Source organism: Nyctereutes procyonoides, unplaced genomic scaffold (genome assembly GCF_905146905.1).
Source record: "Nyctereutes procyonoides isolate TBG_1078 unplaced genomic scaffold, NYPRO_anot_genome, whole genome shotgun sequence".
Classification (NCBI taxonomy): domain Eukaryota; kingdom Metazoa; phylum Chordata; class Mammalia; order Carnivora; family Canidae; genus Nyctereutes; species Nyctereutes procyonoides.
This window is the reverse complement of record NW_026575047.1, coordinates 48,548,487-48,836,844: the sequence shown is the minus strand read 5'-3', so window position 1 is coordinate 48,836,844 and position 288,358 is coordinate 48,548,487. Positions and strand designations below refer to the sequence as shown.

General features: G+C 37.8%; 1 protein-coding gene across 1 annotated transcript; it reads right to left on the bottom strand.

Annotated features, from left to right (window-relative positions):
• Positions 1–95,384: 95,384 nt before the first annotated feature.
• LOC129510209 (uncharacterized) lies at positions 95,385–252,382 on the bottom strand. Its single transcript, XM_055326186.1, has 4 exons — positions 252,281–252,382; positions 230,332–230,416; positions 230,193–230,251; positions 95,385–96,205 (listed from the first exon to the last, which is right to left on the bottom strand). Exons 1-4 carry the CDS (start codon positions 252,380–252,382, stop codon positions 95,771–95,773), a joined length of 681 nt encoding a protein of 226 aa, XP_055182161.1. The 3' UTR covers positions 95,385–95,770.
• Between the last annotated feature and the right edge of the window lie 35,976 nt (positions 252,383–288,358).

Genomic DNA, 288,358 nt, shown 5'->3' with positions numbered 1-288,358 from the left:
AACCCATATCCCAGGAGTTCCATGCCTCTTGTGCAGACCAATGATGTTTCCTGTCACTGAGTATTTGCTCAACACCAGTTCTCTTGCCAAGAATACCCTGCCCTCCTATTTTCAGTGCTGGTTCTCCCTGTCTACTTGGTATTTCTTCTGAGAGTTTTTTCCAGAAGTCTCTGTTGCACTGGCCATTTATTCTACTTGTTTAGCTATACTTGCTACTATGATGCAATCTTTAATCGCATTTATTTTCAATGAATTGTTCTTCCCATAGAAATGCCTTGATATCAGGGGCCATCTCCTATTCACTGGTGGATCCCCGGTGACATAGAACCTTGTGCTCAACAAGTGCTCACTAAATATTTGTCAAATGAATGAATAAAAAAAGCACAGATGTGGTAGCAGAGAAATTGTAAATGGTGGATGTCTATAGCATTTTCCTGTGTGTTCTGTGCAGCCCCCAACTGATAACAATGACAGCAAAAGACGACAAAGACAGCACAGGCTGCCAAATACCCACATGCAAACAATCCCTCAGGCCAACCATGCTCATGGCTGGGGTGCATGAACTTGCCTGAACTGTTTCTGCCCATCTCTAATGGAAATCTAATGGAAATCATAAATTACTGAAACAGGTCCACAGGTGCTGAAATTTACTACTGTGTTGACTGCTGGCAAGGTCTGAAACTGAAGAACAATGCACGATGTGCTACAAAAATGAAATATTTATTACATTCATATTCTCCCTCAAGCTTTTTTTTTTAAAGCTTTTTTCTTGGTGGCAAAATAACAAAGCACCAGAAATTCAAGACAAACCAATTTGCACTGGCATTTTTAGAAATTTTGTTAAATAATTCTCTTTAATGGTTCAAAGCTTTTTAGTACAGACACAACTTCATGAATTCTAAATAAACCTTAAAGCCAAAGGGAAAAAGGTGGAAGTGCTCTATCTCACAAATTAATCTGCACTTTACTCATCACCAGATACTGTACACAATTGCTTCAGCCTCACCAGTTCCTAACCTCTCAGAGCTAAATTAGTCACCAAGGAATTGAATATACCAGGTTATATAAGGTCTTAAACATATGAGGAGCCAGGGTCCAGAACTAGTTCATAAAAGAAGGAATATCATTTGGCTTAGAACAAGGTCATGGAGAGGGCTCTAAATAAAAACAGTGAAGCAAAAGAAGATGTTGAGAATCTGTGATTGGAGAGTGTACGGTGACAAAGGAGTTCCTAGAAGCACAGAAGCTTCATTTCATGATACCTCCCTTACCTGCAGGACTCCAGGCATCACCAGCTGAATTAAGCCAGTGCTGCCTTGTTGAGTTGTAATTGGATTAACATGGTATTTCCCCAAATGTAGGAAGAAGACACTGCTGCTATAGAAAGTGATTAGGAATGGTAGTCCAATAAGATCTTAAACAAATGACAAAGCATAGGGTAAAAAGCAATTCTCCTTTCAAAGATGTATGCATCTTTCTGGCTGTATCAAGAAGGAAGGAAGGCTCTGTTTGATGCTCATCTTTTAAACACTTGATCATTTGTTTTCCTTTTCACATATGGAGACCTCAGGCTCAGAGCTTTGGCCTGCCAAAATATATATAGCTCAAATTAAGAGACTTTGCTTTGACTTTACCACAGTATTTTTTTCACGGTGATCTACTTTCTAGTTAAGAGAATAGTAATTGTTTTCCATTGTATTAGTCACACATTTTATCTAAAACATTTAAATATTTTAGAAAGTGGCTCAGTGTCACATGCTCAAACTATTAAGCAAAAAACAAAAAACAGAAGAAAGCAAAAACGTGGGTGGTACTTGATATGACAAAATCATGATTAAACATTGGGGAAAACTGGTTTACTGGGTACGTCTGTGTCTACTCCCAAGTAAAAGACAGCAAGCTGAATGAGAAAGAGCCAAGTAACAGCCTCCAACCTACGAACTTGGAAACACAGCTGGTCAGGTTCTAATTTCCTGAACTGGGCCAGGATTGGAGACATAATCAGATCCAAGACTTACACCTTAAACCTAAATGCTCAGTTGAAGGTCAGGCTCAGTTAGCCCTACTGTGAACTGGACCTCAGTAAAATTTTTCACAAGCAACAGATGGAAACCACATGGGAAGAGAAAGAATAATAAAATTGGGTGTTGGGATGCTGACGGCCCTTTTTCCCCCATTAATTCATATACACCCGTTAGAATTTTCATAATATTTTCCAATATAATACTGTTCTACTACTACAACTACCAATTATTATTATTAATTTCATTCACTTTGTCTTCAACACTGATGCATATATATTGGGGAGACAAAGCCATAAAATTAAGGAAAATTTACTTAGGTGAGAGTATTTTTTGATAGAACATAAAGGGAAGATAAACATGATTGTATCTAATTAAGAAGCACTAGTGAGAACTTTTTTTAAAAGTTGCATTCTGGAAATAAGGCCACTTAAAGTATTTTAATTATACACTTTAAAGCAATTCAATCTCTTAAAAAAAAAAAACACCTAAAAGAGAGGGGATAGGAAATAAAGGTAATATTACCCATCTTCTGGAAATCTCTTCTAACCTAGAAAGTCAACATATCTCTCACACCTTTATGGACCTGCAATTCGCAGAGGAAGCCCTTGTAGAAGAGTGGATATTTGCTCATTTGAAACTAATATTTGAGCAAAAACTGAAAAATACAGAATGGAATATTATATTTTGACCACATGGTATCCCATGACTGAACATACTGTGGAAAGTCTTTTCCAAAGTGATAGTCAGTATGAAAAATGACATTGATCTCTGAAAAAAAAAATCTGGATTAAAACGACAATGCCAACACTTTTAAAATAACACATTATTTACACATAAGCTATTTAATGCTAGGAGGAGAAAGTGTGTATTTTTTCTTTAGGAGAAAAAATAGTCTGACAATTCAAAATAAAATACATCTTAAATACACATTTCAACTCTTGTAAAGATAATCTTCAAGGGAATATGAACACTTCTATGTTCAGAGGACCATCTAAATAACCTGAAGTAGCAAGAATGAGCAGAATAAACGTCTAATCATATTTTCATGCCATCTCAGTTTGTCTCTGGCACTGCCTCGTGGGCATCAGTGAAAAAAACTCACGAAGACTAGGATAATTTTCCCAATTGCAAGGATGAGGTTGTGGCCACCAAGCCAATTTCAGGGCCTTCTGCTATGTTATCATAATGACAGCTGTCTGATGCCACATCTTCTTTAGCAGCACCGTAAGAGGGACTCCACAAGCCTTTATATGAAGTCCATTCTCCTCAACAATGCCTTTACCACATTCTCTCTAGTGCCTTCCCACACTGATCCTGGGCTTGGCTATGTGTCTTGTGCTGATGGGACCAGTAGAAAACTTGAGAGGTTTCAGAAATATTTCTCCATATCTACTCCTTCTCTTGGTCTTCTCCAGATGCTAGGAAGCCATTCTGAGACTACCCTGGTGACAGGATGTGGGAGACAAGTGGACAAGATAAGAGTCATTGCAGCTGAGGTCCATGTAGCCCAGCCTGTCTCAGCTGACTCCAGCTGCCCAGGGACACACAAGTGAGCCAGACTGAGGTCAGGTGAGCCCAACACAGATTAGTAGAAATACAGCTGATCTGCAGGTTTTTGAGAGGTTAGATGATTAGTTTTTCTTTAAATATTGATTGATTGATTGACTGATTGATTTGGAGGAATAGAGAGAGAGGGAAAGGGAGGGAGAGAATCTCCAACAATCCACCTTGGGCTCCATCCCAGGACTCAGATATCATGACCAGAGTCAAAACCAAGAGTTGGCCACTAGATAGCCCTAGATAGTTGGTTTAAGCCACTATGTTTTTGGACAGTTTGTTACACCATATGGTTATATGGTAATAGCAAACACAAATGCTCATAGCAATTTTTCCTCATGGGGATCTTGAATATAACTTTGTAAATTATAGAGAGACTAGAACAATAAAAATTTGCAACAGAGAGGTCTTTAACATGTATGATCTCAATTAAAGCAATGTATGATCTCTACTATGTCCAATGCCAGAAACCATGATTCCATTTCTATGGATAGTGTTACCATTCTCCTAACCATCCAAATTTGAAAAGAACTTCAAAGTGATCAAGTCCTATTGATTTTTATTTCAGTGTCTTTAGTTGTTCAGGGTTTTTTTCATAAACCATGTTTAAATGATAAACATTTCTTTCCCAAGCCTCTTAAATAACCTGCAACTGGCAACTGTAATCAAATTTTGTTCCACTGTAACTCATCCTACATTTACGGGATAGTTTGTCTCAAGCAACAGTAGGATCATGGTTATTCTCTCCCCCCAAGTCATTGATCATTCCTTATTTTCTACTGGAGAGAGATCATCACACATTTTGTAACAACTTGCATACCCAAAATTATCTTATCAAAACTGACACAATCCAGAGTTTTGATGTCATCAAAGCCCCACCAATAAAGCAAAATTATATAAAAGTCCATGATCACTTAGCTCCTTCTGTCTCCCTGAACTCCCTATCCCAACTATCTTTGACCTAGTGTGTCACCACCTAACTGCCATACCTTCTGCAGCCTTGTATTCTCATTGACACTCATCTCAGCCACTTGGGACACCTACCTGATGCAACACTTATAATTCCCTTCAAATCCCCTCTGCTATGTATGTTTATAGCTTCAGAGCCAGGATGTGTACAAATGCAAAAGGCTTTCATCTACACACTGTAACCTTTCTGATTTCGTGGTGATGACATCATTTTCCCAAGATTGTATTTATTTATTTGAGACAGAGAGAGAGACAGAGCACAAGCAGGGGTTAAGGGGAAGATGGAGAAGCTCAAGCAGACTCCCGTTGAGCAGCGAGCCCAAATAGGGACTGGATCCCAGGACTCTGAGCTGAAGGCACAAGCTCAACTGACTGAGCCACCCAGGCACCCCGTGGTGACATCATTTTTTATGTATCCTCTCTGATAGTCATTTTCTTAGTATTCCTCTGGCACCTGGTTGTTTCTTTCCACTTGCTGCTTTTCTACCAGCATCGCCCAAGGCACTTTCAAATTAATGCTTGTAAGTAATGCTTGAACTTAGTACTGAAAATGCAGTCATATAGTATGTAGTACCTGTTTTCTGGAAGGGAAAAATGAGGCTGCAAAGGTAGGAGAACCGAATTACTTTTTATTCATTTCTATTTGCTCAATGTGTTTATTTATGGAGATGTTATTTTAACAACTTATTCTTACAGTATTTTTATTTAATTTTTTTTTTAGATTTTTAAAATTTATTTGAGACAGAGAGAGAGAGAGTGAATGAGAGGAAGTAGGGGGAGCAGAAGTGGAGAGGGAGAATTTCAAGCAGACTCCCCACTGAGCAGGGAGCCCCATGCAGGGCTCTATCTTAGGACCCTGAGATCATGACCTGAGCTGAGATCAAGCGTCAGATGTTTAACCAACTGAGCCACCCAGGTGCCCCTAACTACAGTATTTTTATTTTTAAAATTTTATTTAAATTCAATTTGCCAACATATAACATAAAACCCAGGGCTCACTAAATATGTCCTAAGAGAATATTTAGTGTAACCTGAAGCACTCCTCAAGAAGAATTTTGGTGTCTTCATTAAATTTGATGCATTAAAGTAAGTGTATTCTTTGTATTTATAGGGCTAACTTACTTTATACTTAAACTACATTCCCCAAAGCAGAATGTAAAATGAATTTCTGTCCATAAAGAAATGTAGAGAAGTTTTTGAAGAGTCTATTCAGGGAACATATTTAAAGTCAATTAATAAAATAAATATTTTTTTTCTAAAAAAAAAGTTTAAAAACATTTGTACATAACCAGTAACTTGAAGTAAATAGTTATCTTCTAATTTAGCTTAAGGAAAAAAAGAAAAGAAAAAAAACACACATACATAAATATATCTCTGTGTGTCTGTGTGTGTGTGTGTCTAGAGACTTTGTAAAATAAATAATAAGTAAAATAAGCAATATACAGTATATTTTCAAATAAGTGGAAAAAGAAAGGAGAGAAGGAAGAAGGTAGATATGGGAGGGAGGGAGGGAGGGAGGGAGGAAGGGAGGGAGGGAGGGAGGGAGAGAAGGAAAGAGAGAGGCAGGGACACAGAAAGGAAAGGAGGAAGGAAAGAGGAAAATAGGGCACCCAGGTGGCTCACTGGCTGAGCATCTACCTTTGGCTCAGGTTGTGATTCTGAGGTCTTGGGATCAAGTCCCACATTGGGCTCCCTGTGGGGAGCCTGCTTCTCCCTCTGCCTATGTCTTTGCCTCTCTCTGTGTGTCTCTCAGGAATAAATAAAACCAGGAAGAAAGAAAGAAAGAGAAAGAAAGAAAGAAAGAAAGAAAGAAAGAAAGAAAGAAAGAAAGAAAGAAAGAAAGAAAATAAATTAAGACCACATTGTAAATGTTAGTTCCACAATTCTTGTCCTGCATTAGTCTTTGGAATCTCAAGAAAATTCTCACACACCAAGAATGAGCTCCTTTAGAGCTGATATAGAGTAAAACAAAGAGGTTTGATTTAAAAAAAAATAAACTATATTTAAAGATTTGAGCAGGTACTTTAGATTAGAACAAAGTATAAAAATGTCTTCCTTAGGAGCATTAATCCCTTTCTTTTTTTAAAAAAGATTGATTTTATTTATTTATTTATTTATTTATTTATTTATTTATTTATTTATTTATGAGAGGGAATGAGAGAGAGAGAGAGAGAGAGAGAGAGAGAGAGAACTAGCAGGGAGGAGGGGTAGAGGGAGAGGGAGAAACAGATTCCCGCTAAGCAGGGAGCTGCTTGTGGGACTGGATGCTGGGCCCCTGGGATCATGTCCTGAGCTGAAGGCAGACACTTAATCACCTGAGGTGCCTGCATCATTCCCCTTAAATTGTCCCTTCCCATGTTTCATTTTTCATGTTACTTCTTTGTTATCTTCTTTGTCCACTCATCTATTGAAGGACTTTTGAGTTGTTTTGAACCTTAGCTGTTGTCAATAATGCTGCAATGAACATAGGAGTGAGTACGTCTACCGATATATAGAAATATGTGTGAATAATAAAAATTAATGTTTATAGAGCGGGTATATGTGCCCAACTCTGTTTTAAGCACTTGAACATATTCATACCTTCAATTCTATAACAGCCTCAGAATAAATATTAATTGTCCTTGTTTTACAAGGACTTAATATTTATGTATATTCTTTTTAATGCAATCATAAATGAAGTGTTTTCTTAATTTCTCTTTCTGACAGTTTATTATTAGTGTATAGAAACACAACCACACTCTGTATGCTAATTTTGTATCGCACTTCTTTACTGAATTCATTTATTAGTTCTAACAGGTTTTTGGTGGAGCCTTTAGAGTTTTCTATATATTAGTATATAATAGTATCATATGATTTGCCAATAATAAATGTTTTACTTTTTCCTTTCCAATTTGGATGACTTTTAAGTGGTGGTGAGAGTGAGCATTCTTATCTTGTTTCTTATCTTAGAGGAAAAGCTTTCAGGTTTTCATCATTGAGTATGAGGTTAGCTGTGAGTTTGTCATCATTATGTTGAAGAATGTTCATTTATTGAGAGTTTTTATCATAAATGGGTATTGAATTTTGTCAAACGCTTTTTCTGCATCTGTTAAGATTATCATATGATTTTATCCTTTGTTTTATTAATGTGGTTTATCACCTTGATTGATTTGCAAATGTTGAACCATCTTTGTATCCCTGGAAGAATAAATATCACTTGATCATGGTGTATGATCCTTTCAACATATTGTTTCATTCAGTTTGCTGATATTTTGCTGAAAAGATTTACATTGATGTTTATCAGGGATATTGGCTTGTAAATTTTCTTTATCTCTTGGCTTTGCCTGATTTTGGTATCTGGAAAAGGCTAGCCTCCTAAAATGAGTTTGGAAGCTTTCCTTCCTTTTTAATTCTTTGGAAAAATTTGAGAAGGATAGGCATTAACTCTTTAAATGTTTGGTAGAATTTGCCTGTGAAGCCATCTGGTCCTAGGCTTTTATTTGGGGGGGGGGGGAGGTTAAATTACTGTCAATTTTTTCTTGTAATTTGTCTATTCAGATTTTCTATTTCTTCATGATTTAGTCTTGGAAGATTATGTGTTTCTAGGAATTTATCCATTGCTTCCAGACTTTCTAATTTGTTGGCATATAATTGTTTACGGGGGCCTCTTATGACCTTTTGTATGCTTGTGGCATCAGTTGTTAACTTCTCTTTCATTTTTTGATTTTATTTATTTGAGCTCTCTCACTTCTTTTTTCTTGACGAGTCTGGCTATACGTTCTTTATTTTTTCAAAGAAACAGCTTTTAGTTTTATCAGTCTTTTCGGTTGCTTTTTAATCTGTATTTCATGTATTGCCCCTTGAATCTTTATTACTTCCTTCCTTCTACTAACTTTGGGCTTTATTTGGCCCTCTTTCTCTAGTTTCTTTAGATATACAGTTAGATTGTTTATTTGGGATTTTTCTTGTTTCTTGAGGTAAGACTGTATCACTATAAAATTTTTTAATTAATTAATTTTGGAGAGGGAGAGTGGGGAGAGGGGCAGAGGGCGAGGGAAGGGATCTCAAACAGACTCCCCAGTGAGCACAGAGCCTGACGTGGGGCTCAATTCCAGAACCCTGAGATCATGACCTGAGCAGAAATTAAGAGTTGGATGCTTAACCAACTAAGTCACTCTGGTGCCCCTCATTATAAATTGTTCTTTAGAACTGCTTTTGCTGTGTTCCGTAGTTTTGGAAATGTTGTATTTTCATTTTAATTTGTCTTAAGGTATTTTTAAAAATTCCCTCTTTGATTTATTCATTGGCACATTGATTGTTTAGTAAAATGCTATTTAGTCTCCACATATTTGTGGGTTTTTTTCCAGTATTCTTCTTGTAATTTATTTCTGATTTTATACGACCCTGGTTAAAAAAAAATGCTTGATGTAATTTCAATATTCTTAAATGTATTGAGATGTGTTTTGTAGACTAACATGACCTAACCTGGAAAATGTTCCATGTGTACTTGAAAAGAATGTGTATTCTAAAATCAGGGATGAAATGTTCTCTAAATAATCTATTGAGTTCATCTGGTCTAATGTGTTGTTTCGGACTAATATTTCTGCTTGACTTTCTGTCTAAATGATCTATTCTTTGATGCAAGTAGAGTATTAAAGTCTCCTACTAATATTGTATTACTGCTGATTTCTCTGTTAGTCTGTTCATATTTATTTATATGTTTAGGTGATCCTATGTTAGGTGCATATGTATTTATGGTTATATCCTATGTGGATTTTTTTTTAGATTTATTTATTTATTTTAGAGAGAGAGAGAGAGAGAGAGAGCATGCATGTGCACAAATAGGGGGAGGGACAGAGGGAGAGAATCCTCAAGCAGACTCCCTGCTGAGCTCAGAGCCTAGTTTGGGGTTCTGTCTCACAATCCATGAGATCACAACCTGAGCCGAAACCAACAGTCAGTCACTTTACTGGCTGAACCACCCAGGTGCCCTGGTTATGTCTTCAATTTTGATTGACCTCTTTATTATTATGTAATGCCCTTCTTTGTCTTTTTTTTTTGTCTTTGTTTTATTTATTTTATTTTTTTCTAAGATTTTTATTCATGTATTCATGAGAGAGAGAAAGAGAGAGAGAGAGAGAGAGAGAGGCAGAGACACAGGCAGAGAGAGAAGCAGGCTCCCTGCAAGGAGCCCGACCTGGGGCTCGATTCCGGAACTCCAGGATCACACCCTGGGCCAAAGGCAGGCACCAAACCCCTGAGCCACCTGGGGTCCCCTAGTCTTTGTTTTAAAATCTATTTCTTCTGATGTGAGTGTTGCTTCTCCAGTTTTTTTTTTTTTTCCATTTCCATTTGCTTAGAATCTTTTACTATTCCTTCACTTTAAGTCTGTATGTGTCTAGATCTGAAGTGAGTCCCTTTGAGTCCCTTTGAGGGAGCCTATAGATGGGTCTTGCTTTGTTATCGCTGTTGATGTTTATCCATTCGACTACCCTATGCCTTTTGATTATTCAGGCTGTTTACATTTAAAGCAATTATTGATAGGTTATATTTATTGCCATTTTGTACTTTTTATCTGTTTCTATTTTTGTCCTGGTCTTTTCCCTTGTGGTTTGGTGATTTTCTTTAGCATTATGTTTGAGTTCCTTTTCCTTTATTTTTAGTGCATCTATTGTAGTTTTTTGCTTTATAGTTACCATGAGGTTCATATGTATTTACCAGCCTGTGAATCTCCACTTGTGCATTTTCTTAAATTCAAATGCATTCTAATGCATGAGACACACACACACACACACACACAGAGAGAGAGAGAGAGAGAGAGAGAGAGAGAGAGAGAGGCAGAGACACAGGCAGAGAGAGAAGCAGGCTCCATGCAGGGAGCCCGATATGGGACTCGATCCCTGGTCTCCAGGATCACACCCTGGGCTGAATTTGCGCTAAACCGCTGAGTCACCGGGCTGCCCCATACTAGCTTTCTAAGTGGCTGATCAACTGACTTTACTATATATTTGCCTTTACCAGTGAGATTTTTTTCTTTCATAATTTTCTTGTTTCTAGTTATGGCCTTTTCTACTTAAAAAAGACCCTTTAACATTTCTTGTAAGACAAGTTTAGTGGAAATAAACTTTTTTACTTTTTGCTTATCTGAGAAACTCTACCTCTCATTCAATTTTGAGTGATAATCTTGCCAGGAAAAGTACTGTTCATTGTAGGTTTTTCCCTTTTAGGGATGCCTCAGTGGCTCAGTGGTTGAGCATCTAACTTCAGCTCACTGTGCGATCCCAGGGTCCTGGGATCGAGTCCCACATCAGGCTCCCCACAGGGAGCCTTCTCTCCCCTGTTTATGTCTCTGCCTCTGTGTGTGTGTGTCTTTCATGAATAAATAAATAAAATCTTTACAAAAGTAAAAAAGGATTTTCCTTTTTAGCACTTCAGATACATCCTGCCACTCTCTTTAGGCCTGCAACATTTCTCCGGAAAAATCAGTTGATAGTCTTATGGGGTTTCTCTCAAATGGGACTATTTGCTTTTCTATCTTTGCCTTTAAGAAGCTTTATTTTTAGCTTTTGTCACTTTAATTATAATGTCCTGGTGTAGCTTGCTTTGGATTAATCTTGTTTAGAACTATCCACTTACTTGACCTGGATGTGGTTTCCTTCTCCAGGTTAGGAAAGTTTTCAGCCATTATTTGTTCAAATAACTTTTGAACAAAGTTCCCTCTTTTCTTTCCTTTCTCCTCCTGGGACTCCAATAATGTGAATGCTATTACACTTGATGTTGTATCGGTGCTCCTTTTAACTACATTCACTTTTAAATCTTTTTTTTTCTTTTTACTGTTCTGATTGGGTGATTTCCACTATTCTGCCTCTTAGTTTACTGATCCATTCTTTGTGCCATCTAATCTGCTATTGATTCACTCTGGTTTATTTCTTATTTCAGTTACTATATTCTTCAGCTCTGATTTATTTATTTATTTATTTATTTATTTATTTATTTATTTATTTATTTATTTATGAGAGAGAGAGAGGGAGAGGGAGAAGCAGGCTCCCCACTGAGCAGGAAGCCCAATGTGGGGCTCAATCCCAGGACTCCAAGATCATGACCTAAGCTGAAGACAGACATTTGACTGACTGAGCCACCCAGATGCCCCTGATTGGTTCTTTCTTATATGTTCTAACTCTATGTTGAAGTTCTCACTGTGTTTCTCCAATAGTCTCCAAAGTTTGATGAGCAGCTTTATGACATTACTATGAACTCTTATCATATAAATCGCTTACCTTTTTCATTAGTTGTTTCCCCCGACCCATGGGGTTTTATCTTGCTTTTTGTTGTTGTTGTTGTTTAGAATGTATTTCTCTGTCTCCTCATTTGGTTTGACTGTTTATTTTTATGAATAAAGAGAACAATTATCCCTCCCAGTCTTGTAGGAGTAGTTTTGAGTAAGACTATTTCCCTGTACACTGCATGTGCCTGGCAGCTTAGAAGCTAGAGTGGGCATAGGCTTAAAGAGTCCTGGGACACACTGTGACAGGGCTGTGACTTGGTGGAACAGCTGGGGCTAAGTTGGGTGCCACTGGGGGATCCTTGGACATTCTCTGCCATGGCCAGCTTTGGGGGCTGGCCAGAGCTGATGGAGGTCAGGAGCTCAGGGTACTCTGGGGTGGGCCTAGCAGGCTGGCTGATCCCACCTGTACTATCAAGGCGGAGGAGTCTATAAAAACTGATGCTTGCTAATGCCTCCAATCCCAGAAAGAGTTCTATCAGTTCCCCATGTCTTTGGTGGATGCTTACAGTTAGGAAATGGATTTCCTTTACATATAGTCTAGTTATTTTTTTAAACTGCTGTTTTGTTGCTGTGCCCTTGAGTAGGTGAGTCTGTGTGTGGGCCCCTCAATGATAGTCTCCCTACTGCTGGCTGCCACATTCTAAGTGTGGGGTTCCCATCATTACTGTGTCTCCATCTCTCCTATCCTTTTCTATGTGGTCTCTCTATTGTTGGTAGTGCAGAAGTTTTTCTATTAGCCTTCCTTTCTTGTTCAGGAAGAATCTACATGTAGATGTAGATTCATGATGGAAGGAGGTGAGTTCAGGATCCTATACTGTCATCCTGGGCCTCCCAATTTAATGGAACTATTTTATTAGGGGCACCTGGGGAGCTCAGTTGGTTAGGCATCCAATTCTTGATTTTGGCTCACGATCAGGGTTGTGAGATCAAGTCCTGCCTCAGGCTCCTCGCTGAGCATGGAACCTACTTAGGAATCACTCACTCTCTCTCCTTCTGCTCCACCCTCCCCATGGCTTGCACATACGCTTGCTCTCTCTAAAAAGAAAAAAAAATCATACTGTTTTATTGGGAAATAAATGCTACACCCTTTTCATAGGCAAAAAACATAAGAATCTGAGAACCATATATCAACATTCCCAGTGATTTGGATAAAACGTTGTGAAGGACAAAAAGAACATGAGAGAGCTCATTATAAATTGTTTAAATATTTAATTCAAAAAAGAAATTACATAATATTTATTTATAAGCCATTCCTTTTATAGTAGAGAGTTCATAAGAAATATTCAATTGATTTCTTAAAGAAAGATGACAACACAAGAAATAATTTGGGTGTAAGGATCTTTCATTTTGATCGTGGTGTTTTCAACTCTCAATTTTTAAAATAGTCAACTAGTGTATTATTATATATAACCCGCCATTCTTGCACATCCATTTTCTTCCAATTGCCTTGATCAATACAGGAAAAAATGCTATAAATAGGGCAGTTGAGCTTCATTAGTGTTTGACTTTCAGGAAAAACACTCATGTATGATTTGTTTTTTAGAACTTCATTTTTTTTTAAGGAATGAAAAAAAGCAATTTTAAAAGATCATAATGAGTTTTGTGGATGCATAATAGACACATCAGTCTATGTAAGATAAATACAGGTTGTAAAAGCATGCGATCAGAGTACTAAATATTTTTCCACACTTCTTTTAATTGGAAGAAGAAAATTAAAAGGCCCAAACACAAGATCTGATTTATAATTTTATTTTTTTTAAATGTTATTTATTAATTTGGGAGGGAGTGAGCAACCAAGTCAGCAAGAACAGGAGCAGTGGGAGAAGTAGAGGGTGAGGGAGAAGCAGACTTCCCACTGAGCAGGGGGTGCGATGCGGGGCTCGCTCCCAGAACTCCAGGATCATGACCTGAGCCAAAGGCAGATGCTTAACTGACTGAGCCACTCAGGTGTCCCTGATTTGTAATTTTCATCTGTAATTGACCTAACAAACTCCCTGATGATATGTTTAAACAGAATCTGCAGTTAGGACAACTGCCTCTGGAGTCAGACCAGGTTTTGTCTTGCAAACTTATCTGTTACTATCTGTGTGACCTTGAACATGGAAGTCATCCCTTCTGGGCCTCAGTGTTCTCACATATGCTAATGGAGTTAATAAGTCTGCCTGTCTTACAAAATAAGTGCAAGAATTAAATGAGATAAGCAATGTACGTGGTTCAAAATGTATAGTGCCCGGTGCATTGTTAAATCAGTTAGCTATTATTATTGTTATATTATGGAGCCAGAAGTTTGGTCCTTGTAAACCACACCCTTAAGTAGAAAATAGCTGAAAAGCAGAGTAGTTAATAGCAAGGGATATGGTTAGACTTCCTGAGCTCAACAGTCAGTCACCAAACAGATCCAACTCCAACTGAGCCTAGTCCTGACTCTCATTCATTAACTAATCTGGTTGCAAGATCTTGGCAAGCCCATCTGCTGTCATTTCCTAAATAAGTAAAACAAGGAGAGTGTTAGCATTTCTGAGGTTGTTAGAGAATTAAAGGTATAAATATGTTTAAGTGCTTAAGACAGCATGGGACACATGTAACTGCTCTATAAACATTAGCTTTTATTATTCACTTACATAGAGAAGTTTTACTAGGCTCCACAGCTGATACCATCATTAGGATAAAAGCCCATGTTGTTGTACTTCGATGCTCATGGAAACTTTTAGAAGTCTGCATGAAAATGGGCAATGTTTAGAAAAGTATCTTCTGGGGGAGAAGTCTGGAACCTTCAGAATTCAGATCTGCCAGTATTAAACAAGAGCAACAAATGTCTGAGCATCCCCCAAGGCAGCCCTAGTTTTCATTTGGGCTCACATTTCCTGCTTTCTTCTTCTTGTGAGATGCCATATGTGCTCAAAAACCTTTGAGAGGCTCTGCCTACTGATCTACACCAGCTTCTTTTCTTAACTATCCTTAATACTCAGCAAGATTAAAATATCAACCCAGTACTCTATAAAACCTGTAAAGCGTGGGTTATTTCCAACCACAGTGTTTGGACTAATTCCAGTATATCAACACCGCAGAGCACATGCTCGCTTACGATATAAACCAAGAAGGAAGCGTATAGTATTTGTTTTGACAAGTCTGACCCCACAGTGTTTGGGAATATGCTACTCTTGCTGTCTCAACCTTGGAGATTGGAACTATCATTAATGTAACAGTAGAAATCAGACCCCCGTGCAAAGACCTTTGGTGGCTCTTTACTGCCTATGAGATGAAGTCTGTCTTAAGCATTTCAGGATTCCTGTCCATTAGTTCAGTCTACCCACCCTCTTGTAGCAATATTTTCTACAATGTGTCTATAAGCTTTTCCTGACAGAGGCACTACAAAAAAACTAACATTTGAGGACAAATCAGTTTTGGAAATATGTATTCTAAATTTCTCTCATTCATCATGGACTATATAATATGTTAAAATTTCTGAGAAGTCCTGTATTAAAGAAACCTGCCTGATTTTATTTCAGTCAAACTTTCCAACCCTTTTGAACCAAACCACTTGGACAGACACAGTCTTAAAAGAATTTTTTTTTTTTTTTTTGGTGAGACTGGGTTACATTGTCCTTTTAAATAACACACACGCGCCCCTATTTCCTATCCATGTGTACGTCTGCATAAGCTTATGCCTGTGTGTGTTTTCTACAACTGACCACGTCCCCTGCAGGGATGCTCTTCACTGGTATCATGTAACATAATTGTGTCTTTCCATCTTACAGAGACTCCCCTGTCACATCTAAGCTGACAGTGATGCTCTCTCTATTCAAGATACCTTCAGCCTCTGCTTCTAAATACTTACCTGCCATTTATGTCTGGCATCACATTTTTTTTATCATCTTTACAAATCCAAGTTGAGAGTTTAAGTTTCTTGAAATCGGCACCCACTATTTAGTGAAACAAAAAAGTATCAACTGTGTAGTCAGGCAAATGAATGATACCTCATAGCCCAGTCCTGTTCTTCCTGGTAGTGGGCTTTAGATCAGTAATTCCCCTCAAAGCCCTGGTCCCTAGGGCTGACCTGGGATCATCGCCTGTGGCTTCACTACCAGTGTAAAATGAGGTCCTTCCCATGCAGCATCTGGCATACAGAGCACAGTCAACGAATATAATTCGCATTGTTGTTGTCTCACTCCCATGATGCCCGGCATTGGGTCTTTATCGTCAGGGAACAATTTTAGTCATTGGTTTAATTAATGTAATGATACTGTTTGCTCTCTGCAAAGTTCTTCAGCTTCTGTCATCCCATCTGTAATGCAGGGAGCAGTAGGCATAGGCAACTGAGTGGAGATCAGAATGTGCAAAGCACGTTGCACAGATGAGACAGCAGCGGTGTGGGGAGAGGGCTGAGTCAAGGTGGGGGTCAGCCTGCAGAAGGTTTAGCACCTGGTCCGCACCACAGGGCACTCGGCCGCTTCTCTGCCCAAGCACCCTGTAAGTGGCATCCAAATGCCTTCTTGTCTTTCACAGTGTTTACTCTTCTTGATCTAAAATGCCTGAAGAACATGCCGATGTGCTCTTACACCCGTCAGGCAGAGGGAATGATGAACCATCCTAAAAGGAATAGCATGCCTTGTCATTGTAATAACTCAAATGCCCCCTGTTCCCAGTGCAGAATCTTCCTGAGAATAGTGGCCATCATTAATGCTTTGCATACAGACTCTTCATTGTTTTTACTTATGCTATTTCTTTGCACTTGGATGTAGAAGCAATAAATTTCCAGGGTAATGAAACTCACTTATCAGATTTCCCAGCATCAAGTTTCATATTAGGAATGAAAAAAAAAATCAGTCTAACTGGACTCAATATAGCTGTAAACCAATATATGTAAGCTGAATCAGAGATTAAGCCTTCATCATTGAGTTTATAAGCTTCCCATTTCAGTCTGGAAAGAATAACAATTTTCCTAGCTGTTATTTAATGTGTAAAATATTCTTTAAAATAATATATTGAATCAATTCAGGCAACATTCAAAAGACCAAATATTTTCTTGGAAGGAGAAGCATACATCCAGTAAACACATTTCCCCTTGAAAAATATATGTTAATCTCTTAAGTTTTAAAGATGATTATTTTTTATTCTTTTGGTGATGCTTTTAGGAGTGCTAAAAATCAGTTTATGAGGCAATGTAAAGTTTCTCATTTAGCAAAAAAAGTTCTTGCTCTAATTTTTTTCTTTTAAATTGAGATCAAGTTCTAACTGATACTATTTTAACATTACTTCATTTTACTATTCAACACTTTCACTTTTTTCAACAAAATACTCAGAGGTTCATATTATTTTGAGGGTTGCTGGAGGGGCTGTGGGTGCACAGATGGAGTGACTGAGTGACGGGCATTACGGAGGGCACTTGATGTAATGAGCCCTGTGTGTTACATGCAACTGATGAATCACTAAAGTCTACCCCAAAATTAATAATACACTATATGTTAGCTAACTTGAATTTAAATAAAACAAAGAAAAAGAAAAAAAATGTGAATACAGAGCTAGTCTTAATAGAAGCAGCAATAACCACACATGAATTTATGTGTAGCACTGCTGCACTGGTTGGAAGAGTAGAGAATGAGGGAATACACTTTAATTATCATCTCTATTTTATGTCTGAATTTTTATAAACACAAGCATATAAGCACAAATGCACACAATAAATGTATGTACAAGTTATTGCATACACTATGTATGCTTAAAATTCTAATTAAAGCAGTTAGCAACAACTCTCATTTAGCAGCATGTAAAATGAGTAATTATGCTTGTTGAAAGATGCCAGCAAACAACTGTGAAAGAGCAATCCATAGAACCACAACCTTCCAACCACAGGAAAGTTGGTGGGAAGAAAAATCAGAAAGTAGAAACTGAATCTGGCTCCTTACGGGTGAGCCCTCTCCAAGTGCGCTATGATGCATTGTTTACAAGCCATGTTTTTAATTTATAGTGCCAGAGGTCCAATGTCCTTGCTGTAAAATATACACGCCTGCGGATTAATTTTAACCAAAAATTTTTAAAAATGCAAGATGTGCTAGCCATTAATGTGGACATCTTCAATCCACAGCATCTGTACTGTGTCTAACTTGAACATTTGGACAAACAACTTCAATTTTAAACTCCTGGGTAAGGGAGAACTTTGTTTAAAACACACTTAGGGACTGCAAAATTGCGCAGAAAGATATTGTTTACATGTAGTTATGCACTAGCAGCTCAAAAGAATTTTTTGAACGCATATTCAAATAAAAAGAGTTTGCAACATGGAAAAGAAAAAAGAAAGGAAAAGATCAAATAAGAAAGAGAAGGAGATAGAAAAAAAAAAAAAAACAGCCTTTTCTTTGGCCCAAGAGAAAATTGCGCAGGGGAGGTAAAGGAGCTGAAGCTGCAATCCATTGAAGAGTCGCCACTCACCTTTGTTGAACAGTTTGCTTCAAGAACTTTGGTCAGTTACGTTTTACGTGAAAAGTTGCTTGTTTCTGAGCATCCATTGCAGAGGGCCAGACAAGGCTTTAAACAGGGTGTCGATTTATTGTTATATTTCGGTGAAAGAAAAAAAGAACACTTTATTGAAATCATCATTTTTCTTTCACCGGTCAATGATTTCTAATTTTTTTTTTCTTTAAAAATAGTCAATACGGCTCTCAGTCCAGCCAGATTTCCAAATTACCCTGAACAGTGCACGGAAAGTCTGCAATTGCAATTACGGCCCCTCCCGGTCTCTGCCACTAGGAGGCACTGCAGCCTGCTTTATGAGAGGGACGGAAATCTGGCAAAGTGAATATTCCACACAACTATGGCTCTGGTGTCATTCCCTATTTAATGGCTGTCAGTGAGGGGGAAAGACAACGTGGCGGGTAATTAAAACCAAATTGCAGGCAGGAGATGACTGCACAAGAATGATATTGTCATTAATACTGATTTAACATGCACCTGGGTAAGGTGAGGGAGCACAGCGAGGGAATTCACACAGACGCCAGGGTTGCCTGATTTAAAGATGTAGTGTTTCCAGCTGAAGCATGTTTAAAAACTGAATAAAACCATCATATTATGACAGCAGAAATAAAACGGAAACAAATGTTCTGCATATGTCTATTTAAAAAAGAAAGAAAGAAAGAAGGAAAGAAAGAAAGAGAAAGAAAGAAAGAAAGAAAGAAAGAAAGAAAGAAAGAAAGAAAGAGAAAATCTTCTATTTCTTCCAGCTCCGAGGACCAAGCAGTGTGTCTCATCATCTCTGAAGTTAAAAAAGTATTTTTGCAGAAGTTTTTCCCCGCCTGTTGTTATCTTCTCCTGTACAGGTTTGTAATCTGTTCAGGTAGTTTACTGTTTTTATAATACTGTGGACATGGGACATTTGAGTGAAGCAAACATCATTGATTTACAGAAACCATATACCATGGGGGAGAGATTCCAGTCCCAGAAATATTTCAGGAGAGGTATTTACCTCATGAGATTTAGAGATTTTCTTTCCATCCATGAAAGCTAGAGCTCAGAGACAAGATCAGTAACATCTACTGTTTCAAAGACACTTGGAGGTGCTTGGCTCGCTGCAGTGAACCCCCAAATAAAGAAGAGGATCACGGTCCTCTTTAGTGCCCCTAAAATTATTTAGCACTTTTAGTGAGAAGTGCAAAACCCTGAAAATGGACACTAATCAGAGCTCCAATGAAGCAGTCTATTTTGTTTAAGATATGTGAAATAATCTAGTGGATATTTCAACATTAAATATTTCCCTAAAATGACTGAGATTAAAATTTATATCTGTTCCCCAGTAAAAGTAAGGCACAGTGGTTTAGATCATGTACAAATTAAAAAACAATCTCTTATTTCAAGGATTATGGGTCATTTAAGGCAGAAAGCGTACTAAAATTAAATGTGTTTGTAGAGAGGGTAAAATGGTTAGAGTGACAGAGTTCAGCCAATGCCTGAAAACCCTGTACTGATTGATAAATCTTCTTTTTGTTTCACCTTAAATGAAATGTGTGCATTATAGAAATGGTTATCCTTCTGCCCACTGCCAAAAGAGATGAATCATTAGGGATGTCATGAAGATTTATAATCACACCATAAAGAAAGTAAATTCAAAGAGCATTCTTGGGGCAATAAAGACCATATTATAGAGAAAGAACTTACTAAACAAGATCAAGTAGGAAAAAAATGATCAAATGTCATGGTTGGTGGATCGAGACAATGAAGGTGGTTTTAATACTCAAATCGTGAATTGCACAACAGTGATCGTATCTTCTGAACTTTCTCCTGGCAATGCCTTGCTGTTGACATTTTTAATGAGTTTTACATTTACAGATGTTTTATTTATGTTGGTCTGTGCCTTCACTGTTAGGGATGGTAACTGGATTCCAGAGCCAGTAGATGCACCAGAAGTGCAAGTGAGCCTGATAACACTGAGAAACAGGGATCCAAAATTGGAACTTTTGCCTTTGTGAAGGAACACACGAATTTTATGGTAGGCTTTGGATCTACTATTGGCCACCGAGACTTTTACAGGGTAGCAGGAGAAATGCACCAGAAAGGAGCTTTATTTCATTTGAACTTTATAAAATGCCAAAGAAATTCTTCTCCAACGAGGACACCTTTTGAGACCATGACATTCACTTATCGGATGACCAACCCTGCCCAGCTCGGGGGGGAGGGGGGGCTGGGGGTGGGAGAGGAGGGGGCTTGGCGACCAGATCGATCGATGAATGGACCCAGATTTCAGGGAGGAGAAGCTGTCCTTTGGATGCCAGACAGAATCTCGTTTTCAAATTCTGTTCTCACATTTGAACTGAAAAAGTCAGTGAAGCTCATCCACACTCAAGTCTGAGGATTATCTGGGATCAGTGGCTTTTATGAGTGGAGAGAGGAAAAAAAAAAAAAAGATCTCCGTGGTCTCAAAGGAGAAATAACTTTAGAAACGATGAGTTGCCTCACATTTCAGGCTGCATGGAAAAAAAAAAAGAAAGAAAGAAAGAAAAAGAAAAAGAAAAAAAAGCCCAGCATCTGAAAGCCCAATTGTTCAGGAAAACTTGCTGACATGAGAGAAAGGGACAATGATTTGGAGAAAGGGAGATGCTTGGTTATAATTAATATTGACTTAGGAACAGCTATGTGTGGCAGGTCTCCTTGTTCTGAGGGGTCTGCATCAGGGCAAAGGCATTGGGGACAGGCGCAGCCACTCGAAGGATCAGCATTGAAGCTCTCCTTCTGGTTTTCACCCCATTTACTCTTGAATGGAACCTGGCACTCCCAATCTCTTGAACTGCTCTCCCAGGTTGCCTGTGTAACAAATATAATTTTTCAGCAAGATGGCTGCTGCCAGAAGCAGGCTCAGAAATGTCCATTTTAATTAAACATTTTACTTTCAATTACATTTCACAGTTTGCACATGGTGACACATGCTTTCATCACATGGACTTTCAGATTGCTATATTAGTCCTGTTTTCCTATGCAAGGAAATTTGTGTTGGTAAAAATGACTCACATAGGAAAAACTCAGTGTTTTTTTTCTTTGACTCAATCGATGGAAAGTTATTTCCAAAAGGAGAATAGTGGCAGTGTTTCTAGACTTCAGGCTAGATTTCCAACTGTCCAGTCGCAGGGAGCCATCAAATTGATAAAAGGACAACGATAGGATGACTTATAGCAGAAGTAGCTTGTGTGTTGTGCTACGTATGCCCTTTCCTGAGATGAGACAAAAATATGGCTATGCAAATTTACTGGTGTTTATGTGCCAAGGGAAGCTTTAGAAAATAATGCCTTTCACCAGAAGCTACCCAAAATGTACCCTAAAAAGCAAAGCCGACTTGATTCCTATCTTCCAGAAGCTTATCATACAAGACATACACTCACACAGATACTCATTTTGTTTCAAAAATAATACATAAACACATATTTTCAAGAACCTTTTTAGATGTCCCCAGATTAGGGAAATATCTTTACTGCAACAAGATAGGAAACTCATCCGTGGCCCTCTCTGGAGCACACCACTTGAATTATTTATCATTCTAAGAAGCAGGGAGGAACTTTTTGCCTAAGTACAGGTGCACAGCGTTTCATTTTAAGTAGATAAAATTGGAGAATAATGTTGCCCAGGCATCATCTTTTTAAATATGCATCTAAGAGGGGATTCCTGGAGGGGAAATGGTTTGTAGGAGGCCATTTCCTATAGTTTAAAGTGAGACATCTGTGAGTTTTCATCCCCCAACCCCCCCCCCAACTCGGACATCTGACTAGGAATTAAGCGAGAGCTGAAATTCCTGTGGCCCAGGCTGCTTTCTCTATTGCTTCCCTTACAAATAGCCTCTGTGGCAACTGCTTGAGCTCAAACAGTCTGGAAGGGAACCATGTAAACATGGGGATAGATTTTATCCGTGTCTTTCGGTTTCACTTTTTAACAGTTATTTTTGTCTTTTTTTTTTTTTTAAATCATTATATGATTACATCAAAGATGCCCTCCATCCCTCCCTCCTTCCCTCCTTCTTCCTTCCACCTACATTCCTCCCTTCCTTTCTTCTTTCTTCCCTTCCTAAAAGAATAGGCTCCTAAATATGTTTAGATATTTTTCAGTTAGTTGTTTGTTACTATTTAGTTCCATTTTAGGAGAATCAGCTCTGAAAGAATTGAGGCCAGATTTTCGATGGCAGATTTTTTTAGAAGTTACGTCTTTGTCACGGTGTCCATCTCACTCAGGCTTGTATTTCAGGTACCCTAAGGAACATATTAAGAAAATATCTTCACAGAATTGAGGTTCAAAAGCCTAAAGTCAGAGAAGTATTTAAAGTATATATATATATATATATATATATATATATATATATATATAGACATATATATACACCAGGATAACCATGCTCGGTGTCGAGGCTCAGATTCAAGATTAGAACTCTGGGTGGAACAGACTGCTTTGCAAACTTTACATTCACTTTTTTTTTTTTTTTTTTTTTTTAGAAATTGCTGGTGTGAGCTAAAACTCATGATAGCCACATGAGACAAGAGATTATTGTTTCTCAAATGAAGAAACCAAAGTACTTGGGCAAAGTCACACGTTTGGATTGCGGGTGGAGAGATAATGTTTTACCTGACAGGCTGTTCCAGTGAGCCCCATGCCTCCCACAGAGCGGTGTGTGGAATGAAGAGTCAAGCAGTACATCCCATTTAAGGAAATGAAGTGTGCTCCTACACTAATCTCCAGAAAGACAAAGCCTTAAAAGATCAGTTGAACAAAATCACCCCCCGCCAAAAAAAATAGCTGTTGGTCACCCACAGGAAAGCAGGCATGTAGCACAGATTGAGAAAACTGATTTCCCACAGAACCCATGAAAAATACATGGCTGCACCCACCAGGCATTCGTGCTTGGATATATACATGTGTCCATGTCCACATGATGGAAAAATAGTCTTTGAAAACAATCCAACGAGGTAACCCTGGCAATATCTACCAAATAGCTCTCCTCCTTATTATTTTTAATGTTGTCATTGTTGTTTGTATTTTACCATTCTACTGGTTCTATGGCAAGATGAGACCTCATGCTGCATGTGTGAAAGTCCATGGCCATTGATGGGCAGGGTGACTGTATGTCCCAGTTAACATGAGACAGTCCTGTTGGGAAAAAACTGTTGTTCAATATAATTGTAATAGCATCCCCTTCTCTCTCAAAAGCGTCCAAATTTGAACAATTAATTATATGGACACTATGGATGAAAGACACTTGAAATCACGCACATTTAAATTGTGACCTATGGTTACTTGTACCTCATTAGAGGAAAACCATGAAGGATGTTTCATAGTTCTTGAAGCAGCTCTGCCATCTTACTCAGGGCTGAGGCTAGAATGGGTGTGTGATGGGCCTGTAGGAAAAACTAGTGCTTGACAGAGTCAGAATGGAAGCCTCAGTACTCCTCCCTTGGTACTTCCATGATTTTTGGCCTTGTACCACAATGGTATTCATGGCAATGAATCCATTGATCAAAGTAAACAGAGAAACTAATTTTTTTTTGTGCCTCCATTTTCATATCAGCAAAATCATAACAATACCATGTGGTTCTAAGAAACAATTTATCACTAAGCATCTATGCAGCTTGGTAAAAAAGGAGTACAGATCTTTATCTGCCACTTAAAAAAGATCTTATGTGTTATCCATTCTTTGATAATTAAAAGGAAGATGTTTATGATATTTGAGTTAATGAGCTATTTCAGGGATATTGTTAACAAATTATTAAAAAATGCATTGGCTTTGGGATTCTGGGTGCTCAGTTGTTTTCAGCTCAGGTCATGATCTCAGGGTCATGAGATCAAGCCCTTTAATGGACATGGAGCCTGCCTAAGATAGTTTCTTCCTCTCCCTTGCCCCTCCTCTGTTCTCTCTCTCTGTGTGTGTGTGTCTCAAAAAATTAAAAAAAAAAAAACGCATTGGCTTTAAAGAATTAGTTTGAAAGTTAAAACCTTTAAAATGTTTTAACATCTTGTTTCAGAATAATATTAACCAATTGTGATTAGTTTTAAAGAGGAAGGAAAGACAGAAAAAGTGAGAGAAGGGGAAGGAAGGAAAGAGGGAAGGACATGAGGAAAAGAAGGCAATGAATGGGGAAGGAAAGAAATAGGGAAGGGATTGTTCCTCTCATGCCCATAAATCTGGATAATTTTGCTTATTAAGGGCCACACTTTCTTTTATTTTAAGGAAATTACAAATAATTACAAATAATTACAAATAATTGGGTTACATATCTAACTACTGAATTTGTACACAGTAAATGATTATCCCAAACTCTTAAACCTGCCTAATCATTTTCTTAAACATTTCTTAACCTATTTGTAAATTTTTGAGATGTTTTAATATGCAGTGTATAGTCATTCCTCTAATGTAAATTGTTAAAATTATTAGTTTTGCTTTCAAAGAGCAATACTGATCACTGGACTTCATTTAGCTCTGCAAATAGGTCCAAGTTCACACAGTCATGGAATGCATGATGGGATTTTTTTGGGTATTTGCCATTTTATACTGAAAATACCACGGCCCACTAATATAGACTTTTGAAGTGCTGTGCAATGGAAATATGAGATGAGCCTATGAGTGTAAGCTATGCATATCTTTTTAAATTTTCTAGTAGAAAAAAGTAGAAACAGGTAAAGTCAAATTTTTTAAAAGTTTATGTATCTATTTTAGAGAGAAAAAGTACATGGGCAGAGGGAGAGAGAGGAAAAAACAGACTCCTAGCTGGGTAGGAATCCAGATTCGGTGCTTGATCCCAGGACCCTGAGATTATGACCTGAGCCGAAACCGAGTCAGATGCTTACCCAACTGAACCACTGAGTTCAGTTTTATTTATTTCTACTTTCTACCCATTATGATAAGAGAGAAGCACAAATCTTGCTGTGTAGAAAATGTGCCGTTTTCCTCCAGCAACAGCCTGACTCCCAACCACCGAGGAGTGGTAGAAGTCGGACCTAGGAACCAGAAGGCTTGTTTGGGTGCTGCCACTGCCTCACTGTGCAGAGCTGAACCCCTTGTCTTGCCTCCTGGGGCCTCAGTCTGCCATTTGTAAATAAGGTGAGACTTAGGAAAGCCCTTTTGTTCACCACCCATGATCTCCCCTCCCACTGAGGCCCCTAACACCAGCTCCTGGCTCATGGAACTGCCCACTTTCCTGAATTCGCCATGTGGTTCCATTACTTAGGGCTCAATAGCAGCTCAAACGATCTAATTTGTTTTCTTGGTTATTATCTGTTTCCCTCCTGGATGTCAGCTCTTTGGGGATGGGAGGTTGCCTGCTTTGTTCACTGATGCATTGAGGTGTCCCCAGCCTTAGATCAGTAGCTGGCACATAGTAGCTGCTCGGTAAATATCTGTCGAATGCTCAGAATGGGGATCATTGACCTAAATGTAAGAACTAAAACTATAAACTTTTTAGGAAAAAAAAAAAGTTCAATTTTATTTATTTATATATTTGTATAATTATATATATATATAAAACTCATATAACTATATATAATATATGAATATATATATTTAATAAGATTTATCCCATATATTAAAATTTCAAACAGTGATCTATACAAAATGTTATTATTGAGATATTTTAAACTTCACATTTCATTCTAAGCCTTCAAAATTTTTACATATTTTACATTTATGGCATATTACAATTGGGACTAACTACCTTTCAATGACTCCATAGTCACACATGGCTAGGGGCTATTATATTGGACACTCAGAGTTTAAGCACGTAAGTCAGTAAAACATCTCATTATGTAGAATATTTTCTCAGGGTTTTTTTTTGTAGAATATTTTTGTAGAATATTTTATCAGTTTATTGGGTATTATGATTATGTGGCTATGAATATTTGAATGTAGGTCACTGGGTGGATATATTCTTTCCTGTACCTTGGGTAGATATTAAGAAGTTGAATTTCTGGGTTCTGTGGCTAGTTTATGTTTAAGAAACCACCACACTGTTTTCAGAAGTGACTGTGTCATTTTACATTCCACTGTGTCTCCACATTCACACCAGTACATATTATTGTCTGGCTTTTTGATTATAATGATTCTATTGAGTGTGTAGTACGATCTCATTGTGGTCTAAGATTGGTGTTTCCCTAAGGCTGAATGATATTGAGTACCTTTTCTGAGGGTTTATTAAGACTTTGGTGAAATTTTATTAAAATATTTGACCATTTTTTAAAATTAGAGTTTATCTTCTTATTACTAAAAGATTGTTAAGTGTTCTTTATATATTTTGGATCTACTTTTTTTTTTTTTGCTTTGTTAGTTTTATCAGATATATGATCTAAAGATATTTTCTTCCAGACTATGACTTCTCTTGTTCATCCTCTTAGTGTCCTTTGAAGCAGAATTTTTGGCTTTTAATGCAGTTGAATTTATCAAAGTATTCTATGTATTAGGATGTTGGTATCTATCTAAGAATTTTTTGTGCATTTCAGGATCAGAAGGATATTCCCGAACAAGTTGAATTCTAGAAGTTTTATTTATTGTTTAGCTCTTGCATTTAGGCCTATGATCCAATGGAGTTAGTTTTTGTGTAGTGTGTGAGGTAAAAGTCAAGCTCATTTGGGGGCACCTGGGTGGTTCAGTCAGTTAAGCATCCAACTCTCTATCTCAGCTCAGGTCTTGATTTCAGAGTTATAAGTTCAAGCCCCACTTGGGCATGGAGCCTACTTAAAAAAAAAAAAAAAGTAAAGCTGATTTTTTCATGCAGTATCTACTTGTCCTAGCACTATTTGTTGAAAAAAAAAAAAATCTTTCCTGATTGAAATACCTTGGCACTTTTGTTCAAAAAAAATTAACCATAGATGTAAAGATTTATTTATAGAACTTCAAATTTGTTCCTTTAAGCTAAATGCTTACGATTGCAAAATCACAGAATAGTCTTGGTTATTCTGCCTTTATAGTAATCTTTTTTATAAGGCAGCGTAGTAGAGAGATTGCTAAAATGGCCAAGATCTCCCACTCTAATTCCTGGGTCTATGAAAATGATAAAATATCATACCTTGATTATGTTATATTACATGATAAAGTTGCTCTGCATATGTGATTAAGGTTACTAATCAGTTGACTCTAAATTAACCAAAAGGGAACTCATCTGGCTGTATCTAGTCACAGAGTGGTTTAGGAGCACAGTTTTCTGACAGATAGTAGAAGAAAACCTCTAGAAGAGACTTCACATGCAGGAAATATGTAGTGCACTGTTGCTTCCTAAGGATGGAGGGGGCCATGAGACAAAAAATGCAGCTGGATTCTAAGAGGACTGCGAAGCCCCTGAGTGATAGACAACGTGGTGATGGGCATCTTGGTTCCAAAGCAGGAAGAAGGTAAATCTCTCCAAGAGCTGGAATGAGTTTTAAAGAGAACTCTGAGGTCTAATTGAGAACAAAACTGGCCAACACTTCAAATTCAGCCTCATGCAACATTGAGCAGAGAACCGAGCCATGTCCTGCTGGACTTCTGCTGTACACAACTGTCAGCTTACTAAATAGCCTTTTTTAAAAAAAGCATCTAATTTTATGATAATTTCTTATAGGCAGAAGAAAACAATGGTAGTATAGCTCTTTCAACTTTTATGCTCATCTTTAAAAAAATTCTCTGGATGATCTAAATACTTTACATATCCACATACATTTTAGGGTTGACTTGTTAAATTCCACAAAGAAGCCTAAAGGACTACATTGAATTGGTGGGTCATTTTGAGTTGATTACCATCTTAATAAAGTCTTTCAACGGATGAATATTAAATATACATTCATTTATTTAAGTCTTTTAAAAATTCCTCTTAGTAATCTTTTTTTAGTATAAACATCTTGCAATGATTTTATTAAATTTATTCTTAAATCTTTGATTTCTTGCAATGGCATTATAATTAGGATTATTTTCTTAATTTCAGTTTTGTGTGATTCCTTGCAAACACAGAAATGCCATTGATTTCTGAATATTCTGAATGCATTCTCTACATTTGCTAAGTATGTTCATTAGTAATTTTCTATGTATACATAGAGTTTTCTATGTATAAGACTAAGTAAGTCATGTGCAAATAATGATAGTTTTACTTCTCTTTTCCAAATTCAATGCCTTTACATTTTTTTCTTTTCCATATTGTACTTGCTTAAATCTCAAGGAAAAACTCAAATAGAAGTGATGAGAGTTGATATTGCTGCCATGTTCCCAGACTTAGAGGTAAATAATTCTGTCCTTATTAAGCTTGACATCAGTCTGTGGTTTTGTTTTGCTCTTCTGTAAGTGTGTCTTCATAAAATTGGAGCAATCCATTTTATTCTCCAATTTCTGAGATATTTCATCAAGAATGGTGTGTTAAAAAAAAGAATGTGTGTTAAATTTTGTAAAATGTTTCTTCTGCACCTATTGAGATGATATTATGTGTTTTGTTCTTTATTCTAATAATATGATACAATGAATTAATTGGCTTGTTACTCTATGCTTGATTTCCTGGAATAAACCCTACTTGTCATGATAATGCTTTTTATGTGGATACTAATATCACTGTTTATGAGGGATATTGGTCTGTCGTCTTCTCTTTTTGTGATTCTTTAGAACTCCTTACTCTCAGAGTAATAATGACTTTGTAGAATGAGTTAGGATATGTTTCCTCTCACTCTGTTTCCTGAAACAGCTTTTGAAAAATTGGTGTTCTTTAAAAATTTTATAATATTCACCCAAGAAATCTTCTGAGCCTGGATTCTTTTCTTTGGAAATGTTTTTATTTTTTTGTAAAGTTTTTATTCAAATTCCAGTTAGTTAACATATAGTATAACATTAGTTTCAGGTGTACAATATAGTGATTCAACATTTCTATACAACACCCAGTGCTCATCACAAGTGCCCTCCTTAATTGCATACTCAATTTCTTTAATTATTGATTTATTCAAATGTTCTATTTCTTTATGATTCAACTTGGTAATTTGTATCTTTTTAAGGTTGTGTATTTTTTAGCTGCATTGTCTAATTTTTTGTCATATACTTGTTCATCAAACTTTTTTGTAATCATATTAATTTTGTAAGGTTGGTGTTAATGTCTATTCATTCATTTTTGGTTTTGAAAATTTGTATCTTGTCCCTTTTTGCCTGTTGGTTTAGGTAAAGGATATTCAATTTTTTTGACCTTGTTAAAAAAACAACTTGTGCATTCCCTGGTTATTTTTGTCCCTTTTCTGTTTTACTGACTTTTGTTCTAATTTCTATTACTCTTTTTATTTTGCTGGTCATAGATTTAGTTTGCTCTTCTTTTTCCAGTTATTTAAAATAGAAATTTATATTATTAATCTGAGACTTTCCTTTTCATCTAAAACTAAAAATTTTCTGCAAAATGCTGGCTTAGCTGCATTTATGCAAATTTTTCAAAATGTTGTACATGCATTTTCACCCATTTAAAAATATTTTCTATTTTTTTGTGCCTTTTTCTTTAATCCATGGCTTACTTAGAAGTGTGTACATTTCCAAATATTTGGAGATAATCCAGATTTCTTTCTGGTTTTTTTTTTTAATTTCTAATTCTTTTGTGATCAGATAACAAATTTCATGTGAACTTATTAAGACTTATTTGATGGTGCCTGGTTGGCTCACTTGGTAGAGCATGGGACTCTTGATCTCAGGGTCAAGTGTTTGAGCCTGATGTTGAGTGCTGAGATTACTAAAAAAATTAAAAAAAAATAGAAACTTAAAAAAAGACTTATTTTGTGGCCTAGCATATAGTATACCCTAGAAACTATCTCATTGTACATGAAAAAATTACATAGCCTATAGTCCCTTTTGAGAGATTTTTATATATGTCAGTTAGGTCAGATTGGTTGAAACTTGTGGCCAAATCTTTGATATTTTTTTTATTCCTTGGTAGCCTATCAATTATTTTGAGTGGGATATTCAAATGTTCAACTATTCATGAAGAAGTAACACTATTGTCATTCAATTTTGTCAGATTTGTTTCATGTATTTTAGCTAGCATGTTTCCTGATGCATTTGAACTTTTATCACAATAAAATGTCTTCTTTGTTTCTAGTAATATCTATTTCAGTCTCTTTTTAAAAATATAAACTTTCCATTTCTTCTCTATATATGTGTGCACAACTACTATGTGTAAGACTTGCATGGAAGACAAAATTAAAAAGAAAAATGAAAAAATGAACAAAGATTTTAAAGAAAAATTTGAACCCCAAAATAAAGAAAATTATAGTATTATCACAAATATGATTTCATCATGAGTCATTAAGCAAGAAAGAAGCTGTTGTGGTTTTTTTTTTTTTTAAGATTTTATTTATTCATGAGACACACACACACACACACAGAGGCAGAGATACAGGCAGAGAGAGAAGCAGGCCCCATGCAGGAAGCCCAATGTGGGACTCAATCTGGGGACTCCAGGACCATATCCTGAGCTGAAGGCAGATGCTCAACCCCTGAGCCATCCAGGCACCCCCATCATTGTGTATTTGTATTTAAGATACCATCTACAGTGGCAATAAAAGCAATAAAGAATCATACACCAACTAAAAGAAAAAAATACGAATCTGTTATCAGAAATATAAGAAAAATGATCACAAACACACTTATTGTAGGAGATGTTGAAACACATTTTTAAGTATTTCAAAAATAGGCCATCCCCCCAAAAAAAGAAAACTCCACAGTTATATAAAAAATGCAAGAAATACAACAAGGTTGATTTAACATATTTATTGTTTCTTACTACCCTATATAAATAATGGCTAAGATTGCCTGAAGGTCTATTCAGTGAGGGTTATTCAAGGTGGTGCTCATAACAATTTTAAAGCATTATTTCTACTATGTTTGTTTGACGGATGAAAAAAAAAAAAACAAAACAACCCAAAACTGAGGCTAGAGAGACCAATTATTTTCCCTTGGTCCAGTAACTAACAAATGCTATGTAATATACAAACTCAGGCCTGTCTATGCCAGAAACTTCAAAGCACACATTATATAAGAGAATTCAGATGTACACATTACTAGAGAAAAGAAAGCTAGAAACATAACTTTTTTTCTAGCCCCAATCTATAACCTTTCAAACGTTAAACTGAAAAACATTTTCTAAATATCTCATAAATCAGGAGTATATTAAACCTACATCTGCAAACTTAAAACAAGAAAAATCAGAGCTAAAATGATCCAAAAGTACCTTAGAACCAAAACTATACATGACATGTAAATTGTAATATTAAGTATATTAATTATTTTAAAAAATGTTTTAAAGGAATAAAGTAATGCAAGAACTTAGAAAATATTTTCAAAAGGAACATAAAGATCACAGGAAGATTTTAATTAAAAAGGAGGAGGGGGCAGCCCTGGTGGCTCAGTGGTTTAGCGTGGGGTGTGATCCTGGAGACCCAGGATCAAGTCCCACGTCGGGCTCCCTGCATGGAGCCTTCTTCTCCCTCTGCCTGTGTCTCTGCCTCTCTCTCTCTCTCTGTGTGTGTCTCTCATGAATAAATAAAATAAAAATCTTCAAAAAAAATAAAAAAAAAAATGAAAAGGAGAAGGACGTGGGTGACTCAGTCTGTTAAGTGTCTGCTTTGGCTCAGGACATGATCCTGGGGTTTCCTGGGATCCAGCCCTTCATCAGGCTCCCTGCTCAGTGGGGGATCTGCTTCTCCCTATCTCTTTACCCACCCCCTCACTCATGCTTGTTCTCTCACTCTCTCTCTCAAATAAATAAATAGAATTTAAAAAAAAAGAAGAAAGGAAAATTATTAACTTCACATTACTCATAAGAGTAATATGAAGTAATACTCATAAAAAAAGACAGCCCTCTACAAACCTGATCCTTTCAATACAGTTGCAATTAAAATCTTAATTGAAACTTCTAGATACCATGACAAAATAAACCGAACGTTCTCCCAAATGAAAAAATAATGGAAATATGCAGCAATAGATTGATGATCAACCTGCACTAAAGTATTTTCAAACATACTGAAATGTCATCAAACCATCACACCTTAGTGGGAATTCTGGAGTAGGTATTTTGCTCAGTGTAAAGAGCCCATAAGGAAAACAATCTTATATGGCAATCAAATGCATTATAAAAATGGTATATAAAATCTCTGAGGAAATGCAGATTAATCAACAAATGTGATTTTTTTCTCCTTTTGATGCTTTTGTTTACTTAATGTTTTCAAGTAATTAGTATTAAATTTAAGAAAAACAAAATTGGAAAATAAATTTACATACATGATAGCATTAGAACTATTCATTGTAATATGTAAACAAAAATTATAAATATATATGTAATGTATATTTATATTAATATATGAAATAAAAATTTTATTCGCTAACTTGTCAATAAATAATAAACTCTCCCAGGGGAAAAGCTCATGATCAAAGGATATACACACGAGATATGAAATAAAAGAAACAAATGGTTCATTGATTTCAGATAGAATTTTAATGTTACTAGAAATTTTTAATGCCAGTCTTTCACTAAATCTCCCAGAAAGTAGAAACGATGACACATCCCCTAACTTATACAGTGAGACTACCATAACCTTAATTCCAAACCTAATAACAGGCAAAATGGGAAATTTCATAGTGAGTCATCATAAAAATAGATTGACGAATGAAAAACAAAATATTGGTAAATTCAGCCCAACAATACAGAATACAGCTATACAAAACCAAGTTGACTTTATTTCTGGAATGCAAGGATGGTTTAACATTTTTAAACTGGTCAGTGTAGTTGACATAAACAAAAAGATAAAAGAAATCTTATCTTGTCACCCTTAAAAATTCAGTAAAAATATTTGATAAAAGTTAAGGTCCATTCATTATAAAGATCACATACAACTTAGGCATAGAAGGACACTTTCTAAATCTGACTAATGCTATCTGTAAAACCTAGAGCAAATGTAGTTAATGATAAAATGTTAATAATATCCCTCTGGAGTCAGGGTAAAGAACAAGGATGCCTATGTTCTACACATCCCTCAAACATCATACTGAAAGTCCTACCCAGTGCTAGGTTAAATTACAGGGGAGAAAAAAGTGATTATTTGCAGTTGATATAATTATGACTATAAATAATCGATTATCTATATTATTATAGTAATATACATATTTACATGCTAATTAACATATGGATGTTATATTAGCATTTTATGTGTAGTTTTCTGGAAATAAGTTCAATGTATAAACATAATATGTGACTTAATTTACCACTATGTTAGAAAAGGAAATTTTTCAAAGATATGATTTATAATAGAATCAAAATATTAAATTACTAGAAGTGACCTTAATAAAAAATTATAAGTCATGTATAAAGAAAACTGTAAAACATACGTAAAAAGTACACCATGAATGTGTAATAGAATGTACTCATGTATTGGAAGACTCATTATTGTAAATATTAACTGCTACCGAACTGTTCTATAGATTCAATTAAATTCTAATAAAATATTAACAGGCTGTGTATGTAGAACCTTATCCATAAATCGATTCAAACATTTACATGGAAAAGACCAAAAGTAGACATGACAGTAGTAAAAAAAAATAAATTATTCTATTACAAGGTAGAACATTATAAAATTATAGTAATTAAGACAGTATTGTATCAGAAATAAGGATAATAACATAATTTGTTAAACCTGACAGATCAGAAGTAGAAAAAATAGTTATCGCTTTTCCTCCCACAATTACCCTCTTAATAAACATCTTCTCAGGGTGCAAAGGCTGGAGGAAGGTATAATCACATGAATTCCACTATTTTTAAATGGGTAATTGTATGCGCCACTAACTGTGTTAGGAGCTTGAAGTCCATACTTGATTTGCTAGTCACCATAAAAAATGTGATAGTTACTTTTCTATCCCCAGTTAGGGAACAAGCCAGGGGATGGCGTTCCACAGTGTCTCCCACCTTTCCCACTGAAAGCCATTGTATTGATTGGTGTAGGTGAGTGAGAGTTCCTCATCCAGACAGAGTCTGACTCACCTTCCTTTGAGCAGCAGAACAATTTACTAGATAGGAGTGAACATTTTTCCATTATTCCTATTCTGATTATAGGTTTTAACTATGAGTTAGATTACTCACCTAAAATTAATTTTAAGTTTTTTCCCATGCATGGAAAAATATTTGAAATAAAAATAACTCAAATTAGTGTAAAGTCTCTCTACTTAGAGTTTCTTAAAAGTTCTCCTTGGGCACTAAGAAATGAGGGGTTCAGTCCCAAAGGAGAAAGAGAGTGCATATTTTATTTTTGGAGCTCTTTGGTGATCAAGAGATATTGAATTTATCTCTATCTTTTCCATGGTGTGGGCTACACCATGGGTCATGCTGACTTATTTGTAGGCATTACTGTGGCAGAGAATATCATCAGTTTAATTATAATGAGGAGGTTGCTGATATCAAAAGAAATAATCCATTAGAAGGCTTCATGAAGATAAAAAAAAATAGTTTGACTTCATAAGACTTTCTCAGTCTTCTTTCCAGAGTTTTTATCTTGCTGCATGTAAACTCAAATTTAGCCATAATCTATTATTTACATTTTTATCTTACTCTCTAATTTTTGCCATCAGCTGCTCAAGCATTATAAAATTGAACAGCTTGAGATTAGCATTCAAGGTTTTAGCCAGAAAGGCTTTACTCTCAAATACCATATTATAGTTTAGCTATTTATCCATAATCAAATTTATAGTAATTAGATAAAATGCATAAGGATTTTAAATCCATCCTTCATGTAATCTAATTTATATTTATAACTTCATAATTATATTATATGCCAATGATTATTAGAATCTTACATATTGAGAATGAACAATGGATGAAAGATAGACTTTTATCTTTACCTGGGTTATTCAATCTCACTAATTATACATTTAATAATGATCAATTATAAGTTAATGTACATAATTGTTTTATTAAATCTAAATCAGAGTTAAACACTTATTAAATAATCTAAGTTAGTGTTGCCCTTTCATATCTTTCAGCAAATTAGAGTTGCATTCGCCCACCTAAATTTTTCTTTAAAATTTTTTCTTGTACTGCTTACTGCCTTTGTCTTGAATTTCGAATATAACAACCTATTTATGGTGACAAAACACAGAGAATGAAACTTTATATTTCAAATGATTGTGGCTATTTTGTTTACTGGTCTGTTGCCTAAGTGCTGGTGTGTCTGTGAGAGAAAATTAATACTATTTAATATGAAGTGGTATAATCATAATTTGAAGAAAAACAGCTAGTCTTGATGTAGTCATATCCTACTTTAAGCTTTCCACATCACCATCTCATTTTACTCTTAAACAACCTTGATGGGCAGGAAATATTCTTATTCCCTTTAAAGCAAGAAGAGGGCAGCCTGGATGGCTCAGCAGCTTAGTGCTGCCTTCAGCCCAGAGCGTGGTCCTGGAGAACGGGCATCGAGTCCCACATTAGGCTCCCTGCATGGAGCTTGCTTCTCCCTCTGCCTGTGTCTCTGCCATCTCTCTCTCTCTCTCTCTCTCTCATTCTCTCTCTCATAAATAAAATCTTTTAAAAAATAAATAAAAAGGAAAAAGAAACGGAAGCATGGGGAAATTAAACTTTCTCAAGTTCAAAAAGGCAATGAATGGGAAAACCAAGCATCTGGACTCTAGATCTCACATCCTAAAGCACTGGGTTGTTTTTTGTTTTTTGTTTTTTCTCCATCTCTGTCATTGTTCTCAGCTTGAGCTTATAGGAGTCTAAAGTCTGAGAGATATAAATGTAAGTTACTTGTTACCTCCATGCAGTATTTTCCTATTAAAAAACTGTAACTGTTGGGGCGCCTGTGTGGCACAGTCGATTGAGTGTCTCACCCTTGGTTTCAGGTTAGGTCGTGATCTCAGTATCCTGAGATGGAGCCAGGAATCAGGCTTCACGCTCAGCGGGGACTGCCAGCGATTCTCTCTCTCCCTCTCCTTCTGTCCCTCCCACTCATGCTCTTTTTCTCTCTCTAAAATAAATAAATCTAAAAAATAAAAACAAACAAAAATCCTGTAGCTGTGTTTCTTGCTATATAAAAAATATTTCTAGTTATGATATGTGAGAGGAAGATTTACCATTTATGAAGCCATATATATGATTCTTGAATTTTATTTATGTTGTTCACTATAATTCATCACAGTTGTGTTATTCTTTTATTTCAGATAAAATTAGAAGGCCAAAGCAAAGGTGGGGATTTTTGGTTTTGTGTATTTTTTAAAAATTAGGTTTTAGTGTAGTTTTAGTTTTATAGAAAAATTGAGCAGATAGTAGAGTTCCCCTATACCCTACCTCCAGTCCCCTATCTCAGCGCACCGTTTCCCTTATTATGAATATCTTGCATTCCTGTGGTTGAATACATCTTATTGCCAAATACCATGTAAAGCACTCGATGTGTATTCTTATATCATCTTCCTAATGACCCAGTGAAGGGAGTACAATGCTATTTTAAAGATGAGGGATTTGAGATTCAGAAAGGTTCAAACAAGACAGAGAGAAAGTAGACAGCTCTTTTTGAAAACCAGATTCTGGGGTGGCTGGGGGGCTCACCTGATTGGACCTCCAATTCGTGACTTTGGCTCAGGTCATAATCCTGGGGTCCTGGGATCCAGCCCCATATCAGGTTCTGGGCTCAACAGGGAGTCTAATTATCTGCCCCCCTTTCTCTCTCCCTCTGCCTCTCCTCTCACTCAATTGATCTCTCTGTGTGTCTTATTAATAATAAATAAATAAATAAATAAATAAATAAATAAATAAATCTAAAAAGAAAGAAGAAAACCAGATTTATTCTGAAGCCAAAATGTATCTTTTCTTACTTTCTCTTTTAAGAAACTTGAAGCCTCAAAGTAATTTAAATATTAGAATGTTCACAGAGGGCACATTCCTCTGTTTGATTGCTGTTATACTAAATCTGGGATATTTATATACTGAATAACACAAAGTGAGTGAGTATACATTTAGTGTATAGCATCTTTCCATTCAAAGAGAATAGTCACTAATCTGCTAATACAAAAGAAGACACAAAATATCTTCATATTTAAATGCTGGTGATTACTGAAACCAATCATTACTGCATTAGCTACAATACTGATCCCTTAAACTGGTCACATTTTAAATAATTTTGCAATGATGTCCTAATTTTTAATTAGATGACCAACATTTTATAATATGGAGCACCTAAAATCTGAATGTTCCCAACATTAAGCTTTTACATTTATAAATCGGCCTCAGAGTCAATTTGGTTGACTACAAGTAATCCCATGAAATAAGCTTTCACCCTTAAATATCACACATTTTAAAACTTTTAAAACTGTGATCAATTATACTTCTGTAAAGCATCAAAAAGGGTGTGCCAGGGTGTCTCAGGGGGCTAAGCATCTGCCTTCAGCTCAAGTCATGATCTCAGGGTCCTGGGATTGAGCCCCACAGTGGCCCTGGCTCAACAAGGAGTCTGCTTCTCCCTCCTCCCACCCCTGCTCATGCTCTCTCACTCTCTCTCTCATACTTGGAATATAAGAAATAGTGAAAGGTTTATAAGGGAAAGGAGGGGAACTGAGTGGGAAAAATTAGAGAGGGAGACAAACCATGAGAGACTCCTAACCCTGGGAAACAAACAAGGGGTAGTGGAAGTGGAGGTGGGCAGGGGATTGGGGTGACTGGGTGACAGGGCACTGAGGGGGGCACTTGACGGGATGAGCACTGGGTGTGTTCTACTAGATGTTGGCAAACTGAATTTAAATCAAAAAAATGTAAAAAAAAAATTAAATAGATAAAATCTTTTTCTAAAAAAGAAAAATACACCAAAAAAGTAAAAGCATAATTCGAGTCATTTCATAGAAGTGGTTACTTCGACAAAACTGTTCACATTCCCTACGGGGAAAGGCATTTTTAATTTTTTTTTAATTTTTTTATTTTTTTTTTAATTTTTATTTATTTACGATAGTCATACAGAGAGAGAGAGAGAGAGGCAGAGACACAGGCAGAAGGAGAAGCAGGCTCCACGCACCGGGAGCCCGACATGGGATTTGATCCCGGGTCTCCAGGATCGCGCCCTGGGCCAAAGGCAGGCGCTAAACCGCTGCGCCACCCAGGGATCCCCGAAAGGCATTTTTAGACTCAACAAGCCTGGATGTCTGCTATCAGCTGCCTTCACAGCAGTGCCTTCCGAAGGGTGTCCAGACTGGACCGAAGATGACTTCAGTTCACTGCATCAGGCCCGGTGACCCGGCCCCCAACGAGATACACTGACTCCGTTTGCTTCCTTGCTTACAATCTTCTCTAGGTGCCAGACTGGAGAGACGGTATCTTGAAGGTGATTCGGTGAAAACGGTGGCAATTGAGCAGCAATCTCTGTGGCTACTGTAGCCCAGTGGGAGTCGTTCCGTTCCCTAGTAAGCACGAGTTTCGATCAAGCACCCAAGCAGGGAAGCTCATGCGCTCAACTTGGAGTTACGTTGACGAGATGCGGGGAGACACGCCGAGCTTATTCCAGTCCAAGCGGCGCGCTCCGCCCAAGACGGGATGCGGGTATCCAGTGAAACGAGGCATTGCGGCCGGGGTTTAGGTTTAATCACGTCTGCCGTTCCCTCAGTGTTCCTTCTCTGGCTGTTTCCCTATTTGGGCGAGAGCTTATGAACTGACAGGGCTACAGCATGATGAGTGAGACAAGTGATAAACAAAGACGGAGAAAATGAAACGCAGCTCTCTTTCTTGCCTTTTCTCATTGTTCTTAGTCAAAAAGCAGAGGCACGTTGACGTCCAGAGCCTTATGATGGGATATTCACATTTTCATCTGTGAGTCTAATGACTTTTTACGAATTATTCTGAGGAGTAAGGAGGAGAAACATTGCTTTATCTTCAGAACACAGTGAGCAAGACATATCAGACCTACTGAATGTGAAATCACGGGAAAGGGAACTCGACTCCGTGAAAATGACACAATGTACCTAAGCTTCATTAGTTCATTAATTTATTGAATAATTAATTAATTATTAAGCAGGCTTCAGAGAGCACACACTGAGTGCTGTCTTCTTGCCATAATGAGGCTGAAAACTTGGCGGCACGAAAAGATAAAACAAGTGTAGGTGGATTTACCATGCAGCTGGAACAAACAAAACACCAAAATAAACACAGATTTCAGAGCAAATTGTCTATGTGGTCATTTCTTTTTGTAAAATTTGCAAATGAAATTCAATTGCAATTGGCTATTACTTTCCACTACATTCCTTATTATATTCCCTACAGCTGTTAAATCACTGAGGTGACCTTGGGCTTTTGGGGATTTGACTGAAGGAAAATTGAGTATCCTGGGTTCATTTAGATTGAGTCTAATGGAAAAAAAAATATGTATATATAATATATATATATATATATATGTATGTATATATATATGCATTTCACTTGTTTGTTTAAAACATTTATATTTAATACACAAAGTACATAAAATATATACATATGTGTGTATGTATATTTAATATATATAAAATATATGCCTATGCATGTGTGTGTGTGTGTGTGTGTGTGTGTACATATCTATAGTTGTGCAGTTACCTCTTTGTTTAGGTATAAGTGTACTATTATTGGAATGGCTTTCAAGGATACTTCTGTATCCTGTTTTGTTAATTCACCCAGCTTTGCAACACAGAGGTCAGTCCAGAGGACCTATCATACCTATCTTGGTATGAACATGTCTTATAGCACCTAAAAGATGTGGCTAGAGCAAGGCCCCAAGGTTTGAAGTATACAAAATCAGAAATCAGTAAATGAGAAATTCTTTAAATCGATAAACATATAAACCCATAAGCAATGAATTTTTTTCTTATCAAAATGCATAGTTAGAACAAAATTTTTATCTGTTATATAATTGAGAATACAGTGCACTTAACTGTAAATGCAAGAAAGATGTTTTTCTTTTTTCTGAATGAGATTTTCACAAAGTGAAATGTACCAGAATCCCTGTGTTTGCTGGACACAGATCTGAAGCAGTACCATAATGGGAAAATCTGTGATCACACATTCAGGACATGAGCTTGGGAGAGTTTTTCCCATTTTGACAACAATCCTAAAAATTATGGGACACAGACAAGAACAATCTGTAAGTCTGAAAGGAATTCTCTAAGCCATGAAACAACAAAAAATTGTTCATCAAACATATTACTAACAAAAAGTCTGAATTATCTATTCTCTTTGCAAAAATAACATTATAAAATTGTTATCATATCAAGAAATCACTAAAGAAAATGCAACCAAACAGGGAGGAAAAGAAGGTCGGTTAATACAAATGTTTTATTATTGGTTTGGTTTTGTGGTGCTTATGGCATTTTTCAGCTTTTTAAAATTCAAGATTTGTTATGGTTTCCTTATTTCATGTGGAACAAATATGCAATTTTGCACCTCTTTCTTCATTCATAATTTTAGATTCTTTTTTCCTCAAAGGAGTCTTCTAAATTTTATAAGCTTAAAAATAAATAAATAAATAAATAAATAAATAAATAAATAAATAAATAAATAAATAAATTTTATAAGCTTATGGCTCCATAAAATCTGGAGAAACCTGTGGAAGCAAGAATTATATGATTCTCGATCTTCTATCAGTAAAATACAAAGGAATATTCTTTAACTCACTGCTTCTAGAAGGCATATGCTCTTAAAGGGGTCATTCTTTTATGTTGCAAATTCCATTATCAGGGTCTCTGATAAACAATAGCGCTCATATCCTACTGATCTCCAAATATCTCTAAAGTCTTTTTTTGGTCAGATTCCTTTTACCCAACAATATTAAGTCATGGTTCAACATCTGGCCAAGATGACAGCATGACTAGAAAAATTACTGACATGGTCCAAATAATATGAGTTTCTAAGAAAAAAAAGGAATTAAATGTTGATGATTGTATGATTTTTACTCATAACTATCTGATTGAAATTTAATAATTATGTAAATACAGGTTTCAATAATCCTACCACTGGATTCTAGGCCAGGAGGATTAAATGCAAACAAACATATAAACAAATAATAACAGCAAAACTCTTCACAGGGGGGATAGAAAGTCATGGAAAAGATATCTCACTGCAATAGGATGAAGCTTTAATAGATCAAAAACAGATACAGGTATAAAATGGAGATATATAAGATTGTGTATATGATTGGATCATCCAAAGAAGCAAACTAGAGTAAAAGTCTGAAGAGTATTGTATTGCATACCAATATAATTCATTAAGACTGTGTTCTTTTTTTTCAAAGTTATTTCTTAGAAGATTATCAAACTGTTTTAAGATTTTACTTATTTATTCATGAGACACACACACACAGAGAGAGAGAGAGAGGCAAAGACACAGGCAGAGGGAGAAGCAGGCTCCCTGCAGGGGATCCCGACGTGGGACTCGATCCCGGGTCCCCAGGATCATGCCCTGGGCTGAAGGTGGCACTAAACCACTGAGCCACTCGGGCTGCCCAAGACTGTGTTCTTTACATAGCAGAAAACCATCGTAGATAGTTACAAAAGGGCAAGGTGTTATATGGTCTGTGTTTTAGTGGCAGTGAGGACGATTGAAATGGTACAAGAAGTGAAGAATACATTCTAAGCAGTGAAGTAACCATCCCGGATTAGTGGCCCCAACTCAATGTGCGAAACGTCAAACAGCAAAGCAGCTCCAAATTTTTTTCTAAAACTACAATCAGGGATCCCTGGGTGGCGCAGCGGTTTGGCGCCTGCCTTTGGCCCAGGGCGCGATCCTGGAGACCCGGGATCGAATCCCACGTCGGGCTCCCGGTGCGTGGAGCCTGCTTCTCCCTCTGCCTGTGTCTCTGCCTCTCTCTCTCTCTCTGTGACTATCATAAATAAATGAAAATTTAAAAAAATTTAAAAAAATAAAATAAAATAAAACTACAATCATTTCGGAAATTATTTTTACAACTACAGGATGATAACTTGCATAGTTTTTATTCATTTTTTTCAAAGACATTTATTTATTTGAGAGAGAGAGCACAAGGGAGAGAGCTTGAGCAGGGGAGGGGGCGCAGAAGGAGAGGGATAAGCAGAATCCCTGCTGAGCAGGGAGCCTGATGTGGGACTCAATCCCAGGCAGGGATCACAACCTGAGCTGAAGGCAGACACTCAACCACGGAACCCCCGAGGCACCCATATCATTCTTAAAGCTCTGACTAGTTCTACTATTTTGTGTAATAGAATTCCAACTCTCCCATAACTTGAAATTGTTCAGCTTATGACATGAGGATTTAATAAAGTTAGAAAATGTCATGGGTGTGAGAAATTTGCCATATTCCCAACTTGTCACGTTTATTTATTTCCCCTCCAGTTCCCACATCAGATGGATGATTTTCTCTTCTCTGTCGATTAGATAAATGGAGGTATGCAGTCAGAGTTGAGACAAAAAGGGCATTAAAAATATGAAATATAACAATGTATGATATTGGAGATAATTTTAGGTGCCAATGGGCACAGATTAAACTTTCTCATTGATTAATTTCGTTAACCATTCATTTAATTGTCAATTCTCTCATTTATTCATCAGTTCATCAAATATCTATTACCTCTTTCAGTACCGCATTTTGAATCCAAACTACAAACTTTAAAAGTATACGAATATTTTTGCTTCCAGTATGGTTAAGTAGTTCCAACAGACAACATTAGATTCTAGAGAAAATATTTTAAAACCAACTACACGTAGGCAGAAATGTGAAGAGAGTTGATACTCAGAGAAAGGAAACAAAATAGGGTGGTTTTCTTAGTTTCATGACTTTTCACCCAGGAGAGGGCTTCTGTCTGTCTCACATGAGTTAGCTAAAACTCCAATGGGATAATTACAGTAGAAGTGGTTTAATAAGCCAGGTGACAGAGACTAGGGCACTGGCAATAAAGGGGGGTTAGTGGCAATAAAGAATCTTGGAGGATCTTGGGTAAGCACCATATTTTCTGCATAAACTCTGTGGAAATCTTTGGCTGACCCCTGATACTTACACATGTAGAGTAGTATCTAAGCACTCCAGCAGAGCCTAAAAGAACTAAGCTGTGATTTGACCTTTATTCTCATCAGGGAAAACAGAGATTGTAGTTCCACTTCAGCAAAATTAACTAGTTGCTCACATTAAAAAAAAGATTCCTCTTCAAAAGAATATAACAAAATATAGAACTTATATAAAATATCCTTGACAATGTCCAGTATACAACACAGAACTACAGGGAATACAACAATAGAAACACAATTAAACCTGTCCTTAAAAGAAAAGACAATCAGTAGACATAAACTAAACCAGATCAATACCTGAGGTGGATCAGATATTTGAGTTAGGAAAGGATTTTTGAGCATCTGTTATGATAACACTTGATGAGGTAAACAAAATATGCTCACAGTAAAGGAAAATGTATGCTATTTCAACAGACAAAATCCACACAAGAGAACCAAATGGAAATTCTAAAACTATAAATTAAAATGTCTCTATATTTATATAGCTACATATCTGTATTAATTTTTTATCTATACCCTGGATGGTCGTAACAGCAGAATGTAAAAGGCAAACAAAACAAAATTAAATAAAAAACACTGAACTTGCCATTAGATCAATAGAAATTATTCACATGAAAGAAGATTGAAAAAATAAAGATAGAAAAATATTTAATGAAGTGATAGAGGTTTATGGGACAATACTGAAAATTAAATGTAGGGAAACACCAGAGCAGAAAAAAGAGAAAGTGGAAGCTTTTCCAAATCAAGGAACTATTCACCAAAATTTTCCAAGTTTTGATTAAAGACAAAATTGCAAATTAAATGAGCTCAATGATACCCTACCCTGTTAAATGCCAACAAAGCCCATACTAACCATCATTACAGTCAAACTGTTTTAACAAAGAAAATCCAGAAGCACCCAGAAAATGGCACATTGCACACAATAATAAGTCTATTCATCAGTGACATCCATCAAAAGCAATGGAGACAGGTCAAGTGAACACGTGAAAAAATCCAATTCAGAATCTATATCCGCAACAAAGGTACTTTCAAAATGAAAAGAAAATAGCATTAAAAAAAACATTTTAATTTATTTTTTGTGAAACACACAGAGAGAGCAGAGACAAGGCAGGAGGAGAAGCAGCTCCTTGTGGGAGGCTGATTTAGAACTCGAGCCCAGACCTCAGGATTTGACCGATCCAAAGAAGATGTTCAAGCACTAGCCACCTAGGAGGAGGAAGGGGAGGTGCCCAAAATAGGCATTTTTTTAGTCAAAATAATAACTAAGAGAAATCATTGGTAGGAAACCTGTATCTATGAAATGACAAATCGCTACTTCAGCTAATGGAAAATAAGACCAGACAGAATCAATCTTCCTTACATAATGAAAGAATTTCTATGCGTTTATATAAATGCATAGAATAAAAAACTTCTTTCCTCTGAATTTCTTTAAATATATATGGCTGTTTAGAGAAAATATTCTTATATACATTCTACGGTATATAATGTTAAGCACATAAACTATAACATACAGGATAGAACGGGTGGTAAAGGAACTGTATTATTTACAAGATGTCATGCTTTTCCATGTTGAGATACTAAATAATATCAAATCTTATAATTAAGTACTATAATTTAAACCTAGAAAATATGCTAAAAAATAATGTTAAGAATTACTTTTTACATACCTGAAGTCCATATATATACATATAAATAAAATGGAATTTATTATTAAAATGGAATATATAATAAAATTGAAATTTTTAAAATTCTGCAATTAATCCAAATAAAGCATTAAAGGAAGAACAAAGCAATAATTAAAAAAAAGCATTATTGGGAGTTGCCTGGTTGGCTCAGTCAGTTAACTCGGACTTTCACTCAGGTCATGATCTCTGAGTCCTAGGATAAGTCTTCATGGGCTCATACTCAGTGAGCCTCGCTCTGTTCTTGCCCCAATTCATTATCTCTCTCTCTCAATAATTAACTACAAATTAAAAAAAAATAAAAATGATGAAAATCAGTATTGGATTCAACAGAAAACAAATGATATAGCAACACCAAATATTTTATTAGATATAGAATGAAACAATCTAATTAAAGGATTGAAAATTAAGACCTTTTAAATTTTTCTACAGAAAAAATGTGCTAAATCTAAAGACACAATAGATTGAAAGTAAATAATGGAATAACAATTTAAAACAATAGCATAAGATTTGGGGTGACAATAATATCAATTAGAGTAGATTTCAACAAGGGTCCTTAGAATTAAAGGTAGTATTTTTGATAGTGAGAAAAAGGTCATTCAACTAATAAGAAGACATCTTCGTCACAAATGTGTTATGCAAATCAGCAACAAATCTCCAAAATTCTGAACTAAAAATCAACAGACTTAATGAAGAAACATAAAAAGTCCATAATCATGTTAGATTTTAACAATGATATTTTCAAATGGAACAGAAAGAGTAAGTACAGTAAACAAAAGATCTGTACAAGCTATCACTTACCATGACATAAGAAAACGACACACCAAAATTGAAAAATACATATATATTTAAATGTTATGTTGTGTGAAGAGCACTGGCTGTTATATGCAACTGATGAATTATTGAAAACTACATCCTATACTAATGATGTACTTATACGTTGACAAATTGAATTTGAATAATAAATAAATAAATAAATAAATAAATAAATAAGTATTGAATTACATATGTAAACTAGAAATACATAAACATATAAAATTAAAAATACGTATTATGTATATTATATATTTTAAAACACAAGGTATATTCACCAAGATCAACTACATTCTGGACAACAAAACAAGTCTAAGAATATTTAAGCAAATTTAAATCATACAAAATATGCTGTATAATTATAATGGTATTAAATTAGACATCAGTTAGCTACCTAGTAAATGTCTAATATTGAAAACTATAAAAGAAATTATAGAACAACAAAACAAATATCTAAATAATCCATAAATTTAAAAAATCATGAAGGGAATTATAAAACTGTTTAAACTGAATTTAATAAAAATATACAAGTCAAAATATGTGGCATGAAACAAAAGCACTACTTAGAATAAAATGTATAGCTCTAATGTATAGCTGGTTATATTAGAAAATGAGACAGATCTAAAATCAATGACCTCAGGTTCTGTCTTAAAAGGATTGAAAAAATAATGTAAAACCAAAGTAAGTAATGAGAAGAAATAATGAAGAATAGAATAGAAATCAGTGAGAGAGAAAATAGACCTCACATAAAAGGAAGCAAATAAAAACAATTGAGTGTACTCAAGATATTTAGAAAATGTTTAAAAATGAAAAGTTTTTGTTTAAAAATATGAATAAAATTGAAAACAATCCCTAGCTAGATGGACCAGTGACAAATCTGAAAGAATATAAATTATTAATAGATGAGGGGTTATCACTACAGATATCACAGACATCAAAATGATAATAGTGCATCATATTATAATGATACAGTGGTAAATGATATCACTTTATACACTAAAATTCAAAATATATAACAAATGACTTGAACGACAGAAATTATTATAGTGACAAAAGATAAAATGAAAAAATGTGAACAGCTTTAAATCTATTTCAAAATTAATTCATTCTTAAAATCCTTTCCCAAACTGCAACAGGAAGAAATACTCAGAGTCAGGTGGTTTCACTGATGGATTCTATGAAATGTTTAAGGAAGAAAAAACACCAATGTTATGCACACTCTTGCGGAAAATAGATGAGGCAAGAAACTTCCACTATTGTTTTATGAAGCCTACGTTAACTGTAATTCCAAACTACGCAAAGGTTTTGCCAAAAGATACACTCAATATTCCTCCTATATATTGATGTAAAAATTAACAATATTGGCAAATCAATTCCATCAGTATAGAAAGATAATACATTATGACCATATGATTGAGTGGGTTTATACAAAGAGTACAAGTTTGGTTTAGCATTCAGCAATCAACCAACATAATTTCACATGTTATCAAAATAAATGTGAAATACTAAATTGTCATTTTCAATGAAATGTCCTTTTCGATAGCTGGAGACACATATTTAATGAAATTCAACACCCATTCAAGAGAAAACTTCTCATCAAATTAGGAAGAAAGAAAATACTCTCAGTCTAACATAGAACTCCATCTACAAAAATCCTACAGCAGTTATCACATATAATCATGGAATCCTGAATGTGCTTCCTGCCTAAGTCCTGGAAAAAGGCAAGAATACCCACTTACATTTCTAATTATTTTTAAAAATTCATATATATTCATATATCATATATCATAAAATTATATTCATATATCATAAAATTAATTCTTAAAGTATATAATTGAGAAGACTTTATTAACAGAGTGGTGCAACGAATGTCTTTATCTTATTTTAGAACATTCTCATGATTACAAAAAGAAATACTGTATTAATTTGTTAGCTCCTCCCTAACAAAATATGATGGAATTGGTGGCTTAAACAACAGAAATTTATGTTCTCCTATTTCTGGAAGCTGTAAGTCCCAGATCAAGGTGTTGGTGGCAGGTTTGATTTATTCTGGTGTGTTTCTCCTTTGCTTGCAGGTGGCTGCCTTTTCATTGGGTCCTCACATGCTCTTTTCTCTGTGTGCAAGCACGCCTAGTGTCTTTATGTGTAATAAATGTCCTCTTCTTATAAAAACACCATTTAGATTGGATTAGGGGCACCCTATCAGGCTCATTTTAACTTTATCGACTCTTACTGGGTTTATCTCCAAATGCAGTCACATTCTGAGGTCCTGTGAGTTACACATCAACACACTAATATGGGAGGAAGCACAATTCAGCCCATAACAAACCCTGTGCTCATTAAAAATCATTCCCAATTCTTGCCTTTCACCATCCCCTTGCAACATAAATTTATATTCTGTCTCTATAGATTTGTCAAGTCTGGCCATTTCATAGAAATGAAATCATGGATCCCTGGGTGGCGCAGCGGTTTAGCGCCTGCCTTTGGCCCAGGGCGCGATCCTGGAGACCCGGGATCGAATCCCACGTCGGGCTCCCGGTGCATGGAGCCTGCTTCTCCCTCTGCCTATGTCTCTGCCTCTCTCTCTCTCTCTCTCTCTCTGTGACTATCATACATAAATAAAAAAAATTAAAAAAAAGAAATGAAATCATGGACTATGTGGCTTTTTTTGTGGGACTTCTTTCAATTAGTATAGTATTTTCAAGATTCATCCCTATAGTAATGTGTATTAGTATTTTATTCCTTTTTATGGCAAATAATCCATTCTATCGATATTCTACAATTTACTTATCCATTCATCAGTTGATGAATATTTGAGTTGTTTCTATCTTGTGGCTACTATGAAGATTCATATTTTTGTGTAGGCATATGTTTTGTATTCTCTTCATATGTCATCAATTCTTAGGGTAAAATTGTCAGGTCATATGTTAATTCTATGTTTAACATTTTGGGGAAATGGCAAAAATGTATTTCAAAGCAATTGTACCATTTACATTCTCACCAGCAATGTATGAGGGTTCCCATTACTCACATCTTTACCAAAACTTATTATTGTTTTTTTTTTTTTGTTACAGCCATCCTATTGGGTATCAAGTGGTATCTTGTTGTGCTTTTCATTTTCACTTCCCCTATGACTAATGATGTGCCCGTCTTTTCAAAAGTCATTGGCCACTTATTTATCTTCTTCAGAAAATTGTCTGTTCAGGTATTTTGTCCATTCTTAAATTGTGTTATCTTGTTATTTTTGAGTTTTAAGAGTTCTTAAGCCTGGGTGCAAGCCCCTTATGAGATAAATGATTTCCCTTTGCCATTTCATGGGCTATCTTTTCCCTTTCTTTGTGATACTCTTGAAAGTAGAAGAGTTTTAATTTTGAAGAAGTCCGATTTATCTATTTTTTCTTTTGTCATTGGTGCTTTCAGTGTGAAAACTAAGAAACCATTGTTAAACTCAAGGCCAAAAGGATTTACTTGTCTTTTTTTCTATGATTTTCCTAAGTCTTGCTCTTACACTCAGGTCTATAGTCTGGATGTTTAATATGATATGAGTAGGTACTTGACTTCAATTATCCACATGTGGATCTCCTGTTGATCTACCACCATTTATTGAAAAGACTAATTCTTCCCCTCAGTCTTGACATCCATTGAAAAATCAATTTAAAAGTTTACTTATTTAAATAAAAGCTTAAAAAATAAATCAAGGTCTAATTATGACACTCATTCAATGAAATAGAATTTCATTCTATTGATTTCAATGTCTGTTTTCATGCCAGTATGGTACTCCCTTGATTACCACAGCTATGTGGTAAGTTTTGAAAACAAGAAGCATGAGTATTTCAGAAGCTTTGTTCTTTTTCAAAATTATTTTGGTTATTCTGTTGTTTTTATTTCCATATGAATTTGGAAAGCTAGGATTTTTAGAAAGAACTGCATTGAATTTGTAGAACATTTTAGAGATAATTGCCACCTTTTTCTCCCCCAAACAACCAGACACATTAACGTTCCTAGTTTATTAATCCTCAAAAATTTGCACAGTCGCCACAAATAGAGACACTGCAGAATCTTTACTCCTTCTATTGTCCAATCTCCAGCTCACCTTTTGCCAGCACCAACCTTGGCTTTTGCAGTCCCCTTGAATTTCTTCATTCTGCTCTTGCATTTCTTTTTTTTTTTTAATTTTTTTTTTTTTACGATAGTCATACAGAGAGAGAGAGAGAGAGAGAGGCAGAGACACAGGCAGAGGGAGAAGCAGGCTCCATGCATCGGGAGCCCGACGTGGGACTCGATCCTGGGTCTCCAGGATCGCGCCCTGGGCCAAAGGCAGGCGCCAAACCGTTGCACCACCCAGGGATCCCTGCTCTTGCATTTATTTTGGTGTTTTCTTGACGTCCTTTTCTTCCCATACTGGCCATGTCTTGTAGGTCTATGTTTGGGTTCATTTTTCTTTGCATAATCCAAGGAATCATAAATCAAGTCAAGTATCTTGCCACCACCAAAAAGGGTTATGAATCCAAATACAAATATGACGTCTTGTATGGTATTATACATTTTGGCTGGGTTTTCCTGAATTTCTGTCTTAGGTACTCTTGCCTTTCCAGGGTGAAGGACATCAATGATCATGTTTCTGCTGAAGTAGTCGGTTAGTCATGAACTTCTTGGTCCAGAGAGTTACTGTGTCATTTGTCATGGTGGCTGAGCTTCAAGCAACCAGGGCAAAAATGAGGGAAAACTGCCATCTTAATACTGAATTTTCCAGTCTATGCTATGGAATGCCTTTCTATGAATTTAGGTCTTTAATTTCTTTGAATAATGTTTTTAGTTTTCACTATACAGATATTGCACTTCTTTTGTTCAATTTATATCTGTATATTTTATTCTTTTTTATGCTATTATAAATGAAATTGTTTTAATAATTTTTCTTTTGGATTATTCCTGGCTAGTATATAGACATACCTTGGATTTTTCTTTTATTTTTTTTAAGATTTTGTTTATTTATTTATGAGAGACACACAGAGAGAGAGAGGCAGAGACACAGGCAGAGGGAGAAGCAGACTCCAGGTAGGGAGCCTGATGTGGAACTTGATCCCGGGACTCCAGGATCATGCCCTGGGCCAAAGGCAGCTGCTAAACCACTGAGCCACCCAGGGATCTCCAACCTTGGATTTTTCTATGTTGATATTTTTCTGTGACCTTGCAGAACTAATTTATTAGTTCCATTTTTGTTTTTGGTGTGGGTTTCTAATAATTCATCCATCTTAAATCTAGCAACCCCATTTCTAGTTATGTATCCAAGAGAAAGAATGTATAATGACAGAAAACATTTTTCAAGAAGTTCATATCAGCTTTATTTGGCAATAGCTAAAACAAGGTGAGTGTCCATCCAAAAGCAATTGCATAAGCAAACTGTGGTATATACATACAGTGTTATGCTACTCAAACTTCCTCTCCAAAAAGGAAAATAAAAACAAAACAAAACATCACCTTTTCAGCATGCAACAACATGATTATATCTCAAAAATATGGAATGAAAAGAGAGAGAAAGAGAGGCTAAAGAGTTCCTACTGTGTGAAGTCCTGTAACTCAAAACAGTAAACTTATGATAATAATTTATAACAATAACCTATATCGCAAGAGTGTTATAAGGGAACATTGTGGACAATTGTGCACTGACAAATTAGATAGTGAGATGAAATAGCTAAGTTTCTAGAAAGACATAAATAACAAAATTGTCTGAGGAAGAAATAAAAACTATAAATAGACCTTTAAGAGGTAAATACATTGAAATAATAACAATAATAACAACAACAACAATAATAATAATAATAAACTTCCTATGAAGAAAAGCCCAGAAATAGATAGCTTCACTAGTGAATTCTACCAAATGGTAAAGGAAAAATACAAATCCTTCACAAACTCTCGAGAGAAATAGAAGATGATGAAGCACTTCCAAACTCATTCTATGAGTCAGCATTACTCTACTACCAAAACCAGACAAAGATATCACAAGATAAGAAAACTATATAAAAAAGAAAACTATAGACCAATATCCTTCATAAATATAAACAAAAAATCCTCAACAAAATACTGGCAAGCCAAATCAGGTAACACATAAAATTGATTATACACTGTGACTGTTAAATTTATTCCAGGAGTGTAAAGTTGGTTTAACATACAGAATTAATCAATGCCATATATTATTTAATAGGAGGAAGAATGAAACACACAATCTTCTCAATAGACATAAAGAATCTGATTAAATTAACCACTCCCCCTTCTTCATTGCAAAACAGTCAACAACTGAGGAATAGAAGGGAACACTACATCATCCTGATCAAGGGTTTCTACAAGACAAGAAGAAAGAAGAAAAAAGAAAGAAGAAAGAAAGAAAGAAAGAAAGAAAGAGAGAGAAAGAAAGAGAGAGAGAAAGAAAGAAAGAAAGAAAGAGAAAGAGAAAGAAAGAAAGAAAAAAGAAAGAAAGAAAGAAAGAAAGAAAGAAAGAAAGAAAGAAAGAAAGAAAGAAAAGCTAACATAATATTAATGGTGAAAAGCTGAATGTTTTCCCCCCAAATAAGAAATAAGACAGGATGTCTACTCTGTCTACTTCTATTCAATATTGTTCTGGTGGTTCAAGCTGCAAAGATTATGCACAGAAAAAAATAAAAGTCATTAAAATTATAAAGAAAGAAGTAAACTACCTCTAGTCACAGAATACTTTGTATTGTATTCAGAAAATTATAAGAAAAAAGGTATTTTGGGGGGAAAGAAATTTGCACAGGTAAATTCATTAGTCAGAACTCATCAGATGCTATCCTTAAGATTTGTGGGTCTTAATATATATAATTTTTACCTTCAATAATCTTATAAAAATGTTTAACTCTAGTTATTTTTGTGCATGGTGAATTGGATATGGTGAAGTTTACTGATCTGAAATTTACATTGAAGTGCATAAAAAACAATCAGATGGATTTATAGTTGGAAGGAGGAATGACAGATGCATAGATTTATGATGAAGGCAATACGACAGAATGTTTATTTTTTTTTTTTTTGAATTTTTATTTATTTACGATAGGCACACAGTGAGAGAGAGAGAGGCAGAGACACAGGCAGAGGGAGAAGCAGGCTCCACGCACCGGGAGCCCGACGTGGGATTCGATCCCGGGTCTCCAGGATCGCGGCCTGGGCCAAAGGCAGGCGCCAAACCGCTGCGCCACCCAGGGATCCCCAATACGACAGAATGTTAAATGTAGAATCACATTAGGGAATGTAGATGTTCACCCTAAAATTCATTCAACTTTCCCATATGTTTAACATTTTAATAATCATAATTTGGAGGACAAAATAAAATGCAGACCAAGATTCAAGAAGCTCACAGTCTATGGGAACCCTGGGTGGCGCAGTGGTTTAGCGCCTGCCTTTGGCCCAGGGCGCAGTCCTGGACACTCGGGATCGAATCCCACGTCGGGCTCCCGGTGCATGGAGCCTGCTTCTCCCTCTGCCTGTGTCTCTGCCTCTCTCTCTCTCTCTCTGTGACTATCATAAATAAATAAAAATTTTAAAAATTAAAAAAAAGATTAAAAAAAAGAAGCTCACAGTCTAGAAAGATGGACTTCCAAAGAAGTAATACAGTGATGACTGCAAAAGAGGTGTTCATAGTACAGTGGTGGCACAGTCTTCTGCAGTTACTGCAAAGATTCCAGGTCTGGTTAGAGACAGTTGAGGTCAGAGAGTATGCTTAAAAGATTGGACTCTCTCCTCTAGTAATGTAGAGAGATTGAAGGGCAGCAAAGCATTCTGGGAAATCTCTCTCCTACCTGCACAAGCTTATCTGGAGGATTTGGGATGTGACTATGATGACAGTTTCACCTCTGCAGGCATTGATAAATGTGTCTTAAAATGAGCTATGCTCACTGGATTATGTGGGATTTCTGGAAGGGACCAGCTAACTGCCCCAAGACACATTTAGGCCATGCTTGCCTTGAGAGGGACTTACCCAGCACTGCAAGGGCGTCCTGCTGCCTTCCAGCTGGATCGTAAGCTAGTCATGCCCCTCATTTGGAGAGAAAGGCATTAGACATTGCTTCAGTATCATGTTTTCCTTTGACTTGCTAAAAACTTCCACTTTTTCCTAAAACACTTTCCAGGATCAGTTTATCTATTTTATTTAATTTTTTTGAAAAGCCTAATTACTTTCTGAACAATCAAATGCAATGATATTGAAGGAGAGCTAACGTTTTCAAGTAGGGTGCTCCAATTTCTTACATTAAAGCCAAGCTCCATGATGAATTATCTAAGATCATTTTATATTCACCTGGATGTAGGAGTGAATTAGAAACACATATCATAGATGGTGTGGTTTTAAACTGTGAGTCTATTTTAAAAAGAAACATAAATTTTGTCCATGTTACTTAAAGTCCAATAAGTACAAATAAATTTCAGAATGACAATGTTTGGCTATGAGACACCATTAGATAAAATGTAGGTTATTCGGATTCTAATGATATATAAACACCCAAACATGAATTAGTGCTAGATTAAGTACTTCTTTCAATTTTTCAAAAGTTAAGGAAAAGTCAGAGGCAACAGTGTTTGGCATATCTCCTTTTTAAGGAAGAATAATGGAGGCGTAAAAAATACATATAATATGACAGTAACACAGAGGATTGATTTTGAGGTAACACAATTAAGTGACCCAATAGATATCCCAGGAAGTGCCTTGCTAGAAGTTTTTATTTTTAGGTAATTGTAGAGAACATAGCCATATTACAAAACACAACTAACACCATGACCCCAAGCCTTCAGCTATTAGCAGTCAATTTTGAAGACTCATTCATATACAGAATGTACTTACCAGGGTGCTGTGAGTCCTACCTGGATTTTCAGGGTCCTTTCTCATTTCCAAATAAATTCATGGCAATAACAAATATAAAACAAATATAAAGTGTCAATTACTGTTCTGTTACTTAGTTAATCATTTCAAGATCTGAAACAAATGTGTTTCTTTAAAAATTATTTTTTAAAAAATATTCCCATAAAAATATGGAACTCTACTATTTCATCAGTAGTGTAGAGGCACTGAAGTTCCCATAACCCCTACATATCTGAGTATGCACTTGACCGATGGGAAGACAGTAAACCATATGAGCCATCTCCTTAGAAATGCATCTTCCCTTGGGAAAGGATTCCTACATCCATACTAAAGAGTTAAATCATTTGCCATTGGCAAGAAACAAATGCAGCCATTTTCACGCTGACATATAGTGTCTACGGTTCTATAGATTTTTCAAAGGAAATAGATTCAAGCTCTATCAAGCCTTCCTGAAGGCTTAGGAAATAATAATCACAGATTCTTCTCTTTGGAGCCATTTGTCCTCTTGCTGCTGATTTTCATCAATTCTCTGTAATTTTTACCCACTCTGCCTCAAGATCATGAGTTATCATTGGTTGCCACCGGAACACTCCAGGGCAATCTGTCTTATTGAAACATGGGTTGGCCTCATGGCTGTGAATAATCATTCACTTTCTAATATATCATATATTCTCTAAAATTCTCTCCCCTCCTAAGGACAATATCATGCTGTCCTGGAGCTGATGAGGCTAGAAATTAATTGTTTCTCTGTGGTTTGATAAGTACTATGGTTATTTTTACATGTTCATTTTTAAAGTTTCACCAGATTAAAGACAGTTCCTGAAAACTAAATAGATACTATGCCGTGTGTATGAATATGAATTACTTTAGTGCAGATTGGAACCAAATACAGATCTGGAAGTAGTATGGCAGTAGACAAAGGTCCTGAATTGGGCATGTCTGCCTTTCCCCCCTCTTTTGGCTACCTCTAGATGTGGCAGGAATGAATTGATCTGAAGGGCTCTAGTTTTGCTGATTCAATAAAGGTACAATGTATTTTATATTATGCTGGCAATTTTATATTTAGACAATGATATAGCAGAGGCTTGAGTATGCTTTATGCTTTTTATGGCATTCTTTTATTTCAATATATGGCAACAATTCCAATTTCAATATTACAGTACTGGTTGATAATGGGAAGAGACGTTGGCTAAGTTTGAGGTTCATTGTCGAGTTCTGATAATGCAAAAATACACTTAAAACATCCAGCGTTTCTTCTAATTCTTTGACTCTTCTTGGAAGATAGCATATTAAAAGAGAAAACACGTGAAATTATGTTTACTAGCCTTTTGGACATCAGTATCATTTCTTTAAGGCAACAGCATGGTGAGTTAAATGTAAACACATCAGCAACATATGGATTGAATATTCTTTAAAGTGTGTATGAGCTTGGAGTCCCCTAGGTGGCTCAGTCAGTGAAGTGGCTGCCTTTGGTTCAGGTCATGATCTGAGGGTTCTGAGATCAAGGCCAGCATGGGGCTCCCTGCTCAGTGGGGAGCTAGCTTCTGACCTTCCCCCCTGTTCATGCCCTCTCTCTTACTCTCTTTCTCTCTCTTAAATAAATAAATAAAATCTAAAAAAAAAAAAGTAAGCATGAGCTCAGGAATTAACATTTGAAATGTAGTTGGATATATTTTCAGCAACACTACTTACCAGGCAATAATGGCAATGTCCATTTTGATCATGAAACACATAATCAAATTATGCTGGCAATTCCTATTTCAACATATAGTCCTGATGGGAATTATATCTATCAGAATCAACTGCTGACGTCATATAGATAGATGTCCTGGCCACTACTAAGAACCACCGGTAAGACTGTAGAGCCACACTCATCATTGTCATCCGCAGTAGGTGCAGATAGCTTACAGTCCCTGTGACTTTTGACCCTCATAGGAGACCTCACCTCCACGCTGGGGACTGTAGAGGACCTAGAATCAGTACACCATTGCAGTGGCTACACCTTGACTCAGTAACCAAGCAGGAAGATGGACATGACTGCTTCCACACAAAATTTTGCATTTCATGTTGCATAGGATTAAGTTTTATTTAAACATTGTTCTATAATTTTTATTGTCATTGTGAAGTACATAAAACTGGATTTACTACATGATATCATAACATGGACCTGGATCCTCTGCTTTCTTGCTGTGTGCACTTGTGCAAGTTTCTTAACTTCATTGAGCCTCAGTTGCTTTTCTACCAAATCATGATACATAAAGAACGCAGTTTTGCAAGGTTGAGCAAAGACATGTGAGTTGTGCCTAGCACAGCGCCAGGGCACATAGGAGAGTGCTCAGTCAATTGTTGCTCATGTCGCTGCATGAATTAAGTTTATAAATGTTTAAAATGACAAAACTGACTTTAAATTGTTCAAATTTGTTAAATTACTTAAATTATCAATAATTAATAATTATCCATTGATTTAATAATTCACAATTATCAACAAAACACTAGTAATGATTATTGACATTACATATATTAAACACAAAGTTATTCAGGTTATTTAAACCATTAAAGTTGCATAATGAAATTATTGCCATGATTATTTAACAAGAGCTTTTTGGGGACTGTCACTTTAATAGGGTTCTATTTTGCAGCCCCCCAATGAAAATGGGTAAGTATACTCCATGAGGTGTTTACCAATGGGGCTAAAAAGGAGAAGCAAGTTTATAATCTTTGCAAATACTAGTCTCGATACCATTCTGGATTTTCCTTGTGTCATGTTGTTTTTGCTTTTAAAGTTATGTGTTATACGTCTTCAACTTGTCAGGCAGTCATCAATTTAAATAACCTAGTCTCTACAGTATAATACAGAGACAATTTCTCTCTCTCTCTCTCTCTCTCTCTCTCTCTCTTCTCTCTCTCTCTCTCTCTCTCACACACACACACACACACACTCACACACAACTTCATTTCCTCTGTTGAGTCTTCATCGACATACCAATTAAACAGTTTTTACAGTGATTTAAAATATACGTGAAGTGAGCTAAAGAACATACTTATTCTTCCAACCATCATTCGCATGACTCTCATATTCCTGCAATCTTTGTTCCTGAGAAATAGCTAAGAAATTATCTGCATAGAATTTTTAACACTCAGAGGGTTTTACACGTGAATTATCCTGGGGTTGTAACTGACTTGTTGTAGTACTCTTTTCCCATCTGGAATCTCTGATCTATAACAAAGTTTTGATCCATGGTGGCTAATTTATAGTTTTTAAAAGAGAAGAACATAAGACAATGAAAGTGACATCTTAGAATTTTTTGCATTCACTCAATCGGGAACCAGTGGATTCAGATGCAATTGAACTGAATACACAAATGAATTGGGTCTAACATGGCTTATAGGAGTGCATTTAAAAAATGTGTCTCAGTGTATTGAAAACCTTTTAGTGCAAGGTAGGGGGTTCTCAGCCTTTTTCAAACCATGACCCCACATTCAGGCACACACAAGCAGCAGACTTCAGATGTGCCGAAGACATCTTTTGTTCTCTCTGCTCTTCGAAAGACCTGTTCACAGAATCCTACAGGGAGACACAGAGGATGTCATGGGAATTAGCACAAAGGTTATGGGGTGCTCCTGGCACATGAAGAGGTCCTTACTGCAAGTGACAGAACAAATCCACTTCAACAGAAGGGAGGTCAGAGCCTGGGAATGGGTTTCAGCCCCATGACACCCCTCACCCTGATAAGCTGCAGCCCAAGGACCCTGAGATTGAGAATCCCCATGGTAGTGGCACCACTTCTCTGGCTCTGGCCCTTGGGATGGTCCCATAGCATGTGCTTAATTGCTCACTTTCTGAGAAACACTTTGCAGCGGGCAATGCCAAATGTGTGGGACCTATTTCCCAATCTCCTGCGTGAACTGTCTTCATATTCTGAAGAGAAGTAGCCTGAGGCTGCTTGGGAATAGGGTCCCTATATGTAGATTCACATCACACACAGAGACTGCCTAGTCTATGTTCAGGCTTCTTGCCTTCTTTCACATTTGTATTTATGTCTTCCTTTTAGGAACAATAAGAAATAAGATTTCGCTTGGGAATTTATGTTTGGCACCTAAGCCGTCTCAGGATTTCACCACAATGTGTGGGAGTGATGAAGGCTCCGGCAGTGGGAGTGGGAGGTCTGCTCCGGATGCTTTTCTAGGAGATGCAGTGGCATACAAGATCACCCCAGGCTGCATCTCCCCGGCACTCAGTCCTAACCCATTTTCTTTCCCAGATATTAGCACTATTTATGGAGGTGTTAAAAGTATGTCTTCATGTAAACCAGGGCTGGCAAAGCAGAAACCAGTCTCCAATTCATTCTGTTTATCTATTCAAAGCAAGCGATTACTTGTTGGCTAAAAAAATTGTATTTTTCTAGAGTTTATTATCATAGTTGGGGTTTCTCTCTGATCTTTTTCATTTTTGTTTTTGTTTTTCCATAACAAATTGTGCATCTTTTAGCTCTGCTAAGAGTTTGGGGCTAAAAATCCTTTATTGCTGGGATGTAGCTGGAAAGAAAATTTTCTTCCTTATTTTTTTATTTTTAAATTTAAAATTAATTAATTTTTAAAAATTATTTTATTTATTTATTCATGAGAGACACACAGAGAGAGGCAGAGACATAGGCAGAGGGAGAAGTAGCCTCCCTGCCGGGAACCCGATGAGGGACTCAATTCCAGGACCCCGGGATCACGACGTGAGCCGAAGGCAGATGCTCAACCACTGAGCCACCCGGGTGCCCCTAATATCAATTAATTAACATATAGTTAGTGTATTATTAGTGTCAGAGGTAGAGTTTAGTGATTCATCAGTTGCATATAACACCCAGTGCTCATCACATCAAGTGCCCTCCTTAATGTCCATCACACTGTGTTACCCCAGCCCCTCACCCACCACCCCTCCAGCAACCCTGTTTGTTTCCTATTCTTAAGAAAATTTTAGAAAAAACTTCTGGAAAGAAACTCTTCTTAGAACCTAAAAATTTTGCATTGAGATTATGATTCCATAGTGCAGTTTGAGAAAGGAGGCCAATGGCTCTGGATGAATCTTCTTGCTCCTCATTTAGGAAGGCAGGAAAACAGCTTTAAAAATCCATGTTGTGGGCATTTACAAACTAATACCCCAGATTGCTTTCTTCCTGTGATTCTTGGCTATTTCCTGACAATGTTGGAGATCTCTGTCTCTCTGTACTCAGGGATCTCCTTTCTAGATCTTTCTCTAACTTTAATGAGTAATTCAGACTTCAAATTTCATGCATTATTTTGCATCCATGTCATGCAAAAAAGGCTTCACCAAAACTGGTGGGAAAATTATATACCAGTTTATTTAAAGAGTCATTACTAGACCTAGAATTTCAAGCTAAAGTGACCATGTGGAATCCCCAATTCATATGATAGTTACTATTCTCTACTGTATAGTTCCACAAATATTTTTATTGGTACTCAGGATTTTCCTACAACTTTATTTCAAAAAGTAGTCTTGAAATATAAAACCACAGAAACATGCCCATTACTAATTAAGCAATTAGCCTAAAGCTGATGTTGAAGAGCCACGCTTTATATCATATTGCTTTCCTGGATACCATAATAGATGATGTGAGTCTTACTTAGAAGCCCCATGTTTTTCTAATTTTTACTACATTTTGAAACCTTAGATACATATTATTTTTCCCTTATTGTTAATAAATATATTGAGAATGGAAATATTAAATCTGTTCATCATAACCCAGATACTCTGAGCAAAGTTCTTTCCTCAAAGCATGACACTTAGGGAAAGGAGAATCTCCAGGACTTGCTTTGTATGTGAATATCTGTGTTGTGATCAGGAAAAGTAAAATAGTCAGTAGACCACATGGAGACATACTTACCTAGACATGGTGAAAGAGTGCACCAATGAAGGGATGGTGTTATTAATGGCTCACACTTGTGCAGGCGATATTCTGAGTCCAGAAGCAAATACAGGATTGCTTAAGACATTTTTAGATCTTTCCAGTTTGCCATTTATGTTTACATTGTGACTGCATTCACTTTTTAGGAAACCAAAAATTGCTCCAGTAGTCCTCTTTTCTTATCTTAACAAATAGCAAACTTTAAAAATAAATATGGCTTATATGACAAGTTATTCAGTCACTGGGTTTATTTTTTAAAGATTTTTATTTATTTTATTCACAGAGAGAGAGGAAGAGACATAGGCAGAGGGAGAAGCTCCCCATGGGGAGCCTGATATGGGACTCAATCCCAGGACCCCAGGATCGTGCCCTGAACTGAAGGCAGATGTTCAGCCACTGAGCCACCCAGGCGTCCCTCAGTCACTGGATTTAAGAAAGACTTTGCTAAAAGTCTGCATACACCTACCCTCCAGCAGTGGGGATGGGAAAGGAATCTCTTTAAGGCTTCTGTTTACTAATCAGTATGCAGAAAATAATCTCTTAATATTGAAGTGTCAGTATTTAGGGCGCATGTTAAAATCATTCTACATTCTTTCCATAGAATCTGGTATACAATTCCAAGTCCTTGGAATTTTAACAGACAAGGCCTCCTTTGTAAAAAGGTAAAATGGGTCATATCAAATTGCGAAGAGACATACAAATATAATCATTATCATCACAACCACATCGCTATTATTTATTGCTCTTAAATTAAAAGCCCTTTTCTATTAACATTTTTTTCTTAGTAATAATTTACTTAATAAAATGATTTTGGAATTCATATACAGTCAAGAGGGAGGAACTCAGACCAGATTGATCTCCTCACAATGAACTACCAAGAAACAAATAGGTAGATAGATAGATAGATAGATAGATAGATAGACACTAATTGCTTGAAATAATAGTTTTTAAGACACCAGACATCAGGCAACAAAAAAACATCCATCCCTGAGAAATAGTAAACAAAGAAAATTTGCTTATGATTGCCCAAGATAACTGACTTGAGAGAATTTCTAGGCCATGGTATAGGGATGTGGATTCTCTCAGTTAAGAAGAAGAACCTGAGGGTTCAAAGGAGCAACACAATTACACTTTACAGGACAAAGTACTGGAAAGAAGTCCCCTTGAGTACTCAGCAGAATACTGATCTGCCCATGAAGCCAGAACAATCTTCCCAAGAGATTAGAAGGAATGGTTCCTGGTGCCCATGCAAGGCAGGCAATAGTACTCCAAAAAGGTTTTATTCAGCAATGGGAAATAATTAGGCACATACTGACAAAACTCTGATTCCACCTAACAAATGTTAAAGTAAAGCCCCAAAAGATCAATTTGTATCCAAATAACTATATATCGGAGCAAAGTTCAGATATTATATAGGAAGACCAAAAATATCAGGCACCAATGACGGTAAAATTCATAATGCCTGGCATCCAAACAGGATTTACCAGTTGTGAAGAAGGAAGGAAAATGTGATCATAAGAAATAGAAAAAGCAATCAACCGAAACTGACCAAGAACTGATACAGACGTTAGTATGAGCATATAAGAACACAAGACAGCAGTTATTGCTGCATTTCACATGCTCAGAAGATTATGTAGAAACATGAGAATATAAAAAGACCCAAATCAAACTTCTAGAGGTGAGAACTACTTAGTGAGATTAAAAATGTGCTGAATGGTATTAACAATAGATCAGACATTGCTGAAGAAAAGAATAATGAACTTGAAGACATAGTCACAGGAAAAATCCAGAAAGAAATATACTGAAACATTTAAAAACGGTATCCCTAACTGTGGGTGAATTTCCAAAAGCTTAATACTCATAAAATTGGAGACCCTTAAGGAGAGAATTAGAGGGGATGGAGAGCCAAAGAAACAATGGCAGAGCATTTTTTAAAAATATGATGAAAATTATAAACCCATAGATTCAAGAAGCTTGATGAACACCAAGCACTTCATGAGCATGAAGAAAGATACATCAAATAATGTCATATTCAAATGGCTGAGAATCTGAAAAAGAAAAAATTCTGGAAGCATCCATAGAAAAAGCCACGTTAACACTACATTTCTCTTCAGGAACAATGCAGAAACCAAAACAAGGATATGGATATTAGAAAATTAAAGTACTCTCAAATAATATGGGGGTTAGAGGCACTAACTACCCTCCCACCCTACACAGTTGAAAATTATGCATATAACTTTTGACTCCCTCCAAATCTATTGACAGGCTACTGTCGACCAGAAGCCTTACCAATAACATAAACAGTTGATTAACACATATTTTGTGTGTGTTGTATGTATTATATACTGTATTCTTACAATAAAGTAAACTAGATAAAGGAAAGTGTTTTTTTATTTTTATTTTTTTAAGTAAAATGTTAAGAAAGTCATAAGGAAGAGAAAAATACATTTATAGTATTATACTGTATTTACTGAAAAACATGTGTATAAGGAGACCGATGCTGTTCGACTCTCATTGTACTGAAAGATAAATGAAAAACAGAGACCATTTCAGACCCTTTTAGAGTTATAGACAGTAAACCAATACAAAACAATACATAACTCATACACAAGAAAGCAATGAAAAAAAGGTAAGGAACAGATGAGACAACAGAAAAGAAATAGACAACAGACAACCTAAAGATGTCAGTAATCAGATTAATGTAAGTGGTCTACATACCTCCTGAAAGGAAGAATGTGTGAGCGGATCAAAAAAGCAAGAAAACTATAAGGTGACTAATAAAAACACATTTTAAATATAAAGACATCATTTAAAATTAAAAGGCTAAAAAAGAAACATACTATGCTAACACTGATAAAAAGAATTGTAGAGTGATTACATTATTATCTGATTATATAGATTCAGAGCAAATAGATTTCAGAGCAAAGAATATTACCAGGGAGAAAAAGAAAGTCTTTCCTAATGATGAAGAGGTCAGTTTGTCAGTAAAACATTACAATCTTAAGTATCTGTACGCTTAATAATATTTAAAATAACTAGAGCCGAGGATTAGGAGTACACTTATCTTGATGAGTACCGAGTAATATCCATTATGGAAGTGTTGAATCACTATATTGTACATCTGAAACTAATATAACACTGTATGTTAGCTACCCTGGAATTGAAATTTTAAAAAATGGAATAAAATAACCAAAGAAAAAACTTATAAAATTGAAAGCAGAAATAGACAAATATAAAATAATAGCTGGAGATTTCAATACTCCTCCCTCAATCATTACTAGAACGAGTAAAGGAAACCAGTGAGGTTAGAAACTGAACAAAACTATTAACTCATTTGACCTAATTAATATTTTAACAACAGTTGAATACACATTATTTTTAAACACACACAAAACATTTATCAAGGTTGACTATATTTTGAGTTAAAAAGGTATAAATCAGTATAAAACAATTCAAGGCTAACAAAGTATGTTCTCTGACCGCTGTGGAATTAAGCCAGAAATAAATAACAGAAAGATCTCTGGGAAGTCCCCCAAATATTTGGAAACTAAATAACACTTTAAATAACTCATGGTTAAAAGTAAAGTGAAGGGGAAATTAGAAAATATTTTCAATTAACTGAAAATGAATACCCAACGGAATTTTTGTGGATGTTGCCAAATCAGGACTTCTGGGAAAATCTGTTTCATTAAACACTCAACATAGAAAGGAAGAAAGACTTCACAGCATTGACAATGGTTTTCATCCTAAGAAGCCAGAAAAAGAGAAGGTAAAACAAAAGGAAGCAAAAGAAAAAAAAAAAAAAAAAAAGGAAAGCAGAGACAATGAAGTTAAAAAAATAGAAAAAAAAATTACAGCAATGAAACCAAAGCTGATTATTTTAAAACAATCCATAAAATTGTTCAAATTCTCACCATACAAATGAAGAGAGGACTGGGAAAACTTATATCACTACATGCTGGATAGATATTTCAAGGACATTAAGAGTGTATTATAATTGTGCCAATAGATTTGACAACAAATGGAATAGAAAAATTCCTAGAAGGATACAAATTGCCAAAAGTCACTCCTGAAGAAATTGATAACTTGGATGGCCTCACATCTATAAATAAGATATAGCAAATCAAATCTAACCATAAATATAAAAGATAATATATCATGACCAAAGGAGGCTTATTCTAGGATTGCAAAGTTGGTTTACCATTTGAAAAACAATCAATAGAATTTACTATATTAACAAATTAAAAAATAAAATTCATATGATCTTTTCAATAGACAAAGAAAAAAGCAGTTGACAACATACAACCCTTGTTTCAGATAAAACTATCAGCAAATGAGAATTGTAAGACATTTCCTATACATAATGAAGGGCCTCTATGAAAATCCTAAAATTAATATTTTACTTAATCACAGGACGTGAAATGCTTCCCTTAAGATCAGGAACAACCAACAAGTTTCATTCTTAACACTTCTCAACAGTGTACTGGAAGTTCCTGCCAGTGTGGTAATGTAAGAAAAATAAGTAAAAGGCATCCAGATTAAAAAGGAAGAAATAAAACTGACTTTAAGGGGTTAGTTGATCAACTCTTGAATATTTGGTAGAACCTACAAAATAAGCTACTATAACTGTGTTTAGCGAAGTCGCAAGATAAAAATTAGATATATAAAAATCAGTATATTTCTATATGCAATTGCTATTTGAAGTTGAAACAACAACAACAAAACATTTATAATAGCATTACTCAACGTGAAATACTTAGGGATGAAACCTGACAAAAGATGTGCATGATCTACACACTGAAAACTTTGTTGTGAGAAATTAAAGAACAAAGGGAGAATTGAAAACATATACAATAAAAAATAAATGGATATAACTTGTTCATGGGACTGGACACTCAATTAAGATACCAGTTCTCCCCACATTCATCCTTAAATTCAGCACAGTCTCAATAAAAAATCCAGCAGGCTTTTTTTTGGGGGGGGTAGAAATTAATATAATGATTCCAAAATTTATATGGAAATTTAAAAGACCTAGAACTTCCAAAATAACTTTGAAACAGAAGAACAAATTTGATTGATTCACCCTACTTGGTTTAAAGCTTATTACAATACAACTGTCATTAAGATAATGTAATATGGTATAAACATATACAAATACACTCACAGAACATAATAGAATCCAGAAATAGATACACATAAATGGACAACTGATTTTTACAAAGATGCAAAGACAATTCAATAAAGACAAGACAGCCTTTTCAACAAATGATTCTGGAGCAACTGGATATTCATGTGCAAAAATAAATAATTGTTCTATTTATTGTACCATATACAAAAATAACTCAATATGGATCATAGATCTAAAAATAAAACCTAAAATGACAATACTGTCTGGACAAGAATATAGGATGAGGGATGTGGTGAGGAGTTGTATGAGCTAGGAGTTATAAGAGACGTGAAGAAATCATGAAGCAGTGGAAAAGTTCACGACCTTAACTACGATAGTTTCATGTGTGTGTGTCAAAACAACGAATTGTAATGTTTGCCACAGGCAATTGATTGTATGTCAGTTAAACATACCTCAACAAAGCTGTTAAAACATTGCTTTGTTTCCAGTCTAACATGCAAGAAGTCAGAGAGCAGAAAGAAACTAAAACTTATTAAGCACCTATTGGATGCAGTCAAGGGGTCCAGCTCTTTTCTCGCCATCTTATGTAACTCCACATAAAACTGTGCAACTAATAATGTTATTATTCTTTCATGAATAACTAAAATGATGTTCTTAGATATAGAACTGATGTCTCAAAAATACTCACCTGTGAGTCAGACAGTCAAAATTAAAATCCACAGCTCTTTGATGCATTCAACTTTTACCCTAGTGAGGTGGGGTAAAAAGAGCATCATGGTCATCAGTTAGAAAGACTTCAGCACAAATTTTAGTTCTCCACTTGTCTGCTTCATAAACTTGATCAATTACTTAGAAACTGAGCTTCCATTGCTCACCTAAAAATGAAAACAATAGTATCTATCTCATACAATTTATCTGAGAATTATGTTAAACAGGCATGCAAAAGTACAATAATATGCATGATTGCTTTAACGAAACACTGGACACTAGATGGTATAAAAAATAGGAATTTATTTCTCACAGTTCTGAAGGCTGGACGTCCAAGATCAAAGTGGCAGCAGTTTGGTTTCCCCTGTCTTCTCAGCTTGCAGATGGCTGCCTTCTCCCTCAGATGATCTTTTATCTGCGTGTGCATACCCTTAGTGTCTCTTCCTCTTCTTATAAGGACATCAGTCATATTGGATTAAGGTTCTACTCTATGAACTCCTTTAAGCCTAACTGCTTCCTAAATTTAGGGTATATCTTCAAACACAGTCACTTTGGGGGTTAGGCTTCAACATATGAATTTGGAGGAGAGGAGACGCAACTTAATCCATAACAAGATGCAAGTATGGAAACTGGTACAGAATACATCTTGCCTTCCGATTTTCCTTTTCTCAGACTATTATTTGATTCTGATTGTATGCTCACTCACATCTCCTACAAGCCATTCATAATTGTTATTAAACCTATTCCCACCTGCAGCCAACTTACATACAGAGAGGATTCTGAACTCTTACAGATGAATCTCAACTCTAGGTTACCAAGTCGGGGCAGAACATGTGACACGGTGAACGTCTGCAATGACTCCATGTATTGGCACTAGCTCCAGAAAACAGAAGGAAACAAATTGATGTAAAGTTCAAGTTTCAGCCAAATTGAACCTATGTTCCACTATTCAAATGACTTTGTCCATTGTCAGGTATGTATTTCATCTTTCCTTTTTCTTTTTTTTTCCCCCTTTGTTTTATCATTTGATCAGCCAGGGTCTGCGATGCGTGAGGAAAATTTGGGCAGCTCAGAATGTCTTGGTCAAACTCAACTTGTTTTTCTTCCCCTGGTTTCATATCTACAAGAATGAAAAACGTTTTTGAATTACACATTCTACGATTCTGCTATTTCCATTTTCCCAAGGTCTTGTCAACCTAGGTGCCAGTACCAATTTTTTTTTTAAACTCAACACATTTTACTTCTAGGTAATGTTGATGTCCATCTCTTCTCCACTATAATAGATTCTCCTTTCTCATCAATGTCATTCCTTTAAATTCCCTTAGTGAATCACAGGAATAAGCTGCCATCTGTAAGGATGGTAATCTGATTTCCTTCCCCATTCCTGGATATTTAAACTGGTTAGCTCAGAATAACAGAAAGGTGTTCAAAGTACTTGTGAGAAGTACATTTTAGAAATGAGCTTCCAAGTTGTATAGAATATGTGTGAATACACACTAGCATTTCTCAATACGGTGTCTCAATATGGAGATTATTATATCACGTTGACCCTTTGAATATATTGACATACTTTTCATAGACATTTGATTTAAGATAATGTTTCCTAATAAAAATTCCAAGAAAAGCAGTGTGTTAGAATCTTTCAAGACCCTCTTTGGATAGCAGTAGAGTTTCCTATTTATATCTTCTGTTTTCTCTTTTCTTTCTTTTGCTATTCAGATTTTTTTCAGTCTTTTTAAAGCCTTTTTCAGCCTTCAACTGGTAAAACAAGTCAAGGTTTCAATAAACAACACTACATTTTATTATTTATAATTTTAAACTTTTAGACCCAAATCAAAGGGTGGCTTTAATGGACATAAACATATTTTTATTTGGTTTGGCTCTTACTGAGTTTGGGTAGATTGAGAAGGTCACACTTTCTCTTACATTTACAATGTCAAGATTTGAAAATCAATGCTAATATGGCATTTGGATCTTATAAGTCATTTAGGTTTTAAAAAGTGTTTCATTATGATTATTTTCTAATTAAGTTTAGTTTTAGTCAATACTGATCTATGCAGTTACAAGTAAGAGATTATATCATGTTGACCCTTTGAATATATTGACATACTTTTCATAGACATTTGATTTAAGATAATGTTTGCTAATAAAAATTCCAAGAAAAGCAGTGTGTTAGAATCTTTCAAGACCCTCTTTGGATAGCAGTAGAATTGACCATTTATACCTTTTATTTTCCTTTTTTTTTCTTTTGCTACTCAGAATTGAATATGTGTCTGCAAAAATGTTTCTCCATGTTAGAGGTAGGAAGTTTCCATGATATATTAGAAAACCAAGGAGTTTGTTTTTTCCTACAAGACAAACATGGAATTAAAAGAACAAGAACAAATCTTCATGAACCATTCTTCCTTTTATCTATGTGTGTATCAAACCATAAGTCCCAGTATGGGATTTGAGGAGGTCTGGACCAACCCTAAAGATCCTCCAGGCTGCTTATTCCAGGGAGACCTGAAATGGCAAAATCTTATGTCATCTCAATTGTCACAGTGCATCTTGCTACAAACCACGTAATGATGAGGACCGCTGCCATGAAAACCCTGAAATGTTCCTTTTCTATGAATAGCACCTCTCTGGTTAAAGACATCTTACCCAGCCTGATCATTTTCAGACAGAAATATTGATTAATTCAACTATTGTCAGTGCATAGAAATGTCTCCTAATGAGAATTATAATGACTTCTGATCTGTTCTTTAACCTTATAATACACTCTCTCAATTTTTGGGCAAGTGGCCCAATGTCATGTCACCAGAGATAGAAAGACACTCTAGTTCCCAATTGTTGACATGGGAATGCACAGAAAACATGTTCAAAGCCTGATTTTAATGAGGACGGAGGTGGGAGTGGTGAGTAAATGCTACTTCCATAGGATGCTTTCTGCATGTTTGACAGGATCCCGCTAATCAACCAAGCATTATTGGGGGACACTAGTCCATCCAATAGTATAGTCACTGAGGAGAAATACTATTAGGAAACCCCAGAATGAACTTTCAGGCTAACAATTATTTAAGTTGTACAATGCTGTAGGACGATGACTATATTATTGACAGTATTCCCTCAAATAACTTGCAGTTGGCAGAAATAACTCTAGATTACTGTTTAGGAACTGGATGCCGTGCCATTAAATTAATGCTGAATTCATGCACTGGACAATTAAGTTAGCACATCACTCCACTGTAGCTTACTCTCATTTCACCTATTTCAGATTTGATCACCCATTTGATATATAAGGCATTGCTGACACAGGTTAGTATGATGCCAGTTTACCAAAGAGATTAAAAATTTTGTTTAGAGAGTGTACACACTTCTTCAAAGATAAATGCACACCAGAGAAAATCCTAACAGCTTTTAATTTCCATGCTTTTCAGTTTTATTGTTGTAAATGCAACTGTTTATAGGACTAATGGCACAGGCTGGCTCTGTTGAGTCAATTACACCAGTAGGCAGTTGGATCAGATTCTTTACTCATGTTCCATTTACACTATGTGGATGTCTGATATTTGACTAAATTGAATTGCACCACAGTGCCATGGTGCTTTCCATACTCTGCATCTCTGAGCACTTTATAGAACAATGAAATAAATGATAATATGCTAGATGCGGGGTGGTGACTATGCACAAGCTTGTGTGGTCAGAGCCACAGAGTAAGTAATCATCAACCAACAGCTCTGTTCTGTTGGATGCTCCAACAAGGGCAGTATTCCATGGGAGGAACCTTAGTGTGTGTGTGTGTGTGTGTGTGTGTGTGTGTGTGTGTGTTTGGATATGCTGAGTGTATAATTCTTTTAAAATTTTTTATAAGGTAAAAGGGATATAGGGTCAATGAACAGTGGAAAAGGGGATATCGTTATGTCAAGTGCTCCTGTTATTGACATTAAAATAGGAGCATCTGGACTCCAGTAATGTGCAGGCAGATGCTGAGCAGGCTCCCCACACACTCTTAAATGCCAGAGTGCTTCTCTGCTGACCCACAACTAAGCATGCAATTCTGATAATGAGCTGCCCGGTGTGTAGAGATCTTGATGGTCCCAGTTTATGTCACCCTGTGGAAAGATGTATAATGTTGAGAAGGACTGACTGGGAGCCTGTCTGGGGCTTGCTCACTCATTGCCTTAATGACATATGCCATAATAATACTGTTACCATCTACTGAATTTTGCACTATAAAAAGAGACCTATTATGTGCATTATCTCATTTAATCCCAATGCCAGCCCCAAGCAAACAATAATATTCACCATAATACATAAGGAACTGGAGAATTGGGGATGTTCATGTATTTGCTCTAGAGCACCCAGCATTAGAATTAAGCCAGACTTAAATTCTAAGCCCAGATTTAAGCCTGTTTAAATCCAGCTGTGTTATTTTACCACTCTGTCATACTGCCTTTTCAACAAGCATATCAATCTTGAAAATTTAGTTGTTTTCTTAAGGCCTTATGAAACTTGAAACATCATTTTTGAACAAATATTCATTACATTCATAATTCTGGTTTTTAAAAAATAATATAGTACCTCTCTCTGAAGTATGGTGTTAAAGATTAACCACTTCAAATACGGTAAAATGTATCCTACCTCCCCACATGTCTTGGAAAGAATGAAAAATATAGCACCAATCTGTTGGAAATTAATATTTCTGATTAGGAGAAATCACTCATTATGTTTTAAGGATTTTACAAGCCTAAGTTGGTCACTAGGTCTCAAGGTAAACTGACAAATGATAGGGATGCCAATTCTGTGTCCAGCAGTTAATCTCGGGGCATAATTTATCTATTAGTTTGAGCTAAACCAAAAACAATGCAATTATTTTGACATTAATAAATACAAGAAAACCAAAGCTATTTTTTTTCACTCTGTCTCATAAGGGAACAGATGGTACGCCCTGCTCTTTCCCATTTATGCCTATTTGAATCCTTGCTAACTTTCTTTCTCTGGTGCATTTTTACCATCTTCCATATGCCCATAATTTGGGACAATGGTACTGAAGAACCAATAGAAAGAGGAAGCAATTTTGATGGGACCCTCAAGGTGCAGGATGATCACTTGTAAGCCAACACTTTTAGTAGAGCCCTTTCTCCTCACACTTTAATAATAAGTTGAGGCTGGGGGCCTAATGTCTTACTTCAGACTCAATATTTTCCTCTTTACTAACTGCCAGTCAGAAGTTTCACATGAAGAAATCTAGAAGGATGCTCCAACAGTTTCTGTGAGGCCACACAGGGATAATGTGTTGGTGTCATTACAGTACAACTCATGAGGAAGTTTGGTTAAAGAACTGCAACTACCAGTCAAGGGCATGGTGAAAACGAGCATGGCAGGTCACACAAGAGTGGTCATCATAAATTTGCAAAGGCTTGTAATATCATTACTTAACATGAATTTGGTGTATTTGAATAACTACCTCCTCTCACCTCTGGCGAAACTGAGTGATGGACAAAATGTATAAAACAGATCTGAATTTTAATCTTCTACAGTAACTTACCACATGAATTTGTATTTGCAGGTTTATCTCTGTGCTTTAATATCTCTGTTTTTTAACTTTTTAAAAAAGATTTATTTATTTTAGAGAAAAAGAGCACACAAGCAGAGGGAAGGGACAGAGAGAGAGAGAGAATCCTCAAGCAGACTCCCTGCTGAGTGTGGAGCTCAATGAGGGACTCAATCCCAGGACCCTGAGATCATGACCTGAGATGAAATCAAGAATCAGATGGTCAACCAACTGAGCCACCCAGGTGCCCTTCTGGTTTTTAACTTTTAACACAGTTTCTGGAAGCTTCACAGCAGTTTTAAAAAAAACTCTCGTAAAATTTTTAAATAGTAAAGCAATGTCTCAAAATGTTGTATTTGATCTCAAGATTTGTTGCTCCTTTACAATGCCTTAGAATCAAAACATATTGGAAAAATTATTTTTAAAGGCACTATTTCATTGTGATCACTAATCTTAACTATTTTATTTTGGGGTTTACAAAACAAAGCCAAATAGAGTATTGTGATATCTGAATGCAGCTGAGAAAATTGTCCTGAGTTCATGGAAGCCAGAGTACTCAAGAGCAACCAACAAGTGTAACAAGAAGACCACTATTTATATATTCAGATTTGGCTTGGAGCTGAGCAGCATGTCACAGAAACTGAGTTTAGAGAGGCAAGGTACTTTCACTAGGGTCATCTGACTACTAAATTAAAAAAAAAAAGGATATATCTTGCTCATTCCAAACCCATGTTATCCTTTCATTAATCTTATCCTCAAAAAATGCATCCTTTCTATATAAAAACCAATCAGATAATTTGTTTCATTGAAAAATCAGATAAATAAAACTTATGATCCAGGCATCACCTTTGGTTAATTTTACTGATGTCTTCCCAGTTCCCAAGGGTAAAGCATATCATGGCTCTTTTTAATCTAATGAGGAGATTATATTGACTAATGCTGAGGTATGTACGCATTTTTTTTGATATCTTATGCGTTTATTTATAGCCAAACACATTTTCCAGAAAAGGATTTGAGGCAGCCTACAAATAAACAACCTGTATTATAACAACAAAAAATAGAAAAATGAACATTCAAAGTCAATATGAAAGACATCCCCCTGATTTAGGGAAACTGCTCTTACCCCTGACTCCAACTATGTAGTTCTAGTGAGGGTTGCCATTCATAGTACCCTCCCCACTCCAGCCACAGGGATGTCTAGAATCAAGTGTTGAGTCTACCATCTACTATCTGTGTCATGTTGGGCAATTTGCTTAACCTCTTGTGCTTTAGCTACCATATCTGTAAAATGGACGTTATCATAGTTTTTACCCTACAGTATTATTTTGTACATTGGTTGAATTGAACACAAACATACATAGTATGTACTCAACAAATGGTTATTAAAACTGTTAAAGATATCAAGAGTTGGGCAAAAAGGGATAGAAGTGTCAGCAAGGAAGATTCCCATCCCAGTGTTCTCATCTTCTTTTCTACTTTCTAAGAACTCATGCTTTCTTCTACAAATCTACTCTAGTTTTTTTTTTTTTTTCTTGATACATCATCCCAGTGATTTTTCCAAATAGGTGAAAACAGTTTTTTGGAATAGTATGGACTATTAACAATTGGTTATGTGAGACAAGGAGTGCCAATTGCACCATCATATTATCTGACATATCGTCCTAAGCAGGGCACTTGACAGCACCCCTGTGCCCTGGTGCGATCATTTCTATCACTAGGTGAGCCGATTATTTGAGGGAATTTTTCTCACCTGCTCTTCCATTAGTGCTGCTTCACAAACCAGAGCATGTGTTATTTTTAGTGAAATGATGACCCTGCTCCAGAATGCCAGCACATGAAGGATACCTAATTATGTATGATGGTCCTGTTTAGTTGTTAAGGGAGTGAGACATGATTGGAATTTGTGAAGTTAAATTACTAAGTAACAGGAGACTTTTTTGTTGTTCAGGTAACTCGGGCTTTAAGTATAAGCGGTGATGAAAATTTAAAAACACATCATTTTAAGAAATTGTTTTATACAAGCAGGAGGATTTCACATACATTTAACACATTCTCAGCTAAATTGACCTAATATATTTCCAGGAATATGTCAATTAAAAATGTGCCCTTTGGAGGAGAATGAGGGAGTACAGCTTCCAGGATAATAAATACTGGGGGGAAATCAGAATATTGCCTTCCAGCTGGCATGGCAGAGGTGGTTATAATTGAGAAAAATAAAAACTGGGATTAGACAGCCATTCAGCATCATCAAGCTACTACTGCCCTGCTGCAAGACCAGCCCACCTCCAAACTTAGCTTTGATTGGTTTGTAACAACAGTGGGCCCTATACCGCTAGAAAAGAACCCTCTCTACCAACTCTGTCTCTTCTTTATGGATGTCAGCTGCCTTTCTAGATTTTGGTAAACATCTCTTTTTTTTTTTCCTTTTTCTTTTTCGCCTTCTTCTCCTTTTTGTGGTTCAGAATTTTGAAGGCTATTTTATGTACCTCTTAACTGAAAGTCTAAGTTTTTCAGGACCACCGGGCAGAGGAGTTAAAAAGCAAAACCGATCCAATTGCACGTGTGCTCGGCACTTACTGAGATGTACACACCCCTTGATGTTGCAATAATCCAAGCGAAAGGAGCCAGGATCTGAAGTAGGTAATCACAAAGGAAAATCTTTCAAACACATATATCATTTTGATTTTGAGACTGCTCCTCACCTGCTTGGGGACAAGGGCCTCTGTCTGTGGGCTTCCCTCTTTGACCTTAGCATCTGTCAGCAGAGTTTTAAGGAGCTGTCTGCTTGGGATCTTTATTTATCTCCTTACCAGCTTAATGCATTTACATTTATTTTAGAGACAAGAATAAAAGTTAAATTTTATCTTAGCCTGTGCTATTTTGAAATCAAGCATCTGGCTGGCTGAAAAAAGGCTACGGTACCATTTTGTTTTATAACTAAGAAGGTGCTGAACCCCATTATGAAGGAATTAAATTCTCCGAGGGTATTTCGCTGGTGCTGGCTTTCAGGGAAATCATCATCCTTAGCACTCTGCCTCGTTTTCTACCAGAATCGCTCTTCACCAAATGAAGTCAGGGGAACTCAGAAAGCAGTGGGATGGAAACAAAGACTCCAATCTGCAGAGGGGACCATAATCTCATTGTGTCAGTCAGAAACTCTGAATTGGATCTGCTCACTAAATTCCCTCTATAATTTTGTCAGCCACATCTGCAGCTCTCTGTCTGTAGCCTTGCACTTGGGCCATTCAAACCCGGGTCGTGGTATTCTTTCTTTCTTTCCTCCTTTTCTCCTCCTCCTGTCTTTCTTTCCTTGTTTTATTTATTTTTCTTTTCTTCTGTCTCTTTTCGTCTACTGGCAGCTGTTCCCCTGACCTCTTTCATCTAAAATGGCCCGGGTGTGTAGTTTCACTGCACCTCAGGAGCTCCTGGAGAAATTGTCTTGTTTACCATCTCAAAGAAACACCGGTTTGTCAATCGATGACACATAATGATAGTGATGACGCTAGATGCTTCCATATACTGACCATCTTGGTTCCAAGGATGGAAGGCACCTGAGGAGGCAATTTTTTTCCCACTGTAAGGTGGAATAATGTAATTTCTATTCACATCTCAACTACCTGCACTTTCCTTCCAGAAACACCTTACTCCATTTTGCAACTTGGTTCTTTAATGGGTTGGGGATAGAGCTAGCTTTTGTAAAGGAAACTGTTTGCATTTGCAGGGCCCTGCGAAAAGGGATGATGGTCTCCTTGTTGCTGTCTCTTTTTAAAATTGGAGGCTTTTGAAATCAATAGAATTCTCGAGAATGCTGTGTCGTAGGGAAGAGGTTTCTCCTTATCCAGAGCTGAGCGGAGAAACCCTCGTGCTGCCTGACAGGGCTGAGCTGTGGCCGCTTCTCCAGAGGGGACAGGACACTGTTTTCTCTGTAACAAGATAAGGCCGCCAAGCTGTATCTCCTAAAACACGCTTTATTTTTGTTGCTGCCGCCCCCTTCCCTCCAATCAACTCTCCCAGGTCTGCCCTGGATGCCCTCCCAAGAGGCACATTGCGCTTCATGGCCACACTCCTTTCTGCGAATTAGAGCTGCTCTAATGCCTCAGCCACAGGAGCGTGAGCCAGGGGCCCCAGAAGCAGTGAGGCCATTTCCTGCCCTGGGTAGACCAGGCGGCAACCTGATGGGAGAGGCATTTTATTACAGTCCAACCAATGCCATCATCCAGAAAGAGAGATGCTCTGTTACTTTCACAAGAGGCAAATATTGATTTTCTGAATATAGCCCTGCATTTTTTTTTTGATACCGTGATTTTTGTTTTACTATGCCAGCCCTCACTGGAAGCATTCACCAAAGTCAGAATATTCATCATAATGCAGCAGATGTGCATTTGTACACTCGGATTTGTGCTAAACCAAAGCCTTAATTCCTAAGTGCAGACCTTTACCAGTTTGTATCCTCAGCGAGCATAATTGTAGTCTTTAAAAATTGAGAAAGTTCCCTTAATTAGTATTTTTTTTTTATAATTAAGCAACGTGGGTATGATGAGAATCTTTAAAGTCAACATAGGGTTTTTTAAATGTAAAATTTGGGTTACAAGATAATCAGGATTGGAGGTGAGAAACCATTACTGGATACTGAATTTTCCATATTTTTCTCTATGTTTAACTGAAAATGTAAGAGGCAAGGAATTTGTAATTTTTTTTTCTTTTTCCGGAATTCACATTTCTCTTGCTTGTATATATTTTTTCAAGGTAGGGCTCATTCATCACAAGAATGAATCTGAAGAGTCACAAGAATGGAGTCACAAGAATGGATCAGATATCCAAAATTGTGTAGCAAGAGAAGATGTTTGTGTTCAAGTTCACCAGAAGATGCAATTCTTTTAGATGGTTGTGGAGAACAAGCCATACTCAAGCAAACACCTAAACCTAAGTCTTGGCGCTCTCCCCAGCTCTGCTGTAAAACTCGATTACCACTTCCTCAAAGGGTTAATGGCGCCACTATCCAGGGGACAATTCATTCTCCTGCTAAACGCGATGACAAATAACCATTATTCTTTCCAACTGCACTGATAATCGGGACAGCTTAAACATTTTCGCCAGTATAAGTGAAACCATTAATCCTCTTGGATTTCATGATAAGTGGTGTCTGTGAAATAATGACTGTGTCATTGAAGGCAGGAAAAAATGTTAACAATTAAAACAAGTTAGCCATTATCTTACCGGGTACTGAATCGCTTTCACATTTCATTAGCAATATTGTAAATGATATGTACCTTATTAAAAAGCTCTTATTATCCAAGAAACCTAATTAGTCAAAAATTCTCCGTCACCACTATAATTTTCTAATGATATGCTACAGCAAGTATTGCGGCATGGGGAATGTTTCTGCTTATCCCTAAAAGATCCACAATATATAATTGTTTCCTCCAAAATATCATATAGTGCAGGGATAATTCAGGTTTTTTTCAGATATAATGATATTTTATTTTAAGTGATCCACCTGGCTATCATTGAACAAAATACAAAATCTCTTCTTAGCTAACCATGTATTTAGGCCAAATATTAGGCCTTTTTTACCAAAAGATTATTAAAAATTCCAAGAAAATATTATAATTCTCTAGGTTGCTCTGAAGGGGTTTTTTTTTCCCCCTCTCCTCTTGCTCAACTCTTAAGCTTCTCATAAATGAAACGGACAGACTGATCCCTGAGAATTGGTGCACCCACTTGCTTGATACGAAGGGTCCCAACATTTCTCAAAAGGACTATCCAAGGTCAAGGTCAAATCCAATAGCTTATTCTCCGGACCTATAAATTGATTAAAATGATACCAACACCTCTGTAGGAAAGAGTATGAATACAGATAGAAGCATCTGTATATTTTCTTTATGTTTATTAGAGCGAATTATGCATTCTCAATCAGTATAATTGTGCATTTAAACATGAATATACATTTTCTCTCTGAAAGTCAAATTAGAAAGAGAGGAATGTATGTAATATATGGATTCACAATGGTATATTGCACAACATACTAACACATCTAATGCTAATTGAAATGATTCATGTCAAGCACTTAGTAGAATCCCTCACATTTTTAAGTGTCTAATAAATGATAGCAATTTAATAATCATCAATATATCAGATGACTCCAAGAATATCTAATGGAACATGTATGCATATATTGAATACCTAACAGACATCAATGGACTCTCCTACATAATATGTGTCATAATAGAAATGACAGAAGCCAGAAGCCTTCTTTAAGAGAGTCAAATTCTGCAATTGTGAGTAGTTATTCCTTTAAAGAATTTTTAAAATCTTGCTTTACTTTCCCTTTCAGCTTAAATTTCTTATTTATGTAGTGCCTACTTTGTGCTAAGCTCTGTACTTGGCACAAGAGGAAGGGGAGAATGAAACAAAGCCTTGTACATGGCCTTTACCACCAACAATCTTTCCATCCTCCAATGAAGTTGCTACTGTGCATTTTGCTTTTTAATAACTCATAAAAAGCCATGCAGATTAGTTTTGAAGACCTCTACAAAATCTGTAAAAGACATCTAGAACCATTTAGAGAAATGGCAGGAAGACTGAAGAAAGTGAATGGAGCAGGTAGGTGGAAAGAGGAGGAAAAGACAGATAAGGGAGGAGGAAGAAAGAAAGAGGAAGGAAAAAAGGGAGGGAGGGAGAGAAAGAAGGAAAGTGTTTGAACACCAGGTTCTGTTCTCAGTGTTTGTGTGAATGCCATCTAGTTTGGTCCTTAAAGTCTATGAAGGCAGCATGATTACCCCAGTTTTACAGATAAAAGTACATGTCTCTGCTGTTTGATTTATATTTGAGATGGGTTTTCATATTGGTCAGTGAGTTGATTACATCAGTTCCAGCTGAGGAGAAGCTAAGGCAATGTCAAGCATTAGGTTCCAACAGAGGGCCTTCAAAGCCTGTTGAATATGAGATGCTTCTGAAGCTCGGTTGTTGAGCATGGATCTGCTCCCCTGCTACAGCAATGCGTTTAGAGGAACATTCCTCATGTTCTTTCTTGAGTAAAGGGTTCTAGAGCTTCTGCCTCAAACCACATTGAGACAAGGGCCTATGTCACCTTGATTCCCTGGTTGCCCATGCTCTTCCTACCAGGACAAGGATTCACTCACCTGCTTCCCTGTTAAGTGTCACCAACACCCTCAATGCCTAAAGCCAGCTTAGAAAGATAAAATATTTTAAACATATATATTGAGACAAAAAATGTATGTTCTGGAATATTGAATGACAAAATGGAAGGGAAAATAATCATATCAAGAACACTTGGGTAAAGAAAACTAAAAAAAATTAAAGATGTACCTTTGAGCTGCCTAGCACTGAAAGCAAACATGGAACCAGTACAATGTAGGTATTCTGATCTGACTTACTTTAGTCAGTTGCTGCTGGGCAGTAGAATGCCCAAGGTGTCTCCTTTCTCCTATTTCCTAAGAAGCCTGTGACCACTTAGAGTAAGTTCCAAAATATTCTATCCTTTGATAATAGTGAATATATAAAGACAAGTGTCCATTATCGTACCTTCCCTTCATTTCTTTCCTTCTTGATTTTAGATCATGACAGTGATGAATCTTTAAGGAATTAAAAGGCCATCACCACTAAAGCAAACATAATGTATGTTTTAGAAAACAAACTGGCCTCACCACACTGCACATCTGCCATTGGAACAGGGCAGCAAAAGAGGCCTGTACTGATTGAATAGTGTCAAAATTCATATGCTAACACACAATATGATTGTGTTTGGAGATAGGGTCTTCAAAGAAAAAATTAAGGTTAAATGAGGTAATAAAAGTTAGCCTCTTGTCCAGCATGATTGATATTATTACAAGAGAAAGAAATACAAGAGACCCATAAGAACAGAGAGAAGACCATGCGAGGACACAGGGAGAGGATGGCCATCTACAAGGCAATGAGAGAGGCCTGAGGAGAAACCTTTCTCTCTGCCACCTTAATCTTCCAATTTCTTGACCTGTGGAGAAATTATTGTCAGTTGCTTAAGCCCCTCTGGCTATGGAATTTTGTTATGGCAGCCCTAGCAAACACAGGACCTCTTGGATAAAAAGCAAGCAGAAGCTGTAGTGTTGGTCAGGATGCTAGGAAGAAGTAGGTGGGGCATGAGGCTGTGTTTCCCTAAGTGTGTTCTTCAGACTCGTTTGCCCCAGGATGTTAACAAGTATAAACAAAAGAGTTTGCCTGGGTCCCTTCAATGTGTTGGTGTAAAAGAAAGTCTTGAGAAAGTAGCAGTAATTGCTGAGCTTCATTTTCCCCACCATGCACACCTTCACCATCACTGAGACCTGATCTGGGAATGTCTCTAGGAAAAGAGAGACAAGAGAATTGAAAGGGGTGTGAGTAAGATCCCAGGCCATTATGCAGAGAGGGAACTGAAGGAATAGGTTTGGAGCCTGGCTTTGGGATCAGCCATAGCTTTGCACGTTTTTATGGTATGATTATAGGATTGCTCAATTCTATGTAGTTGAGCAAGTGACTAAACTGGACTTCTTACCTATAAAATAGTTATATTACATGTTCAACAAATTGGGGAGATCATTAAGAAAAAGGGGATGGGCGCTGGAAGCAAAACAGGCATGTCCGAGATCACAGGGTAACCATCTGGGCCTGCTATTCCTGCTGACCATTTCCCCACTGGCACCTTAGCCATTTTAAAGTCAGGGGTTACTAGACTTTGTGCATTCTTAAATCTAGAATTCGAGTCAGTTCTTGTAACAAAATGCATGTGTTCCTGTTGGCGTAGGCATTTCTGATGACCTGGCCTGGTGGAAGGTTCGGGAGGCAAGAAAGCAGGTAACTTTTGACCTGCTGTTTTCTCCTCCTGGAACTGCCTTCCCCATGCACTCTCTCCATCTTACTACTTCCTACTGGTCCTCCACATCTTCACTCCAGCATCACCTTGTCTCCAAAGCGGTCAGAGCAATTCCAGGTAAGCAACTGGCACTGGTTCTTCTCCTCTCTTCTTCATCAGGTGCCCTTCAGGAGTGGCATCGGCTGATTGTAGTTAATTGCCCTCATGCCTCCCAACCCCGCGCACAAACACAATGCAGAAACACAGAGAATGCCTCCTCCTGCATGTCCTCAGGGTTCTCTGGACACTCAATAGACATCTGTTGAATGGACAGAATAAAGTCACCATTATTTTCAAACATCATACTGGACTGTGTAATTTTTTTATAGCACCATGTATCTGTATACAATATCTCCCAAAGCCAAGCACATTAAGCCAGAGCTAGTTAGCTATTACACGAAAGTCCTTCATTGAAAAGAATGAATTGGGGGATCCCTGGGTGGCTCAGCGGTTTAGCGCCTGCCTTTGGCCCAGGGCGCCATCCTGGAGTCCCGGGATCGAGTCCCGTGTGGGGCTCCCGGCATGGAGCTTGCTTCTTCCTCTGCCTGCTTCTCCCTCTGCCTGTGTCTCTGCCTCTCTCTCTCTATCATGAATCAATCAATCAATCAATCTTTAAAAAAAGAAGAAAAGAATGAATTGTACAAAAATCAGACCGGTCTTGGCTTCAGGTGCCTGTTTGCCAAGTATGTGTCTACATCACCCTGTTGTAGGTAACACAACCTAGGTCTGACCTTGCCACACTCTCCTGTTGTCTGGAAGCCCATGATGGAGTGCCGTGACATATAAAAATGCATTGCATCGACAGCTCTGAAGGAGACAGGCTTGTCAGTGTTAACAGCAATTGACTATTTCCCTGAGCTCCACATCCACCATGAAACCATTTTCCTTAGATACATCTTATAATTTAAAAGATCTGAGATCATGCAGAAGCCCAGACATAAATCCTACTAATGGCTTCATCCCTGGAGAATCTCTTTGGTGTTCCACTGAGTATACTTCCTCTACTCTCAGAAGAGGTCTACAAGTGACCCCTTTCTGAAGCCATCACTCGCAAGCTCACCTGGCTACTGCGGTCCTGCAGGCTGCTTTCTCTAACCCCACTAACCCCACAGCCTCGGTTGCCCTAGGGACAAAAGTTGGGGTGGTGAGACCCCACAATGGCTGCAGTTCCCACTACCATTAATTATCTGTGTACATTGCCTTATGCTTGCGACAGTGGGATTTCCACTCACTGGTGGCTGGCCTGCCTGGCTGTGGTTCTGAGCTGAAGCACTCCTAGGAAGCACCCCACATTTCAATCACTGTTTTCTCTTGATGCTTTTACACTTACTTGCAGAAGAAATGTTTTGTTGTTTTACTCTGTTTTAACTTTGATCACATAATGCTTTCAGAGAAATTATAATTTCTTATCTCGGTGTATCGGGTTAGAAATAACAAAGTGTTTTCAAACACTCAGGACCGTGCTGAGGAGGGATTCCACTGACGAGGAACTCAAGGTTCAGAGAGATGAAGATATCTGTCCAAAGTCACATGGTTACTGAGGGGGTGAAACTTTAATGCAAAGTTGTTTGTTTGTTTGTTTGTTTGTTTGTTCTCCTTTTCAGGCAGAGGTCAAGGGCAAAACTACAAGAGAATACAGAAGGAGAGCCTTGGAGGATGTCTCCACTGATGTTTCCATTTGCTCTGGAAGTATCTGCCATGAGTTTTTAATACGTCTGTGAAATGAAGACTCTAATTGCTCTTTTTGCTTATCTGATAACTCGCTTACTGGAACTATCAATTAGTCTGGGCAGCCGAAATCTTCAGACTTTGGCACATAAGTAGGTATCAACTACGAGATTTTTTTTTGCCAAGCCTGTGTCAGATTCTGAGCCCAAATGAAAAGTTATGGTACGATCACAAATGTATACGGCACTGCTGTTGAACTAGTCATATGTATGAGAAGCCAACAAAATCGATGTGAACTATTGGAAACTATATGGAAAGGGCTTTGCTCTAAAGAACCTTAACTTATGACCATCTGGGGAGTGCAGCAGGAGACAAAGTGCAGTGTTTGTGCAGAAACACCCAAAGGAAAGATGTTCTGGGCTTTTCCTACCTCACCCCCTGCCAGGTCTGAATTGTCTTGAATTTGGTTTACTTTGGCCTTTCTTATTTCTTAAGAGTGAATGCACTTGTCCCTTGCTTCTTGAAAGGTCGCTTTGTGCCACTTCATTTTTTATGAAATATGTAATTAATACTTGTTTTTGCAAACCAAAAGAAATCTGGAGAGGATTTCTGCTTTTACATTAAAAAGGCAAAATGAACCTGCGTCTGTAGGCATCTGTGCTTTATCTCAATTTATTTTGAGCATTCCTTAGCAGGACACGTCCTAAGGTATCAGAAAAGCCTCAGAGAGGTGAATTTGGGGGATCTGGAAATGCCTAACATTTTTTTTTCATATAAATTAACGGCAATTGCTTCCTTGCTTTAACACCATTCCAGCTTACAAAAGGAAGGCTCCCCTTTCGCGATAGCAGGAGAAACCTGTAGTACCGACATGTTCATTTATTCCTTGAGGGTAGTCTGCTCAAAGAACAAGCAGCAATTCATGCAAAAGCAACCCCTATCAACAGCAAATACTTCAGGAAAGGACATGGAACAGTAGCCCCGGCGCTGCGGATAAGCCAATGTGATGCTCCAGGATGGGTCGAATGGAGTTAGAGTCTGATCCTGGCTTTGCCTTTGAGTTACAAGTTTATCAGAGCCTGCCTGAGGTCATTACTCCCGAGGTGACCAGCTTGTAACTAAGAAGATGCTACAGGCGAGCGGGGCCTGTCGTCTTCCATCTCCTCCGGGGCCTCAGCCTGAGTCTGCAGGTGTTTCTCTGTATTGAATCTCCCTGGGGAATCCTTGGCTTCACAGCAAAAGCTGGCTGAAGTGAAAGTGATTTGATTTGGATCCTATTACAGGCACTTTACCTCTTCTATTTCCGTGATAATAGCAGATTGGAGTCGATTATTGTACTGGGAGGGAAGTTAATGCGATGTCGAGAAACACTGGCAAAACTGGCACAGGAGAAAGAGATGATGAAAACTTGAGCGCAGATTGCAAACTGCGGACCAGGCCAGTGCAGCCACGCGTTAAGCAGCCACCCGAGAGTCAGTGCGGTGTTTTGCAAAGGGTCAGGATCAGTTCCCTGGTTGGTGCTGGTTAAGAGCCAGAGAGCCAGAGAGCGCTCTGGCTATTCAGCTTTAAAGAACCAACCTCAGTGCCCCTCCTGATCCTTTGCCCATCCTCTGCAGCTCTCAACTAGCTGCCCTCACTGCCTGACTGTGGGTCCTAGGACTACAGGAACTCCAGCTCCTGTGGCCTCCAGTTCTTTCCCCAAGTCAGCTAACAGGTGCATATCCCAAATGATTCACCTCTGACAGTCATGCAAACCACAAAGAAATATGGACTTACTTTTTCTTTTTAGATTTTTTATTTATTCATTTGAGAGAGAGTGTGTGTGGGCTACAGCAAAAGCAGGAGCAGGGGGCAAGGGCAGAGGGAGAGGGAGAAGCAGACTCCCCACTGAGCAGGGAGCCCATGGAGGGGCTCCCTCCCAGGACGCCAAGGATCATGACCTGAACAAAAGGCAGATGGTTAACTGACTGAGCCACCCAGGCGTCTGGACTTATTTTTATTTTTTTTAAGATTTTATTAATTTATTCATGAGAGACACACACACAGAGAGAGAGAAAGAGGCAGAGACATAGGCAGAGGGAGAAGCAGGCTCCATGCAGGGAGCCCGATGTGGGACTCAATCCAGGGTCTCCAGGATCATGCCCTGGGCTGAAGTCGGCGCTAAACTGCTGAGCCAACCAGGCTGCCCCTGGACTTATTTTTAAAGAACTGCTTTAGGTTTATTCACAAAAGAGAGAATAAACGTTGAAGGAAAAACAAGCAAATATCCATGCACTCCTGCTAAGTAACCAGAAGGCATCCACACGGATGCCTGTGGACCCTCCTTCCCTGGGGGTCCCCAAACCCTGTGTCCAGCATCAGAAGGAAGCAAATCTGAATTTGTCCAAAAGTAAGTAAATACCACTGTGTGATGTCCCCCCTTGCATTATAGTGATAGATCTCTATCATCATAATGGTCTTGGATGGAACACTATCAAGTGTCTTGTCTTTGACTCGAATTTCCACCTCTGAAAAGTGCCCACCTTGTAATCCTGCTTTCTGAATGTGCCATCCTAATAAGATGTATTATGCATTTGAGGCTAGATTTTCATCTCTCTGCAGTTATGTAAAATGGATATGAAGAATGTGATTTCAGAGGCTGAGAGAGCCAGGTGGCAAACAGAATCTTTTATACTTTTGCTTTTGTCTTGTCATACTTTGAAATATGATGTACATACATAAGAGCATACATTTCAGAAGTATTTAAAATAAACATACCCAGATCAAGAAAAAGAAGTTTGCATGTGCTCAGGAAGCCACTTTCCTGCTCCCTGCCTTCATCACTGAAGTCAGGCTCTGTTTGACGTCAGACAACATGGATTTAGCTGGTCTGTTTTTGAATATCAGTTGAATTCATGCATTCCATGTTCTTGTGTGTCTAGCTTCCGGCACGTACCATTATGTCTATGAGATTTGTACATATTGTTGCATATAACTGCAGGCTGTTCATTGTCATTGTTTACAGTTTCCATATTAATGTGCACATACTTTTTAAAAAATCCATTCTAATGTTTTGGGCATTTGGATAGTATCCAATCTCTGGCCATTACAAATAGCGCTGTCTTTGGGCAGACATGGGTAAGCATTTCTATAGAGTATATTCTTAGAAGTGGAATTGCTCTGTCACATAGGGTAGGCACATGTCCAACTTTTATAGCTACTACTGAGCAGTTTACCAAAGTAGATGTTCAAGTTTTAACTCCCACCAGCAATGTATGATAAATAGCCTTGGTAGCTTCACATCATCACCAACATTTGGTATTTTCTCTTTATAATTGTTGCTACTTACACGTGCTGTATAAGGGCATTATCTCACCTTTGGAATGGAATTAGTTTCCATTTCCCCAAGAGCTAAAATTCTGTGTAACTTTTTAACATACATGTTAACTATTTGGTTCACCTCTTTTATTTCATATATATATATAATTTGCCAATCTTTCATACAGGTTTGACTCTCTCATTGATTTGTAAGATCATACATTCTAGGTATGAGTTTTTGTGGAATACTTATATTGTAAATATATTCTTCCATTCTTTGGGATTCATTTTATTCACTTTCTGGTGGCCCTTGACCAATAGATATTGTTGATGTTAATATAATCCAATTTATCATGTTTTTCCTTTATCGTTACACTTTATGTTCTGTTTGAGAAGATTTGCCTTTTCTAAAAGAAAAGATCATCTTTCTTTTTTAAGATTTATTTATTTGAGAGAGAGCAAAAGAAAGAGAGAGCAAAGCAGCACGGGAGGGGGGAGGGGGGAGCAGAGGGAAAGAGAGAAATTCAGCAGACTCCGTGCTTAGCATATGGAGTCTGACACAGGGCTTTATCCCAGAACCCTGAATGAAAAACAAGAGTTGAATGCTCAACCGACTAAGCCACTCAGGCACCCCAAGATCATATTTCTAAACAAACTGTCTTATAGTAATAACTAAAGTGAATTTTTGTTGACTCTGTCCTATTTTTGGTTGATGACTCTAGCATGGATCTGCTTTATTAGTCCTGATTAAAACTTCACAGATTTCCTGCACAACAATATATACCCATTTTACTCATCTCAAAAAGAAATATACCAAAGAATGACAACAATTTTAGCAAGCTGAAAAAAAGACAGAAGGGAAAAAGTAGGCTTGTTTTTTACTTCTGCACCAGCTTCACTCCAAACCACATAGTTGAATGTACAAACATGTATGGCACCTATTAATCTTCAACTTTCTCACTTCCAAAAGGGGAATAATAATAGCAATGAGCCCAATGAGCCATTATAGGAATTAAATGAGAAAATACATAGCACTTTGCACAGCATCCAGTTTAAGTAAACTCAATAACTTTGGGGTATTATAATTAGCATTAATAATAAGAATATATGTAACTAGTGCTTTTTAATTTGCAAAGTAAACTAATTTAATTGGAAACTCAGAACAATCCTGTGAAGTGAGCAGTTATTTTGTTTTGTTTAGCCTCTCTGGCATTTTATGGAATATATTAAACCAGTATTTACTGGGCCCCTACAATGTGTCAGGCACTATTCTAAGCACTGAGAATACAGTACACAAAAGGTAGATAAAAATCCCCGTTTACATGGAGTTTTTATACCTGTGGGATGAAACAGAAATAATAAAATAAGTAATAACAGTGTTACACTTTAGAAGGAGGCAAGTGCTCTTTAGAAAAATAAAGCATGGAAGATATGGAATTATGAAGAAGGGATTTAAGTGTTAACCCAATAGATGATGAACCTCCATGCAATTTGAACAGAAACAAAGCAAGAGTGAAGGAATAGCAAGATGTGGGCAAGATGAAGAGAAGGAAGGGACAATGGACAAGACGTCATAAGGGAGTAGAGGAAGCATGCATGGGATGCCATAGTGTGGATTTTGGGCTTTTACTTTGAGAGAAGTCTGGGAGGTGAGGAACATCTTGAAGGATTATTGGCTGTTGTGTTGAGAAATTGTGTTGTGTTGGCCGTAGACCAGAGATCTACTCCAATAGATCCATTAGCAAGTGATTGTAATTGGGCTGAGTGAGAGTAGATGCAGAGGCATCAGAGGTGGTAAAATAGCCAGCCATTCTGCAGGTACTAACAACAAGATTAACTGAATTCTTGGTGGTGGGATGTGAGAGAGGAAGAGTGACTCAGGAATAACTAAAAGAATCTGGGCCTGAGTAACTGGAAAGATAGAATCCCCATTAACTCAGATGGGGAATACTATGGAAGAAGGGGTTTGGGGGAGAAAAGATCAAGATTCGAGACTTCTTGTATGGCTATGGCTCTGTGATGCCTGCAATTGTTTTGAGATTTTTTCTTTCCAAACCACCATTCTTCAAAGGTTTTCTTCTACCCTCTGATGTTCTTGGTTTCCAAATCTAAACCTAGCATTGTCTCTATTTGCAAAAGCTACATCCTGAATAAGAAATGACTGTTTCTCTGGAACCTGCCAGAATTGGAGAGTTCCTTTGTTTATTCACTTGTAAATGTGGGAAAGAAGGAAATGCTAATTGATATATATAAAGAATGGCAGCCTACAGATGGGAGAATGTGTGAAAAAAAATCACTAATATCCATGAAATGGACTATTGGATAACATGCCCCCCAAATGATAAAATCTAAGTTAATTATAATGCTTCTTAATTGTAAAAGCTTTCCTCTATCTACCTATAGAAGAAAAATGGTAATTGGCAGGATGTTGCATTTATTTTAGATACCATGAATCAGTAGTTGTAAAGCTAGATGACTTAGTCTCCTTCTGCAGATGCACTAATTGCTGTCATGTTTCCTAATTCAATAATTTCTATGAAAATGTGTCAAGGTAAAATAAAGATGCTGCCCTGATGTGACCACCCTTCAAATCTTTTCCACAAATAAGGTTGAATAAAGAGTGATGTATTATCATTCAATGCTTGCATATGTAAGTGTCCCCTAGCGGGATATAGCTCTATGTGACTTTCTTTGATGGGTGGGTATACTTGAAGATGAAGAATGTGACACACACTCTCCACATGCTCATGAATCCTCATCCCTCCTTCGCCCTCCTATGGGAAATGGGAAGACTACATTTTCTGAGCACCTTGCAGTTGGGTTGGGTCATAAGGCTGAATTCTGGCCAGTGGAATTGGAAAGAAGCTGTGCAACTCTCCTTACTTCCACGCAAGACACTATTATAACATAAATTGAACCATTATTTTTGAACCAGACCATATGAGTAGTTGGAGATACCAGTCCTCATCCTTAAGGAATTCTAACTTCCAGGTAGACATTCTTCATAACTATAGGCAGAACACATTTCCCAGGACAATAGTGGTCCTGTGTATGAAGAGCTACCAGACCCTGGGAGAGAAATAATGTCTTTCCATTCTCATCTAAGAACTGGAGAAGAACAGTTTCAGAAAAAAAATCACATTTGTGGTAGAATTCAGCAGGTGAAAATAGAGAGGGAGAGCACTTCAGGCAGAAAAATGGATGTGTGAACATTTAAAATAATGGTGGGTAGCTGAAGAAGAAGCTGCATTCCTCTGTTTTGGGGAGTTGGGAGTGCTGATTATTAAGCTATTTTCTCTCTGCTTCAAATCCACCTCCCTATATTCTGCTCTGGAGTTGGAGTAGAGATAGTCAAGTGGGAAGGAGTATAGTCAAGCTAAGGCCATGATTAGGAAGGGAAAGGGCAGGACCTGAGGCTCTCCATTTGGAATTTATGACTTGAGAGAAAAATTAGCTGGATTCGGTTTCATAAGAACAACCACAAACACAGAAAATGAAGAAAAGCAAAGCAAAGTGAGGTGTCGACTACCTTGATCAAATTGGTATTGTATGGAGAGGTGATGCCTGATTTTAGGAGGGAGGGATAATCACTAAATGTGTTTTTGTTTCTACTGTAATGCTGTGGCTTCCAATAAGGTCCCCAGAGGAGGGAACAGTGGCCAACAAGAGAAGAGGGAGTCAGTGAAGGGAAGGGATAGAGCACAGAATCACTCAAGGCCAATTTATCATTAGAAGACCATTAAAAGGACAAGTTGGCAAATGCCTGTGTAGGGCTCTGCTACAAGCCTGGGATAATGAATGGCTGAAGATGACTCCATGGGACTTCTTAAAATTAATTCAGCTGTCAGGGAAGAGGCAGGATGATGTAAGCCATAGGAATGAGGTAATTTATGAGATTTTGGAGGATTTTTAGCCTGATTTTTCAGTAATATCTGTAAGAAGGTCAAGGACAAAATGTATAGACACATAATTTTTTTAATTAAATTGTTTCTTAAAAAGGCAGTTGGCTATGGTTGTTATAAATCAGCTGAATAGCATATTGGCATGATGCAGGGCATCATTGTTCAGGGCATATAAATACATTTACTGAAATCCATGCTCAAATTCTGACTAGATTCTACAGTGTATGATTGTATTATTGTTAAAGCACTGCTCAGCAAGAAGTCTTTTTAAAATTCTATCATTGACTTTTCCCCCCATTCTGCAGAATATCTGCACATCATTGTTGAATATGGTGATCACTTCATGGACATTGCATTTTTAACAGGGATAGAAGGAAATGATTGGCCAACTTGATACATTTTTAAACATTCAGTAAAATAAATGTTATAAACAGCAAAGTTAAAATGCATATGACAAACTAGAAAAATATATTTAGTATGAGAAATTATTAACAATGGTTACTTCTTGGAATCAGAGAGTGATAAAGGAAGAGAAAAAGACTTCTATTTCAAGTTGCATTCCTCTGTTTTTTTTCAGTTTTAACATAAACCTATCTTACTTTTCTAATGTAAAGGTATCAATAAGTAGTTTGAAAGAAATGGTAACAAATATATGTAAGAAAATGTATCATGAAATTTCCAAGAAGGCATACAGTTTTTTGCTTTGAGAACAAGGAATACTTTTATGGAATAGACAGCATTCAATCTGTGTTTTGCAGAATGGATGAAGCTAGATAGCAAGTATATAGCAAATAAATGTCTCTTTTAAGTATATGGCGAATAAAAGTGCAGAAAGTGGTAACATCATGATGAGCAAGGTTCATGAGACAGATATATAGCATTTGGAAGTAATGGGTTGTGAGTGGTAGAAATAGTTCCAGTGGGGCCAGAAGAGCCTATTACAGAATCCAGACTATGCAGGTCCTGACTCCCAGAACATATCAGTTAGGAGAGAATTTTCATTTTCTAGGTGAGGGCTGACGCTGGTGTAACTAGGGTGTTATGGTGGATATGTTTCAAAGGATTCAGGATGTATACTTGCTGACAGTGGACATGGAATGTAAAGAAAGAGAAGAGTCAAGAATAACTCCAAATTACTTGGTTCAAAACAACTGGATAAAGGTTGATGCTATTTATTAAAAAGAAGATCATTGCGAGTGAAGCATATTACCTGGTGGATAGCAAAGGGTTTATATTGAAAATGTTAAGCCTAAAGCAACTGTTGGATCGGCGAGTGAAGATGCTTCATAGGCATTGGCTTCCAGCTGGCATTAAAGAAGTTCAAAACTGGGAGAAGAATTTGGAAATTCTCATTTTACACATGGCATGGAAGACTCAGAAATGGCCACGATAATTTAAGGGGAGAGAATTTGAAGTTGGTGAGGCTCTACAGGCATATGAAGAACTGGAACTGAGAGACCCATACTATGGTATAGGTAACCTCAGAGAAGAACCAGATTGGAGAAGATTATGTTTAAAAGGAGAAAAATGTCATAAGCTGGTAATAATTAAAATAGCCTTCTAGTATATGGGACAATGATGTAAAAATTGAGTGCCTTAGGGACTCAATAACAGGACCAAAGTCTGACAATCTAGCTGCAAACCCAGATCGTTCTGATTCCCAATCTTAAGTCCTTTTCACTACAGGCAGTAGATTGATTGAAACTTTCCTACAGATACAAGAAAGTGACCAGACAGGGGAAGACAAGAATGGGATTGAAGAAGAGACAAATATAAAAGAAAGACTAGGATAGAAATTTTACTCAAACTCATGACTCCACTGGCCTAAAGCAAAAGAATCATTAATGAGTCCCTAGTGAAAAGGCCCTGGGAATGATGGGAATGATGCTTGAAATGCTGTAGATGTGTCTAAGGTAACTTTTAGAAAGATTCTTTCCAGATTGCTCCAAATTGTAATGCATAGTCTTCATGAGGTCTATTTTTTCAGAGTCCCAAGTATTCCTTTGGTACACCATCCTAAAAGTGAAATTACTCATTGCCAAGGAGTAGGACAATTTCAAACTCTTTATCTTTCCTTATGACATCTAAAAATAAACATGAAAGTACAAGGGTATAAATATAAATAAGAAATCTAAAATTAGTCATATAGACAAGAATCGGCCCCAGATGGATTAAACATTCAAATGCCAAAACCAGAGAATTCTAATTTCAGCTCGGACAAGTACAGAGCTAAAACACAGAAGCTCTTATCCTTGCAACAGGAAAAATCAGTAGGGAGTAAATTAATAACTTTTTGAGTCTCTATCTAATAATTGAGGTCATAGGATACATGGCCATTCCAAAACCTGGAAAGAGACACTCCTGCAGGGACATGCAAGTGCCAGGCAGAACAATAACAACTCCTTAAAGTGAAGCAGAGGAAGACACACACACACACACACACACACACACACACACACACACATACTTCTAAGGGGCAGGGAGATTTTGATGAAGAGGAATTATTGAACATTTTTTAGAGGTCTCCCCCGAATAATAGCAAGGGAAAATCATCACTATACAATGTGGGAGTCCAATACCTTCCTGACTGAGGAATGGATATTATTTATATACAATGTGATGTGTTGAGAATACATCTCTTATGTAATATTCTAAATTTAAATGCATCGCCTGAACCTGACCATGAGAAAACATCATACAAATCCTAAGTACCAAATATTCTACTCAACAAAATGCCACTGTCATATTAGTGTAAGAAGAATTAAACTATAAGTTTTCAGTAACTTTAAGTATACTTTTGTCCTTTAGCATAGACAGAAGAAAGTTAAATTTAATTCAGTCGCTGCTCACATGAGGGAAAATAATGTAGATTTATAGAATCTGAATTCTTAAAGTTATATGAAAAATTTCATGGTACTGTGTAATGTAACAAATCAAACCAATTTACATACAGTAAAAGGAAACAATTAAGTCGAGACCATCTGATTTAAGTAGAATCTCTTTAGTTCCATCTTGTGTTTGTTGGTCAGTTAACAATAGTGTCTATTTTTTTATCCATTATCTTGTTTATTTTTTTTTCCAAATGCAGAATGGGTGCACTTGGGAAAGCTGGGGTTAAAAAAATCACATGGCAAATCCTCATCTCAGCTAGCAGAAGAAAAGAAGATGGGCACAGCACAAATCACTATGTACAATTTATGGAAGAGGTAAAGGTAATTTAATATTATTATGAAAAATACCTGTATAATGGAATCCTTTGGTCTATTACATCAGGTCTAGAAATATAAAATTATGTGAAGAGAAAGTGATCTATTGTTGCAACCTTACATTACAGAGATATTACTGTGCCCCAGCCAATCATTTGGTCTAGCTAAATGTTAATAATGAATGAGAGATAATAGAGTCATTAATCGCAATGTAGAAATAACCATAACAAAAATTACTAAAAGACTAAGAAGCAACTCAGAAGTAGATTTATTGAAAAACAGGACATTTCTAGGTATTTCCCTACGTTACTTTTTAATTCAGTGGCTTCACATCTGAATTTCGGACTTTATTCTAAATATGTTTGCTTTAGGGTCTATACCAGCAGAGTTATGTACCTAAGATACAATTACAAATAAGCTAACTTCCCTAATTCTGTTGACCTCATTTTTCCCCTAAATCAATATTCTTCAGAAAATGTGACTAATCTTTTCTAAGGACCTTACATATATTAAAGTGTATATGCAAATATTTTCATGCATATATATCCATACAATGTATTTAAAGTATAGAGTATCAACATCAGCGCTTAAATTTCCCTGAAATTTCCCATTTTTCAGAATATGAGAATATTTTACAATAGTTCCTTCTTTTAGTCATTAGTTGATATATTTAACCATATAGCTTTGCCTTTTGAAATTCTGCATAATATGTAGTAACCTGAGAGCAGAGTAGACTTGACCTTGGTGATGTTGATGGGCCTACTTCCAGATATAAGTGCATATCAACAAGGAAGCCTAGGCAGGATTGCTCGTATCCTCTTCCCTTCCTCTGAGGCAAAGAAGATTCCAGAGCTCCACAGGAGGTCCCTGAGAGGTCTGGCTTCTCATGTTGTTATGGGAACTGTTTCTTACAAAGGAAAGCCAGAAGTGACAGTTTCTGAATTCAAAGGGAGGCAGATATGCTGTTTGCTAGCCAGGTATGGAAATTTGTTTACTGCCTTACTTGGAATTGGAAGATGTTAGCAGAGGTGAGAAGTACTTATTTTCCTTGAAGAAAAGTAGAAGTACCAGTTGGGAGTCAAAATGGTGCCATTTCTTTTCTACTTACATAGAACCATGAATGAATTATTTATTGCAATGCAGGGAAGTAATTGACCATGTATTGCTCAGAAGGGCATTATGCACTTGGAGACATTCAATAGAGATGCTCCAGTTTCTCTCACCAACTATGCTTCAGACTGACTTTCTTAAGACTCTAGAATACCTCTCCTGATCCCCTTCTCTGCCCTGTTTTCCACGTTTCTCTTCACCTGTGGAAAATCTCTCCTGACCCATTCATTATGCTACTTCATTTCTTCCTTCACTCCTACCCTCAAAACCAAATCTTATTCTCCAGTTTTAATGAGATGTAATTTATATACAGCATTGTCTAAGTTTATGGTATATATAGAATAGTGATTTGACTTAACATATATCATGCAATGATCACCACAATAAGTTTAGTTAACATCCATATTTCCAATAGATACATTTTTTTTCCCTTGTGATGAGAACTCCTAGGATCTACTCTCCAAATGACTTCCCTATATACCATACAGCATTGTTAACTATAATCAACATTGAAGTGTGCCTTATATCCCTGGTGCTTATTTAGAATCAGAATTTCATTCTTTTTGATCACCTTTATCCACCCCCTACCTCTTGCAACCACAAATCTGATGTCTCTGTTTATGAGTTGGAAACCCCAGGTTGTTCAGGTTGTTTGTTTGTTTGTTTGTTTGTTTGTTTTACAGAGCTTTTGACAGCAGAAAGCAAACAAGATTTATTTATTTTTTATTTATTTGTTATTATTACTACTATTTTTTTTTTTACCAGAGCCCAGCTCAAATGACAACCTACTTCTGTGTGACTCTCTCCAAATCAACTTCTTTATCTTACTTGGATGAAAATTTTCCTGATGTGATCAATTTTGCTTTCTGCAGAGCATCTGCAGAGCATCATGGTATTGCTTCTATCCAAATCTAATATTTACAATTTTGAAAGGGATGGATTTGCTTCGGCAGGTCCGACAATAATGTTTAGTTCATGGAATTCATGGTGAGAAATTGAATTCATTAATAAGCAATGACTACCTCTGAAACAATAGAAATGTACAGCAGACTTCAAATAGTAGTAGAGGATCAGCAGGCTGTTCATATTTATTTGATGCCATCCATTTATACTTCTTCCGTAATAAAACTGACAATTAGAATTCATACCATAAAATACTAAAATGTGACATTTTTCAACTAATCCAAGTGTTGAAACAAATATTTGTCATCTATAATGCTTTCTGTGTGCACATCCTCATCTCTTACTTGCTGCCATTAGTATGACCCATCTTTAGAGTCAGAATTATTGAAGGGTTCTATCAGGACCCAACCTGAAACCAAGAGTCTGACACTTAACCTACTGAGCCACTAGGTGCCCTTATTCAAAACATTTTTATTTTATTTTATTTTTCAAATGTGCATCATAAGTTTATTCCCGATGCGGGACAGATTCCTTCCATCCCCAAAATGAATCGCATGCTGCCCTGGAGAGATCTAGGAGATTCTCCTGCCATATCCAGGGAAGGAGTGAGAAAGGCAGGTGCTGAGGACAAGGCAGGCTTTGCAGTTCCCCAGCCTATTATCGTCCCCTCCTCAACAGAGGAGAGCTACTCCCCACTATTAATATTCTCATCCACTCATCCCTTAAAGAAAAAGCCTCCACTCTTTGAAAACAAACAACAACAAAAAAAGACCAAAAAAATCCCCCTCAAATATGGGAGGGAGGAATCCCAGGCTGTGACTTGAGGTGAAAGGTCACTAACAGAAGAGGGAAAGGGAAGGGAGAAGGAACCATCACTGTTTCTGCTGCAAGGCCTCCTTCCTCGCTGCATCCTGCAGCAACTGTGTGTCCACCTCATCTGCCGGCAACTGCACATAGTGGACCACTGAGCCACGGATGAAGCAGTTCTTCACTGACAACATGTGAGGATATTTCTCAGGGTCTGTGACACTGATGTCAGTTAGTTTGATGTTGAGATACTGATCCACAGAATGGAGGGTTCCACAGATGCTCAGGTCATTCTTGAGTTCCACGACCACATCCTTGCCCACCAGGGACTTGAAAAAGGAATAGAAGAGCGTGGCGCTGGAGACGCGGGACGCCGACGGGACCGGGGAGGCGAGGGCCAGGAACCGCGGGCCTGGGGCCGGCGGCAACCGGGAGGCGAGCCCACGTGTGGAGCGGGACCTCAAAACTTTTTTAAATGAGCTTATACTATATTCCAGATACTGTATAAGTCACTGAAAACACAACAGTGAACATCTCTGTTTCTCATGGAACTTGGATTATGATGGGAAAAACACAAAAGACATAAAACAAACAAGGAAAGAAATATTTAGGAGTTGCCAGAAAATGATCACTGCATGTGCTGTGAAGGAAATAAAACAGCCAATGTCAAAGAAAATGTAGCTACTTGAGATGTGAAAGCTGGGAAAAGCCTCTAAAGACTGCTTTGGCTTTCATGTGGGAAATTGTACATGAGAATATCCAGAAACAGAACTTGCAGAGCTACTGCAATAGTCCAAGCAAGAGACCTTAGTGGCATGATCAGGGTAGCAGAGGTGTCAGAAATATTGACAAATGTCTATCAAAGAGCCAGTAGGATTTTCTCCCTGGCTGAATATGGGGACAAAGAAGTCAAGGAAAATGTTGAGGGTTTTTTCTGCAAGAGAGACTCTAGTATAATGGGGTGGAGATGGCTAGGAGAGGAGAAAATTGGGAGGTTGGGGGTACAAATCAAGAGTTCCTCATTGGGGGTACCTGGGTGGCTCTGTGAGTTAAGCATCCCATTCTTGATTTTGGCTCTTGTCATGATTTCAGGGTCATGGATTCAAGCCTCACATGGGTCTCCATGCTCAGTGGAGGTTCTCTCTTGTCTTCCACCTCTGCCCCTAACTGGCTGAGCTACCCAGGCACCTCTGGTGTTGACTTCTTAGAGCATTTTATGCTCTTAATCACTCCCTCCTCTTTTTATTTTCATGACACAGCATCCTGGTGATTCTTCTCTTACTTACTTCTTACTTCTTACTTACTTCTCTTGCTCACAGTTTCTTTTGCAGGATAATTCACTCTTACCTAGTCATTAATGTTTGAAGTCTCTCATCTTGGCTTTTTCTCATCTCATTCCATTCTTTGTCCCTAAAAGATCTCATCTAAGTCCAGGGCGTCAATTATTAGGGCATCAAATGCCAATGACTCACAATATTATATGCATATCCAAAGATCATCTAATATCTTTAAATCCAGATATACAACTTTCCTCCCTTCTTGCCTGTTTGGCCCGATGTCACTCAAACTTGGTGTAGTCAAAATTCAATTTTCTTCAGTGTTGCCTAGTTTAATGAGCAACCCTGGCATGCATTCAGTTATAGAATTGTCCTTGGATTCCCCACCCTTCACCTCCAGAACTAGCCAAGCCATTGCCCAAATTTTTCAACTTCACCTGCAAAATATTTATTGGGTCCATCTACTTGTTTTCATTATCTCTACTACCACCTCCAAACTGTCTTTCTTTCATGCTGTACTTGTCTCCCACAGTCCATTATTCCAATGGCAGTCCAAATAACATTTTTAAAGGACAAATCTGATTCTAGTAGAGGACTTAGCACTATGGAATGGTTTCTTAGTCATCTTATGGGAAAAACAAAATCTTCATGGTAGTACTGCATGGTCTAGTTACTGGTTATCTTTCCAGCTTTTGAGTCCCACTTCTCCCTCCTTTTCATTCTCTTTCCTCCAGCCCTATTGGCTCCTTCTGGACCTCTAACAAGCTTCTCTTTTTCCCACCAACAGAATTTTACACACGTTCATCCTTCTTTTTCTAAAACTCCCTCTCATCCCATCTAGTTCTTTCCTACCCATCTTTTAGATCTTAAGCCGTGCAAGTTTCATGCACTTTAGGAAAGCCTTTCTCAGAATCTCCCATTCCCGATGAGGTCATATTTCATTATTATCTCTTTCCATAGAGCTATTTTCCTACCTCCTTTGTACTTACTTATTTCATCTCTAGATGTCTTTAGATGTTCCTTACTGTGCTTATTTGATAATGGTCTGTCTATTGCCCTAGAATGTAGGCTCCATTAAAACAGAGAAGCTCTATACTCACTACTGAATCTCAAGTATCTATTCCAATGCTTAGCACATAGTATGTACTTATTTTTTAAAAACTTCTGAATAAATGAAGGGACCCTGGAGTAAGTGTTTTGAATAACGGAGGAGGATTTTTTTTTCAACATGAGTATTTTCTGAACTTCTGTTAATTTCATAAAATCATCATTGTGAGAGGAAACAAATTTTTTAGAAAGAGATGTTAATACTGATTGTTAGAAGCTTATGTGATATCTTTGGGCTTCCCTAATATAAGAACTGACACCTGCTTTATGAGATCTATAAAAGTCAGCTAAAATAGCAGCAAAACATTCAACAAAACCTGACCCAATTACCTCTTTCCTGACCTCCTAGGTTATATATACTTAGCCTAATTGTCTCTGTAATTGTTCACTTTAGAAACACTCATGATATGTTGACTACCACCCTTAAAGCCTTAAAAGGCTACATCCCTGGCCTCAGGGTCTCAACAAAGTGATCCATACAGGCTTCAGGAGTGGGAGGATAGAGAGAATGATTCTGTTCCCATCTAACAATCTGAATAAATATCATAATATAGTGCACCAGAAAAAACAATTATGAAATCTCCTCCTTCAGGTCTTGATCTTCAAAAGGTGCTCCTTTTTTTTTTTTTTTTTTTTTTTTTGAGTCAAGATCTAATGATTCATAGGAAATACTATGTGGGCACACAAAGAATGAAATGCTTTGTCATCTAAAGAACCCACATGAACCTCCACAGGAGTGGAATGTGTTATTTACTAAGAACGTACTCGAAGCACTTTTCCTGCATTATTCTGTCCTCGGGAAATTTTCACTAAGTAAGTACTGTCATTCTCCTTTTCACATGTGGAAACCAAGTTTAAAGAGGCTAAATACTTCACCCAAGTAGCACACAGAGTTAGCAAGAACGAGCTGAACCCAGGGCACCTGACCACTACACTGTTAATGCCACTCGAGAGAAAGGAAATCAAGAGAGCGAGAAGCTGGACTCCTTATAACCACAACTTTACTTCCAGAAAAGGCGGCGTAAATAATTGCCACTGAATTTAGAGTCAGAAAAAAATGGGTTTGAGTCTTCCCTCTAATCCTCATTAGCTTTGAAATAATCACTTAGGCTTGAAAGGTCACTTTCCTCAAATGTAAAGTGAGGCTAATAGTATCCTTATTTCAAGATTGTAGTGTGGATTACCACATGACCTAATGACATCACAGGACATCTGTGACATCATCAGTCTTGCCCTCATCACTTTGTGAACCACAAAAGCATGGCTTAAGGAGGTAATGATATTAAATATTAGGTAGATGTATGTACCTACATATGCATATAACATACGTATCTATATACTTGAAGAAGAAAATGCTAGATTAAATCCAAATATCATTATTCATTATAGCAGTTCTCTCCTTGCCCAAAGAGAAAGCAAATTCCCCAGCCATTTGACCATCTGTGAAATTTTAAAGCTTCTACAACACACTTCACAAGTCCAATCTTTCTGTCCCCAAAGCCCACTCTCTTTGCCTGAAGTGTGCAGGCAGGCTGCACACACAGCCCCACAGTGTGGCTATGGGGAAGCAGCCACAAAAACACTTAGGGAAAAAGCATTCCATCCAATCTCGAAAATTAATGTTAACTTCAGATGTTCAGATGTGAGTGGGGAAGGCCCTGATCTACTTCAGACAGGATCCAGTTATCGTACTTAATAACATAGTTGTAAATCTGAATAAAATTAAAAAGAGATCAAACTCTATAGACAAATGCTTTCACTAAATGCCCTCTCTTGTGATCTGAATACCAACTACTGTGTTGTATAGTCATTTATAAAGGGGCTTGGAGGTAGGCAATAGTGGGGGGAAGGGGTCATTAATTTCAGCCCACCCAGAAAGGTGTTAACTATGCCCCATCCTTCTGGCTAGATGATAATTAAGCCGCCTCTTTTGTGCCTCCCTAGAGGAGGCATATATACTGTATTACTCTACAACACAGTTAGTGCGATGCAATTGCAGTGAATCAAATCTTGTTTATCCTAAGGACGGGGCGGGCTCACCCAGCTAGGGGTTTTATTTTTAATTGGGGTTCACAGCAGAGTGAACACCCTCTTCGCTGAAAATTCTGGATGGCTCTGGGGCATGTTCAGTTAACTCCCTCCCTGCCAATCGCTAACACCACTCTCAGGGATTGTTAAGTAGCATCCATAAAAACTGTTTCTATCACAAAAGGTCTGGCACACTTCTCATGTGAATTTTCAAGTCTTTCCAAAGAGTTTTTGGTGTCTCTAGGAGCCTGATTAGTCTCCACATGTCACTTTGACAATTTTGGATCATATATCAGTTGTTAGGGTCTATATCTATGTTAGGTATTTTCACGTTCACTTTGCATACTGTGGTCCTTGAAGCCTAGAGATGCTTCAGTGAGTTGTCAGGTGAAAGATGTCAGTTAATTAGAAAGCAAAGCATAGTTTCCTCCCACTCACTTGGTCAGGAGACCATGAACCCTGCACTGGTTTTGAGTGAAAAGAGAAAGCATGTCATAGATTTCATTTAATTTTGACTGAAGCCAGTCTGGCCCGTTGGAAGTTGCCAAGTGATTATAGTTTGGAACTGGTGGGTAAGGGTTACTTTGAGCCTAAGAACAATGATATGCAGGAACAGGACCCAAGCAGAACCATGGTTAAGGAGACCTCTGCTTTGTAGTAATCTAGGATGTTACCCAGTACACAGAGGCTACACCAGTTACACAGAGGTTCTTGATACTCCTCTACTGAATGGCCCATAGGTGATATGCCAGGGTGGGCAAAGCATAGGCTTTGAGATCAGATCTGATGCAGTTTAACTTTCTGAAACTGAGTTTCATCATGTGATAAAAATGAAGGTAAAGTATACATCTCGCTGGTTTACAGTGATGACCCAAATAAATAATTAATGGAAAAGGCCTGGGCACCTAGCAGGCACTTGGTTCATATCATTATTTTTTCATAGTTCTCTTTCCATACACGAACACATGCATCTCACTTGTCTGCAAGTATCTTGAGGGGAGAGGTGTGACAAAATCATCTCTGGTAGACCCCCAGTAAGGGACTCAATGAATGTTTGTTGAATTAATGCTAATGTGCTCAGTGAGGTCTAAATAGTCTTTCACCAGGAACAAGAAACGGCCAGACTGCATCTTATATTGTGAGCAGTAGTCCAAAGCTAGAGCAGGGGTGGCCACTCAGTATCAAACAGACCATAATGAATTTGCCTCAGAGTTTAAAGGGTTAAGTGAGCAGCTGACAGAAAAATGTGGAGGACTTATCAGGATGGAGATAGGTCATGGGCTGTGAATCCAAGGATTTGGGTAGAGCCAAAAGAGTTGGGTGGTTGTTCTCTGGAAGAAAAATGTAAAGACAACTTTTAGAGGCTAAGGCAGAATAAAACAAAGCTCACAAGGAGCCCTGGTGGGAAATGTGCACTTGAAGTGTATGCAATATCATGTTCTACATTTCCAAGAGAAGATGATAGTGAGGTACCCAAGAAAGAATGGATTCACTGGCAAGAGACTCAATCCTTTGACAATTCAGACCAGGTTCAGTGTGTTGGGGAGGTGTTTCCATAAATGGCTGAGACATATCCTGGGAGACAGTCAACCAGACTGAAGTAGATGGACTCTAGGACCCTCACTCCCCACACTCAACCCCTTTTCAATCAGGCCGACCCATGTCCCCTGTGTCCCCTTCAAAACTGGTATTCTGTATCGATTTGCATTAGGGCAAAAAGGAAAGATTTTGGAGAAAACAGATCACCGAAATGTCTAGAAATGAATAAAGAATGTACATCTCTGCCACGAAGATGATGAGGTTTAAATTCACAACTTGGCACTTTAAGAGATTAAATTCTTGAACTAACCCTGGTGGATTTCAGAATATGTACATTTGAGCAAAACATCAACAACCACAAAACCTCCTAGGAGAGAGGAGTGGAAAGGCTAATTCAAATCTCTGGGTTGGTGCTTCTTTGGGTAATGTGCTACCTGACACTGGGCATAAATATTTCAGATGCTGGAGAGAAACCTGTGTGTCACACAGCAAGACAGCAACACGACATCTCCCAGCCCTGTGTTTGTAGAAAGGCACCAGGAAAGGGGGAATGGGAGAGACTGCCCTATGGCAAGCGCATAATTTAACACCAAGCAAATAGAAGAACATATGTAGAGCAAAGCAGAATATAGGAGAAATTAACAGAGATAAATGTAAAGGAAATTTAAGAATTGCTTTTACAAATAGTATGCAATAAGCTTGCTTCGCTGACAGAAGATACTTACATGCCTTAACAACAACGTTGCGACTCAATGTCTTTTAAATATTACACGTGACTTAACATCTTTTAAATTTTACTTATTCTATTGTACTAAAGTGAAGCAACAACAAAGGGACAATGAATATCTCAAATAACAGAATACTTTTGAGGACGTTGAAATCTCTACTTTATTCAGTGTTACAGTCTCTTCAAGTTCTACCTACATATCTAAATATAAGTAAAATTGAGTCTAACACTGTCTTTGGATAAGCAGGAAAAAAATATATGTGTGTGTGTTCATCCTCTGTAAGCTAGACAGTGATTGCCATCTTGCTCAAGTTAGACACAGACTGTTTGCAGGACAAGTTTCAGGTAAATGTAGGCCAGAGAGAAAAAAATGCTTTCCTTAAAAAAATAATAATAATTATAAAAGTAGTCTTTATATTCAGCCCTCATATTCTCTGGAACTAGCACAGTTTATAGCATATAATAGTTTTTCAAACCATGTTTTTAAATTGTAAGTTGTATATACCATAAAATCTACCATCTTAACGCTTTTTAAGTGTACAGTTAAGTGACATTAGGTACATTCACAATATTATACAACCATCACCACCATCCATCTCTGGAACTCTTTTCATCTGGAAAAACTGAAGCTCTATGCCGAGGCGATCTTTAGCTCCCCATCCCCCCACCTCCTGCTCCTGCCTGTCACCATTCTACTTTCCATTTCTGTGACTCTGATGAGTCTAGGACCTCAAAGTAGAATCACACAGTATTTGTCCTTTTGTGTCTGGGTGACTTCATTTAGCAGAAAATTCTCAAGATTCATCCACCTTGTAGCCTGTATCTGAATTCCCATCCTCTTTAAGATTAAATTATATCCCATCGTAGGTACACATCACATTTTGATTATCCATTCATAGGTCTGTGGCCATGTGGTTGTCAGGCATGTTTTGAATTAATGAAGAGATGAACTAATGGATGGATGTGAGACAGGAGAAATTAATAAATGAGTGAATGAGTGAAGTGGTAAAAACTTATACACTGGAGAGACAGACAGAGCCAGATAAAGACCTGGACTAGCACTCCCAGCTTTGCAAATCTGGGTAAAGGACTACACCTCCCTCAATCTCACTTCCTCATCTGTAAGGGAGGGAGAGGATTCAGGTAGAAAGCTAGTCAACACAGAGCCTTCAGAAAGTGTAGGTCACCTTCCCTTTGCCACGCACCGGGACCAACGGGGGTGGCCTTTCTCCCCTCAGCCACTCACATTGAGATGAAGACACACATGGCCCTGTTGATCTCACGTTCTGCAACAGAGAATGAAGCCACCTAAAATCCCAGATTACACTATGCCCTCTTAAAATTCTTTCCCCCACCTTGAGAAGAAAAGTAACCTGAACCATTTGCACCCAATAAGATCTTATTCATCAAACCACATACACCAGTCTTTATCTGTTACTTGACAACGTAGTGGTGAGCAAGGATGATCTCAGGTGAAAAGACCAAAACTCCTACATTTATACCTTTGAGGAAACCCTTGCAATCTCCTATCTTAACACCAGAAAAGTCAAGGAGACCGTTCAAAGCTTACACAGCAAACTGACCTTATCCAGGGAGTTTTTAAATACCACCTTATTTCTTAGGATGTGCATTTGTCCTGATCTTGAAGGTATTCTGTGTCAGGCAAGATGGTCTTTGTGAAACCTATGTCTGTGCCTATCTGAATAACTGAACCTACTGTCTCTCCCTCTTGCCCCCCAAGGGCACTCCAGCAGTTGAGGAGAGGCCAAAGCAGGCACCATCTTCCTGTGAATCAAGATGGGCCCTCTCTCCCAAGTGGAGTGGACAAGTCAAGTGCTTTGGGCCCACTTTCCAGTCATCCTGGGAACCTCTGGGAAAGGCAGAGGGGCCAGCTACCTCAGTTTCCAAATACGTCAAAAAAAGTACAGGCCTTTTGTGCAACAAGTGTCCCACTGTACATAGATGAAAGATGCTCTAAGAGTGGCCATATTTCTTTTTATTATTACTTTGTCATCAGTGATTACCAAAGCCCTCAAGTGCTTGACGTGGTTGCCTAGAAGCAGCAGTTCACAGTCCCTGCTTGAAAGGGGTTGACAGTATGTAAGTAGTTAACCCTTGCCCTGCTGAGGAGCCCAATGTGATCACACACTATAAACATTCTCTCCGAGCGGTGAGCAAAGAGGAGCAGCTATTTCTGCTCACGGGTCCCATGCAAGAGGTCAGCTCCACCTAAAAATCAAAGCCCACCAGGTACGATAGGTGAAAACCCTGTGGAGAAAATAAAACTGGAGCTACAAAGCTGATCTTAGTTCACAGACAGTTTTAAAAATCGGCCCCCTCTTTTGAAAGGCTGGTTGGTTATAATGGTGCCCTTTTGCAAATTCCCTCTCCTCTGGGTAGTGACCAAACCCACCATGGTCCTTGCGACCCCTTACACTGGGGTTGCAGAATACTTGAGATTCAGCCTCATTCATTCTTGCTGCAGAGGCTGGACCTCCAGATCTTGGGTTTTCTTTCGTCCAAAAATCCAGCCATCACTTACGGCCAAATAGCACCGAGGCTTTTATTTTTTTTAATTCATATTTTTAAATCTAGGTAATGCCCAAAACACAAAAATCATAACCACCACCCCCCAGTACACATGCACCATACCTGATTGGTTGCATTTACCTCCCCTCTGATTAGCTAACATCAAGGAAGTTGACCATAAACTCTATTTTCCACTATTGATTAAACATTAAATAAGGGGAACCTGAGTATTATAAAAAGATTGTAGAAGAATGACCAAACCAGAGAGCAAATTTGCTTTTCCTCCAACCAGATGATGACTAGAGCTTTATAGATGTGAGGGTGAAAGATTTACATGTATATGCATACATATATGCATACACACATACATATATACGTGTGTGTGTGTGTTTTTTTTTTTCCTTTTGGATTTGGCAGCCTAATGTTAAAAATGAAATATTCAGCTCTTCGGGGGTGGATGATTTTCAGCAAAAGGGTTTATAATTTAGTAATTGGAGAAATAAAAGACGCCTTTCCAACATGGCATTAAAACTCTCTAATAAAATAGAGAAAATGAAGGTCTAACATGACAGTCTTTATCAAAGTGTTTATAGAGACATTATATGTTCTCGTAATTGTTTAGCCAGTGAATTAATGAATCCTCTCTGTAAGTCTCCATTTGAAATGATTTCGATGGTGTCTGCTGCTCGGCTGCTTTGGAAAAGCCTGTTGTCTGCAGCTCCGGAGAAGGGCCTTGAACCCTGCCATTCAAACCCTTTCAGCCCATCAGCTGAGTCTAATTGCCAGAAAGCACACGAGACCTCAGAGCCTGATTGTTCCTCCACCTCCTTTGAGGTTTGGAGGCATGAAAAGCAAAAGGAAAAAAAAGCTCCCTTTTGATCTTCTGTTCCTTTCTCTCTCTCTCTCCCTCTCCCTCTCTCTTCCTTTTTTTGTCTGCCCACTCCTACTCTGAGAATGACACATTTCTTTATAAGGCTGCTTCTCCTTCTTATAAGGACAATAATTAATAAGGCCTTTATAAAATGAGGCTTGAATTGGTGTCACCTCGGGGGTGGTCTGGGGCTCTGAAGTGAAACCTCGGTGGGCCTCGGCCTTGTCTGGCCTCTGCACAGGTCAGGTTTAAATACTCTGACCCCAATTTTGAGTCTCTTTCCCTAATGAGGCGATTCGCACAAGGATACAAAATTATACGAGCAGGGGAAAGAAGACAAAAGAGCCAAGGTGTAGTTGACACCACACTAGCCACATTTTATTATTATCTTTGTGCCTGTGACATCACAGCTGTGGATGTCCTTAAAGCTCAGAGCTGTCTCTTGGTTCCCATGGTAAGCTTTCTGGAATGTCTTCACAGACCCCCGTGAGCTGCCTGCCGCTTGACAAGCTCCGAAAGAAGTGGCCTGCTAGAGCTGGTGACCAGTTGCCACTGCCTTCTCTGGCGCCATGAGCATTACCAGAGGGGCTTTCTGAGTTTCTGCACCACCAGTTTCTGTCAACTGCTTGATAAAACTGCCTCATTTGTATCCATATAATTTTATGGGTACATCATGTTGATGTCAAGAGTTTGCTACGTTTTTCTGCGCATGTTATCTGTCCCCAGTTTGGCTAAAAGCAGGTTGGTTTTGAATGAACAGGATGGGGACAAATCTGTTGCCAAAACATCCAAAAGGCTTTCACTATAACCAAGTAGCCTTGGTAAATTATGTGTATATTTTGTCTTAGAGTTACTAATAATAGGGTAGATGACCTGTACGGATTGTGTTTTTTTGGCTCATCACATTTTTTTTTTTTTACAAATAAAATGATGTGATGAAGGGAAAAGAAGAGAGATGGTAAATCGGGAGTTATAATAGGAGATATATACTTTTTTATCCTTTGCAATAGGACTTCTTACCACATCGGATACATGCTGATCAATTTGGGGGTGGTGGGTTCTATCCAGAAAAAAAAAAATAGAAAGAAACCTACATTGAGAGAATCCGATGGAAATTTGATGTACCAAGACATGCCAAAAAGACTACTGAGTCCAGAAAAAAAAAGTGTTGCAAAATGAACATTATAAATCCAGTTATGTGAATTGAAATAAAGTAAGATGTTTTCATTGTAAAACAATGTTTTTCTTGTTAAAAGGGTAGATCTCTTTCATTTCTGCTCATAAAGAATGGCACAAAATACTTTCAGATGTACTACAGCAAAATAATAACCATCCCCAAAGAATCACCACACATTGACTTTCTACAAAATGGGTAATTAAATAAGACCACTGTCTCTGAGTAATGAAGGAAAGAAAATTGTTATCATAATAGTAGATTTTCTTATGACATAGCTAATCCATAATAGCCTTCATCTAATAGGAAGTGTGGGTTATTGGTGTGCTCTGGTTAAATTGCTTTCATTTCAGAATTTTGTTCACTGGTGCAACAGAGGTTGAGGAATTGTTTTGAGGCTCAGGCAAAAAGAAGCGTCATTGAACTTAAGGAAAAAATCCTTTAAGAAAAAGGAATATAAAATGGTAAAAGAGAGAGGTAAACAGGAGAAGCAGAGGTCTCTGCCTCCCAGAACCAGGATAGGAGTGAAATTCTCAGTCCCTTAAGTAAGTGGGCCATGTGAAAAGTTCTGGCCAATGAGTTGTCAGTAAAGTGATGCGTGTCACTTCCAGATCAAGCATTTCACTGCCAGAAACATGGGGAGTTTTTCCCTCTGGTGGGATAACTGACCACGGTTGAGGTGATAATTCTCCATCAATCTGGGTCTTCTAAGAGTAGAGCATCTGTGTGACGACACAGGGACTTTCGTTGCTTCAAGCCATTGAGATTTCAGGACTGTGTGTTACCTCAGCCTAACCTGTATATTCTGGTTGATATTGGACAAATCCCACCCAGTTGAGCTGAGACAGGTACAGTGTCTTATCTTGAGAAGCAGCAACAAAAAGATGTGAATGACGCCATATGTAGTTTAACTTTCCTACAGTTCAAACTCGGTGATCACCATTAAGAGCCATTTAAGCATGTGTCCCCTTAAGCTTTGTGAAGGATATATAATTACATTAGAAGATAGAGAAGTATCAAAGAGCAGGAAATGAAAAAAAGAAATGCCAATAGTATTTTTTGAGAAGTTTTTTTGTTGTTGTTCTTTTTGTTTTGTTTTGCTTTCAGGAAACATTGCACTTGAAGTTGTAAGGATGAACATATCTGCTTAACCGTTTGGTGCTTTGGTTAGTAAAACAGAAATCAGCAGTTATAAATTTAAATATCTGGACGATCCACTGGAAGAAAGACAGTCTCTTCAATAAATGGTGCTGGGAAAATTGGTCATCCACATGCAGAAGAATGAAATTAGACCACTCTCTTGCACCATACACAAAGATAAACTCAAAATGGATGAAAGATTTAAATGTGAGACAAGAGTCCATCAAAATCCTAGAGGAGAACAAAGGCAACACCCTTTTTGAACTTGGCCACAGTAACTTCTTGCAAGATACATCCACGAAAGCAAAAGAAACAAAAGCAAAAATGAACTATTGGGACTTCATCAAGATAAGAAGATTTTGCACAGCAAAGGATACAGTCAACAAAACTCAAAGACAACCTACAGAATGGGAGAAGATATTTGCAAATAACATATCAGATAAAGGGCTAGTTTCCAAAATCTATAAAGAACTTATTAAACTCAACAGCAAAGAAACAAACAATCCAATCATGAAATGGGCAAAAGACATGAAGAGAAATCTCACAGAGGAAGACATAGACATGGCCAACATGCACATGAGAAAATGCTCTGCATCACTTGCCATCAGGGAAATACAAATCAAAACCACAATGAGATACCACCTCACACCAGTGAGAATGGGGAAAATTAACAAGGCAGGAAACAACAAATGTTGGAGAGGATGCGGAGAAAAGGGAACCCTCTTACACTGTTGGTGGGAATGTGAACTGGTGCAGCCACTCTGGAAAACTGTGTGGAGGTTCCTCAAAGAATTAAAAATAGACCTGCCCTACGACCCAGCAATTGCACTGTTAGGGATTTACCCCAAAGATTCAGATGCAATGAAACGCCGGGACACCTGCACCCCGATGTTTCTAGCAGCAATGTCCACAATAGCCAAACTGTGGAAGGAGCCTCTGTGCCCATCGAAAGATGAATGGATAAAGAAGATGTGGTTATGTATACAATGGAATATTCCTCAGCCATTAGAAACGACAAATACCCACCATTTGCTTCAACGTGGATGGAACTGGAGGGTATTATGCTGAGTGAAGTAAGTCAATCGGAGAAGGACAAACAGTGTATGTTCTCATTCATTTGGGGAATATGAATAATAGTGAAGGGGAATATAAGGGAAGGGAGAAGAAATGTGTGGGAGATATCAGAAAGGGACACAGAACATAAAGACTTCTAACTCTGGGAAATGAACTAGGGGTGGTGGAAGGGGAGGAGGGCGGGGGGTGGGGGTGAATGGGTGACGGGCATGGAGGGGGACACTTGACGGGATGAGCACTGGGTGTTATTCTGTATGTTGGTAAATTGAACACCAATAAAAATTAATTTATTAAAAAAATAAAAAATAAAAAAATAAATATCTGGATAGGATCTATCAGGTGACAGACATTTATGAATTGTGAACCAGGAAAGTATAAAACAGTAGAGAAGAGGTGATGTCCATGGCAGCTGTAAAGACCTGCCATGCCTAAAGGTATTCAAAATAAAAGAATAACAATGGCAATTACAATAATAATAAATAACAGCAACAACAATGGAATTTAACTTTGGATCAGCCAAACCTGTGGTCTAAATTCAGCCCTTCTGACACCAGTTTTTTACCCCTGGGGAGATGGTGTCTTTGAACTGATAGCACTTTCCAGACACTCTCAAGAGCTTCAAATACACATCACAGAATCCTTCAACAAAATAACTTTGTACAATGATATTCTTTTACAGTGGGAAGATTCTCCCGATTGGTGATTCATTCTGGCTGATGTGTGAGATCTGAAATGATAGTTTCAAACAGATTGTTGTCAAATAGACCTAGACTTTGATTCCAAGCTCTGCCATTTAGACTCATGTGACTTTTGTCACTGAACCTTTCTGAGCCCCATTTTTCTCCTGTGTAATGATGGGGAAGAGGGTGCACCAAGGCTCAGCAGAGCAATAACGATACAGTTAAGGAGTAGATGTCAGTAGGGTACAGGTCAGTGGCTCAAGCATAATACCGGAATCCCTAAGTCTGGGCTTACAGATTGCCTGGCTGAGAATCAGAATCAAAGACACACAGATTCAAGTGGAAGAGAAACAGCGAAAAACTGGAAGGGGTGTTGGCCATGCACAGAGACTACTAGAACCTTCTGGAGCTATGTAGCTGAGGATAACACTTTCTTCTGTGCTGTTCCTGGGCCTTACAGATCAGAAAAAAAAATTATCTTCTGATTGAAAAGTCAAGTCTTTGGGATCACAGTTGGTTTGCATCCCCCTCCTTAGATGATCTGGGGAAAGAGCAATTTTCAAGGATCAAGCCCCTTGTTCTGGCTTTTTCATCATGTGCAGAGCAACTGGAAAGAAGCCTGACCTTTGACCTTATTAGCCAGGCACCAACCTATGAGCCACCAGCTGCACTCCGAGTCCATGGGCAGTCACGCCAGATATTTGCCTCATCATTATCTACCATCCTATTCTTTGCCAATCATTTACCCATGTTGTTACTGTGTTAGTTGTTATTTTAGGCTACATAATGGCTCATTAAAACAATAGGAGTCTGAAAATAAATTGTGTTTTTAGGATAACTCTTTATGTTTGCTGTCTTTGTTAAGTCTTACTTTTATTATTTTTTTGGGTCAGAATTTCAACTTAACTTATCGTTTCCTGATTTGAGACCTGGATTCTTGAGCATATGTAGGAATCATCTAGGGATATGATTAAAATGCAGAATCTGATTCAGCAGGTCTAGGATGGGGGCTGAGATTCTGCATTTCTAGCAAGTGCCTGGGTGATGGTGATACTACCTGTCCACAGACCAAACTCTGAACCATAGGAATTTAGATATGTTTTCTTTTTTTTTTTTAGATATGTTTTCTTAATGTCTGTTAGCTTTATTTATCAAATCTGTAAGTGGGTTTAATAATAACCACCTTACAAGGTTTGGGGGAATATTAATACAAGTTAAAATATGGATTAAAATATATCCATTTATAAATGGATATCAAGTGGGTAAAATACAAAACCCAAGATTATAAGACATAGGAATACTTTGCTATGATAATCTAAGAAAGTACTCTGCAAAAAAATTGAATAACCAAAGGGACTTTGGAAGAGTAGTACTTACTACCAAAAGACAGAGCAGATATCACTATAATGTCTCCCTTTAATGCTTCTCTTCACACAAGAATAGCAGGGAGAAAACAAGCCATTCTAAGAAACATGAGGCTACCACCACCACAACACCCAAACGGAAGGACTGTGCCTCCTCAACAGCCAGCATCTGAAAGGCCTACCAAAGTAGAAATAACTATTAGCTCTGTACAAAAACTGTGAAGACTGAACTTAGAATGATGAAAGAGAGATTGAAGATTCTAGAAGGGAATGTCAACATGGGGTTAAGAAAGTGGTCAGGCTAGGGTGGATCACTTGAGAAGAGGTCTGGATTGAAAATCAGGAATGCAGACCAAGAAACTGACAGATCAAATCAATGACTATAGGAATTTTTTAAAAAAAAACATTTTATTTATTTATTTGAAAGAGAGAGCAAGTAAGAAATAGAGAGCATGAGCATTGTGATGAGCAGAAGTATACTCCCCACTGAGCAGGGAGTCCAGTGAGGGGTTTGATCCTGGAATCCCAGGATCATGACCTGAGCTGAAAGCAGACACTTAACAACTGAGCCACCCAGACATCCCATGACTATAGGAATTTTTGAAAAGTCAGTTTTTGGACTTTGGAAAGGTACATTCATGTAGTGTGGGCAGCCCCTACCTCCCCACTGTCATCCACCACAATATTTTTGGCTGAAATATATGGCTGATCACACTGAATAGGAAAAATAGAAACTGTACCAATAGCATCATGGTGGTATGCATCAAGTTCTGTGACCAAAGAAATCATGGAGAAATAAAACTTCGGGGAGTTTAGAGTTACAGATGAGGAATTATAGATCTTCACTTTTTTGAGATGGGCTTGATAGTGATTACCAAAGCCAAACTGCAGCTGGGTCTGTTTGTTACTCAGCACTGCTCTCTCTCACTGACCCATCCATCTGAGTATGTTAACACTTCATTAACCTGTCAGTACGTGTCATAGAAGAGTTTAGTCATTTTTTCCACTAAGTCTCTTTATTAAAGTTTAACCCCTTATGTCAAAATCCCTGTGCTTACTGAGACATGTGTCCTAAATATAACTTGGGAGACATTCCCCAATAGAAAGGAAGTGAATCCCACAGTACTGGGCCACAGGAGCAGTAGCCTGAAAGGAACATGCCCTACTGCCACTCTGGGAGCCTCTGATGCCTTTTGTGAATTATCATGATGGCCTGGATGTGGTAAATGTTCTTGCAAAACAGCATGTCCTCCCTCCCTCTGCCACAGATGGTCTATTTCCCAATCTACTGCTAGCATAAGGGGAAACTTTCACCTTTCTATATACACCTGTCTGAGGCATATTTTGTATCTCCTATAATGAGGAAGGATATTTTTTTAGAAGATCACTTACTTCACTACTATAGACTCACTACTTGAAAACACCATTTCAATTTCTTGTGCTTGATTGTGATTTACTAATCTCATCTGAAATTTCCCCAAACTCTTTATGTATTTTATAGCTTTTTCTGGCTTGTTAGTTTAAAATCACATCCTTGTCTTTTATTTAAAAGGAATATTTTCCATTTTCTAATTTAGAGGACAGTTAATGGAATATTCCAGTTAAGATTTGGATGCTCTCCTTTTGGTACATTTCTGCCTAGGGGTGTGTGTGTGTGTGTGTGTGTGTGTTTTAAATATTTGTTTTTGATGTAAAATGCCAGGAAATGGATTGCCATGAGAATGTGTACAAAAGATCAGAGAGGTGTGAAGAACCAAGATTTTAAACCAGCTTCTCTTGGTTCTATGTAAATTAATTCCCTAATGTAAGGTTACAACATTTAAACATTTATATATATTTTTTTTAACAAAAAGAAATCTCCCTGGTGTCAAAGTACTAACTTTATAATTCTCTTTTCACCCTTGCCAACTCCCAGCAATGGTGTCAAATTTAATTAACTTGTGGCTTAACCACATTTACAGTGTTCCTGATCCAGTTTCTATTAAGCAAGTGATTCAAAGTGAGGGTCAAGGCTATTTTTCCCCCAAGTGAGTCACAAAAAGTACTTTGCTGTGTAGGTGGACATAAAATCAGTGAAAATATGCAAAGTCACTGAGTTCATAATGGATTCTCTTATTTAAAAAAAGGGGGGGTTTCAAATGAGTTTTCTGTTTTTAATTTCCCAAATGAATGTAGAAGAAATGGCAATACGGTCATAGATTGGAAGAAAGTCCAACATTTGGTTCTCCTTTTTTTTTCCTCTAACTGTGCTTATTACCAATGTAGCAGAGGTGATCCTGAACTCTAATTCCTGATTCTAATCCAGTTTTAAGTGGTTACATAACAGTGTACTCTAATGAAAATTTGTTATCACTGTTTCATTCATTATGAAATCCTGTAAGAATGGTGAATGTTGAATTTGAAACATTTACTTTTGTTTAAGAAATTGACATGATGGTGGTTAAGGTAAGATTCAGAGCTATTGCCAAAGTGTGTGTGTGTGTGTGTGTGTGTGTGTGTGTGTGTGTGTGTGTAGAGAGAGAGAGAAAGAGATTCAATTTTTATAAAAAAAAAAGGGAAAAAAATTCATCATTATGGTTGCCCTCACAAAAATCAAACTGCTTATGACAAAGAAAATTAAGTCACCTTCTTAATTTCTACCACTTTATACAGCATATATTTAAAATTTTCATCATAGTTCAGAAGAACGCTGTTGGGTTTCCCTTCAAATGACCTAAATTATGGCAGAGGTTATACTTGTAAAGGCCAGTACTCAAAGCAGACAAGTGCTTTTCAGAAGTAAAATTGTAGTAATTAAAAAAAACTTTCTGACTTCATTGTTTTCACAATACACACGTGAATGAAATTCAGAACGTGAAAAATTCTGTGTTATTCATATAGCAGTTTTGCTGGAAAAGTGGTTAAGGGAAAAACCAGAATAACTGCAAATAAAAATGCCACATATGGAAATGCCTTCTTTTTTTTTTTTTATAAATTAATTTTTATTGGTGTTCAATTTACCAACATACAGAATAACACCCAGTGCTCATCCCGTCAAGTGTACCCCTCAGTGCCCGTCACCCATTCACCCCCACCCCCCACCCTCCTCCCCCTCCACCACCCCCAGTTCATTTCCCAGAGTTAGGAGTCTCTATGTTCTGTCTCCCTTTCTGATATTTCTCACACATTTCTTCTCCCTTCCCTTATATTCCCTTTCGCTATTATTCATATTCCCCAAATGAATGAGAACATACACTGTTTGTCCTTCTCCGGTTACTGTGGCCAAGTTAAAAAAGGGTGTTGCCTGAGTTCTTCTCTGGGATTTTGATGGAATCTTGTCTCACATTTAGATCTTTCATCTATTTTGAGTTTATCTTTGTGTATGGTGCAAGAGAGTGGTCCAGTTTCATTCTTCTGCATGTGGATGTCCAATTTTCCATATGGAAATGCCTTCTAATTATTTTTCTGATACAGAAACTGCATGTTGAAAAGAGACATGTTCTCATGATCTGTGTGTGAACAATACTTGGTCTTAAGGCTGGGTATCTGGAAGCCCACATGCTCACCCCCCTAGAGTAAACACACAGCCCAAGAACGAGAGAAATCGCAATACCAAGTCCCTCCTTGTGAGGTCACCCACTGCTAATGAGCACTGTAATGAGCATAGAGATTCACACAGATTAGGCATCAGCCTGTTTCAATACTCACCCGCCAGGGTCCCCTCGAGGGAAGCTACTTAGACTAGAGCCTAATAAAGACATCTGTGCTTGTCTCCACTCAGATGCAGCTCCTAAAGAAACAACCATTTGTAAGATTCTTTTTTCACATGCCATCATGTTTTCACACGTTAAAAAAAAAAAGTCAAAATGATTGTAGGTTAAAATGTTTGGACATTATATTCTCTGGGATGAACCATTATTTCTTTGATGACATAATTCTTTTTTAATCTCCTATGGATTCTTTATAAAATATGAAACACATGCTTCTTCCCACTAAGTGGTATTGGAGCAGAGAGTAACTAACGTTTCCAGTCTCTGATTATACCCACAAATAGAAAATAAGACGGGACCTTGGTCCCACTGAAATATCCAGCCTTTGTAATACTGACTGAAATGTCAAACTCACCTTCAGACACTCAGGAATCCTTGCCTTAATTGTTCTATAAAATCAAAGAGCCAATTTGTTTGTATTCTGATATTTGGGAAAAGACAAAGAATGCGCTTTAGTCTTATTTCATAGGAGGGCTATATAGGAGTCTCGTGATAAAACATATACTTTTTAAAATATTGATATGCAGATATGCAAGGTATGTGCAAATATACACAGAATTTGTTCCAATGGCATCACATACTTATTTAACTGGGATTAATATTATCCCATATGCTACAGCCATTGCTATTTGAAATGGAGAAGTCGGTGCACTTGGATTTAGAGCCAATGGTCAGCCATCAGAGGAGGGAGAGCAAATAGTACAATTCACCAGCTCTGATCCCTGCTCTGGGGGTGGGGAGAGTAGACATGTCAACAAATTAATAAATAAAAAATCTGAGCAAAACAGATTCCTCTTTTTAAGGCTCTACTCAGCAATGTTAGGTACAAAATTAACATTTATGTCTGACTCCAAAAATGTTATCACTAATGCCTTCACATATTTACCTACCCTTTGTGTTGTCCATTTTCTTTAATCTCATTATTTTAATTCATATTGTAGCATCTTGTGGTAATTTTGCTTTTCATGAGAACCTTTTAATGTGCCTATTCTTTTGTCCTATTTTTATTGGATTATTGAATTATTGTCCCTTTTCTTGAATTGTAAGTTTTCTTTATCCAATCTGAATATGAGACGTTTACAGAGACATACTTTCCAAATTCTTCTCCATGGTCTCTGGTTTTTTCTTTTCATTTTCTTAATGATGTCTTTCTAAGAGAACAAGCAGTTCTATTTTAATATTTTGCTCTTGTCACAGAAACAACTAGAAAAAGGACGTAAGCTCTGAATAAAGCTTACTAACTCCACATACTGAATGGAAATTTAACAAAAAAGATGGGAATTTTGTTGAGGCAAGCCAATTCCTTGAGGATTTTACCCCTAGCCCATTGTCTGTTGCATTAATACTACTCATGCCATATTTCTTGGTGATTTCAGTATTTATGTAGTTTATGACAGAATTAACATAACTTAATTCTCCTATTATCTGCTTTTCTCCTAGTCCAATGGATTCACCTTCTCAAAACTCTGTCCCAAGCCCTCCATGTCTCCTTGACTCATGAACTAAAAAGAGCACCAGGCTCAGCTTTGTGTCTCTTTCTCTCTCTTTTTTTCTCACTCCCCAGGGAAAAGCAGTTACTCATTTGAACTTAATACTACTTAAAAAAATATGACTCCCAAATCTCCTCCTCATTATTCATATAATTTCCAGGCGGAAAAGCAATTAAACTTATCAAGCAAAGTTTGGACATTCCATGGGTCTAAGTCCAGAATGTAATGAGGACTTTTATAATAGGCTACATAACAGACCCCAAAGATATCAGGTTCTAATTCCTATTATATTATTTTAAAAGTTAATCACTAGACAAATGTGATTAAATTGAGACCTTGAGATGGAAAGATGATCCTGGATTATCTAGTTGACTTTAACTATGATCACAAGAGTCCTTATAAGAGAAAGGCAGAGAGGTATCTGGACACACATGAAGGATAATGTAATATAAAAATACAGGTGGCGATCGGAGTAATGTGACCACAAGCCAAAGAATATCAAAAGTCACCAGAAGCTGAGAGATGTAAGGATCATCTTCTCGAATCTCAAGAAACATTACAGCCTTGGAAATAGCTTAATTTAAGTCTAGCGATACTTATTTGGGGCTTTTAAACATAAGAATTGTGGGAGAATATATTTGTTATCTCAAGCCACCCAGTTTGTGATAAGTTGTTACAGCAGCCACAGAAAGCTGATACAACTTACCCTGGGTTTGTGTTGGCACAGCAATGATTGGGCATAGATGGGGATGTCCAGTTGGACTGATTAACAATTTCCTGATTAACAGTAATGATGTTAATAAAAATTATAGATTACTGAGGAATTCTCAAACTGCAGGCTGGTATTGATTTCATTGGGGGCATAATAATGTTCTAGATATATGTATCTTTCAATAGTACATCTTCTCTCTAAAGATAAGAACAATACATATGATTGCACACATATGATGACCATAATGTCACACTTCCTTTTACAACAGCAATATAGTAATCTCAGCGTTGCTGTCGACAGTACATTTCAGGCTTGTTGTCTCTAAGTATAGGCCTATATGAGAATATAGGATCCAGATCCACCAAAGTAACATAAATTCAACATGACAACCTATAAACAGAACTTCAAAGTACTGTGAAATTAATAAGTAAATGCAATGAGTATCTACATTCCAGAAGAATAAATTCAAAGTAATCTACAAAAAATAAAGTATGAAATGAGGCCATGTGAATTGATAACAAGTGATCCAGGGAAGGCATCCAGAAACCTAAGATTCTCCTTTGAGTTTTGGATACTTGTTGTGTCACTTTGAACTTGCCCTTTAACAACTCTGGGACATATATCTCCCTCACCTAGAAAACTCAATCTTAACTACAAATATTTCCAAATCAAACAATGTATTATTTTTACTATTTCTTGTGCCTATTGCTTTCAAGATGTATTTTCTTCATAAATGAACTTTATTTCAGCACCACACAGTCAGGAAGGGGTACCTGGCATTTCTTTCTTGCTGGCTTTTCTACCTTTGGCCAAAGTTGAGCTCAGATGCCTACCTTGCAGAGAAAGCAGGATCCCATTGGATTATCTTGTTTCCCAGGGACTCAGTAACACTACACTTGGTCCTACTGTTCACATGGATCTCAGAGGAACAAGATCTTTCTTTCTTAGTTTTTAGCTATTGTAGAACTCTCACATTGAATTTCTTCCCCATCCCTTGGCAGAACTTAGGTTCAGAGACAGAATAATGTCTGTAAGAGTTAATTGGATAGGATAACTATACTCCATTTTTGTTAAAGTCAGCATTGAGATTTAAGCCACCTAACTCTGACATCAGATCCTTTTTTAAAGATCATTTAGTCACATATGTTTACCAATGCACTTCTGTTTAGTTCTAGTATTCATGTTAGGTCCTTGACCAAGTTCACACTTCTGATAGAAAGGAAAAACCACCATCAGCATCAATGATTAAGACACTGAAGATGAACAAAATAGAGTGTACAAAAGGTATTTTAAATTTATCTGCATAGGGATCCCTGGGTGGCGCAGCGGTTTGGCGCCTGCCTTTGGCCCAGGGCGCGATCCTGGAGACCCGGGATCGAATCCCATGTCGGGCTTCCGGTGCATGGAGCCTGCTTGTGTCTCTGCCAATCTCTCTCTCTCTGTGTGACTATCATAAGTAAATAAAAATTTAAAAGATATTAAATTTATCTGCATAGAGAAGGACAATAAAGAATGTTTCAAAAGGCAAACATAAATGTTTTTACAAACAATTATGAAAAATATTTAAAATGTTTGCTAACAATTAGACCCAATTACTAAATGTACTGAAGAATTATCTAAGATGCATTAACATGTATGATCTAGAGTTCACTGTTATGACTATCTTTATTTCAGGCACCTATTAATTAGATTTTCCTATATTTCTCAGTTATAAAATACATTTAATCAATATACTTTTGAGATCATGTTAGCAAAACATTTCTTTTTATTATGAAATGTTACATATATTAAACTAAAATCAGTACATATTTCTTACATTTCTCATTTGTAAATTTTATGATTGCTTTGTTGAGTATGGCCAAAGGTCAAAGTGAAAGAATTATGAAATTATTCATGTAGAATATGTGCATCATGGAAGATTTTCATAGGATTAGACTTAGGGTCTGAAGATAATGAGTTGGATTTTACTCCTTACCATGGCACCAATTTTAGTAGAGCAAACTAAATATTTTTGGGAAAGTTTGCTCACATTAATAAATTGATGGATGTCATAGTGAAGCTATGACATAGAAGAAAGGGAGAGCAAGTTTCTGGAACATGGTGACATGAATAAGGATGGCCTCTTTTCCTTAAAACGAATGGCTGTTGAGGAAAATACAAAACTGGGTTCAATTGAAATATTAGGCTGTGTTAGGGCTTCTGAGAAAAGAATCAGCATAGGCACTGTCTCTCTCTCCCATATCTCCAAGGAAGCTTGGGAGATTAGTTTTAAAAGCCCAGATAGATGAACTTATAGTATGACAGCCTGAGAAATAATGCAGATGAACTCCCAAATGATGCTGGTGAAAACTGTAAAAAATCAACTGTAAAGTCCCTAGAAATGGTCCTAAGGACATACAAAAAATGAAGAAATATTTAATTGGGAGAACCTACTAAAACTTGGTAAGAACATTGAGTCTGCAGTGTTTGAACCATGGCCCATTCCCTCCATCCCACATCTCAGAGGGATGGGAACTCCACTCCAGTAGGGTGCAGTCAAGAGTACAGGGCTCCCTCTCCAACAGCAACCAGTTGAAGGGCTACGGTATCTTTCCAGGAGAGGAAGACATCAATAATGTTCATCATGCTTCAGTTACGTGTTTCAAAGACTGTGTTCCAGCCAAGTATAGTCAAAAGATGAGGGTTCAGTTTTTCTGCCCTGTTCCCACTTGTCAGATGGAGGATCTGTCTTAAGTGAAGCATATTGAGAATATTGGGTCCCTGACCACCTTAATTCTAATTTGTACCATTTTGAGAGAAGTAGTTGGAAAAGACGAAAGGCCACAACCTAGTCTAATAACTCTCTACCCCAAGTTGAATGCCTACCTTATTAGGGGTATTAATCAGAAAAAAGTACTGCATTATCCCCATCCTCAGCTCCAGAGCCTTGACTCATATATTTTATCCCAGGGCAGAGGCAGGTCATTAAAAAAGAGCCCTGAATCTCTTCTCAAGAAACTGGTTTAATTGCAACAGAGTGTAATGTATTAAACCCAGAAGAATTTTCAAAACAATGGGAGGTGTGATCAAGAGTAATTAAAAGGAAACTGGATAATTCCTTAGAAATATAAGCTAAACCATTATCTGACTAATATTCCAGAAAAACAAAACAAAGCAGGAAACATAAAGCTAAGGAGAACCTTTCTGTGGTCAAAACAATCTCAAACACAGAACTAAAAAACTGTCCCTGTAAAGAAACCAGAATTTTATTGGATAAATCTGTAGAGAAATTTATAATTCAGGTTTATTGTTGAAAATGACAGAGAAGTCAGAAATGAGTGGAACTTAACAGCAGGATGTGTCAAAGAAAACAGGGAGAAAAAAACATGCCAGAACCATCATCATCCCAGAATGACAATGCTCATGCTCAAGACTCCACCTTTAAGGGGCAACACAGAGGCTCACACTATAAGGGTGACTTTGCTAAAATAATCCAGGTAGTCATTTAAAAATTTGTAAAGGCATAACAATAACAAGTCCCAGAGGGATGGGATTGGGGACAATATCCGAATTTGCTATAATGTATTATTTAAATCTTTAGCCTCCCTTCTAGATAGATAGATAAATAGATATTGAATTGGGACGAGTGGACACTTAAAAAATTCCTTATAATAACTGTATCACTATGGTATTGCCCCAATTGTATCAATATGATATGTATTTATTTCATGCAAATAAATAGGAAGGTTTTTTTTAAGATTTTATTTTTATTTATTTATTCAGGAGAGACACACAGAGAGAGGCAGAGACACAGGCAGAGGGAGAAGCAGGCCCCATGCAAGGAGCCCAACGTAGGACTCGATCCCGGGTCTCCAGGATCACGCCTCGGGGGAAGCCAGGTGCTAAACCACTGAGCCACCCAGGGATCCCAGAAATAGGAAGTTTTGATACATCCACAGAAAAAGTAATGAGGCAACAGGAAAATAGAAATGCCTTTAAGATGGACCAGATGTTAGGTTTAACAGAGACATCAAAGTAACCATTATAAGTATGCTCAAAAACTAAAGAAAGGCATGCTGAAAGAAGTGAAAAGGATATGATGATAATGTTGCGAGAAATAAGAAATATCAAAAAAGACAAATATTTTAAAAACTAGAAATCTTGAAGCTGAAAAGTATAATAATTGAAAGAAAAATCCACTAGAAGGATTCAACAGTAGATTTGAACTGGCAGAAGAAAGAATTAATGAACGTGAAGATAAACCAATAGAGATCATGCAACCTAATAATAAAGAGAAAAAAGAAAATGAATAGAGAGGGCCAGAGAAATGTGGGGCACCATTAAGCTCACTAATGTATGCATAATGATAATTCCAAAAGGAAGGAAAGGAGAGATGAAGGAGAAAAATATTTGAAGAGATAATATTTGAGAACTTCCCAAATTTGATGAAAAAGTTTAATGCATATATCCAAGAAACTAAAAAAAATCCAAGTGGAATAAATACAAAGAGATCTACAAATAGACACATCAGAGTAAGAAAATCAACAAAGAAATAGTAAACCTGAACAACACTATAAACCAAGTAGACCTCCCAGGCCTCAATAGAACACTCCATCCAGAAAATAGCAATGTGTTCTTTCACAAGTGCACAAAGAGCATTATCCAGGATAGACACCAGGTCATACAACATAATTCAATATAATTTAAAGGATTAAAAGAATAGAAATGTTTATATGCTCCAACCACAGCAGAATGAAGTTAGAAATAGAAAAAAAAATTAGGGAAACTCAAAATATGTAGATTTTAAGATAGCACACTCCTAAAAATCTAATGAGCCAAAAACAGAAATGAGAAACTATAAATTACTTTTAAAAGAGTTACATGAAAAAAAATAAAAATAAAAGAGTTACATGAAGACACAACATACTAAAAATTATGGAATTCAGTGACAGCAGTGCTTAAAGGACATGTATAAGCTATAAGTGCCTACACTGAAAAAAAGAAGAAAGAACTCAAATTAATAATCTAACCCTCCACTTTAAGAAACTTATAAGAAGAAAAAAAACTAAGGCTATGTCAAGCAGAAGGAAATAAAAAATTTAGAGGAGAAATGGATGAAATGGAAAAGTGAAAAACCAAAAAAAATCAATAAAACCAGAAGTTGGTTCTTTGAAAATATCAGCAAATTGACAAAATTTTAATTAGATTACCAAGAAGGTAAGAAAGAAGACTTATTACATGGAAACAGAAATAAAAGAGCAGATACTACTAACTATTCTACTCAAATAAAAAGGGATGTGAAAAATTGTATGCCAATAAATAAGATAGCTTGGAAGGAATCGGCAAACTCTTGGAAAGACACAAATCATCATCATCAAAAAAAAAAAAAGAAAAAACAATCTAGGAAAAACAGAAAATCAGAATAGGCATATACCAAATGAAGGATTTTATTTTATTTTTTTAATTTATTGGGCAGCCCGAGTGGCTCAGCATTTGGCACCGCCTTCAGCCCAACGCTTGATCCTGGAGACCCCGTATCGGTCCCCCATCGGGCTTCCTGCATGGAGCCTGCTTCTCCTGTGCCTGTGTCTCTGCCTCTCTCTCTGTGTGTGTGTGTCTCTCATGAATAAAATAAATAAGTAACTTAAAAATATATAAAAATAAAATTATTTATTTATTTATTTATTTATTTATTTATTTATTTATTTATGAGAGAGAATGAGTGAGGGGAAGGGCAAAGGGAGTGAGAGAAACAGCCTCCCTGCTGAACAGGGAGCAGGAAGTGGGGCTGGATTCCCAAGACCCTGAGATCACGACTTGAGCCAAAACCAAAAGTCAGATACTTAACCAACGGAACCATGTTGGTACCCTTAACAACTTTTTACATACTTATTTGCCTTTAGCATATTTTCTTTGGTGAAGGTCTATTCAGATCATTTGCCCATTTTCAAAAGGAATATTTGTTCTCAAAGTGTTATGTTTTAAGAGTAGTTTGAATATGAATTCTTTCTCAGGTATGTGTTTTGAAAATATTTTTTCCAGTCTATGAGAGAAACAATGAAAAGACATTTTGTTTGCAGGGTCTACAAAATGTTTTCCAGTTTTATAGAGATATAATTGTACTAGTTTAAAGTGTACAAAATAATGATTATATATACATATATATCATTTATATGTATAAATTATTGCCACAATAAGTTCAGTTACTATCCATCACCTCACACACAATTGCAGTTTTTTCTTGGGGTAAGAACTTTTAAAATATATATCCTTCACAACTTACAAAGATGTAGTATTATTATCTTTGCCATGCCATACATTACATCCCCAGAACTTATCTTGAAAGTGGAAGTTTGTCCTGTTCTATCTTCACCCACTTCCCCCATTTCTCACCTCCCACTCCTGGCAACCACCAGTCTGTTCTGTTTCTAAGAGTTGATGGTCTTTTTTAGATTCCATATATAAGTGAGATCATATGGTATTTGTCGTTCTCTGTCTGGCTAATTTCATTTAGCATACTGCCCTTGAGTCTATTCATGTCAGAAATGGCAGGATTTACTCCTTCTTCTTTATGGTTGAATAATATGTCATTGTATATATTATCATATTTTCTTTATCCATTCTTCTGTAGGTGAACACTTATGTTGTTTTCATGTCTTGGCTATTGTAATTAATGCTGCAGTGAATAAGCAGGTGCAGATTTCTTTGAGATAGTGATTTCATTCACGTAAGTAGAATTGCTGAATCATATGGTAGTTCTTTTTTTTTAAGATTTTATGTATTTATTCATGAAAGACACACAGAGAAAGGCAGAGACATAGGCAGAGGGAGAAGCAGGCTCCCAGCAGGGAGCCTGATGCAGGACTCGATCCCAGGACCTCCAGATCATGACCTGAGCCAAAGGCAGCAGTTCAACCACTGAGTCACTCAGGAATCCTTCATATGGTAGGTCTAATATTAATTTTGAGGAACCTCCAGACTGTTTTCCACAGTAGTTGTTCCAATTTGCATTCCCACCAACAGCCTCAATGATTTCCTTTTCTCCACATCCACACCAACATCTATTATCACTTATCATTCTATCATTCTCTGTTGAAGAGATTATCCTTTCTCCATTATACATTCTGGCTGTTAATTAATAGACTGTTTAAGTGTAGGTTAACTTCTGGGCTCTCTGTTCTGTTCTGTTGATCTATATATCTATTTTTATGCCAGTACCATTCTATTTTGATTACTACAGCTTTGTAATTTGAAATCAGGAAGTGTAATGCCTCTGGGTTTATTCTTCTTTCTCAAGACTGCTTTGGCTGATTTGGGTCTTCTGTAGTTTCATACAATTTTTAAAATTGTTTCTTCTATTTCTGTGAAAAAAAATCCATTTGAATTCTGGTAAAAATTGCATTGAATCTATAAATTATTTGTTTAGTATGGATATTTCACAAATATTAATTCTTCTAATCCATGAATGTGGAATATCTTTCCACTTATTTGTGACTTTTTCAATTTCTTTGAACAATATCTTATAGTTTTCAGTGAGTAGATCTTTCACTCCCCTTTGGTTAAATTTGTTCATATGTATTTTATTCTTTTTGACAAAATTGTCAGTGGGATTTTTTTTTCTTAATTTCTCTTTCTGGTAGCTTGCTTGTTGGTGAATAGAAACAAACAGATTCTTATAGATTGATTTTACATCCTGCATCTTACTGAATTCGTTTGTTATAACAATAAAGTCCTTAGGCTTCTCTATATAGAATATAGTATCATCTGCAGAAAGTGACAGATTTACTTCTTCCCTTCTGATTTAGATGTCTCTTATTTAGTTTTCTTGCCTAATTGCCCTGGCTAGGACCTCCAATCCAGTGCTGAATAAAAGTGGTAAGAATGGGCATCCTTGTCTTCTTCCTGAACTTAGAGGAAATGTTTTTATCTTCTCAGCATTGTTTATGAGGTTAGCTGTTTGTTGGCTGACTCAGTAGAGCATGTGACTCTTGATTTCAGGGTTGTGAGTTCAAGCCCCATATTGAGTGCGGAATGTACAGAAAAAAATATCAATACTTTTTTACTATATTGATTTCATAAGGCATGTGCACACTCTATTTTGGCATAAGAGGTGAGAATTTCCATCTCCACCCTGAATCAGAGAAAGGGAAGAAGAGAGTCAGAGGAAGCTTGTAGGAGTGATGACCAAACTGCATATTGAAGGATCTCTGGGAATTTAACAATAAGTGATACATGTATGCATAACAACAGAAATGGTTGTAGGGGATGGGAATAGCATGAAGTTTGATAAAGTGGCCAAATTAAGGTAGAATTTGTATGCTATACAAAGAACTTCTAGTACTTATTCATAAAACACAAGGAGCTACTGAAACATTTGAAGGCAGGTGATCAGATTTGGAAGAGGTGTTAGAAGACAAAATCATTGTAAAGAATGAGGAATGGACCAGATGTAAAGTAGGGTAAAAAAGGCAGGGCTAGATGAGAAGGTATCAAAAGAATATCCTATCAAGTAGGTGAAATCTATCCTACCAAGTAAGTGAATTCTTTAGCAATTATAATAATTGCTTCCAGAATTTTCCTGAGCAGTAACCCCAAACCAAATCTTATAGACTTATAGACTCAGATCCTTCCTCTTCATATTTTTATTTTTTTACATGAGGATGTTTGCTTACATCTAGTCTTTTATCTTCTTCTCCTGAAGGTCAGCTTCTTCAAATCTGATCAATCAGTTCTCCCAGCAGCTTTTATTGTTATTTACCTGGACTAGAGATAAATTTTAGAAAATGTTTGTTTGAAGTGATATTTTTAAATGAAGGTTTTCTTAAAATTATCTTACAAGAATGAGACTTTAATTTTCTTTACCCATGTTTTCATCAACTGTTGTGATCAAATGTCTTGTCTCTCCTCTTAGAAAAATAAATATAAAGTAAAAAATGATAAGACCACAAGCAGCTTATTAAGGTTAGCCTTAATTCAGGTAAAGCTAAAATATCTCAACTCTGACCCTATTAAACTTAAATACATGTATAAATTATTTCTGAGGAAAGGAATCTATTGGAAAAAAAATCTCATGACAACCTCTTTGTAATTACTGACCTATTTGTTCTTGGCATATTTTTATGGCGAGTTTAAATGACATTTCCCAAATTGTCATCTATTAGATACAGTAGATATTTGAATAAGTTTGCATACGAACAATTGGCAAAATAGACTTACCTAAATTGAAATGATTTCAATGTCTTAATATTCTCAAGTTGTCCCTTTGACTCAGTTTTGAGTATCAGGGAGGATTGCATGGTGTGTTTAGAGGATTTAGGTGGATAACTGCTTTGTGCACTAGAAGGAAACAAAGATCCTACTCCTACTCTATCAAAAAAAGTCTAAATATAACCTTCTCCAATACTCTGATATGTCTGTCTTCATTCTTGTTAGTGTTTTCAAATAGCTTTCATGGTATAACCTAGAAATAACTCCGTTGGATTGTCTTCAGAGAGGGGTTAATATATTGATAAATACACTTGAGCACAGCTGAAGGAATTTGTGATTGATGTAGTCCCAGAAGAAAATAAGGGACCTGGAGACAGGTTCAAGCATACCAATATGCCAATCATAGCAAATGGATGTAAAGGGTGGTAAATGTGGGTTACCCACACAGTAGTGGGCGTCTCAAGCTACCCAAGTGCCATAACTGGATATAATAATCACACACTTGTCTTAATGTGTCACAATGTTAACAGGAGAAACCACTGTCCACCTCAAATGGAGACAGTCTGGCAAACCTGATCAGATTATTGCTGTCATTATTTCAAGCAAATTAACAGGTTACAAAATGGTTCACCTTGCCTGACACCATTTTGGAGTATGACAGCCCGGCCTTCAAATGAGAAAACACATCAGGCTGATTTGCAAAAAGCTCACCTGAGTTGACTCATTTATTCCAGTGTCCAATGAGACACTTTCCTGGGGGCACGTTAGCAGGTCAACATTACACATAGTTATCATTTCTTCTAGAGGCCCCCAGAGTGGTTGGGTTCTGGAAGGCTTTGGAAAGGACAGCCTGCCCATTCAAACCCAGTACAGTTATACTATTTGTACCAGGACTTTCTCCCTGGAAGCCATGGCTTCTCAAGCATCACAGGGAATCATATACATATCTACAGGAAAAACAAAAGTTTTGGGTGTCATTTATTAATATTGCCACAAATTAACTAAAGGGGAAAGTTAAGTCAGAGCTGGGAAAGCATCTAACCCTCCCCAGTACACAATTATTTCTTTCGTGTATGAACCCAGTTATTGAAGTCTTGCTTTTCTTATTGCATTCTAACTGTCCCTCCGCTTTGCATTTCCAGGGTCTTCGGTGTGTGTGTGTGTACACATATGCCTGCATGAGTGTTTCAGGAGCACAGGTACCATGCTTTCTGTAGCTTTCAACAGCTGTTTCCTGTCCATCCCACCTCATAAACCTGCACATCTCAACCTCTGACATGTCACTCAGGATGCACAAAGGAGGAGTGGATGGCTGCTCTAACCCCTGCCCCTTTGCTATGTCTGGTATAATTGAATTCTTTCTCATATTGTCTATATGTGCTAGAGAGTTCTACTTTCTCTTTAATTTTGTGTCTCTTAAAACTCCCAAATTCCATTTTTTTAGAAAAATTCCCCAATGAAAAAATTTTCTTCACTATGTGGTCAAAATGCTGAGTACTACCTGTCTCTAATTCTGAAGCATATATACATATATTTTATATATTGATATATATAACATATATATTTTGCTTATATATTACTTAATATATATAAACAAATAAATATAAATGCATATCATTATGGAGAACTTCCAAGGAATCCCTCAAAATCCTCATCACTTGAGCCTAGGAAAACGTTTTTTTTTTAATTTTTATTTATTTATGATAGTCAGAGAGAGAGAGAGAGAGAGAGAGAGAGAGAGGCAGAGACACAGACAGAGGGAGAAGCAGGCTCCATGCACCGGGAGCCCAATGTGGGATTCGATCGCGGGTCTCCAGGATCGCGCCCTGGGCCAAAGGGAGGCGCTAAACCGCTGTGCCACCCAGGGATCCCAGCCTAGGAGAACCTTAATGAAAAACTTTATTATGAAAATACTTTAGAATATCTCCAAGGCCTGTACATTTGTCTAGCTGCCTACATTATACATTCCCATTTGTTGGACGTTTGCAAGCAGGAAAATGTGTGTAAAGAATCTCAGGCTTTGAAAACATATCTTTATGTGTTTGAAAATTGCCTTGGCTATTTAACTGCTTTGTGACATTATGTCATCACATTAGCTGAGTTGACACCTGCATTGGTACCAGTATCAATCAGGCTTCCAGAGGAAACAAATGATTAATTCAGATGGGGTCATTTGAAGACATTTAATGAAAGGTCTATTTAAAGAGATTTTTTAAGTGATTGTTTTATCATTTACTACTTTATGAAATTCTGAAATATATATGTGGTAAGTCCTGCTTTAATTCTTTTTAAATAAGAAAAATCGTGATAAGCCAATTTTAAGAGCAGAGCTAAAACACAATGAATTAACCAAAAGATAGGTGGTACCTCAATATTAAATAGCTCTTAAGCAAAAGTCCTAACTCTACATACTTGGCATTTTTCAAATAGTGACAAAAGAACCAATCTTCTTAAATAATGGATATGAGTTAAGCTTCTGTGCATCTATCAAAAAAAAGCCTTAAAAATCATCAAAACACTGATAGAACTTCAAGGAAAAATGGACAAGTAAATCATGTTATAAGATTTTTAATATCTCCCTTTAATGACTGAAAATCAAGTGGACAAAAAAGATTAACAACATAGAAGAACTGAAAAGTAAAATGAACAGGAGTGAATGCACAGAAAGCCTCAACCAATATTTTAAAATTCTGTTATTATCATACCAGATTTTCAGACTACCATGAATTGATCAATCAAGAAATAATAATTAACATTTAAAACTATAGAACTAGGGGTGCCTGGGCGTATAGTCAGTTAAGCATCCCTCAGCTCAAGTCATGATCTCATGGTCATGAGATCAAGCCCTGCGTTAGGCTTTGCTGTCAGCTCAAGGTCTGCTTGAGATTCTCTCCTTCTCCCTCTGCCCCTCCCACTCAGGAACTTTCTATCTAAAATAGATGAATAAATATTTTGAAAATAAACTATATAGAACTAAATGCACAATGAAAATACAACTTATTAAAGTGTGTATCATGCTACTGAAACTGATGTCTAGAGAATTTGAAGTCTGAAAAGCATATATTAGAAACCAAGAAAGAATAAGCACATATATAAAACTGTATCATCAATTCACAAAGACAAGAACACCATAAAAACTAGCAGAGTAAATACAGAAACACTAAAAAGAAGGAAATAAAAAAAATAGAAGCATGAAACCAAATTTTAACAATAATTTGTCTTTAAATCTGTGTATATTATCATTATTGATATATCTGATTTTTTATTCCATCTGATATTTTTCCTGTGTGTTTATGTGCTCTTTTTAACTTTCTCTTTTCCCTTTTTCTTCTCTCCATCTTATTTGTTGTATATTCTGGATTCCCATTCTTTCCTTCTGTTGTTTTGGAAATTTTTCTCCATTTCGGCTTGGAAACAACCAAGAATTAGATTTTTTGAAGAGTTTAAGCCTGTAATAAATCCAGGCTAGATTTATCAATCAATGAGACAGAATGTGAAAGGAAAGAACATTAAAAGTGAGAAAGGGAAAGAAAATTGCAAAGAAAGCCATATTAGAATATGACTTGTTCCTTCAAATCTTTTTTTTTTAAGATTTTTATTTATTTATGAGAGACGGAGAGAGAGAGAGAAAGAGAGAGAGGCAGAGACACAGGCAGAGGGAGAAGCAGGCTCCATGCAGGGAGCCCGACGCGGGACTCGATCCCGGGTCTCCAGGATCACGCCCGGGGCTGAAGGTGGCGCTAAACCGCTGAGCTACCTGAACTGCCCCCTGACTTGTTCCTCCAAAATGGTTCTGCACTTTTTAAAATTTCAGTTAGCTTTGTAATTCGAAATAGCAACATTGGGAGGGCTTTGCAAACAAACAAACAAACAAACAAACAAAGACCTTATATTTTTTTCCTTTTATCGCTTACCAATGCTCCTCTGGTAATACTACCCTTCTGCTGCTGTCCTATCTGTGTGAAGAATGTAAAGGGTCTGAAGTGTTTTGGCTATTTGCATGCTAACAAGTTAACCTGCCTCAAGTTGTATAAATGCTGGCAGAAGACATGAGACTCCTGGGTCATAGAATAAAGACTTTATTACTCACAACCCAGCAGGCAGTCTAAGCTTCACGTTCTCATCTGTTACACTTGTCCCCTCAAATCCCAAGGAGGCAATGGGAACATAGAGCCAGAAGATGCTGTATACTCAGTGTGAAGCATCACAGCAGAGGAATTCATACCTTAGGAACCCCTATCAATTTGTAAAAGGATGCTAGAAAACCTATCTGAATCTTGACCCAGAAGACATTAACTTTCTTATACAAACAAATAGCAAACAAATCTTCCTGTTTGCCCTCTGGAGAGAGAAACTATTTCTATCTCCTATATAAACATCTTTGAAAATATAGCTTGGAACAAAAACCAGTGACTCCATTCGCGAGATATGTAGAGATATGAGACCCAATGGAGAACTGTCTCTCAAAATTTATGTCTGTTACTGTTGCCACTATATTGGAAATAAAATACTAATATATAATTTGAATATAGTTATAATGTATAATTTTTCCCTGGGCCTTTTCTGTATCCCCTGTGGTGTACTGAATATAGGGAACAGTACTCAGAAGACTCACCATTCCTCTTCAAGCAATAGCTCTTACTGAATGGGGGGGGAGGAGGAAAAACAAAATGATCAAATAACCAAAAATAAGATTATTGTTCAATAGAGTTAATCACAACGTGTAAATACCTGGGTAAACATTTACTATTTTTTTAAAAGATTTATTTATTCATGATAGACATAGAGAGATAGGGAGAGAGGCAGAGACACAGGAGGAGAGAGAGGCAGGCTCCATGCCGGGAGCCCGACGTGGGGCTCGATCCCGGGACTCCAGGATCGCGCCCTGGGCCAAAGGCAGGCGCTAAACCACTGAGCCACCCAGGGATCCCCAAACATTCACTATTTTTTATCTGAGATCCCAAAAATGGTTTCACTCTATACCTTTACATAATAGAATATTTTTGGCTAGCATTTCTCCTGGAAGAAAATAGTATGGTACATTCATATTTCCATCTGAGGTCTGCCCTTGCAGATCACCATGCAGCTGATGATATGTGAAATTAGAAATGTTGTTACAAGCATATAAGAAGAAAAGAGAAGTCCATTACTGATTTAGTATGCTGATACATTCTTGGAATGTTCCATATTGTCTATAAATACTAATGCTGGATTTACTTCTTGCTAGCCTCAATACCTATTCTCTTGAACATGTTTGGCTATAAACTATCCATTTCTTAACTCTGCATTCCCAAGTATTTCCTGATATATAAAAGTCAAGGTTAGAGGAATCCCTGGGTGGCGCAGCGGTTTAGCGCCTGCCTTTGGCCCAGTGCGCGATCCTGGGGACCTGGGATCGAATCCCACGTCGGGCTCCCGGTGCATGGAGCCTGCTTCTCCCTCTGCCTGTGTCTCTGCCTCTCTCTCTCTCTCTCTTTCTCTCTCTGTGACTATCATAAGAAAAAAAAAGTCAAGGTTAGAAATTAATGCATCATGAGAGATCACAATTGCTGTGACTTTTGCTTCAAGATATTACTAGACTCACATGTTTCTAAAAGTATTATATAGAAGAATAAATTTGAGGAGTTAATTTCTTGTCTATGAACTCACTAACCTGAGCATAATGCACTTAGTAGCCTCATGCTTTTAATTTTATTTTTATTCAAATTGGCAGCAATTTCCCATATTTTGAATATATTGTGTGTTGAAATTTTGCTGATATTTCCCACAGTCTCCTGAAGTGTTATTCAAAAGTGCTGATCCCTTTTGAAATATCGGTTGTTATTATTCAGATCTCTCATCTTTAAATTGAAATTGAATAAACTGAGATCTGATAATCTGCAGTTTTAATTCAAGTTCTATTTTATGCCAACAGTAATAAAAACCATAACTATGTTTGATATAGCTAATGATGTATAACTGACAATTGAGCTTGTTAATTTTTATTTTAGGCAATATGTAGCAACTGTTTTATTCATTGGGTAGATTACTTCTTTCACTGACCAGTGATACATTTTCCCCCTTACCAGTTACAGAGTATGTCATTTATATGGAGCATGCTAAAATCCCTGCCCAAACTCTGTCCCAGAAAAAGACATTTTCTTTATTATAATCGATAATTTAACTGCAAAATTTAATCAAGTGCATGAACAATATTTTTAAAAAACAAAATTATGAGTGATTCTATATATACTTATATATGAATCATAAGTGTATGTGGTTTCATTTAGCCTTAATTACCTCTATATAGACACTATTTTCAAATAGAGTCACATTGTGAGTAGGGCTTCAACATATGAATTGCAGGGGGATAAAATTCAGTCTATGACACAGAGGTAAGGTTGGAATTCCAGGAAGAATTTCCACTAAGGATACACAGTCTAAGGCAAAGGATAATCCATCTATCATCCCTCAATGCATACCCCTAACCCAGAGTTACGGCTATTCCCAGATCAAATGAAGGCCCCACACTCCCATTATTTGAAAAGAAAGAGATGGACCCAAATATTTCACATCATTTTTTTTCTGTCAGTGACTTCCAGTCTTTTATTTTGAAGAATGTTTTTTGAAAACCAGAATCTTTGTGGCACCTCTGAAGAAATACGAGTACTCACAATGATTCCCTCATCCACCAATAGTTGCAAAGTCTTGCTAGAACTGTGAGAGGTGCCTCAGAGGGTCTATAAAGGTATCCTCAGGGAACATGTTCTTCACTTACCAGGTGTCATCTCAGTGTTCTGTTGACGCTTGAATAAGAAATATTTATTTCCCAGAGCATTATATTCTGTATCATCAAAAAACAAAGCTTTTTCCCCTGATCACTATACACAATTTTTCTTAGGCAACACCTCAAGTTCTCAGTAGCAATACGTACCCTACTCTACACAGAACTGGAAAACCCATTATTCCCTTCAGCTAAATGTTGGGAAAGCCTTACCAGGGCATGAAGTATCCTCAGAGCTAGCTCTCTTATGTGATCTCGAGCACAAAGATGTCCCTTAGTCATCCACACTATATACCACTTCTGGCATGGCAAGATGGCCATAGGCAGAAATCTGTATTTTAAGACATTGTTCTGAGGCAAGAAATAAGATAATTGAGTCTGGACAAGCCACTTGAAAGGTACTCTCTGAAACTTGCAGTTGTTCATTCATTGTTTCTGTCAAAGAAAGAACTATGGACTGCCTTAGCCTTTCAAGAAATAAATCTCAACTTTCAGAGCTGGATAACCAGGCAGCTTCCCCCACTGGGCAATATGTTCACATGAATACATGACTGTTGAACAACAAAGTGGGCCAGAGGATTTGCACAGTAGTCAAGTTGAAACTTTCACTGAAGAAGATTTCAAAAGGGCCCATGTGGGAAATAAGGGAGCTAGAAGGAATTCATGCACTCTGTTAAAAAGCAGACTCCAAGTCTGGGTGAGCCTCTATGTATTCAACAGAACAAACCCACCTAGAAGCATACAAATACTTCATAGCAATAACAACTGTCAAGGGAAGAAGGTAGTTCTCATTAAATGGAAGAAGAGCTTAATGTGGGAGAAAAATAGCTAGATTACCTACATATGTACATTTGTATACATAGGTATTGTGTGTTTGTGTGCATTCAGTCTACATTTACAATAAAATACAAGGACAATGGAATGGCAAACTCTTTGCTATTTGGGGTAATAATATAAAAATTATCTAACAAAAATGATAGAGCTGGTTGAAGAATGATGGATAAGAAAAATGACTTGCAAAGAGAAATACTGGAAAGTAAAATCATGATGGCAGAAAACAGTAATATACTTGAAAATCTTGAATATTTCCACAGAGAAAGAACACAAAAACTTTATCCGAAAAGACCCTTTTTAGGCAAGTTAGAATAAAATGTCCTTGATTGGTTTACTAATAAGAAACATCAGAAATGGGGCAGTTCCAAGGTTGTTAAATTTAGTGGCTCAACAATATCATCAGAGACCCAGACTCTTTCCACATTTCTGCTGGGTCATCTTCAGGATATTCTATTGTAGTACACGTTGGTTTAAAATATTTACGTAGTTCATTACAAAACTTGAAGTTTCAGGGTCAATTGAAGAGCAAGAACAATTTTAAAACCATTAACCACAAAATGCAACTTTGAAGATCTCTGCTGGGAGTTTTATGAAAAAATTAAAAAATAATAAAATCATACTGCAAAATGTGCTTTTTATAAAATACTAATGGCATGGTATCAGATACAGATATAAGTAAGAAATCCATTAGAGCAAATGAACAATTATTTGGCTTATGTTATTAAATTAATTCTGTTAATAACTATATGCATATGGATTTATTATTTTCATTTGCTGAGAAATAAATTTTACTTATGAAAATACTTTTTGAGTAGAAGTCTTTTATGTATCTATTCATTTAATAGAACATTTCTGCTAATATTTTTAAGTTGTATAGTCTTAATTACATTTAGGACCCCCTTTTACACTCAAAATTGTCTCCATCTAAATAATAAATTGTGTATTAATCCTATAACTAACATTTTTAAGTTAAAGCAAGAGGTTCTATAGTCTATAGTCTCTATAGAGGGTCTGTACTCTATGGAGAATGAGTATAGATGGAAAAAGGTGGAGGTGCAAGCAATTAACCTGCAAAGAATTTCAATCTTAAGAAGTCAAGGAGATGAGAAAGAATCAACAAAAGGAGCCCGAGACTACTGAGGATAAAAAGAAGAAGAAAGCAAACAAGTAGGAGATTGTGATGTTTGGGAAGCCAAGTGAAGAAACTGTTTTAAGAAAATGAAGTGGTGAGCTGTGTCGAATGTTGTTCTTAGGTCAAGAAGGATGAGAGTTGAGGTTTAACATTGGATTAGCAACAGAGAGATCACTGGTGACCTCAAAGAGAGCAGTTTTGGTGGTGCAGGCTGAGAGGAGAGTGGAGCCAAATTGGGGTGAATATAGGAAAGAATGGGATCAAATGAATTGGAGACTGTGAATATAGACAACTCTTTCAAGGTGTGCTGCTAGAAAGAGGAGCAGAACAGTGATAATTGCTGGAGGGGAAAGTTGGTTGCAGAGAGTTTTTAGACTTCATTACCATTATAATAATTACTTTTTTTTTTTTCAGAAAAAAATGAGAGAAGTAACAGCATGTTTGGATGTTAATGTGAATGAACCAGCAGGGATGAAAAAAGTTGAGGATGAAAGGAAAAGAGAAGAAAACTGGAGTGATGGGCTTAGTTGATGAGAGAGAATGGAATTCAGTGCCCTGAGACAGGTACTGCGACAGCACAGCCAGGCCATCGCCGCCGACACCGAGAGAGAGAAACCAGAATAAGTGAGCCCAATTGCAGTAGAGCAAATAGATATGGTATTTGAAAGCCCTGGCTTCTCCTAATTTTTCAGTCCTAGAAGTAAGCCATCAGCTAGCTGTGAACGGAGAAGGAGATGGAGGCTCCAGGAAGCAGGTATGAAATAGTAATGGAGGGTCTTGTTACTTGTTATGTGGTCCACAGATCAGCAACAGCAGCAGGACCCAAGAGCCTCTTCAGAATTCAGAATTTCAGTCCCCCCACTCCAGACATACTAAACCAGAGCCTGTATTTTAACAAGATGCTCAGGTCATCCATATGTGAATTAAACTTTGAGAAGCACAGTAAATGGACTGGGGAAATAGAGAAGGGTGGCCATAAAGTCATATCACAGCCAGCCAGGTTGATTGAATATTTCTCTCCTAATTAAGATATGCAGGTGCACTTATGAATTTAAAAGGAAAATGGACTTAACTAATGTAAGGATTTTTGCCAGTTAGCCAGCTGAAGCAGGAGAGAGACAGAGGAATTGATAATGATGCACCATGGAATTGAAGGTGTATGGTCTGGAAAATAAAGGCAGGAGAGAGAGGAGTGAAAAGGAAGCAGGTCAATGGATTGTAGTTTCTAGCCGGTGAAGGATAGCTGGCATCGGGCAACTGGGAGTAAGCTGGAAACCAAGAATTGCTTGAAAGGGGTGGCTCAAATTGAGATAATAGATATGTTACAGATATTGATAATGGCAAGATCCAAGTGTGGGCCATGGGAGGGAGTGGTTGACAGATTGGAGATTAAAACTTACTGCAGAAGTGGAGGTCAGATGCATAAGAGGTCAGGAGAGTAGGAAGATCATCAAGGTGGATAGTGAAATCATTAAGAACTAGGACAATGGTGTTGTAGAGAAGGGTGGTAAGCCAGGAGCTAAAACCTCAAAGGGAAAAATGAAGGACCCAGTGTCTATAGATGACAGCAAGCAGGAAAGTGCTGGGTTGTGTAAATTGGATGACAGGAGATTCACACATGATGTGTTTAGGGTGGTGACAGAGAAATGCAGAGCAAGAAAGATATCTGTGCCACCTCCAGATCAAATGATAAAATGTGTGTAAGAGAGAAAATATTTACCCTGTAAAACAGGGGATATGGATAGAAAAAGGAAACCACAGTCAGCCAAGGGGATGGAAGTAGATAACTAGCTGTGATCAGTCAAGGAAGATAATGGTGTAAAGCTATAGGATGCTCTTAGGATGGTGCAGAAGATTCAGTGTCTTTTTAAGAGACACAGTTGTGGGATCTCTTTTGATTCCAGCTAATGATATTGTAAGAACTAAGTAGGGGAGTCTTATTTAGACACACAGGGCTCTAGGAATCCCTTATTTCTTCCTTTTAATTGAACAATAATGAGCCAAGAGAACATGGCATAAGAAGTGTATGACTTTTCATACACATCAGAAATAACAAACTTTCATAAGCTGATAACACCCATGTCACCACTACCCAAATCAAAGATTAGGGCACCACCAGCATCCTTGGAGCTCCATTTCAGCCTCCAAAGTGAGCCACTCTTCTGTTTCTCACACCACAGATGAGTTTTCCAGGGTCCCTTTGGACATCTGTTGATGGAGGCAAGAGGTGAAGCATAGGGTGGTCTCACCCTGAAGAAGTAGTGCTCTGTGGCTCCCTTTTGACACATTGATTGTTAGCATAGGGATCATGGAAGGGCAGAGTTAGCCATAGAACTCAGATGTATTTGGAAAAAATTGATTGCTTCTTTCCTGCACTTATAATATTTTGTGCCCTCTTCAATAATGGCATGTTTAGTACAATTCTATAATTATATCTTGATCTTCATGCTGCCTCCAAACACACACACACACACACACACACACACACACACACCTGAATTCTTTGAGATAGCACGTTTTATTATTCTATTTTTCATTCATATGGCTTTGTACCTTGCCTCTTACGTGGTAGATTTTTTAAAAAATGTGATATATATATATATATATATATATATATATATATATATTTCTGCCATTAATCCTAAAACCAAATGAATATCAAAGAACTTCCCCCCAAAATCTTGTGTTATATTGATCCTTACTCATGGTTTTGTATGACACACTTTACAGTGGTGTAGCTTAATCATCTTGGAGAAATCTTAAAAATAGGCTGATTCTAAGTATGTCTCATCACTAGTTAAATTCCATGAACTGATTTTGCAAAGTTCATAATTGTAGGAATAATATTTTACAATGAATTAGGGACCCTTGTTTTATCTGATCTCTCACCTGAAATACTTCAATAGGTGTCACAAAAGTACTAATTAAGGGCCTGCCATGCACAATAAGGTACTTTGTAATGTTCTAGGAATAAAATGAGAGCTAGAAGACATGATTGCTACATCAACATTTTATTTTGGCAGCATCCCACTGGAAAGAGAAGCAAGGCAGCCACAATTCACAATATTTGCAGAAGAAGGAACAAAGTCATGACAAGGTTAAATGGCCTTCCCGTGACAATGTGAATTAAATCCAAAAGCCTTTGATTCTAGTCTACACCTTACCTTATTTACAACTAACATGCCTGAAACTTCACTATTAGTGATTCAGCCCTTCAAGTAAGTTTCTGTCTTCTGTGAAAATGAAATTATCCTACTCTCCAGATTAGCAAATAATTACCTCTTAGTTTGAATGCAGTGGTTTTAGTAGAGGTGTGAGGGAGAATTGGTGCTGGGAGCACCAATGAACACCACAAAAGACTAGAAGAAAAATGGGAAGAGTCTAATGTCCTAAAGAAAAAGACTTCAGGCTTCACACACCTCAGAGGAAAGTTGCTTCTTTAGTCCATAGAAAACTTGATCCATTCATTTCATGATGTTAAAAAAAAATACAGAGGTTGGCACTGTTGGAATGACCAATAATTCTGACATAAATGTAGGGGCCGTGAGGGGATCAGTCAGCTAAATATCTGCCTTCTGCTCAGGTCATGATCCCAGGGTCCTGGGATCAAGCTCAGTTGGGTTCCCTGCTTAGTGGGGGGTCGGCTTCTCCCTCTGCTCCTCTCCCTGCTCATGCCCTCTTTTTCTCTTTCTCTCTCTTCCTCTCAAATAAGTAAAATCTTTAAAAAAATTTTGACATAGATGTACCTTTCTTCCTACTTCATTTATTCAGTTTATTCAATGGATAGTCACTGGAGACTTACTATGTGCCAGGCAATTGTCTGTGTACCAGGGATACAACAATGAAGAAAATGGAGTATTGCTCTCAAGTGTATATTCTAATGCCAACAATCACTGTGTTCTGAAAAACACCTAATCTCAGCTACACAATGAATTTTGCTGCCTTAATTCTAAGCTATGTGTCAAATATATCTCTATTTCCATCTACCTCAATGTCCAAATGCAAGTTTATTATCTCCCTTTCTCATAGCTCACATTCCCAATGCTGACACCATTCTCTATGCTGTCACTCACATTGGAAATCTAGAGATTTCTCTTGGTCACTGTACCCATCCCAACACCATCAGTGGTCATCAGTGACTCTTGCACATAATGAAATGTCCCCCTCCCTCCGTCTTTATCAGCTTTTCCTCTTGCTTAGGCCACTGTCATGTGCTCCAGAGAAGGGTCTTGGCTTCTCATCACTCTGCCCTTCAATCATGGTGTTTGCTGCTCTTGGAAGGATCATTTAGAATGTAAAATCTTGTTATGGTAAGTTTCTGAATAAAAGATTTTCAGTTAAAGTTCATAATTCATAGATTCAGCCTACCTTTCCAAACTGAACTCCTCTTCACCCTGTAACCAGTGGATCACTCACATGATACTTGCCTCTCTGTCTTTCAAACATTGGCCTTTTGCTTTTACTTCACGCTTCTAGGCCCTTTTGCCATGTATTTCATCTACCCAGCATCTGCTCCAATATCACCTCTTCAGAACAGCTTCTGGCTATCTGATAAAATGTTTCTCCTCTGCATACCTCTGCTCCAACCAGGTTACTCTCATTATCTTCAAAAGTTATCACCATATGAAATCATCTGAGGATTCTATTTGCTGAGAGTCTATTGTCTCTACATCTCCCCTATATCAAAGAGTAGACCCTGGTATCCCAGAACTGAAATCAGTCCTGGTACAGAGTAGACCCCTAAGGATTACTTGCGTAGGGGACATCACCCTCTGTCCAGAATATATCTACTCCCTTTGAAATTTCAACACTCTCAAACCATTAGTTGTTTCTTTTTATGTGATCCTATAAAACTTTTTTGCATACCTCATAATATTTCTCACATTACATTGGAATTATTGTTGGAGTAGTTAAAAAATAGATATGTTGCTATCTCTTACCATAACCACCTTCTAAGGAAGGTGAATCCTACTAATATCAGTGCCTTTTCTGGTTTGGCAATAATTGCTGATTTCATAGCCCTGCAAAATAGAGAAAATGTTAGAAGTTGAAGAATTTAGGTGTGGGAGAGAAAATGAGGGAGAAAATAAGTTGACAGCAGTCAATAGTGTTTATCAATGATGCAATGCATCCCTTTTCAGAATAACCTAGAAGTTCAGTAAAAGCCTACTATACTTACAAAGCCTCAGAGACATGAAAGGGTCTGTCTCAGAGAATGTACACTTCCTGGGAAATTATAGAAATCACTGTAAAGGTTTATACTTTCACAATTATGTAATCCAGGCAATTAGAGAACTTGAGCATCACAGCAATCATAGATAACATCTGGGTGACCTTGATGTATGTAGTTTTGTGCACACACATACACATATGAAATTATCTACATTATACTATTCATGGTGGTAACAAAGGTATCTATGATCTGTAAATAACATTCCACGGACCTCCTTGAATCTCCAAATAAACAAAGCAAATATGATTAAGCTCATTTTGCATGAGAGGACAATGATTCTCAGAAAACTCTGCTGTGGACCAGCAGATTAGGGGCTCTTCTAGACCATTTCACACATACATGAGACTAGATCTTCTAGGAATCATTGCAAGTCATGTTAAGAACCTCTGTTCAGGTTCTAAAATTATTCTATTATTCATTCACAGGCCATTTGAAATTCCTAGTTGAATGTTATCAGCCAAGGTTGAACTTCTGAAAAGTTTCTTCAATTAAGTCATAGAAGTCTTCATAAAGATGGGCTTCTTCATTCTCCAATTGTATAGAATTTCTGACTTGCATTGCTGGATTTAGGTCACATAATAGAAGATCTAAGAGCTGCAATTTGCTCTTTGAGATGAAATTCGCAACCAGCTTTTTCAGGTTTCAAATACCAAGTAAATAGGTCAAAACAATAATATCCATTCCTTAGAAGACACTAAGCAGGAAATGCACAACTAATTGTAGACCATGGTTAATGTCTTGTCGACAAGGATCTTCCATTAATAGAGCAGGGAGACCTTTTGGGCTCTGATGCATAAACAAATTATAGTGGTTTTAAAGGGTAGTGTTCCTTACTCTGCATTCTGTAACCAGCCAGCCACAGCATAGTAGACTCTGAATAAGGGAGATCTCCAAAATCCACACTTCCTGTAATGTAAGTAAGTTTGTCATCTGTGGAAGTAGTGCTGTATCTTTTATTTCTGAAAGGAGTCCTGATGCATGGACTCAACCCTAAAGAAAATCTTATACTATTAAAGAATCCAGATCAGAATCTCATATATAATTTAGTAAATGACAATAACAACAACTATACTAGTACTAATATCATTATTAGTATTGTTTTCAAAATAGCCAAGAAGATTAAGAAACGTCTAGGTAGAAAATTAAATTGATATTAATAAGCAGACTGAGGACGTGTCTAGCTGTCCTTTTTCTAAATAACAGAAGCAAAGAATTCCATTGTGTATAAGCTAAAACTTTCCCTCTTTTTTTTTGTACATTTTTTATTTGGAGTTCGATTTGCCAACATATAGTATAACATCCAGTGCTCATCCAGTCAAGTGCCCCCCTCAGTGCCCATCACCCATTCACCCCATCCTCCCGCCCACCTCCCTTCCACTACCCCTTGTTCAATTCCCAGAGTTAGGAGTCTGTCATGTTCTGTCACCCTCTCTGATATTTCCCACTCATTTTCTCTCCTTTCCCATTTATTCCCCTTCATTATTTTTTATATTCCCCAAATGAATGAGACCATATAATGTCTGTCCTTCTCCACTTGACTTACTTCACTCAGCATAATACCCTCCAGTTCCATCCACGTCGAAGCAAATGGTAGGTATTTGTCGTTTCTAATGGCTGAGTAATATTCCATTGTATACATAAACCACATCTTCTTTATCCATTCATCTGTTGATGGACACTGAGGCTCCTTCCACAGTTGTGGACATTGCTGCTAGAAACATCAGGGTGCAGGTGTCCTGCTGTTTCACTGCATCTGTATCTTTGGGGTAAATCCCCAGAGTGCAGTTGCTGGGCCATAGGGCAGTTCTCTTTTTAACTCTTTGAGAAACCTCCACACAGTTTTCCAGAGTGGCTGCACCAGTTCTCATTCCCACCAACAGTGCAAGAGGCTTCCCCTTTCTCCACATCCTCTCCAACGTTTGTTGTTTCCTGTCTTGTTAATTTCCCCATTCTCACTGGTGTGAGGTGGTATCTCATTGTGGTTCTGATTTGTATTTCCCTGATGGTCAGTGATGCAGAGCATTTTCTCATGTGCTTGTTGGCCATGTCTATGTCTTTGTTGATGAAATTTTTATTCATGTCTTTTGCCCATTTCATGATTGGATTGTTTGTTTCTTTGCTGTTGAATTTAATAAGTTATTTATAGATCTTCAGTACTAGCCCTTTATCTGATACGTCATTTGCAAATACTTCTCCCATCTTGTAGGTTGTCTTTTAATTTTGTTGACCATTTCTTTTGCTGTGCAAAAGCTTTTTATCTTGATGAAGTCTCAATAATTCATTTTTTCTTTTGTTTCCCTTGCCTTTATATGTGTATCTTACAAGAAGTTGCTGTGGCCAAGTTCAAAAAAGGTGTTGCCTTTGTTCTCCTCTAGGATGTTGATGGATTCTTGTCTCACGTTTAGATCTTTCATCCATTTTTTTTTAATTTTTATTTATTTACGATAGTCACAGAGAGAGAGAGAGAGAGAGAGAGAGAGAGAGAGAGAGAGGCAGAGACACAGGCAGAGGGAGAAGCAGGCTCCATGCCGGGAGCCCGACGTGGGATTCGATCCCGGGTCTCCAGGATCGCACCCTGGGCCAAAGGCAGGCGCTAAACCGCTGCGCCACCCAGGGATCCCCTTTCATCCATTTTGAATTTATCTTTGTGTATGATGTAAGAGAATGGTCTAGTTTCATTCTTCTGCACGTGGCTGTCCAATTTACCCAGCACCATTTATTGAAGAGACTGTCCTTTTTCCAGTGGATAGTCTTTCCAGCTTTGTCGAATATTAGTTGACCATAGAGTTGAGGGCTCATTTCTGGGTTCTCTATTCTGTTCCATTGACATATGTGTCTATTTTTGTGCCAGTACCACACTGTCTTGATGATCACAGCTTTGTAGTACAACTTGAAATCTGGCATTGTGATGCCCCGGCTCTGGTTTTAGTTTTGAATATTCCCCTGGCTATTCGGGGTCTTTTCTGATTCTACACAAATCTTGTGATTATTTGTTCCAACTCTATGAAGAAAGTCCATGGTATTTTGATAGGAATTGCTTTGAATGTGTAAATAGCCCTGGGTAGCATAGAAATTCTCACAATATTAATTCTTCCAATCCATGAGCATGGGATATTTTTCCATCTCTTTGTGTCTTCCTCAATTTCTTTCAGAAGTGTTCTGTAGTTTTTAGGGTATAGATCCTTTACCTCTTTGGTTAGGTTTATTCCTAGGTATCTTATGCTTTGGGGTGCAATTGTAAATGGGATTGACTCCTTAATGCCACTGATTTTTGGGCACTGATTTTGTATCCTGCCACACTGCCAAATTGCTGTATGAGTTCTAGAAATCTTGGGGTGGAGGCTTTTGGGGTTTCTATATACAGTATCATGTCATCTGCAAAGACAGAGAGTTTGACTTCTTCTTTGCTAATTTGAATGCCTTTTGTCTCTTATTGTTGTCTGATTGCCGAGGCTAGGACTTCTAGTAATATGTTGAATAGCAGTGGTGAGAGTGGACATCCCTGTCATGTTCCTGATCTTAGGGGAAAGGCTCCCAGTGTTTCCCCATTGAGAATGATATTTGCTGTGGGCTTTTCGTAGATGCCTCTTAAGATGCTGAGGAATGTTCCTTCTATTCCTACACTCTGAAGAGTTTTGATCAGGAATGGATGCTGTATTTTGTCAAATGCTTTCTCTGCATCTTTTCAGAGGATCATATGGTTCTTGGTTTTGCTCTTGCTGATATGATCTATCACGTTGATTGCTTTATGAGTATTGAACCAGCCTTGCATCCTGGGGATAAATCCCACTTGATCATGGTGAATAATCTTCTTAATGTACTGTTGGATCCTATTGGCTAGTATCTTGTTGAGAATTTTTGCATCTGTGTTCATCAGGAATATTGGTCTATAATTCTCCTTTTTGGTGGGGTCTTTGGTTTTGGAATTAGGGTGATGCTGGCCTCATAAAATGAGTTCGGAAGTATTCCGTCCCTTTCTATCTTTCAGAACAGCTTAAGTAGAATAGGTATTGTTTCTTCTTTAAATGTTTGATAGAATTACCCCTGGGAAATCATCTTGGCCCTAGACTTTTGTGTCTTGGGAGGTTTTTGATGACTGCTTCAATTTCCTCCCTGGTTATCAGCCTATTCAGGTTTTCTATTTCTTCCTGCTCCGGTTTTGGTAGTTTGTGGTTTTCCAAAAATGAGTCCATTTCTTCTAGATTGCCTAATTTATTGGTGTATAGCTGCTCATAATATGTTTTTTCAAATTGTTTGTTTTTCCTTGGTATTGGTGGTGATCTCTCCTTTTCATTCATGATTTTATTAATTCGAGTCTTTTCTCTTTTGTTTTTAATAAGGCTGGCTAATAGTTTATCTATCTTATTAGTTCTTTCAAAGAACCAACTACTGGTTTTGTTTTCTGTTCTACAGTTCTTCTGGTCTCTATTTAATTGAGTTCTGCTCAAATCTTTATTAAGATTCTCTTCTGCTGCTGGGTGTAGGTTTTATTTGCTGTTCTTTCTCCAGTTCCTTTAGGTGCAAGGTTAGCTTGTGTATTTGAGTTTTTTCCAGTTTTTTGAGGGATGCTTGTATTGCTATATATTTCCCTCTTAGGACTGCTTTTGCAGTATCCTAAAGATTTTGAACGATTGTATCTTCATTTTCATTAGTTTCCATGAATCTTTTTAATTCTCTAATTTCCTGGTTGACCCTTTCATCTTTTAGCAGGATGCTCTTTAACCTTCACATGTTTGAGTTTCTTCCAAATTTATTCCTGTGATTGAGTTCAAGTTTCAAAGCATTATGGTCTGAAAATATGCAGGGGACAATCCCAATCTTTTGGTATTGGTTGAGACCTGATTTGTGACCCAGTATGTGGTCTATTCTGGAGAAAGTTCCATGTGCACTTGAGAAGAATGTGTATTCTGTTGTGTTTGGATGTAAAGTTCTATAAATATCTGTGAAATCCATCTGGTCCAATGTATCATTTAAAGCTCTTGTTTCTTCGGAGATGTTGTTCTTAGAAGATCTGTCATTTGCAGAAAGCACCGTGTTGAAGTCTCCCAGTATTAGTGTATTATCTAAGTATGTCTTAACTTTGGTTATTAATTAATTGATATACTTGGAAGCTCCCACATTGGGGGCATAAATATTCATGATTGTTAGGTCCTCTTGTTGGATAGATCCTTTAAGTATGATATAGTGTCCCTCTTCATCTCTTTCTACAGTCTTTGGGATAAACTTTAATTTATCTGATATGAGGATGGCTACCCCTGCTTTCTTTTGAGGACCATGGTAAATAGTTCTCCAACCTTTCATTTTCAGGCTGTAGGTATCCTTAGGTCTAAAATGAGTCTCTTGGGATCCCTGGGTGGCGCAGCGGTTTAGCGCCTGTCTTTGGCCCGGGGCGCGATCCTGGAGACCCAGGATCGAATCCCATGTCGGGCTCCCGGTGCATGGAGCCTGCTTCTCCCTCTGCCTGTGTCTCTGCCTCTCTCTCTCTCTGTGTGTGTGACTATCATAAATAAATAAAAAAAATTTAAAAAAAAGTTTAAAATGAGTCTCTTGTATACAGCAAATAGTTGGGTCTTACTTTTTTACCCAGTCTGAAACCCTGCATCTTTTGATGGGATCATTTAGCCCATTCATGTTCAGAGTTACTATTGAAAGATTTGAATTTAATGTCATCATAATACCTATTCAGTTGCTGTTTTGTGGATTATTTCTTTGGGCTTCCTCTTTCTATTACAGAGTCCCCTTTTAATATTTCTTGCAGAGCTGGTTTGGTGGACACATATTCTTTCAGTTTCTGCCTATCTTGGAAGCTCTTTATCTCTCCTTCTATTCTGAATGAGAGCCTTGCTGTATAAAGTATTCTTGAGTGCATGTTCTTCTTATTTAGGACCCTGAATATATCCTGCCAGTCCTTTCTGGCCTGCCAGGTCTCTGTGGAGAGGTCTGCTGTTAATCTTTTTCCCCCTATAAGTTAGGGATCTCTAGTCTCTTGTTGCTTTAAGGATTTTCTCTTTATCTTTGGAATTTGCAAGTTTCCTTCTTAAATGCTGAGGTGTTGAACGGTTTTTATTGATTTTAGGGAGGGACCTCTCTATCTCCTGGATCTGAATGCCTGTTTCCCTCCCCAAATTAGGGAAGTTCTCAGCTATGATTTGTTCAAATATGCTTTCTGGTCCTCTGTCCCTCTCGGCACCCTCTAGACCCCAATCATGCAGATTTTTCCTTCTGAGGCTGTTATTTATTTCCCTTAACCTTACCTAATGGTCCTTTCATTGTTTTTCTCTTTTTTCCTCAGCTACCTTCCTTGCCATCAACTTGTCTTCTATGTCACTCACTCGTTCTTCTACCTCACTAACCCTCATTGTTAGGACCTCCAGTTTGGATTGCATCTCATTTAATTGATTTCTACTTTCTGCCTGATTAGATCTAAATTCTGCAGTCATGAAGTCTCTTGAATCTTTTATGCTTTTTTCCAGAGCCACCAGTAGCTTTATAATTATGCTTCTGAATTGGCTTTATGACATGGAATTGTAATCCAAATTCTGTAAGTCTGTGGCAGAGAGTACTGTTTCTGACTCTTTCTTTTGTGGTGGGTTCTTTTTTCTAGTCATTTTGCTCAGTGCAGAGTGTCTGTATGTGCAGGCTGCATCAAGAATATCAACCACAACCTAAGTAAATTTTACCCTAGATGATTCTAGGCACCTGGTGATGATGCCGAGGTCAGAGACCAGAAATTGAAAACAAAATCAGAACGAAATAAAACAAAAGGACCACTAAAGTGAAAAACAAATTTTAAAACAAAAATACTAAAAAATAAGAGGCCAGGAATCCTAAAGAAGAAGAGAAAAAAATAGGGGAAAAAAGAGAGAAGAAGAAAAAAGGGGGGGAAATGAGAAGAAAAAAGAGGGGGGACTAGGAGATGGTTGTGGTGAAGAAATTGTAGTGAAGGGAGAATGTAGTCTACCTGAGGGGTTCTAGAGGGTCATCCTCTTGTTTCTGAGTATGTTAAGTTCTGTATATTAGGAGATGCTCAGTCCCAAATTTATATAAACCAGAAATACTTGTAAAGGGCCCCAACATTGAACACCAAAACATAGATGATATAAAAGAGGGGGCAGAATGGGAATGAGGAGTCTCACAGTATGAACCAGCATGGTATACCACTTGGTTCTGGGTGCATACTGGTCATGTTTTAGAAGGTATTAACTTCTGCCATTGTAGAACAAAATGAGGCAGAGAAAACACAAAACAAAACAAACAAACAAACAAAAAACATATCTTGTATATCTACCAAAATTAAGTTGAATATGTTGAAGGGAATCTAGAAGTGGAAAATACATCTAGGACCTATAATTGTAAAAATATGAAAGTCAAAAAGGAAGAATCTTAAAAATGAAGAGGTAAAATATTGTAGTTAAGATGGGAAAAGAGGGGAAAAAAGGAAATTTACAGTCTGTTATAAAAACGAGATGTACTGGGAAAAGGAAGAAAACAAAGGGGGGGGTTATCCTCTGGTTCTATATACTGTAAATCCCTCGACTTCCCCTGGAGCTCTCCAGTGCTGCTTGGTCAAGAATTTGCTCTTCCCCTGTCCTTCCAGCTGGTCTTCTGGGGGAGGGGCCTGCTGTGCTGACTCTCAGGTGTGAGCACCTGGGGAGCTGCCCTGCCCCGGCCTGGTGCCGGGCTCAGTGGGAGCTGTTTACCCCGTGAGGGCCCTGTTCCCTCGCAGCCCTGCTCCGCCCCAGGCACAGGGTGACACAAGGAGGAACAACAACACTGGCGGTGGCCAGGTCCCCAGCCCTGGAGTCAGCTCCCGCAGTAACTACCGCAGCTTCCAGTCCACAGGGGCCTGGATGCTCCGGGGGTGGGGGTCCTGATCTGCACAGCTTGGGGGCGCCTGACGGCCAGAGAGTCCTCGCTGTCCTGTGCCCTCCCCACCTCCGCCTGTCCCAGGGGGAGCGCAGGATCCTGGATTGTGTCCCCCGTCGCTCTGGGATCCGGGGCCTGTGCTGCTGGAATCATGCTCCCGGGGCCGCTGCAGCCCCCTCCACCTGGAGCCGCCACCTGAGCTTCCCCCAAGGCCCCACCAGGAACGCTCCTAAGCTAAAACTTTCATCTCCATCATACATTTGCAGAGATTTGAGAGGAGCATGGTATCTGCTATGTAGACATTCACTCACTCCACAAATATTATCAAGATCCTACCATGTTGCAGGTACCCAAAGTATATCAAGGAATAAAATAGGAATACTTGCCTTCTTAAAGCTTATAGTCTAGTTGGGTGTGGTGGTGGTGGTAAAAATTGTCTGGGAGGATAGGTAGCAAAGAAAAAAAAATCATTGTAAATAAGCAAATTATATGATGTACTAGAAGAGGAGAAGTACTGTGGACAAAAAGAAAAGTAGAGCAGAGTACACGAAGTTCCAAAGCCAGCTATATGATCTGTATTTACAGATGTCTGAAGAAGTGTATTTTTGAATGGCTCACCAAGCATCCCTACTATGGAATAAGCCACTGTCTCTAGAAAGCATCCATTAAGGTGTGGCTAGGTTAGCAGAGTGACCATGCTGTGACAAAGGCAATATTGTCTTGGGGCCTCAGCCTACTCGCTCCTCCCAGTAGATGACTTCCTTCCCCATTGGCACTGGCATCCTTTTACTCCTCCATCTTCTTTCCTGAATCCTATTCTGTGAGGGTTCTTTCAAGTGGGGAAGGATTTATTCTTTAATTGATGTGCACTACCACATAGAGAAGTCTAGATGAGATGTCAGGGAAGAAAACATGATGATGGAGTTCTAGGTGTTGACAGTCAAGTAGTGGAGCATAGAAGGGACTTTATGTGCCAGAAGGCTGTGACAAACTCCACAGCCAGCAAAGACTCCCTTCTACCTCACTGCTTACCTCATTGTATATGGTGGTTTTCATCACCCTCCCCACCAAAATCACTTTATAATACATACTGTAACACTGAAGGATATTGGTCTGATTTTAAAACCAGTTGCCCTTGAAGTATGCCCTCAGTTCTTCCAAGATAGAGGGTATGTTTTGGTGTACAAATTGAGTTAGATTTTTTTGTGACTATTTGGACAAAAACTCATTCTCTGAAAGAGTTCAGTCACAACGATGGAGATTCTTTTGTTGGTGATACCTCTGCTTGTTTGTAATGAACCTTGTTTGAGTACCTGACAGCTCAATGGTTGAGTAGATACGCCTTTGGCCCAGGGCGTGATATGAGGGTCCTGGGATCAAGCCCCATATCTGGCTCCCCGTAGGGAACCTGCTTCTCCCTCCACCTATGTCTCCGCCTCTTTCTGTGTGTCTCTCATGAATAAATAAATAAAATCTTAAAAAAAAAAGAAAAGAAATGAACTTTGATCATTGCGATATCCATATTTCCATGAGAAGGCTTAGAAAATTAAGGGCTATTTAAATAAAGGATTTCTATCCCGATGGATTATGGATCACAACTTCTTACTTGTGAGAGATATAAAACAATACTTCCTAAAGAATACTCTTTCATATAGTTGTTTGTAACTATTGCTTAACATATAAAATCTTATGTGAAAATTTAACAGAATTATATCACATTAGAAAAAAAATGAAAGACAGTCTCTTCAATAAATGGTGCTGGGAAAATTGGTCATCCACATGCAGAAGAATGAAACTAGACCACTCTCTTGCACCATACACAAAGATAAACTCAAAATGGATGAAAGATCTAAATGTGAGACAAGATTCCATCAAAATCCTAGAGAGAACACAGGCAACACCCTTTTTGAACTTGGCCACAGTAACTTCTTGCAAGATACATCCACGAAAGCAAAAGAAACAAAAGCAAAAATGAACTATTGGGACTTCATCAAGATAAGAAGCTTTTGCACAGCAAAGGATACAGTCAACAAAACTCAAAGACAACCTACAGAGTGGGAGAAGATATTTGCAAATAACATATCAGATAAAGGGCTAGTTTCCAAAATCTATAAAGAACTTATTAAACTCAACACCAAAGAAACAAACAATCCAATCATGAAATGGGCAAAAGACATGAAGAGAAATCTCACAGAGGAAGACATAGACATGGCCAACATGCACATGAGAAAATGCTCTGCATCACTTGCCATCAGGGAAATACAAATCAAAACCACAATGAGATACCACCTCACACCAGTGAGAATGGGGAAAATTAACAAGGCAGGAAACCACAAATGTTGGAGAGGATGCGGAGAAAAGGGAACCCTCTTACACTGTTGGTGGGAATGTGAAATGGTGCAGCCACTCTGGAAAACTGTGTGGAGGTTCCTCAAAGAATTAAAAATAGACCTGCCCTACGACCCAGCAATTGCACTGTTAAGGATTTACCCCAAAGATTCAGATGCAATGAAACGCCGGGACACCTGCACCCCGATGTTTCTGGCAGCCATGTCCACAATAGCCAAACTGTGGAAGGAGCCTCTGTGCCCATCGAAAGATGAATGGATAAAGAAGATGTGGTTTATGTATACAATGGAATATTACTCAGCCATTAGAAACGACAAATACCCACCATTTGCTTCAACGTGGATGGAACTGGAGGGTATTATGCTGAGTGAAGTAAGTCAATCGGAGAAGGACAAACAGTGTATGTTCTCATTCATTTGGGGAATATGAATAATAGTGAAGGGGAATATAAGGGAAGGGAGAAGAAATGTGTGGGAGATATCAGAAAGGGACACAGAACATAAAGACTTCTAACTCTGGGAAATGAACTAGGGGTGGTGGAAGGGGAGGAGGGCGGGGGGTGGGGGTGAATGGGTGACGGGCACGGAGGGGGACACTTGACGGGATGAGCACTGGGTGTTATTCTGTATGTTGGTAAATTGAACACCAATAAAAATTAATTTATTAAAAAAAAAACAAAAAGAAAGAAAAAAAATGAATCCATGACTTTGATACTCAAATTTAAACAAACAGGGGGCACCTGGGTGGTTTAGTCCATTAAGCACCTGATTTTTTATTTCAAGCTCAGGTCATGATTTCAGGGTCATGATATCAAGCCCCTCCACTGGGCTCCACACTCAGTGAGAAGTCTACTTCTCTCCTTCTCCCCGGCCCCTCCCCCTGCTCACTCTGTCTCTCTCTCTCTCTCTAAAATAAATAAGCCTTTAAAAAAGTTAAACAAACAGGGGATCCCTGGGTGGCTCAGCGGTTTAGCGCCGCCCTCGGCTCAGGGCATGATCTGACCCGGGATCGAGTCCCACATCGGGCTCCCTACATGGAGCCTGCTTCTCCCTCTGCCTGTGTCTCTGCCTCTCTCTCTCTTTGTGTGTGTGTCTATCATGAATAAATAAATAAAATCTTAAAAAAAGTTAAACAAATAAATATAAAAAAGTGAAGAGAAGCTTTTTTTCTTTCTTATTTTTTTTTTTTAGGAAAAGCATTTTTCTACAATAAAATACTAAGTGACAAGTACAGAAGGAATGATAGCATTAGAAAATCACCACTTTGCCACTACTATAGTCATAATATAGGCAAGAATCATCAATGGATACTAAAACTATTATATACATTTTCCTTAAAGTGTATCTACATAGTCTCTAAATAGCTTCATATAGATCTTGCATTAATTACAAAGATAAAAAAGAGATTTTTACAATAAAAAAGTGGTGTGTAAACAACTTAAAAATCAAGGTATCATGAACTTCCTGATATAGTTTACTGAGAAGGACCCAACAAAACGCATATAGTATCCCTGCCAGCAAATACATACCCCGAATCACATCATGAGGAAATAATCAGACAATCCCAAATTAGGGGAACTTTTTATTTTTATTTTATTTTTTTAAGATTGTATTTATTTATTCATGAGAGACATGCAGAGAGAAGCAGAGACACAGGCAGAGGGGGAAGCGGGCTCCTAGTAGGGAGCCTAATGTAGGACTTGATCATGGGACCCCAGGATCATGACCTGAGCCAAAGGCAGATGCTCAACCACTGAGCTATCCAGGTGCCCCTGGGGGAACTTTTTAATAAAACATCTGGTCTATACTTTTCCTAACTGATCAATGTCATGAGAGCAAAGAATAAAATTTAAAGAATCGTTTCTGTTTAAACAAAGCAATGAGCTATAACAACTACGTGCAATGTGTGATTCTACATTGGAATCTGAGTTGAAAGGAAAAAAAAATTGAGACAGCTACAGAAACATGAATTTGGACTATGTTAGATACTATCCCTTTTGTGTTCAATTTCCCTAGTTTAATAATTGTCTTATAAATGTATTCCACTATGAGAATACTGTTGTTCTTATAAGACATGCATATGGAAACCCTTAGGAGTTTGTATTTGTTATGTTGTATCATTCAGCAAATAATAATAGTCCTGTATAACAAAGAATTTGATTGGCCTTTGTCCCTGGATCTTCGGAAGAGTATGCTAAACACTTGGAATTCTCTGTCTTTGGGAATGTCTTTTTTTTTTTTTTGCCTTCATGGTATTTGTCTTTGTTATTCATCATGGGCCCCTTCAACCACATCTAACAGTTTACACTAACTAGGTGACACAGGATGGGCCCCTAGTTAGTTTAAACTAATGAAATTATGTAAGATGGAATATGGTGATTCCAGAAAGACCAACTGTGTGATTACAGGGCTGGAGCTTTGAGTCACTTGGTAATCATCAAAACTTTGAGGAGGTGAGGGGTACTAGATATTGAGTCATATGGCCAGTGATTGAATCAACATGCCTACTTAACAAAGCCCCAGCAGAAACTATGGACACTAAAGCTTGCATGAGTTTTCTGGTTGGCAATAATCTGTGTATTGTCACACATTGATGTGCTTCACAGACATGGCAACTTTACATTTGGGACTCTCCCAGATCTTGTTCTATGTATCTTACCCATAGCTATTTCTATTTGTATATTTTTGCTAGAATAAAACTATAATCATCAACATAGCGCTCTCCTGAGTTCTGTGAGTCATTCTAGTGGATTCAAACGTGAGTGACTGGTGAGAACCTCTGAATTTGAGTATATTTGGTTAGGAGTAAGAATGGCCTAGAGACTTGTCAATTTATGACCAGTATCCAAAATGAGAGCACTTTGGTGAAGGCTTGTGCCCTTAACTTGTGAGGTGTTACCTGACCACAGATAGCTGGTAGAAGTCATTTGTAGATTCATTGCAATATTGTTTTACAAATTTCTGTAAGTTTCATTTTGTTCAAAACAAAAATTTGGGAAGAAGAAGAAGAAGAAGAAGAAGAAGAAGAAGAAGAAGAAGAAGAAGAAGAAGAAGAAGAAAGAAGAAGGAGAAGGAAGAAGAAGAAGAAGAAGAAGAAGAAGAAGAAGAAGAAGAAGAAGAAGAAGAAGAAAGAAGAAGAAGGAGGAGGAGGAGGAGAAGGAGGAGAAGGAGAAGAAGTGGTCGTCGTCGTCGTAGTAGTAGTAGTAGTGAGGATGCCTTGGTGGCTCAGGCTATGATCTTGGAGTCCTGGGATCGAGTCCCACATGGGGCTCCCTGCATGGAGCCTGCTTCTCCCTCTGCCTGAGTCTCTACCTCTTTCTCTGTGTCTCTCATGAAAAAATAAATTAAATCTTTTTTAAAAAGTGTATGGCTCTTATATAACTTACAAAGTAGGAAAAATGATCTAAAAACAATGTTCTGTAGAACTGCCTACGTGCCTCTGTTGTCTGGTTAGATGAGCACTCAGGATGCTAGATTAATTTTTCTTCACAAGTTAGGTTGTTTGCATTGAAAAAGCTTGTATCAAGCCAGCTTGATTTTATGGGTTTAAAAATACCAAACACAATTACATGGGAATTAAAATTATAAAGAAACAAACAAATAAATAAAAATAAAAATGCTGAGTGTCTGGGTGGCTTAGTTGGTTAAGCATCCAATTGTTGGTTTCAGCTCAGGTCATGATCTCAGGGTCCAGGGATGTCAGGCTGCATGCTTAGTACCGAGTTTGCTTCAAATTCTTCTCCCTCCCCTTCAACTGTACTTTCTTTCTAAAATAAAGAAATACAATTAATTAATTAATTAATTAATTAATTAATTAATTAAAAATGCCAAACACTATATATTAAGTGCCAAACCCATGCTGCTCCTAGCAAGAAAATGAGTAAACTTTCCCCCATAGACTTGGGAAAAAATTAAAATGATGATATGAAGATCATGCTGAGAACAGGATCCTAAACAATGTAGTACAGTCAATCAAGAGAGGTATTTAGCCATCCAAAAGTGTTTTTAAAAACTTATGCCTGGCACATACTGAATACCCAATGAATAGCAATAAATAGCAGCCAAGAAATATGAGAGACTTGAGAAAATGATACTATCAATCTTTCCTCTCCTTTGGTGTACAGTACATTTCATCCTTAAAACTGAGTTTGTGCAGCACATCTCATCCAGCTAGAGTAGGATATGGGTAGACAGTTCCGATCATCACTGTGATACTAAAGAGAAAATTATCATAGAACTGAATAGATGCCTGAGGTCAAGTACTAGCCAGTTCATGCCTTTTTCCACCATGTCATATAGGTGCCCAAATCGAGGCATTTTGATAATTCTTCTCAAAGCATTCAGGAGAGGGAGAGAGAGAGAGAAAGAGAGAAGGGACAAGGATGGAGGGAGGGAAGAAGCTAGGAAGTTAGGAAAAAGGGAAGGAAGGAAGAAAGGGAAGGAGAGGGAGGGAGTGAAGGGATATATTTTCCTCCAAATATCTTTTCCTTGTTCAAAATGTACTATATTATCAATTTAAAATGGAAGTTCAAATAAAAAAAATAAAATAATAAAAAATAAAAAATAATAAAAATAAAATAAAAAAATAAAAAATAAAAAATAAATAAAATGGAAGTTCAATTTTTTCGACTTTCGACACTGCTGTGGTTCCATTGTTCATCAGAGACCTATTTTCTCCCATATAATGAGTTTTGTTCTTTGTGCCTTCATTGTCTACACCAATAGTTCAGACAAATGTTTTTACAATAAATTTAATGTGGCACCTGGGTGCCTCAGTTGGTTAAGCATCTCCCTTTGGCTCAGGTCATGATCCCAGGGTCCTGGGCTCCCTGCTCAGCATGGAGTCTACCTCTCCCTCTGCCTCCCCCCCAGCTCAGGCTCTCTCTCTCTCTCTCTCTCTCTCTCTCTCTCTTTCTCTCTCTCAAATAAATAAAATCTATAAAAAATAAAAAAATAAATTTCATAAAGTCTTATACATGTTGCTTGTAACTTCTATGGTTATAAGGCAATGTACTTGAAAATGCATATTAATTCACCTGCAATCAACTTGCATGAATGGAGAGGAAATAATTTACTCTGTTGCATTCTTTCTCCCTTCCTCTCTCTCTCATCTCTACACATTATACGTTACATGTTGTATTTTCAGGTATTACCCTGTCACGTGGCTGTAATTCTGAGTTTTAGCTAGTAAAACCAATTGTTTTCCCTCCTTAAGACAGTCAAGTGTCTGACAAGTTGATTTCTTTTCTCAGCTATATGGAACAGCTTAAAACATCAGAATATTTCAGCTGAACTTTTTAATTATATATCTTAGCAGCCCAACATATTCAGGAGCTATACTTGAATATTCAACCTGAAATGGACTGAATGTTAAATTAAACCACTAACTAAGGCAACTTTGCTTGGTGTATCTGCCATAAGAAGTGACAATTCATGTAATTAGTTTGCAATACTAGAGGCATTCTGAATTATTTCCCCCTGGCATGGATTTTTTCATAGTCACGGTACATGTACGGTCCACAGGACATACTTGGTTTCTATTAAAGTGTGACTTCTACCAGTCAGCACATTAATATGTATTCATTCTGCCCCTAATGATATGGATAAGGTATAGAAGTGAGTCCGTAGATGACTGAGTGAATAAAATGATCCATTTGGGAACACGATATCTCATGTCTTAGATACCTAACACCACGCAGCGGTTGGCATAAGTGACCTCTGAACCCTACAAGACAAGCTTCAGGAAAGGAGCAGTTAAGGGTTTGTGGGCCCTTCCTATCACTCTTTACGCAGATACCAGTATGCCATGAAAGAATAAGATTATTAAGGATAACCTTGAACTCTCCTGTATTAATCAGTCAATTGATACATATCTATATTTATCACTCTGATTATAGTTCTAGAAAAACAAATCTTCAGCCAATGTTGGAAGTTCAACTTTTGGGGGCTGCAAATGTGCTATAATCCAACTCATTACTGATGGTTTGAAGGTGCCATTGTGATACATTAGGTTGGACCATTTCCCAATGCTCCAGGAGGGCTAAGTTGGCATGGATGCTTGAGGAGCTGGAAGGATTTAGGATGGACAAATAAAAGGCTAAGAGTTGTATATGTCTGAGGAGATGGGCAAGGGGAAGAGTATGGAGAAGATTTGAAAGAACAAAAGGACATAATGGAGGCCCCAGGCAAGGGAATATCCTGGGAGGAGAGGCCAAAGAGATGGGCTTGAAGCCAGTTGAATGAGACTGAACTGCTTGGCTTTTATTCCTTAGACCAAATAGAGAGTTTTAATTTAAACTTTTCTATTTTTATTTTTTAAAGATTTTATGTATTTATTTCGGAGAGAGCGCACACTCAGCATGAAGGCTAGGGGGAAGGGGATGAGGGTGATGCATGACAGCCCCCATTAGCATGGAAGGCAATGGCGGGCGCCATGACCCGTGAAGGGTGGATGATACGCTGAATTTGGCAAGAGGCAGGATGATGAAGGTGACTGGAGGCAGAAGGCACCCCTATACTGTATGTAGCGATTTTCATATGCAATCGAGGCAAGAGAACAGTGGGGTTGGGGTAGTGTTGGAGGGGTGGGGGGGGTGTGGGAGGTCGTGGTGACTGCTGGTGGTGGGGGAGTTATGAGAATTGATGAGAAGAGTATGTGTATGGCACGATTAGAGCATGTCAAATAAACTTGCTTTATAGGCAGGGGAAGGAACATAACAAATCCGAATTAGTTGTTAAAATGAGTGTTGGCTGTGAAGGCGGGGGGTAGGTACACTTACGTGAATGCCGACTGCAAGGAACGATGAATATATAATATATTTGGGATGTTGTACTGGGTAGAGGTTGTCGCTTAGAAAGTAAGAAGACGCAGAGCCCTATCTAGACCATAGTGGCGGGAGACAGTATGAGGTTGAGTATGTATGACGCGGCAAGCCACATTAAAGGGTGTTAAGCGTAATGTGTGTAGTGGTGCGTGTAGGTGTGTTTGGATGTCAACTGTCACCGGAAATCATGGTCCCCTGTGTTGAAATTCCCATGGGTAATAAATAGTCTGTTCTAGGTGAAAGAGTTCGCGAACCGAGCTGATAAGAAATGCTGCAGGACCGCATTTTAAAAAACTCACACTACATAGGAAAGCCAAATCAACCCCCTTTACTAATAGAGATGTTCAGAAAAGATAAAACACCTCAAAGCCCAAGCGCTGGGTTTGTGCTGCTATTTCATGTCCGAGCAATTACAGTGATGGTATTAAGGGAAGATGAGGGCGGGAGCAATGTTGTCATGGGGGGGGGGGGGGTGGAGGGGACGCAGGCCTTTAAGCAATCATGTAGAGCATGCACAACATCTCAGAGCTGGGGAGGGAACAAAGCTCCGCGCTGTGAGAGTATTGATCGGCTCCAGAAGGTACAGGGAGCGCCTCTACGGTGATTGCCTTCCCCGCTGGGTTTAGAGAGGTCTGAAAGAATACAGTATTGATCTGGCCCCGTTCCTGAGAAGTAACTTGCAGATAAACCCCGACCAGAGGCCACCAACCTTGAGAACAAACTGTTGCAAAGAGGCCCCGTTTGCCAGGCATCCAACATCAGAGCTGATGCTGGGGGGTGATGATGAGGACGCGCTTAAGCCCCTGCCCCGGGGAGGAGCTGAGGACAGGTCTTCTCCGGTCCTCGAATCACTGCATCTCTAAGATCTGAAACAGTTAAAGCCGCGTCCCAGGGGAGAGACGGGGAGGGAGCATCTCAGGTCCATTTGTGAAGCTGTATTCTACCAAGGAAGAAAGGTGTGACTTTTTGAAGCTTTGTGTGTTTGTCTGAATCCACTCAGAGCCTCATTTACCTTTTAAATGGCAATGATAATCCCAATTTCGCAGACTGTGACCTGGATTCAGTGTGATAAAGGAACCTACTCCAAAAAGGGTAGCTTTAGTAATCAGGGTGATGTTTGGGAGGAATATCACCTCTCTGCTTCCTCTTGGAAAGAAAGACTCCCTCCCAGTCACTAAATTTCATGAATAAAATTTTTGAAGAACATTTTTCAAGGAAAGAGACACTTTCAAATGTTCCACTTCCCGAACTGTGCCTAGAACTGGTTTGCTACTTTCATCCTTGTATATTACCAAACCTCAAGTTCCAACTAGGAAATAAAAATAATCCCAACCGAAAATTACTTATTTGTATACCAGTCATTTTCTCACGGTTTCCTGATGGAAATTACTGTAACCACAGGATCTCGCGTGGTTTCAACCTCCAGCCACAAGTTAAAATCGGCCAAACGCTACTGAGAAGTTGGGGAACCAGGCTGTCAGCTGGGAATTGATCCTGCTTGTAACCAGATACAAACGCTAATTGATTTAGACTGGGATTTTAGGGTACAACAGCATTGCTGCCACTAACGTTAAGGATATTTCATTTGCTAAGGAAGATGGCACCAAATTTATCACTCGTCTGAGTAAGCTAGTCCAAGAATTCAGTGACCTCTCTATAAACCCAGGATCGCCTCCTCAGCCCATGAGGGGCAACATCATTTCCCTGGATTATGTGGTGTGTAAAATGGGGTACATGCTACATCCCAGGTGCCAAGGATTTTATGAGTCATGGATAAAAGAGACTCCATGTGTTTTTTTTTCTTTCAAAATCAGTCTGAGCTCATCACAGCTATCACTTAATTGTTTTATCAATTTCAGAATGGAGTGTGTTGTACCAACAGCAACTTCTCTCAGACTATTTAAACAAAAAACTGGGTTTGATAACTCTGTCATATCCGAGCTCCGTTCAAAAGATAAGAGTGGATGAGAGACATGTTCCACCTCTGATTACTTTTGCCAGCAGCCAGGGCAACCAAAGCAAATTCGCCATGAACGCGTCTTCTGTGCTTAAAGATCACAATTGCGGCAGCAATAACACCTCCCTGTTTTCAAAGCGCTTGCCATGCATTGTCTATTTTTTTTTATCATTCTTGAGACCCCCGGAGGACGGCATGCACATTCATCCCAGCTTCATTTGATCCACTCCTGCTTGACCACTGCCAGACTTTTTCCCAGGCAAGAGGAGAACACCCCGGAGAGGGCACAAACTGGACAAAGGGGCTGCAGAGGTGGTTTGATTTCACCACAATCATTTCATCTCGCTTAGCAGAGATCCCCTGGGCCCACCCTCCAGGACACAAACTTGCCTTTGTTCATGCAGCTCAAATAGAAAGCTTCCCCTTCAAAATTTAACTCGTCTCTCTGAAACATTTAAAGGAAATGTGGCCTGTAATTGTCCGATGTGAAATGCAAGATACTCGATCCTTTGTCCAAAGGCTAATATTTAATCCTTCTCAAGTCCCGAGGAGCAGTCTTTGAAGCTCTGATAGAATTTGTAAAGCCAAATAAAAACGGCACTAAATATGTATTTGCTTCATTAAAAACTTCAAGTATTCATCTCCATCTGAAGCGCACTCTCAGCCAGCCCCACAGCCTTACCTACTGCAACACAAAGGGCATGGAGATCATTGATTTTCTGAGAGGTATCCATAATTGAAAAGTCATTTTAGTCGTCCTCCTTTCGAGAGGACCCAGCTTTCAAGAATTACATGTTGACCAAGATTCCTGACCTGCAAAGGTAGAAATGTATTTCGCAACTTGAAATTTTTCTGCACATAAAAAGTACAGATGCATTCTAAACAGTCACCCCTCCCGAGGCAAGCTGTCGCCTCCCAGACATGTCCATCCACGTATGTGAGCATAGTAATTACCCATGTGATCAGAGCACCGGGAGGCTTTGTTGTCTCTCTCAGCTCTTCTTTTTTCTTCCTCCCCTACTTTTGCCGTTCTAAGAGAAGTCAAGGTGAAGGGTTTAATGCCTCTGAAGCTGGGGGCAAGAAAACAATCGCCTTTTCCAGTGGCTAGTAAAGAATACCAGGGAACAGTTAAAACAGAGCCACTGAAGTGAACAACCTTGATGTGACCAATGGGAGAAACACCCCCTTCAGGTACTCCCCACAGGGTTCCCTTTTGGTTGCTGGGCCAAGCAGGTCAGCCCATCTCTATGGCACTCCCTTTCAAGTGCAGCGCTGAATGCCAGCAAACAGGTTCCGCATGACTGCTGGTGCTCAGAGAAGCTCCTCAGAGAGAGACCCCTGACCGACCAGAGGGGCAAGAACCAAAGCAGAGATCAGGCACTTTATTTCAAGGATGTGTGCGTGTGTGTGCACACGCACGTGTGTGTGTGTGTGTGTGTGTGTGTGTGTGTGTGCAGGAAGCCTTTCAAATCCAGAAACACTACACATGTACTCAGGTTCAGCCAAAGAAAAATAGAAAATCGAAATAAGAGAGACCAGCTTTTCAGAAGTAAACAACTTGGAGGACACTGAGAACACTAGTGACTTTGCAGTTCGTAATTTCTATTGTAACTGAATTCTGTTGTTTTGAAGGAACAGAGTGACTATGGTGGTTCTTATCGTTTGGCATATCGTAGAAATTCTGCAGCTGAGGTGCTCAGCCTCAGCAGGTTTCTTTCCATCCTTACCTGGTATGTGAAAAGCAGAGCATAAATGCTGCTAGAAAATTTCATTCTCATTATCCTAGAGGATTCTCTCTGCTACAGATACACAGCACTGTGGTTTCTTGTTACATGGTGCACCCTTGGATGCTTACGTATTAATTAATGAGCAGAGTTAGCAAAATAAACACACTACATGGGTGTCACTGGCAGGTTCTGGAAGAAGCCAGAGACTCCGTGGCCTAAACTTTTCACATTTGCAAATGGGAGGCACTCTCTCACAAGCAATCTTGCTCATAAGCTGAAGATCGATGAGCATTCTTACACTGTCAAGCAGCTCTTGGAAGTTCTTGTAAGATATGATAGCTGCTAAGTCTAGTACTGAAACTAGTCATATGTCTGAGCAAGTCATGGGCTAGAACATGGGTTCCCATAGTTGATGTTACTTAACTCAGGCTGGAGATTCATTGGGATGGAAATCCTGATAAGGGAGTTCAAGCATAATGCCCGCCTTTGGCAACTTGCATTGAGCTTCTACATCATTTCAGGCCCCGGAAAACTTAAATCCAACAGATACAGCCCAGCCCTCGTGGAGCCCACACCCCTGGAAGGATGGCAACATGGGACAGCTAAGTCTACTTGTGCCGAGCCACATGGAGGAAGAGTGATGGATACTCATGGAACATATTAGACAAGAAAACAGGCTGAGGAATAAGGAAAGCTTTATAGACAGCAGAATGTTTATATGAAAAGGGGAAAAATTAATATATGGGTGACTTACAACCCGAGTTTACTGATTTTCTGTCATGATTAACACATGTATCTATAAAAATTTTCAGACTCATTCTCTCTTTTCCAACCCCACTCTGACTTATCTCCCTTTAGCTATCACAACACACTAGTTGGATTTGAAAACTCTTTCAATTAAATTTGGAAATCCCAGCAGGGAAACATTCTCAGTAGCCTGTCTGATTAAGAATAGAAAAATAATCATATTTTGACATCTATAATCAAACCACATAAAATAGCCCCAAATGATTTTAAAATTCATACCTAATCTATTAAATTTATATTTTCAAAAGCACTAACGCTGTAACATCCTACATCTTGCTATCATTCAGTAATCTGTCATCCTTACAAAATTCTATGGCTACTAGGAAATCTAAGACATGGGTTTTAAGCAGAAATGTAGCTTCTTTTCCCACAAAGTTTGGGATATTCAATGCTCGCTTTATCGAACCAACAAAAAAAGATATCCAATTTTATGTAGGTATGGCTTAAGGTGTTTGCAGGTATAGTCTTTTTTGGAAGAGGGAAATAAGACTTTTAAAATGTGGAATGTGAAGATAAACTATCAAGCGTTGACTTGCCAACTTGCAGCATATCAAAATGTCAGCTCAGCACCTCAAGGAATCTGAAGGGATTATTCAGCCCAATTTTCTCTGTGCTTAATGCCATATCCTGGCTTAGAGTCAGGCTCTTCTGGAAGAATATTTAACTCTTACTGCACATCCTGGCCCCATTTCATGCAATAAAGTTGCCATTTCTGAAATAAAATTGTAATAGGCTGAAATATTTCCCTCAGCTGTGAAAGGATCCTTGCTTTGGGGATATAGCTTACATACTGTGATAACCTCAATAATCCCTGGCAAGAATATACCAAAATCACACTTATGCTTCCATTAGTAAGGCCTAACAAGAATGGTAATAAAACTATTCTTAGCACTATCCCAAGAAGGGACAGTGGTGTGATTCTTATGACAACTCTCCCCAAGCCCACAGCCAACGCATAATGGCTTTCATGAAACAGCATAAATCTTCAACCAAGACATTCAACCTCTGAGGGAATAGGTATGTTACATAACATTCACAAGGGACCTCAGGGGTGGTCAAGTCTATTTTCTGTGTGGTTCGTGAATCCCCTCTATTGTTTTGTGTTATAGATGGACACAAGGATAGAGTCCTTTGCTCTCAAAGGACTTCCGCCCCAGAAAGCAGCCTGTTACCAAATTTGATGGATCTAATAGGAACATCCTTCTTATTAGTTTCCATAATCAACCCTCAAAAATTTACCCACTCGAGCTACCTCTGTACACGAGGGCTTCCAAGAGTACACCTGATTATTTTCCCACAGGACATCCCTACTAAAATTTGAATTAAACCATGCCTTTATCCAACCACTTACTGGGCACTCACAATGAGTCAAGCACCTATTGCGTTGCTGGGGATATGACAGGAAACAAAACTAACAAAGTCATTCCCCTCATGAAACTTCCTGAGTGGACTGAGTAGAGAGGGAGAAGATACATAAGCAAACAAGTGAAAATGTACAATTTCAAGTGGAGTAACCTAAGACAGAGAAGGCTGAGGAGTGTGCAGGGTGTACAGAGGAGCTGGGGATTTGCATAGGGTTGCCAGAGAAGGCCTCCCTACAAGGGTTTTTGTGACCAGAGACCTAAAGTCGGGAGCCAAAAGGAGACCTATCAAAAATCCCCATTCCTCCCACTCTGGGCTGGCAATGGATTCTGATTGGTTGGTAACACTGCCTAGGTCTCCATGTAGAAGGCTAGCTCCCAAAAGGGAGTTTCATTTGATTCACAGCATGTGCCACAGATGCCAGACAGACATGGGCAGTACATATTTAACAGATGCATATTGTAGACCTGCAATATACTTACTGTGATTCATTCATTGTCTCTTCTTCTCAAACGTGTATCTAGTGATCCTCCCTTACCTGTTTCCAGACCGTGGTTGATAAGGAGTAATTAAAACCTCGATGGGGTGCCTGGGTAGCAGAATCAGTTAAGCATTTGACTCTTGGTATCGGCTCAGGTCCTGATCTCAGGGTTGTGAGATGGAGCCCCTCATCAAGTTGTCTCCGTGCTCAGTGTGGAGTCAGCTTAAGATTCTCTCTCCCTCTCCCTGTGTCCCTCTTTCTTTTTTTTCTCTCTCTCTCCCTCTAAAGTAAATAAAAAAAAAAACTGTGGAAAGTGACACCATGAGTAGGGGGAGGGGAACCATTCTATCTTCATTTTTCTAAATGAATCTTATGGTTTTTTTTTTTCAATCTTTGCCATGCTTTCCTTTTCTTGAGAGTAAAGGTTAATATCTCTCATAAAGGGTGAAAGTCAGGGCTTAGCATAGTAATTGAGGTGTGGTCTGGTGAGCACAGAGAAGACCTAGACTCAATATCCTTGTTCTGGCCTCCACACCAAACCATATTCAATATAGGATCCTATTCATTTGATTTGGGAGGGACTCTTCATTTCATCCAGATGTTTAGTGCTAAGTGGCTGCCAGGCTGTCAGGCACAAGGCAGGTACTTTCTTTTCTTTTTCTTTTCTTTTTTCTTTTCTTTTTTTTTTACCCCCTTCCTTCCTTGGCTAAAAACTTAACATGATATTAAAAGAAAGCTGTGCACCTGGGACGAATATCATTTGTCAAAGTTCTGTAAGTTCCAGCACCAACCATGGTTTGACGGTGGCCATTCCTAACAAAAGGTTAATGCTTTAAGCTTAAAAAAAAATTTGGATCTGTTGGTTGGTAATTGGAATAAACATTCAAATTTGAGCATCAAATTTCTCATTAGTTTCACATCAATACCTGTGCTGCAACTATGGATCAGTGAACTGGACTCCTCGCTGCCCAAGTGAGTTCATTAATCACTCTCCCCTAAGATGGCTGTGTAAGTAGACAGCTGTTCTAAGCAGCTGTCTTCCAGTACAACTCCTCTCATGCAGACGGTGGGAAACTTTTTGCCTGAGTCGGCTGTTGTTTTAGCTGGAAGTCCTGCTTGTAGTGACAGGTCCAGAGGCAAGTGGGTCTGAGGTCAGTATAGCATTCCAATTTGTAAATTGGTCACTTTATGGTCACAGGTAGAAAGGTTTGAAACCATTAAGGCTAAGTTTCCATATCTTATCTGACTAATCACCAGGAAGAAGAAATCCGAAGCTATGCATTTCAAGTTTACACTGCATTCGGTGAAAAGCCACAAACCTAAATTGAACTCTTAAAAACCTTTTTTCCCCACCTCTTGCACAAAAGGATAGGGCCTGGTTCCTTTGCCCTCCTGATCTTCCAGCTATAGATAGTTAACTTTATTTTCATATTTTTGGATACACTTGGCTGCTTAGAGAGATCAGAATCCACACACAGCTCCAATTCTCCATTATATTGAAGCAGGCACTCCTGTAATTGGAGCTTATCCTGTTTTAATATATGCAATCAGGAAATTTGAAGCGGCCTTGATGGCCGCTATAATATTTCCCTTAGATGCTCTCTGATATGTCAGTGTCTACAAGTTCATCCACACAGCAATGACCTCATGTGGCAACCTTTTTCCATCCGCTAGAACACTTAGTAGTAACATGAGAACCTGATTATCTTCTGTTAGGGGAAAAAAAAAAGGAGGAGAAAAGACCAAGAAAAACAACACATATAAACATGAACTAAAAAGTATCTCTCTCATAAACAGAACCAACAAGAGAAAATAAAAATCACAGAATCCAAATGATTGTTTTGAGGAAAGGAGGTGAGTGGCAGTTTGTTGAAAATCAAGGACTTCCAGGCATATCTATTTCCTGGAGATGTATTTAATGTTTTCACAATAAGGGAAAGAGAAGAGGATGTCAAAAGTTCAACTCATGAAAACTTTGGTTTCTCTCATTAATTGCAATCAGGAAATATACAAAGGAATGGGGGAAGGGTAGAGAATGTATATTTCCCGGGTACTTCTTAGACAAACCATTTAAAATTGAACTCCCCTAGTATGTGATCAAGACAGCTTTGAGGTAGGCATTGCCACCCTCAAGAGAGATGAGGCAACTAAAGTTCAATCATTCATTCATTCATTCATTCATTCATTCATTCCATATACCTGTTTCAGATTTGTTCTGAGAAAGTACCCTGTACCAGGTACTGTTGTTCTAGTTCTTGGAAACAGAGGTAAACAAGGCAGCAAAGAGCCTTGCTTTCACAAAACCTACATTTCAATGGGCAAGGATAGGAAATAAACAAATAAGAAAATACCAACTGGCAATAATATCAAAGATAAAAATAAAGTAGAAGATAATCACAAAGAGAAATTGGAAGTAATTGAAGGTTAAGGGATGTTAGAAAGTCTCCCTGGGGTGGGATGGTGGGTGTTTAACTTGAGGCCTATAAAACAAAAGGTAGTGCTAGAGAAGCAAGCAGGACTCCCCACAAAACTACACAGCTGGTGCAAGATGTGGGATACTCGAACCCACTTCTGTGTAAGTGCAAAGCCCTGGTCTTTCTCCCACTCTCCACTTCATAGAGTCATCATGAAATACATGACTAGTTTTGTAAACTATAATATCAAAAAGGTAGTTGGAAATTAGAGGAAAAAGAAACTGTGTAGACAGCATAATCAAATAACTAAATTATAAATTGTCTGTTTCTGCTCAGGCCTGGCCAAATCCACTACAAATCCAGCCTCATTTCTCTGGATAATTGTCCATGCTAAACTTCTTTTGGAAACAACTTTACCTTGAGACCACTGTTTGTAAACGTTACATCCTCCTTAAAATTAACATGTTTTCCCATTTAAGGAAGTGCTTGCCTTGTTTTCATCCTCACTGATTTCTGCCCCTTACTCTCTTAAAATCCAATTTTGTCCAGTGCATCTTAAAGCTTCATTGGTTCTAGGATGGAGTATGTTGGGACTAGATCTTTGAGTCCAAGCCATTGAGGGGAAGCAGTGAAAAACAGAGTGTAAAAAAGATTTATAAAACATTAAAAATACTATGTGGAAAGGCACACCTAGAAAGCCTTGGAGAGTTGAACCATCTATGCCCAGTGGGGTCTATTAATGGAAATTGTTTAATGAGTATCTTTTAAAGTAATTACCTATTAAAATACTAAACACTTGAATGGAAACTTTGGTTTCCAAGAATCTTGGAACATTTTCTACACTCTTGACTCCAGGGATGATTTCACTCACTACCGAATTGCAACTCCTTCTGAGGTTGATTGTTTCAAGTCTAACCATCAGCAGTTTGTTCTTTTATAAACGTAGCAGGCTGAGGAATAACCCAAGAGTCAAACTGGAGTTGATAACCTCTAACCTTTGTGATTTTTACAGACCTGTTGATGTAAAATCCAATATTTATACGTCTCCCTTTTTTCCTTTTATGTCCTTACCAACTTCTTTATATAATTGGTACAAGGAGCTCATCAAACAAAACTGTCTTTGTTTTATGACATATATAGAGGAAATTGCGAGGCAATAAATATTAATATAAAAATTATTAATAAGGCTCAGATTTTGAAATATGTTTGCTAATACTCTACTCATAAAAATGAATTATATTATTTTACTGGAATGTTCCTCCTTGTCCCTATTTTTGCCGAAATTCCAAATATGGATCCAATTTCTCCTTTAAATTTGAGTTGTATTTCATTCGATTTGCTTCCAACTTCAAGGGTTGAATTAAAGAGAATTCAATGTAGTTTTTTTCTGTTGAATATAATGATAATCCAGAATGATTTGTATAAATGAACCTGGTGGGAAAATAAGTACACATGTGTAAATTATCTGTACATGCAATTTTTATAACTATGAATTCTGTAAAATATGTTATCCACCATGTTATAATTTCTGACAGTTGTATCACAGGTGTGAGAACATTGAGCTACAAGAAACAGTCACAGATGCATGAACTTTAGAGCTAAAAGAAACTTGAGAAGACATCTGGTTTCAACCCCTCTCTTTAAAGATGTAGAAATCAAGAGCCAGAAAGGTTATGGGCCTTGTTTCCAGTGGAAGAGCTAGTTAAGGGGAGAGTCCAGAACCCCTAACTGCATGTGTGAAAGGCAGCAAGGAGAACTTCCTTTGAGCTATTGGTGTGAAGTTTCTTTGGCCTAATTATACAATCTTATTTCAAACTCAGTGAAATATTTATCTAGAGAATGTCTTATTAAGAAAAACTTAAAAAAAAACAAAACTTCCACTAACTAGGAAACTGTATATTATAAACTGAATACTTGTGTGCCTCCAAAATCATATAGTGAGACCCTAAACCCGATTGAATTTGGAGAAGGGGGCTCCGAGGAACTAATCAAGATTAAATGACATTCCAAAGGGTGGGGACCCTGATCTGAAAGGATCAGTGTCCTTAAAAGAAGAGACATAAAAGAAACCTCTCTCTCCCTCTCAGGTTCTCTCTCCCAATCCCCCACTCTCTCCCCATTTTCCCCTCCTCCCTTTTCCCTACATGCACACAAATAAGAGGTGGTATGAGTACAAAGCAAGATGGTGCGCACCTATTGGTCGACTCAAGAGGCCTCAGAATACTAACTACTCTGCCAGTACCTTGATCTGGGGTGGCGAACCTCCAGACCTGTGAGAAATAGATTCTGTTGTTGAGCCACCCAGTCTGTGGTATTTTGTTACAGGCAGCCCAAGCAGACAAACACACTGCAAAAACTAAAGTGAGATTTACCTAAATTTCCCATTATTACTTAAGAAGAACTGGTTTGCTTAGCAAGTACATAGCATTAAGTTAAAAAAAAGAAAAGAAGAAAGGAAAGAAAGAAATATTGCAAGACTGTGATTGTCTAACGTGGGTAGAGAGATAATTAGTTTGGAAAAGCATATTCTCATGGTTGCTGCTGCAATAAGCTTTTGCATAGGTAAAGTTGTGCATAAATCCCCAACTATTCTCTTAGAAAAAAATCATTTTAATTGAAATTGCTGGATCAAAGTTTGTGTGTCTTAGGGCTTTGAAGGGGGAAATTTTCATAGAAATAGTAACTATATATTATACTCCTCTCCATGATTAGTTTTACACAACCGGCTAACATGTCGATGGACAAGAGTCAGTGAAGACTACTGCCCTGTATAAATCCTTCTCATAGATAAGCTGCCTTCTACATTTAAGGGTCCCTGCTTGGAATGAGGTGCCCAAGGAACACTTGGAAATCTAGGCAATCCTGAGATACCAGGAGGAGTGATGGCTCGCTTTCACTTTTCTTTATCAAGGCCAAATTACCTTGATTGGGGGATACACTGCTGGCTGAAAATTAGCACCGAAAACAAAACAAAACAAAACAAAACAACTACAACAAAAAAAGTGAGCCAATTCAAATAGAAGCCTTCTGCAACAATAAAGGTAAGCAGGATCAAGGGTGAATGTAACCTAAACAATAGTTTCGTAAACTGGGGCATTGATTTAGAGCCATTTTGTTCCCTTCATCCATCCTAACCTTCCTCCCACCTTCCCTCCCTCCCTCTTTCCTTCCTCTTTCTTTCACTATTTTTTCTTTCTTTCTCTTTTCTTTTTCTTTCTCTCATTTTCTTTTTCTTCTTTCTTTCTTTCTTTCTTCTTTCTTTTTCTTTCTTTCTTTCCTTCTTTCTTTCTTTTTCTCTTTCTTTCTTTTTTTCTTTCTTTCTTTTTTTCTTTCTTTCTTTTTTCTTTCTTTCTTTCTTTCTTTCTTTCTTTCTTTCTTTCTTTCTTTCTTTCTTTTTTCTTCTTTCTTTCTTCCTTTCTTTTATTCCAAGAAGCTAAGGTACAGTTGGCATCCCCCTCAGTAATCCTCAAGGGTCACACTCACAGTGCATACTCCAATCCCAGGCATTACTGACTGACAAGAATTTTATAATTTACATCCCTTCATATCAAGAAATTCTTTAAAATGATAACTGATGAAGTTCAGCTTCCTAGAAAAATGAGCAGTTTGGAGGATTTGGCTAAGACCTGTAGTCACCTTTTGAAAATCTCTGGCTAATCACCACATGGGTGACTTCCGACTAAAAAGGCAAATTTTGCCTGCTTGCCCCTTGACACCCCACCCCACCCCACCCCCAGTCCAAGGTGTGAAAATGGAAGGCAGTGTGATTTCATTTGAAATATCTACTTGCGGGGCTCGACAACCACAGAAAATTTGAGCTGTGATCTAGAGAGTGTAAAGGAAATGCTCCTGCATCTGACAGGAGTATCTCCCGTATTAATAAACTTTAAAACCACTGTGTGGAAACTCACCCTCCCCAGCCACTTTTCACTCCTTCTACCTGAACACTCTCAGAAAAGTTAAAATTTTAAAGGGAGAGAAAATATATCATAGAGATATACTAATCCTCTAATTCCTCAGAGGAGAGAATAACCTTTTCTCTTGATATAGGAACCAAGCATTGATCTGTCACAATGTTTGTTCTAGCAGAGCTCCCAGAGGCACATTCAGTTTGAAACGTTAAGGCTAGTTCATTAGGCGTCCCTAGCTCGTTTCTCCGAGAGAATCAAGATAACACTGTGGTTAGTTAATGGCTTTCTCTTGTTTCCCCCAGAGCCTGCCTGTCTGAAGCCTGCAGGCTCGAGAAGCTTCTTTCCCCCTTCTCTTTGCTATTAGTCACAGCTGGTAAGGCTCACAGGAACCCAGCCTGTTTGAAAACAGTCGGATCACCAAAGCGTTTGAGTTCTTTCTGCTGCAAGCAACAAACTTGGCCTGGCGGCCACCGGGAGATGGGGTGGGAGTGGGGGCTGGGAAGGGATGCGCAGGGAAGAGGAGGAAGAAAGGAGGAATTGCTACCCACCTCACTTCAAAATCCTCTTAGTGGGAGCCCTCGGTGGGCTGCCTTGCTGGGAAGGTGGGCCGACTAACTTTTAAAACCAAGTGATGCCTCTTGGGGGCTCATGCCTCCCGTCTGCGGCCCATGGTTTTCCCCTGTGTTCTGGGAATGGGGTGAAGAAGGGAGCTAATGATGAGACCCACGCAGTGAGCTGACACTGAGTTGTTGCAGTTTCCCCAGACCCCCTCATATCTCCCCCCACCCCTTCTCTGTCTACTTTTTGTATACAACCAGAGGTGGAGGAAAGAAAGGACTCAGATATTACAGATAAATCCCCAAACCAACCCCATAGGCCTCTTTAATGTTCCAGCGCCCGCCGGCTGGAAGGAAAACACGATGCCCCACAGAGCATGGCCTGATTTCTCATAGCCCTATTTGGTTGTCGGGGGCATTGCTCATGGTTTTCTTTTGCCTCTGATAGGGCCCTCTGTGAACAGCTAACAGGGCCAGGTGTCTGCCGTTCACACGCAGTGGCTGGTGTGTTGCCGTGCAAAGGGATGCTCAGACATATTCCATGATGAGGTAGGTGACAGCAATGATGTCATCGCCAGTGACAAATTACTCTTTGTCCCAGCCCTCGTCCTGAGTCATGAACACCACGGTTGCACTGGGTTTATGAGACCAATAAACATATATGCTTTGGGGTCAAGTTTAAATACAAGCCGGAAGAGTTTCATTTCCCTTTCTGGATGTCTCCCAGATTCCTACTGTCCTGAGAAATCACACAAGAAAGTTTTATGAGGTTCAGGTCAAGCCCGTAAAAGTAATAGGGTTCTTCATGTCACCTCTTTCAGGGCAGTTTGGAAGCGGTTGCATATCTAGTTTGGGTTTTGCCTACCATGTCTCTGCCACTTCTTAAATACTTTGAGGACCTTTAGGTTCTTCCTCTGAATTTAGAACATCCTAACAACCTTGGAGGGGTTGAGGAGCAATGGAGTGTATGTTGACTTCCAAATTCAACGTTGATAAAAAGGCAAACAAACAAAAACATAAAAAAACAACAAAACAAACAAAAAAACAAAAAATCAAACACACTTTAATTCTCTTTCCCAATGTGGGTGTAATAGTTCTAATTCACAAGGTTCATCAAAATTGTGTTTTCGGTTTTTATGTCTGTTCAAAGGCCACAGATAGAAGATACAAAGACCAAATGAGAGATTCATTGGAATGTGTCTGGATTGTCCACTACAGCTCTTGCTAAATGATGAGAAGATGATCACTAGTAGATGTGTAGCTATCTTATGTTTACTATTAGAACCATGTGGATACTAAAACATACTAGCATCTCTACAGCAATCTTTCAAATATGAGTTTTTTGAATCCCCCAAGTTGAAGAGGAATGACTATACCATTAAATAAGATCAAGTCATACCTGATATAAAGATTTTACTGTGACTTACCATTTTTAGGGGATTTTTTTCCCCTCATGTTTAATATTGGACATTAGCTGACTGCATGCTATTAACTAGCAACGTATCCTGGAGGTGAACGTATCTCTGGGTACCCATGAAGTAACATTAGTGTTGTTTATTTATTCATCAGGCACCAGTAACAACTGCATTATTTAATTCAACTAATTTTTAGCATTTATGCTCCTGGCAGTTTCATCCTCCTGATTCTCTTCTTTCTGCCTAATTCGTCCATGGTCTGTTTTTTCCATCATATAAACTAGCACATTTGTTGTGAATGGCCTTGGCTTTTGGTTCTGATTGTTTCATATTTTGCTCCTCAGAGAAAGAAAGACTGTGTCCATTCACCAAAGCAGCACTGGATCACACTCCAGCTTGCTTTCAGTGAACACCTACTGTATACAGAGGTCATTTGTTTTGGTTAGTTGTTTTTGTTTTTGTTTTGTTTTGTTTTCTGCTTACACTAGGGAATATAAAAATAAATAAATCTCATTACCTATGTTCTTGGCAGATGAGATAATAAGAGTCATAATAACTAAAATCACTTACTAGCACTTACATCATGTCAGGTACTATTCTTAGTGTGGCATACACATAAACTCATTGAATCTTTAAGAATCTTCTGGGAGAGGCATCATCATTATCCCCACTGTTCAGAGAGGAAAAAGAACTCATAGATGGGTTGAGTTATAGTGTTGTAAATAAGAATACAAATCATCGTGAGGCAAAGGGGGATTTTAAAAAGTAGCATTTAGGAGACACAAATGAAAAACCCCATGGATTCTCAACCAATGGGGAAGAAAATACCCAGCACAACACTACCATCAAAAACACAGGCCAGATTTCCTGTAAAGGTGACTTTTGAAAGAATTTTAAAGTAAACTTTAAAGAGTCAGTGTGTTCCAGGAACTTATGCCAAGTGCTTTGCTTCATATGATTCTCAATTTCACCAAATCTCCGTTTTTCAGATGGGCAATTAGATATTAGAGTGGAAATTGGTTTCCGGTTTTGAAAATAGTAAGATGCAAAGCCAGAATTTAAATCCGGGTCTGCCTTAAATCAGCACCCATGATTTTAGCCACTTTATCAAATGGCCTATATCTTTGAAGGAAATATCTGGTGTGATTTGCAAGTGCAATGCTGAGATACCTCATCCAGAGAAACATGGAACAGAGATGGGGAAGTGAGGTGAGGAAGTGAGGATATCGTTCTTAAATGATAAGAAGTTTTAACTGAGGATGTCACACGATGGGTAGACACTTCCAGTTTTTTAGAAGAATCCATGGTTGGAATTATGTTAGTAACATGACTTAGACAAATGAGATATTTTTAGAGAAATAACAGGGCATTTTGGAGGCCCTTGGAAATAACTCAAGAAACTATTAGTATCTAAGTAACAATGTGATAATAATAATTGAAGAGGGTAGATAAACCTAAAAGTCAGTGAACATAGAATATGCATTTGGAAACTGGTATCCACTGGGTTGGAGAGAGGGAAAAATAAGTGATGACTGTCAAATTTCCAGATTGACAGACCTGTCAAATAATGGTGTAGTTCCTAGACCACATTAGAAAGTCTAGCTGAGGGGTGCCTGGGTTGGCTCAGTGGGTTAAGTGTCTGCCTTTGGCTCAGGTCATGATTTCAGGGTCCTGGGACTGAGTCCCACCATAGGCTCCCTGCTCAGCAGGGAGTCTGCTTGTTTCCCTCTGCCCCTCCCCCTACTCATGCTTTCTTTCTAAAATAAATAAATAAACAAGTAAATAAATAAATCTTTAAAAATATAAAAAATAAGAATGCTTTTAGGTTTCTAAAAATTGTAGGGATGCCTGGGTGGCTCAGTGGTTGAGCATCTGCCTTTGGCTGAAGGCATGATCCTGGAGTCCCGAGATCTCTGCTGCATGGAGCCTGCTTCTCTCTCTGCCTATGTCTCTGTCCCTCTCTCTCTCTGTGTGTGTCTCTCTCTGTGTATCTCTCATGAATAAATAAATAAAATCTTTTAAAAAAATTGTAAAGATATGTAAATGGCTTTCATGTACCACACACCCAATTTCTCCTATTAACATTTGGCCTAAGTATGGTACATTTGATAGAATTAATGAGCTAATATTAATTCTTTATTATTAACTAAAGTCCATAGTTTACTTAGATTAGCTTTATTTTTATTTATTTATTTATTTTTCTATTGTGGGATCGCAGTCAGGATGCTACGTGACACGTGGTCATCATGGTTCCTTAGGCTCCTCTTGGGTATTATAGAGTGTCAGACTTTCCTTGTTTTGATGATCTTGTCAGTTTTGATGAGAATTGGTCAGATATTTTGAATGCCACTCTATTAAGATTTGTTTGGTGTTTTTCTCATGATTGGACTATGGTCATGTGTCTTTGGAATGGAGAACAGAGTGCCATTCTCATCACATCATACCAAGGGTACATATTAATAATATGACCATCACTGTTGATATTCATTTTGATGACGTGGCTGAGGTCATGTTGATCAGATTTCTCCATTATAAAGTTATTATTTCCTCCTCCTCTTAAAAAAAAAAAGATTTCATTTATTTATTTAAGAGACCGGGAGAGAATAAATAGGAAGGAAGGGCAGAGGGAGAAGGACAAGCAGACTCCCTGCTGAGCCAGGAACCCAACGTGGGGCTTGATCCCAGGACCCTGGAATCATGACCTGACTGAAAGGTAGTTGTCTAATGAACTGAACCACCCAAGTTCTCCTCCATTCTATACTATTTAAAAGGAAGTTATTTAGGTAAGGAGGGGAAGTATGTTACCCTCTGAGAGTGAATTATCTATTAAATTACTTGACATCCTTAAGACAAAACATTTGTCTGTTTTCCACATTTACCTATTCACTTATTTATTTATATCAGTGTTGACATATGGATACTTATTTTATACTTTGAATTATAACCCAACATTACTTGATTTATTCTTTTGCTAAGATTGTTCCAGTTTAAGCCATTGGGAACTCATTCTGTGGGTTCCTATGATCTTTTGACATACCTCCATCACAGTGTGTGTAGATCTTTTATGTGTAGTGTCAGAATTGTTAGTCTGTTACCCTGCCGTGGGAAAGAATTGTCCCGAATAAAGTACAGCACTTATGTTCAGTTTCTTTTCACTTTAGTTTTACAGATTCCACTCAATGCAAAGTCACTTAGGCCAACACCTTTCCCTCTACCAGAAAGTAATTTGGGGATTTGTACAAAGATGGTAGCTAATAATAAGAGTTTAGATGATTTGACTAAAGAAGTACACAGGTAATGGCATATCTTGAAGAAATGCTGCTGTTTGGGGAAGGGTAGGAGAAGTGACACTGATAATACAAAAGAGTAGAAGGAGGCTGAAAAGAGTACAATGGTACAGTTGTAGGTGGCAAGAAATGAAGGGCCTGTTGGTTGGATAATAGTGAGCATAAAGATGGAAACAAGTCTTTTCCATCTACAGGCCAAACATAGGCTCCCTCTTTAGGATCATTGCTTTTTGATAAATATTCTCCAGAAACATTACCTCTTTGGGTCCCTGTGCTTTTGTAAAGAAAGGTCTTATTTCACCCTCAAATTAACTTCTCCCTCCATCTTCTTCTTCCTCCTGGCTCCTCTCCCATTCCTTTGCTCCTTCCTCTCTTCCTCTCTCTAGATGTCACATTTTTTTCAGTGTTTGCAGTTACATAAGTACCACCCAGTCCAATCTAACCTGGATTTTCCAAATGTAATTTTCCATTAATCATTCTCCAGGTCTCAAATTGCATTTCCTTCAAAAAGCCCCTCTTCATCTTGATCTTACCTCCTCCAAAGGAAAAAGTTGGATGCTTCTAGAATGAACCCCCATCACAGCACTTTCCCTGCTATGTCAGCACTTCTAGTTAACATTTCAGTCTTTCCTCACCAACCTGCCAACTACATGAGAAGACCATATTAATTCCGGTCACCATTGTATGTGTGCATAAGGTACATGACATCAGGTAAGTATTTGATAAACATTTAGGTCATGAATTCATCTATAAAAAGAACCCTTAACTATCATCATGTCAGCCTGAAAATAACATAATCACTGTCATCTTTAGGACTTATGTAATCCATTCTTTTTCTTCTCATCAACCAAAATGTATCCCATTCTTCTCATTAACCAAAATGTATCCCATTCTTCAGCCTCCCAATGATTTCTTTGGCTTCCCAGTTTGTGAAATATTTCATCTTTCATTATTCAGTTGCTCACTTTGATTTTCCATCATTTAATTTCATCATGAGCCTTTGATTAGGACACCACATAAATTACAACTTTTCTGAGAACAGAGGATGGGATCTGTGTTCAACTGTAGCAAGCATTTACTGAACACTGAGCGTATGCATGGAGAGGGAAGACTTGACTTCCATCCTTTAGGGACTTATGTAGCTATGAGACAGGATAGATATGAAACGATGGGGTAGTACTTGCAAAGTAATGTAGAAGAAAGTGTGACTAAGTACAAACTGGCTTAGTAATTATAGGAGGCAGTACAGATTGTCAGGGGAGGCATGATAAAGTTGGCAAATTGGTGATAACACAAATACAGGAAACTCATTGCTCTTTTGGTCTCTTTTGCAGGTCCCCTTCAGATGTGGGGGCAGGGGTAGGAAGCAATGATGGATGACAGCAGATGTGACTTCAAAAAACTGTTGGGTCTTTTATTGGCTGGTTGTATAACCTTGGGCAAGTCACTGAGCTCTGCTGAGCATCAGTTAGTCCTCCATGAGATGATGATTTAATATTAGCCTATTCCTCAGGGATTGTAGTCAAGTGTAGATGCCAATGAATGGGATTCAGAGGGGAGTTAGGTGAGGGTGAAAAAGGAATCAAATTCCTAGATTTGTATGCCTGAATTAATATATAACTAGTGGTGTCATGATCTGCTATAGGAAAAACAGAGAGAGAAGGAAGTTTAGAAGGAGAACAAAAAGGCAGAGAATCACCAACCAATGTTGTCTTTAAAATGTTCCACTTGCAATTCCTGTTAGATAATGAATGGCCTGTTGCGGCAGTTCATTCAGCTTTCCTCTTCCTGACCCATCAACCCACATTAGCATGTTCTATCATTTTCTGCTTCTGCTCGGCCTTGAATTTTTCCATAGTATATATTCCTCTGCAAAATTATGGCACTTAAGTGGAAAGCCAGGTGCACTTTAATGCAAGTGCAAAGACCCTGGTTAAGATCTTGAGGCCACTATTCTTGAAAGTCACAGCAATTCACAAAAACAGACTGATTTCAGCTCTCCGCGCTACAGAGAGTTAGTTTTTGAGTTTTGAATGCCTGCAAGTAAGAAACACATGTGCTGGCAGGAAATCAGTGTTCCTTTAAGGGTGAAAAAATATATAACATCTTTTTCATTTGCTTCAGGGGACAAGCAACCTAACGTGGCATTTTCCCTGCAGAGTCTGTGATCAAGAATTTTAGGAGCTCGGAATTCATGACAAAATTAAGAAAGCAGAAAGTTCAGAACATTCAATCTGCTCAGCAATTCATTCTCTGATGTTCTTCTGTGGTTTAATCAATGCCGAAACCTGACTCAGAATATGAGGAAGGGCATGGTGTATGTCTTCATTAGCGGGAGGAGGCCTTCTAGTTGAATCTGCATTTGTAACTGGTTCCTAAAATAGTATTTTTCTGAGCAAACGATTTAATTACATAAATTGCATATAAAGAAATACCATTTTCCGTAAGATATTTAAAACGATAAGAATAATATAACTAGGGTGCCTCAGTGGCTCAGTCAGCAAAGCCTCTGCCTTCAGCTCAGGTCATGATCCCCAGGTCCTGGGATTAAACCCCGCATGGGGCTCCCTGCTTAGTGGGGAGTCTTCTTCTCCCTCTCCCTTAGCCTCTCCCCCTGTTCTCTTTCTCTCTCCCTCTCAAATAAATAAAGAAAATCTTTAAACAATAATAATAATACCACCAAAGGAACGGCTTTGCAAACCCAAATCTGAGTGTTCCTACTTTTTGGAGAGAGAGTTTTTTATCGTAATTACAATTTAGATGCATATGAACTCATCTTCCCGTTAACATTGGTATGTCAAAAGCTAGGACTAGATCTCATCATTAACTGCCATAATTTAGAGAATAGCGAAAAGGAATTTTTTTTTAATAAATGATCAATTATAGCGGAACCAGGGCTGAGTCACACAGAGCAATTTGAGCGGAGTGGTTTTACCATAGCAAAGCAAAGTGGATTCCCCTTGACTAATCCTTTCATTTGAATTCCTTACATAAGACTCTTCTCCAACATCAACAAGCAAGATGGCAACAGCTAGTTTGAAGCAACAGTGAAAAATGATCACCTTAGACATCCATGAAGGCTTAATTTTGCTCTCTGCAGAATCTCCCGCAAAACACCCAAATCCATCTTTATTCTTTTTGGTCAACGCAAGCAGTCTCTTGAGAACACTGTTGAGTGCCAAGGTTACTCTAAGATGCCATTCAAGTCAGTCTTGAATAATGTATCTATATTTGCTTTTGGGGATGGGGATGGTGCCATGTTGTATGCAAACTTGTAAAATAAAACTTAAAGAGTGTTTGAAAGAACTTCATTTCACATATGACCTTTTACAGTAATTGGATCTGAATTATAATCAGTCACCTGAATCCTGAAATAGATAAAATAGTTTTTTAATGTTAAAAAGTTTTAGCCCTTCGTTGATTATCTATCAGTGCTTACAGTCCTGTGAAAATAAGATAAATGAGAAATTTGGTCTCTAATTAGACTTCACTAGATTTACAGCTTTTAATTTATACGCCAATGCAGCTCAGGCCGACACTAACGCAGATAGAGATGGAGCCGCAGTTTTCAATTGATTTAACAATTTAATTGCAGCATTAACATCCATTAACATTTAACTAACCTTTTAAACTAACCTCAGGCACAACCTTAAAGACTAAATGAAGTAAAATTGCATATAAAAAGGTACTAACATACAGCTGTAAGAAGCCCTAGTGAATCTTGAGGGAGATTTAGCATTACTTCCTCACATCAGCAGGAGAGAGTCTGTTTTCCTTCTTGCAAAATTCAGAAGGAAAGCATGCTCTAATTTATAGGAAAAGGAAATAGGCACATTTGATGGTTATTAACTCTCATTTATGTCTTCTTGTCTATAGCGATGTCTAAAAGATGTAATACAGCTTACAATAGTGAAGTGCTAATGCTAAGGAATATACAGGATGGGCTCTCGAAAAAAGAGGACCACAGCAGAACTGAATGCAAATTTTGTAGGAAGCTGAACTATAATACATTTCAAACTCTGTTGTACTCTTGAAATATGGAGAATGCATGCAGTAATTCAGCTAGCAGAACCAACTCTTGTATGTTTGTTTGTTTGTTTGTTTGAATTTGGGATTAGGTTGCTTGGTCAGTGTTTCGCTTTAGAATTTTTTCAGCCTTTTACTTTTCTCTCTCACATTCACTCTCTCTTTTTAATTGACTGGGAAGATTACAATGGAACCACAGATTATATTTTAAATTTGCAGGAAAATTCAGGGTTGTAACTGTAAGGTCAGTGTTAAGATAAGAAAGGTGAAGGGAGAAAATTTAAGATCTCATCCTCTAACTTCAAAAACAAATCTTAATTGTAAAAGACCTAGTTTCATGCATGTGGGCTCCTCTCTACAGAAGAACAGTCATGAGTGTTAACGTGACTCTACAGTTTCTTTTTTTTTTAAGATTTTTTTCTAGATTTATTTATTTATGAGAGAGAGAGAGAGAGAGAGAGAGAGGAGGAGAGGAGAAGCAGACTCCATGCCGGGAGCCTGACGTGGGACTCAATCCCGGGACTCCAGGATTGCACCCTGGGCCAAAGGCAGGCGCCAAACCGCTGAGCCACCCAGGGATCCCAACTCTACAGTTTCATTGAGTGTTGATTCTAGAGCGTTTCTACAAGGCAACCCAGGAGAGCTCAACAAAGCAGTGCCAGAATCTTGTGATTTTCTGGAAGCTGTCCTGTAGTGTCAGCTTGGGCCTTGGTCCCACACACAGCCCCAAGGCACAGGAGCAATCCGTGATTGTTCCCATCTCTGCCGTGTTCTGAGATGTCTAGGGAAGCAGGAAGGCCTTCTAGCCCACAGAGCCACACTGCTCCCAGGCTGATACTATACATCATCTGTATAGTAGTAGTTCAATGATCTGGATATTAAAAGCTCATCACTGCAAGCAATGACATAGTATATTGTCACTCCGCTATTTTTCACGCTTCCTGGTACTTCAGTTTTCATCTATGTTGCAGGGCTCTGAGGATATATTACATTAACACTGTCCTCATCAGGAAATGTGGGAGTAGCATAGACCCACTTGCCTTAGAAAGTCTAGTGCAGCACCTCACAAGAAAGGACTGTAATTAACCTTAGTAAACAGGAAGAAAAAGTGATCTGAGAAACTGCTAGGGTGATGATATGTTATAATCAGCCTTTTCTGTTCACATTTGCTTTAGTAATGCTTTATATACAAATACTACTGATATGTAGAATTTATCTTATTACAGATAGTCATACCTCCTAATTCAGTACCAGGTAGGGGGGCTCTGAAGTTATACTGTATGAATTTATACTCTATCTTCACCACTTGCTACTTTTATGTCCAAAGCAAATTCTTTAAACTCTCTAGGTCTCCAGTTCTTTTTTGTTAAAAAAAATTGAAATAATTAAAATAGTTCCTTCTCCATAGGATGGTTGTGAATATTAAATCAGTACTCAACATAACATGCATTCAGCACAGTGGCTAGCAGAGGATTTTCTCTCCATAAGTGTTGAAAACAGTAAGGGAGAAAGGGGGAGAGAGAAGCATGGAAGTGAGAGTCTGCAAGCATGAGAATTATGTTTCAGAAATACTACTAATATAGCTATTGGTGTATGATGTTAAAGGGAACCAAGTAGATAAGAAAAATACTAAAGACTAAGTATGAAAAATACTAAAGTTTTGCCTGGGTGGTTCATTCAGTCAGTTAAGCATCTGCCTTCAGTCAGTCATGATCTCAGGGTCCTGGGATCAAGCCCCAAGTCCTCAGCCTCTCTGCTCAATAGGGAGTCTGCTTCTCCCTCTCCCTCTGTCCCTCCTCCCTCCCCTCACTCCTGCTCTCATTCTCTCTCTCTCAAATAATCTTTTTAAAAAAGAAAAATACCAAAGTTTTGCAAGAGTTACAATGAAAAACAAATGAATAACCTACTATCTTATTAAAAGCCACTGTAATAAAATTTAAGATGAAAAAATTTTAGAAAAAACATAGGCGAAAATGTTCATGATGAATTTCTTAGATTTGATGCCAAAAACATGAGCAATGACAGGAAAAACAAATAAATTGGACCTCATGAAAATTTAAAAAATATCTTTTGTAAAAGATCCAGTTAAAAGGATAAAAAGACAAACTACAGACTGAGAGAATATATTTTCTTTTTTTAGAATATATTTTCAAACCATATATTCAACAAAGCATTAGAATTTATAATATATAAAGAAATCTCAAAACTGAAAAGTAGAAAGCCAAACAATTAAATTAGGCAAACAAAAAAATGAGATACTTCATTGAAGAGGCTATGCCTATATCAAATAAGCATAGGAGAAAATTAAGATCTCCACTTATTAGAGAAATAAACAGAACAGCTAAAATAAAAAATTGTAAAATACAAAATGCGGTAAGGATGTAGAGAAACTGTATGACACATACATTGCTGGTGGGAATGTAAAATGGTACAACCACTCTGAAAAGCTGGTTAGCAATTTCTTGCCAATGAAACATGTGATTGTTATACAGCTCAGCAATTGCACTCTATGATTTGACCTTAAAAAAATAATTTCTTTTTGTGCCAAAAAAAATAGCATGAATGTTCACAACTGCTTTATTCATTATAACCCCCAAATGGAAAGAATCCAAGTACTGTTCAACAGGCAAATGATTAAAAAACTGTTATTTATCCATGTTTACATAGCAATAAAAAAAAAGTAGAAATCATCAATACATGTCACAACTTGGATGGACTCTAAGGAAGTGATGTTCCTAAAAGGCTACACACTGTAAAAAGTTTATTTTCATAATATTCTTGAAATGAAAAAATTATAGAAATGAACAGATTAGTGGTTCTCAGGGGTTAGGGTTGGAGGGAGGGTGGTTTACAAAAGGGCAGCAAAAGAGATTCTGGTAGTGAGGAACTGATCTAATCTTGATCATAGTGGTGATCTATGAAAATACGTGATAAAATAACAAAGAGCAAAATATACACCATACACTCATGTAAAGAAATGAATACATGTAAAACTTATGAAATCTGAAGAAGATAAGTAGATTAATCAAAGTCAGTTTCCTGGTTATTATCTTATGCGTAAGATAATCATGCAGATGTTACCATCAGGGAAAACTAGATAGAGAGTACATAGGATATGTCTGTGCTGTTCCTAAAAATTGCATTTGATTCTAGGATTATCTCAAAGTGAAAATGTTTAGTAGAAAGAAGAAGGAAAACTATAATATCAGAAACAGCAGCATCCATTTATCTGGGACCAACTTACCTTATGAGGCAAGTGCTAGACTCCCAGGCCCAGTAGCAAGGACATTCACTGGTCAGTAGAGATGGCATTGGTGCCTTCACTGCCCTGGTTCTGTGGTGTAATGTAAACTATTATCCTTACTGTTTCCCAGTCCCTTTTTTCATAAGCCTGATTCTAGAGCCTTCCCAGAAATTCTATGAATTACTCAATATTCAGAAGTCCTCTGATGCTTAAAAAGGGCTGTGTTTGTGTCCATTGCTGGCAGCTGAGGACTCTGACTGATACAGATGGATATAGACCTCATTTCCTGACATTAATAACACTGAAATAGTATGAATGACGCAAACTCCTCTTTAAATTCTTCATACTTCATTCCAAGCTGAACTACTTGAATGTAATTCTTTGACAAGAGCAAATTACAAAGCATCCCAAGAGAACACCAATTCGCCATATATCACAAATCCTCAAAACTGTACTTAAAAAAAAAACTGGAGAAATCTCTTAGGGATAACTCTCATGTGGCCTCAAGCTTACCTCGTGCTGTACAAAATGCCGAGGGCCACACTGAAAGATAGAGGCTAGGTTTTCAAAGTCACTACCACAGAACACACGGAGACCTGATGCCTACTATTTCTTCTGAGTGCAAGAATAACAGAGAAGGAAAGCTTTTTTTTTTTTTTTTTTTTAGAATTTTATTTAATCTCTACACCCATCATGGGGCTCGAACTCATCACCTGAGATCAAGAGTCACGTGCTTTTACCACTGAGCTGAAGTTTAACAGGGGAAGCCATGAAACCATTCACAGTGATGGAAAAGATGAAGATGATCTTGGAGAAAAACTCAGGATAATAATTATATTAAATTGCACTATCTCCCCTCCCATTGCTTCATTCATTCAGTGAATTTTCAGTGTGCAGTTGCTCCTTGCCAGCACCTTACTCAGTATAATTTCTTTTCCATTAATAGGAAATCTTAGATATCAGGGAATCAGCGACTTTCATGGCTCTCTGCAAGATCTGTCATGGAGGTAGATATCAGACAACATAGGTCATTTTTTTCTCATAGATTATGTTGCCTTCACTTTAAAAACGTTCTGTTAAAATCAATAGGGTTAAAGCTTTGTATCCGTTGAGTAAATCATGTGTATTCCCTCATATCTTGGAAGCAAAATTCCTGTGATTTCTCCATCTTGTCCCTTTCTGATGAAATAACAGGATCAGGAAGATGGTGCTTGCCTACTAAGAAGGAAAGAAGTAAAAATTGACATTGGACACACTGATTCATGCTCAGAGTTTAGGTCATGCTCAAGCTGCAGAGATGCAACATATGCAGGAGGAGAGAACAGTTGCTGTGATAGGGCTTAGGTGGGCTTGAGGTCAGGAATCCATCAGAGTTTGGGACTTGAGAAGTCAGCCAAATGAGAGCACCAAAAGGAAGCCTAGGGGAGCTCAAGCCAAAGATGAGACCAATGTTCACAGAGGAGTCTGAGGTTCCCAATCTCCTTAGTTCACCTCTTCTCAAGGCTAGGACATTGGTTCTCTGGCTTCTTTTACACTTTATGCTGGCTGTGGAAGACCTTGAATTTTCCAAATAGGTAGCATTTGTTGTAGACTGAAGGACAACCAGAAATCCACAAGGGCCCCAGTCCCATTTAAAGCTAAGGTCACCACTATTTAATACACTTAAAAATCATTACCAAAACCAAACAACTGATTGTTTAACCAGGTATTTTCACTATGTACTTAAAAAATAATTTTTGCTTAATCTCCGTGATAGCTCTATAAAGTAAGCTTTATTACTTCTATTTTATGCAAGGCAAATAGAGATTGGGAGAGGCCAAGTAGCTTCTCAAAGATTACAAAACTAGTCCCCAGGAGATGTCAAAATTGGAACCAGTATCTGCCATATTCCAAAGCCCCTGCTCTTGAATATCAATCTAAATGATACTAGAGCTTAGTAATTAATATAGATGGATAATAAAATCACCACTTCACCATTGTGCTAAGATAGGTATCTAAATAATCTACAGTCATTTTTTTTCTATGACCAAAATGGATTTTTCTAGATTTCTTCAACCTCTCAACAGAGTTTAGTCTATTTAACATATTGTTGTAGAACAGAAAATAAATAAACCCAGTCAAAACCCTGCTGTCCTGAAGCACTCTGAAAGCTAATTGTCAATCCAGCTGGAAAGTCCAAAATATACTGAATGTGTATCTACCCTCTGTCCAGGGTCCTTCCTTTAAAAAAAATTTAAAATTTATATGACATAAAGAGAGCACGAGGAGGGGAGTAGCATAGGGTTAGGGAGACTCCTTGCTGATCAGGGACCCTCGTCGCCCATGTGGAACTCGATCTCAGCACCCTGAGATCATGACCCGAGCCAAAGGTAGACGCTTAACTAATTGAGCCACCGAGGGCTTCTGTCCAGGGTCCTTCCTGCCTGAGACTAAGTCAGACCATCTTTGTCATAGTTGCATCTCTTAGTGGTTTGAGCCTAGAGATATAGAGACCAGCAGTGGGAGGTGAACTACTGAAAAGGTAAAGTGGCTTTGATGAGCACTGATGAAATTAGTGCAATTTTGGTGTAAAAGCAGACATTTCTTTCCAGGTATGTATGCTGAAGATTCAGTTTTATAGCTCCCAGAGGGTTTTCATGAGTTTCTGATTATTTTTCTACTAAATAATTGTCTCTAATGTAAACAGGAGAATCTTGGGCATTTGGGGAAAAAAGAACATTAAAAAAATATGTGATCATCCCTGTATCTGTCATTAGCACTAATAAACAGAGAGGTCAAGAGCAGAAGTTTCTTTATCCTTCTATGGTTAGAGCCGACTACAGCACATGGTCCACCATGTGGAATTTTACTGATATTTGTTAAATGAGTGAATGATTTTTACGTGGCCCACATGGTTAGATTTTTTCCCCTTCATTCGGGACACCTTTATAAATGTAGCCCATGCAAGAAATATTTATCTGTTTACTATTTAAATTGCAGATACACTTTTTTAAAAGATTTTATTTATTAATTCATGAGAGACACAGAGAGAAGCAGAGATACAGGCAGAGGGAGAAGCAGGTTCCCTGAGAGAAGCCCAATCCAGGACCCCGGGATCATGACCTGGACCAAAGGCAGGTACTCAACCACTGAGCCACCCAAGTGCCCTGCAGATACCCTTTTATAAAGATGAATTAAGAAAGAGTTCATTCTGACACATCTCCCTAATGTTTGTGGGAGATGGCTCTTGTGAACTCTGGGCATTGTTTCTACTACAACTGGGTTCCTAGACAAGATAAATATGCCGGCATCTGAGTGAGCACAGGGTGGAAATGTGCTCCCACTTACAAGGTTCACCACATACCTGATTTTCCGTGGCTGGCTGTGCTGAGTAGCTGCTAGTGATGAGATGCCCCATGACAAGCTCAGGTAAAGGGAAGGAATAACGCTTTTGGAAGCAGCAAAGTGGTTCATATCCTCTGGAGACTCTTGTTTCCTCTTTTCTCTCACCCCTAACCAGGCCACATGGGCCAAATACAACTTTTGTTTCCATTTCCTGCCACAGAGACCAAGGTAAAATAGAACAATTCTCTAGCACCATAGAATCATTATTTGATCCTCACCAATTGATAAATTTAACCCAAGGCACCCAAAGGCATATTGCAGGATCTGAATATTATAGTTAGGGTTTAAAGGTACCATTTTGGTGAGTTTCATCTCTTTATCCAAACACAGAGGCCATTCATTTGTCTTTGTCTACCACTTATGCAGGCAGTGGTTTAACTGTTTTTACCTTCCTTTTATTAAAGGCAAGAACTCATAATACCTTTTTAAAATATGCTCCCAAACCTTATCCTTCTGTTTAATCTTAATATAGCTTCCAATGAAGAAAACCTTTACAATAATCAAAACTTGAAGGCAAAGGGAATCTGGGAAATAAATATTGGATGTACTATGACAGTATGTCTAATATATAAAATTTAGAATTGAACACAAATACTAAGATTTCACTAAGACATAGAAGGTGAACTATTTGGGATATATTAATGATAATAGGTTTGTCTGCCCTTACAGTGATTTTAGGCATTAAAAAATAACTAGGAAGGGCTCAGTGGTGATAATAACTGGGTGGCACAGTGGTTGAGTGTCTGTCTTTGGCTCAGGTCGTGATCCTGGTGTCCTGGGATCGAGTCCCATATCAGGCTCCCTGTGGGGCTATTAGAGTAATGTAAGTTGGTCCAGTCTTTTTGAAAAGCCATTTGCCAATATGTGCCAAATGTCCTTAAAATGTTCCATACCACATCAGATCACTTACTGGAATCTCGACTAAGGGAACAGTACTAATTCCAGGAAAAAAAAAAAAAAAAACAAGCACAAAATGCTCATTCCTGTGCTGTACAAAATTGTCAAAGATTAAAAACAAGCCATCTGAAATCCATGGGTTAAGCAAATTATGGTGCAGTCATTAATTGAAGATTTATAATAACAAGATAAAAGCTTTCAATGGGTTTTGACTTTTAAGAAAAATCCCTGTAACTGATCGCAACCATTCATGAAAGAGTGAGTGAAGAATAGCAGGAGAGGCCAGAAACTATCCAGTGACATGCGCACGTTCACAGTGGGGAGTCTGTATCTAGTTTGTTGTTCCCTTCACTTTTTGGCTTCTACAAGGAAACATTTATCGACAAAATGTATATATTAGCACGCCTTGATAGAATTAGACCTATCAGAGCATGAGGAGAACCATAATGATATTTAGAACGCAATTCATTGTCCTGAATATTGCTTTTCTGGTATATGAAAACAAAACAAATCAAAACAAAAAACCCACAAGGACAGGATGAATACCTCAGCTCTTTCTGAGAATGCGTAAGTTGAAGTAACAAAACAAAACAAACCTACCTCCTCCCCTCACTCCTGCCTTTGCTTTGAGTTTCATGGAGTATACTTCATTTTTCAAGGAGAGCACTCTAATCAGGGCCAAGGGGTGGGGCGCATGAAATTGTTGGTTATTTACCAGAAGTGAGGCCTCAAAACACATCTGCGCCTTGAGGCATCATGGAGCCTTTCAAACAGCCTCTGAGGCGACCGCCTATAAATCTCAGCTCCTGTCATGTTTAACTAAAACCCAATACGCACTCAACAAGAAATTCATCAGTGTTATAAAGAAAACAATGACAAAGCACTCTCTTTTGTGTCAGGAAAAACCAATAGTTCCGCCAGAAAAGAAGAAATCGTTCTCTGATCCTTTCTACTTCTTTTCTCCTCTCTTCTCTTACTCTCATCCTCTCTGTCTCTGTCTCTCCCTACCTCTCTCTCTCTCTCTCTCTCTCTCTCTCTCTCTCTCTCTCTCTCCACCTCTCTGGCAGGCTGCCTTTCCAGCGGGGCCAAAGGAAGCAGTTCTCAGTGAGAGGAAAGAATTTTAGGTCCTCAAAATATGAGAGCACAGATTATCTTCCCAAACTTACAACTGCAGCCCATGACAATATATGACGCTCCCCAAGCTTCTCTTCCTTCTAAACTCTGATGTGGGGACAGGCATCACGTGGCACAAGTGATGCATTCCAGCTTTGCATTCCAGCTGCACATTGCTATTCTATCAAGAGTGGCATTTTATTCTGATGCTCATAACCATCTGTTACTCCCCTATGATCCTGCTCACTCTTCGTTTGAATTCTCTTGCTTACATCTTTGGAGAAAATGGGCTGGGGAGAACTATGAGTCCAAGAGAGGCATTAGGTTTCATTTGGCGATACAGGCTTATGTTACTCTGCCCTCTTTTGTACCTGACAGTAATGGTAGTGGATGCATTAGAAAGAAGGCTATATAAAATTTGGAAAAAATAATGTTAACCTACTGCTAAGGCTCAAATTGGGTTTTGAACGTGCAGTTTGGCAAGTTAGTTGATCATGTTTCAGATTCTGCCTCCCAACCCTCCACCCTCTCACCCCCAACGAATCTAGAATGTGTGTAAAGACATATCCTGTCTCAACTGACGGATTCAATCCATTGGCTCTGAAGCCAGACCATGTCCTAGTAGAAGGAACCTGTACTGGACTCCACCTCAAGCACAGCCTCGTTACGTGCCTGTTCTCCCCCCCCCCCCCCAAAGACCTCACACAATGAGGAAAGGAGGTCTCCACTACATGCTCTCCTCTGTCTCAGGGCCACTCATTAAGGGGACAGCACATTCAACTCTTAACCAACTCTAATACCATATCTTATCAATTTATAATCTTGAATCTCTTTCTTAAATGTGCATATTTAGATATGCATTTTAATTGTTTTTTGAACAGTTTTTTTTTTTAGCTTTTAATCTAAGTACCTTGGGTTCCTTTCCTCATCCCATCTGTTATTGATAATATCTTCAATTCTACTTCATATCCAGAACCAAATTACATGATTTAAGCCTAACTTATAGAATGTTAATAAATTAAATTTTAACTCTTCCTAATTATTATCATTGTTACTTTTAGCATGTCATGAATACTGTATGAGATTTAGAAATTATAATTATAAATTATTTTAACAGAAATAGTTCCACTGTAGCTTTAAAATAATTTTATAAAGAAAACAAAGAATTTGCTATTCCCTTTATATTATTGAAGAGAAGGACCTTATTACCATAGAGCATTTTCCAAGGTCTCACAACTAATAAGTGACTATTTTGGTTTTCCTACAAAATATTTTTCCTTCTTATATCTAGACATCAAGCCAGGTTGTAATCTTCAACTTGTCTTAGTCTTATAATATTCCTCCTTGAGACTCAGTGGCTATGTTATTTTTCTCATTACATTGACTTGATTGATTGGGAGATCAGCTAGTTACCTTATTCTACTTGATAGCAGAATCTCAAATAAATATTTGCAAATTTTTAAGATGTGGAAAATCACATGTTCATGACTGATAAATATAATCCAGACTCATTTTTAATGATAAAAGATACAATTAGAAATTTCTCTTGTTATAGAAGTGGTAATCTGAACTAAGACCTTTTTTAATGAGTCAATTAGGATGATAAGATTGTGACTGTGGCATGGGTTCCAGTTATGTTCACCCTCATTGGCAGTTTCCTTCATGTTCTCAGCTTGGACATCCATGCTTACATGCATTGGGTCTATAGACAGACACCTTTTAAGCAACATTTTCTAGATGTCAGTATTCCCTGTTTCTCTCAAACATCAATACTAATATGCCTAATACCAACACTATTACTTCTTGTTATAATCATATAACACAGCATATTTTTCTTGCATCAAGTTCCTGTCACTTTTTGGGGTATCTGGTTATTAGGGTGTCTTAACAGAAATGAAACATTGTGTCATCCTCTCTTTCTCTAGGCAAGAGGGAAGCCCAGGATCACACAGATAGGACTTAAATGTTGTATAAGGCTGCCAAGGACAGAAAAACATCTGGGGAGTAAATTCCAGATAAGTGAGTACAGTTGAGGAGGTGGCCCCATTTTCAGACAAATTTCTTGACACTCCATAGGTGAAAGGAGACCTGGGATTTGGGTTGGGTTTTCCTCTGAGCATTTGAAGGTTAATTAAAGGATAGGCTTTGAAGCCTCAAGGGGCAAGCATATAATGCATACTTTGTTTTCATGCTTTTGCAATGTCGTATTTGAACTCTTTAAAATGTATCTTTTATCCAATCACCTAGAAAAAAATTTAAGGCAGCAGTAAAAAAGTGGCTCCGGCTAAGTTAGCTCCAGAAATATTAAATCTCATGGGTCAGTGTGGACATTTTTCATTGGTATATGTCCAACATAAATTTGACAAAATTCTTCTTATCCAATGAATGCCCAACAAGCGAAGATAAGTTTGTCTCCCCATCATCACCACAATCATGAACTATTTTGAATTATACATTTAAGAATTAATCCATGCCTCTTATTTCTTAGTTGAGTAAATAAATCTCATACACAATAAATTGTATATGTGAGGAATAGGAAAGCTCTTCTTAAAGATACTTAAGGAATATCAAAAGAAAAAGAAAAAAGTATCAAAAGAAATTAGGAAACAATTTCTTTACTTATGTGAAAGACAGAAAGGGAAAGAAGGAAAGAATGGAGAGAGACAAGAAGAGATAGAAGGGGAGGAATGGGAGAAAATGGAAGGATAAGGAAGAAGTGATGGGGATGGAGGCAGGAAGTCCTACAATATTCAGCTATAACATTAAAACAAAGACAATTCTTCTGCACTGAACAAGCTTTGTTCTTCTGAAAAATGTTTGTTAGCTGGCTATGAATATTTTGGGTCTCTAAATCTGCTCAAAATTCTTACTGATACAAATAAATACCTTCCAGATGTATTTAATTTATTTTAATCAGTAAAATTATGCTTAGCTGAGCAGTACTATGGGATTGATTAATAAATTACCTTTGACTGTCAGTATTCTAGGATTCCCTACTAGTAATGTTTGAAGCAGGATTGACAGCAATTAAATAATCATTTCAAATACCAATAACAATTGAATATATCCAACTGAGTGGATCGTTTATGTAACATTGAAAATCCAATTCTTTCAGTATTATATTGATTGATGGATGGATGAAGAGGACAGATGGACGATTTTCTTTTAAAGAAACTGTAGATGAAGATGATTCCTTTTATTATAAGACTATTAAGAGATAACTTTTTTCTTTTACAAGGAAAACTCTGTCAATTTGACTCTCTGAGGACAATAGTAACTGTCACCTCCAAACCCGATTGGTTTGCATTCAGAAAATTGGTAATAAAATATACGTGGTGGTGTGCAAAATAAGTGAAAGTCTCATAGATAGGAAGACTTACAATTTTTTCACATTGTAATGCATCTGACAACTGACAGTGTGTCATAACTTAATGAGGAGCAGTTTTCTTTCTTTCAAGTGTGTGTAAAATACTTGTGTGTGTTAAAATAGATGACTCTAGAGACACCTGGAGGGCTCAATGGTTGAGTGCCTGCCTTTGGCTCAGGGCCTGATCCCAAGGTCTGGGATTGAGCCCTGCATTGGGCTCCCTGAGGGGAGCCTACTTCTCCCTCTGCCTATGTCTTTGCCTCTCTATGTCTGTGTCGCTCGTGAATAAAAAAATAAAATCTTAAAAAAAAAAACAGATGACTCTAGATTTAATGAAATATGGTACATTTGACACATTTGACATTATTTCTAATTTCAAAAAGGCACTGTAGATGTTTGCCTTGGACTGGCTATCTTAATATTTAGATAAATTCTAACAACTTTAATAATTTATAAGGGTAAAAAAAAGATATATAGGCCCTTAATATATTCTCAGAATTTGAGAATTGGTCAGGCAAATGATCACCTTCTCAGCTTTGGGCCAAGTAGCCATGTTCTTTGGGTATATTTGGCTGTTAATGTAATGTGGCATCTGTTAGGATGCCATTGCAATTTATCATTGAATTCATGTACCACAGTTTGTTTGCCCATTTACGAGATGATGGTCATGTGAATTATTCCCAGTTTATATATTGCTGGAATAATTTTATAATGCTGCTATAAATGTTCGTGTACAAATCTTTGGATGGCTATTTGTTTTTTTTTCCTGAAAAGAAATCAATGAGTTGCCTATATTTAATTTTATCATAAAATTATTAAACAATTTTTCAATGTGTCTATACCATTTTACTTTCCCAGCAGCAGTGTGTGAGGATTCTAGGCTCTCCATAGCCTCATCAACACCTGGTACTGGCAAGCAATTTGTAGCCATTGTACCAGAGATATTGTAGTATTAAATTGTATCCTTAATGTTCATTTCTCTAACGACTTATTACATTGGACATGTTTTCATGTATTAACAAGCCGTTCCTGTGTCTTCTTTGGTGAAATACTTCTTCAGTGAAATACTTTGCACATTTTTACTAGGCTTTGTTTCCTTATTATTGAGTTGTAAAAAGTGTTTTATATGCTATGGGAAAAAATCTTTATCAAATACAGGACTTGCAAACACTTCCTCTCACTCTGTGATCTTTTTTTCATTTTTTGTAAATTATGTTTTTGAAGAGCAGCAATATTTTATTCACCAATATTCGATGCCTTTTATTTCTTTTCAAGATTGTGCTTTATTGTCATAGTTAATTTTAGGCCAAGATCCTATTCTCCTTTGTTTTAAAAATGGTTTATGAGGTTTTACATTTGGGTCTATGATCCATTTTGAGTTAAAGTTTATATATGAGACACCAACCCAAGTTTTGTATTATGTTTTTTGGGATATTTTTGGGTCAATTTTCCCAGCCTCGGCGGCACAGCGGTTTAGTACCGCCTGCAGCCCAGGGTGTGATCCTGGAGACCGGGGATTGAGTGCCACATCAGGCTCCTTGCATGGAGCCTGCTTCTTCCTCTGCCTGTGTCTCTGCCTCTCTCTCTCTCTCTCTCTCTCTCTCTCTCTGTGTGTTTCTCATGAATAAATAAATAAATAAATCTTTAAAAAAATTTTTTCCCAGAACCATTAGTTAAAAATACTATATTCTTTTCCCTAAAGAATCATCTTAGCAACATCAAAATCAGTGGACTATCTCTGGATTTATGCCCGTAATCTCAATTCTGTTCTTTTGATGTGCATGTTTACCTGTTTATCAGTTTAAGATAAACTGTTAAGTATAAGATTCTTCTTTTGCATAACTATTTTAGTTACTTTTAGTCCTTTGCATTTCTACAACATTTTTGGTTCAGATTGTTTGGGCTTTGATAGGGAGAGCCATTGTATCTATGGATTATGTTGGGAAGAATCACCGTATTAAAAATAGTTTTAAAAGCAGCTTTATTGAGATCTGAGGAATGTACCAGAGAGCTCAGCAATTTAAAGTCTCAATAAAATTATTTTTAGTATCTACACAGAAATGTGTAACCATCACAACCACCTAATTAGAACAATTTCATCACCTGAAAGTAAACTCTTCCCATGTACAGATTTGTCTATTCAGGCAATTCCAAGTAAGTGGCATCAAACAATATAAGGTCTTTTGTTTCTGATTTATTTTTTAAAAATATTTCATTTATTTATTTATTTAATATTTTATTTATTTATTCATGAGAGACACACAGAGAGAGGCAGAGACATAGCTAGAGAGAGAAGCAGGCTCCCTGCAGGGAGCTTGATGCAGCACCCCATCCCAGGACTCTGGGATCAAGACCTGAGCCAAAAGCAGATGCTCAACCACTGAGCCACCCAGGTGCCCCTATTTGTTTTTTGTTTCTTTTTTTTGAGAAAGTGCAAGCGAAAGAGAGAATACGAGTGGGGGTGAGGGAGATGGAGAGGCAGAGGGAGAAGCAGACTCCCCACAGAGCAGGGATCCCAATGTGAGGATTGATCCCAAGACTCTAGGATCATGACTTGAGCCAAAGGCAACGCTTAAGTGACTCAGCCACCCAGGCGCCCTGTGACTGAGTTCTTTAATTAATGTTTTCAAGGTTCGCTCATATTATAGTGTGTGTTAGTCCTTCCTTCATTTTATTGCCTTCTGTGGTGTGAGTACACAATTATTCATCCTTTCAGTTGATAGATACTTAGGTTGTTTTAACTTTGAGGCTATTATGAATAATCGTGGTATAAATATTCAGGTACAATTTTTGTGTGTGTGCAGACCTATGCTCTCATTTTGCTTGGGTATGTAACTAGAAGTAGAATTGCTGAATAATAAATTAATGCTATGTTTAATGCTTTGAAGAACTGAGAAACTGCCAAACTGTTTCCAAAAGGGACCATGTCATTTTATGTCCCTGCCAACAATGTATAAAATACCCACTATATATAGACCTTTAACAGACTCTTAATAGATACCCAGTATTGGGGCGCCTTGGTGACTCGGTTGGTTAAATGTCTGCCTTTGGTTCAGGTCATGATTCCAGGGTTCTGGGATCAAGCCCCATGTGGGTCTCCCTGCTCATCAGGGAGTCTGCTTCTCCCTCTGCTCCTCCCTACTCTTCATGCTTCTTCCCTCCCCCACTCATGCTTTCTCAAATAAAATCTAAAACAAAAACAAAGAACACAATATTAATGACTCTGCTAGTAAAGACCAAGAGGAAATAAGGACATAGTAGAGAAAGCCTAGATTATCTTGAAAATGCTTAAATTTCAAGCATAAAAAGATGGTTGGTAAACATATCAACATTAAAGGTACTGCTGGTATGGAAACAGAACAGTAGGAACATGTTGTTTGAAATTAGAAGGAAAGGAGCGCCAGAAAGCTAACTAAGTTGTGATCTACAGTAATGTGGAAGGCAGAACTTGTGGGTGATGAACCTGGATATTTAGCTGAGATTTCCCACAGTAAAGTGCCAAACAAAACTGATATAGTCCAATTTCATTTCTTGTCTTTTTACCCTGGTACCTTTGGTGTTGACGCTAAGAAATCTTTGCTAAATCCATAGAGATTTACTCCTGTGTTCTTTTTTTTTTCCCCAAGAGTTGTGTAGTTTTAGCTATTTATATTGGTGTCTATGATTAATTTTGCATTAGTTTTTGTATATGGGGAGAGCAAGGTGCCCATCTCTGTTGTTTCACATGTGAATATCCAGTAGTCTTACCATCATTTTCTGAAAACAACAACAGTAACGACAAAATTTGTTCTTTCATCATTTCATTGTCTCAACACCTTTGTCAAAAAGCACTTGACTTCAAGAGAAAGAGTTTACTTTTGCACTCTTAACTTCAGTTATTTTTTGTTTGTTTGTTTTTTACCATAAAGGCTTCACTTTTTTAGAGAAGTTTTAAGTTCACAGTAAAATTGAGGGGAAGGTATAGAGGCTTCTCATATATCCCTTGCCCCACATTACATAATTTCCCCCATTATCAGTATCACTTACCAGAATGGTATTTTTTATATACCATTAGGATTTTTTAAAATATACATGTATATATTAGTATCATTAGGGTGACATTACGCTGACACATTATAATCACTCGTAATCTATAGTTTCCATTATGGTTCATTTTTGGAGTTGTACACTTTATGGGTTTGGACAAATGTATAATGACAGGTACCTATCATTATGGTATCAGAGTATTTTCACTGTCCTAAAATTCCTGTCTTCCACCTATTCATCTTTATTCTCCTTTATCCTCTCCAACTCCTAAGTCCTGGCAGCCACTGATTTTTTTATTGTCTCCATAGTTTTTCTTTTCCAGAATGTCATTTGATTGGAATCATGCAGTATATAGCTTTTCAGATTGGCTGATTCCACCTAATAATATGCATTTAAACTTTCCCTATGAGTGTTATCATGGCTGAATAGCTTTTTATCTTTTGCATCGTATAAAATTCCATTTTCTGGATGAACCAAAGTTTACTTATCTATTCACCTACTGAAGGACATCTTATTTGCTTCCATGTTTGGGCATTTAGTCTGGCATAAACATCCAAGTGTGGGTTTTTGTGTGAACAGAAGTTTTCAGCTCCTCTGGATAAGTACCAAGGAGTGTGATTGCCACATCACATGGGAAGAGCATATTTTTTTAAACTCTCAAACTATCTTCCACAGTGGCTGTACTATTTTACATTCCTACCAGCAATGAATGAGAATTTATGTTGTTTTACATCCTCAGCAGGACTTGGTGTTATCCATGTTCCAGATGTTCACCACTCCAATAGGTGTACAGTAGTAAGTATCTCATTTTTTAAAATTTGTGTTTTCCTAATGACATACACTGTGGAACATCTTTTTCATTTGTTTATTTGGTATTTATACATCTTGGTAAGGTATCTGTTAAGGTCCTTGGCAAATTTTTCTAAATCAATTTTTTTTCTTTTATTGCAGAGTATTAAGAATTGTTTATGTATTTGGAAAATCACCCTTTATTAGATTGTATCCTTTGCAAATATTTTCTCCTAGCTTGTGGTTTATCTTCTCATTTTCTTCACATCATCTTACTCAGAGCAGAAGTTTTTAATCTTAATGAATTTTGGCTTATTAGTTTTTTCTTTCATAGATCACACCTTTGTTGTATCTAAAAAGTCATTGTTATACGGTCATGTAGGTTTTCTCCTGTGTGACCTTTAAGGAGTTTTAGAGATTTGCTTTTTACAGATAACCCATGATGTATTTTAAGTTAATGTTTGTGAAGAATATAAGGTCTGTGTCTAGATTTACTTTTTTAAATGTGGATGTCCAGTTGTTTCAGTACCATTAGTTGAAAAGACTATTTTTGCTCCATTGTATTGTAGTTGCTCATTTATTAAAGATCAATTGGCATAATTTGGGTTATCTATTTCTGGGCTATTTTGTCCCATTTTTGCATTTTTCCATTTTTTCACCAGTACCATACTGTCTGGATTAACATAGCTTTATGGTAGGTCTTAAAGTCTGGTAGCGTCAATCCTCCAACTTTGTTCATCTTTAATTCTGTGTTGGCTTTTCTAGGCTATACAAATTGTCCATATAAGCTTTAGAATCAACTTGCTAAGTTATTCACAAAATAACTTGCTGGGATTTGGGTTAGGATTGCATTGAATCTACATATCAAGTTGGAAATAACTAACTTCTTGACAATATTAACTTTTCCTATCCATAAACATGGAATATTGCTTTATATATTTAGTTTTATTTGATATCCTTTGTCTGATTTTATTGTTTTCCTTATATATACCTTGTACCTGTTTTATTAGATTGATGCCTAGGTATATCATTTGGGAAGGGAGATGCTAATATAAATGTTACTGTGTTTTTAATTTCAAATTCCATTTGTTAATTGCTAATACACAGGAAAGCAACTGACTTTTGTAGATTAACCTCTATCCTACAGCCTTGCTGTAATCACTTAGTAGTTCTAGGATTCTTTTTTTGTCAGTTCTTTGTATTTCTACATACACAATTAAATCATCTGTGAACAAAGGCAGCTTTGGGTCTTCCTTCCCAATCTGTATAACTTTTATTTCCTTATCATCTTATCTTATCTTATCTTATCTTATCTTATCTTATCTTATCTTATCTTATAGAATTAGCTAGAACTTCTAATATGATATTGAAAAGGAGTGATGAGAGAGAACTTCTTTGCCTTGTACCTGATATTAGTAGAAAAGCTTTGAAATTCTCACCATTAAATATGATGTTACCTCTAGGGTCTTGTTTCATTTTTGCAGATATTCTTTATCAAGCAGAGGAAAATTCCCTCTATTTCTAGTTTGCTGAAATTTTTTATCATGAATGAATGTTGGGCTTTGTCGAATGCTTTTTCTGCCTCTATTGATGTGTTCATGTGATTTTTCTTTATTAGTCTGGTGATGTGAGGAATTACAACAATTGATTTTCAAATGTTGAATCACCTTTGCATACCTGGAATAAATCCCACTAGTCATGGTGTATAATTCTTTTTATAACATTGTTGGAATCAGTTTGGCTAATGATAGGTTAAATATTTGTGCATCTATCTTCATGAGAGATATTGCTTTATAGTTTTCTTGTAATGTCTTTGCCTGGTTTTGGCATTAGAGTTATGCTGGCCTCTTAACTCTGCTATATTTATCAATATGTTTATCTCTATGTCAGAATTACCCTGTATTCATTAATCTACCTTTGTAGTAAGTTTTAAAATCAGAAGCGTGAGCTCCCAATTTTATTCTTCTTTTTCAAAATGTTTTTTGGCTATGTTAGGATTTCCATGAAATTTTCATATCAGCTTGTCAATTTCTGAAAAAAATAAGTAGCTGGGATTTTCATAAAGACTCCTTTGAGTTTATAAGCCAATTTGAAAAGTATTACTATTTTAACAACATTAGGATTTCTGATCCATGAATATCTGATGTCTTCCATTTATTTAGGTATTTTTTGACTTCTTTGAACAACATTTTGCAGTTGAATTTGTGCATGTCTTGCATGTCTTCTGTTAAATTTATTCTTAACTATTTTATTCCTTTTGATGCCACTTTATGTGAAATTTGTTCATTCCAATTTTGGACTGTTTATTGCTAGTATATAGAAATAAATTTGAATTTTGCATATTGATCCTATGTCCTACAACCTTGTTTTTGTCAATCTCTTATTACTCTCTATATACTTGATCATGTCATCTGCAAATGGAGATAATTTACTTCTTCCTTTCTATTTGAATGCCTTTTTTTTTTCTTGCCCCGTGCCTAAGCTAGGACCTCCTCAATAGTATTGAATAAAAGTAGCTAGAATAGGCATCTTCATCTTTATGATCTTAAGGGAAAAGCTCTTAGTCTCTCATTATTAAGTATGATTTTGACTGCATTTTTCACAGATGACTTTTTAGGTTGAGGAAATTCCCTTCAATTTCCAGTTTGTTCAGTGTTTTCATCATGCAAGAATTTTATGTTTGGGGGATACCTGGGTGACTCAGTCTGTTAAGCATCCAACTCCTGAGTTCAGCTCAGGTTATGATCTCAGAGTCATATGATCAAGCCCTACATCTCTTTGGGTACTGAGTATGGAGCCTGCTTAAGATTCTTTCCTCCTCCCTCCCTTCTATTCTTCCCTGACCTGCCCTACTCACTTTCCCTCTTTAGAAAGAAACAAAGAAAGAAAGGGAATAAGATACAGGGTTTTGTCAAATACTTTTCCTGCATCCATTAAAATGATCATGTGGCTTTGGAACTTTATTAATATGATGCATTACATGGAGGATCCTGGGTGGCTCAGTCAGTTAAGCCTTCTGCCTTCAACTTGGGTAATGATCTCAGTATCCTGAGGCAGACTCCCTGCTGTGTGGAGCCTGACTGGGGGCTCCATCACAGGACCCTGAGATCATGACCTGAGCTGAAATCAAGAGTTGACCACTTAACCAACTGAGCCACTCAGATACCCCTATCATTTCTTAAATTATTAAAAGTAGAGTATTGAAATCTCCAGTTATTGTTATTATTGAGTTTTCTATTTTCCCTTCATTTTTAAGAATTTTTTTCCCTATGTATTTTGGAACTCTGCTGCTAGGTGGACATATGTTATCTTTTTTATAGTTTTCTGACCCTGAAAATGTTCCCTCTCTATCTCTAGTGTTGCTTTATGTTTCTTCTTTATTTTGAGTTTATTTTTTGTTCAATAATGGTATACCTATTCCAGCTTTTATGATTACTATTTTCATTCTATATCTTTCTGCATCCTTTGCTTTTAATCTATTTGTATTTGGAATTGAATGTGTGACTTCCTCTTTTTATTAAGATTTTATTTATTTATTTATTTATTTATTTATTTGAGAGTGGGAAGGGGAGGAGCAGTGAAAGACGAGCAGTTAGAGGAGGAGTAGCAGGGAGGCAGGAGGAGGGAGGGGGAAAGGATCTCAAGTAGACTCTATGCTGAGTGAGGAGCCTGACATGGGGCTCAATATCACTACCCTGAGATCATGACCTAAGGTAAAACCAAGAATCAAATGCTTAACCAACTGAGTCACCCAGATGCCTTGAATGTGTGACTTCCAAAGATAGTACATAGTTGGGTCTTTATTTTTATCCAGCCTGATAATTTCTACATTTTGATTGTATTTTTTAAAATCATTTACATTTAATGGTATTGTTCAATATGGTTTGATTTACCTGCTCTTTTCCTTTTGGATACCTATTGCGTCATTTTTGTTGTTTGTCCCTCTTTTTTGCCTCTTTTTGTATTAAATAGATATTTTCTAGTGCATCATTTTAATTCACATAATGCTTTTTCTTCAAGTTTCAAGTTATTTTCTTAGTGGTTGCTATATTGCTTACCATATACAGCTTAACATAGCATATAATTCAGATGTCTACTAATTTCCAGTAACATGTAGAAACTTTTTCCATAAATAGCTCTAGTCTTGTCTTCCTCTTTTATTTTATTTTGCAATCATTTTATATATTTTACTTCTATATGTTTGATAAATCCAGTAATATATTGTTATAATAATTACCTTTTATAATATTGGGCATTTTAAAGAAGCTAAGAGAAGAAAGGAGAACAAGCATGTATTTATAAGATTTGTCAGATGACTTGCTTATTTTTCCTTTCTGATGCTCTTCATTTTTTTCTGTGAATTCAACTTACCATCTGGTTTTATTTCCTTTCAATGCAAGTTTGCTCTCATTCAACTCCTTTGTGCTTTTACTGTCAAATATATGTAACAGGCCTCAAATCAAATTATATGCATATTATTTATTAATTTGTTTTTAAGCCAGTGAGACTAAAGGAAAGGAAATTAGGTAATTATACAATCTTTTAAAAATGCCTATGTAAATGTCACTTCTGGTGCGCTTTTTCTTATCCTTTTTCTTTCTTTGTTTCTTTTTTTTTTAAGATTTTATTTATTCATGAGAGACAGAGAGAGAGAGAGAGGCACAGATACAGGCAGAGGGAGAAGCAGGCTCCATGCAGGGAGCCTGATGTAGGACTCAATCTGGGGTCTCCAGGATCAGGCCCTGGCTGAAAGGAGTGCTAAACCGCTGAGCCACCTGGGCAGCCCTGTTTCTTTGTTTCTTTTTTTTAGTGTAGATTTAAAGTACTCTCCTGTATCACTTGCTTTCAGTCTGAAGAATTTCCTTTAGTAGATCTTTGAGTGGAGTCTGTTATCAATTAATTCTCTCAGTTTTGTTCAACTGTGGATATTTTTATTTCACATTTATTTCTGAAGGATAGTTTGATAAAAAAATTTTCTTGATTGGCCTTTTTATTTCCCTTCTACATTTTGAATATCATCTTACTGCCTTCTGACTTTATTTCAGTTGATGAAGAACTTGTTAAACTTCCCATTATATATGAGGAATTATTTTTCTCTTGTTGCTTTAAAAATTTTCCCTTTGAAAAAAAAAATTTCCCTTTGGGGGGACCTGGTTGGCTCAGTGGTTCAGTGGTTGAGCGTCTGCCTTTGGCAAAGATTGTGATCCCGGGGTCCTGGGATCGAGTCTTACATCAAGCTCCCTGCAGTAAGCCTGCTTCTCCTCTGCTTGTGTCTCTGACTCTTTCTGTGTTTCTCATGAATAAATAAATAAAATCTTTTTAAAAAGTTTTCCCTTTTGTTTTTTTTCTTTTGACATTTTGATTAGGATGTCTGGGGATTCTGAATCTCTTTACATTTCCCCACTGAGGGTTTGTTAAGCTTCTTGGATGAGTAAATTAATATTTTTCATCATATTTGAAAAAAATCTGCTCCTTTTTCTCTCTGGTACTCCCATTTTGTACATATTAGTGCATTTAATGGTGTCTTAGATTTTTTAAATGAGTTTCTGTTTTTTTTTTCACTTCTTTTTCTCTGTTTTCAGGTTGAATAATCTCTATCAATCTATAATTAGGTTTGCTGATTCTTCCTGTAGTACTAGTATAAAATATACAAACATCAACATCGACTGGGAAACATGCACTTCCAGAAAAGATGAAGTGGCAGATAACAAAATTGTCCTCTTGAAACAAACAAATATCTAACTTTGTAAAGTTTGTTAATCTTGTACATTTATTAAAGGTACACTTACCATATGATCTAGCTACTACATTTCTAGATGTTTACCATAGACAAATAAAAGCATAAATCCATGAAAAGACTTATATACAAATATTCATAGCAGCTTCATTTGTAAAAGCAAAAACTGGAAACAACTCATATGTCTTTCAAAATTTGATTGAATAAACAAACTGGCATACCTATTGGTATATCTATGCAATGGTATAATACTGAGTAATGAAAATGAATGAATGAATTACTGATATATGATATACTATACAGTAATATCAAGGTAACGATGCTGAGCAAAACACCAGATAAAAAGTGTTCTTTTTAACACCAGATAAACATATATTCAAACATATATTCAAACATATATTCAAACAAAACACCAGATAAAAATATATTCTGTATTATTCTGCTTATAGAAAATTCTAGAAAATATAAACTAAAGTTTAGTAAAAGAAAGCAGATCAATAATTGTTAGAGCATGGAGTGGGGCAGTAGGTGGAAAGAGGTGGAGGGCTTATTGCATTGCAAAAGGGAACTTTTAGGATAATGGATATGCTCAATATCTTGGTGGTGATGATGATTTCCTAAGCATATACATATGCCAAACTTATCATATGGTACAGTTTAAATATGCATGCTTTACTGTGCAAGAATTATATCTCTATAAAACTGTTAAAAATTAAATAGAATAGAGTCCAGAAATAGAGTCATAGTTACATGAGCAGTTGAATTTACATGAGGGTGCCAAATAAATACATTTGAGACAGAAAATTGTTTTCAAAAAGATATCCTGAAACAACATATTTTTCATATTAAGGAAGGAAATGTAACTCAACCTTTTCTCATACTGCACCAAACTATTAATCTGCGATGGGCCATAGACTTAAACATAAAAAATAAAATAACAAAATTTTTAGAAGGAAACGTGGGAGAACATTTCACAACTTTGGGATAATTGAATATTTTCTGGAAACCTTGGGAAAATCTGAAAGGTGTTGGTAATCATTAACCATGGATTATTGGTAATCAATAGAAAAGTGATAAATAGAATTCATCCAAATTAAAACAATTTAATGACACTGAAGACTACAATATACTTATATTGCTCAATTAACCCAATTAAAAAAATAACACTTAGAAACTTGAATGGACACTACACAGAACAAATAGTGACATGGTAAAAGAGATAAGAGATAAATGGTTGTTTCTGAGAGGAGAGGTGGGAGAGAGATTTCTGGAATGACATGATTGTTCTATATCTCTACAGAGATATGGATTATGCATTTGTCGAAAGTGATCAAACTGTATACTTGAGATCAATTTACTTCACGCTATGCATCTTAAACTTTGATCAAAAAAAATCCAACACATCTGTACTGTGTTTATCCTCTGTAAAATCTCATGAAATATAATCACAACCTGGACTTTAAAAACACAAAAGTTCAATATTATTATTTGATATGCCTATGCAATTCATAGTAAATCCATCATGATGATGAGGTGACCCTGATAAACTATTGGAGCTTCCCAATCTTGCTTTATAATGCCACGGATACCTCTCAATGCAGAGAATGCCTTATTATGTAGGATCAGTGTACATTATTCTATAAATTCCAAATCATTTTACTATTTTCCATCTCCATTAATGTCAAATTTGACTAAAATTCCTCAGGAAATATATACTATCAGTGTATGAGCACCAAAGTAATTAATTATGATTGATTTTATTAATTATCTGTGTCTAATGTCTTTATAATAACATGGGATATTTAACACACCGAGTCAGTAGTGAATGGCACACCAATGGTTACTTGAATACATTCCACAATTCATTGTTTCTTCTTCAAGAACAAAATGAGTTTTTCAAGTCATTCATAATTTTATTTATTTTTTTAAAGATTTTATTTATTTATTCATGAGAGACACACACACACACACACACACAGAGAGAGAGAGAGAGAGAGAGGCAGAGACACAGGCAGAGGGAGAAGCAGGCTCCATGCAGGGAGCCCGATGTGGGACTCAATCCCAGGTCTCCAGGATCAGGCCCTGGGCCGAAGGCGGGCACTAAACCACTGAGCCACCCGAGCTGTCCTCATTCATAATTTTAAACTAAATATTTTGTTTTGAGATAATTTCAGATTCACATATAGTTGTAAAATATAAGAGAAAGAGATCCTGTACACCCTCTAAACAGTTTCCCCCAATGGCACATTTTATGTATCTTATACAATTGTATTACAGTATCACAACCAGGAAGTTAACATCAATACAATGAAAATACAGATCATTCTTTTACTCCTAAGATCCCTAAGGTTCCCCTATTAAAGCTACACCCTCCCCTTTCTGCTTGCACCCCCTTCTTGAATCCTGGTAACCACTTATCTTTTTTTGTCTAATTTTATCTTTTCAAAAATGTTATAAAAATGGAATCAGATTATTTGTACCCTTCTGGGATTGACAGTTTTTTCACTCAGCATAATTCTCTAGAGATTCATCTAGGTTATCATTATTATAAGCATGAAATATAAAATAATTTTATCAATTATTTCTGAGAAATACTCCCTAGTATAAATATACCACATTTTTTTTCCCCATCATTCACCCATTAAACAAATTGGGGTTATTTTTAGTTTTTGCACTTACGAAATAAAGCTGTTATACACAGTTGTACAGGTTTTTTGAGTAAACATAAGTTTTCTTTTTTTTTAACTTTTTTAAATTTATTTATGATAGTCACACAGAGAGAGAGAGGCAGAGACATAGGCAGAGGGAGAAGCAGGCTCCATGCACTGGGAGCCCGACGTGGAATTCGATCCCGGGTCTTCAGGATCGCGCCCTGGGCCAAAGGCAGGCGCTAAACCACTGCGCCACCCAGGGATCCCTAAACATAAGTTTTCAGTACTCTGGAAAAAATGCCCAGGAGTGCAGTTGCTGGGTTGTAGGATAGCTATGTCCTTAATTTCATAAGAAAGTATCAATCTGTTTTCCAGAGTGGCTCCACAATTTTACATTTCCACCAGCAGTGTATGAGCGATTCTCCTTTACCACATCATTGCCAGCATTTGGTGCTGTCATTATTTTTTGTCTTAACCATTCTAACAAATGCGTAGGAATATCTTTTGTGATTTTAATTTGCATTTCCCTGATGGCTAAAGATGTTGGAATAAAATCTTTAAAAGATTTTATTTATTTATGCATGAGAGACACAGACTGAGAGGCAGAGACGTAGGCAGAGAGGAGGAAGCAGTCTCCCCCTGGGGAGTCTGATATGGGACTGGATCCTGGGACCTCAGGATCACCACCCCAGCCAAAGGCAGACACTTAACCATTGAGCCACCCAGGTGCCCTTTTATTTCTGCAATTATCTTTATTATTTCTTTTTTTCTTTCTTTTGGGAGGATTATCTTGTTCTTTTTAAACTTGATTCTTGAGAATCTAGTACTTAGGGCACTTAGGCTATTTATCTCCTAATGTATGCATTTAAATGCTTTGCTTCAAATTTCACTCTCACCACCGCTTTAGTTGTTCCCCCTCTCCAACTTTAACATGTTTCATCTTCATCTTAAATTCAATGTACTTTTTTTTCATTTGTCTTGAGACAACTTCTTTGACCTTTGGATAATTTAGAAATGTGTTGTTTAGTCTCAGTGTATGTGGAGAATTTCCTGTTACATTTCTGCTAATAATTTCTAATTTGATTGTATAAGTTTAAGAATCACTTCTGTACAATGGTAATTCTTTAGCTTGTGTTTGTTTTGTTTTGTTTGCCCCAATGTGGCATGTAATTTTAAGGAGATTGTTTTTGATAATTTGAACAGACTTGATCCAATCATTTGAAAGACATAAAAAGCAGAAATGAGATTTGCTTAAAGAAGAAGCAATTCTACCTATAAACTACAGCATCAGCTCTTGTCTGAGAGCTTCCAGACTGCCCTTATCAATGGCCTGCCCTATGGATTTTGGAACTTGAGTGCCAGTTCCCATCCTGTAGTTATTTCCATAGTTCCAGAATACCTAATAGGCAACCCTGAAACTGGCAAAATTCCCACACTGGTTCCCTGACCCATGGGAGAAATTCTATTATGGTAGGAAAGGCCAAGTGAAAGACACTAAAACTGCCTCTACCTAGAAAAATAACAAACTAAAATCAATACTGCATTTCTGGAGGGGTTACAGAGATGAATGCTTCCATCGAGGATTTAAAAGATGTGGTGTGGTAAATCCCACCACATCTTCATTCAAACTCACCTATTTGGCTTAAGCAGAAAACAAATGGAAGTTGGAGAATGACAGTGGATTATTGTGAAAGTAATTAGGTGGTAACTACAGTTACAGTTGCTGTTTCTAGATGTAATTTTGTTGCTTGAGCAAACAAACACATCCTTCGGTAGCTGGTATTCAGCTATTAATCTGGCAAATGCTTTTTTTTTTTTCAATACTTGTTGGAATAGACCATCAAGAACAATTTGCTTTCATCTGGCAAAGCCAATAATACACCTTCCCTTTATTTGATTCCTCTACTCATTCTCAATCAGGGGTACATCAACTCTCTAGTCTTGCTATAATTTAGTGTGCTCATCTTTCCCTTCTCTGAGGCACCACACTGATCCATTACATTGAAGAAATTAAGATAACTGGAAATACTGAGCAAAAAGTAACAATTTCTCTAGCTATATTCCTAAGGCATTTGTGTGCCAGAGAATGGGAAAAAACCTGATAAAAATTCAGGGGCCTTTTAACCTCATTGAAATTTCTAAGGCTTCTGTGGCCTGGACAACGTCAAGATATCCCTTGTAAGGTGAAAGCAGTTGGGCGTAATCCTTACAACTAAAAAAAAGAGGCACCATATATAGTGGGTACTTTTGGAGTTTGGAAGCAACATCTTTTTCATTTGGGTATGTGTGCTCCTCCAGTCCATTTACCAAGTTATTTCCAAATATGCTAGTTCTCAGTGGGGCCCAGAACAAGAAAGGCTCTTCAATAGGTCCAGGATGCTGTCCATGTTACTTTGACACATGGGACCATGAGATCCAGCAGATCTGAACTGACAGTGGCACACAGAAATCTGTTTGGAACCTTCATAGGCTACAATTAAGGTGAATTACAGGAAGCCCCCTAGGATTTGGATCAAAATCTTGCTTTTCGTTTAAAATAAATAATCTCCTTTGGAGAAACAGCTTTTGACTTGCTACTAGTCCTTAGTATTAATTAAAATTTTAGTGCTCGCTTTGGCCCACATATACTAAAATTTTAGCCATAGCCCACTTTATTGTGGCTTCAGCTATCTACCATAAACTGGTTGTTGTCTGATCCATCAAGCCATAAATTTTGGTATGCACAATAGCACTCTGTTATGAAATGGAAGTGGAATATGAGACTGAACTCAACTAGGCCTTAAAGCCATATGTAAGTTTCATGAGAAAGTGGTCCAAATATTCAGGGAAGCTACTTTTGCTGCATTATCTTCTCTCTCTGCTATATGTATGGCTTTGTGAGCCATTCCTTACAATCAGTTGACTGAGGAAGATAAATTTTAAGCCTGATTTACTAATAGTTCTCTACTAGAAATGAAGGTCCTTATGCTGAAGTTGGAAGCTACAGCACTATTGCACCATTCTGGGACGTCCCTCAAAGATGATAGTGAAGAACAATCCACCTGGTAGGAAGTACTTGGATCATTGTACCTGGTTGTATATTTTGCTTGCAAAAAAAGAAATGGGCAGGGGTATGAGCCTATACTGATACATGATCTGTGGTCAGTGGTTTGGTTGGATGGTTGAGACTCTAAAAAAGATCATGATTGTGAATGTTCACTAACGAGTGACGTCAGTTTAACAATCAAATATATAAGACAATCTACTCTGGGGATTCCAGTCAACCTCTTTCCCCATCCACTCTTGCTATTATCCTATGGGCTCATGAACAAAATGGCTATGGTGGCAAGGAGAGTGAATCTCTGTTTTCTTCTCCTATTGTTACCTGACAGAGAATGGTTTAATAATAGTTAACTTTACATCTCAGTAATTAAATTATATGATATCAAAGAAAGAGTGAGCAACCTCCGAGGACTTTGCATCTTCTTCTGAAGAAGGAGTTAGTGCATTTTCAGATGTACACAGGATAGTCCTGTCATGTTAGGTGGAAGTATGATTCTGTTATCTCTATTTGTAGACTAAGAATGGTTTCAGAAGATGTGTATTTGTGCCCAGTTGACAAATTGTCAACTGTGATGTTCAATTTTATGTGTCGACTTGGCTAAACTATCATCCCCAGTTATTCAAACATGAATCTAGTTGCTGCTGTGAAGGTATTTTTGTAGATATTATGATTATCTCCATTTAGTTGACTTTAAGGGAAGGAGATTATCTCTAATAATATGGGTGAGCCTTATCCAATTAGTTGAAAGGTCTTAGGAGTAGAATTAGGATATTTCTGAAGAAAACGAAATTGTAGCTATGACAGCAATATGAGCTCCTGCCTAAGATTTTCCTGCCCTATGAATTTCAGACTAGCCTTGCCATTCCTCAAAGTAATGTAATCCAATTCCTAGAGATAGATCTATTACATCTCCTACAGGTTGTATATCTCTGGTGGAAACCTGACTAATACACTGATGTTCGAAGATTGTTTGGTTTTATTTCATTTATTTTCTATGTAGAGAACTCTCTTCTGCTAATTATTTAATAGTAGGTCTGCTGGCAACAGTTTTTCTTAGTTTTCCTTCATCTGAGAATGTCTTGATTTCCCTTTCATTACTGAAGAATATTTTATTTATAGAAATATGAATTGACTGTTACTTTCTTTCACCCCTTAAAAAATATTATGGCACTACTTATTGGCTTCTATGATTTCTGATGAGAAGCTAAGGATTATCTGAGTTATTTTTTTACCATAGGTGAGGGTTTGTTTCCTTATTCTTTCTTTTGAGATCTCATCTGTGTCTTTAGTTTCCTTAAGTTTGACTCATATGTTTTGTCTTTTTTTCTTTCTTCTTTCTTTCTTTCTTTCTTTTCTTTCTTTCTTCTTTCTTTCTTTCTTTTTTTCTTCTCTTTCTTTTGCTTTCCTTCTTCTTTTTTTCTTTTTTTTAAAGATTTTACTTATTTATTCAGGGGAGACAGACAGAGAGAGAGAGAGAGAGAGAGAGAGAGGCAGAGGGAGAAGCAGGTTCCATGCAGGGAGCCTGACATGGGACTCGATCCCGGGTCTCTAGGATCATGCCCTGGGCCAAAGGTGGTGCTAAACTGCTGAGCCATCTGGGCTGCCCTTCCTTCTTCTTTTCTTTCTTTCTTTCTTTCTTTCTTTCTTTCTTTCTTTCTTTCTTCTTTCTTTCTTTCTTCTTTCTTCTTTCTTTCTTCTTTTTCTTTTTTTCTCACAGAGAGAGAGGGTGAGTGAAGATTAAAGGAAAAGAAAGAGAGAGAATCTTAAGCAGGCTCCACACCCCTCCAGAGCCTGACATGGGACTCCATCTCACCACCCTGAGATCATGACCTGAGCCAAAATTAAGGTCAGACATTTAACTGACTGAACCACTAAGGCACCCCCTACTAATTTACTTTTTTAAAAATTTTCATATGCATGAGTATATGTTTTTCATTCTCTTGTTTTTATACTTAGGAGTGGATTGCTACATTCTATGGTAACTCAATGTTTAACATTTTGAGGAACTGTCAGATTGTTTTTGAGAGTGGATCCAGTTTTGCAGTCTCACCAGCAATGTTGGAGAGTTCCAATTCCTCCACATCCATGCCAACACTTGTTATTGTCTCACTTTTTATTATAGCTATCTTAAAAGTGTATATTACTATCTCATTTTGGTTTTGATTTATATTTCCCTAATGCCAACAAAGATTGAAGATTTTTTTCATGCATTTAACATTTGTATAACTTCCTTGAAGAAATATTTATTCAAATTCTTTGCCCATTTTTAAATTTTCTTATTGGTTTTTTAGTGATGATTTGTATGTTCTTTGTATTTTTTAATACAAGTCCCTTTTCAGATATAATAATTTTCAAATATTCCCCTATTAAATTATCTGTTCACTTTCTTGATAATGTCTTTGAAGCACAGAGGTCTTTAATTTTGATGAAGACAAATTATCTAAATTTGTTGTTGCTTGTTATTATGAAACTATCACCTATTCACTGATTCAAAGATTTTCTCACATGCTTTATTTTAAGAGTTTTATCATTTTGGCTCTTACATTTATGTCTAAAATCCATTTTGTATTAATTTTATATAAGGTGTGAGATAAAGACTGACTTTATTTATTTACATGACTTTATTTATTTATAAATGTAAAGGCTTATTTACTTCTCCTTTCCATTCTCTCAGCCTGTATGTCTATCTTGCTGTAAATGCATACACTGGGAAAGGAGACGGTGGGGCGGGGGGAGAGAGATTAGCACTCCATCCTTATGTCCTTATTTAACCTTAGTAATCTCCTAAAAACTATAACTCAAATAGAGTCATGCTGAGGGGTTTAGACCTTCAACATATGAATTTTGTGGGACACAATTAAGTTCACAGAACTTTTCTAGATATTTTTGTCCTGGTACCATGCAGGGCTTGGCTTACAATATTTACAATAAAATGTTTTTATTGGGTGAATGTTGGAATATATGGACATATGCATAAAAGAATGAATGGATAGAGCTATAAATGCATCAATGACTAGAAGGACTATTTCTGATCTTCTCCAAAGGTACTTTCCCAGGGCCTCAAAATAATTGTACTCAGTGCCAGGAAATATGCTGATTGTTTTACACTATGTATACTAATTAATCTTCACATCAACTCTACCAGGAAAGTATGTTACCCTCATTTTATAAGTAAGAGATCTAAGGTTTAAAGAGCATACATGATTTGCTCAAGATCACACATTTATCAGTTGTATAACACCATGTTTTAAATACAAATCTGAGCCTAAAACCCACAAAGCTATTACTGTATGTTCTTTCCTAGGTCAAATCCTATGAGAGCTACAGCCTGTGTACCTTACCAACACATACATTGAATCATGAATATAGAGTAAAAGTAAATCTAAATGTAACATTTTAAGAAGCCTCCAAATTTAATTTTTGACATAACTCTACAGCATATTCAGTAATTTTGAACTGACCTTTTTATTTAGTTTGGTAGAGAAGCAAAACAGTGAATTCCAACAAACCACTATTTTAGGCTCCAGTGGATGTTACTACTTGGTTTGTGAAGAAGTCTCAGTGGAATCCTGGTAGCATGAAGGAAGAAGGGCAGAAAGTTAGGTCAGAAGGTGAAGGCACTGGGGAAAATGCCAAAGGGAATAAATAGGGCAGGATATTGACTGCTTTCTCTTCGGAATTTTTTAAAAGCATTCAGGGATGGAAACATCAGCACTGACTTGGGCTTTATTCCCCAGCTTCAAGAAGATGACATTTCTTGCTGATTAACTTTACTCAGTTTAACAGTATGAAGGACAAGATGTACTATAAATAAATATTAATCTGGAATTTAACCATATTCCTGTCAATCAGTAGTGGTATTTCATGCCTACTATATAATGTTTAAAACACATGTGGTTACTTTTTGACTTGTAGACTGTATTTTCCGACTAGAAATTTCAAGGGTAAGTGTGTGCTCCAAGTAAGAGTGAAGTGAGATCACACTCAAGTTTGGTGGAAGAAGAGATGGGAAACCAAATGTGTTTCTGCTGCCAGTGGGATAGTCCACACACTTAGGTGTATGCATGATGTTTTATGGGAAGACAATTTCCTGCAGATACAGGTCCAAGGGATGATACTCAGCAGTGTTGTAGTTAAGAATGCATCTGAACAGAGATGATGGCCTCACCAAACCTGGGATGTTTTATCACCCATCCCAGGGCAGGCTTCCCCAGGTAAAGGACCAATCATTCATTGTATCAAACATCTAGGGAAAGTTGGGATGAGCATCTAAAAGTGAAGAATGATTTTTCCGGTCTTGGACTGACTGCAAACTTAGCCACTTTCAGCTATTTTTTTTAAATTGAGTGATCCTACTTCCATTTACCTCTTCTCCAAAAAGAGGCATGGAGGGCCACAAATTGTACTGTGACAGGTCAAATTATACCAAATACAAATAAAGGTTTTTGTAATATGAATACTCTGATGTATGAACTAAGAGCTTCTTTATGTATCCTAACAATGATTTGTCAGTGATCCTAATACCTCTTCCCATGGACTGTCGCAGAGATGAACTTACCTTCTTTCCAGAGAGCTGCTAGCTTTATAAGCAGTGGGGGAAAAATTATTTTTTTAAAGATTTTATTTATTTATTTGACAGAGAGAGTGTGTGTGCACAAGCAGAGGGAGTGGCAGAGCAAGAGAGAAGCAGACTCCAAACTGAGTAGGGAATCCAATATGGGGCTTGTTCCCAGGACTCTGAGATCATGACTTGAGCTGAAATCAGATGCTTAATCAGCTGGGCCACCCAGCCCATAGCTTGCTTGGTTTCCTGTACATCCCACAACCCTCTCAGGGGTGTGAATATGTTTTCTTCCTTCTATCTCATGGGGAAGGTAAATGCACACCACACACGTGCAGGATTGGACCACCAACGTGAAGCAGATAGCTCAATGCATAAGTTGTTTGATGTGACCCTGATCATAAGGAAAGGCAGTCATGAAATAACAAATTTCCTTGTTATTTTGTTGGCATTTTTCCTTAAATCACCTTTTCTAAACCTTAGCCTCAACAGTTACTCTTGATCTTTGCCTTTATCTTGTTTATCTAAAACCAATACTGAGCCCTGCTCACATCAATCAATGCTGCTCCTAGAATGATGACAAAGGACTCCCAATGCTCTTGTTTAACAGCTTATTCAACACCTATTGCTGTCAGAGACCTTTTAAGATCTACACTTCGTGACTTCATGGCTACCAATCTGCTAAGGTGAAAAAAGAGACAGTATAGTTGAAAAATAAAAAAACTGGAATTCTACACTTTTATAATGGTAAGAGTAATGGGTATGGAAAAAGAGGCCACATTCTCGAAGGAGACAGAGATTCTTGGAAACAGAAAGTCAAGATTTCAATCCTCCAATTATTGAACTAAAGACAAATGTTCCACAAAGTCTAAGTAAGCCGTACCTTGCTAATCTAGAATTTATAATAAATAAGACAGAGGTTGGACTGAAACAAATCTTTGCCTAAAATAATCCGCTGGACAAATTATAAATGTACACAAAAGAGTAGGGAAGAATATTTATTTAAGGGGAAAATTTCAAACACTTGAGAGGCATGTATTTGCATATAATAATGGAATTATTTGTATATGCAAACTGAGGATCATGAAAGCTGCCCCTCTTTCCAGAGAAGGCATTATGTGTATTCGAAAATAGCAGACACTGCCTTGCTTTGAAAATAAATTTTGTAACTCTGATGTAATCATTAAAGCAGATAGGCTTTCTTCCTAATTAATCCAAATCAGTCTAGTTTTATAATATTTTGTATTGATTATATACTATTCCCTAAACAAATTAATAGCATAAATCTACACACATGCACACACAATCATGATACTCTTCCAGGACCAAATGCTTTCATATTAACCTTTTTGTTAATGCTGTCAATAAATCATCTTTTACAGTAATTTGCCACAATCCCATGAAGGTGTAAACATGTGCTATCACATAAGGAGAGACAAGACTAAGGAAGAGTCAGATATTGATGCCAATGAGACTTTCTTGTGGCCTAAGAACTCAGACTTATTCACCAGTTTGCAGATTTCAACATATGCATAGAAATTTTTTTATAGGGATCCCTGGGTGGCGCAGTGGTTTAGCGCCTGCCTTTGGCCCAGGGCACGATCCTGGAGACCCGGGATCGGATCCCACGTCGGGCTCCTGGTGCATGGAGCCTGCTTCTCCCTCTGCCTATGTCTCTGCCTCTCTCTCTCACTGTGTGCCTATCATAAATAAATAAAAATTAAAAAAAAAAAAAAAGAAATTTTTTTATAGATTACAAAACTGCAGGACTATATGCATGTAATGAAAACAACAGAACCAAATAGAGGACTAAGAGAAAAAAAAGCATTAGGCAGAGAATTAATTTTGATTATTAACGGTCTAAATAACTTTTAGTAAAAAGTTACTAACAGAATATCTAAAACAGAAATAGTCTTTCTCTTCCAAAGTCTGCAGAAATTTGAAGGTCTCTCTCCAAGTTCAGTTTATTCTAATTAATCAGGTACAATGGTTGTCATAGTTGAAAAAAAAAAATTTCACCGAAGCTTGCCACATTCTGTCAATACCATTCGCCAATTATACAAAAGTTGGTATTAAAATCCAACAGATGTATTCTCTCTCTTGTCAATCAGTTCTTCATGCAGATTTATCAAAAGGTGTTACAATTGATTATGCTTAATAAATGGGCTTAAACCCACTGAGACTGTAATTTGAATGTTTTCAGGCACTTAGAAAAATTATGTTTCCAAGATTTTGTGTCTATGTGAGAGGTGTGCACATGTGAAAATTCATATATCTACACTAATCATTTGATAAACATTTGGTACACATTATATAACAGTGAAAACTTTTCCTAGTGTTCTTTTTTCAAAATACATCTCGTTCTTACCTCAAACTGCGTCTTTTGAGGTCATTTTCTTGTACATTTACATTATTATTTTTCAGTATCCGATGTGTTTCTTTTAAGAATTGTTTTTTAAAACACTTGTCTATTTTATAAAAGTTAGTTACGTTAGCTAAAGCCAAATTTATGTACATTACACATGAACATAACCAAGAGCATGCAAATTGCAGTATCTCATGGTATGCTAAAAATGAATCCAAGTCAGAGTTCCTCCTAAAGACCTACCTTGCCTCATGAGTGAATATCTGACATATTGATAAATGGTAAGAACCCTGGTGCTAATCCACATAGAAAATATTAATAACGTTTAATTTTCTTTTTTATTGAAAGAAAATAATCACACATTTGAATGTATTTTCCTACACTTCAATAGATCTTCTTGACACCCCTGATGTACGTATATCCCTCATTGAAGAACACAGATTTAAATAAATCCTTATGATCAGTTCCTATAGAAGAATCTGCTTTTTCTCTCCTAACTTCTTATAAAATAATACTTTGGCATAGGTAAATAAATGATGTAGATTCCCTAAAACAATATAAAAATGTGGAGAATTAAAAATAATAGTAATGTGAAGAATTTTAAAAAATCGTATATGGCAGTAGTTACCCAAAGCATGGTTTTTCTACTTCTCCAAATGTATGTTTTTTTTTTTTTTTTTGCTGACATTTTTCTCTGGGTTCTGACAAATATCAAACAGAATAAAAGCCAGAACATAAATGAGATCACCAATTCTGCAAATATTCTTAAAAAGTTTTATTTTCCTCTTTAGAACATATCCATTCTTTATTAGTCTCTAGAAACAATTAGGAATCTACTTTTCAGTGACCTAACAACATGATTTATAATGAACAATTGATTCTTTTCACTTTAATGATAGTATTTTCAAAGTGTTCATAAAATCACAATGGAATGAGACACTTCAGTGTCCATGTCTTCTTTTAGCACAGATAAAAATTTAAATAATGGAGACAATAATGTAGATTCTCAAAAAGGTCTCAAGCTGGGTAATGACCCTATTCACCTTCTCTATCACTGAATGCTGCCATCGGTGAAACTTTGCCTTATGACTAGTTTAATTCTTTTTCTCCCATTTCAATATAATACTTTCCCAAGTATCAGAAATAAAACGTTGCCATCCTCAGTCATAACATTGTGTGTTGTACTGAGATTATTATAATCCTAGAAAAGATCAGAGCCTTGGTCAGACACTGGCTTAACATTTTTTTTTTTTGCAAGTCAAAATATGGGGAGTGGGTAAATTCTTCCCATGATAGAATTTCAAGGCAGTGCAATTTCATCTCCATTGGAGTTCCCAGCATGTGTAACAAAAAGGAAACAGAACAAATATGTTCTCCATCAACACAAGGTTAATTTTTTTTTCTAATTGGTAGGGAAAAAAAAATCTCATTTGACTGTCCCACATTTCATTCCAAATTAAAGCAAAACAGCCCAGCATCATCACTTCTGGCAAGCTATCTTTTATTGGACATGCAGTGAATAGGATTTTTCTTCATAATCATGTTTTCTTTACTTTCTTAATCACAAATACAAATACACCTTTGAAGAAATAACAAAGTTTTCACTCTATCAATGAATGGATTGAGTTTCTTAAGCATTTGTATAGCTGTATATCCTCACATGATCATATCTATTGATTTAAGTCCCAGGAAAGAAGAGAAAGATTGATTTTGTAGCAAACATACCATGAAACATCTATCATGTGTGTCCATGTTTACATTTAGAATGACTGGGGGGGATCCCTGGGTGGCGCAGCGGTTTGGCGCCTGCCTTTGGCCCGGGGCGCGATCCTGGAGACCCGGGATCGAATCCCACATCGGGCTCCCGGTGCATGGAGCCTGCTTCTCCTTCTACCTGTGTCTCTGCCTCTCTCTCTCTCTCTCTGTGTGACTATCACAAATAAATAATAATAATAAAAAAAAAGAATGACTGGTGACCACTGAGAAAAAGGAATATATGTGGGATAATCAGATATGATAGAAGGGGATGCAATTCAATTAAATAGCCTGCTTAAGGCACTTTACTAATTATTATATTTTGTAAAAATGAAACCAAACAAAACAAACAACTGGTAAAGTAAATCTCTAAAAGAACATGAAAATAATTACATTTCTTTCATTGGGTTGTGGTATGGACTGGGCCTATGAAAACCTACATGTCACCCATTCTATTCAATGGATTTTTTTACATTATTATTTTACAATGTAAATTCAATGAACCTTCATTGAGCATCTCCTATGCCCCAGATTCTCTACTAGGTACAAAGGAGAAGATATGAATGTTATATAGTCCCTGCCATTAAGGGAAGGCTCAGCTGTTTTTATCACTAGAGTTGTAAAGTAGTGGTAGTGGCAGCAGCCATGGTCAAAAAAGCAGCAGATGACACTGACTTCAGGAAAGACAGTTGAGAGAAGCATTGATTGACTTGTTCATCAACACACATTGATTGAATGGCTCCCAAATGACCAAGACATAAATACGACGTAACAGCTTCCTTCAAAGAGTTCAGTAGGGAAGGAAGGCAGGTAAGAGAGTTGTCAAATCCTTGAGTAATGGCTAAAGAGGTACCACATGTTGTGGGGCATTAAAAAACAACCAGTAAATCCTGCCCTAGGAAGTGATATTAGAACAGTCCCCCTAGCAGGTAGGTAGTTGACCTGGAGCAGCTGGAGAGGCCTGGAGGGCCACAGAGTGCTGGAGCTTCTGTAAGCAATGTGAAGTAGATGGAACAGAGGTGGTGGCTGGAAATGGAAAGAGGAGTGAAAATTCAAGATCAGGATGGTCCAGATTGGGGAAAGTTATTGCTACCCATCTCTGGAGGTAGCTGGCACACACTGAAGGATTTAAAAGAGAAACACTACCTTTATTCCCCATGCTAGGGGAATGGGGATTATCTCTACCTCATCTGGGTCATGAGTGATGATGCCTGTGGCCAGTCTCCACCAGCCCGGGCCCATGGATGAAAAAGAGAAATAAGCACAGGCCTTTGTGGCAGGAGCTCTGTAGGGTCCCAGTCAGCAGGCTTGAAAGTTACACCAGTGTGTGGTGGCAGTGGGGGATGGGGAGTGTTCATACAACCCTGGGGATGCACCTCCATTCTCAAAGAAGTTCAAGTTCTCTGTTTCTTTTCATTTCTCAAGCACTTAAGATGGCATCAAGATGCTACCTGAGCTTTCTAAAATGCAGAGAAGAGTAAGATAAAGCTTTCCCAGTGAGCCTACACCAACAAGTTATATACCTTAGTCCATTGACATATAAATTAAGTTGCACAATAAATGCTTAGTGAACACTTTGCATATGACAACAACTGGGTATGGAATCAGAGCAGTGCTCTCAAAGTATGCTCCTTGCATAGGAATCCCTATGGAGTCTTGTGAACCGGTAGGCTTGAGACAGAGCCCAAGATTCTGTATTTCCAACAAGTTCCCAGTTGATGCTGAGGCTGTTAATCCAGGGCCACACCCCCAAAGGTAAAATATATATATATATATAAACAAAATGTATGGTCCTTGCTGTTGTGGAGCTGATAACGGTGATGCAGACAATAAGTAAATTTGCAGTGCAGTACAGGAGGTGTTATCACAGAGAGAGGTACAAATACTCTGTGCACCATACCAGTAATTGCAAACCTATAGTCATGAGACACTCCTATTTACACTTTGTATTTTTTAACTAGCAAGGGAAGTATATGTGCTTCAAGGCTTGAAAGTAGAAAGAATATTCTCCTTCAGTTGAGTTTCTTTAAAGATTGAAAAACAATTTGCAACATAAAACTTGATTAGAAGAAACACAATATGGTCCTGGGGTAAAAGAAAGAAGGAAAAAACAAGTGTGTGCCCACTCTGAGAGCCAGAACAAGAAAACGTTGCTATTTTTTTTCCTTTCCTTTTTTCCTCCACGCTCTTCACATTGATTTATGCTGTAGGCGGATTTGGCTAACAACTTTTGAACTGAGAACTATGGTTATTACTCATAAGTCTTATTAGCAAAAAAAGAGACTTGAATTCCCCAGTCTCTTCCTTGCAGAATAACCTATTTTGGGAAATCTGTAAGGTCAGGGCTATGGACAGTCTGCACAACAATATGAAAGGGAGGATTTCTAATTGGGAGCTATATATTCTATTTAGTATGTGTTCGAGATAAAGCTATTCTGGAGTCTACCAGGATAGAATCATAAAGATAATTTTTCACTGAAAATATTTTTTATAACAGACATCATTTTTTTTCCATACAAAGGCATATCTGTTTCTACAGTTACATATAAAATAAGCATATAATTCCCAGAATTTTTTTCTGAGACATAATTGAATATCAGTCTGGCTAGTTTCTAATATCACTGTTTTTGTCACAAAGTATTATTATCTGGTATATTAATTTTCTGGGGCTGCTGTAAGAGCGTAGCACAAACGAGTGGTGTAAATGATGAAGAATTATTGTTTCACAGTTCTGGAGGCGGGACATCTGAGATCAAGGTGTTGGAAGTGTGAGTTCCTTCTGGGAGCTGTGAGGGAGAACCTGTTCCAGGCCTCTCTCTGGCCGCTGATGGTTTGTTGGCCATATTTGGCGCTTCTGACCTCTTGAAGCATCACCCTCACCTTTGCCTTCATCTTCATATAGTGTTCTCCCTGTGTGTTTGTCGATGTTCAAATTACCTCTTCTTATAAGGACACAAGTCATATGGGTCAGGGTCCCCCCCCCCACTTCGGTATGACCTTACCCTAACTACATCTACAATGACCCTATTTGCATAGAAGGCCACTATTAGATGTCCTGGAGATTAAAGATTTCAGTATATGAATTCAAACAGGTAAAAGGCACTATTAAACCCAAAGCAGTGGGTGTGATCCTATACCATCTCCATAAAACTTGGTCATCAAGAATTTCTGGTTGTTTCTAATACTGAAACATGGGCTCTGGAGCCTGCCAAAAGCTGGATCCAAATCCCTGTTTAACAAATGCCTGTTGATATGACTTTGGATTAGTAGGTTAAACACTGTATCTTCACTTGTGGAAATATGAAAACTCAACCCCATGGAGAAAATTAAAGGAGGTCATGTCATAAAGTCTGTAGTCATTTGAATTTAGAAACTATTCCTTAAAGCATGAGGGCCAGAGGATACCTGGGTGGTTCAGTGGTTGAGTGTCTGCCTTTTGGCTCAGGGCATGATCCCGGAGTTCCAGGATCAAGTCTCACATCAGGGTCCCTGTAAGGTGCCTACTTCTCCCTCTGCCTGTGTCTCTGCCTCTCTCTGTGTCATTCATGAGTAATAAATAAAATCTTTTTAAAACGGCCTGAGGACCATTTAACTCCATGTTTAATCGCATGCATCCCTACACCTGAAGATAATTAAGATTAATTTTTTTTTAAGTTTTGAGTGTCAGAATTAAATTCATAGCAACTCTCTCCTCAACCCATGTCATCAACTTACAAGGAGGCAGAGAAAGCAGAAGCCTCATTACACCCATGACAAACTTAACTGATTCGCAGTCCTTGGAGTGAGCAATCTCCAGCCATTACTTTTAATGGGATTACTCTTTCTTATGAACAAAAAAAGCTGCAAAACCTGGGCCACTTAATAAAGTTTTCTTATCTTAATCACAAGGGACTTATTTTTCTGACTATTACTTCCAACTGTACTTTGTGTTCTCACAGACACAGGAAGAGTTTGTCCGAAATCTAGAAATCTAGGTAGCAATGACACACTGGAATAATTTTCGCACTTTTACTTATACTTCTCTTTGTTCTTTTTTCTTCTTTTGAGTGAAATGAGTACCAGCCAAACTGATATTTATCTTACACATTTATATGAGTGTTAGACAGTGATTTCACTCAGATTACAGAATTCAGTTTAAATAATAATAAAGATGCCAGTGCAAAGTCCCAAGAATTGCAACCAAATACCTTATTATTACAAATTACAGTCAAGCCTTCAACTTCATCCCATATAGGAAAATCCGTTTAAATTTAACTCAAGGTCATTCAGGCTGAATATTTCAAGTACTAAACTGTAAAGGGTCATAAATGTACTGTTACCAAGCAAGTAAGATCTAGAGGTGGCACAATTGTTGTCTGCCCTTACATTTCGATTTTTCTGTCTCTCCCCTTCCTTCCTCCCTTCTTTTCTTCCTTCCTTCCTTTTTCCTCCTTCCCTTACTCCCTTCCTCCCCCTCCCTTTCTCTCTTTGCGTTTCTTCTTTCTTTCTTTCTTTCTTTCTTTCTTTCTTTCTTTCTTTCTTTCTTTCTTCTTTCTTTCTTTCTTTCTTTCTTTCTTTCTTTCTTCTTTCTCTTTCTTTCTTTCTTTCTCTTCTTTCTTTCTCTCTCTCTCTCTTTCTTTTCTTCTTCTTCTTCTTCTTCTTCTTCTTCTTCTTCTTCTTCTTCTTTTCTTCTTCTTCTCCTTCCTTCTTCCTTCCTTCCTTCCTTCCTTCCTTCCTTCCTTCTTTCTCTTTTCAATTTATAATGAGAATTTGTTCAGAGTTCCTCTGCTCACACTCTAAGGAAAGGTTTTGAGGACCATGATGACTAACTGGAGCTAGGGAGAAATAATTCATTTAAAAAATTGCTTAGAGTGAAAGTTAAGATCCATTGGAAGATAGAAGCCAACCCACTGACATTTCTGGAACGATGGCAAGGCCAAAGTGAGCCCACTGACCAGCCCAAACATGAATTCCATGACAGGTGAAGATGAAGCATAATTCGCAAAGGAAATGCTCCAGGTTCCAGTGACCCACACATGAAATAGGACAGTCTTGCCCTTGGAGTCCATCATCCAGTGGTCAAACACAGCTACCTCAGACAGGATCGGCCTTACAGGCTTACAAGCTTACAATATAGATAGATAGATGCCAGAAAGGCTTACTGCGGACAGAGTTGTTAAGTTTGTCCAGTAACAACTGGAGAGGCTCCACAGGGGAAATTGCAACTGTGATATACTTTGTAAAAAGAGGAAAGTTCAAACAGAGAAGGGAAGACTGGACATTTCAGAATGAGGGAATTGCATGAACAAACTTCCAATTTTAAAATAGGTAAGTCACAAGGATGAAAAGTATAGCATAGGGAATATAGTCAATATAGAAAGAGGGAATACAGTGAGTAAAGATTAAAAGGTACAAACTTCCAGTTATAAATGAATAAGTCAGAGTGATGGAAAGTACAGCATAGGGAATATAGTCAATATAGTAATAATCTTGCATAGTGACAGATGGAAGAAACTACATGCATCATGGTAAGCACTGAGTAATATACAGAATTGTCAAATCATGGTGTTTTACACCTGAAACTGTTTAACATTGTACATCAACTATAATTCAATTAAAAATGAAAATGAAGGGATCCCTGGGTGGCGCAGCGGTTTAGCGCCTGACTTTAGCCCAGGGCGCGATCCTGGAGACCCGGGATCGAATCCCACGTCCGGCTCCCAGTGCATGGAGCCTGCTTCTCCCTCTGCCTGTGTCTCTGCCTCTCTCTCTCTCTCTGTGTGACTATCATAAATAAATTTAAAAAAAAATTTAAAAAAATTATTTAAAAAAAAAATGAAAATGAAAAAAACCACAAATGTTAGAAAGGAGACTGTGAGTCATTCAGGATAACTGATCTGTAAGTAGCCGTGGATTAGGGTGGAATGATAGGGTCTGGGGACAGACTGTGATGAGAGCAAGACAGTATCTAAAAGGTGGTAAGTGGGAAAATTGGGAGTTTTAAGTGAACATTGGGATGAATGCTATTTAATTCTGAAATATTTTCATATTCATAACACATACAGCTGCTATTGCCAAAAACTCAAGTGATAATTTTCCTTGCAAATACACATTTTATTTGATGCTATGACCACCAGTAAACTATGCACCCCCACCACCACCACCACCAAACCAGGGAAACAAAGAAAAGGAGCGAACCCTACTGAACACTTCCTATGTGGAAGCTACAGGACATATGTCACTACCTATTCATTTTTTAAAAGATTTTATTTATTTATTATTCATGGGGGTGGGGCAGAGACACAGGCAGAGAGAGAGAGAAGCAGGCTTCCTGAGAGGAACCCAATGTGGAACATGACCCCGGATCCTGAGATTAGCCCTGAGCCAAAGGCAGGTGTTCAACTGCTGAGCCACCCAGATGTCCCAGCCACTGCCTATTCAGATGAATGAGACACAGTGCCTTTCTCAAGCAACTCCAAGTAGAAATATTTACAAATTCATTTGAATGTTTTCCTATTTTGTGAAATAAACACTAATTTTTATTCAACCAGTATTTACCGAATACCTATTATGATTGAGCTGGGATACTTTAGATTATAAGACAAGGAAAGAAGTAACCATGATGGAGTTTAATGAGCATCATGAAAGACACACATGCAGAGGCGGGAAGAGGTTCAAAGGAAGGAATGATAAGCTGTCGAGAAGGGACAAGGAAAACATGAAAGAGGTACATGTGACATGAAGGGCAGCTGGGCTGTCCCTGTGAATGTGAAGGATGGCATGAGGAGGGCGGTGATAGGAAGTTGGGGTTGAGAAATACTTGGGCATAGAATATCTGTCTCAAGAGTAATGGGTACATTGGGGGTGTTGAGGAGCAGAAAAAGAAAGCTCAAGAAGGTCAGCAGAAGTCCAGGAAGGCCAGGCTGTGGACTCTGGACTTGATTCTACGATGGACAAGTCCTTGCTAAAGAGTGTTAAGAGGACTGACTCCAGGGGGCTTGCATTTGCTGCTGTCCTATGGCAGATGAGGGTAGAAGCAGAGATAAAATGAAAGGCTACTGTTGGGAGACCCAATGAAAGGTGGTTGCAGTCAGAAAGGGGTACAGGGGAAGTGAGGAGGAGTAGGTATATTAGGAATGTGCTTCAGAATTTGAGCAAAAAAGGACTTTCTGTTGGGCTGAAGGTGAAAGACCAAGAAGAAAAATGGATGACTTCTAGAATTTGGACTTGAGTGATTGCATAGACATTGGTGACATTTACTGAAATGAGAGAGACCAGGAGATGTCATAAAGTGAGTGGAGTATGAAATGAAGAGTTTGTGTTCATTGGTGAGTCTGGAAAGAGTAATTCGGGGGAATGATGAAGTAAGGAAGCCAGTTCAAATAGGTTGAAGGTAGAATGCAACATGAGAAAGATTCTTCAAGGTCACATAAACAAGAAATAGTCTTTCATCACAAGGCTAGTGTTGCATGTACAGAGCATGAATACTGAAATATTTACAAATTCATCTGAATGTTTTCACTTTTTCATCCTATTTTGTGAAATAAACACTAATTTTTATTAATGCTTATGTGTTATTCAACCAGTATTTACTGAATACCTATTATGATTGAGCTGGGATACTTTAAATTATAAGATATGTTCTGTATCTCCCTGATGGCAAGTGATGCAGAGCATTTTCTCATGTGCATGTTGGCCATGTCTATGTCTTCCTCTGTGAGATTTCTCTTCATGTCTTTTGCCCATTTCATGATTGGATTGTTTGTTTCTTTGGTGTTGAGTTTAATAAGTTCTTTATAGATTTTGGAAACTAGCCCTTTATCTGATATGTTATTTGCAAATATCTTCTCCCATTCTGTAGGTTGTCTTTGAGTTTTGTTGACTGTATCCTTTGCTGTGCAAAAGCTTCTTATCTTGATGAAGTCCCAATAGTTCATTTTTGCTTTTGTTTCTTTTGTTTTCGTGGATGTATCTTGCAAGAAGTTACTGTGGCCAAGTTCAAAAAGGGTGTTGCCTGTGTTCTCCTCTAGGATTTTGATGGAGTCTTGTCTCACATTTAAATCTTTCATCCATTTTGAGTTTATCTTTGTGTATGGTGCAAGAGCAAAACCACAATGAGATACCACCTCACACCAGTGAGAATGGGGAAAATTAATAAGGCAGGAAACAACAAATGTTGGAGAGGATGCGGAGAAAAGGGAACCCTCTTACACTGTTGGTGGGAATGTGAACTGGTGCAGCCACTCTGGAAAACTGTGTGGAGGTTCCTCAAAGAATTAAAAATAGACCTGCCCTACGACCCAGCAATTGCACTGTTAGGCATTTACCCCGAAGATTCAGATGCAATGAAACGCCGGGGCACCTGCACCCCGATGTTTCTAGCAGCCATGTCCACAATAGCCAAACTGTGGAAGGAGCCTCGGTGCCCATCAAAAGATGAATGGATAAAGAAGATGTGGTCTATGTATACAATGGAATATTACTCAGCCATTAGAAACAACAAATACCCACCATTTGCTTCAACGTGGATGGAACTGGAGGGTATTATGCTGAGTGAAGTAAGTCAATCGGAGAAGGACAAACAGTGTATGTTCTCACTCATTTGGGGAATATGAATAATAGTGAAGGGGAATATAAGGGAAGGGAGAAGAAATGTGTGGGAGATATCAGAAAGGGACACAGAACATAAAGACTTCTAACTCTGGGAAATGAACTAGGGGTGGTGGAAGGGGAGGAGGGCGGGGGGTGGGGGTGAATGGGTGACGGGCACGGAGGGGGACACTTGACGGGATGAGCACTGGGTGTTATTCTGTATGTTGGTAAATTGAACACCAATAAAAATTAATTTATAAAAAAAAAAAAAAAGATATGTTCTGTATCTGCTGGAAGGATAAGATGGTGAACATTTTAATAACGTACTTTCTCATGTTTGGGTCTCTCTTCCAGATTAAATAATCACGTAAATGGACAACACCTCAAAATTTTCTTATGGGATATATCTTAGAATAATAAATTCAGGGGTAGCTGGGTGGTTCAGTGGGTTAAGCATCTGAATCTTGATTTCGGTGCAGTTCATGATCTCAGGGTTGTGAGATCGAGCCCACATAGATGTCTGTGCTCTGCCTAAAATCTGCTTGAGATTCTTTCCCCCTCTGTTGCCCTCCCCTTCTGCTTCTCCCTCCACTTGTACAAGCTCTCTCTCTCTCTTTCTAATATAAATAAATAAAATCTTTTTAAAAAAGGGATAAATAAATTCAAGAATGAATGAATGACTTGGAAAAAATAAAAGTGGATTTATGTCCATTAGTTCTACATAAATTTAATGAAAACTTAACCATATGAAACATGCTTCAAGTGGGGAAGGTAAGACAAAGAATTTTCCAGGTTCTCTGCAGTCTGGAGGCTTATAGGTAGATAAATGAAACTCTGTGACAACAGCAAAAAGCAATGTTAATGATTATTAAGCTATTAATAACTTAATGAGGTGAGCACATGCAAAAACATAAGAATTTAAAAAAAAACATAAGAATTTAAGGGGAATGAAAAAAATACACTTAACACTAACTCAAATTTCGGGTTAACCAAAGCTGGGGTTCCGATAACTAAGGGATTGTGTGATAATCAGTATCCAAAAAGTAGTAATGAGCTAAGTAGTAGGCTGAATTTGCCAAGACAAAATGATGTTGTTTGAATAGCAAAACAGTACAAAACCAAGAAAAAATAATAACTTGGGACAATATTAGTAGCTGATATTTATTGAACAATATCCATGTGACAGACACCATTCAAATGTTTATGCACGTTAACTAAGTTGTTTCCAAATCATCCCAATGAGATGACTATCATTATTATCTCTACCATTGAGGACACCTAAGCATACATGGCAATAAAAGGTAAAGGTGGGATTAAAATCTAGGCAGTCCTTGATCATATTATATGTAAAACTTGGGCTGTTATAACAAAATCATACAAAAGTGTTTGGTTTATAAACAAAAATACTTGTATCTCACACTTCTGGGGGTTGGGAAGTTCAAGATTATGGCACCAGCAGATTTCCTGTCTGGTGAGATCTGTTTCCTCCCAGGAGACCTTATCTCACTCTGTCCCCAATGGCGGAAGGGGTGAGGAAGTTCCCTGGGGTCTGTTTTCCAGGGGCACTAATCCCATCCATGAGGGCTTTATCCTATGACCTAGCCATTCCCTCCAAGTTCAACTCCTATTACCATCTCCCAGGGGGTTAGGTTTCAACTTATGAATACTGAGAGGACACAGACACGCAGACCGGAGCAAAGAAAGCAAAGAAAACCTGTGTCATGGAAGAGAGAAGACTTCAATCATGTGTATTTACTTTAGAACGACAAAACAACTACTGTTTCAGTAAACTCTTGAGTCCCCAGATGAGATGCTTCAGTTCAATATAGTTGAGCGTTGCCTAGTGTTCTTACCTCCTAACAAAGCACAGAGAAGAGAAGCCAGATAGGTTTTTGCTGACAGAGAGAGAGGTGAATGGATACAGAACCTGGGAATACGGACATCCCCTGGGAATTCCTGAAGTGAAAAGAAGGCATCGGAAAGTTCTGGATGGAGGAGAAATACTTCTTGGAAGTTTCAGAAAGATGATGCCTGATGTGTTCACTCCATAACCCCTAATGTCTGGATCCAGATACACTAAATTCCACCACACCAATTAGGCTCCCTTTGTGTGTCCTGTCCTGGCAGGACCAGGGCCTTTCCTCTCCTCTCACGTTCCCACAAAAACACTAGAAGGCAGAGTTGTCTTCTTTCCCGTGCTCTGACTTCACTTCTTCCAGCAAAGCAATATTCAATGAACTAAATAGCTGTCAACTTGCTAATAAATAAGTATTAAACAAACCTCACACTAAAGGAGCTGTGCGGGGTGACAAGGTATTCAGAGCCAGTCAAGCGTCCCAGCAGCTCACACCTGAGGGCGCCACTTCATACACAGAGGCACCGATGGGTGTCCCCGAGTGAGTGCGGGGCTTTCCAATTCCCACATGCCATCAAGTGACGATGGATATTAATGGGAATGGCGCTTTATATCACTATGGGAGTTAAACAAGCTCGTCATTAGTGTTATGGGAGAGATTGCAGTGTCTGGGACCGAAGAAACTCTGTTCACAGCTGGGGTGTGTGTGTGTGTATGTGTGTGTGACTATAGCACTCCATGGGGCTCTTTAACTTTTGTTTAATCAGCCTGTGTGCACAAGTAGAATGTCTGAAAAAAATAGTGAAAAACAGTGTTTAGAGTAAGTAAAATTATTCATTTACACATACCCTGATCCCTGCAAAAATATCCTTCTGGTGTATCTGAAATATGGAAATCTAGCATGTCCATATAATATGGGGTGGTGAATATAGTACCATAGTTCTGTCACTCAAACCACCTCCAGATGGAAGGCAGTGTGGCTACTGACCACTGAACTTGATTCTGCTGCCCCAGGGGCAGAGAAGTAGGAAGTCACCATGGGCTTCATAATTTGTAACACCTAAGGCAAAATGAAAACATCTGGCCCTTTTTTCAAAAATTTAATTAAGAATTTCAAGACAGGGATCCCTGGGTGCGCAGCGGTTTGGCGCCTGCCTTTGGCCCAGGGCGCGATCCTGGAGTCCTGGGATCGAATCCCACGTCGGGCTCCGGTGCATGGAGCCTGCTTTTCCCTCTGCCTATGTCTCTGCCTCTCTCTCTCTCTGTGTGTGTGTGTGACTATTATAAATAAATAGAAAAAAAATTTAAAAAAAAAAGAATTTCAAGACAGCTACTGCAGAACAAACATGGTCCCCTTCCATGGGAGTGCAGACGTGCAACACCTATGAAACTGGCCCTGTAGAAAGGGTCCAAGGGCTGGAACTCCTACAAAATAACTGCATACAATTTTTTTTGTACAACTTCGCATATCTGCACACATTATTTTGTATCTCCATTGTGCCCTCAAGCCTTAAAAATTAGTCTTCCTTTTCAAAATGGCATCTTGTGTAAATCAATGGTGCCTTAGGATGAATGGTTTCACAAGTGGGTGTGGCCCCTTTGGAGCTCCATGAGGGCACCTCCTCCACTTCCCACTGCCCTCCGTCCATTTCCCCTCATTTTATAAATCCCCTGTCACCTGAGAAGAGCATTCTGGAAAGGCCTACATGCTTCTTTCTTTACTGAATCAATGTGTATTCCTGCTTCAGTTATCTTCCCTGTGAAACAGTGAAAATGAATCTTCTTTCTTCCCTTCTTTCTGCCCTCAGCCTCAGGGAATGGAAAATGCTTAGCAAAATCACTGGCCATGCCTAAAACCTCATGATTGCTCACTGTGATCTGGAGGGAAAACTGCTGCACAGGATCTGTCTTGTCAGTATGCTTGGATATCCAAAAGGTTTGTTGTAGATGCTGCTGTTATAAAAATTATACATATGTAATTTGGAGGAAAAAAATTAACCAAGATATCCAAGGAACTGGTTAGCAGTAGCAATGTAAAACAGGGGGAAAATGTGTTTCCGTCATAAGGTAGAGTTTGTCTTTTCTGGTTATTGTAAGCAAGGTTATTGTAAATGTTTCAAGGAAAACGAAACTTCGGGCAATTGTCTCTGTTAATCAAAAATCATAGAGAAAACCAGAAACCCTGGTAATAAGATATATGGGCACCGAGGTCTAATGTTTTAAATGTTTGAAATTATAAGCCCAGATCATTAACCACCTCTTGCCTCACAGAGCAAATCAAGCTTCAAATTGTAATCAAATCTTTATTTTCTCATGAATTCCTTTTTCTCCATAAATTCCATGTAGGAAGAGATGGCATGCAAGTATCCATGAGAAATTAAATAGGAACGGTATGTGTGATAAATAAAAGACAAATTTGTAATTATGTCCTGATTCACTTTTTCTCCTAACCCATCTATCCAGGGCCTTTACTTGCTATGATGATACAGCTGTTCGGCTTTTCATCAATTTATTTTAAAAGCTAGTTACTGCCCAGCTCAAGGATTTGGAGCTAGGTGGGTCTGCCTGGCAAGAACTGAATGATTAATCATATCATTTGGATATCTGTAATTAAGGAGCAAACAAAAAATCCATTTTCTAGAACTGTCTATTTAAAAATATGTTTGAGGCACCTGGGTGGCTCAGTCAGTTAAGAATCTGCCTTCCGTTTGGGTTATGATCCCAGGGTCCTGGGATAGAGGACCCGGGGGCTCCCAGCTCAGTGGGGAGTCTGCTTCTCCCTCTCCCTTTGCCACTCCCCCTGCTTGTGTTCACTCTTTCTCTCTGTTAAATAAATGAAATCTTTAAAAAAAATTTAAATGTTTGATTTCTGAAGGGGGGGGGTGGGTACAGTGCAGGGGTAAAGAAACCAGGGATAGAGCACTTTTTTCACCAAGGAGCAAGGAGCACAGATGCATCTATAGGGTTAAGGCAGTTAAATAGAAAGATATATGTTTTAACGGAGTTGTGCTTTAAAATTACTTCTAATTTATCCACTTACCAGACATGTATTGAGGTAAAATGATCAGCAGTAATGTGCAGCAGAAAGATATATACTTTTTTAATTGTAGCCAAGAGGAAAAAAGCAGCATGGAATTACTTAATCGTTGCTAATTATAATATCACTGAGGTAATTACAATAGATTTTGATTGTCTCATTTTCACACCAGAGGAGGGCACAATGCTGGCGTTTCTCTTAATACATATTTGTTTTTAGAGAAGAGCTGACAATTACACTAATTGTAGTCACAGCATGAAACTTTGTTTTTAAAGAAAAATTCGTCTACATGTCACATAGAATAAAGGCACCCTTTCTGTTTGGTTAGGTGCAAATTAAAGGCGCATTAATTGCTTTGTTTATTGTGGTAAAAGATCTCTGCGTAGTTGCAAGCATTACCAATTTTACAGGGGCAAAATCCAGTTCAAAGTCCCTAATATCTCAAGAAAGTGTCCTGCTGCATATATGGGTCACCTTTATGAAGGCTTTACTTCACTTTACCTGAAAACCACCACGATCCTCAGATTGGCAACCTACATTCAGGAGAGTGGGGAAAAATCCTGATAAGAAAATGCCAATGAGAGCTGAATTTCTAGGTGCATCTTACTCTACTGCTGTCAAAACCCCTTCCCGTGAGTACCAGCCATGTCAGTGTGGATGGTGTATGCGAGTGAGGGACTGACGATGGACAAAGTCTCATAACCACGATTGGCTGGAAGCCTGACCTGCAGCAGACAAGAGAGAGGAAAAGAAACCAAAGAGCCAGATTCATCAGAGATGGCTTTCGGTTGGTTGGTTTTTCTTGCCACCCAGCCGTTGCCCATTGTCATCCTCTCCTTGGTAATAAAGTAGTCGCATAATTGTGTTCTTCCCTTCTACCGTGTGCCTATGCATGTGCTCCTGCATTGACTTCTCCAATAAGCCGCAACTGGCCATTTCTATTTCTCAGCTTTTATAACCATCTTGCCAGAATTAAAGGAGGAGAGGAATTGCTAGCCAGCTGCAATATACAAAAAAGATAAGAACAGAACGTGGATTGAGTGTCTGGCTGGTCCCTAGGGTTTTTGAATGCAGTAGGTATTGTTGAGCTTGATGACATTTTATTGTGTCAAGAGTTATATTTAAGAAATCCACAACCAACGTCTTTTGAGGGACCTGCATAGAGAGGTAAAATACTCATATTCCCCCATATTTCACCAAACAGATCATCAGCACAGTGGTCCCATAAAGAACCACAGCATGTTCTCCTGAGAGGCTAAGTTGGTTAAGCCTGTAACTCTTGGTTTCACCTCATGAGATCGAGCTCCCTATGGGCTCCCCACTAGAGAGGAGTCTGCTTGAAGATTCTCTCCCTCTGCCCCTCCTCCCAGTAGTGCACACATGTGTGCACTCTTACTCTTTCTCAAATAATAAATAACTAAATCTTAAAAAAAAAAGAACCACAGCACATGAGCTATACAATTAGAGTAAAATTATACCTTAGAGAAAGAAAAATATACTAATTTATTACACAAACACTCTATAACCTTGTGAATTTTTGGGAGGTTTCTTGTTATTATTTAATTGAAATATATATATGATACATCCTATTGTTTTAACTATTACTGCTTTGTAGTATAGTTTGAGGTCAAAGCCTTTGGCTTTGAACTTTCTCATGATTGCTTAGGATCTTATGGTTTTAAACAAATTTGAAGGTTGCTTTTTCTATGTCTGTGAAAAATGCCATTGGAATTTTGATAGGAGTTGCATTAAATCTATAGATAGCTTTGGGCAGTATGGACATGCTAACAATATTAATTCCCCAGATCTATGGAACCAGAATATATTTCCATTTGTGTGTGTCTTCTTCATTTTGTCTATTTGTATTCAACAGAGCCCTGTAGTTTTCATTGTACCGATCTTTCACTTCCTTGGTTAAATTTGTTCCCAGGTATTTCATTGTTTTTGATACTCATGGATGGAATGGTTTTCTTTATTCTTTTTTCAGATGTTTCATAGTTAGAGTATGGAAATGTAACCAATTTTCATATGTTTATTTTATAACCTGTAAATTTACTGAATTCATTGATTAGTTCTCACAGTTTTTTGGTTGAGTCTTTGGGATTTTCTACATAAAATCGTGTCATCTGCAAATAATGACAATTTTTCTTCTTCCTTCCCAAATTGGATGCCTTTTATTTCTTTGTCTTATCTAATTGCTCTGGCTAGGGCTTCTGGTACTATATTGAATAAGAATGGTGAGAGTTACTCAGCCATTAGAAATGACAAAGACCCACCATTTGCTTCAACGTGGATAGAATTGGAGGGTATTACACTGAGTGAAGTAAGTCAGTTGGAGAAGGACAAACATATGGTTTCATTCATTTGGGGAATATAAAAAATAGTGAAAGGGATTAAAGGGGAAAGGAGAGAAAATGAGTGGAAAATATCAGAGAGGGTGACAGAACATGAGAGACTCCTAACTCTGGGTAATGAACAAGGGGTGGTAGAAAGGGAGGTGGGTGGGGGGGATGGGGTGACTGGGTGACAGGCACTGAGGGGGGGCACTTGGCAGGATGAGCACTGGGTGTTATACTATATGTTGGCAAATTGAACTCCGATAAAAAATATACAAAAAAATTTTTAAAAATTTTTAAAAAAAAGAGTGGTGAGAGTGGGCACCCTTGCCTTGTTCCTGATCATAGAGGAAAAGCTTTCAATTTTCCATCATTGAGTTAGCTGTGGGTTATCATATATGGCCTTATTATGTTAAGGTATGTTCCATTTGTATACAATCTGTTGAGGTATAAAACCCCATTTTGAGCTTTTTTACTTGTTTTACTTGTTAAGGAATCACTGCATGTGAATGTTCTAGAAAATTGCACATTGAATATGTCTACTAAGCCTAGCAAGGTAGACTTTACAGATATTGACAGACAGTCAACCTAAAAGTGCTCAGGCCAATGACCCTTCTGGACCCTTCTCAATGTGGCAATAGCCATTATATAGAATTCCCAAACCTATCCTAGGCTCTAGGTCACTTTTGCTTCTCTATGACACCCCAAACAGTCAAGCCTTCCAACTTCTCCACTGACTTCTTGCATCCAATTTCCTTACCTCTCTTCCTGCTATCACTAGTCCAACCTTAAACCTCACGATTTCTCTGTCAGCCATGTGACAAATTCTAATAGGCCTGCCTGTTTTCCATTATACCAAAACCAATCTACCAATCTGCTAACACACACACACATACACACACACACACACACACACACACATATATAGTCTGGTAATACATGTGTATAACATTTCTCTGCTCAAGAACCTGTAGGGACTCCCCAGTGCCTGAAAAATAAAATCCCCATGCCTCAGCATCGCCTACAAAGCCCTTTATTATTCTTCCCCCAAGCTAGATTCCCGATGAAACCATACCCTGGCATCTTTTGCTTTTTCCAGATATGCTGAGTGACTTGAGAAAATACAGTAGCGGTCAAGAGACATTGGCACTAGGAAGAGCTAAGTTTGAATCTTATCTTTCTTATATGTGTTTGCTTTCTAACCCTTGGTTTTATTTTATCAATACATGAGAAAAATAATGTCTACCAGGAATGATGTGAGACTAGAATCAGATATAAATATCTACTTATGCCCTGGGCATATGACAAATATCTGGTTTTCCATGCTGGCATGTGGCATATGTTTGGTAAATAAGAGTAGTTATCACTACCCACCCCCTGCCACCATCACCACTACCATCAGCATCATTCACAAACATTTCTCTTATGTTTCCATCTCCATATGTTTTCTGTCTCCTTCTAAAATATCATTTCCTTATCCTCCCAAAATACCTACCTTATTAAAACACTTCCACTTCCAGATAGGAAGTATCCCTCCTCTGCATCATTCTTCCCTGTACTTTTCTAGTGTTTTCCAAATACTACCTTTTATTGCATCCTACAGATCATCAGGCCCTAAGCCACACTCTACAGAATCCAAACCTAGTGAGCCTGGGTCCTGTACACATGTGAAAAGCCAGAGCTCTCACTGAACTTGGACAAGAAACTAGAGTGCCCTCTCTTCTTGCTTGGAGTCCCATATCCAGACACCACTGGGTTGACCCTCCCTGTAGAGATGTCATTTACCCTACTCTTTTCCAGTCCTGGACCACATTCTCAGTTTAGGTCCTGCAGATGTAAAGCAAGAAGGAGTGGCTAGAGTCAGCAAATGACAAGAAATCTTAGAAACATAAAGTATGCCCTTCCTCCCAAAATTCACTGGATAGGTTTTATAAAAATACACCAGACTAAATTCTGACTTAGAGAATTGAAAAATAATAAAGTTTCCATTACTATGAAAATTGAAGCTCTACCCATCTGCTCCCATCACTATGAAATAGGAGTTTCAGAGTAAAAGATAGGCAATGAAGAAACAATAGAACAAAATATTCAGAGGAGAGGAAACAATATCAATTCCTTGATCAGTGATCTACTTGAGGCCATGAGTAAAATACAAAATAAAAAAATAACAATTTCAGGCAGCATTTGATTAAAAGCAAAAGTTGCAAGTTTACTAATATGGTGGACCAGACCTTCTGAAATATGTTATAAATATCAAAAAACACAAAAAGAAACCACTGATACATTTGACTACTTCAAATTAAAACCAAAGCAAAGACTTCTTTTAGCAAAATAAAACAAAATAAAAATTTATGCACAAGCCACAAAATTGGAATATATGTAATAAATAACAATAGAGGAAAAAGAAGGGTTCAAGAGGAAGATGGGTAAAGGGGCAATTTATGAATGAAGAGATACAAATATGTTCAACCTCACTGACATTCAAGCAACAACACAATACTATTTTTTTTCAGTGATAGAGACAAAGACTTAGAGCGTTATTAAAATTCACTGTTTGCTTTGTATGTGTGGAAACATGTGCTTTCACTTGAAGTGTACATGACACAAATAGAACAATCTTCCTAGAGGGCAGTTTGACAACATGTATCCAATATCATATGCATAGATGCCCTGACCCTTCTAACCCACCTTAATATTTTAAATTAAGATATAGTCATACAAACTGGAAAAGATAACTGCACAAGACTTATTACAGAGTATTCATAAGAAAAAATGGATACTCCTTTATGGTGGCTCAGTTGGTTCAGTGTCTGCCTTTGGCTCAGGTCATGACCCCAGGGTCCTGGGATTGAGTCCTGCATCAGGCTTCATGTTCAGCAGAGTCTACTTCTCCCTCTCCATCTTACTCTGCTCTTCCCCCCTGTTCCTGCCTGCAATTTTCCTCTCTCTCTCAAAATAGATAAATAAAATATTTTTTAAAAGAGTGAATGGATACTCTTTTATAAAGCATTTAGTCAAACGTGGTACACACACCAAACGTAGATCCTACAACAAAAATATGCAGCCATATTTATTAACAGGGAGGGAATTCCATTAAATATTGTTGAGGTGGGCAGCCCGGGTGGCTCAGCGGTTTAGCGCCACCTTCAGCCCAGGGCGTGATCCTGGAGACCCGAGATTGAGTCCCACATCGAGCTCCCTGCATGGAGCCTGCTTCTCCCTCTGCCTGTGTCTCTGCCTCTCTCTCTCTCTCTCTGGTCACTCATGAATAAATAAAATTTTTAAAATAAATAAATAAATATTCTTGAGGGGAAAGGCAAATTACAAAACAAATGCATACCATGATCCTAGTCATATAAAGGACATATGCACACAGGTGTAGACACACTTAGAGAAATGTTTGGAAGGATGGTAACAAGAGTTACCAAAGTGGTAACAATAGTTACCTTTTTATCATTTGAATTTGTACAATGAAAAAAATTTTTTTGCCATCAGAATAAAGTTATTTTAAAGGGAATTAAAAAAACACATTCTTGGTATTCAGTTCCTAGAGAAGGCAGGTTTCCTGAGGTTGCTGGGGTTTGACCCTGGCCTTTGGGAACCATAACGTGATGCCCCTTCATTTTTATTGGCTAAAGCAAACATTCAAAAAGATTTTGGTCATAGAATGGTATCATCACCACCATTATCACTATATATTCAGGCCTCTGAATTGAACATCAATTTCAAAACAGTTGGAAAACCAAAGCAATGCTGTCTTGCCCAGAAAAAGGTCAGAATGAGCCGGAGTGCACTGTGCAAGGTCAGGCTAGAGGCAGTGCCAAAGAAGAAGTTTAGGTCCTTCCTCAAACCAAAGTTCCTCGTGGGAACCCATGGATTCTAGGAAAGCTGATAACAGCCATCTTGTCCAAGTTGAAGGGAAATGAGAGTAGAAAGGACACTCAAATAAATTGCCTTTGCCTCCCAGATTTGGTGGAAATAAATCTGAGTAACAAATGGACTGCCTAACCAACAGAACTTTCAAACTCCTTAGGGGTGTTAGAGTTAACAGTAGGAGGTTAAGGACCTCCATGGGTTTAACATAAGGATGGCAACATCCAGGGACATATTTGAAACCATATGTGGTGCTAAGAATCTATTCTGGTTCTTCATCTACAAAACCTGATACTGGCTGTACTTCAGTGTTCTAAATGAAAATCAGAGGTGAGTATACCCATTTAGAAAAGCTTCTATAGAGCTCTGATTCTATTATTTGGAGACATTGGGCTGAAAGCAATTGCATAACTGCCTTTAACAATAATGCATGAAAAATAATGCACGTTCTTATTTCACATATGGTGTTTAATGAAAAATCTGACTCTGAATCCTTAAATATACTAATTCACCATATTTAATAAATTTACTCTCTGTTTCCTGATCTCCTCAGATTCAGATATTTGAGCATATCAAAGTGATCACATTTATTATGATATTTCCATAGCAGTCCAGCTATTCCCCAGATGGGTACTGGTTACATACCTATGCCCAGTTTGTGAAAATCCAGTCATTTGTTCAATATGAGTATGAGATTTTCTGTATTTGTCTGTATTTTCATTTTTTAAAGGCAATCTGAGTTATTTGGGAATGTAAAAGAAATATTATTACCTGAAACCATAAATATAACTCTTGGTCTTCATAAAGATAACATAGTATAAATATCCCCATATTTTCAAAGCCAGGAAATGCTCAAAAGATGGATTGCATAAACTTCTAGAAAGAGGTTTAGGAAAACTCCTGCGTTTTCAACAAGCCAAAAGCCTCCCTAATATGCTTTAGAGACACTAAATCAAGGTCTGGGAAAACCGAAATGTGAGTAGCAAATAAAAGCAAAAAGATTGAATATACATATATAATAGAGTAAATAAGAGCCAACTTAATTTCATTTCTCAGAAAAAATTTCTTTGTTATTCTAAACTATTTTCAGTGGAAGGAAAATAATATTAATTTTCTATCTTAAAATAATTGAGTTAGATCAAACATATGAAAAAATAAAGCTGTTCAGTATCACGTTATCCTTAAATGTATTATTAATTAAAATTCTACTTCCTCAGGTTATTAGTTTATGAACACAAAGGTAGGGAAAAATATCGCATATTTTTCAAACCCTTAGGACATTTGAACTGAGAATTGGTTATATATTTACTTCTGTTTGGTCATTATCTTCTGATCTGGTTTAGTTTCTCAAATTTGTTACTTTCGTTTTCCAATCCATGATATTGATTTTTTTTCTTCCACATCTGGGCAATTTGGAAATTATATCTCCTTATGAAGATCTGTGAAATCTTTTATGGGAAAAAATAATCAGGTTCTGTCAACTGAATCACTCTTATCTGTTCCTGAAAGACACACAGAATAAATTATGGCTGGCCAAATATGACCTTTTAAAAACCACAGTGGCTCTTTAAGGTCCAAGCATTATGTCCACCTCCTGCCAAAAGGAATGATTGTATGAGGAAAGTGCGAGTCCTATTGTCAATGTTGTATGTAATATTTATGCAGGATAATCCCCTTAGCCTGTAAATAATTCAGGATTTAAAAGTACTCGGTGAACAAACAAATGCTAAAAATTCAAAATGTTGCCACCCTCCCTAAGTGGTGAATTATCCAATCTTGGTTGTATTCCCTGGCCAAGGGAAGACAAATCAATCAAAAATGAAAAAAATAGCCTATTTGTAGTAATATACATTCTGGGAAGAACTGGTTGCGTTCAAAAGAACTGTTTTTCTTGACACAGTGCAATGTGTACTGAAAGTAAAAGTATAATCTCAGAGAGATTATATTGGTTTAACTCCTATAATATTGATGGGATTTGAGTAGAGTCCTGAGGAGGTTTAAAAAAAAAAGGAAAGCAAAGTCCATTTGAAATGGGGAGATTGATACGAAGGCAGGGAAATGGAATGGAAGGTAAATGATAAATTAGCCTGATTGAAGCCAAGTCTTCTTGTACTGAGGGGTGCTAGGGTTAGTCTAGGAGAGGGTCTTTGTGATAAGTGGAGCTAAGGCACATTTTATACAATCTTGGGGTAATAGAGATTGCTATAAACTGAATGTGTGCATTCCCTCAAATTCATTTGTTGAAAGCTAATGCTGGACGCAGTGCTATTAAGAGGTGGGGCCTCATCAATGGGATTCGTGCCCTTATAAAAGAGATCTTAGAGAGCTCTCTTCTCTTTCCACCATTTAAGGACACAGGGAGAAGACCTGAGCCTTTCAGCCACCAGAACTCTGAGAAATATATATGTGCTGTTTAAGTCACCCAGTCTGGGGTGTTTTTGTTTTAGTAGCCCAAATTAAGACAGAGATATATTAAAGAGGACTGAGGACAAATTAGCAAGGATATTTTGTAAAAAGATTTTGACAGCATAACATTTTTTCAAAATTTTCGTCTTAATTAATTTGCATTTTGCCTCTCAGTTTGGGAGCATGTAATTGGCGGGAATCTCAGGAGGCCTCCTGTTCTGTTCTCCACTTCAAGCAAGACTGGGAAATTCCTGACAAAAGAGACATTCATTGTATTTAAATGATTCAGTGGAGGAGGTGCCCTAGCCTTGTGAGGTGATCAGCCGCATTTTATACAGCATCTGCACAGTAAGGAAATTCATAGGTCAGGTACCATCTTCGACTGCACCGAGATCGGGATGAGTGAGGGGCAATCTTTGCCAAAATATGGTACTGAAAGTGTACTCCCACATTGCAACTCCCAAAAAACAGGCAGCCAAAAGTGCATTAAGGCATGTCTCTATCTAAATGACTAATATAATGAAGAAGACTGTACTTTCCCCTACGATTTGCCAGCTGATATATTTTAGAGCACACAACAATCTAGAATATTTTTGCATTTCCATGTTTTGTATATGCTTTGTCATCTTCATAGAAACACTCCCCTTATATTTCTGCCAAAATCCAACTCAAACTTCAAGAGTCAGTTCACATGTTATTTCTCTTTTTCCAATAGAGCTTTCTAATACCTCCTGGAGTTCCTTAAACCAATGTCTGCCATAACATAGGCCACATTGTACCAGCCACCTGTAATGGTGTGTCTGTTCCATATGACTTTTCTTTGAACTCTGCTGCATTCAGTGTCTAATATGTAATAGATTTTAACAGAAGATTACTGTGTGGCTGAGTGAGGTTAACTAATCCCCACTTTACAGATGGGGAAAACTGAGACTTTGTTAGAACTGCAAACAAAAGCTTTAAGTCTCTGGTTCTTTCAATGGGTCCATACTACTTCCTCACAAATCCTAAGTGAGATTTATAAAACAAAAACAAACAAACAAAAAACCCTTTAAAAAGGTAAAGAAAAAATGTAATCTGCAAAAGACATGGATATGTGCATACAATTAGTTATTGGAATTAATGTGTACTGAACAGCACATCTGAGACGCCTGGGTGGCTCAGCGATTGAGCATCTGTCTTTGGCTCAGGGCATGATCCCGGAGTCCCAAGATTGAGTCCCACATTGGGATCCTTGCGTGGAGCCTGTTTCTCCCTCTGCCTATGGCTCTGCCTCTCTCTCTCTCTCTCTCTCTGTGTCTCTCATGAATAAATAAATAAAATCTCTTTTTTTTTAAAAAAAGAAAAGCACATCTATATTTCGATAAATCAGAATTCCCTAAATTGCCCTGCTGGAAATCAGCATAACTGAGTTATCAGCATGTTTGGGTAAAATTGAAAGATTTTTTTTTTTTTATCTTCCTTATCCTTCTCAAACTTTTTTTTCCTTCTCAAACTTTCTTACATATATCTGAAATGTTCAGGAAAATAGTAACATTTGTTAAGAAAAATATGCAACGTCTCACTAATTAATTTGGAGATTCATTTAGAACATTACTTGGAATATCCTAAATATCACGGAGTTGATTTTTTTTTTAAAGCTTGCCTTCAAAAGGGGTCAACAACCTGCACATGTTTTCTTTCCGAATATGTCAGGATGATTTTCTTCCTCCATGTCCTAGTTAGTGGCCTGACTACCATTTTTACTGTGGTTATTCACAAAGCTCTCTCTCTCCAACTGTGTCCTGTTCTCCTGGGTCTCTTCAGACCCCCAACACTTCCTTGTCCTAACTCAAGATAAACCTCTGTAGAACATTCCAAATCTACTCCAGGCAAGAATGACCACTCTTGCTGTGAGCTTCTAGCTCACCGTCTGAATCATTCTCTTAGTAACTAATCAGTCATTCTCTGTCTTTCCCACTGTGGCCTTACCTGGCTATTTCAATACCTCCAGTATGCATGCCCAACCCACTGAGCTAGATGGCGGTCCTCGGGGAACCTCAAAGCATAGGGTGACCATGTACTTGATCCAGTGTCCTAGAAAGAGAGCTTTTTGAGTATCAGGGAAATGTCAAACATAATTTAAATGATATATTTTAATATTTATTAGCTGGCAATGATTGGCTTCACCATATTGGTGGGTCTTTCATAGATTCCTATTCAGAAACTACTTGAAAAAAAAATCTGTTGAAATATGAAAACAACACTGAGCTGTGTATATTTTAAAAATGAACTAGGGGTGGTGGAAGGGGAGGAGGGTGGGGGGTGGGGGTGAATGGGTGACGGGCACTGAGGGGGACACTTGATGGGATGAGCACTGGGTGTTATTCTGTATGTTGGCAAATTGAACACCAATAAGAAATAAATTTATTATTTAAAAAAACATTAAAAATGTATTAAATTATCTGCACATTAAAAATAGCAAACAGTAATTATTCTTGTTACATGTGCAGATTTTTTATTCTGATTTTTAGCTGTCTCCAATATCATTTCAGTGGTGGATTTTTTTAAAATAAAATGTGTTTTATATATTGTTCTATTATTTTTAACTTTTTCATAAAATTGCCTCCAGTCTTCTACAAAGCTGAACTGTATGTTAATAATTTTAATTGTTGACACATTCTATCATTGCTCCTATACAGAACATGCCATTTTTAATTAAGAAGTATTTTCTTACAGGTGCAGATGTACCTGGTAAGTTAAGAGCAAATTCTGTTAAAGAAGGAAAATTTTCATTTCTAATTTGTTTTGTATGAAAATATGTAAATAGTTAGGCTAAAATATTTTTACAGACACTGTCATCTTGCTTCCCTTCTCAGTTTTAGAACAACTATTTTTCAAAGACATTTCTCATCAAATAAATTGTCTCCATTTATGATTCTTTTGAATGTTTTACCAAATTTAGATACTGTAAAATGATAGTCCTTTTCAATTCCATTCAATTTCAACACAGAATAGAAATGGATTCAATTGAATATAAGAACTGAATTGGAAATGCTTTCCCCAAATCAAGATATTCCAAAGTATAGTTACAGATTTCAAAATTAAACCATGTCTTTTTCAGCTCCCATTGCTTATTTTGTTCAGTTTAACCCTTGCTTTTGTGGGTAATCCTACACTATCACCATTGTTTTCCTTTCACTTTGTTATTAATAAAGATTGGGGTGCTCTATTTATTGAATTTTTGATTAACTGTTTCATCCGATATTGAACAAAATGCAAACAAAGCTTCTCTAAAAATATTATCTTTGTTCATCACTTATATTACAACTAACTTTTTCTGAATTTCAAACATGTTAAAACCCAGGACATGGAGGCAGCGAAGAGAAAAATCACATACTATCATAGAAAGTGCTTTTTTAAAAAAAAATTCAACACCAGTTTTGTCCCATATTCAGAAATTGTAGTTCACTTACTTTGTGTTACATGTAAAAATATTTGCTAATTCTAAGAATAGCTGCTTTTTTGGGACATTATGAAAGTGTTGTTTTGATTAATTTTAAGCCTTATATGTATCATACATAATTCAATAAGTACATTCCCTCACATATTTAATTAGTATAGCATTGCTTTTACTATATCACATTGCCCCAAATTTGTATTTATTTTGTCAGCCCAAAACAACAAGAAGTTTGTCTCCTTTGTTGAATTTCCTGGCTGAATAAACCATAACATTCATAGTAGTATCAAATGTTTCATCTCTGATAAAATATATTTCAAAAGCTTCATTTTGACTCTAAAAATTGGTTTAAAAAATAAACTATTATTGGAATTAACTAGCTTCTACTTAAAACATCTTACAACACTGATACAAAACTGGTATACTTTCATTAATTGCTAGTTTCCTCCTTTACTAATGGGGCTGACACATTAACAACTCTCTCTCTTGACTTTTTGTATGTGTACAAGAGTCTTGGTTACATACCCTGTAATTGAAAATGAGAAAATTAAGTGGAGAGTAGTTACTTGGTTCAAATGAAAGTCACATGCCACAGAATGATCCATAAACTTAACTTCTGTAGATGCATTTATTAAATCATCATCTTTGGACATCATCTTTGGGCCATCTTTGGGCATCTTTGGGCATCTTCTTAATATCACTACCAACTGTTTAGGTTGGATGTTGATGCTTTGGAGCAGATTTGTGTCTTCTGGTTTTCATGCAGTCCCCATGGCCCCCATGAGGGATGATAAACATTGACACTCTGTCAAATCAATTATTCATCAGTGTATCACCAGGTTTTGTATAACCAGGTTTCCAACAGAAATTCAGAAACATGAACCTGATTTTTTCTTCAATATCCACTTCCTGTTTTTAAATTCATTGGTTCTTGCAAGGGTCTATTGTCCAAAGAAAGGATAATATCCATAATACAATAAAGAAATAGTTGTAAATGTCTACCATACTCTAAATGATAAAGCCACAATTGTGAGAATTCAAACTACTATGCTTTATCGCAGTATTTCTTAGTTCCTCTTTTCACATATACTTCCTACATAACTAACGTATAATTTTTCAAATTTCCCATAGAGCCTTATCAACTAGAATTTTTGAGGAATCATGTATTGTCAAAAGGTGATGGGGTCAGTAGCGTTGAATGTTTCTCCTCCAGAACTTACGGTTGCAAGGCCTTAGCTGTCTCCAGCTGCCCATGCCCAGTGCATTTTATTTTATCAGGGAGCTTCCTGTATCTTGTCCCTGAAAAGAAGGTGTTATCTGTTAGTGTCAGAAGGAAAGTTTTCAATTATCTTTCAGATTTGACTACCTATGAGAGCAAGAACTTCATTCAATGCAAGTGTAACTCACACAGCCTGGGTCAAGACCATAGTGCCGTGATGAAAAATAATACTATAAAAATGAAATCCCTATCAGGGATGGGCAAGTGCTAAGCCAATTGGATGCTGGGACAAAAGGTGCAAACTAGTTTTTGGAGGTAAACCAGTTATCCTAGGTAAATGACAATGTACAATTGTCCTCCTCATACCCTTCTCAGACTTTTACACATCACTGGTGGTCAAAACTTGTCCTCACTTCTGTGTAGACATTGAGTTCTTCACCTTTCAGGTCAAGTGTTGCCTTGGGAATGGTATTTCTACCACAAGAGCTATTTTCTCATAACTTTGCCATGCCAAACCCTAGCTATCAGTAGGCCAGTTTTTTAAAGACAAAATTTAAGTTGTTCATGGGCACACAGTTGGTATGTGGAAGAGTGCTTAGGTTCTACTTCTTCTCATTTTTCATTACTGATTCAAACATATTAATGAATCAGCCAACGATAAGATAGACTACGTTGAAAAAAATGCAGCTTTTACAAAGCAAAGCAAAACAAAATAATTGTGACTTTTTCTGGATTTATCTTTTTAACGTAATTTCTATTCCCACAACTGCAGACAGTGGATGTGAGCATGAATCATCTGCCTTTTTATGACTCTCCATAGAGCATGAAGTATGGGTTGGGCTGGGGGCTGATGATGGGAGGTGTTTCTGTGCCCCTTAAATGGTGAGCCGGGGCTGTGGTCTCCACACCTGGACTATGGCATAGAGAAGAAGAAAGAGGAAGTGAGAACATGCCAGAGCCACACAAGAATAGCTTTTATCTTAAACTTAGGTCTAATCAATTGGGATATCTTGCCTTTGGGAAAAAAGGCAACATCAGGGTGCCTGGGTGCCTTAGTTAGTTAAGCATTTGCCTTTGGCTCAGGTCATGATACCAGGGTCCTGGGATCCAGTCCCACGTTGTGGTCCCTGCTCAGCAGAGAATCTGCTTCTCCCTCTGCCTTTCCCTTCTCTCACTCTCTCTCTCATACTCTCTCTCTCTCTCTTAAATAAATAGATAAGTAAACAAATAAACAAATCTATCTTAAAACAAAAGGAAAAAAGGAAACATCATGCTTGTTTTAGTTTGTTTGTTTCTGTCTTTTATTCAGGAGATTAGGTGGCATGTAACAAGCAAAAGGAAGAAAACATTTGAGGGAGGTCCCAGGTGATTCTAATATGGAGATAAATTTGGGGATCACTGCTTCAGAAGACAGCAACAAGAACAAAACACTCAATTTGTTCAGTCTTTGACTCTACAGATCCCATCCTTATGGCAATAAATTTCACTGGGCAATTGTACCCTTGTTCACTCTGCTCATATGAACACAGCTATAAGTGATGCTATTATTTCTCGCCCATCCTCCCTCTCCCTCATTTCTATGGCCAACACTCTTGGCTGAAGATATTTTCTTGAGCCCAAAACCTCCTCTAATCAGAGGTTACAGGGTTTTGGTCACATGTACACACTGTAAATGAGAGAGCCAGGTCCTGGGAAGGTGTGGCTGAAAAAAAATAAACAATTTATACAAATGAAAAATCAATGAGACAATTAAATAGTGTTGGAATTATTTTTCCAGACATAAACTTCAGAAATTTCTATGGCAGAAGATTTGGAAGATCAGAAAAGAAGAAAATTATAATTATCCAGAGATAATTATTGTTAAATTGTTTTTTCTATAGCTTTTATTTACATGGATACATGGATTCATTATAACTTGCTCTTTGTTTTTTTTATATTCATTTTTTAAAGTATCTGTTATGATTATCAAGTGATAATTTGATAAATTATCTTGAAACTCCCTGACTATAGATTACTCTGTCATTCCAGCTTTGGAAGTGAGAAAGGAGGGGACTCTGGCTCTCCAAAAGCCCCAGTCACTGGCCATCAGGAACTTCCATTTTTTCTTTCCTGGTTCTCCCTTCTCATCTTACCAGGAGAATCAATCTGCCAGAGACAAGATTTGACTGGGAATAACATTGTGGGAAGAGCCCTGAGCTAGTCAGCTTCTTGAAGGCAGGTGCTACAGCCACCTTCCTTCCTCTGCTTTTTCACTTTGACTGCCCCAGTGCTCTGTGCCATGGGGATTGTCCATCACCGGGAAATGACTCACAATCAGGTCTTTAAATATTCATAATACCCCCCAGTATTCCAATGACTATCCAAAGAATAAGGTGCCCTTGGCTACATTATCTTGTAATCAAATCAATAAAAAGATGAAAATAAAGACTAGAGCAGCCCCTGCATGTTCCTTCTAATTGCTTATCAAGAAGAGCAAGAAAAGAGTATAAAGGCAGTTTAGTCCTAAAGCAGTAGTAATAAATCACCTCTGACTAATGTTCATTTTGTTTTAGTTACTTTATCCTTTTCTCTTTCTAGTCATCTGAGTGTTTGTTTGCTTTCAGTCTTTTTTATTGAATTTATTTGGAATTATTTTTTGTTGTTTCCTAAAGAGCTAGATTTTGTACTAATACATTTTACTTCTTCCTATGTATCATCCATTGTTTTCTCCTTCAATATTTACTATATTCAGCTGCAGATAACCTTAGGGCAAATTTTAATAATTATTTAAATAAAAGGAGTAGTTGGATTTATATCCATACAGCACCCAAAGTGATTGTAAATTTATCATTTAACACTATCTTTTGCCACATGTGTTAAGTGTGACTATGTCATTATAGCATTATTGGCTTATGAAAAGCCTGGTGTTGAGGGTTTCACTCTTGTGTTCTTCAATCAATTCAAAAATCATGGTTTTTAGGGAGTTTAGCTGATTTCTATTTAATATATTTTCCAGAGTTACTTTCCCATGGTGAAAGGATATACCTTGCCTATTTTTTGGTTTTCATTATTTTTTGCAAACAGCATTTTGATTCATTTTGAAAAATAATTTAGAAAAGAAAGTCATAATTATAATTTAATTTTACACTCTTCCTACCCAGTCAATGTATGAGATTCTAATATGATTGCCAATGAGATTTTATGACCAATACCTTGCATTGATGTGCTCCAACCCATGCTTCTTTCCATAAGTGCTTATCATCCCAAAATTTGTGTTTATTTTTTCTTGACTTATTTGGAATGCATTTATCACTTGTGAATTGTTCTTGAAAAATACCTTGATTCATTGCCTTTCATTAATTTTGAGATTTACTATAAAGGTATCCTACTCTATGAAGTCTTCTGTGTGTTCCTATCTTTGTTCGATATTTTATTTACAGAATTATATTACTAAAATACATTCATGTTGCTACTTGTAGTTATAGTTTATTCAGGCTACTGAAAATATATCATCATTTTTACTATACCACAAATTATTTATCCAGTCTCCTGTTGGTGGGTATTTGGGTTGTGTCCAGGATTTTGCTCTTGTGAGCCATGCTGCTATAAAGATTCATGCACATATCTCCATGAGGCACTTATGTTAGATCTCAGGATATGTGAGTGTTTAACCTTACAAGATAATTCTATATTGTTTTCAAGGTAGTTGTACTAATTAATACTCCCACTAGCAGTATGTAAGTGTTTTATTTCGACTTTTATTTCAATTTGATTTTTGCCCAATGTAGTGATATAAAATGATATCTCTTTGTGGTCTTGATTAACATTTACATGACTACTGGTAAAGCTAAGATGAACATTTCACATATTTAATAGTAATGTGTTTTCTCTGCTCTAAAATTCCTAGTCAGATCTTTTGTCTATTTATTAATTAGGTATATTTATCTTTTCCTTTTATTTGTAGGAGTTATTTACATATTCTAAATTCTAATCTTTGCCCACTATATGGATTGGAAATCTTTCTGGTTTCTGACTTATCCTTTTGATTTTTTTTAATGGTTCTTTAATGCAGAGAAGTTTTTAATTTTCAGGATCAAATGTCTGAGGACTCATCAATGACACCTCATAATGGAGAGCTCCCTATTTCTCTAAAGGATTTCTGTTCCATCAGTGTACCCCTTAAATTTGACCCTGTTTGAAGCAGTGCTCCCTTAGCACCTGTCCGAACACCCATATGGCAGTCCTTCTCATAAATTAATATAACTCAGTGTTACCTCAATTTGACTATGAACTCCTCAAGAATGGAAGCTTGCAATTTCTTCATCTGTAATATTGTAATAAAAATAATTCTTCTCTCAAGTTCACCCAGGATCAAATGAATAATTAGTTGTGAACATATTGTGTTAGTTTGCTTTATAAAGATGTATTAAAGATGATTTTACCACATTTAGAATATAATTGTCTAACAATGCCAGATTGGTCCAACCAGGAAAAGGTACACATAGATTATGGAATCTATCCTTTGGCCATTATCATGGTTCAAACCACCCAAGAGTCTTCATAACACGACCCCAGGCATAACTTATATTTGGTTTCTACCTAAATAAACCAAGTCTTTCTTTTTTAATCCACATGCTGTGATATGCCCTTTCCATGAAAATTGGAAGACAGCAAGAAATATGATGGAAAAAGAGAGTCCTGGGGTGCCAATAAAACTGGGTGTTAGTTTTCCAGGCATGCATTTCTATATACATTCTCCCCTAGGCCAGTGATAGCTTTATCCTGAAAGAGTCATACTACTCTTCCTTCTCCCTGTAATCTAAGGTCTGACAAGTGGGAATGGGCAGGTTTATGAACCCAGAACAGAGCCACACTAACAGGCCCTCTGGTCATTGAAATCACAACCTTTACCCCATTGCCCCAGACTGTAATCAACCAAGTGCAGGAACTATTTCCTCTGGCCTAAGGAACAGAGATATCAAGGATAGGGGTATTCTTGATAGACTGAGCAAGCTCTCCAAGCAGTGTTGGCTTTTTCAGAAAGCCCATGCGTGAGTAGACACCATGGCTTGACACTCCCAACTGGAAATGTATACTCAGAAAGCCTTTCGAGGTCTCTCCCTGTTTTCTCTCTCCTGCATTCATTATTTTGTTTCCTTTAGGTTTGATTAAATGCCCTGCTCTGTTACCAGAACAAAATTAATGATTCAAGTGTACAAGCAACCAAATTAATCTCTCTTGACCTTTCTAATATGAAGTGTAATCTTTTGTGGCTGTGAAAAAGAGAACTTCATATAAACTGAGGTTAAGCATGATTAAAGAATTTCTGTGTAAAGTGAAACTATCCTGCACATTATTTTCCTGGTTAAAGGTTTTATGATTTAGGAAATACTACTACAGACATTTTTTTTTATTTCCATTTTTAAAGGTGATTTTGGAGCCATTAGGGTTTGGAAGAGGGAGAATCAAAGCGTGCACACAAGCAAGTACACACCTGAAAAATGGAAATTGAGATTTTACTTTTAGTTCCTTTTCATGTATAAATTTTCACCACAAGAGAAATACTATGAACCAGAGCAGCTACAGGTTTTACATACTTGGTTAATTAGCAATTCTTACCAAACTGAGTATATCATTTCTCTTTAGAATCCTACATGGCCTCGATTAGACATATTTACGGGAAAAGTCAATGGGTAAGGCATTAGAGGCCAACCTCAGAGTCAGAATTGAGCAACCGTAGACCTTAGAGAAGTGCTTTATTAGCCAAGAATTGGTTGGTTATTGATCCTGGTCTGTGTCTCTGGTCACAATAGCACTTACCCTAATTTTTCTAGTGTAAATATAAGTAAATTTGAATGGGTGTTGCTGAAAACAATCTGTAAATCTACATTTTGTGGTTGGGGTTGTAATTGTAGTTACTGGAAGGTTCAATATCTGGGGCATGTCGAGGAGACAAGGCTGTGGCCTGGCACCCTGCTCTCTGCAAATACCTCCTGAAGCACTTTCTCAAGGGCTATTAAAGCAACTCTGCCTCTCTCTGATCAGAAATGCAGAAACCACATGGTACTCAGCCACAAGGAAACTGGGGGCAGGGCATGAACATGGTCATAAGCAATGTTGTGCATGTAACTTAGACTTCTCTCTCTCTCTTTTTTTTTTTTCCTCCCTGAGGTCAACCAAGCAATTAAAGAAGAATGATAAGAACAGTTTTCCTCTTTTCCTGAAGGTAAACAATGATAGATTCACATTTGTTGCAACGTTATCATTCCCACTGCCTTTGACACTTCCTTTCCCTTCCTGTGTCTGTCTCTGCCCCATCTCATATTTTATATGAGACTTTCCAACAGAAATTGTATAATCACCATTGAAGTCCTTCTCATCGGACTGGGAAACAGCACCCCTTAACAGAAGATGCTACCGGGTTAATGAGGGTTAATGGGCATTGTATTTCACTTGGATATTGCCAAGAAATTTTGAGTTTGAAGGGAATAAGGTGGGAAATTACTTCACTGATGATGACACCAGTACCAATTAAGTATTGAAAGATATCTCACTGTTGGAACTCCATGTTTAAAATACGAAGTTTGCAAGTTCAACTATTTCACTGGGTTACTGAGGTATCAAAACATTCCTTTCTTCCTAAGAATTCCATACCTTAAACTTACATAAAGAGGTTATAAGAGAATCATTTCTACAAAAGGAAAACAAATAAGCTTGTGAAAAAAGAAAGTGAATTTGGAATGTGTGACTAACACCTGCACACACACCCACATCCTCACTACGATATGACAGAAATCTTCAGAAGAGGCATAGAGTGGTGGAGAAGGGTCTTGTGGATCCTCTAGAGCATCCAGGGAGCAACTTTCTGGTTGGAGAGTCCACTTGGACTTGGATTAAGTAAGTTATTTGTGCTTACTGGGGGCAAGCTATTGAACAGTAAGCCATATTTTCTTCTCATAGGCCCTTCTGTTTGGGGGCTGTTATCTCTAGCTTCAATTCCTCTCCATTGTTTAGCCCCAGGCACAGTGACTTCATTATACAGTGCAAAACCTCTTTTTTCTGTTCATGCCACAGTGCCCTCCCACATGCTATTCCCTACACCTAGCACACCACTCCCTCCTCCTTCTCTACCTGGCAATTCTGTATACTCTGGAGACTCTGAACAAATGTTACTTCCTCTGAAAAGCACTTTATGAACACCACACCCTGTTCTATCTTCATTTAGGAACATGTGCTGAAATGCAGCCACACAAGAGCATCTCAGTTCTTATAAACTGGGAGATCTCTGGGAGTTGGGAGTGTGTTATATCATTGTCTTTAAAGAGCAACTATCATAGTGTTTGGCATATAATCACTATAATTAATAAGTAATGATAGACAAATGAATGAGTGCAATGAAATGTCTTGCTAGGCAAATCCACCAGCCTACAGTGGAATTTGAAATTTGGAATTTGAATTTTGAAATTTGGCACAGAAGAGCCAGGTAAATGATCTAAATCAGTAGAGTGACTCAGGAGTAGCATTTATCTTGATAAAGTGAGATAATATATATGGGATAACACATACCCAGTGTTGTAGAGCCTTCCACTTTTCTTTTCTTTTTTTTATTTTTTAAAGATTTTATTTATTTATCCATGAGAGACGCAGAGAGAGAGAGAGGCAGAGACACAGGCTGAGGGAGAAGCAGGCTCCATGCAGGGAGCCTGATGTGGAACTTGATCCCAGCACTCCAGGATCATGCCTTGGGTCAAAGGCAGGCCTTAAGCTGCTGAGCTACTCAGGGATCCCCACTTTTCAAGATAAAGCAGAAATTTGTATTTTTATTTGCAATCAACCAGTTTTGTGAAATATTGGAAATTTATCCTATTTTATGTATAATGGCCCACATTTTCCCAGGTGGAAAAAAAAAAAACACTTTCACAAGAAAATCCTAATATGAACTTTGCCTGGCTGTGTTTCTCTATCAGAGTAAGATGTTAGATCCATCAGAAAATAATGACGTGGGCAAGACATGGAGACTTCAGGACTTGAGAACTAAATGTTCTTACAGAGTTGGTTAATTGCTCATGAATGGAGTCAACTACTTGATCCGGGAATTCATTTTTCTTAAATCCATGGCAATTAGGAAAGTATAATGCCCAATGTTCAGAACAGCCTCCATTGGTAGTCAACATCTGGGAATCATTATCAGTGATATCACAGTGAAGCAAAAAGAGGTAGCAAGGTAGGGATCCAGGACATAGTCATCATTAGAAATATGTGTTAGCAAGAGAGATTTATTTGAAGATCATGAGATTGTCTGTTTCTATAGAATCTACCAGAAGTTGCTAGAATTAATAAGTGCATTAGACAAAGGCATGGCATGCAAAATCAATACAGAAAAATCAATTATATGTCTACACACTAGCAACCAAAGTTTGAACGCCAACATTTGCAATAAAAAATAGGGGATTGTCCTTGTCCGGTTGGCTTTTCCATTCTGGAACAAAGTCCTTGAGAACGGCATGTGGGTCAGCTGGCTGCACGTGGGTGTAGTGGACCCAGGGAGTAATCCCGTCGACCTTGAGAGCGGTGGGAATGGTCAGGATCACGTTGTAAGGATGTAAGGTCCCTTGCAGCGAGGTTGAAGTGTCTGGTGTTGGTATCTCCGCACGTACACCCAGTCACCTGGCCAATATCGATGGGGGTCCGGGGGTGGCCCAGTCTCGTAGAGGGCCCTCAGCTTAGGCCACACCTGCTCATGGGTTCCTTGTAACATTTGGAGGGAGAAAAGAAGTCGGTGATCATTAAATTCAGCGAGCAACTCAGGTTTTATATTGGGGATAGCAGGTGGAGGAAGACCAACATGATCTCGTAGGGAGTCAGTCCCATCTTAGATGCGGAGTTTCTTACCCTATATAGGGCAAAGGGGAGGAGTCACCCAGTCCCCGCCAGTCTCCAGGGCTAATTTAGTTAAGGTTCTGTTCATCCTCTCTACCTGTCCTGAGCTCTGGGGCCTATGTGCACAATGTAATTTCCAATCTGCCCCAAGTACTAGTGCCACTCCCTGTGTTACCTTAGAGACAACCCTGGGCCGTTGTCTCACCCAATCCTAACAGGAAAACCATACCTCAGTGCGATGTCTTCCAGCAGTTTCTTGGTCACCGTCTGTGCCGTTTCACGTTTGGTGGGAAATGCCTCTGCCCATCTTGAAAAAGTATCTACAAACACTAGTAAATACTTGTGCCCATATTTTCCAGGTTTTACCTCAGTGAAGTCCACTTCCCAGTGGGTAACGCCAGGTGCCCGGGTTAGATCCATGGCCGGTGGCATTAGTTAACTGGCATGTGTGGCAGCTCACCACAATCTGCTCCATTTTTGCTCCAGAGTCTTTAATGGTGATCTTTGCATGTCCTATGAGGTCTTCCATCTTCCTCGTTCCCATGTGAGTGCTCCGATGCATTTTGGATAGGCCTCGCCGTCCTAGTTCCTCTGGCAGGATGATGCTGGAGTCTGCGGCCCTCCACCAGCCACGCAAGCGCTGGGTCATAGGCAAGCGTTTGATCCAGTGTAAGTCAGCATCAGTGTGGTTGGGGGTGTCTGGCAGGGTCTGTGCCCCCGGATCCGGTCTCCATTTCCATGGTTACAGCTGCCCCCGTGTATCGATTCCTTCTCAGACGAAACTGCTGCCGTCCGTGTACCGGGTGGCGTCCGCATTCTGCAGTGGCTGGTCCTGGAGATCAGCTCTGATTCCGAGCGCCTGTGCCAAAATTTCTTGACAGTCATGCAGGGGGGGGGTCCCAGTCTGGCCTAGGGAGACGAGAGGCATGGGGTATTGGCAGACCCTGACTGCGCCGTTCTCACTTATTTCCCACCTCCAAGACTCCCTAGTCTGAGGTTGTCCTTCAAAATAGAAAGGAATGAGACTTAGTCTTCTTACAACAAAGGGTGGTGGTGGTGGGGGGGGTATGTGCTGCCTTAAACGTACGTAGGATGTTGGTTCTTCGCTGGAATGTAAATGGGAGCGAGAACAGCAACAAGGTTGGTTAAAACCCTGGTTTAATCATTCCACCTGGCTCACTCTGAGAGCAACCTGGACCCATGATTGGGTCCTTCCTTAGGTTCCTCTGAGAGGGGGAAATGTGGAGGCCGAGAAAATTAAGGCCATTCCACTTTAAGTTCAGCGTTAGCACAAGTACAGCCATCCCAGGCCCCTGTGAATAAGAGCTGAACTTTACCTTACTTCAGTTACAGGAAGAAAACAGCTTACAGCTTAATGTCCTAGAAAGCCCCTATTAGAATGAGAACAGAGCCCAAGCCAGTGGCAGGAAGCCCCTATTACAATAAGAACAGAGCTCAATGCCCTTTAAAGCCCCATATCAGAATGTAAACAGAACTTGAGGAATTGCTCCACCCCCTCTGGAGGTCCCCTAGACCAGCCCTTAAAACTAAGCTGAAACCTAACTCGGGGTCCAAGTCCCTGCTCCACTGTGTCCGGTACACTTGGACCCAAGCTCGAGCTTGTAAATAAACCCTTGTGTGTTTGCAAAAAAAAAAAAAAAAAAAAAAAAAAGAAAGAAAGAAAAAGAAATAAAAAATATAATTTAAATTTAAAATATTATCAAAATATGAAGTATTTGGGAAGCAATCTGAAAGAAAAAAAAAGATGGATAAGACCTAAAAATCACAAAATATTGCTGAGAGAAACTAAAGAAGAACTAAAGAAGTTCTTCATTTAGAAGAACTAAATGAAACAAAATATACACTGCGTTCATAAGTCAAAGACTCAAGATTGTTAAGATGTCAATACTCCTCATATTGGTCTTTTTAACAAAAAGCGTTTTATGGAGATAGAATTCATGTATACACCATCTACCCATTAAATTGTACAATTAAATGGTTTTAGTATATTTATAGATTGTACCACCATCATCACAATCTAATTTCTAAATACTGCACCCCACCAAAAGAAACTCTGCTCATTTGCAATCACTCCTTTCTTCCCTCCAATCATATAACATTGCACTTAGTACCTTTTCAAGGCTTATCCCCATTATGCATGTCACAGTGCCCCATTCCATTTTATAGCTGAATGATATTCCATTGTGTGAATATGCCACATTTCATTTATCTCCCTAAGTTATCTTGGACTCCAAACAGTCTAAATGAAAATGCCGTTTTTAAAAAGATTTTATTTATTCATTTATTTGAGAGAGAGAGCTCTTGAGAGAGACAGAACACAAGCAGGGGAGGGACAGAGGAAGAGGGAGAAGCAGGTTCCCTGAACAGGGAGCCTGACATGGGACTCGATCCCAGGACCTTGGGATCATGATCTGAGCCCAAGGCAGATGCTTAACTGGCTGAGCCACCCAGATGCCCTGAAAATGCCATTTATTTTGTAGAAACTGACAAGTCGATTCTAAAATACTTAGGGAATTCAAAGGATCTGCAATAGCCAAGACAACTTTAAAAAAGAAGAAAGTTTAAAAACTGTAGCCAACTATCAAGACAATGTAACATTGATGTCAAGATTGATAAATAGATTTGTGGAAAAGAGTAGAGAGTCCTTATATGAATCCACACATATATGAACAACTAATTTTTGACTAACACACAAAGGCAATTCATTGGCGAAAAGAGTCTTTTCAGTAAATGGTGTTAGAACAATTGCATAGCTGAGAGAAAAATAAAAAAATAAAATAGCAAATAAAAAATACTTCAATGCATACCTTATACCATATATAAAAATTAACTCAAAATGGGCCATACATAAAAACGTGAAATATGAAGCCATACCATTTATAAAGTAAGACTAAGAAAATTCTGGAGTTAATCGTAAGTTTGGTAAAAAATATTTTACATACAACACTTAAAGCCCAATCCATTAAAGAAAAAAAAAATTTAAACTTCGTTAAAAGTACAAACCTCAGCTTCTCAAAAAAAATTATTAAGAGAATGAATACAGTGGAATATTACTCAGCCATTAGAAACAACAAATACCCACCATTTGCTTCGATGTGGATGGAACTGGAGGGTATTATGCTGAGTGAAATAAGTCAATTGGAAAAGGACAAACATTATATGGTCTCATTCATTTGGAGAATGTAAAAATTAGTGAAAGGGAATAAAGGGAAAGGAGAGAAAATGAGTGAAAATATCAATGAGGGTGACAAAACATGAGAGACACCTAACTCTGGGAAATGAACATGGGGTAGTGGAAAGGGAGGTGGGCAGGGGTTTGGGGTGACTGAGTGATGGGCACTGAGGGGGGCACTTGGTGGGATGAGCACTGGGTGTTAAATATATAATAGGAAATATATATAAGGAACTCTCAAAATACCATAATAAGGAAACAAACAACCTCAACCCAATAAAATGGGCAAATGATTTGGACAAACATTTCATCAAAGAAGACATAAAGATAGCACATAAGCCCTTGAAAAAATGCTCAACATCTCTAGTCACTAGGGAGATGCAAATTAAAACCACAAGAAACTGTTATATACCTATTAGAACAAGTGCTGCTAAAAAGTTGGAGAAATTGGAACTCTCATATACTTCTGGTGGCAAAATAAATTTTACAACCACTTTGGAAACCAATGTTGTGTTTGAGGAAGGTTTCTCAGAAGGAAAGACATGGTGGCTGAACCATGTATGTATCCAAGCCATGATACCCCCTCCATGATTGCTCCCTCTCACTTCCATCCCTATGACTCTTACTGATCTGTGTCAGATGTGTCATGTCTTTCAACTCCATCCTGGTATGTTTACACTTGATCCCATCCACACTGACCTTAGTACAGTTACTCCTCAGCCGCCTGGACCTTCCACTAGACAGGCAGACACACACACACACACACACACACACACACACACACACACCCCTACTCATTATGTCTACACTGTGTGAACATTTGCAAAATCACTCACTCATTGCACATGCTATAGTTGAGCTATAAGATTCTTCTATTATTACTTGTCCCTGAAGAGTTCAGCACCCATGAATAATACCCTCTAGAGTGGGGCAGACCTAATGAAGCCATTCTGGTTTGAGAAACAGATTAAATACAGCCCATGTCCTTTAGAATTAACATTTCATCTCTTGTATAGCATACCTGTCATTTAATGAGGGACCCTAAAACTTTTGCAGCTCCCTACAAAAATATAGATTCTAAGGAATCTATTTACAAATATATCAGCATAACATTGATTATCATATGGTTCAAAGTATCAAAAATTATTAGAGCAACTTAAATATTCATCAACAGAGGAATAGTTAAATGAATTATGCTATATCCATCCACTGGCATACCATACAGACATTAAAACAAAATGATCTAAATTTAGTTTATTGCAGAGAACAATCCCTGTAATACATATACATGTATATGTACTTATATATATGGAATGATCTTATTCTCCACCACACCTAGTATATGTGTATACACATTTGACTTTAGTATCTCTGGATGGTGGGATTACAGGTGATTTTTACTTTCTTTTATATGTATTTATTGTATTATTTCTGAATTTCTTGCAGAAAGTGGGCCTTGCTTCTTATAATCAGAAATAATAATTCTTTCCACATGGGCAAAAAAAAAAAAATGCCATTCACATCTTAACATTGGTTTTGGCTGTAGGCCAGGAAGTCCGTTCTCAGGATGTGGGGAGGGGGAATGGATCTTCCCTGTGCAGCTGATGATTATGATCCCTGGCCCCCTCTTTGATTAACAGTGTGAGCAGCTGATGAATTTAGCATGTGCCATTTCAAACACAGGTCTAGAGCAGCCTTTAAACTAACTCAAAAAGATGTTCAGATTTATCAAAATACTATTTAATATCCAAAATGTGCCTTTGCTCCTACTTATTACCTACTTGTTTTTCAGAGCTCACACCAAGTAAAGGAAATTCATATTTAAAAACCCATAATGCAAATCAGTGATATTGTATATGATGTAATGTATAATAAAGGGAAAAAAGACCTAACCATGGCTTAGCTGCTGAGGGCTGCCATAATAAATTAAAACAGACTTGGTGGCTTTTATTTATTTTTTTAAGATTTAATCTATTTATTCTTGAGAGACAGAGAGAGAGAGGCAGAGACACAGGCAGAGGGAGAAGCAGGCTCCGTGCAGGGAGTCCGACATGGGACTCCATCCCGGGTCTCCAGGATCAGGTCCTGGGCTGAAGGCGGCGCTAAACCACTGAGCTACCGGGGCTGCCCAACTAGGTGGCTTTAAAAAAAAACAAAAACAAAAACAAAACAAAAAACAGAAATACATTGTCTCACAGTTCTTGGGCTGGAAGTCTGAAATCAAGGTGTTAGTTGTTTGGTTCTTTCTGAGTGTTTATCCCATTCCTCACTCCTAGCTTCTGGTGACAGCCGGCCGTTCTTGGCCTTCCTTGGCTTGGAGATGTGTCCTTCCAATCTCTCTTCCATCTTCACATACCTTCCCTATGTCTCTGTGTCTTCATGTAGCTGCAATCAACCTTAGTAAACAGGAAGAAAAAGTAATCTGAAAAATCACTAAGGTGATAATACATTATGATCAGCCTCTTCTGTTCATATTTGGTGCAGTAATGCTTTATATACACATTTGACTGATATGTATAATTTGTCTTATTGTAGATAGCTATGCATCCCAATTCAGTACAGGGTAAGGAAGTCAGACTGTATGAATTTGTTTCTTGCCTTCACCACTTGCTAGTTTTTGTTTTTGTTTTTTTTTAAGATTTATTTATTTATTTGAGAGAGAGTAGGGAGAGCGGCAGAGGGAGAGAAAGAGAAGCAGACTCCCCACTGGGTACAGAGACAGACTTGGGGCTCAATCCCATTACCCTGAGATCATGACCTGAGCTACCTGAACTGAAATCAAGAGTTGGACACTCGTCATACACCCAATACAATAACCAATAGAGTGTTTCCACTCAGTAAGTGTTGGAAAAAGACAGAAAGAGGGAGAGAGAAGAGAAAGGCAAAAATGAGATTCAAAGAAATCTGCAAATAGAACTGTCTCAAAACACTATTAATATAGCAAATGGTATACTAACATATGGTGCCAAATGGAATCAAATAGATAAGAAAAATCCTGAAGTTTTGAGTGAGCTACACTGAAAAACTAACAACAAACCACCCTAGATTAAGAGGTTGCAGTAAAATAGAAAACAATAGAGGTTTTAGGGGAAAAAAATGACAGAAAACTTCAGAATGAATTCCTAGACTTGATTTCAAAGCATGAACCACATGAGGAAAAACTGGAATTGGACCTCATCACATTAAACTCTCTTTTTCTGCAAAAGATTTTTAAAAGGATTTGGTGGACCTGCAGCATCTATTAATAAAATCCCATGGATCAATCTTAGAAAATACAATCATTGTTATCATTGTTGTTGTCTCTATTATTATGGCCTTAGTCAATCCCTGTGTCAAACACTGCTGTCAGCAGAGCAAAGCATTTTTAATTCCCACTAAACTTATCATTTGCCATCTTTTCTTTTCCCCCTTTTCATAAAATTGATGTCCCCTCTCCTTTTCCTTACATTTTCTCACTTATCCCTTCTGACCCTGATCATAAGCCACCTCCTTAGCAAAGATTCCCTGATTCCCTCAGTGTCCACATCTCTCTCTCTTTTTTTAAAAAAAAAAATTATTTATTTATTCATGAGAGACACAGAGAGAGAGGCAAAGATGTAGGCAGAGGGAGAAACAGGCCCCCCACTGGAAGCTTGATGCGGGACTTGATCCCAGGATCCCGGGATCATGATCTGAACCAAAGACAGATACTCAACCACTGGCCACCCACTCCCTTCTTTCCGGTAATTCCCTTCTGCAAATATATATTAATTTTTATATATATGATATTTTATTGTATTAAATAGCATATTATTTTTCAATATAATATGCATTTTATATATAATAGAATGTTAATAAGACTATAATTGAGTAGAATATTTGATAACAGAATGAAATATATAAAAAAGAATGAAATATATATTCTCTATAAGTGTGTATATATTACAAATATAAATATATAAGTATATATGATATAAATATATTTGAAAATGTTTATATTTTAAATATGAATTTAATACATATCAAATATAAATATATGCATATTTCTATGTAACAGTTCTACTTCTTTTTTGTTAAAAGAGTCTTCCCTCATTAATATTTACAGTTGCAAATAATCACTGACCATTTGTTGAATGAGCTGACATACAGCTGCTGCTGGAATGATAGGATTCAGCTCTGCTTCTGGGTATCCCCCAAGTGCCCAGTAGAATGTCTGGAATATACTTGCCATGGGGAAAATATCTACTACACAAGTAAATGAAAAGATTACAGAACACAAGCATCAGCCTAAACATGATTAGAGCTCCCCACAAAATTCCATAAAATATATACAAAAAAAAAAAAAAAAAGTCTGATGTTGGAAGAAAAGCTCACCAAAACAGCTTTCTCTCTTTCTCTGTATTTTTTTATTTTGAATACCCCCTAATTTTTACCATTTCTTTCAATGATGTTTACATCGAAGGGAAAATAAATTCATGGTTTGATTATGGTTCATGTTACTTTTGTGAATGCGTTTTGTTACTTTTGTCTTTTTTTGTACCAGTCACTGATGTCTTTTCTAATTAACAGCTCTAATCAAATACTTGTGTATACTGCTCATATAGATGCTGATTTCAGTATGTGTGTGTGTAACTGCATGTGTGCAAGCATGTATGCTTTTGTGGATTTGCAGTTTAAAAAAATGTAACTTTAAAGAACTGAGGTTTAATATCCTCTGAGAGTTCTCTAATTAGGTTCTACTCCTCTTCTTAGATGAGTTTAGTACCCAAATAAATGAACTAATTAGTAGTCTGTTGTTGAATGAGGCTACAAGGTTTTATAAAATCCCTGGTCATTCTCGAGAGTTCCTGCCCAGGACTGCAATTAAAGAACTCAGAAGAAAGAAAAAAAAAAAAACAAAAAACAAAAAACAAAACCTGTTTTCTATCCTCTCACCTTGTTCCATAACCACAAGACTGCAGGTGCTGTGCTCAGTTCCTGAATGGGTGTGGGCAGGGCGACATGGGTGGAGGAGGGCAGCACACAACCCAAATCTGGGTAGCAAAAGCCAATACAGAGATGGAGAAACAAAGACAATTCCCAGAAGACCAGTGCTCTTTTGAATGACCCAAGTAGTCTGAATGAGCCTTTGAATTTCACCTTGATGTTTAAATGAAGGCACAAGGGGAAAGCAGGGGCTAATTCTATCGATTGGTGTGGACTCAGAAATCTAGCATAAAAGTAATATACCAATATAGAGGGAATGTGACATAAAAACGAATCTAGTCCCATCTAACTAAATCATGTCCTGACCTTCTTATATCCCTGTGGATTCTTGTAACACATTAAGCTAGAGTTTTGTTGGGGATTCATTTATTAATAAGCAAATATATCAAACCTTATATTAACCATATTTAGCCTCTTCTGAAAACATTTAAACAAATGAAAATGAACTAATGACTAGTTTTTTTTGTCCTGGTTTTGTGGACAAGATCTTGAGAATGATTCCTTAAATTATAACTATTTATCACTCGTGTCATGGTCCTCTGCTGCTCAAACTACTCTCCCCTCCACAAGTCGTCCCTGTTTCCTTCTATAGGGGTACATTGTTTTGGACTGCCAGTAAGAACTCTGTCAGGACGCCCGTCTGTGCCTCAGAGGGAGTACCAAATACCCAGGTAGTGCAAGGAGTGGAGAACATTCAGTGTGTAACGCATATAAAGTCACAGACCCAGAGCAGAAGTACAACAGAGCTCTGCGTATCTGAGGTTCCTTCTTTTCAGTACAGTGTTTCAGCCTGATGCTCAAGTCACTTCCCCTGTCAACTCAGCTCCCTGCAAACAGAGCCCTGTCTCACTATAGCATCTTCTCTGCCTCGGCTATATCCTCTTTATAACCTTGTAGTGAGGATCCATCCCCAGCCTTTTCAGTCCTGGAAATCCACTGAACACCAAAGCATTTCTCCTGCATTGGCTTTTTTCTGAAAGGCTAAGTAAGGAAGTGGGAACCCTGGTTTCAGTGGCTGCAGATCCCTGAGGGTGGGCATGGGGCACCAGGGGAACACTGTTCTCCAAGCTCAGGAAGATGAAGCAGAGCTGGGTCTTTCTCACCAGGCTTCCAGTTTCCTTTTCTAATGTGTCTAGAATAAATCCTATCTATTACAGTACAGATTTAGATCCCCATCTGTTCTGAGAAAGCTACATCACTCCCATTCACTTGTGTGTGACTTTGTTGAGGGAAAATAGCATCTGAGTTACTTAACAAGGCATCTTAGAGTATAACATCTTAGAGTATAATGGAGCAAGATGAAGAGTAGGCTAGTGCTTGCTTCCCTCATGCCTGGGAGAAGGGAAATCCTTTCACCCCACTGCTTTACATCATAGTAACTTACTGAGTCAATTTTTAATTAAAATAGAAATATGGTAGAGGTTTCATGCATCTTCAAATATATTGCACCCAGATGCAATATTAGAAGAGAAGTAATTTGTCTGCAGACAATTGTCTGTCAAAACTAGGACAGCATACCTGAAACCAACATTTGCCAAGTTTAGAGAGACTGGTGAAAAGACTGTGTTTTCGGTGAAGCATTATTTCTGCCAGAGGAGCCCAAGCAGCCTTCAAGCAAGGCCAACAAACTTCCAAAGGCAGGAGTTAAGGGAGAAAAGAAAATTAATTATTTTCAAAATATAAGATACTTAGATGAAAGCCAGATGTTTGTCAATTTGCTAAAATATTACACTATCCAGCTTAAAAATGTTTGCAAAAAGTAGACAGAAGCATGAACACAGACCTTGAAATGCAGCAAGTCACCAGGTTCTAGAGGACCAGAACACTACCAGGTATGGAGTGGTTCTCAATCAATGCTCGTGGACCAAAAGAATGAGTGAAGATCAGCAAACCCCAAATGCCTTAGGATGATAATCAAGGTCTCTCATGTGCTTATGAAGATCCAGATATGGTCCATTTGCCAGGTGTATGTCTCAACTCTTCGAATTCTTAACTATCAAGCTTCTGAGATACATCCCATCATAATCCCCTTCTTACAGAAAGGTTAAGGAATCTGCACATAGCCCAAAAGGTCATGAGGTGAAATCACATTCTACCATGCATCATATCCTAGGTTCCAGGGAGTGAGATGAATATGCCCCGCCAGCCAACAAAATTTTCTTATAAGAAGCACCCTGGAAGCAATTTGGACTCTGTCAATAGTCAATGCCTAAGGGGAAAAAGCAGTCTCTAGTAGATTGTTTCCTCTGGCCACAAAGTCTTTCTGAGCCTGTTTCCTTAGCTGTAAGTGGAGATGATAAAATGTAAACATTGGGAGTTTTCTGTAAGGATTGGCAATGATGTGTATAAAGCACCGCACCCAGACTACTGTCTGGCCAATGGGAGAGAGCCTCAGTGAACATTAGGTATTTTTGCTATTACCTGCTATTCCAAGCGTCCACCCTCTTCGTAAGCCTAATAATGTGGCATGAGGGATGCATTTTAGACTTCATCAGACTCCCCGGATGGTCCATATTATAAGTCTGTGGTCAAAGCATTTAGAGTTGGTTTTAATGAGCTACCACCCATCTATTGACCCTTACAGATTCTTTTAATAATCCTGTTGGGTGAAGGTCTCCAGAGTACAGTGTCTGCCTCTTTGGTCTGGCAGCCTTACGGTAAGCGGTCTCTGGCATAATACCTATACTTACATGTAACTTCCCATCCAAAAGGCCCTTTAATAGCTCTAGTGAACAAAGCACCTTGTAAATAAGGCAGTGTTGGCATTTTTATGTTGGCTTCCATTAACAGAGACTCTATGATTGGTGTCAAGATGGTTTCAAAAAGATTTCAAGGTAAGCTCAGCATTCCAAAGTCCCACTTAAGGACTCCTGCTTTCTATGTTTCCTCCACATTCATGCACCCATTCAGGAAACATTTGCTTAGCTCCTTTGATGTGCTAGGCACTTCCTAGCACAGTGATGTGGCACTGGAGGCAAGCAATGGGGGGTGATGGGAACAGAATCCTCATCCTCGTGTGGTCTAGAGACCGGGGGAAACACAATCATTCTACGTGAAGTGACAAGGAATGGCATGGAGCAGGATACAGGGAAGGGTAAGGAATGGGCAGGAGACCCAGGGCCATCTGGAAAGGCCTTCTGCACAGTGGATCTGTAAACTGTGATGTGAATAATAGGAAGGCCTTGGACACATAAAAAGGCACAGCTGAAAGAGAGTATAGGGCCAGTGAAAAGCCTGAATGAAGATCCAAAGGAGAAGATGAACAGAGCACTTTCTAGAGAATTGAAGGTAGGGTAGAGGAGGGGCACCTAGGTGGCACAGTTGGTTGAACTTCTGACCCTTGGTTTCAGCTCAGGTCGTGATCTCAGGGTTGAAGGATTGAGCCCCACATCAGGCCCCATACTTAGTGCAGTCTGCTTCAGATTCTTTCTCCCTCTCCTTCTGCCCCTCCCCTCCCTTTCTCTCTCTCTCTCTCTAATAAATAAAAAAAAAAAAGTTTTTTTTAAAAATAAAGGTGGGGTGGAGAAACAATCCATCTGGAGTATGTGTGGTAAGGAGCAAGAGGCATGTGTTAAAGCTCAAAGGTGGGCAGCAGTGCATTTGGAAGATGTTCTGATTTATGTGCCATCTATGAAGCCAGCAACACAAAAAATAAAAATCAACCTACATTTTCTTCCTTTGATTCACACGGGCTGCACTGAATATACCTAGGTTGCAATTAAAGTGAAATGACTTACACTTATATTTGTGTAATAGAGAACTGAATTATGAGGATGGCCCAGCTTAAAGCCCACCTCCACTATCAATCCACCCTTGATCAGCATAAAGTGATTTCTCCACATTCAGATCTCCCAGTATTTATGGCTTTCATCACTTAATTATACTGGCTTGTTAAATTATCTTCTCATACACCCGTGGCTTAACTCTTTTATTAGAGAGAAGGCTTCTAAGAAGATCAAATCCCCTTTGAAACTTCTCTGTATCCCCCAAAGTAACTAGCATCCACATGATTATTCACTTGGCCAACAAATATGATTCTATGCACAAGAGATGCATCAGAGGAGAAGGACCCTGGTCTTGGGAACCTAAAGTTTTGATCAGGGAGGCAGATAAACAATTTAAAACATATTGCAATACATAAGCACATAACTGTATATTTACAGCTTCCAATATTGCTAAGAACAATGATTAAAATGAAGGGAGATGTGTTATAAATTGGATTCGAGGCATACTACTTTATTGTATGGAGAAATCCATACAAAATCCAAAAAGTTATTTTTTAAGTCAGGACATGAATGATAAGAAGGAACAAGCCGTGTGAAAATCTGGAGTGGTGCAGACAGATAAAAACTAAATATAAACCTCTATGATGGGAAATGAGCTATGTCAATTCTTCCTATCACTGGCAGAAATGATAATCATGTAATGCAATAGGGGTGTCAACTAACACTATGTGGCCATGGTAACACAACATAAATATAAAATAAATATGCTGTACACCTTAAACCTGCATAATGTTATATATCAATTATATCTCAATTAAAATACAAACAAACAAAAAACACCCAGCCAGAGGAGCAGAGGAGGAAAAGAAAGATGGGATGTATATCAAGAAAAGAAAGCAGTAGGAGGAACCTGGGTGGCTCAGTGGTTGAGCATCTGCCTTTGGCTCAGGTCGTGATCCCGGGGTCCTGGGATCAAGTCCTTCATCGGGCTCCTTGCAGGGAGTCTTCTTCTCCCTCTGCCAATATCTCTGCCTCTCTCTCTGTGTCTCTCATGAATAAATAAATAAATAAAACCCTTAAAAAAAAGGAAAAGAAAGCAGTAACTAGTGTCTGATCACACAGAACTGTATAGAACATAAACAGAGTTTGGGTTTTATTCCTAGGTATAATTAGAAATCTTTCAAAGGTTTTTAAGTACTTAGAAGATACTAGAGTTTTAGATTTATTGATTGCTTAGCTGCTTGCATGCATTAAACCCCAGAAAGACAAGTTTAAGAGAATAAAGCTTACCAAAAATTATGTTCTAATTTGAGTTAAATACTCATGAGTAAGCCCCTAACCTTGTAGCAAATTACAGAAAAACAATGGAATTGGCATAACAACACTCTTCATAAGTGTCCCTTACAGCAGATGTTATCTGTCAATATTACCTTCTCCCTACAACTGTGTCTTTCATGCAAACAACATCTGCAAGTTTGTATGGTGGAATGGACGTAAAAGCCTGCTGTAAACCACTGGCAATTCTTGTGTCTATACTCGAGTGAGTGTCACAAAAAATAAACTTCATGGCTTCAAGTCTTTAAAGAGGGAGTTGGTTAATCAGAAGAACAGCAGCTGAGCCAGGAAATACTTTTAAAGGGAAATCTTGTGTATGTAAGCACCTATTTTGCAAATGAAGCATGTGAAAGTCTCATATAAGGAAGGCAGAACTCCTAACTGGTGGTCATTAAACATCTCATGGGCAAAGGTAGTAGTGAATTACCTCCATTTCTGTTAACAATTGCCTCAATTTGCATTTTAGCATAAAATAACTGTGAGTAAAATAGCCTAAAATGTCAATATTGAAAAAAATCAACAACAACAATAATAATAGCTACCATTTGTGATGCTATTACTTGGTGCAAAGCATTTTGGGGAATATTCTGTAGATACATGCTCATTTAATAGTTGCAGAACTCCAAATGCCATCCCATTAATAAAACCCATTGTAATGAATGGAGAAAGCAAGAATCAAAGATACAGCAACTTGCCCAAGGCTACAGAGCAGATAAGCTTCAAAGTCAGAGTTCCCAGCGAGTCTGCCTTCAGCTCAGGTCATGATCTTGGGGTCCTGGGATCAAGCTCTCTCCCTCTGCCTGCTGCTCCCCATGCTTGTGCACATTCCTCCCACCCTCTACTTCTGTCAAACAAACAAACAAACATGTCTTTTAAAAAAAATCCAGAGTTCCAGCTTCTCATTCTTAACTATTTCAATATTGCCCTCTGAGACACCTGGTCAAAGCATCCTGCTTACAGCTAATAAAGACTTTGTCCATAAAACTCGTTAAATATCACCTGCTTTAGTTGAATGTACAACTGGTGCTGCCCACCCACCTTATCTCAGTTGATTCATTCGAAGAAAACACTTCTTGAGTGTAACTCCTGTCCCAGGCAACAGGACTACAAACAGGAACAAAATGACTCTGATCCTGACTTCTGGAAATATATATATATATATAAAATAGGTGACTATTATATATGCAAATATATAAATATTTATATATATGAAAATAAGAACATCACGCATAGATATGTAAGGAGGAGGGACATCTGTACACACGTTAGGGCATTGCTGTGCACAATTAGGGTAGGAACTCTTAGATCTAGAATTTGAGTTTTCAAGTCTGCAGATTGTAAAGCACATTACAATCAATTCCTTCACGTTGCACACAGATTCCTCATGGGGTTTCTCTGCATACGAAACTACCTTGTGGTTTTGGATGATAAGTCATTTATGAATAAATCGTTTCCCCAGGAGACTCCATGGGTAGTATACCTCACAAAGTATGGTAAGTTGGTTCATGCTATATATTTATGACATAATGTTGACATCACTACTGAGATGTGTCATTATTCCAGATGGGTTCCAGTCCACTCTCTCAGTCTCTTGAATATATGTGCAAAAATAAATAAGTAAGTAAATAAATAAATAAATATAATGCAAATATAAATACAAATTGCAAAATCCAAAAAATAGTTTTACTCAAAAAACTAACTTTCCTCTAAGGTACCAAAGCTAGTTTGCTAATGTAATTTATTAAAGGTGCCTACTTTGAAATCAATAGTAAATGACTATAGGCTAATTTTTGATTGATAAATCCCTCATTAAAATGAATGTCAGCCTAAGCTTCCAAACTATACCTATTAATAAAACTCTAATTGATATATGCAGCCAATGCCTTTCTATGGGCATAATCAATTTGGTACAGATCCTGCACTTTATTGACTTCTGGCTACCCAAGGGGGTTTTTTCCCCTCCTCCTTCAGGGAGGGCCCATCTCTGTGCAGATACCCAAAAGCAGACCTAAGACATGAGGGCACTTGCCATTTAATTTAGACTTCCTGTGACATTCCTAACACACAGCACCAACGTCAGACAATGCTGTTAGTGGACAGGTCCCAAGAGTCACCATCTATGAAAAGCCAATTGCTGCACTTAAAAGCTAGACTGTCAGAAAGCTTGGTGCTCTAGACACCCTGGCTCCAGTTCCATCTACAAAACTTTAAGTGCCACTTGCTGAAAGTATGGAAAAACCATATCCTGTCTTTATCCATACAGAATATCATTATGTGTTTTACAATATCGCACTAGCCAAACAACAGGAACCAGGCAAGGAGCTAGTGTTCAACATTCAAATATTCTAAATGTTCAAAGAAAAGCATTTTACCTGAGTCCTGAAGAAAATCAGTTTTCATGGCAGAAGGCACATGAATATTGATTCATTTGAATCCAAAGGAAGACCTCAACCACTAACTGATTCTTTAAAAATACCCCTAAGCTTCATTGACATGCTGTTGCTTTACACTTAGCATTTCTGAGTGAGTGTATTAACTTGGAAAATCTCAGCACACAGGAAAAAATATAATAAAGGTCTATTGGGAAGCTAAAAGCCTAAAAGAAAAAAATTCAATATCTATATTTTCAAATATAATATAAAATGAAATTTACTCCAGCGATAAAAATCTCAAATAATCAAAGAGCAGCCCAACGGCTAAAGAGAACTTAGTGGAGGCCTCTGACCCTCCCTCCCTGCAGGGATGGGTGGTGTGAAACCCTTAGATTGAAACTATTGCAGATATATCTTAAATATCTCAAAGACCAGATTTGTATTGAGCTCGAAGCAGCCCTTGAGTCTTCAGAAAATGTCAAGAGAAAAGATTCTCCTTCAAGGCTATCAGCACTTCTTACCTCATTTCTATTAGACTTGGAAGCCAAGAGCTTTACATCCTCTATGCAATTCCCAGCTAAGCTATAAAACTCATGTCAGTGAAGAACACTTAAGGAGAATTGTTTTATCCCCACCATCTGTATAGTAGGTAACTTTGTGAATGAGCATTGAGAGAATGATTCTAGAATGGAAGGGAGTGTATCCTACTTCACTTAACCTGAAAACAGTGAAATGATTCTCTTTCTCTCTCCCCCGCCTCCCCTCTTTCTTTCTCTCCTTTCTCTCCTCTCTCTCTCTCTCTCTCTCTCTCTCTCTCTCTCTCTGGATTTCTTTTAGCTTTGGATGGCTGGTTGACCATCCCTCAATTCTCTATTATATTTTTTTAAGATTTTATTTATTTATTTATTTGAGAGACAGAGAGAGAGAGCACAGAGGAAAAGGGAGAAACAGACTCCTCGCTGAGCAGACAGCCCAACATGGGGCTTTATCCCAGGACCCTGAGATCACTATCTGAGCTGAAGACAGATGCCCCTACATTTTAAATCATGTTATAGCCCTTTTTTGTCAGGGCTTGGGTAAAGATTGAGAAGTTTCCAAAGAAACTTAACAGAATGCAGGCCCTACTGTCAACCTGGGTTTTTCCCCAGACTCAACAGGACACCTTCATGCCAGCATGCTGACTCTGTGATAAAGTGTATCATGTGTTTAGTGATCCCCTCAAATCTAAGCCAGTAGAGGTCAACATTTTCTGTTAAGAAAAATTTCATTTTACATAGAGTACTTTGTTTAAAAAATTATAATTCTTGTTCATTATAAAAGCAAAAGAATATTTGAAAAGTTTGGAAAATACAGAGAAGGTAAAGAATCACTTGGCAATTCCACGATGCCTTATACTGAATAGTGAGGACACAGTTTCCTGCACTATGTCTCTTTTGCTTCATTTTAGAGCATCCATTTGCTCTAAGGTAAGCAAAATGCTGCTTATTCTATCAAATTTTTTATGATTAAAAAAAAGCAAAAGCTAAAAGAAATTTTGCAAATCTATACATTGCTCTTTCTAAATTGTTCTGCCACATGGCCAGAGATTTCACTGAGGTCTTTCCTCACTTGTCATTCGCTGAGGACCTTCTTGATCAATCACAGGAAGTGCTGACACCGTTAGCTTCCTCATCATCCTCCCTTGACCCCACCCCACTGCCAACCCACTTTTTTGTTTTGCACTGGTGACCCCCTGACACCAACAGGTGTTAAGTATTGTCTTATTATCTGTTTAATAGAATATAAGCACCATGAATATTTGGGTTTCTGGTTAAAATTCAAATTCACATTCAATAATTGTTCCCAAACTCTAGAAACCCACAATTGTAATTTTTTACAGACTTTTTAAATAGTAGTTCTAGGCTCACAGAAACATTGGCAGAAAGCTACAGAGATTTCCCGTATACCTCCCTGTGCCCACATAGGAATAGCTCCCACTCCATCATCAGCATTCCCCACCAGAGCAATACATTTGTTACAACTGATAGACCCACACTGACACATTATTATCTCCCAGAGTCCACAGTTTATATAGGGTTCACTGTTAGTGTTATACATTCTATGGGTTTTGATAATGATATGTATTCATCATTATGGTATCATACAGAGTATTTTCACTGCCCTAAAAATCCTCTATGCTATGCATATTTTTCCTTCCCACTTCCTTAACCCTTAGCAAACACTGATCTTTTTACTGTCTCCATAGTTTTAACTTTTTTCATGTGATATATTGGAGTCACATAGTATGTAGCCTTTTCAGATGGGCTTCTTTCACTTAATAATATGCATTTATGTTTCCTCTATGATATTTTTTCATGGATTGGTAGCTTATTTCTTTTTATTTTTTTAAGATTTTATTTATTTATTCATGAAATCAAAGAGAGAGAGGCAGAGACATAGGCAGAGGGAGAAGCAGGCTCCCCACAGGGAGCCTGATGTGGAACTCCATCCCAAGACCCTGAGACCCTTAGGTCGTGACCTGAGCTGAAGGCAGATGCTCAACCACTGAGACACCTAGGCATCCCAACTCATTTCTTTTTCACTACAATATATCATTCCATTGTCTGGATGTGTCACCGTTTATCCATCTAACTACTATAAGGTTATTTTGGTTACTTCTAGGTTTTGGTAAATATAAATGAAGCTATTATAAACATCTGTGTGCAGGTTTTTGTGTAGATATAAGTTTTCAACTTCCTTGGTGAATATCAAGGAGTGTTATTGACAGATCATGTGGTAAGGATAAGTTTGGTTTTGTAAGAAACTGTGAAACTGTCTTCCAAAGTGACTGTGCCATTTTGCACCCCACCAGTAAAGAATGAGCATTCCTGTTGTCTCACATCATTGCCAGCATTGGATGTTGTCAGTGTTCCAGGTTTTTCCCATTTTAATAGGTGTGTTAATAGTATGTCATTGTTGTTTTAATTTGAATTTTCCTGATGATGTATGGTGATAGATGATAGATAGATAGATAGATAGATAGATAGATAGATAGATAGATCTATATATACATGGAGAGTTTTTTTCCTCGGCTTATTTGCCATCTGTGTAACTTCTTTGGTAAGGTGTCTGTTAAGATCATTAGATTGTTTATTATTTCATTGTTGAGTTTTGAGATTTCTTTGTACATTTTGAATAACAGTTCTTTATCAGATGTATCTTTTGCAAATACTTTCTCCCAGTGTGTGATTGTATGCTCATTCTCTTGACATTATCTTTGTAAGAGCAGAAGTCCTTTGTGTGTTTGTTTTTATTTGTTTTAATTTTAAGGAGGTTCAGCCTATGAAGTATTCTTTTCATGGATCATGCCTTTGGTGTCCTATCTAAAAAGTCATGGTCATATCCAAGGTCACCTATGCTTTCTCCTGTGTTATCTTCACATAGTTTTATTGTTTTACATTTTACATTTAGGTCTGCAATCCATTTTTAGTTATTTTTTTGTGAAGGGTCACAATCATTACTTCACCTAGTAGCTCCCTGAGGATAAGATCAAGGCAACAAAATTAAGGAATTCATTACTCCCTAGATTACCTTGAATTAGCATACAGATTGTTCATTCAGCCACTAGTCATTCATCCTACAGGCACGTTCTGATCACCTATTGGGTACCTGAGGGTCTCCAAATGAAAACAACATTTTTTTTGTTCTCCTTGAAGACGAATGGCCAGTAATAGTCAAAGGTGACAGAAGGGCCAGACAAAGAAGTGGCACCAGGAGTTAAATTATGCAAAAATGGGTGTGTACTGAGTTTCAGTATGGGCAATAATTTGCCACCACTAGCTAATCACATGATCACTCAGAGTAGGTGAGATCCATATATTAAAGAGGGAGGAGGAAAAGAAGCAGGTTCCAAGTAGACAAGGGTCAGCCTCTGAAGGATCAAGCAAATAAGACAAGAAAATTATCTAAACTCCCTTCAGGGAAGCCTATCCTAAGCCTCCTTCTGTCATAACCCATCACATGCCTCTCCAAATTATCCTTGTATCTTGTCCACACTCTATGCCTGCATCTTGCTGCTACCTCCTGTAACCATCAACTTCATGCTGCCCATTACCTCTTCCACCTCACAGAATACCATGAGCTTCTGATATCAAGAATGAATAAGGCATTTCCAGCATCTGGCCCAAAAAGAAAGCTTTATACCACCACTGGAGGAGTAGACGAATGAACTGAGAATCAGCAAATAGACTCTGGATATAGGAGTGGGCATATAATGAGAGGAGGATATTGTCAGTGGCCATATGCCGTTATAACTTAGACGAAACACTACCACGACAGTTTAAAAGTAGAATACCATATTAGGGTGCATTAATAGAAGCACAGTGCCCAGAAACATGAAGGTTATTATACATTCATTTCAAGTGAATGGTGTTCAGTTCCAAGCAGAATGTTTTAATAGGAATATAAGTCAAATAAAACATAAACAAAGATTGATGAAAAGGCAAGGTCAGAAACATCTGTTCTAGGAAGAGCCATTGCAAAAGAAAAAAAGGGATTGTTTATTTAGAACAAGAGGCTTAGGGAAAATGGGATACCCTCTGTTGGATATTTAAACACTGCTGTGTGAAAGATGCTCTACATATCTCAAAGGGAAAACACTGAAGGCCACTGCTAAATGTGCAGAAGAAACAAATTTCAGGCCAACACAAGGAAAATTTTATGGCAATTAGTGCTACCCAAAATTAAATTGGATTTTCTAGTGAAGAAGTGAGGTTTGGCCACTGCAGGTATTCAAGCAGGGATAGCCATTTTAAAAAAATAATAATTATTTTTTAAAATTTGTGATAAAAATTAGGGTACCTGGGTGGCTCAGTCTGTTAAGCATCTGACTTCAGCTCAGGTCACGATCTCAGGGTCCTGGGATGGAGTTCTGCTTTGGGTTCCATGCTCAGCAGGAAGTCTTTTGGTACCTCTATCCCTCTGCCCACTTGTACTCTCTCTTTCTCTCAAATAAATAAATAAAATCTTTTTAAAAAAAAACAGTTGTGGTAAAAATAGATATGATCAATAACATCTGAGTATTTACCCAAAGAAAACAAACCACTAGTTCAAAAAAGATACATGTGCCCCTATCTATGTTTACTGCAGTATTATTTACAATAGCCAAACTATGCAAGCAGTCTGAGCATCTGTCTATTGATTAATAATAAAGAAGATAGTGTACATACATATATATGTATACACACATACACACTGGAATATTACTCAGCCATAAAGAAAGAATGAAATCTTGCCATTTGCAACAACACAGATAGATCTAGATAATATAATGTTAAGTGAAATAAGTCAGTCCATGAAAGACAAATGCCATATGATTTCACTAATGTGGAATTTAAGAAACACAACAAAGAAAAAAAGAGACATACAAAAAACAGACTCTTAAATATAGAGAACAAACTGGTAGTTGCCACAGAGGAGTGGGGTGTGGGGATGAATGGAATAAGTAAAGGGGATTAAGAGTACATTTATTGTGATGAGAGATGAGTAATGTATAGTTATAACACTGTATGTTAGTTATACTGGAATTTTTTTAAAGCTGCAGTAAAATATACCTAACATAAAATTTACCATTTTAATCATTTTTAATTGTACAGTTCATGGGGAACCTAGGTACTCAGTGGTTGAGCATCTGCCTTTGGTTCAGGTCATGACCTGGAGTCCTGGGATTGAGTCCCATATCAGGCTCCCCGCAAGGAGCCCTGCTTCTCCCTCTGGATGTGTCTCTGCCTCTCTCCCTGTGTCTCTAATGAATAAATAAGATCTTTAAAAAAATGACAGTTCAGTGTCATTAACTACATTCACATTGACGATAATCATCTCATCTCCAGATGGGAAACATCTCTTTCCCATCTTACAAAACCGAAACTCTATACCCATTAAACACTAATTCTTTATTTCCTCTTTCCACCAGCCCCTGGCCACCATAATTTTACTTTCTGACTCTACAAACTTTATTATTAAGGACTTTATATGAATTGAATCATACAGTGTCTGTTCTTCCATGTCTGGCTTACTTCATCAAGCATAATGTCTTCGGGGTTAATCCATCTTGTAGCATGTATCAGAGAGATAGCTGGGTTTTAATTTTCTTTTTTTACTGTTTTAAGGAAAATAACAAGAGGTTTGGGATAGATGGATCAATCTTCCAAAATAATGGTTTTATGCCCTCCAATTTGTGCAATAATTTCAAAGTATTTGAGGAAAATGTTGACTGGTGTGTGAAGGCCACCAGGGACTTATCTCCTTACTCCCCATGAAGCTTGAGTGAATTTGTAGGGTTATCCTGCACAGGTGTAGCTCATACTGTTGTGGGTGGAGAACCAGGGCTCACAGTAAGTAAAGCTAGGAGCAAGAGGTAAGAAAAAGAAGAAACTGGGACCTTATTAGGAAGGGGGTGATTACCATAAGCGAAGCCTGTGTCTAATACTGCACATCATCATCCCATTTACTCCTTGCAGCGATGCTATGAAATCCATAATGCCATTCCTGAGTCTCCTTTGAGAAAAATGGGCTCAGAGGTGTTAAATAACCAGCTCTAGGTCATGCCGTGACTTGCCTTATACTAAAGTAGGTGCTATTTTTAGCTCATGATTTCAACAAAGTATTGACCTAGCTCTCTAGATGGTAATTAGAAGATTGCCCAAAACATCAAGAACATAGCACAGTTTTGAAATAAAGGAAAATAGTGGGGGGATCTGCCAGATTAGGACAACCTCTGTGTCAGAGACACACTGCTTGCTGTAATCTATTGACTGACTACACCTCCAGCATCTCCAGCCACCCAGACACAGTGAAAGGGCTGGAGTTCCACAGTGAACTGTCCCCATACAGAAAAATTAAAAAAAAAAAAACCCTTAAATTACACCACAGATCTGTATAGGATGACAAGCCTTTGAAGCAGCTTTTTATTAAAATTAAAGCTAAACATAAAGCTTAGACCAGGAATTTTCCCTTTATCTAAATATTCTTGAGTTTTTATATCTATGTTTCTAATAGTATATATAACTAATATATAATGCATGGTATATATTTTACAATATATATTAACTAAAATAGTATATTGTATTTAATAATATTAATACTAGACATTATAAATATCATATAATATATTTATTTAATATTAATTATGCTATATAATCTAATATATAATATTTTACTATATGTACAATATAGTCAAAGGTATATATATACACCTTATTATATATAACTACCTTTATTATATATATATAATATATTACATATTATATATAATATAATCTACAGAGTCCAAAGTGTTTGTGTGTGTGTGTATATATATGTGTGTGTGTGTGTATATATATATATAATTTGAGTAAATATATATATGTGTGTATATATATATATTTATACTTTTCCAAATGCTTACATTACAGCCTTGTACATGGCAAAAGATCAGTAAAGACCATGTGGTACTGGTTCCTATGAATGTCATTTGACTGCAACCTATTTTTCTACTTCAGAGTGCCATCTGCCAAATAACAGATTATAGATTCCCTTACATCTTGACTCATATACATAGTTATCTATTTAAAAATCCCAGTTAACAGAGGGAGAAGGTAACATTTTTAAAATTGAAAATTACATGCCAAAGTAGATAACATGAAACCATGTTCAATATCAATTGCCATTGGGAATATTCAAGTTAAAACTACAATGAGATATCACTACAGACCTATCAGAATGACTAAAATTAAAAATAGTGGCAACACCCAAAGCTGGTGAGGATGTGGAAAAACCAGATCATTTATACATTGCTGGTAAAATTGTAAACTTGTAGAGCCACTCTGGAAAGCATTTGGCATTTTCTTATAGAACTACACATGCAATTATCACATGGTTCAGCAATCGTAATCCTGGTATTTATCCCAGAGAAATAAAAACACATGTTGATGTTAAACCTATATGTAAGTGTTCATAGAAGTTTAATTTATTGTAGCCAAAAACTGGAAACACCCCCAGGGTCCTTCCATGGGTGAATGATTGAACAAACTGTGGTCCATCCACAGCATGGAATACTACTCAACAATGAAAAGGAAGAGATAATAAATACACTCAACAACTGGATGAATCCTATGGGAATGAGGCTGAGTGAACAAAGCCAATCTGAAAAGGTTATATAGTATGTGGTTCCATTTACATAACACTCTTAAAACAACAGAGATATAGAGATGGAGAACAGGTTAGTGGTCGCAAGGGTTTAAGGAGGGGTTAGAAGCAGGAAAGTGGTAACACAGAGATCTCTGTGGGTATGAAAGCATTCTGTATCATGACTCTGATGTTGATACATGAACCTACCCATATGATAAAATGGCAAAGAACTAAATGCTTAAAACACACAAACATACACGCTAGATTTTAGAGATGAAGAAACTAAGACCTGTGGCTTCTAAGTAATTGCTCAAGATCCTGGAGACCACACTTGGCAGTGTGGGTTTGAACCCAAACCTGAGTAAGCTCCAAGGCTGCAGTCCTCAGTGTGAGAGAACAGACAGAGGGGGGTGGAAATAAAAACACATAAAGCTGGAAAATCTGGATAAGATTAGTGGATTGTATTGATATGAATTCCCCGGTTATGATATCATGCTCAATTTTTTCAAGATGTTACCATGGGATGGGGTGGGGGGGACCATGCAAAGGGTATACAAGATCACAAATCTCTAACTTTTATTCCATATAACCACATGTGTATCTACAATTATCTCAGAATTTAAAGTTTAATTGGAAAAAATTGAACAATCAAGTTGAACTCCGTTTGTCTGGTTCTTGCAAAATGCCACTCTATTTCATCCTGCTGTTCCTGTGGGTGGGGGATAATCATAGGTGACTAAGTTGATACAATGAGGCTATGCTTACAACCGTCTTAGCTCAGAGGTTTAGCACATAATATATGCTCAATAAATGACATTAACAATGATTAAGAGAAACATATCAATTCACAAACCTGCATTGTATTTCAAGGGTAGATGAGGTCTTTTGTTACTTACTTAATTAGTTATGCTACTTAACATAGGGACTTCTGGATTGCCTGCAATTTGGAAATGGTTCATTAGCTTACATTTCATTGTATTTTTGTCAAATGGAGGGAGATTGGTCCCAAGAAGACTGAACTATCACACTCACTCAAGACCAGTACTGAGCAGATTCTGTCTCAGCTTATGTTCCTCCTCTGAAGATGCCATTTGACTTTTTTTTTTTTTTTGGTAAGCAGACAAAGTGGGGGAAGGCACTGAAGCAAGACAGTAAATCTTTTTCTCCCTATTTTATGCCTTATTTACCCTAAACTTCTCATTTCCAGTGTGTCTTTACAGTCTTCTTAAAGCTACTATATCCCCTGCTGAGACATTCACATGGCCAAGAAGAGGGAGAGGCCCCAGGGCTAATGGGGAGAGAGCATCTTGCTCAGACAGCATTCTCTTCCAAGTGTTTGTGAGTCCACGCTACTGATATGTGAAGTCCACGCATCCACATGTATCCAAATTTTGCTTCTGTGCTTTTTGAAAGCACAAAATTAGAGTCATTGCACTTCTTTTGAAATGGCCCACTTCCCAAGAAGAATGAGAAAGGGAACAGAATAGAAAAATCTTAATGAAGTAGGAGAGGAGCCAGACACAAGGTGCGAGCTTGCCATTGTGGTTGAAAATCTCCTGCGCACGCCCACAGAAAGGCCTTGCTGCCTGCCAAGTGTTCTTTCTCTGCAAGCAGACTGCCTGGAGAACAGGGCAGGAAACATTGGCACCAGGAGGGGTCTGCTTCCGCTTCCTCCTGCTCTCTAGGGGAGAATTTTCCCCAAGGTTTGGGAACCAGGGAAATATGCCATATTGAAATAAAAGGCACAAGGCAGAGCTGACATTTTTATCAGCCCAAATTCCTAAATGAGTTCTTTGGGAAGTTAACAGCCAAATAAAGCAGGCAGTCACCTTCAAAATAACAGTCTTCATTATGTTGCTGGGGAATCACTTGTGGAAAGTGGCCCCCAAAGGGCCCCAGATTTACTAAGAAAAGAGAGATTGTTTTGGCATTTGTCAGGTCAAAAAGGAGGGGGTTAGTATATGCAAAGCACATCTGTAATTCAGTCCTCCACCTTTACTGGTTCAGCCTCCACCATCCACTCGTGGGTGCCTTTTCTACTATGTTGGGCACAAGTGTGAGAAGCAAAAAGTGCATGGGAGCCAGACTCAGCTCCTGTCCTCAAAAGAACCAGAACTCCATGAGGCTTAGGTGGAAGGTCATAAAAACGGATGTATGCTAAGTCTGGGGACACCGGAATCCTTCCAAGTCAAGGAGGACTTCCCAGAGGAGCTGCCTTCTCAGCTAAGACCTGAAAGACGAGAAACAGGAAGCTAGAAAAGATGTTAAGTGGGAAGGATGGAGAAGAGGGGAAGAGATGAGCAATATTCTGAGTGGAGTATGAAAGTAAAAGATCCTAAAGCAGTGCTTCTCAACCCAAGGCTGTTTTCCTCCCCTGAGGACATTTGGCAATTTCTGGAGACATTTTTGGTTGTCTCAATAGGAGTAGTGGGGGTGGGTTAGATGGCAGAGATGTTGCTAAATATTCTGCTGTGCACAGGACAGCCCTGCAACAAGAATTATCCAGCACAAATGTCAGGAGTGCACTGGCTGAGAAATCACTCAAGTAAGACTTTGGGCAGGGTCTGTTTTATTCTCAGAGCTCTGTTCTCAGTACCCATTTATTCTCAGGTTCTGAAAGCAAGTGAGATCCATGTGCCATTTCTGGGTTTTGGGGTATTATTCTCACTCAATATTCAAAAGCTTGTTGTTTGTTGTTATTTTTGGTGTTTTGTTTTGTTTTTGATGGCTGAAGAGGTAGAGTGAGCAAGTGTAGTTGGTAAGGAGAAGGGGTGAACACACATACTGTACTGAAAATTTTAAAAGCCTTTATTATAGCAATGTCTCCTCCCTATTGTTTGCTCCTAGTATCTCCTATGTCTTAGGCCAGGCTATTTATTTATTTATTATTTATTTATTTATACTCCAAAAAACATAAGCAAGGAAGACTGGACATGTCATCATCAACATCAACCAGTAGAAACTCTGCAGATTACCAAAATAGATAAAAAAAAAAAAAGGACTATTCAATAAGGCAAGCAGGGCTAAAGCTTCTAAAATTGTGTTTGAATATTGAGATTATTTGGGTTATATCATCTGCATTAAGACACTAATAAATAGTTCCTGGCTTATACCTCAGCTCTCATCAGTATTAACGTAAGAATAAAAGTGTGTCATAAGATTCTGAGTCCACTAAGAACATTTCCACCCGCAGTGGAAAGTGGTGACATATCTGGTTTGGGCACTAAGATGTGATATAAAATCCTCCTTTCTCATTTCCTATCTTGACAATCCATACAACCCTTAAACAAAAGAGGTGAAATCACTTTTGGAAAATCTTCTTACAGAGTGTGAATATCTAATATCCCAGGCACATGGTCAGTTAATATATTCTGGCATACACGAAGGAATTTGCCGAACACAGACAGCACTGGGTAACACTTAATTTTACTATTGCATATTTATGAAATTAATGATATAACACTTACCATCCCTCCTAAGTTTAACTCTGGATGATGGTATTTGATCCTGTGGGAACACACAGTCATTAAGCCAGGAATTAAACGCAAAAGTAATCTGAAATTTTGAGGGGGTGACAAAAAGAGATGAATATGAGAGACCAAGTTGTATATTAAATACAGGAGCTTAATGAGAACAAAGTGAAACAAATAGGTTGGTACTCCCCGCCCCCCACCATACCAGCTAAGGCTTCATTTTATAGCTGTGACCCATAACCACAGTTATGATTAAGGGTTATCAAATCCCAAATTCTGTAACTCCTAGTATATGCTCCATTTTCGGATTCGTATGTCTACTGTAGACCCCATGCCTCCCTATCAGTATCTGAGAAACAAAGTGTAGGCATGAAGAAAGAAAGAAAGAAGAAAGAAAGAAAGAAAGAAAGAAAGAAAGAAAGAAAGAAAGAAAGAAAGAAAGAAAGAAGAAAGAAAGAAGAAAGAAAGAAAAGAAAAGAAAAAAGAAAAAAAGAAAAGAAAAGATTCCTTAATAGCCTATCTGCATTTTGTTAGCTAAAATGAAGGATTTTTATTAGGGTACTCTTAAAAATATTATAATTGGTTATGGACCACATTTTTCACTCTGGACATTTGTAACCATGTCATTAACAACTGTAGGCAGGGAGTGACTGTGGCAGCTGATTAGAAATGGTAATGCCTTTTCTCATTTTTGAAATCCAAATCCAGTTTTCAGGGTAAGCAATGCTTCCAGATGCTGGGACTGACCTAAAGGGTCTCTACATTCCACAAATGAGGCTTTGAATATTCTGAAAGTAGAACAGCAAAGTGGAGTCATACATCTGTCCAAAATCACTTGGGGTTGGCGCACACATAAATTCAATCTTTTTGCCAGGGCTCCTGGGTGGCTCAGCGGGTTAAGCCCCTGACACTTGATTTTGCCTCCAGATCCTGAGATCAAGCCCTGATTCGGACCCTGTGCTTAGCTGGGAGTCTGCTTCACATTGTCTCTCTTCTGTCTCCCACTGATCCTCCCTCTACCCCCTCCCCATTCACTCACATTCTCTCTCTCTCTCTCTCTCTCTCTCTCTCTCTCTCTCATCAATCAATCAATCTTTTCTTTTCTTTTAAAAAATCAATCTTCTTGTCATAGGGGCCATGGAATAAAAACTTCATCTTCTAAGTATTTAAGAACTGGTAGTAAGAGACAATTTTAGTAGTTCCAATCACAACATATGCTTGTTAACCTGGATCAGGGATGGCAAATAGAATTCATTTGATGGGTAGGCCCTGCACTTCTGGTTGGTGGGCTGGAGATACTATTGAGACCCAGATGGACCAGAATAGAATTCCTTGCCAACCTCTGCCACTGGCATGGGTGACATGAATGTCACATAACTGACATCTCAGCTATGAATTATTTCTATTGACTAAACAGCAAAGTTCTCGAAAGGAGCCTCAAGAACTTTTCTTTAGCTAAATTATAGTACCGATGAATTTAATATGTGAGACACAGAAAGAAGTTTTATTTCTCCATATATCCTGTAAGATATACATCTATCTTATATAATACATTGTATAAGATACAGTATTTCTTTGCTGTATTTAGTTACATTTATTGCAAAAGAACTTCTTTTGAGTTTTAATGCAAAGCCTACTTTGTATTTCCCCAAACGTACCTCTCCAGCTAGGAATTTATGTACTATCATGAGACAAGATTTTAAGGAGACACTTCAATTTTTATAGGCGGAATTTTACAACAGATAATTAATGCCAAAGAATCTTGTCCTGACCTTTCAAGATATGACTAACTAAAGTATATTAATAATAATCAGCACTGCAAAAAGAAAGGCAATGTGGCATTGACCCTTTGGAAATGCAGGCTTGAAGATACACATTTAGGTAAGGGAGAAACACAGTAGAAGGACTGCACACTGTATGAGCTGCTGGAGCCATGGAAAAGTCTTTGATCAAAAATGACTTGGCGGAACCGTTTTACTCCAACAAAATTTCTACTGAAGCCAGTGCCTCGGGCTTTCGATGTAGCTTCTGTGGGAATTGTGCTCATTGCCTGCCTTAAGAGAGCTGGATGAAGCAGGAGGAAAAATGAGTGAAGAGGTAGGAAGAAGCAATTGTGTCAGTCCCACATAATTCTGCAAACGAGCAATTAGCCTGGAAACCCATTAAAATAGTGAGCCTATCTCTGGGACTTATTTTGGAGATTACATGTTATACTGTAAATACATAACTACTGGTCTATTCACATGCATATACCTTGTATAACACTTCCACTTAAAATGTATTTATTTTGGTGAAAGCATCTGAATCTGAATTATTTGGTTAACTTGAAATAGATTTTTTTAAGGCTTGTGCACACATACACATACAAAAACAAAAAATAGCGCAGCCTGTAATTTTGTGGCCAAATCAGCTGAGGGTTTAGTATTTAAATCGTTCATTGAATTCAAATAATAATAAGGATTTGTAAGGATTCTGTAAAAAAAAAAAAGCCTTAAATCATCTGATGTGTTCTTTTATCTTATGCTGCTAATAAATGTCATTTGGGAGAGTGTGATTTCACATTAGACTGTCTCTGCTTGTATTTTTATTAAGTTTTTACATTTTTTATTTCTTTTTAGATTTCGATTTAAATTCTGGTTAACACTGTGCCCAAGAGTGGCTTCAGGAGTTTCAGTTTTTAAGTTTTAATTCCAGTACAGTCAACAGCCAGTGTCCTATCAGTTTCAGGGGTACAGCACAGTGTAATTCGACAATTCTGTACATTGCACGCAGTGTTCATCATAATAAGAGAACCCTGTCCCTACCTGTGTACATGTTTTTTTTCCGTATCTTTCAAAGCCAACATTTTTCGCTTAACTACTAATCCAGTTATTAAAGAGCCCCAGCCAGCCTCGCCCCCGTTGCAAGAACAATGTGACAAATGATCGAGGTGGTGCCGGGGAGGCTGATGACTTTATACGCCGCGTCCCGGCTCGGTGACCCACAAATCTCCTTTGATATGCCAGGCAGGAGAAAGAGCTTGAAAGGATCAGGAGGCGAGGGGCCCGATGAAGCCATCATGTGACAAGCATCCTAAGGCGCGGAGCGGGGCGCGCGGGGACGGCGGTCGGCGGCGCCGAGGCACCCGCGCGGGGCCTGCAGCCCGGGCGCAGCCACCGCGGAGGACACGGCCGGCGCGCGCCGGGCGAGCCGGGAAGCAATCTTCGATAAATTAAAGAAATCTCCATGGAAATTAGCATGAAACATTTTCTAATCTGCTGCTTTTCACTGCCGACAAGGGTCACTGGTTTAGCTTTCCTCTTATTTTATTATTCCCCAGCCACCCCCCGGCTTCTGGCTACCCTTCCACTGCGCTCTGGGTTTTCAACCCGTCCCTATTGTCGCCGTCCTCGGATCCTTAACCCCTTTAGACCACTTTGCCCGGAGGAGGATCTGATTCTCTTTGCTGCTGCTGGCGTTAGGATCGACGCCAGGGCTCCTCCTGCCAAGGCCGCGGCGACTCCGCTCGGCTAATGCCACGGCCCGCAGCTGCGCGAGGGCAGGGGGAGCCCGGGCGAGCGGCCCCCGCTCTTTCTCCTCTCAGCCATGCAGGCACCACCCCGCAGCAGCTTCATTTCCAGATCAGGCTGCCTGGGGGACCGGCGCCGCAGCTGCCCCGCCCCCTGAAATGTGACCCGACGATGTCCCCAGGCACCTGCGGTTGCTGTGACCCGCAACCAGAAGGAGGACGGAGTGCTCGGTGCGCTGCGCTGCTCCTAAGGAGCAGGTGCAGGATGGAGGGGGCAGTGTCTGCGCAGACCCTTAGGCAGGTCACTCAACCTCCCTTCACTGATAAAATGCGGCCGATACACCCTCGTAAGGCTGTGGAGAGCACCCTGGAATGTGGAGGGAATAACACTGCAGGGGCCACAGGAGGATACCCACGTATCCTGCAGCAGAAAAACAAAACAAAAACAACAAAACAAACAAACAAAAAGATTGTAAAATTTTAAGTTGTGAAAATTGCTTAGTACTCTTATGCATTAAGCATCCCTAAATGGAGCCTTTGAGCATCAGGATTCAACTTTCATCAAATAAATAGAAAAGAGAAGGGAAAAAAAAGTAGCATGCATTGAGCGTTCACATGTGCTGCATACCTTTACAGACACTGTCTTATTTAATCTCTACAACAGCTCGATTTGGGAGAGTTCTTTGCTGTCAGAGGCTCTGCTGCTGTTTATTCATCTCCGCATTGCTAGTTCCTGGCACAGGATAGAGGCCACTTGGTGTCATCAAATGCCTCTAAGTTCCACTGCACTGAGAACCACTTATATCTCATTTCATCTTCTCAGAAACTCTACAAATTATACATTTCCCCCATTTTGTGGATGAGCAAACTGTTGAGAAAGTAAGGGAGCTGGACTCAAGTCATCCCTTAATTTGTTTTAAAGATTTTTATTTATTTATTCATGAGAGAGAGAGAGAGAGAGAGAGAGAGAGAGAGAGAGAGAGAGAGGCAGAGGGAGAAGCAGGCTTCATGCAGGGAGCCTGACGTGGGACTTGATCCCTGGTCTCCAGGATCACACCCTGGGCTGAAGGCAGCCCTAAACCACTGGGCCACCAGGGCTGCCCAAGTCATCCCGTAATTGATGGTAGTAATGAAACTTGTGGGTGGTTCTGATCCCAGGGCATGTTCAATGGACAAATGGTCTCCCTTATGGAAAGAGGTAAGTGGGAGCCAACAGAGGCAAGGTGGCTTTTCCAAAGACACCTGGCTAATAAATTGCAACCTAGATCTGCACTGGATTTACCCAGCTCTGGAATATGTGCTATCTCCACCATAGCTCAGGGAGGCAACAAAGATGTTATCTTTGTTACCCAATTCTAGGCTTCAGTTCTACACTTTGTATGAGCAGATCCAGCCTTACTCATCACCATTTTGTGATGAGTTTATATACAGTCTTTTCCATTCGGGGATGTGCAGAAATTTAGAGATCTCATTGTAACTTCCTAAGTGACTCAATATCATATCCCCAGATAGCACAAGATGTGTTGAAACAGTTTCTTAAAAAGATAATTTTTTTACAATATTCAGACAGTGAGGGTTTGAATGATAATAGTTTCTAGAATATAATGAGTATGTTTGCTTTCCTCTTGCTGTGAAAATTTGATTTTTTTTGGGGGGGGGATGTGGAGCATTATTTCAATGAACACAGATTTTACATGTAAATAAAGTTTTACGAATAAAATTTTATTTCAGATGGATAAGGAAGTTCATTTCTTTTTTTAAAGATTTCATTTATTCATTTAGTTATAAGAGACACAGAGAGAGAGAGAGAGAGAGAGAGAGAGAGAGAGAGGCAGAGACACAGGCAGAGGAAGAAGCAGGATCCATGCAGGGAGCCTGACGTGGGACTGGATCCCAGATCTCCAGGCTCACGCCCTGGGCCAAAGGTGGCACTAAACCGCTGAGCCACCTGGTCTGCCCATGGAAGTTCACTGTGAACAATGTAAATTATTTTATAAACATTGATATTTTAAATTGAAAGAATTGTTTTCTTAATTTCCTTTTGATATCTCTAATTTCGTGTGTGTGCACATACACTTATCTGTGATAAGTGAAGCTTGGTAGCATAACAACAGTCTGTGACAAGCAGGTAACAGGATAACAAGCTGTAGGAAAGGAAAGTCAGGGAGTTTGGAGAATTTTTCCTATCTATTGCAAATAAGAAATGAAGTCAGATACTTTGTACCACTGGTGACTGAATTACAGCATAGTTAACAAATATCTACATCTGTTAGCTGAGGTCCAGAGTAAGGTTTCCTGCACTGATAATGTGCAGGAAATTGCGTTGATATTTGCTCTATGGCTAGGAACCTGCTCAAAAGTCCTAGATGCCCATTTTGGGAATACTAACTCCTGTTGATGCAAAATGCCAGGATTCTGATTTTATCACGAGAGTTCACTCCATATGCAAACATTCCTTTATCTATAGGCATTGCCTTTTCTTCCAGGTGATTTATTCCAAGTCTCCTCTCTGAATGTTGCCCTCAACTATTCCAAGAAAATGTATGGTTGTGTGAAGGCACGACTTGTGCCAAGTACTCAATGCAACGGAAAGGTATTCAGAAACCTGACTATCAGATAAAGGGCTAGTATTAAAGATTTATAAAGAACTTATTAAACTTAAAACCCAAGAAAAAAACAATCCAACAACCCAAGAAAAAGACATGAACTGAAACTTCACCAAAGAAGACATACACATGGCCAACAAGCATGTGAGAAAATGCTCCGAATCACTTTCCATCAAAACCACAATGAGATACCACCTCACATCAGTGACAATGGAGAAAATTAATGAGACAGGAAACAACAAATGTTGGAGAGGATGTGGAGAAAGGGGAACCCTCTTGCACTGTTGGTGGGAATATGAACCGGTATAGCCACTCTGGAAAACTGTGTGGAGGTTCCTCAAAGAGTTAACAATAGAGCTACCCTACGACCCAGCAATTGCACTGCTGGGTATTTACCTCAAAGATACAGATGCAGTGAAACACCAGGACACCTGTACCTGCAATGCTCATAGCAGCAATGTCCACAATAGCCAAACTGTGGAAGGAGCCTCAATGTCCATTGACAGATGAATGGATAAAGAAGCTGTGGTCTATATATACGATGGAAACTAAGGGCCAGGATGAAATGCACATATAAACATGACTGAAGCTAGTGTATGATTTGAAAAGTGAATATATTCCATATAAAGATTTAATACAAGAATTCAAGTATGCTATGTAGGCTTTAAAGCCCATACCCAAAGGTACATCTAGATTTTAAACAATTCTTTGTTAAAGATGCTTAATTGAAGACAATAATTCAAAGCACTATTCTCAATAGGTAAGAATTATCTTAGTGAATAAAACATAAATATGAGGTGGGCTACTGTGAATGAGATTGTTGATGGATGTTGCCTCCGTATTTCCTAGAGGACCCTGATGACTGCTTGAGGTGCTCACTGCTCATTATCCTATTCTACTACTTAACACCTCTTCAGCTTTAGTCAAATCCCCAGCCCACCTTTATATAGCCTTTTGCCTTAGAGAAGCGGAGTTCCACTTTCAAGGCTGGGTTTGATGGCTCTGAGGATATTTTTATTTCATTTCCAGATTACTTAAAGATTGAACATTTGATCCAATTCTGGCTAATGAGATGCTAGATGTTGGGGACACATTCTTTCCTGCTATTAAGAAGAAGCTGGTTCATCTCTCAACTACCACTGGACATGTACCAAAAAATCATGAAGTCTGCTAACTACCATTGCAAACCACCACAGTATCTAGATGCACAGTGAAATTAAACACAGGGGTAGGGCAAAGCAGAAAGACGGGAAGAATATAACTCTAGATAACCCTATTTCACTATGAACCTGCTCTTAGGCGAGCTCTCATTTTTCCTTTATGTTTCAACTAATGGAAGGTGGTTTTCTGTTATGTATAGGAAAAGCATTCTAAATGATACATGCTGAATTTTTCTCTTTTTTCTTTTCTTTTTTAAAGGTTATTTATTTATTTATTCATGGGAGACAGAGAGAGAAAGGCAGAGACACAGGCAGAGGGAGAAGCAGGCTTCCCGCAGGGAGCCCGATGTGGGACTCGACCCCAGGGCCCCAGGATCATGCCCTGGGCCAAAGGCAGGCGCCAAACTGCTGAGCCACCCAGGGATCCCAATGCTGAATTTTTCTAGTTAACATAATACTTATATCAATGAGGAAACTGACACACTACTCTAACATTGTTTTCCTGTATTTTGTTGTTGTTGTTGTTGTTGCACATCTTTGATTGGCTTTTCATGTGTCAACGCTTCTGTCAAACAATTTTCTATAGAGATGATAAAAGGTTAATTTGTCCTTCTTCTAACATGGTTGATTGAAGTTCTCTTTCTTCTTTCTTTCTTTCTTTCTTTCTTTCTTTCTTTCTTTCTTTCCTCTTTCTTTCTTTCTTCTTTCTTTCTTTCTTTTTCTTTCTTTCTTTCTTTCTTTCTTTCTTTCTTTCTTTCTTTCTTTCTTTCTTTCTTCTTTCTTCTTTCTTTCTTCTTTCTTCTTTCTTTCTTCTCTTTTTTCTTACCCATGGCCTAGAAAAGTATCTTTCAGCTTTGTAATTTGTTGTTGTGTACATTTTAAGTAAACATTTTCATTGATGTTCAATCTACATAAAAGTACACAAATCCTAAGGGAGCAGCTTGATGACTTTTCACAAAGGGAGAGCATCCATGCAACTAGCACCCAAATCAAACAACAAAGTTTCATTAATACACCAGGGGTTCCCCTCATGTCCCTTCCCAGTTACTTACCCTCACTCCCAACTAAAAATAACGAATATCTTACTGACTAACCCCAGAGAGTCATTCTGCTTATTTTAAAATTTTATACAAATGGAGTGTATTCAATGTACTCTTTTGAATAATATAAAGTACATATTCTAATTTGTCTGGCTCCCATTAATTTAATATATTGCTGATGGTATTTTCTTTTTTTTAATTTTTAATTTTTATTTATTTATGATAATCACAGAGAGAGAGAGAGAGAGAGAGGCAGAGACATAGGCAGAGGGAGAAGCAGGCTCCATGCACTGGGAGCCCGACGTGGGATTTGATCCCAGGTCTCCAGGATCGTGCCCTGGGCCAAAGGCAGGCGCTAAACCGCTGCACCACCCAGGGTTCCCTGATAGTATTTTCTATTGTAGTTAATTTATTTTAACTGCTGTATAGTATTCCATTGCATGAATATATCATGACTACCATTAATTGTTTCTCCCTTCTATTGTTTTGGTATCAGGGCTTTGCTAGTTTTCTAAAATGAAAACCAATCCTTTTCTTGTTTCTCTATTCTTTGGCGGTGTCTTTGTAGAACATTATTTCTTCCTTAAATGTTTGAAAAAATAAACAGTGAAGCCATCAGTTCTAGAGTTTTCTTTGGAGAATAGCTTTTAATAATATATTTGAAGTGTTTAATAAATATAGAAATAAGCATTGCTTGTAGTTCTTGTAGGAAATTTGAAAAGCTATATTTAACTAGGAATTTGTCCATTTAATATAACTCTTCACAATCATTGGCATAAAGTTGTTTATAATATCCTATTATCTTACTGGTATTGTTTCTCCCTCCTCCTTCCACATCCCCAATCTTAGTAATTTGTTTGTCCTTAATTTTTATTGTAGCAGTCCTTTGAAAGGTGAGCTTTTAACTTTCCTATTTTCTCTGTAGTGCATTTTTAAATTTTGTGAGTATAATTCTGCCATGACTCACTGCTTTCTTCATCTTACTTTCTTGAAAGTTCGATTTGCACTTCTGTTAC

Coding starts and splice junctions, on each gene's coding strand:
- LOC129510209 (XM_055326186.1), bottom strand. CDS start 252,382: ATGCATCGGAGCACTCACATGGGAACGAGGAAGATGGAAGACCTCATA. Junction 230,417..252,280: donor CAAAAATGGAGCAGATTGTG/GTGAGCTGCCAC, acceptor TGTCTGCTGCAG/GTCAGGCTTCCAGCCAATCG. Junction 96,206..230,192: donor AGGATCGTGGTGGTTTTCAG/GTAAAGTGAAGT, acceptor TGACTTATACAG/TATCTGGAATATAGTATAAG.